Here is a 264,683-nt window from a genome sequence, read left to right on the forward strand (position 1 = left end):
CTCTAATACATTTGTAGGTTATTTCATGTTCCGAACTCCTGCCAGTTTGTCTGAATCTGCTTGCACTCTCACTGAGGACAGTTGGTAGCTAAGACCTTCACCTCCAACTTCGTAAATTCGCATTTCTCTTTGTTCAGGGTGATTCCAGCCTGATTCGAAGACAGTTTCCACTCTTTTGTCATGTTCCTCACTTGAGCCTCCGAAAATGAGTATATCATCAATGTGACAGAATCCTCCTTCCAGTCCCTCTAAAATTTGTTTCCTCCTCATCCGAAAGATTTCAGGGGCTGATGAGATGCCATAAGGGAGTATCTTGAAGGCACAGCATCCATAAGTTGTGATAAAGGTTGTGAGCTTCTGTGATTCTTCAACTAACTGGATCTGCCAGGACCCTAAGTTTGCATCTAGTTTGGCAATAGATCCATTTGCTCTAGTTATGGTGCCAAGCACTTCTGTTCTCTCAAGTTTGGTGTTGACTTTGTTCTTCATTGGGACTGCTTTATGCTTCGGTGTGGTCAGAGAGTAGGGCATCACTCCTGGCCTTAGTTGGATAAGGCACCTTTCTTTCAGTAACACCCCACCTCCAGCCTGTGACAACTGTGAGTGCTTCTGGCACTGAACGCTGTTTAGCAAATCCACCCTTGCAATGAGGTTCAGCTTATCGATGGCATGTTATCGCAGAAGTTGTGAGAAGAGATTTAGAACAACATTGATATCCTCTTTTTAAGTCTTTCTCATTTTTATGAATGGAAGGAGTAAACATTCTTTTCCCACTCAGCTTATGTTTCCCTGGCCCCAAGAGCACTTCCTTTGTTGGATTTAGCATAATGCCTATTTCCTTCACCAGTTTTGTGAACAGACATTTGGGGATGGCTGTGATATCTGCCCCGGTGTCCATTTTGAACATCATTGCTTTATTTTGCAATGGCACAGAGGTGCATCTGCCTTGTCTATTAGAATCTAGAGTCCAAAGGAAACTCCCTCTTTGTCTGAATCATGGTCTGCTTTGACCCCCTGAGAACCGTTTCAGAGTGACACTGGCTTTTATAATGACCAGCTCTACTGCATTTGTGGCATTTCACTTGCTTTGCTGGACAGAGCTCTTTGCCGAGGAATAGAGACTTGCCTCACTCCTGCAGGTGGACATCTTACCTGCTCTTTGTTTCAATTGTCTGTTTTGCTTGAGCTGAGCTCTACTGTCACCTCTTTCTGACTACACCTTGTTTGCACCCTTCTTTTTGTACAGTTTCTCACTTTACCTCGGCATTATTTTCCTGCTGGAGTTCTGCCTGTTGCTGACGAACATTCTCACTCTGCCTGACTATAGTAATAGCTTTCTCTTGTGTAAGATTTGCCTTCAACTAAAGTCTCTCTGACAATTTGGTGTCTAGTAGCCTGACAACAATCCTGTCTCTAATGAGCTCATCCAGATTTCCAAATGCACAGTTGTCTGACGGGGCATACAATGCTGTGATGAAGTCATTTACACCTTCATCTGGCTCCTGTTTTCTGGAGTTGAACTTTTCCCTCTCATATATCTTATTTCACTTTTCTGTGAAATATTCTTTGAGTTTGTCCTGCATTGTTTTGTACTCCTTTTTCTGAGCATCTGTCAATCCTAATCCACCCATGGTGTTATCTGCTTCGTCACCCATGCAGTATATCAGTGTACTTACTTGATGTTCTTTTGGAGCCTGAGTGAGATTGCTTGCAACCCTAAATCTATCAAAGCATCTGAGCCATCACTCAAAGTCCCCTGATTTAGAGAATCCAAGTGTGTCTCGGGGTGGTGGGGGGGGGGCTTTATTAGTTAAGTAGATGTAGGTACTGCAGGCATTTGCTCAATTTTCCTGATTGTTTATTTACTTATTATTTAATTTATTTGGACTACAATTTTTTTCTCTCCCTGAGAGTTTGACTGACTTCTCTGCTGTGTATGTGTCTCTCAGTGAACTTCCCTAGGCTACTTTGTATCCACTTTTGGGTGTAGCTTGAAGGTGTTGCCTAGCAACCCTGGTCCTAGCTCATCTCAATCTCATGGTGCATACAATTAGAAAACTAGAATAGGCAGTCCCTGGATATTTTTCATAAATATATGCAAAACAAGAACAGTCTTACTGTAAATTCTTCTTGTTGGGGATCTCACTTGGTCTGTAGCACAAGTTCATTGATGATCAACCACTTCTGACACCATGTTGTGTTCGATATTGAGGGATAGTGCAGAGCACACCAAGACACCAGTATGCAGGATGTTCAAGTGAACTTTATTGATAAGGCTGCTTGTACAATATGTGAACTCCTCCCATGAGGGAGTGGCTAACTGAGTGGCATAGGAATAACACTATTAACTACCACTACAATGAGGTGACCAGACTCTCAGGATTTCCCAACCAATATGGAAAAGAAGTCCTGTCGGATCTGGGAACCCCTGCAGCCTGGTTCCCAGGCTATCAGCAAAATGTCAGTGTAGGGAGATTGAATTCATTCTTCATCAAACTAACTCATTTTGAATCTGTATTGTGCAGACTTCATACAAACTTGAATACAATTGATATCACTGCTGGACACTGCAGGCATTATAGATCTCTTTCACAGTACAGCTGCTTCTGCAACAGTTTTCTCTGATTGTAGTTTCTTTTTTGTTCATCTTTGGTTTTAAGACCTTGGTTGGAAAATCAGACTCCTCAGCCTGAGTAACACCATGGAGAATTTCTTCATCTTCACTGTCTGCAGTATAATATGGTCGCTGTCCATAATATGATTCAAGTATGTGAATCACATCAGCATCGGGCATCTCCTCAATATTCTCCACATTCACATTCTTGAAGATGTCAAAATTATCCATGCCCTGAGTGGAAACTAGAATTAAAATAAACAACCATTAACATTGTTGAATAACTTTGATTCTAAGTTTTTCCCAATAGTCTCTGTCACTACTTTCACTTTTCTCTCCTCCATCTGCCTATTACCTCACACATTGCTTGGATCAACCTACCACTTGCCAGTTCATCCCTTCCCCATATCTCTTTATAGTGGCTATTTACCTCCCCCACCCTCACACCCTCAGTCCAGATGAATGGTCTCGATCCGAAACAGTGACTCTCCATTTCCCTCTACAGACACTGCCTGACCCTTTGAGTACCTCCAACAAATTGTTTTTAGTTTCAGATTCCATCATCTGCAAGTTTTTGTATCTGCATACTGTTGTCGTCTATCTCAGATGACAAGCACTTTAGTCCCCTTTGTTCTAGTTTTCTCCACTGTCCTAGTAACTCACTTGAGCTGTTGATTTGCCATTGTGTAAAGATGCCTCACCAAGGATTCCACAGGTTTAATCCAAAACCTAAATTCACAGTTTTAGGCATTAGCACTAAAAGTATTCAGTTTATTAAGTCCTTTGCCCCAATTATTTCTCCTGATCTCGCTGTACATATAGCTTTCATTATTGTGTCATTAAAAACTGGTAAATTAGTTTATTAATGTCACATATGATGTACAGTGAAGAACTTGTCTTGCATACTGTTCATACAGATCAATTTACTACAACAACGTAGTGAGGTAGTGGAAAGTAAAACCATTACAGAGCACAGAATAAGCTGTCCCAGCTACAGAGAAAATGATATTTAGTCAGGCAATAAGATTCAAAGTCATAACAAGGTAGGATGTAAGACCAAGAATCTATCTTCTTGTACTAAGGAAGCATTCAAAGTCTTATAACAGTGAGGTAGAAACTATCTTTGACCCTGGTGAATGTGCTTTCAGGCTTTTTTTATCTTCAGCCCAATAGGAGGGGACAGAATTTAGAATGTGGGTGAAGCCTTTGATTATGCTGGTTACTTTACCAAGGTAACAAACAGTATAGGTAGAGTCAATGGGGTGGGTGTGTCATTTCTGTGATGTGCTGAGCTGTGTCCACAACTCCCTGCAGTTTTTTATGGTCATGAACAGAGCAGATGACATACAAGAAATGATGTGTACTGATAGGATGCATTCTAAGGTGCATTGATAAAAAATAGTGAGGGTCAAAGAGGACATGCCAAATTTCTTTAACCTCCTGAGGAAGTAGAGGCTAAGCCAAGGTTCCCTGGCCATGGTGTCAACATGATGGGACTTGGACAGGCAATTGGCAATGTTCACTCCTCAGAATTTGAAGCTCTCAACCCTCTTGAGCCCAGCAACATTGGTGTAAGCAGCAACTCTTTTGTTTTGCTGACATTGAGGGAAAGGTTGTTGTATTGACACTGTGACAATTGGCCTTCTACCTCTTTCCTGCAATCAGACTCATCATTATTTGAGATTTGACCCACAACAGCGGTATCACTTGCAAACTTGTAGATGGAGGTAGACAAGATCTGGCCACAGAGTTGTGAGTGTCTAGGTAGTAGAGTAAGGGTCTGAAGATGCAGCTTTGTGGGACATCAGTGTTGAAGATAATTGTAGCAGAAGTGTTGTTGCTTTTCTTTGCTGATTGTTAGTTAAGGAGTCAGGAATCCATTTGCAAGGAATAATGCGACTGCATTCTTTTATGTTACATGTGTTTGTTATAAAGACAATATTATTGATTTTAATTCATCACTCCTCTAGTTTATTTTCATTATTTGTTTTATGTCTATGAAGATTCTCAGTCATCCAGGTTATTATATATTCAGTTGTAGTAAATCAAGGCAACTGGACTTGCTGCATTGTCTAGAAGACGTTTCACCACTCATCTGAAAGGCTTTTTCAATTCTAATCCATGGTGGGTAGTTTTATAAAATCTGTGAGTTGTTTAAAGGTATAACAATCATTTTAAGTAGTTACTGTAGTCTGCGAGTTTTCTAGCCGTCCTCACAAACTCCCGTACCATTTTTAGGGTGTTCTCCCCAAAGTGCGTAGCAAGATGTCTACAAAGGTTCTCAAGCTGCTATACCTTTAAACGACTCACAGAGTTTATAAGCCGGAAAACTACCCACCATAGATCAGAACTGAAGAAGCCTCTCAGGTGAGTGGAGAAACATCTCTAGACATCACAGCAGGTCCAGTTTCCTTTACTACTGCTTGATACATTATTTGTTTTATACTAATTTTCACAGCTTTCTTTGTCCTTGATCAATTATTCTACCTCTATGTCTTCAAAATATCTGACTCTACTCTAACTGCTCATTACCTCAAACACCAGGCTCCCTTTCTACTTAACACTTTAATTTTCCACAGTCTTGATCTGAATATTTACGAGCAGTACTGTTACATTAAACTTTATGGCAAGAAGATTTGATACAGGTGTAAATATGTCTTACTGTAATTATACAGGTCTTTGATTATATTGCACCTGAAATCTTATGTATAGTTTTGGTCTTTTTATTCTAAAATGTACATACCACAGAGTGAGTGGAGTGAAAGTCGCCCGACCAGCTCCTTGGATGGATGGTGTAGTATATGAGGAAATAGAGAACAGCCTAGGCCTGTGTTCTTTAGACCAGAAAAATAAGAAGTACGAGGGGTGATTGATAAGTTTGTGGCCTAAGGTTGAAGGAGTCAATTTTAGAAATCCTAGCACATGTATTTTTCCTACATTTACACACATAGTCCAGCAGTCGTGAAGCATACGGATCCCTTCTTTGTAGAAGTCAGCGTCTTGGACCTCCAGAAGTGATCCACAGCAGTGGGTGATTGGTAAGTTCGTAGCCTAAGGTAGAAGGAGATGAGTTATTAACTTCAAACTCTGCATAATCACTCAAAGAGTTGAACTGCATGTGCACTTAACGAGAGCTGTATAACTCATCTCCTTCTACCTTAGACCACAAACTTATCAATCACCCCCGCTGTGGACCACCTGGAGGTCCAAGATGCTCTCGTTACATGCACGTGCAATTCAACTCTTCGAGTGATAATGCAGAAGGTTTGAAGTTAATGACTCATCTCCTTCTACCTTAGGCCACAATCTTATCAATCACCCCCGCTGTGGACCACTTCTACAAAGAAAGGATCCGTATGCTCCACGACCGCTGGACTAAGTGTATACATGTAGGAGGGGACTATGTTGAAAAATAAATGTGCTAGGTTTTCTAAGATCGTCTCCTTCTACCTTAGGCCACGAACTTATTAATCACTCCTTGTAATTTCAATGACACGCACGCATTTCTTACAGTGTTGAATAGGCTGGAGGCAGTGAGGGTGGGATCAGGGTCACTGTATCAGGATAAGGAGTAAGGTATTTGGGGCTGAGAAGAGGAGAAGTCTCTTTTCTTAAGGGATGGATGGCAAATACTTGGAATTCTCTATCCAGTTCAATCATTGAACTTATTCACAATAGGCATCAATAGATTTCTGATGAAAAACACAACTCATGGGAAAGAAACCTGATGGGTCAAGCAGGATCTGTGGGAGGATGGGAAATGTCAATGTTTTGGGTCGAGGCTCTGCATTAGGACTATGATCCAAAGCTTTCTAAATATTAAAGGAATCATGGATTATGAGATAGTGCAGGAAAATGGAATGGAACTTCATGATCAGCCAAGATCTCATTGAATGAGAGTGCCAGTTCTGCTCCTAATGTTATTACAGTGTTTTTCCTAATGTTGGTGCTAATGCTTCATGAAACAGAATCAGACGTCCCCTCAGGTACACACACACTGGTGGACCCATCACTTCCTTACACCAGCTGCATGTGCTCCCTGTCTCCCCATTTGCAGGGCTACACATACCCGATGAGGAACTTCCAGCAGAAACTTCCTGGATAAAGTCACCTCCATAATGGTGATGGCAGCTTTTTGTACCCAAGGACCTCCTGGTTACAAATGGCACGACTTACCAGGACCTAAAGAAACTCTCCCCTTGACAGTTAAACCAATCTAGGAGGTCTAACCGAGTGGCTAGCAACATGCATTCACCACAAACACATCTTTCTTGGTGAATCATTAATGGATTCATAGAATCTTATAACATGGAAACAAGCTATTTGGCCCAATTCATCCATGCTGGTGAGTGACATCCTTCCACACTAATCTCATCACCTAACACTTGATCCATCGCCCTCCATGTCTAAAGATTCAAGTACTCATTGCTCTCCGTGTCTCATGATTCAAATGCTCTCACAGACCCAGTTTCAACCATACTCTCTGGTGGTGTATTCCAGATACTCAACACTCTCTGGGTGAAGAAGGTCTCCAATATTCCCTTGTATCTCCTTAAGATCTTTTCCCCCTTACGCTAAATCTATGTCCTCTACTTTTACCTACGTTTGATATTGGGAAGTTTTTTGCAGTCTGCTGTATCTATGCCCTTCATAATTTTATATACTTCAGCCATATCACCTCTTAACCTCCTCTGTTCCGGGGAGAACAGACCCAGCCTCTCCAATCTCTGCTCATAATTGAACTGGTCCATCCCAAATAACATCTGGTGAATCTCCTCTGTCCCCAGCTCCAGTGCTATCACATCTTTCCTGAACTTTGATGACTAAAACTGCAAACAGCACTCCAGATGGTGTCTGAGAAAAGTTTTAGAAAGTTAAAGCATTACTTCCCTACTGCTGTATTCAATGCTCCTAAACTGGGCCAAATTGCATGGGCTCCAATCATCGGTTCCAAAGGGAACAAAACAACATTCAGCAGTTCCCACACAATTAATCCCAGGTTCACACATAACCAAATTACTTTCCAGATTTGCTTAATGGGTTTGCCTCTCCACCTCTGGACTCCATAGAGAGTCCAACAACAGAACACAGGCATGCAGGGGTTTACCATATTTCAGAAGGGAATTTCCATTCAGAATCCACAGCAAGTCAGAGCTGGCTGACAATCATATTTCCCATTCTCTTGAATGAACATCCTCGATCTGAGACTGGAGAATATCTTTAATTATTATACATCAGCTTAGCAATTATTTCTAAAATGAACCTATTTTGATTAACTGTAATTAACAATATTTATTTCAAGAGAACTTAAATGTCTCTAAATAAAAGAAAATTAATATTTTCTTATTCATATGGAGATTTGTAAACTTACGTCTGAATTGCAGTTCAAACAACGGAGGGCATTTCACTGTTAGGTTTTGTTAAAAAATGACCAATAACCAATCAGGTGCCCATTTACTTTTGCTAAAAGGAATCAAAAGATAAACCCTCAGAACTATGATTTGTCTGTCATCAGTTTGACACCTTTGTCTATAATTTAGCATATTTAGGCGTAGATGGTTAGATTATCTACACCTGACCAATGATATTGTGGCTCAGCAACAGTAATAAATCCTGAGTTTATAGAAAGAAGTTAACAAAGAAATATCTTCTACGATAGCATCCTGGTGAATCTCCTCTAACACCTCTCCAACACTATCACATGTGAAATTTAAAGCAGTTTGAAAAGTTAACAAGTAGAACTGAGAAATAACAACCCAAAACTTGACCTCCCTTAATGATAATACAGTTGATCCCCTTTTTAACATTATAGTGTAAATTAATGGGGATTGATCATTTGTGTCTATTTAGTACTGTAGCTTTCATTATCTTAGATTGTACAGATTAAAATGAGTAATTAGATAAGAAAATCATCAAAATGTATATGTTAAGTCAACTAAAACTGAGAATACCTTAAAAACCATTCCCATCAGCGGGGAAGATCACTGACGGATAACTCCAGTCTCAGTGGACCATTAGTAATTTGGTAATAAGCAAACAGGATTGAAATTCCATCCCACGATCCTGTTACTGGAATATTTGTTGCACATATCCAGATGTTGAAGCCTCAACATCTGATAGTCGTCTAGGAATTTCCTCAGGCAAGCTTTGGCTTCCCTGCTGCAATTCCAGATCTTTCCTTAGGTTTCTCCATATAATATTGACCATAATATTGGAACTGCCCCAGGGAAAATTCCAGCCCTCAGTTAAATTCTGTACACTTTGATTGCAGATTACAGATCAATTGGTTCCTTGAGTGTTGATTCTAACTCATTTCACCTACCCAAATCTCAACAAACAACACTTGTGCTTGAAGACAAGCCCTGAACTATATCAGGAAAAATTGTAAAACATTTAATATGTTCTCTGGGTAATTTCGATACTGCGATTTTATTTACTCAGTTCTCTCTCTCATTCTGCAATCTGATATCATAATTCCACCCATCACTATTTCCCTAAATTAGTGATTACTAATCTGACTTCCAGTAATTAGCTGCTTGGAAATTCTGACAGAAACACCCAATAGTTTTGTTGTAGAGCTGCCCTTACAAAACCAGGGGAGGTAGCAGGATTGCGATACTCATCAAAGAAGGGTTTGATACCAAGTTCAACATCAGTCACTCGCAATGGCAGACTGATTGATTTAACTCCCTGTTCTAAGCTTTCTGGACCAATTCTGCCTCGTCGACTAACCACAAGCTCAATGAAAGTTAAACACCAAAGGAATTAACTGGTCCAAGGGTACTTATTATATTTTGTATTTCAATCTTTTAGCTAACATGATCATGGTTTTCCTCATATCATGGAGACATATAGATTGTTAACAAGCCTTTCAACCCACAATGATCATTATTACCCATTTAGAGTAAACCTACATTAATCCTAATTTTTTTATTCTTTCCATATCTTATTAACTATCCTCAACCACTAGATTTTTTCAGTCACCTCTAATCTACAGTGGCCAATAAACCTAATAAACGACATCTTTCAGAAGTTGAAGGAAACCCATGTTGTCACAGGGAGAATGTACGAACTCCACACGGGCAGTTCCTTTGAACCTGGGTCTTTGGAGTTGTGAGGCAGTGACTCGACTAGCTACACCACTGCACCCTCCTGCTATAACGCCTCAGAATTTAATTGTTAATATACTTACATACCTTGTTACCAATCAGAAGCTTTCAAAAATTTGCTTCATTTGTCGCACATACATTGAAATATAGAGAGAACTGTTTCATTTGTGGCAAAAACAAATCAGCGAGGGTTAGGCTGAGTAGGCCACAAACGATACCACACTTTCAGCACCAACATAGCATGTCCACAACCCTAATTATACATCTTTGGATTGTGGGAAGATACCAGAGCACCTGGAGGAAACCCATGTGGCCACGGGGGAGATGTAAAAACTCTTTACAGACAGCAATAGGGATTGAACCCCAATCTTACAGCTGATGCTATAAAGCATTGTGCTAGCTTCTACGCTACCATACCACTCACAAAATTCAAGAGGCCCCAGTGAGGATCAAACTCACAACCACTGGTTTACAAGACCAATACAGTAACCACTGAGCTATGGAACAAGTTGCTGTGTCCAAATTCAAACTTATAGTAGTGATTTCAAAACTCACCAAACTGGAGAGGAGAAGGAATTGTTTGGTTAATGCCCTTACAAATAAAAAGCCACTTCTTCAGATAATGCTGACCACAAAGGTGCACAAATTCTGTATCAAAGGTTATTGACCCTCCAGAGTTTGCAAAGGACAACAATAGCCCACTGGCTATCATGAACAGCAGACCCTCCATTTCAGCTCACGGTGTTAAGTACTTTGTATCTCTGCCTTTACTTTCATCCTTTCTTCTGTTTATAGCAGTTATGCTATTCGACAGTAACTTATCGCTATCTTGCATTAACCACGGGTCTCATTTTGTTATTCGCTTTGAAATATTTCCAACACTTAAAAACCATAATGTTCCAACCGAATCTAACCAGAACTTGTTCCTTGATTAATGTTTAGTCTAATCAATCAGTGTCTGTAACTGATATCTAAAGTGCACAGGGGACAATAGTAATTTCAATTATCAAGATGCATAGGTATGCAAACCATGACCCCTGAACGGAATTGTGTGGCAGACACAATCATAATGCCAGTCAGTGTGCCACCAGCTGTGCCAATTTGGAGCTCCATGTTTCAACCTACACCATGTCCAAAGCTTTAGTATTGAAGGAGTGATTAGAGGCAAAGTTCAAAGTAAATTTATTATCAAAGTGCATACATGTCACCATGTACAACCCTGGGATTCATTTTTTTAAGGGCAATTACAGTAAATACAAGAAACACAATCGAGTCAATGAAAGACCGCAGGCAACAGAATGGACAACAACCAATATGCAAAACAAAACAATTGTGCAAATACAAAAAGATAAAAAATAAATAATCTAGAAGAGAAAAAAAATAATAATAATAAGTAAACAAGTAAATCAATCACATATGTTGGATAGATTTTAAGAAGTGCAAAACCAGAAATACTGTATATTAAAAAGAAAGTGAGGTAGTGTCCAAAGATTCAATGTCGATTTAGGAATCAGATGGCAGAGGGGAAGAAGCTGTTCCTGAATTGCTGAGTGTGTGCCTTCAGGCTTCTGTACTTCCTATATCCAGATTATGAGATGAAGAGTCCTTGAAAGTGAGTCCATAGGTTGTGGAAACAGTTCCGTGATGGGGCGAGTGAAATTGAGTGAAGTTATCCCCTCGGGTTCAAGAGCCGGATGGTTGAGGGGTATTAACTGTTCCTGAACCTGGTGGTGTGAGTCCTGAGGCTCCTGTACATTCTTCTTTATGGCAGCAGTGAGAAGAGAGCATGGCCTGGATAGTGGGGTTCTTGATGATGGCTGCTTTCCTGGAACAGCGCTCCCTATAGATGTGCTCATTCGGTGGGAGGCTTTTACCCATGATTGACTGAGCTATATACACTACTTTTGTAGACTTTTACATACAAAAGGCATTGGTGTTTCCATACCAGGCCATGATGTAACCAGTCAATATACTCTCCACCACACATCTATAGAAGGTTGTCAAAGTTTTAAATGACATGCAGAACCTTCACAAACTTCTAAGAAAGTAGAGGTGCTACTGTTCTTTCTTCATAATGCACATGTGCTGGACCCATGTTTATAACATTATGCAAGGCACAGACAGAGTAGGCAGCTGGTATCTTTTTTTTTGCAGAATCAAAATGTCGAATACTCAACAACATGAATGTGAGGTGAGAGACGCTATGTTTAAAGGAGTATACTGTATTTAGGCCAAGTTTTTCACACAGAGAATGGTGGGTACCAGGAGTGGTGGTGGAAATGGGTACATAATCAGAATCAGAATCAAATTTAATATCACATGCATATGTCGTGAAACGTGTTAAGTTAAAATAAGTAGTATAAAAAAACAGAAATAAAAAAGTAGTGAGGTAATGTTCATGGGTTCAATGTCCATTTAGAAATCGAATGGCAGAGAGGATGGAGCTGTTCCTGATTCACTGGATGTATGCCTTTAGGCTTCTGTACTCATAAATAGAGGTATTCATGAGTTCTTTCATAGGTGTACAAATGAGCAGAGAAAGAAGAGACATGGTCGCTGTATAGACAGAAATGATTTGTTTAGGTAGGCACTTAAGTACCAGTATAATTAGTTGTGCATAACGCCATGGGCTAAAGGACCCATTCCTGTGCATACTGTTCTATTTTCTATGTTCTATGATAGACGCCCAAGCTATTTAAAGCTATAGTCAAAGCTGTATACTTCAGTTATTGGTTTATAGTTCCTGGCCTTGGCTGCATTTCCTTGTGTATTAAGTGCCCCCTGTGACTGTTCAGCACTCAGTAGACCACAGATAGTGATGTGCAGGGTGCTGAAATAAAGACTTCTGCACCAACCAATCACTTTCAGATATCAGTGAGCCTGTTGGCCTGTTACAGGATTGGCTGTGATGAAGGGCCACACTAAGAGGCAGCTATGGGCAAAGTGGGGGAAAATGGATGATCTTAAACGGGCATCGTGGATAAGATCGGCTGAAGAGCCTGCTTCTATACTGTAGTACTCTGTGACTCTCAGAGCTGTCTGCAAGAGGCCATTCCTGCAGAAGATGTTCAGTGAACAGTTTTCAGACTGGGTTTTCATGAACAAAGGTTTTTTTTTTACTAAGTGCAATCGTGAACGATAGCCAGATCAGAAGAGCTGATCAAGTCCACCAGTTCCCAAAGAGAACTCTGATAGGCCAATCAGATTGTTCACTGCTGTTCAGAGAACAGGCATAAGTCGCTAACCCCTGCACCCCAGAAACACACCTGAGCAGTGCGGCGGATGTATGTGCTATGCATGACCTGATCTGAAAGCATCATGTTGACTCATAACAGATCATGTTCGCGGTGAAACAGCTTGGTCAAGGATGACTGACAGACAAATTGTACTGCCACTACCCCACTAAAGATGACGTGACTGAAATCAGCAAATATTGCAGCCAGAAATAGAATCTTAAGGTAGCCTAAAGCCGAAGAATGAATATTATACAGCTGGTGCATTCCAGATGCTGTTGTAAATTAAGAAACATCTTACATTGGATAATGAAGTTCACCAAGGGTGCCTGTAAAAGGCTAACATGTTTTCCTTGTCAGACAGAATTTGCAAGATCATTCAAAGTGCAAGATCTCAGTAACTCCTCAAACACTGGAAATATAAGGGACTGTTGATGCTGGAATCTGGAGCCGCAAAAAACGCAGAGCTGCAAAAATTTGGCAGAGTTGTGGATAGTGAGGAAATTTGTCAAAAGATTCAGAAGGATAAGGACCATTTGGAGATGTGGGCAGAGAAATGGCAAATGGACTTTACACCAGACGAGTGCAAAGTAGTGCATTTTGGGAGATCAAATTTAAAACAAAAGTATAAAGTAAATGGCAGGACCCTGAGGAGCACTGATGTACAGAGGGATCTTAGGGTGCAAGTCCATAGCTTTCTGACAGTTGCAACACAGGCAGAAAGGTTGCATTTCTTCATCAGTCAGGGTGCTGAGTTTAACATTTGGGAAGTCATGTTGCAGCTGTATAAACGTTAGGTTAAGCCACATTTGAAATATTCTGTGTTGTTATGGGGATTCATCAGAGTGTTGCCTTGTAAAACAAGATATCCGGTTTAAGATGGTGCTGGTGAAACTCAGCGACTACCTACTGGTGGCAAATAAAACAAAGAAAATAACTAAATACTTGATTAATCACGCTTTTTCTGGTAAACAATCACTGCAAACTATAGCTTGTAATTTCCCTGTCTTTGAACCGCCTGTAATACCTGGCATTTTTGTGGTGTGAACTGCAGTCTCGAAGGTTGCAGTGTGGCATGGTCCAGGCCAGAAAGGGGGGAATGAGCCGATGTATGGCCATTACTGGAGCGGACTTGCAGGCAATCCAATGCGGCAGAATATGGTGAGGTGAGCAGAGGCGAGGCAGAGTCAAGGCAGAGCCCAGGCCTAAGTGCGAGGAAAAGCCTCAGGTTTGACGAATTAAAGCACCGAGCTGAATTGGAAAGGTCGGGTGTGGGCCAAATCAAGGTGATGGACCCAAGAGTGTATCGATGCGGTCGTGCCTGGTTCTAGAAGAAAAGAACAACCTGAGGCTCGGATGATTTACGCACTGGGCCAGATTGAAAAGTCAAGGTGTCAGGGCCAGAGGCAAGGGACAAACCAGTTCAGATCGCTACTCCGCGAGATTTACTCATCTGAACTAAACTGAGGCTGTGGCCTGCAACTAATGGGCTTCTGAATCATGAACTTCAGTTCTGAATGTTATATGTTCACTTTTATTGTTAGCACAATTTGTTTTTTTCCCTCTGGACATTGGGTGCGTGACAGTCTTCTGTTTCATCTGGAACATTAGAACCTGACAGGAGACTTGATAAAGGTATAGAGAATTATGAGAGGCATATATAGGGTAGACAATCTTTCTCCCAAGGTGAAAATGTCAAATGTTAGAGGGCACAGCTTTAAGGTTGATGGGGGGAATTTAAAGCAGATGTTAGGAGGTAAGTTGTTTCATGCAGGGAATTGTAGGTGTCTGCCGGAGGGTTTCGGCCTGAGACATCAATTGTTCTCTTTTCCTGGCTTGCTCTGTCCCAACACTGCTGCTCCTTGTCTCGAGAGTATGGGAAATTTTAGTCTCTTCATTAGACTTCCACAGACACATACTTCATATGTGACATAATGCAAAAGGACAATGTAACATAACAGAAAGAAAGGGGAAATTAATGGGTAGGCATTCCAATTAATTGACCCATTTTGATGTTTTTTTCTTTGAATGGGTTCCATGGTTTTCTTCATTTCGTGGTTGTCTGTGGGGAAGACGAATCTCAGGCTTGTGTTCTGCATACATACTTCGATAATAAATATACTTTGAATATTTGAATCTTTGATAAAACATTTGAATAGTCAAAAAAAACAGAAACCAGTAACATATTTACACTGCTTCTGGCAACAGTGATGTTAAAATGCCTGTCAGTGCGTCAGAATTTTACCAGTGTCACAATTCAAGAATGAAGCATTCACATCATTTTGCATCTGCCAAATCTGGCAATGTTGGTATTTTCATTTGTTGTTTTTGCTCAATACACAGCAGATTTCCTCCTGAGCTTGTTGGATTTATACTTATTCTTCAGAACAAACTCAGTATTTCTGTATTTCCAGCAGAGCTCTTACTGGACAGGAAGGAGAACTCCAATGTTGAAGATCTGATTCTCTGATCCTTTCCCTGCTGTAATTTCAGCAAGTCAAGTTTAGTGTTGTCATAAGCATATGTATATGTCCAGGGTATAAATGCCATGAATATTAGGCTTTTGCAGCAGCAAAATACATTACAAGATGACGACAAACATAAGGTAACATAAACTTAAATTAATGTAAGTTAGATATAACTTACGCATGTGCACAATAAACAAAACAAACCTATTGACACATGTGCAAGATTGAGAGAGAGAAAAAAAACTTTAATCTAAGGTGGTGTTAGGGTGTTTCAGTTCGGTTCAAGAATCCAATGGCAGCGGGGAGGAAGCTGCCGTTGACCATTGCAAATTAAAAATGGTGTGTTCACTAAATAGATGTCTTATATAAAGCTCAGCATGGACGAATTGGGCCAAAGGGCGTGCTTTACCGCTGAGTAACTCTCTAACTCTATTTTTGCAAATTCCATGTCCTTTTACACCAGTGGTGTAAACGGGATCTGCGAACTAACCTGATTCATGAGTGCTAAGCTATTATTGGGATAGACACTGTTCAGTCAGCTCTGCAGGTAACACCACTGTCTTGTCGCTCCAGTGAGGTTCAAACCTGCAATGCTACAGATAGCAAATTCTCCCCGTCCCCTCCCACATCCCAAGAAAAGACTGGTTGTTAGGTTACTTACCCCAGGTGTGGCGGGGTGAGTGAGGGAATACATAACATGGAAATAAGTGGGGAAACAGGACTGATGGGCATGTTCTGACAGCCGGCACAGACTCCATGGTCTAAAGGTTAGCTTCCCCATCGTAAGTAAATTCAAACCTGTAGAGTGGATCACAACTCCATCAGTGAAGCTACTCAGCCCAGTCATTACTATTACTCACCCTTCATATGATTTAACCACACACATGCAGAGCTGTCATTGAATTCCTTTGAGCAATTAGATTAAAAATACCCCCTTCTACATTTTAGTACACCCTAGTTTCGAAGAACAAGAACTCTTGAATTAAAAAGTCCCCACTCAATGCTTCTGGCAATTCGCACCAACTTAAGCTCCAGTGGTTAGATTCTCTTAAAGGCTGCATAATTAATCAGCACACGTATCAGTAATAAAACATGCAATCAAATAAAACAATGTATTGTGCTGCAAAAGCCTGATCAGTAAAAGCAAGAAAGCCATACGTCCTTCATCCTCTCAGGCTGGTCAGTGGTTGAATTCTCCACTGTGGACAGCCTGCACCTATCAAGGACCAGAGATTTACCTGGACCAGGTAGGTACTAGCCTGAAGTGTAAGTGAGAAGCTGGGTACTTTGAGCAAAGTGATTTTATGTTCTGCTTCTCCAGAGCTTTCCATGGTAGCACAACACTTCACAGTACCAGCAACCTGGGTTCAATCCCTACTGCTGCCTGTAAGGAGTTTGTATGTTTTCCCCGTGATCGCTGGCTTTCTTCTGGGTGTTCCACTTTCCTCCCAGAATCCAAAGATGTACCAGGTTAATTGGTCATTATAAATTGTCCTGTGATTAGGCTCAGGCTCATCTACGGTTCATTGTCATGTGGTTCTGTTCTCCTAAAACTTGTGGACTTTGCTGTATGGGCAAATTTACTAATTGTTCCTCTATCTTTTTATCATCTTACTCATGATTTATTCTGTGCTTTCTTTCATTCCTTGTGCAATTATTTCATTCTTAATATCGCCCTAGATCTGTCAGCAACTATCAGTTTCATACATGCTCTCACATTGTTTCAACCACATTGAATACGTTTGAAATCTTACCAATGGTCAATTTACCATTTCAATTGTTCATTGGCCTATAACAGTATTGCATGTGCCCTACAGAAAAATAAACCTTTAATTCTTATTACCTTTTGTTATTTGTATTAGATTAGATTAGATTCAACTTTATTGTCATTGTGCTGAGTACAGATACAAAGCCAATGCAAAGAACAGTGTTAGTTACAAAATAACTGTGAATAAAAAGTAAGTGCTACAGCACACAAATATAAAAGTACTGAGGCAGTACAATATGGGTGCAATACTGCTTAGCGCTGTGATGTGAGGTTCAGCAGGGTCACAGCCTCCGAGAAGAAGCTCTTCCTGTGCCTGCTGGGGCGGGAGCGGAGGCTCCTGTAGTGCCTACCGGATGGGAGGAGAGTAAAAAGTTCATGGTTAGGGTGAGATGCATCCTTGATAATGCTTTCGCCTTGCCCAGGCAGTGTTTATGGTAGATGTTCTCAATAGTGGGCACTGTATTCTCAACTTGTATACTTATTAGTTGGCAATTAGTTGGGGTGAATGGGGTGTCTAGAGAGGGGTAGCACCTCTGGTGGGGGGGCCTGCCATGCCCTTCTCAGGGCAGCTTGTCCACCTTTGGTCCCCACCTGGCGCTCAGTTCTCACCTGTGGCTCCAAGTAGCTGTAACACGCGCAGCGGCCACACCCCAGTAAACCATCTCGGCAGACAGACCAAACCAAGTAGCCGATGGGTCTTCAACCCTTGGTGAGGTCGGGGATCTGTCTGTCCTAGCATGTGAAATCTGACCCTGGCAGATTGAGCGGAGGAGACCGATTAATGGTCCAACAGTGAAGAAGGCAGGCCCAGCAGGCGTTGTGGAGCGCTAAGAGCACGACAAGACACTTAGACATCCTGGTCATCCACTGCAGCAGGAGAGGTCTCCAGCCGTAACGGTTGTCCGTGCCACTGGATCAGCGTCTCTTCTGCCGAGAGGGTGGGATTGCCCCTGTGCAACAGCTGTTCCATTAAAACTCCATCACGCACAGGTTTCTGTTGTGAGATTCATCTCAGTTAGTGTCTTCCTCAAATCCGAAGGACTGCCACTAGTTGGCAAATGTCCAGAGGGAGTTGCTTAGGATATAGAGCAAGATGACCCCCTGCTGCTAGACTGAAAGAGGGGTCCAATGCAGCATTGAGATTAGAAAATTGACCCCTCTGGACATTCAGGACTTCCTTGTCCAGGTATGTTTGCATAAATATATCAAGTCTCTTTAAAATTCCAACAGTTTCATATATAACCACCAGTAATCCAGGCAGTTATGTGAACGGCCATTTTTCAGGGAGGAGGACAAAGAATAGCACAGAATATTTCAATACCCCACTCTCTAAAGAAGAGAAGAGACAGCAGATCTGATTCCTGGGAAGATATATGGATTTAGTTGCCTGATTGATACTTTTACTAAGCTTCCACATTCCACATGGCCATCGGTTATCCAAGAATTATGGCTTGTACTCCTAAATAAATGAATCAATGATCCAAATAGGAAAAGCTGACATAGAGCTACATATAAACTTCTGGAAGTACAGAAACAATTGAACATTTCTGGTCACCTGACTTCCGGTCAAGATGGCACCTACGTACATTGCTCCTTCAGTCGACATCTTCTGGAGAGATCATGAAACCATATATTTCACTTCTTTTATGTCTTTTACATTTGTTTTCCACCTTGGATGTGATTCTGATACTGTTGGAGGCTGTGATTTGGTATTTGGAGATCGTTTGGGTGTTCCAGCGCTCTGCAGTGTCTGAGAGGATTCCAGGAGGCAGAGGTGGTGAGCATGAGCAGGCTGCGGGATGGGGCGTGAGCCAACATTCAACTCCACTTTGCCAACTAAAGCTTCCATTGCGTGCCAATTAAAGTGACGAGAGATTGAAACATCAAGGCAAATACGGAAGTTTGGAGATCATTTGAGTGCTTCAGCACTCTGCAGTCTCTGAGTGGATTTTGGGAGGCAGAGGCAGTGTGCTCAAACCTCATAGTGGGCAGGCTCTGGGATGAGGCTCAAGCCATTGATTGACTCCATTTCGCCGATTAAAGCTTCCACTGTGCGTCGATTAAAGCGACAAGGAAGATTGAAACATCAAGGCGAATGCGAAAGATGAGCACTGGCTACCTGCCTTTTGATCGCTGAGAGTTACTCTGCTATGCTACCTGAGAGAGGAGAGCCTGTCTGGAGAACGTAGCTCAGATTTCCTGTGTTTTGGATGTGGACTTGGACTATACACTTTTTTGTTTGGTCTTACAGTTTCTTGGGATTCTGTGCTTTTCAACCCATCTTTCTCGTTTTTTTTGTGCAGGGAGGGGGATTTGGGGGTTTATGGGCCTGTTAGGTTTTTGTTCACTTTTTGTGCGGGGATTGGGGATTGATGATCTTGCTGCCTTGATTTTCTTTCCTTTCTTGGTTTCAAGGCTACCCAGGGAAGAAGAATTTCAGAGTTGTATACTTTGATAATAAACAAACTTTTGAATCTTTGTGTTTTTACAAGGTGTGTTGCAAACCAACTCAAAAGATTTGTATATATTAATGAAAAACAAAACATAACTCACATCAGTAAAAATGAACAAAAGGTTTAGATAGACGGATCGTAAACACAAAATAGTCTGCAGATGCTGGGGTCAAAGCAACACGCACAACACGCTGGAGGAACTCAGCAGGTTGGGCAGCATCCATGGAAACAAACAGTCAACATGGGTCTCGGCCCGAAACATTGACTGTTCGTTTCCACGGATGCTGCCCGACCCGCTGAGTTCCTCCAGCTGTTGTGCATGTTGCTTAGATAGACGGATAATTGGAATCAGTAAGCCATATCTAGAAAGTAGCTCACACAATGGTATCGTTTTAATATTAGGATTGTTTAAAAAAAGCAATTACAAACTTCTTTCGCAGAAGGTCAAAATATATACTGAGAAGGGTCATAATATTACAAATTTAAATACATATGCTATAATTACACTTCAGAGGAATATGAGATAAATGCAAGCAAAATAGTATTATCTCAGTTAGGGACCCTGGTTGCCATGGAGAAGTTCGGCCAAAGGGCTTGTTTTCTGTCTTGTATAGTTCTATGATTCTGATCCCTATTTTCGAAAGAAAAAGAAACCTATATGGCTAATAACTAATGATTAATGCATTGGCTCAGAGTACACAGCACCAGTGATCAATCTGAATTAGTAAATATGGTTGAAAAACACAACCACAGAGTCAAGTAAGACTTCAGGCAACTTATTAGCACGCCAGGAAATGCCTGCAGACGTCTTTCACTCCAACTTGAACGTACATGTTGAAAATTATCACTACAATCAGTGAGCTATATATTTCCAAATTTAACTTGATATTGATTGATTGGGGAAGACAACATCTAAAGTTTGCAAAGCACAGTTTGGAAACAAAGATTAACAGGAAAAATACATAGAATTTTAGGTCAATAATATTGGCAATAGTTCTAAAAATTCTTACAAACGGGAATGAATAGCAACCCAGGATCAATTCCGGCCACTGCCTGTAAGGAATTTACACGTTCTCTCCATGACCACGTGGGTTTCCTCTAGGTGCTCCAGCTTCTTTTCACAGTCCAAAGATGTACCAGCTGGTAGGCTAATTGGTCATTGTCAATTGTCCCATGATTAGAATAAGGTTAAAATTGGGGGATTGCTGGGTGGCACAGCTCAAATGGCTGGAAGAGCCAATTCCATGTTGTATCTCAATGAATAAATAAAATAAAGGAGATAGACCAAAGTCTTAAAGGAACAAGCATCCTCTTCTAGAAGTTTGGAAACAGGTGAACAGGAAGGAAATTCCATCCCTCATTCTCACATTTTGAAGTTCAAAGTAAATTCAGGTTTCCCCCGCCATCCGAAGGTAGAGTGGTTCGTAAGCCGAAATGTCGTAAAGTGAAGAAGCAATTACCATTTACTTATATAGGAAAATTTTGTGAGTGTTCGCAGATCCAAAAATAACCTACCAAATCATGCCAAATAACGCATAAAACCTAAAATAACAGTAACATATAGTAAAAGCAGGAATGATATGATAAATACACAGCCTATATAAAGTAGAAATACTTTTCCACAACCATTACTGAACTGTCCTCCGCAGCGAAAATCTCACGCAAGCGCCATCTGCAGAAAATCTCACGCAAGCGCTGTTGGCAAGGACACTCTCTCCAGTAACCTTTAAGCTGTGAAGCTGCCAAATCATACCAAATAACACGTAAAAATACACAGCCAATATAAAGCAGAAATAATGTATGTACAGTGTAGTATCACTTACCGGAATCGGGAAGACAGCGCCGAGCACACTGATGGTGGTATGTTAGACTGAGTCGTCGCAGGTTGGGTGATGCAGTGGCCCCCACCCTCCAGGCCGCCGAGCAATACATTGCCGCAAAGCATGCAGGAATGCAGCAGTAGCCGAGAGGCACACAGCATATCTTTAAGAAAAAAGCCGAAATAAACAAGCTAATTAATTAGTTGCCGCCCGACACGAAATTGTCGGCCCATATCAGTGCCGATTTCCAATTGCGTCGTCTCTGATCTGGGCCGACAATTATGTGTCGGTGGCACCTAATTAATTAGCATGTTTATTTCGGCTTTTTTCTTAAAGATGTGATGTGTGCCTCCTGGCTACCGTTGCATTCTCTGCGAATCGGTATCTGTCCGTGGCCTGGGTATTGGGGTGGTGGGACACTGGGGTGTCATTTCGTCATCGTCTGTTTCCATTAGAGCAAGCAGCTCATCTTCTTCTATCTCTGCCCGCCTCAATGTCGAAGGTCGAGGTTCGTCGTCTGCTGTGGCTCATGTGGAATGCTTGCTTGACTGCTGAGCCTCGCGCATTTTTCTATCATACAGTTCTTTATAAGCACTCATACCATCCTGCAAATATCTCTTAAACTGACGTACCCTTTCAAAATTAAAGTCGTACTTTATCATTACTCATTCGGTTTCGATCGTTATCCTTTTTTCTTCCAATTGTATCAGCTCTTCATCCGTCAGTTCTTGGTCATGGGATGCCAAAACCTCTTCAACATCAGTTCGTCAGCTTCCACAAGCCAAACTCACTTTGTCCTTACTTCGTTCACCATGATCGAAACGCTTAATTATGTCTAGTTTTACACTAAGTGCAACACCCTTACGAGCTCTTTCAGGCTTTCCAATACCTTAGAGCTCATCTTGCAAACGGCTGCTCACAGGCATGTATTTAAGCAATGCCGGCAAGAGTACAGTTCCGAATCCGGGGAGAGCGGCTGCTCGGAGCGTGCGCTGCCTTTTATCACGCACTGATTTTTTATCGCGGCTGCTTTTTTCTCGTAACAGTGAAAACGCCTTCTGAAAGCGAAAACAGGGTGCTAATGTAGGTCTTTCGTAACAGTGAGGTTTCGTAAAGCGAACGTTCGAAAAGCGGGGGACGCCTGTTTATTATCAAAGCAAATATATATACTACCCTGAATTTCATTTTCTTGCAGGCATTCATAGAAGATACAAAGAAACACAATAGAATCAATAAAAACTACACACAAAGACGGGCACAAACAATTGAACAATGTGAAAAAGTTGTGCAAATTCAAACAGAAAAACAAAATAACAATAATAAATAAGTAAATAATATTGAGAACATGAGTTTCAGTCTCCTTGAAAATGAATCCATTAGTTGTGGAATCAGTTCAGTGTTGGGAGAGTGAAGTTATCCACTCTGATTCAAGAGCCTGATGGTTGAGGGGTTATAACTGTTCCTGAACCTTGCAGTGTGGGATCAAAGGCCCCTGTACCTCCTTCCTGATGGCAGCAGCAAGAGGAGAGCATGACCTGGATGGTGGGGGTCTTTGATAATGGATGTTGCTTTCCTATGACTGCACTCCTTGTGGATGAGTTCATTGGTGAGAAAGACTTGTGTGTGATGGACTGGGGCTGTATCTATCACATTTTGTGGCTTTTCCCTTCAAGAGCATCAGTATTTCCATAGCAGGCGGTAGTTTGGACATTTGGAGCACTTACTGTACGTATCTAGATGTGGAAGCCTCAATGGGCAGTCAGTATTTGGTGACCAGATGTCAGAGCAACCCCTTTTCTGACACTGCAGCCTCAGTGGCAGATCTTCCCTGGCATTGCTGGATCTGATATTGGCTGTGACATCGCAGCTGTTTCAGGGAAATACTCAACCCTGAATGATTGCCTCAGTTACTTGCTTACAGGTTATTCCCTGAAAAGCTCTTTCAGATTATTTTGATCTATTATTTCTGTTTTGCACTATTTTAATCTGTTTAATATACATATATATTTACTGCAATTCGTTTACTTATTTTTTTCTTTCAATATTACATTGCGATATTACATTTTGATATTGTATTGTACTGTTGCTGCTAAGTTAACAAATTTCACAACACAACATAATAAGCCAGATTCTGATTCTGATTCATAAGCAGATAATTCATTTAATCTGCCAGCACCTGAACAAATCAATGTGTGCTGAAAGGTAAGGCCCCGAAACGATGCAAAGAATAAATGTAAAGATCTTGCTCTCGAGTACTTTCAACACCATTTTAAATTTCCGACATTTCTGTTTTAATTTTACTCATTCTGTTCAATTTTCTTATTTGACAACTTGACTTTACAATTCTGCCCCATCCCTATCCATTTACCTATATTGGTGATCACTAACATAACATGGGTGATTTCCAACAATGAACCATTGGGAAATTATTACAAAAATCACCTAATAGTGCTGCAGTAAGGCTATCCTTACAGAAACAAGCGATGTATCAGGATTATGGAATCCTGGTAAGGTAAAACTCACATTCAGCAGTAGTCCCTTACAATGACTTATTGATTTTATGAGTCAATAAAAGGCAATAAAATCACTACCCCACTGACTAATCTAGCTCAAAAAAAGTTAGCTAAAATTAAATCTGAATTCTTTGAATTTTTTTTCCTATATTTTTGTTAGGCAGCTTAGTATTTAATCAGTTTGCTAGCTTACATTCTTCAGAGCCCAGGTGCTTTTTTTCATCTGGGAGAAAGGTAAACATTATTATTAGTGAAAATTACATAGTCACTGAACTCCTTGTATATATCATTAAAATCGCCTCATTGTTTAACTGCGAATATACACTCAGTGGCTACCGTATCTAACAAAGTGATCACTGAGTGTGTGTTCATGGTCTTCAACTGCTGTAGCCCATCGACTTCAAGGTTTAACGTGTGTTCAGAGAGGCTCTTCTGCACACTACTGTTGTAATGTGTCGTTACTTAAACCAGACTGGCCAATCTTGCCTAACCTCTCTCATGTAAAAAGGAAAAGACTGGTAAAAACAAATGTAGGTCCCCTGCAGACAGAAACAGGTGAATTGATTATGGGGAGCAAGGACATGGCAGACCAATTGAATAATTACTTTGGTTCTGTCTTCACTAAGGAGGACATAAATAATCTTCCAGAAATGGTAGGGGACAGAGGGTCCAGTGAGATGGAGGAACTGAGCGAAATACATGTTAGTAGGGAAGTGGTGTTAGGTAAATTGAAGGGATTGAAGGCAGATAAATCCCCAGGGCCAGATGGTCTGCATCCCAGGGTGCTTAAGGAAGTAGCCCAAGAAATAGTGGATGCATTAGTGATAATTTTTCAAAACTCGTTAGATTCTGGACTAGTTCCTGAGGATTGGAGGGTGGCTAATGTAACTCCACTTTTTAAAAAAGGAGGGAGAGAGAAACCGGGGAATTATAGACCGGTTAGCCTAACGTCGGTGGTGGGGAAACTGCTGGAGTCAGTTATCAAGGATGTGATAACAACACATTTGGAAAGCGGTGAAATCATCGGACAAAGTCAGCATGGATTTGTGAAAGGAAAATCATGTCTGACGAATCTCATAGAATTTTTTGAGGATGTAACTAGTAGAGTGGATAGGGGAGAACCAGTGGATGTGGTATATTTGGATTTTCAGAAGGCTTTTGACAAGGTCCCACACAGGAGATTAGTGTGCAAACTTAAAGCACACGGTATTGGGGGTAAGGTATTGGTGTGGGTGGAGAGTTGGTTAGCAGACAGGAAGCAAAGAGTGGGAATAAACGGGACCTTTCCAGAATGGCAGGCGGTGACTAGTGGGGTACCGCAAGGCTCAGTGCTGGGACCCCAGTTGTTTACAATATATATTAATGACTTGGATGAGGGAATTAAATACAGCATCTCCAAGTTTGCGGATGACACGAAGCTGGGTGGCAGTGTTAGCTGTGAGGAGAATGCTAAGAGGATGCAGGGTGACTTGGATAGGTTGGGTGAGTGGGCAAATTCATGGCAGATGCAATTTAATGTGGATAAATGTGAAGTTATCCACTTTGGTGGCAAAAATAGGAAAACAGATTATTATCTGAATGGTGGCCGATTAGGAAAAGGGGAGGTGCAACGAGACCTGGGTGTCATTATACACCAGTCATTGAAAGTGGGCATGCAGGTACAGCAGGCGGTGAAAAAGGCGAATGGTATGCTGGCATTTATAGCGAGAGGATTTGAGTACAGGAGCAGGGAGGTACTACTGCAGTTGTACAAGGCCTTGGTGAGACCACACCTGGAGTATTGTGTGCAGTTTTGGTCCCCTAATCTGAGGAAAGACATCCTTGCCATAGAGGGAGTACAAAGAAGGTTCACCAGATTGATTCCTGGGATGGCAGGACTTTCATATGAAGAAAGACTGGATGAACTGGGCTTGTACTCATTGGAATTTAGAAGATTGAGGGGGGATCTGATTGAAACGTATAAGATCCTAAAGGGATTGGACAGGCTAGATGCAGGAAGATTGTTCCCGATGTTGGGGAAGTCCAGAACGAGGGGTCACAGTTTGAGGATAGAGGGGAAGCCTTTTAGGACCGAGATTAGGAAAATCTTCTTCACACAGAGAGTGGTGAATCTGTGGAATTCTGTGCCACAGGAAACAGTTGAGGCCAGTTCATTGGCTATATTTAAGAGGGAGTTAGATATGGCCCTTGTGGCTATGGGGGTCAGGGGGTATGGAGGGAAGGCTGGGGCAGCGTTCTGAGTTGGATGATCAGCCATGATCATAATAAATGGCGGTGCAGGCTCGAAGGGCCGAATGGCCTACTCCTGCACCTATTTTCTATGTTTCTATGTTTCTATTTACAAGGCATTTTTGCCCGCAGAACTGCCACTCACTGTATATCTTTTTTTTTTTGTTTTTTACATCATTCTCTGTAAACTGTAAACTGTTGTGCATGAAAACCACAGGAAATCAGCAGTTTCCCATCTAGTACCAACAATTACTCCACAGATAAAGTCACTTAGATCACATTTCTTCCCCATTCTGATGTTTTGGTCTGAACAACAGCTGAACATCTTGATCATGTCTATATGCTTTTCTGCCTTGAGTTGCTGCCACATGATTGGCTGATTAGATATTTGTGCTAACAACCAGGTGTACAGGTATAACTAATAAAGTGGCCACTGAGTGTACCTAACACTTACCTTTATAGAGTCCAATGATTATGAGAAACCTAATATCATGAATTTACTTACTCACAATGGTAGAGGGGAAATGATATATTTTTGTCTGTCAGGCTCATAACTGCACATTGCTTCCATGTAAAAATTATGGTGACAGAGAGGTTGATATTCACTATGAATTTGCAATGGTCTTACAGAGAATAAAAAGGCTAGCCCATTGATAAGAATGGCTATTGGATGCCTCGTTTTAGATCACAGTGTTAAGTATTACTTGTCTATTTCACCGACCCTGATATCAATGTTTACAGGAGCTTTGTTCCTTTACACTGTTCTGCATTAAACATTACTTTCATCATTCTAATAGCTTTTGAAAATTCTCCAACACATCAAAATCAAAATGTTCTACTCAACATAACCAAACAGGTCTGTTAAATAATATTTAATCTAACCAATTAGTCTCTGTAGCTGATATCCAACAGCTCACAGAACCAGAAACAGTCCATTCAACACCAACTCTCACTGTAACCCAGCCCATAAACATCAAAAGAGGTGATGATGAAATGGAGACAAACTTCTAACCTTCCAACGTTCGATTTTTCTCTCAACTTCCAAACTGTGAGGGGTTGGGATGATTATTAGCCACTGTAATTGAAGGGGTAGGGGTACAATCTTGGGGTGGGGGGTCTTGATAAGAATGTAGGGAGACTAAGGTGGGTTCATACACGATGAATATAGGATGGGCTGGTGTGGCAGGCTCAGTGGCTTGCTCCCATGTTACAGTACATCTCTCTCTGATTCTGAAAACACCTTCCTAGTAGCAATTGTACATGAGGCCAGTATCTATTGGCATCAGGCAGAGAATGGGCCAGATCAGAGCATTACATCAACTTGGCACTAGCTCAGCCATTTTGTGACCTCCAAACTTACAAATACATCATCTCCTAATTACTTGCTGTTGAATAGGATGTGAGATGGCATGAGCAATCCAAAACAGGTCAGACTGATTAGAAAGAACATTCACAAGGTACTGTGGACTATCACGCACATCACTGTAAGACGTAACCTCATAGCCTGGCATATCCCTCAGCCTAATCTATTATCACGCCAGATAGTCAAGCAGGGTCAAAAGCAATTGAATGACATGCTGGGAACTGAACCAGCCATACCCAAATGTGATGAGATACCAGCTTAGTGAAAGTGTAAAACAGGACAATGTGCTTACTAAACAGTAAGTAAGCAATTTTATAAATATTAAATCAGATCAGAGCTCTGCAGTCCTATCACATCTAGTCAGGAATGGTGGTGGACAATAAGGCAGATAACAGGAGGAGGAATCTCCAAAATCATCCTCACACTCAGCAATGGCAGGACCCAGTATGAGAACGCTAAGGAAGACTGAAGCATTTATAGCCATGTTCAGACGAAAGTGATGAACGGATGATCCCTCTTTGCTCTTCTTATGATTTCTCTTCAGTGCCATTGAGATACATGAGCTTAAAAGAGAGGCAAGAGTGGATATAGAACCACTGGAGAATGATGCTGGAGAGGTAGAATTGGGGGACGAGGAAATGGTGAATGAATTGAATATATATTTTCCATCAGCCTTCACTGTGGAAGACACTACCAGCTGTCAACACACTGTGCTGCAACTGTGTTGGGAAAGTATGCTGGAAGTTTGAGAGTGCCAGGGGTCGGAAGTGTGTGAAGTTGCCACTACCAGAGAGAAGGATTTTGGGAAACTGAAAGGTGTGAAGGTAGATAAGTCACCTGGACCAGATGGTGTACAGCTCAGCGCTCTGAAATTGGTGGCTGAAGAGATTGTAGAGGCATTAATAATGATCCTTCAAGAATGACTAGATTCAGAATAGTTCCAGAAGATTGCCAATGTCACTCCATTCTTCAAGAAGGGAGAGGGGCAAAAGAAAGGAAATTATAGGCCAGTTAGTCTGTCACCAGTGGTTGGGAAGATATTGGAGTCAATTGTCAAGGGTGAGGGCTCAGAGTACTTGGATGCATATAATAAAATAGGCTGTAAACAGCAGGTTTCCTCAAGGGAAAATCTTGGCTGACAAATCTGTTGGAATTATTTGAAGAAATAACAAGCAAGATAGACAAAGGAGAGTCGGTGGATGTTGTGTACTTGGATTTTCAGAAGGCCTTTGACAAGGTGCCACATGTGAGGCTGCTTAACAAGCTACGAGCTCGTGGTATTACAGGCAAAATTCTAGCATAGATAAAGCAGTGGCTGGTTGGTAAGAGAAAAACAGAAGGAATAAAGGAAGTCTTCTCTGGTTGGCAGGGGTCTGTGTTGGGGCCAATTTTTTTTACATTATATGTCAATGACTTGGACAAAAGAATTGTTGGCTTTGTTGCAAAGATTACGGATGATACAAAGGTGGGTGGATGGGCAGGTAGTTTTCAAGAAGTAGAGAGGCTACAGAAGGACTTACAGAGATTGGGAGAATGGGCAAAGAAGTGACAGAAGGAATACAGTGTCATAAAGTGTATAGTCATACTCTTTGGTGGAAGAAATAAAAGGACAAACTATTTTCTAAATGGAGAGAAAATACAAAAAACTGAGGTGCAAAGGGATTTGGAAGTCCTTGTGCAGGACTCTAAAGGTTAGCTTGCAGGTTGAATTGGTGGTGAGAAAGATTAGCATTCGTTTCAAGAGGACTAGAACATAAAAGCAAGGATGTAATGGTGAAGCTTTATAAAGCACTGGTGAAGCCTCACTTGGAGTATTGAGAGCAGTTTTGGACCCTTTATCTTAGAAAGATTGTACTAACACTGGAGAGAATTCAAAGGAAGTTCACAAAAATGACTCCAGGATTGAATAGGTTGAAGAGCATTTGATGCTTAGAGTCTGTATTCACTGGAATTCAGAAGAATAAGGGGTGATTTAATTGAAACCTATAGAATGTTGAAAAGCTGTGATAGAGTGTATGTGGAGAGAACATTTCCTGTGGTGGGAGAGCCTAGGACCAGAGAACATAGCCTTAAAATAGAGGGACATCCTTTTAGAATGGATATGAAGAGGGATTTCTTTAACCAGAGAGTGGTGGGTCTGTGGAATTCGTTGCCGTAGGCGGCTATCGCAGCCAAGTCATTCTGTATATTTAAGGCAGATGTTGATAGATTCTTGATTGATCGGGGCATGATGGGATAGGGGGAAAGGCAGGAGATTGGGACAGAGAGGGAAAACAGATCAGCTATGATGAAATGGCGGAACAGACTTGATGGGCCAAAATGGCTTAATTCTGCTGCTATATCTTATGGTGTAATGGTCTACATTCAGACTGACTAATTACTGCCAATTAATACTCTCAATCATCAGTACTAAAGATGTAGCCTAACTGTGTCTGCAACATTTCTGTCCATTTGCTGCTTGGCGTAGAGGTAAAGACAGTTACATTAGGGACATTTAAGAGACATTTAGATAGGCACATGAATATGAGGAAAATGGAAGAATATAGACATGATTACTAATTTAATTGGTTCAGTACAACACTGTGGGAAGAAGAGCCTCTTCCTATGCTGTACTCATTTATGTTCTATGTTCTATGTTCTATGACAATACAATCTATACACTCCTGCAGTCTTTCCTGCAGTCTTTCTTTACCATATACTTTATATTTTAATCTAAATCAATCACTATTACTACAAAAAGCAAGGAAAGTCAGGTTCTTGAATTGAGCTGCTTATTCTTAATCCTACCTCAGCAATGCAACACTAAGGACCAGCTCTTACGCTACCACGTACTTGTCTCTGTATGCTTTTTGTTTTTGCATTGTTGTCTTGTTTTATACAGTCTTTTTCTCCTCCTTAAATTGTGTAATTTCTGTTCTTTGTGTCTGTACCAACATATCTGTAATGCAAGCAAGTTTTTCATTTCACCTGTACCTCACTATACTTGTGCACAAAAAAATAAACATGACTTGATTTGAACTGAGTCTTGTGGATTTTGGGCTGCTGATCATGAAAATCACCATAAAATTTCCCTATCGTGCAGCACATTTTTGAAATCACTGATACTTGTTATTTCAATCATAATTCAACTCAGTTAAAATGTTGCCCACAATGCCAGCAGAAAAGTTTTCTATCTTGTCTGGGCATGCATGGGCATGCTTGAGCAAGGTGGATGCTGCATAGCAGGACAAGTTTTAGAAAGGCTGTAAATTTCTGTCAGGGATTTCAATATTTGAGACAGAAGTTTCACAGAATAACTGATGTCAAGATTAAAGAAAGCATTTTTGTTGGTCAACAAATCAAACAGGTCATCAATGACAGGCAATTACGAAAAACTTCTAGTGGGACCAGAAAAAATTACATGGAAAGCATTCAAGCACAATGTTGAAATTTTTCTTGGCAACTACAGAGCATCAAACTACATGCAGCTGGTTGAGAATATGCTTCAAGCATAAAAAGCCATGATGTGCAACATGTCACTGAAGACTGATTTTCTGCATTCCCATTTAGACTTCTTCCCTGCAAACCTTGGCATTGTGCATGGTGAAAGGGGTCACCAAGACATTGCAGTCATGGAGAAGTGGTATCAGGGCAACTGGAATCCATCAATGCTGGCTGATTATTGTTGGACACTAAATGAGAAGCCTCAGACACTAAGTACAAACAAAAATTCATCAACAAAACATTTTAGCTTAGTTGAGCTATTGCAAAGTGTCAGCACCATAATGTAATTAAATGCATAATACTCAGCAAGTTAATTTCTTGTTTCTCCAAATTCCTACATGATACAAGTAGTCTGAAATTAAATATCTGTTCAGCTTCAAGCAATCTATCATGAACAAAAAATATTTCTGAGGAAGCAACACTGTCAGAAAAAAATTGTCTATTGTTACGGGTTGTTACAGATTTAGAGTCTATAAACTTTAAGTAACTGCCTTGGAACATCTACCATTACCCTCTACTTCCTGAACCTGAACCACCCTGTTGCTTTTCCTTGGGTTTCAAGAACTTCCACTTTTATGACCATCCTGTCAAGTGTGACCTTGTCAACAGTTTTTCTACAACAACCCACTGTCTTCATCCAATCCAACTGATATCTCTTCAAAGAATTCAATCAAGTTCATTTGATGTGGTCTTCCCTTAACAAATCCATGCTGAATTCCCTGATTCGTCTGTGTTTTTCTAAACTGAGGTATATACTGTCCTCTAGAATGACTCTAATCAGAATCAGGTTTATTATCACCAGCATGTGACATGAAATTTGTTAACTTAGCAGCAGCAGTTCAATGCAGTACATAATCTAGCAGAGAAAATAATTAATAATAATAAATAAAATAAAAAATAATAATAAATAAACAAGTAAATCAATTATGTATATTGAACAGATTATTTAAAAACGTGCAAAAAGAGAAACACCGTATATTTTTTAAAAAGTGAGATAGCGTCCAAAGCTTCAATGTCCATTTAGGAATTGGATGGCAGAGGGAGGAAGCTGCTCCTGAATTGCTGAGAGTGTGCCTTCAGGCTTCGTTACCTCCTACCTGATGGTAACGTTGAGAAAAGGTCATGCCCTGGGTGCTGGAGGTCCTTAATAATGGACGCTGCCTTTCTAAGACACTGCTCCCTAAAGATGTCCTGGGTACTTTTAGGCTAGTACCCAAGATGGAGCTGACTAGATTTACAACCTTCTGCAGCTTCTTTTGATCCTGTGCAGTAGCCCCTCCATACCAGACAGTGACGCAGCCTGTCAGAATGCTCTCAATGGTACAACTATAGAAGTTTTTGAGTGTATTTGTTGACATGCCAAATCTCTTCAAACTCCAAAGAAAGTATAGCCGCTATCTTGCCTTCTTTATAACTACATCAATATGTTGGGACAAGGTTAGATCCTCAGAGATCTTGTCATCCAGGAACTTGAAGCTGCTCACTTTCTCCACTTCTGATCCCTCTATGAGGATGGGTATGTGTTCCTTCATCTTACCCTTCCTGAAGTCCACAGTCAGCTCTTTCGTCTTACTGATGTTGAGTGCCAGGTTGTTGCTGTGGCACCACTCCACTAGTTGGCATATCTCACTCCCGTATGCCCTCTCGTCACCACCTGAGATTCTACCAACAATGGTTGCATCGTCAGCAAACTTATAGGTGGTATTTGAGCTATGCCTGGCCACACAGTCATGTGTATATAGACAGTAGAGCATTGGGCTAAGCACACACCCCTGAGGTACACCTGTGTGGATCGTCAGCAAGGAGAATGTGTTATCACCAATCCGCACAGATTGTGGTCTTCTAGTTAGAAAGTCGAGGATCCAGTTACAGAGGGAGGTCCAGAGGCCCAGGTTCTGCAACTTCTCAATCAGGATTGTGGGAATGATGGTGTTAAATGCTGAGCTATAGTCGATGAACAGCATCCTGACATAGGTGCTTGTATTGTCCAGGTGGTCTAAAGCTGTGTGAAGGGCCATTGAGATTGTGTCTGCTGTTGATCTATTGTGGCGATAGGCAGATTGCAATGGGTCCAGGTCCTTGCTGAGGCAGGAGTTCAGTCTAGTCATGACCAGCCTCTCAAAACATTTCATCACTGTCGATGTGAGTGCTACAGGGTGATAGTCATTAAGGCAGCCCACATTGTTCTTCGTAGGCACTGGTATAATTGTTGCCTTTTTGAAGCAAGTAGGAAGAAGGAAAAGATGGCGGTGTGACGCAGCTCGCAGCGACCACTCCGGTGGTGATGTCTGTTATTTGTCAAGTAGGGTGCCGTGCACAATCCTGATTTGATGGAGACAGACGTGAGAGCACGGAGGAACATCTGGTGAAACTTCTGAAATGCCTGCTTCACTGCTGCTGCTACTGTGTGGTCCAGAATCTCTGGCGGAGAAGGCCCCAAGTCCTTGGCTTTGTGTGTTGCTCGGCGGCAGGGGCGGGGTCAAAGCGCTCAGCAGAGGATGATGCTCAGAGAGGCTGTGATGGAGGGGCTGGTCGGAGGCTCGAAATTTTCAGACGGACTCAGAGTCTGCTGCAGTCGGGTGCTTCCAATGGTGCTGCATCGGCAAGTTTGCGGCGCTTGGAGGTTCATGGCAGGGAGAGTTTCTCCCTTCTACCGTCTGCGTGAGATGTTGAGGCTCTCGGGACTTTGAGACATTTTTTTACCGTGCCCATGGTCTGCTCTTTATCAAATTATGGGATTTCTTTGCACTGTTGTAACTGAATGTTATAATTATGTGGTTTTGTAAGTTTTAGTCTTGTCTTGTGATATCATTCTGGAGGAACGTTGTATCATTTTTTAATGCGTGCATTTCTAAATGACAATAAACGAGGACTGAGTGTCCTCATAATCTAATCTAATCTAATCTAAACCTCTGCCCGTAGCAGTGAGAGGTTGAAAATGTCCTTGAATATCCCACTAGTTGGTTGGCACAAGTTTTCAGGGCCTTAACAGGTACTCCATTGGGATCTTGCACCTTGCAAATCATTTTCCCTCATGCAAATTTAAACTACACCAGCCTGTAATACATTGTTTACTATTTCCCCCCACCTTTAAAAATATTCATCATTGTTTGGCAGCAATTCTACAGCCACGATAGTCAGAGCCTCTGATAGTTTCTCCACTACTTCTTTTAACAACATGAGATAAACTTCTGCAGCATTAGTTACCACTGTATTCATTAAGAACTTTCTACGTACTAACTAAAATGGACTCCAAAATATTATTCCCTCGAGAGATGTGGCACTTAATTATTAATATTGGTATAAGTGAAATTTCCCCACTAGTACTAAGCTATTCTTTATATCACCAGAAAACTGCTTTTAAAAAATTGTTCTTCTATTTCTTTTGGATTGTTTTGAAGTCTGAAGTAGACTCCCAAAGCTGTGACAGCCCCATTGATCTTCAGGTCAATTTATATAACCTCCTTTAATGATGCTCTAACTATGTAAACCTTCCACACAGCTGTGGTTGTTTCCTTCTAAAAATACCACCACTCGTACCCTGTTATATCCCCTACCTCATTTCCTAATGTACTGTATATTCAGGTGCCAATCCTGCCACTGTTTAAGCTGTGAATCAGTGACAGCTATCATCATCATACTACCAAGTGTCTCTCACTTCCTTCAGCACTTCTGCTCTCTTCATTAAGCTCCTTGCATCTGGATGTATGTCATTAAGCACAACTTTATTAATCTTTTATTCCTCCTTTCAAACCTTTACATTCTATTTCCAGTTCCGTTGTTCTCCTTTTCTAATCTCTGCTCAGCTTCCGATATCCTTGGCAAACTGCTTGGAGTCTTCCCCAACACCAGTATCATATCAGCTGATGAGGATATTGGTCTTGGAAATAAAGGTTATAGAGTCAAAGAGCCTCACAGCATGGACACATGCCTTTCAGCCTAATTCATCCTTTCTGACTGAAATACCCACATCTAAACTAATCGCATTTGTCAGCAATGGCCCAGTCCCTCTAAACCTTCCCTTTCCATGTACCAATCCAAATATTTTTAAAATATTATTGTTGCTTCCTCTGATAGCCCATTCCATATATGCTCTACCCTCTGTGTGAAGGAGTTGTCCTCAGGTAACTTTTAATTCTTTTCCTTCTCAACCTGAAACTATGCCCTCTAGTTTTTGATTCCCTGTCCTTAGTAAGAAGACTGCACATTCACCCTGTCTGTGTCCCTCCTAATTTTATACACCTCTCTGAAGTCATCCCTCAGTCATATATGCTCCAAGGAATAAAGTCTAAGTCTGCCCAGTCTCTCCCTGTAATTCAGAGTCTCAAGTCTTGGCAACATCTTCTTAAATTTTCTTTGAACCCTTCCAAGCTTAACGATGTCTTTCGTATAATTGTTTACATAATTGTGTGACTAAAACTGTATACAATACTCCAGGTTCAGTCTTAACAGTGTCTTCCATAACATCCATATTATGTTACAACTCCTATACTCAATGCCCTTACTGATTAAGACCAGTGTATTAGATGCCTTCTTTATCACCCTGTCTACCTATGACAGCACTTACAGGGGACTATGCACTTTTGCTCCTGGCCTGTATAGGCCTCACCTTCCCCAGAACTGATTCCAGTGTGCTGCAGATCTACAACCCTTCTCCTCACCATCTCTCCAGCCACATATTCATCTTATTTCTATGTTTCTAGCCTCAGATTAAATAGCTAATCTAGTCTACACCCTCAAATGAACAGCCATTTACTGGATAATGCAGGATTCTGGTTCCACTATTTCAGTAGAAGGAAAGAATATAGATTTCTCATTATGATGTGGCTGGGTGCCAGACCTGCAGTGCTTAATCATATTGTACTACGCCCCATAGAAGGCATCAACTAGGGCACTATTCTTACTGCGGCAAGGCAGTCAGTTTTGTCTAAGTGAACTCCAGGGTCATTTGTTTAATCGAACTGCATGATGTGCCTTTTGACTACACATCCAGGGAGCACATAAGTTAAATTAATGCCTTCATTCTATAAGATTAAAAGGCCCATTTTCACTGTTTTATTATTTACACAGATAATAAGATGCATGTACAATACAAGTAAAAAAATAAACCGTATATGCTGCTGGTGCATCATACGTGATGAGACCTTGCTGCTGGTCATGAGTTCAGTAGTCTTACAGCCTGGGGGAAGAAGCTGTTTCCCATCTTAACAGTTCTTATCCTAATGCTATGGTACCTTCTGCCTGATGGTAGGGGGTCAAAGAGATTGCTAGACAAATGGGAATGATCACTGACAATGCTAAGGGCCCTACGTATGCAGCGCTCCTGATAAATATCTCTAATGGGTGGAAGAGAGACTCTGATAATCCTCTCAGTAGTCCTCACAATCTTCTGTAGAGACTTGCAGTCAGATGCCTCGAGATTCCCATACTAGATGGCGATGTAGCTCGTCAGGACACCATTGAAGGTGCTACTGTAAAAATTGGTTAAAATTGAGGAGGGGTCCTTGTTCACCTCAGTCTCCTCAGGAAGTGGAGATGCTACTGTGCTTTCTTGACCAAAGACCTGGTGTTGAGAGACCAGGCGAGATTGTCCGTAATCTGCACTCCCAGAAACCTGGTGCCCCTAACTCTCTGCACAGAGGAGCTGTGTATGTATAGTGAGGAGTGATCAGCCTGAACCTTCCTAAAGTCCACAAATCATTTGTTTGGTCTTGTCCAGGTTGAGACTCAAGTTTCCACCATTCTACTAGCCACTCTGTACACCATGTTGTCATCACTGTTGATGTCGCCAGCCGTTGTCATGTCATCAGCAAACTTGGTGTTTTGGTTTGATTCAGATCTGGCAGTGCAGTCATGTGTCAGCAACGTAAACGGCATTGGGCTGATCACGCAGCACTGGGCAGCACTGGGCTGATCACGCAGCACTGGGCAGCCCTGGTGCTCAGCATTGTTGGATCTAACTGTTTAATTCCACTGGACAACAAAGTTTTTCCTCAAGTGTTGCCTCCTCAAATTGTTTTTCTGTTTATGATAGCCCACTTGAAACTAAACACAAATATAATTTCAGACAATTTGTATCACATAGTAATTTGGAGAAACGAAAAATCAACTTTTACTGAATATGTGTTTAATTGCATAATGGTGCTGATGCTTTGCAATAGTTCAACTAAGCTAAAAATGGTTTGTGATGGTTTTCATTTGTACCCAGTGTCCGAGACTTCTCGTTTAAGTGTCCAACAATAATCAGCCAACATTGATGGATTCCAGTTGCCCTGACACTGCTTCTCCATGACCGCAATGGCCAGGTAAAAGCTTTCACAATGCTCATCACTGACAACACAAAGATTTGCTGTGAAGAAGTCTAAATGCAGAAAATGAATCCTCAATGGCATGTTGCACTCCATAGTCGTGCATGCTTGAAGCACGTTGTCAAACAGCTGCACATAGTTTGGTGCTCCGTAGTTGCCAAGAAAATTTTCAAAAACATTCTTGAACGCCTTCCATGTGATTTACTCCAGTCCCACGAGAAGTTCTTCGAATTGCCTGTCATTGATGACCTGTTTGATTTGTGAACCAGCAAATATGCCTTCCTTATGATGAAGAGGGGGATCAAAAAGGCGAGGGAAGAGGACCGGGTTGAGACAACAGAGGCTTTTGGAGAAGAGAAGTTATAAGCTGTGTCTCCCCGCTCTTATCATGAGAAATGTGAGATCGCTGGGGAATAAAATGGACGAACTGATTGCGCTTGTTAGGAGTCAGAGAACATTTCGGGAGAGCAGTATCATGTGCTTCACTGAGACGTGGCTGCACGAGGACATACCCAATCAAAGCGTTTCCATAGAGGGCTTCCAGACCATCCGAGCTGACCGGAATTGCACTGAGAGCGGTAAGCGTAAAGGAGGGGGGCTGGCGGTTCTGGTAAATAACAGATGGTGCAATCCTGGGCATATTACGATCAAGGAACGGGTCTGTAGCCCGGATATTGAACTTTTTGCTGTTGGACTCCGGCCATATTATTTGCCAAGGGAAATCTCGCATGCAATTGTGGTTGTTGTGTACATCCCTCCCTCTGCCAACCCGATGTCAGCATGTAACATCATTTACATCGTCATAGCCAGACTACAAACCCAGCACCCAAGTGCCCTCACTACCATCTCGGGTGACTTCAACCAAGTTACCATGGCTAGAACACTGCCCAACTTCACGCAGTATGTCAGCTGTACAACCAGAGGGGAGATGTACACTAACATTAAGGATGCATACAGCTCCTCTCACCTCCGCCACTGGGAAGGTCAGATCACAGCCTGGTGCATCTAAAACCCTGTTACATGCCTCTGGTGAAGAGTAAACCTGCAATCTCGAGGACAGTGAGAAAATGGTTGGAGGAGGCTTATGAGGCGCTCCAGGGTTGTTTTGAGGTGACAGACTGGCAGGCACTCTGTGAGCCACATGGAGAGGATATTGATGGGCTCACAGAGTGCATCACTGATTACATCAACTTCTGTGTGGACTGCAATGTTCCGACAAGAACTGTCCTTTGTTATGCAAATAACAAGCCATAGGTGACAAAGGACATTAAGGACATCCTGAACGCTAAAAAGAGGGCGTTTAGAGATGGAAATAGGGAGGAGCTGAGGGCAGTACAGAGTGACCTGAAAGCCAGGATCAAGGAGGCTAAAGACAGGTACAGGAGGAAGCTTGAGTGGAAACTCCAGCAGAACAACATGAGAGAGGTCTGGAGGGGGATGAGGACCATCACTGGGTTCCGGCAAACTAGCAACAGAGGAGCGGAGGGCAGTGTGGACAGGGCCAATCAACTTAACCTGTTCTTTAACGGATTTGACAGTGTGGCCCCTGCCCATCCCACACATGAGCTATCTGTTGTCAGCCCCCAACCAACACATATTCCACTCTCCCCTCCTACCCCTCCTCACAGTCCCCCACCCTGCTCTCATGACTATACCCCTTCCCCACACGAAATCACCACGGTGGGCTTCACAGCTCTACACGTGAGAAGACAGCTGAAACGTCTCAACCCAAGCAAGGCTGCAGGACCGGATGGTATCAGTACCAGGGTGATCAAAGCCTGTGCCCCTCAGCTATGTGGAGTACTTCGCCATGTATTCAACCTGAGCCTGAGGCTCCAGAGGGTTCCTGTATTGTGGAAGACATCCTGCCTTGTCCCTGTGCCGAAGACACCGCGCCCCAGCGGCCTCAATGACTACAGACCGGTGGCATTGACCTCCCACATCATGAAGACCCTGGAGAGACTTGTTCTGGAACTGGACTCTCTCACGGTGGTGTCTGAAAAGAGTATGCTGTCTAAGTTGCATGCCATCTTGGTCAATGTCTCCCATCCACTACATAATGTACTGGGTGGGCACAGGAGTACATTCAGCCAGAGACTCATTCCACCGAGATGCAACACAGAGCGTCATAGGAAGTCATTCCTGCCTGTGGCCATCAAACTTTACAACTCCTCCCTTGGAGGGTCAGACATCCTGAGCCAATAGGCTGGTCCTGGACTTATTTCATAATTTACTGGCATAATTTACATATTACTATTTAACTATTTATGGTTCTATTACTATTTATTATTATGGAGCAACTGTAACGAAAACCAATTTCCCCCAGGATTAATAAAGTATGACTATGACTATGACTTAATCTTGACATCAGTTATTCTAGTAAACCGCTATCTCAAATATCAAAATCCTCTACAAAATTTATAGCCTTTCCGAAACCTCTCCTGCCATGCAGTATCCACCTGCCTACGCATGCCCAGGCATGCCTGAATTAGATAAAAAAAATTCATCTTACATTGTGGGCAACATTTTAATTGACTTGAATTATGAATTGAAATTACAAATACAGTATCATGATTTATGAACTTGAATTATGAATTGAAATTACAAATACAGGTGCATGATAGGAAGATTTCATGGCAATCATAATGATCAGCAGCCCAAAATTTAGAAGGTAACACCCAGAAGTATTCAGGAAGCAAAATCTTTGTTGTTCTTAGATTAGAGTATTTAATTGTTATTTTCTTTGCAATTTAACAATTAATTATCTGCTTGTATTTGATGCAAGTTTAATATGCCTCTAGTGATTATAGAAAGTATAATTCTGGAAAGCTCTGGAAATTTCTTCGTTCTGCATTACTTGCATAAGTGCTTTCTCATTGGTTAACTTGGTACTGCAATATTGAATAAGTACTTTCTAATTGGTTAATTCTTATCTATAGATTTGAATGGAATTCCTTACCTCTTTGAGTATACAATAACTAAGCAGAAAGCAGTGCCATCTTAATCTTCTTAGTTTTTTAATCTTAGCTTTCTCTATCACTGTCTGTCCAACCTTCCTCTGTTCTATCAACTCTAGTAAAACGATGGTGACACAACAAGTTTTGTGTTTTTTTCTGACTTCTAAAAGAACCTGGAATCAAAAATATCAGAATCTAACAGTGTGATGGAGCTAGGGATGTTAGATCATAATACATTAGGCAGAGCACTCCACAGATTCACTACTCTCTGGCTAAAAAAATTCATCCTTCCCTCTGTTCTAAAGCTTTGTCCCTCAATTTTGAGGCTGTGTTCTCTAGTGCTGGACACCCCCTCCATGGGAAACGTCCTCTCCACATACACTCTGTCTAGTCCTTTCAACATTCAGTAAGTTTCCATAAGATCTCCCCGTATCCTTCTAAATTCCAGTGAGTACAGACCCAAAGCTGCCAAATGCTCCTCATATGCTGACCCCTTCATTCCCAAAATCATCCTCGTGAACCTCCTCTGGACTCTCTCCAATGACAATACATCCTTTCTGCGATATGGAGCCCAAACCTGTCGACAATACTCCAAGTGCGGCCTGACTAGTGTCTTACAAAGTCTCAGCATTATCTCCTTGTTTTTATATTCTATTCCACTTGAAATGAATGCCAACATTACATTTGCCTTCTTTACCTCATGTTGGGTCCACATGGACTGACTGTAGTCTTTCTGTCAAGAAGTTCAGGATCTAGTTACAGAGAGAGGTGTTGAGGCCTAACGAGGACTGTCTACCCACCAGCTTCTGAGCGATGATCATACTGAGGCACCATTTTCCAAGTGGAACAGGATGAAATGGAGGGCAGAGGCTATGGCATCATCAGTGGTGGACCAATTTGAGAGATGAGTGAAGCTGAAAGTGTACAATGTAGCAGTAAGAAGGGATTAGGTACAATCCATAACCAGCCACTCAAAGCACTTCATTACTGTTGAGGTCAGTGCCACTGGATGGTAGTTGTTCTGGCAGGTTACTGTCACCCTCTTGGGCACCAGGATGATAGCGGCCGGCCACCTTGAAGCCTGAGGGGACAGTGGACTGTTCCAGAGCGATGCTGAAGATGTCTGTTGGAACCTCGGTTAACTGGGCTGCAAAGCCCCTCAGCAGCCAAGCAGATATGTTATCAGGCCCTATTTTACATAGGTTGACCCTGGCTAGGGTCTTCCTCACATCAGCAGCAGCCAGACACATTGCCTGCTCCTTGGGGGAAAGGGGGGACCTTCCTCACTGGTGCATCAAACAAGCACAAAAGACATTCAGTTTCTCAGGAAGAGAAGCATCTGAATGCCCTGCCACTTGTGCCCTGTGTCTCTGGTATCACAGAAATAACTGTGTATTCTCTATGAATAATCCCGTTTTGCCCTCCTGATGGTGCAGGAAAGTGCAGCTCCTGCTGACCTGAGAGCTGCCCTATCCCCTAATCCGAGGGCAGCATCCTGATCTCTCAGCCATGCCCAGACCTCTGCTATCAGCCATGCTTCTGATTTGCCCCCATACGGATGTGTTTAATAACGGTGACGTCCTCAATGTGCTTATCCGTGTAGTCACTCACAGATCTCACACACTCATCGTCGTTAATGTGATGGTGGTAGGTAGCCGCCTCCCTGAACATATTCCAGTCTGTGTTTTCAAAACAGTCCTGCAGTGCTGATTATGTTCCTTATGGGCAGATGTCTATCTCCCTTTGGATTGCTTGGACCCATTTAATCAATGGTCAGTATCCAGGAATTAATATAATAGATATGTGGTCCAAAAATCCAAACTGAGGTTGGGGAGCAGCTTTGTATGCACCAGGGATGTTGGTATAAACCAGGGCTAATATGCTTTCTTCACCAAGCACAGATGATCTGGTCTTTTCAACCACTGATTCACAAGCCACAGCAATTCGCTCTGGTGAGCGTCATCATACTCCAGGTCAGACAAGAGATAACCCAGGTCAGGTTTCGGACCACAGTACCCAGGTAGATCCTTCGCATGATGGCGGTGGTGAGGAGGTAGAGAAGAAGAGGAAGGTCAAGTGGCCAACAATGGCAGAAGAGAAGGCTTGGCATATGTTTGATGAGGATATCAGTATGATGTTGGAGAACACTCTCAGGGGAACCTCAAAGAGAAAGTTGGAAGTGATGGGTGATATGATTTACGATGTTGGAAAGTACAGGTTTGGTTTGGTTGAGCTGAAGAAAACAAAGCATACACAGCAACCAAGCAGGCACCAGAAGGAGATTAGTAGGTTGAGGAGAGAGCTTATATCGTTGAGACAGAGGTGGAAGGTAGCAAGTGAGGGTGACAAGCCAGGGCTTGCTGATCTCCAAGAGCATTTTCGATTAAAGTTAGCATCACTCCGTCGTGCACAGTCACAATGTAAAAAGAGAAAGAAGAGAGAGAAGGCAAGAAAGTCGTTCTTTGAGAACCCTCACGAGTTCACAAAGAAGCTGTTTGAACAAAGTAAGAGCGGGCAGCTTAACATCTCTCAACAAGAACTTGAGGATCACCTGGCAAGCACTTACTCTAACGAACAGCGGGAGGCTCCTTTGCTTGACATTTCAGGGCTTGTGAAGCCTACCAGGCCAGGAGTGAAGTTCGATCTGTCGGAACCCAAAATGGCAGAAGTCAAACAGTTCATCAGAAAGGCAAGGTCAGGCTCAGTGCCAGGACCTAATGGAGTGCCGTATAAGGTGTTCAAGAAGTGTAAACAGCTGAGGAAATACTTGTGGAGATTGTTAAAGGTGGTGTGGAGACAAGGTGTTGTTCCTCTGTCATGGAGTGAGGCTGAAGGAGTATACATCCTGAAGGAAGAGAATTCTCCTACTTTGAATCAATTCCAACCAATTTCACTGCTGAATGTAGAGGGGAAGATTATGTTTGGCATCCTGGCAGAAAGAATATCTTCATCTGTGACTGAAAATGGATTAGTAAATATATCTGTGCAGAAGGCAGGAATACCAGGCTTCCCAGGATGCCTTGAACATTCTAGTATGATATGGCACACCATCCCGGAGTCAAAAAGGTTGAGAAGAAATCTGGCTGTAGTTTGGCTTGATCTGGCAAATGCGTATGGTTCTGTACCCCATGTCCTGATTGAGTTTGCGATGGAATTCCAATGGATTCCTGCTAAGGTGAGGAACTTTGTTATGCAGTACTACAACGATTTCCGGATGAGGTTTTCCACTCAGCAGTTTACAACTAGGTGGCAGAGCTTGGATGTTGGAATCCCAATGGGATGTGCAATTTCACCCATCCTTTTTGCGTTAGCCATGGAGGTCATTGTGAGGGCTGTAGAATCAGTGAGACCAGGTGTCGCACTTGATGGCGGAGAAGAGTTACCACCAATACACGCGTTCATGGATGATCTCACCCTTTTGGGTCCCAGCACGGAGGCAGTGGAAAATGTACTACCTAGACTCGAGGAGCTAATGAATTGGGGAAGAATGAAGTTCAAGACCAAGAAGTCAAGAAGCCTTGTTCTTAGGAGAGGAAAGCTGGTTGACTTTCATTTCACCCTTTGTGGAGAGGAGATTCCATCCATTCAGGACCAACCAGTTAAGAGCCTCAGGCGATGGTACACAGAGGGGCTGAGAGACATCAAGAGAGTTCAAGAAACAGCAGAACAGATCAGCAGAGGTCTGATGTCTGTTGACGAGTGTGGCTTGCCTGGCAAGTTGAAGTTGTGGTGCTTGCAGTACGGACTGATGCCACGGATAATGTGGCCGCTAACTGTCTATGAAGTGGCAATGTCCCACGTTGAGGCAATGGAACAGAAGATCAACAAGTATGTGAAGAAGTGGCTTGGAGTACCGAGCAGCCTCAACAATGTTGCAATCCACAGTAGCCAGACAAAGCTTACCATCGCAGTGCAATTCCTTGTTGAGGAAGTCAAGGTGGCCAAGGTAAGATCATTCTTGATGCTTCGAGACTCAAAAGACCCTGTCATCTAGAACACCCAGCCAGATGTGAGATCAGGCAGGAAGTGGTCAGCCCATGTAGCAGTTGATGAGGCAGAGTCCAAATTGAAGCACAAGGAGACAGTTGGGGTTATCCAGCTAGACCGCCAGGGACTTGGATGGACAACTCACAAGTGGTGGTCATCTTCTACAGGTAAGGAGTGCCATGAGCTTGTAACACAAGAAATACGAGAGGTAGAAGAGAAGCGGTTAGCTAAAACAGCTGGCCTGGCCAAACAAGGGGCTTGGACCTGGTGGGAAAGTGTTGAACAACGACATCTATCTTGGAATGTTCTGTGGCAGATGGAACCGCTCCGCATTTCTTTTCTATGCAGAGCAGCGTACGATCTGCTCCCAACACCTGCCAACCTCAGCACCTGGTATGAAGATAAGACAGACAGGTGTGTTGCTTGTGGCGAGAAGGGAACACTTCAACATATCCTGAGTGCATGCAGAGTCAATCTTTCCAGTGACTTGTACACTTGGAGACATAACAACGTTCTCAAAGTTGTAACAGAAGCGGTTGAGCAGAGAGTACTGCAGCACAACTTATCTCATGCCCCATGCTGCACAGAACATCGCATATCATTTGTGAAAGAAGGCTCCAAGCCAAGGGTGTACAGCATAGGCTCACGATCAAGCATACTTTCTTCAGCCAATGATTGGTGTGTCAAGGCTGACCTGGACAGGAAAGGCAGTTTCCCAGAGCAAATAGCTTTCACCATATTGTGTCCAGATATAATTGAATGGTCTGACAGCAGTAGAGAAGCAGTTATTGGCGAACTCACAGTTCCCTGGGAAGACAACATCGATGAAGCCCATGAGCGCAAGTTAACCAAATATGCAGAGTTAAGATCAGAGTGCAGAGACAGAGGGTGGAAGGTCTCATGCTATCCATTCGAAGTAGGCTGCCGTGGGTTTATTGCTTTCACTCTCCAGAAGTGGCTGCGTGACCTTGGCTTCACTAGAAGAGAGATCAAGTCAACCTGCAGGGCTGTAGCTGAGGCAGCAGAGAAAGGATCAGCATGGGTGTGGACCAAGTACGTCCAGAGGGACAGATAGCCAGACAGTGTATACATATCTTGCAAACCCTTCAGTAGTTGCATAGACACCTGAAGAGTAGACTATCTGTTGGATGGAAGTGACCAACAACTCTGATAGAGGCAGATGCCAAGTTTTTAAGCTCACCAGTGGGAGGTGGTGCTTTAGCACTGCTGGCCCACCACCTCGAGGGAGTCTTGATCATAAGCGGGCCGAAACTCCTGAAGACAGGTGGCAGATCTACTGATCCCACTGGTGATAGCACAGGACAGTTAACATCTTAGTCCATGTGTATTTTGTAACTGACCTATGGTAGCAAAGGCAACATGCTGATAGAATTTAGGAAGGACTGTTTCTAAGTTAAAGAAACCATCAAGGTTTGTGGTTTTCAAGCCATTGATGCCAGCCACAGAGCTCATGCAGCATTTCCCAGCATTATCACGGGAGTGGAAATGGGGAAAGGATGCATACAGCCACAATCACAATAGCAGTAAACGTCCTCGATATATAGAAGGGCCTGCACTTTACCATAGGCAAACGAATCATCATGACCAAAGCGTTCACACCACCAGTTCTAATTATCGCAGACGCACACACCTCCAACGCAGGTCTTGCCAGAGATGGCGAGAAGTCAGTCAGCCCCGAAAGAAATGAAGCCCTCTAGCGGGACGGACGCTTCAGGGGTGGTATCCTTGAGCCATGTTTCCATTAGAATGAGCACACAGCTGTCCTCCACCCCACACTGATTCCGTCTCGGGCGCAGGTAACCTAGTTTATTGTCCAACGATCAAACGTTTGAAAGCAGAATTGGCGGTAGAGCTGGCCTAATGGATTTTCCCTCTAGTCTTGCACGAATACCAGTCCACATTCTGCAACTCTGTTTCCTTCTGCACTGCTTACGATGGTGTCTCCCTGGGTGGTAGTAGCAGGAGACAGCATGGTGTGTAATAAGCCCATGCTGCAGAGCTCATCAGCTGTCCAACGACTCGCTAGTGAGGTAGACTTGCAGCACTTGGTGTTTGTAATAACCAGCAAAGTCTTGAGATCATAAGAAGGACATAAAGGATGAATAATTACACCATTAGTTGGAGCTGGAGTGACCGCTGTGACTGAATGCACCACCATCTTGACACTACGGACAAACTTCTGAAATTGGTTGAGAGCTTCAGTGAGACACCAAGACCCAGAAACTCATTCCTGTCAGCCTCTTTAAATGATCCAGGTCATTATTTTCTATACCTCTACCAGGTCAACTCCTGGCCCCCTTTGGTCAAACTCTCCGCATAATACAATCCTTCAAATCTACCGAACATGCTTGTGCATCTTTTCTCTGCCTTACTCGGTCCTTCCTGTAGTGTGGAAACCAGGACTACACACAGTACTCTGTGCAGTCTCACCAAGGCTTTGTATAATGGAACGTGAATCCCAGCTCTCACACTCAGTGCTTCAACTGAAAGCAAGCATGCCATGAAGGTGTCTTCTGCCCACCACTGAATGCAAACTACCTGACCTGCAATTACTCAGTTGTTGTCTTTCTTGTTTTTGACACATCAGTGCAATGTAAGCTGTTCTCCATCATTTATTACCATCCTCAAGACTGAAAAATCCTCCGCTCCTCCACAACTCCACTCCATCCGCCAAAGGCACAACTTCCCGGTGGCCAAACATTTTAATTCTGATTCCCAATCTTGCTCTAACATGTCAGTTAACAGCCTTCTCTTGTACCACAATGAGGCCACCCTCAGGGTGGAGGAACAACACTTTATATTCCGTCTGTGTAGCCTCCAACCTGATTGCATGAATATCATTTTCTCTTTCCAGTAAATGAATATCATTTTTTTTTCTCACCCATCCTCATCCCCTCTTCTTCTATTTCCCACTCTGGCCTCTTACCTCTTCTCATCTGCCTATCACTTCCCCCTGGGTCCTCTCCTTCTTCCCTTTCTCCTATGTTCCACTCTCCTCTCCTATCAATTTCCCTTCTCTCCAGCCCTTTACTCTTCCTACTCACCTGACCTCACCTATCATCAACCAGCTATCCTCCTCCCCTTCCCCCACCTTTTCATTCTGGCATCTTCACCCTTTCCAGTCCTGAAGAAGGGTCTTGGCCCAAAGCATCGACTGTTTATTCATTTCCATCGTTGCTGCCTGATCTGTTGAGTTCCTCCAGCACTTTTAGTGTGTTGTTTTGGATTTCCAGCATCTGCAGAATTTCTCATATTTTTGAAAAATTTTTGCAAAGCCATTGATATTTCCTCTTTTGCTGTTTACTAATGACTTTACTTTGTGCAATTGGGGATATACTGTATTACATCAAGACCTGGTGACTTATTGATCTCCAATGATGATTAATCCTATAATATTTCCCTCTTTTACATTGCTTACCCCAGCCACAAAGAAATTTATACTATGGTTGAACATACTTTTGAAGAATTCATGTGGGCCTTGGCTGTATCAGGATGTAAAAATAGACCATAATTCACTTGACATTTACTTCAGAGGCATCAAATAATTATTCACAGTTCTGCATCAACTTGCTTCAAAAGCAATGACAGAAACTCCTTTTTATCTGTCAAACGAAGCCTTCAACAGATATTCCAAAGTCCATTAAAAATCTGCAATTGGCTAGCCTTCTGTTTATACACACCTCCATGCATAACTCTAACATATCTGCATACGTATCATAGCTTTCATGCTTTTTAGTTTAAGGTTGATTTTCATAGTGAGGAGACTGGAGATGAAAGACGAGATGCGGCAAACGAAGCCACACGTAGTGACTCGAGGAAAAGGGAAACAATTTCATCAGAGTGAAAGGATCGACTCAGCAAATACATAAATCACTAATAAGAGCCTGTGACGAAGTCCAAATACTTGCTGTTTACTGGGAAGTATCCAAAATATTGCTAAGAATAATCTAAACCAAATAAAAGCCTCTGATCCGAAAGGGTGACTGACCATAACCCCAAGTAGATACTGCCTAACCCATTGAGTTCCTCCAGCATCTTGTTTGTTGCTCTATATTCCAGCTGTTGTGGCTCTGAAAATGTGTCTGTGATTAGTGCATCACAGCAAGCAATAGCCCTCAAGATATTGATGGTAAATGTACTCCGGATGTTGACATACCAAAGGGTCTGTTACTGAAAGGTCACAGACAGCCATCAGTTGAGTTAGTAAAAGTTCTTCACTTTAAAGCATTATACAATGTCAGAGGCAAGTAGTCTCCCCCACATTTCCATTACTACCCCCAGATTTTACCAATTACTTAGAAACCGGGGCAATTTATTGCAGCCAATTAATTAACAACCTTGTAGATATTATTGACTTGCATATACTGTTGTGAGTAGAGTTTATCGGCACACTAGCATAATTCCAGGGCTTTACCCATGTTATATTGCAGGAATTACCATGATCTCAAACTTTTTGTTACTTGTTCTAGCTAGCATCTCCAGCGTTACAGGAATAATACTATGGATTCTTTCCTCTAGGCTTTTGTTTTATTAGTCTTGGATTTCTCATTCACTTTCATTCACCTTCCCTTTGGAAAGCGCTGGCTGCCTTTGACAAACTCCCACTCCCACAACAGAGGTGCAGCCAATCAATAACACAGGCAAAAGTGGCCAAGTATCAGAATTATTGGCATAAATAAGATTCAGCTCTCTGGTTTCTTATTTGCGTGACTGTGACTTCCTGCTGCTGGGCCTGTTCCTGCGATAAAACACAAATTAAGCCTTAACATTATCCAGAAAGGTTAACTCTGTTTCACTCTCTGCAGATGCCACCAAACCTAATGGGCATTTCCAGCAGTTTTGTTTTCATTTAGGAAATCTCAGCAATCACAAACTGGTTTCCAAATAATTCAGAGTTAAGGGTATTTGTTAGTTCTGAGTTGGTTCTGACGTGGATTACAGTTCATGAGCATGGCAATCTCACTTGTGCAATGATTTTAAAGCAAGTAATGGAGGATCGTTTTCTGTAATCTGTGACAATGACACTTAGTGGCTCAGCATGCTAAAGGTTCTCGCTCTGATTGTATGTGCCATGTTCTTGCACCAGGCACAGAAGACAGATCTGTGAGCGCGTTAGTACATGCTGCTACTTTAGAAGTGGCTGTGAAACTAATGATTGAGAACACCAAGGAATATCACATTGTGTCTTCAGTGGACTGGAAAACAGGATATAGGCAGAACAAATGAGCAGATCTGTAGTTCCCAGCAATTCAGTAAGGGTGTCTCCAACTCTCCAATGATTTTCTGTTAGTTGTCAAAGGTTTCACCACACTGCTGGTGCCAGCAGTGTCACAGAAGGTCAGACTGTTACAGACCACTTTACAACGTATACCATTGGCTGTGGTCATTCTATAACCGCCGTGAAATGCTACATCAGCCATTCCGGCTGCAGCACACAAATGTTAGACTTTCTTTTCATTCGAGTCAGAGAGCAATACAACACGGAAACAGGACCCTTGGCCCAACATCCGTACCCACAAAGAACCCAACTAAGCTGGTTCCATTGCCTGAAAATTGGGCCATACCCCTCTAAACCACGGTTCCCAACCCAGGTTCTATGGACCCCTCAGTTAACAGGAGAAGTTCATGGCATTAAAAAGGTTGGGAACCTCTGCTCTAAACCTTTCCTATCAACGTACCTTCCAACTTCCTTTGAAATGTTGTTATTGCACCCACCTCAACCACTTCCCTTGGCATTTCATAATTTGTAAAATCATGGGTACTGGCCTCAGGACATCTTCAACATCTTCAAGGAGCGGTGCCTCAGAAAGGCGGCATCCATCATTAAGGATCCTCACCGCCTAGGACGTGCCCTCTTTTCATTATCACTATCAGGAAGGAGGTACAGAAGCCTGAAGGCACACACTCAGCAATTCAGTAACAGCTTCTTCCTCTCTGCCATCCGATTCCTAAATGGACACTGAACCCATGAACACTACCTCACTACTTTTTAAAAATTTATTTCTGTTTTTACAGTACTTATTTTAACTTAACTACTTAATATACATATAGATATTATAATTCAGTTTTTCCTATACTTATCATGTATTGCATTGTACTGCTGCTGCAAAGTTAACACATTTATTGACATGTGCCAGTGATACTAAATCTGATTCTGTGTCATATATGCACCTCTCTCTGTATGAACATTTGACCCTTTAAAATCTTTCCTCTCTCACCTCAACCCTATGCCTCTAGTTTTTGATTCCCCCTTAGCTGGGCAAAAGACTGCGTGCATTCTCCTTATCAAAACTCCTCATGAGTTTAGACATGAGTTGAAAATGACAAGTGTCACTGAGAAATATGTCATTTGAAAAGGATTTGAAATATGTATTGATTGGATAAAGGCAGTCCAGTGAGATGACACCAATGGCAAGCGACTGCTTCTGGGCAGATTATCCCAATGCCTCCTTTCCTTGAAATTCAAGGCACTATCCCCCTCTGATATGTCTATTCCATTGTCCACAGCTGTGGGATTGCCTTGAACCGGCCGTACACTGCACTACACCATGTCCTCATTACTTCTTAATCTTAGCAACTAACTTTCTCCCAAGTTTACACAATTACCCTGGGAGTTTTTCAAGGATCGGTCTATAAACTCAGTTGCACGCCACCATCATCAACACACAGTGAATTCGCATACTGCTGATACACAGCTATTCCGTTTTGCCGTCACTCACCATTCCTCTATTGACAGCATCCCCCTTGCTAGTTGCCCCACATTGGCAATGTCCTTGCAGCTGCCTTGGTTTAAAATTTTGGAATCCCTTCTCTAACCTCTATTTCTCTAGTTCTCTCCACAACATTGTTTACTTTTTGAAACCCACTCCCTAGACCAAGTTTGCTTGGTCTGCGAGACTTTATTATTGGCATAGATTGGGTTAGATGTTGGTATTCAATGACATGGCAAATCTTCTCGGTGCATACATAAGAGAAATTGTTTGCGAACTAAAATTCCTTAGCTGAGTTGGAGACAAATGTAACAGAATTAGTGAAAAGAAATTCTCTGTGAGCTGACTGAATCTATTCATTATTATCATGAGAAACAGCATGGAATAGGCCTTTTCAGCCCTTTGAGCTACTCTGTCCAGCAATCACCCGATTTAACTCTAGCCAAACAAATAATAATAATAATAATAAATACTTTATTAATCCTGAGTGGGAAATCCTTTCGTTACAGCAGTAACATTTAAAAATGCACCTAGCAGTGTGCAGACTTAATAATAAAGTACAGAATAATAATATACACAGTTATAATTTACCAATGTGCAATAATTTGCCATAATGTACGAAATAATAAAACAGAGACTATTGTACTGTGATGTGTGTTCTCCCGTTGCACAGAGATGAACTGTTGTATATGCTTAATGCATTCGGTAGGAAGGATTTTCTGTAACGTTTCTTGTGACAGTGGAGCTGAATGAATCTGTTTGAAAAGGTGCCCGGCTGCTTATTCTATAGGTCACAGAGAGGATGTGCTTGATTGTCCATAATGGATAACAGTTTGTTTAGTGACTTCCTCTCCACCACCAGCTCAAAAGAGTCCAGGATGTAGCCAAGGACAGATCTAGCCTTTTTGATGAGTTTACTTAGTCTTTTTGCATCACCAGCACCGATGCTGCTCCCCCAACATAAAGCTGCAAAGAAGACTGCACTCACTACAACAGACTGGTAAAAATCTCCAACATCCTGCTACGCACATTGAAGGATCACAGCTTCCCCTTTCCTTATTTCCTTAGAAAATAGAGCTTCCTCAGCTTCCTCTATTTCCTTAGAAAATAGAGTTTGTTCATCCGCTTCTTGTAAATAGCCTTGGTGTTGGCTTTCCAGTCAAGTCTGTTGTTGAGGTGAACATCCAAGTATCTGTACTCACCATACAATTTACAATGACCAATAAACCTACCAACCTGTATGTCTTTGGACTATGGGAGAAAACCAGAGCTCCCAGAGGAACCTCACACAGTCATGGGGAAACATACAAACTCCTTACAGGCAGTGGCAGGTATCTACGAGCTTTCTCAACCAACTAAAACTGCTCAGATATGGTCATTTCATATAGTGTACTGGAATGAAACATTATTAACCGAATCTTTTGGATAAACACATGTCAGAGCTAGATCTTTTCTGCTGTTTGAAGTGGAGGCTGTGCAGTACTGTTAAGTATCACTAGGTGATGATGTTGTAGCACAGTCACTTTGTGAGTAGGAAGCTGATTTAGGGCTCTTTGATGAGTTGAGTTGCTTCTCAGCAGTTTATTCTACTCTTGTTTTCCATTGTGGTGCAATTAATGAGAACCCTGGGAAAACCTTTGATAGAGTAAGAGATTACTTGAGTATTGGTGATGTGTAATTATAGGCCTAACAGGAAATGGATTAAGGATTGATCAGGAAACCATAGTTGAGGAATTTTTGTAAAAGTGTTTGGAAATTGATGGGGAGTTTATTTCTAATGTGATTTAATTGCCTCAGTAATTGCAAAATACAAACCTCAGGGAGTGTTGTAATTTGGGAAAGATACCAGAGTAGGAAGTCTAATTAGTTCTTTATTTAAAAAGAATAATGCAATAGGAAACTACAAAGAACATTGATTAGATGGAAGTTTGAGCTAAGGTCCAAAGTTCAAAGTATATGCATTATCAAAGTGTGGATAACATATCCAGCCTTGAGAATTGTCTCCTTACAGGCAGCCACAAAACAAAGAAACCCAATAAAAAACACCATCAAACACCCAATGTGCAGTGAAAAACAAATCATGCCAACAATAAAGCAAATAACATTCGAAGTATAAATAACAAAGTATAAATTCACTATCATTATATATGATGAAATAGACTTGCATATTAAAAAAACAAATACTTATGTTCTGAGTGGATTTAGGATCAGTGCAATGGAAGTACTGGGTGATTTTTCACATTGGTTCCCAGCATTTCAAAGGATATACACAGGTTCATAAACTGGGAGAAAATAAAATGACATTCCTTTTCTTGGAAACACCTGAGAATGGAAATGCTGGTATCTGGAGTAATGGAACAAAATACTGGAAGAAGTCAGCAGGTCTGGCAGCCTCTCAAGATGGAAATGGGTAAATGACATTTCAAGCTCAATCTTTTCATTAGGACTGATACAGGGGAGTTAACTGGCTATCTCCCCTATTATCTTTCAATCCAGATTGTGTCTTCGCCTGAAATGTCAACTGTTCATTCCATGTCATGATGTATTAAAACAAGAAGACAAACAAAAATGATCTGAAATAAATAGAAGCTTCCAAAAACTGAAAGCATAAGCCAGCTAACACGTACAATATACTGGAGGAACTTAACAGGCCAGGCATCATCTCCAGAAAAGAGTACAGTCAACGGTTCAGGAAAAAACCCTCACCCAAAAACTCAACTGCTGAGTTCCTCCAGTATTTTGTGTGTGTTGCTTGGATTTCCAGAATCTGCAGATTTTCTCTTGTTTGAGCATAAACAAGCCATCTTGTTTCGAATACGTTAATTCATGTGACCATACAATGCTTAGTTCAAATGAAGCCTATTGTCCACACTAAAACTCTTTACTCATTATTTTCAAATCTCTGAATCTTCAAATAGTTATCATCTTACTTTTTAAAGATGCAATAGTCCCTGGATCAACCTTCTATTTCACTCTGGAACAACTCGCGCTATGAAGAAACCTTTCCTAGTCTCTATTCTCAGTATTGGAGGATTGGTCTTTTTGGAAGGGCAGGGATTATTCTTTTTGCCTCAGCTAGGGAAGAATGGATTTGTAACATGTATTTGCAGGTACTGGTGAGTTTGTCCATGAAGAAAAAAACCCTCACTGTAGTTTAGGAAGCAAAAGCAACAAAGCCCATGGGATACAAAGGACAGTGACAGTGTGATTACATGTTTGAAAACAGAGTGTTGAGGTCAAAGGTATTTTTTAAGCCTGGAGGAGAAAGATGCAACCCCCGTCCTACACCCACACCCACCCCTGCCCCACCCCCCCACCATCTCATCAAAGAATGACTAATGATTTTAGTAAATGGTAATCATCAGGATTGGGATAGGGAGCACGTTCTCAAAATTCACTGTAGCAAACAATGAGAAAAAGGCAATAGATAGAAGGTGGGCAAATCATTAACACAAGAGATTCTGCATTTACTGGAAACAAAAGAGTAACACATGCAAAATGCTGGAGGTACTCAGCCAGTCAGGCAGCACTTATGGAGAGGAATAAAGAGTCAACGTCATCCTGTAAGGGGTCTCGGCCCGAAACGTCGACTCTTTTTTCCTCTCCATAGATGCTGCCTAACCTGCTCAGTTCTGCAGTATTTTGCATGTGTTACTCTAAATAGGAGGAGGACTAGAGATCCGTGAACCAGCTTGGGTCTATTAGTAACCGTTTCAAGTCACCATTCATAACAACTGCTATTTATTCCAGATTTATTTGATATAATTAAACAAATGTAAAACCTTTTTGCTCCAGCAGTGAGATGTAAACTCAAAACCTCTAAGTCATTAGGTTAGCTGCTGGATTAACAGTACAATATTAGAACCATGTAACATGGACATGTTACATCATTCAAGGGATATGCACAGGGAGATTGCAGAGATGACCAACAGGAACAAGAAGCAATCATGGACTGGCATTATTCAAGACAAGGACGGGAACATACTCTTTGAGAATGACAAGGTGGAAAGTAGATGGATGGAATACATTAGGGATTTGTACTACTATGGTCAAGTAAGTGAGAAGAACACGGAAGGTCCAGAAATTTTGGTACCAGAAGTAAGAGCATCCATTGGAAAGTTGAAAACTGGTAAAGTTTGTGGTGTAGATGGTATTACAGCCGAAATGTTGAAATGCCTTGGCAACTCGGAGGTTGAGGAGATCATGAAGCTTTGCAAAACAATCTACTCAACAGGAAAGTGGCCAACAGATTTTGTGGTGTCAGAGTTTGTCATGATCCCAAAGAAAAGTAAGAGCATGAAATGGTCAGACCTTAGAACTGTAAGTCTCATAAGTCATGCCTCCAAGATCTTGTTATTGATACTTCTAAGCAGAATAAAAAGGACAGTTCTTAATTAAATTAATGAGTGCCAGAGAGGATTTATACCGGGCAAGGGTACCCGTGAGGGGATTTTAATTTGCGAATGATTGTGGAATGAGGTCTAGAAAAAAAAAAGACATTTACATGTGCTTCCTGGATTACGAAAAAGCTTTTGACCAGGTCAATCATGAACAGCTGGTCAATTGCCTGAACTCATTGGGGCTGGATGGGAAAGATGTTCGACTGATTGCGAGTCTGTACTGGCATCAGAAGGCATTAGTAAGAACTAGTTGTGGAAATTCACCAGAAGCTGAGATCCAAAAAGGGGTTTGGCAGGGATGCATTATCTCCCCTTTATTATTTAACATTTATTCAGAGGTAATCTTCAGGGTGTTGAACGATGAAGCTGGTGTCCAAATTGGTGGAGTGACGGTGAACAACTTGAGGTATGTAGATGATTCAGTTTTGTTAGCCGAGACTGAGGACGAGTTACTCAGAATAGTAGATAAGATAAATGCTGGAGGTGAATGATTTGGAATGAAAATAAAAGCTGCAAAGACGAAGATGATGGTAGTATCACGGAAGAAAGAAGTCCCCAAAATCAGTATCAAAATTAACGGCGTAGGCATAGAGCAAGTCAAGAAGCTTGTGTACTTGGGACAGATGGTCACAGAGGATGGGAAATGTGATACAGAAATTAGACGAAAAATTGAGATTGCAAGGTCAATGTTCTGGAGCCCGAGTGACGTGCTGTGTGGCAAGACATTGGACTTTGGGCTGCGTTGTAGAATTTGGAAATGCTACATCTGGAGCAGTCTGTTGTATGGAATTAAATCGTGGACCTTTTGCAAGGAAACGCAACGACGACTGGAGGCATTTGAAATGTGGTGTTTAAGGAGAATGCAGAAAATTAGATGGGTGATGAAGGTCAGTAATATGGAAGTGTTGAAGAGAGCGAGGAGGGAAAAGGAGTTGCTGAAGAATGTGCAGAAAAGGAAGTTGGAATATGCCGGGCACTTGTTAAGAGGTGGTGGACTGCAGAAATTGTTATTGGAAGGGATGATAGAGGGAAAGAGGAAGGCAGCGAACCACTTGGTATGATAATGTGAGGCAATGGACTGGGTTGAGTTATGCTGAGGCCAGAAAAAGAGCCCAAGATCGAAGAAGATGGAGGTGCATAGCCACCAACCTCGGATTCGGGACGGCACCTACTGACCGACTGATTAGAACCATTCTGTTCAGGCAAGTTCATGTCTATTTTGGGATGTCATTGAAACCTCTTTCAAATTCTGATAGATGTAGAATGGAGAGCATTCTGACTGGTTGCATTGGAGCCTGGTATGGGAGCTTCAAAGCACAGGATCACAAAAAGGCTGCAGAGAGCTGTAAACTCTGCCATCTCCATCATGGGCATACCACTTCCCACCATCGAGGACACCTTCAAGAATTGGTGCCTCTAGGAGGCAACATTTATCATTAAGGATTCTCGCCACCCAGCAGATGCCCTCTAATTATTATTATCATCAGGAAGAAAGCGTAGGTGCCTGAAGGTTCACACTCAGTGATTCAGAACCAGCTGCTTCTCCTCTACCATCTGATTTCTGAATGGCCCTTGTTATTACTTTTTTTGCAATAAACATTTACTTTTGTAATTTATAGTAATTTGATTTCTTTGTAGTGTACTGCTGCAGCAAAACAATAAATTTCCTGTCATTTATATCAGTGGTAATAAGCTTGATTTTGATTCTGTGCCCGGTTATATCCATCACACATACAATTAAGGGAGCATTTCATGCACTGTACATATTGAATTCGGTGGAAGGTAAATCGGGCTTATACAATGTCTAAGGTTTGGCTAGAATTGCTCCTTGAGGTTGTACCATCCAAGAAGTGAAAGTGAACAATGTAGATGAGCAGCCAGTTCAACATGTCAGAGGCAAGAACTGCCGGATTTACATGTCTTTTCATTTTATAATATTCCCTTACTAATCAAGCTTTGGTTCAAAGTATCTTTAAGTTGGACCTCTCTTTAAAATCCATTGGAAAGTTCAAGCATGACTTTTGCATTATTTGAAAGGATAATACAGACACGTGTGAGGTGTTGCACTTTGGAAGGACAAACCAGGGAAAGACCTACGCTGTGATTGTTAGGGCTCTGATGTATGTGGCAGGACAGAGGGACTTGGGAATACAGATTAATAATTCCTTGAAAGTGGTATCACAGGTAGATATGGTTGTAAAGAGAACTTTTGTCAAATTGGCCTTCATAAATCAGGGTACTGAGTACAGCAATTGGAATGTTATATTTAGAATGTACGAGCCTGTATTTAGAGTTCTGTGTGCAACTATGATCACTTCCTACAGGAAGGATATTAATAAGCTTCATAGAGTGCAGAAATAACTTACAAGGATGTTGCCAGGACTGGAGAACCTAAGTTATAGGGAAATGTTGAATAAGTTAGGATTTTATCCCCTGGCGTGCAGGAGAACGGGGGCAGATCTTATAGAGATATACAAAAGTATGAAGAGTATACATAGGGTAGCTACATGTAAACTTTTTCCCTCAAGTTGGTTGACACTAGAGCTACAGGTCATAGGTATAGAGCGAAAAATGAAATATTCTGGAGTATACTGAGGGAAAGCTTCACTCTGAGGGTAGAGTAAGTGTGGAACAAGCTACTCGTAGGTGCGAGGGATGTGGGTTCAATAGTAACATTTAAGAGAAGCTTCAATAGTCAAGTCACTTTTTATTATCATTTCAACCATAACTTCTAGTACAGTGCACAGTAAAAACGAGACGATTTTCAGGACCATGGTGCTACATGAACAATACAAAAACTACACTGAACTACGTAAAGCAACACAAAACTACACTAGACTACAGACATACCCAGGACTGCATAAAGAGCACAAAACAGTGCAGGCATTACAATAAATAATAAACAAGACAATAGGCACAGTAGAGGGCAGTAGGTTGGTGTCAGTCCAGGCTCTGGGTATTGAGGAGTCTGATGGCTTGGAGAAAGAAACTGTTCGTCTGCTCGTGAGAGCCCGAATACTTCAGTACCCTTTGCCAGATGGCAGGAGGGAGAAGAATTTGTATGAAGGGTGCGTGGGGTCCTTCATAATGCTGTTTGCTTTACGGATGCAGCGTGTGGTGTAAATGTCTGTAATGGCAGGAAGAGCGACCCCGATGATCTTCTCAGCTGACCTCACTATCTGCTGCAGGGTCTTGCGATCCAAGAAGGTGCAATTTCCAAACCAGGCAGTGATGCAGCTGCTCAAGATGCTCTCAATACAACCTCTGTAGAATGTGGTGAGGATGGGGGGGTGGGAGATGGATGCAGAAAGTAGAGACGCTGCTGGGCTTTCTTTGCCATGGGGCTAGTGTTGAGGGACCAGGTGTGATTCTCCACCAGGTGAACACCAAGAAATTTGGTGCTCTTAATGATCTCAACGGAGGAGTACGGATAGTGCATGAATGATAGGAGATTGGAGGGATATTGAAGTGCAGGTAGATGGGACGAGACAGAGGATCAGATCAGCATGGACTAAATGGGCCAAATGGCCTTTTTCTGTGCTATGACTCTACAGCAGATTCCATCAATCTGTTCTTTAAATTATGGGAAATATTTACAGAGAGTAGACCAGTATTCCAAGGATTTTAGAAAATTAAGGATAATCTAATCAAAGGGTTTAAGATAATAAAATGACTAAGCATGATATAGAGAATTACATGGTAGAGCTTAGAACAAGAAGACATTCAGAAGTGATGTTAAAAGATAGTCTTTCACTCAATGAGTACTGAGAATCTCAAACTGCCTGCCTAACCAGGAACTCTTGAGTCTACATCTATTAAGCATGTTAAAATTGTCACTGTGTTTCATTGATACATACAGTAGCTTTATGAGGAACCAGGATTACATAAAATTAAAATGCATTACTGACCATAATACTCCAATAGTTGTCTTTAAAAATCTAGTTAGACCACACGGAGTATTGTGATCGGCTCTGGTTCCTTCATTATAGGAAAGATGTGGAGGCTTTAGAGAGAGTACAGAGAACATTTACCAGGATACTGCCTGGATTTAAGAACACGTTTTATGAGGAATGGTTGAGCAAGCTAGGGTTTTTGTCTTTGGACTTGAATGAGGTACCCACTTTTCCCAGGGCAGAAATGGCTGCTATGAGAGGACATTATTTTAAGGTGATTGAAGGAAATTATAGAGGGGGGATGTCAGTGGTGGCTGTGTGAAACATGCTGCCAGGGGTGGTAGAGGCAGGTACATTAGAAATATTTAACAGACTATTAGGTGGGTGCATGGATAGAAGAAAAATGGACTACTATGCAGAAGGGAAACATTAAATTACTCTTGAAGTCAGTTAAAATGTTTGCACAACACCGTAGGCTGAAGGGCCTGTATTGTGCTATACTGCTCTATGTTCTACAACTTCTAATACATACCTCCAAAAAATAATAAAACAGATTTAAATGATGAGTGGATTGTTTCTGTTCCTTTACTCTTAAATTGTTCTAATAATCAAATCTACATTCTAACGGGAAATACCTTGGAAATATACAGCAATTTAATATTGATTTTAAATTTTTAATAAAATCAAGCAGGTAAGAAGTACCTGGGACAATACTGTGGCTATGGGTTAGAGTGAGGCAGGGAAGGAATTGGAGCAAGAACAATGCAAGGATAAGAGTGGGGATTCCAACGTCATACCTTCTCGTTAGCTTGAGGTTTTAGTTCTGCACGTGATGACATCACTTCCCATCATTACTTCAATTTCAGCTGCTCAATATTAACTTAGTTCCCTTTTAGTGGAATTCTTTGGTGATACTACAGAAGAGGGTTTTATTCCAACAGGCAAGCCTCAGAATTTGTAAGCGGTTCTGAAGGATTATTTTTTTTACAGATTTCTTTCTGAATTCATATTGCTGCCATTAGGAATTTAAGGAATTCCAAAGAGAGGTGCAAAATTTGCCATCTAAAAGGGATTGAGTGGAATTCCATTGTCGTATCACAGAGCCAAATGTGATGTGTTTACTTGTCACTGAGTAATAATTACAATCTTGGTCAAGGAAACATGGGCATTTAGCAGAGAGTAGCACATTGCTCACAGGAGGAGACAAAGTAACTACTTTGTGTTCTACTTTTGAATTCTAGATCTGGTTGCTCTTTTGTGTTACTGGTTTTGGCTGTTTCTTTTAAATCGCGGCGGCCTGCAGATAATGAACACTGAGCTGAACTGAGTGAAATATGCCTTTTAATTTTCTGTTTTATATTCTGTGTTTTTCACTCTGTTTTTGTTCCATTCACGCAATTTTTTGTGCGCATCGGGGGGGAGGGGGATTTGATGGTTGATGGCTGTCTTTGAACGGACTGATTCCATTGTTACCTTCTGTTTCATGACTGTCTGTAGGGAAGATGAATTTCAGGGCTTATACTGCATACATACTTCGGTAATAACTTATGTTCTTTGATTACGTCATCATTAAATTAGGAAGGCAGGAAGTTATTTTCCTACCAAGTGCCGGAAAAAAGTGTGTACATTTTTGAGAAGCGTAAACAAACAAATTTGCATCTGAAGCAGGAGTTCAGGAAATGCTGAGATTCCAACATGAGGACGTAAACAGAAATAATTATTGCTTCATAATCTGCTACGGGAAGCAGCTCCATTATTCTGAAACTGATAATCAAATTAAACAGAACTAAATTATTGAACAAATATTAACCTCAGTTGCAGTAGGTGAATACAGCTGATATGTTATAGATTGAAAGCCATAGAGTTATACAGCACAGGAATCAGCCCTTTCAGCCCATCATGTTCATGCCAGGTTTTTGCCCACCTACACTAACCAGTCATACAGCTGCCCACACCACTTTTCTCCCTACCCATTGACCTGCAGACTATACTTTCCTCAAGTTCCAATCCACCGGCGATCTGAATTTAGCATTTATGATCTTTCTTATCTCTGTCCTTATCCATGCCCCCTTCAAGCTCATTGTGTCCCACCTCCTGATCCCTTGAAACCTAATCCCACTAAATTGCTCAGCACTTGATTTCTCTTCCTGGCTCCCACGTTAGCTAACGTGACAAAGTGGGGCACCATGGCAACAAGATGGTTAGCGCGACGCGATTACAGCTCACAGTGTCCCGGAGTTCAGAGTTCAATTCCGGTACCATTCTGTAAGCAGTTTCCTCCACATCCTCCCTGTCGAATGCGTAGGTTTTCCCCGGGTTTTCGGATTTCCTCCCACAGTCCGAAGATGTACCAGGTAGGTTAATTGGTCATTGTAAGTTGTCTCGTGATTAAGTTAGGGCGAACCAGGCTTGTAAGGTATTGCTGGGCTGGTACAGCTCGTAGAGCCAGAAGGATCTACTCCACACTGTATCACTAAGTAAATAAATAAATCATTAAAGGCTCCATCTCGGTACTAACTGTTACCTTGCCTAAAAATCTACCATCAATACCCCACCACTCAATAATTCCTTTGGCTCTAGCATCTCTGCAGATCCTCTGCGTAAAGTGTCTCTAATACTCTTTTCCTTTCTGAACTCCTGGGAGTGCACGTCTTGTACAACCTCTCATGGTCCCAGCACACATTTTACACGATCAGGAAAGCTCACTAATGCCTCTACTTCTTGAGGAGGCTGAAGAGAGCGAGAGTATGCACTTCTATACAAATGTGCAGTGGAGAGCATCCTAACAAGCTGCATCACTGCATGGTACGGAGACTCACTACTGCAGGCAGGAAGGCTCTACAATGGGCAGTCAAACTGCCCAACGCATCACCAGCACCCACCTACCCGCCATCAAGGACGTATATACATAAAAGTGCTGGAAAAGGGGCCATAATATCATGAAGGATCCCAACTACCCTGCTCATGGACTGTTTGTCCCACTCCCATCAGGAAAGATGATACATCGAATTCACACCAGGACCAACAGACTAAAAAAAGAGTTACTTTCCCCAAGCAGTAAGACTAATCAACACCTCCACCCACCTTACTTACAGACATTCCTATGCCTAGTGCCACTTTATGGAATAACAATCAATCTATGTATATACAATCTTGTGTGTTTATATATAGTGTGCTTTTTAATTATTATTATTGTGTTCTTTATCTTATTGTGTTTTTTGTGCTGCAATGGATCTGGAGTAACAATAATTTTGTTCTCCTTTACACTTTTGCACTGGAAATGATACTGAACAATCTTGAATCTTAAATCTTGAGCATAATTATTGTGAGGAATCAATAGTTCACTTGTTTGTGTCAGAACTCCATGATTAGGTCTCTCCACACAGGCCACCTCTGCCTCCGTCCTGAGACACCTCAACGATATTCTCAAGTGATACCTGCAGTCAGTGTGCTGTTCCATATTGCAAATGCCCGCAGTCTCTCGTGCCTCCAATAGAAATTGTAATCAGATGAGCCACAGTACACGTGGTCGGATGTGCAGGATGTAGGATACAATTAAGGTGACATTGTAACAAAACCCTCCACTCACCAAGGTAATAAATGACACACTAAAAAGTATATAGAACCTATTAGTCATTGCAACACTGGGCATGTGGAAGCAAGGGCAGAGCCACCTACGGAACAATTACACAGAAGTACAGGAGTCCTTAAATCTCAACACGCTAATCCCAATTTCCCACTATCAACTAAATCACCTAGTCATGGAGTCACAAAATCAGAATCAGAATCAGGTTTGAGCATATGTGTGAAATTTGTTTACTTTATGGCACAATGAAATAAATCGTAAATAAATACACAGAGAAAAAAACTGAATTACAGTAAGTATACAACAGGAATTCTGCAGATGCTGGAAATTCAAGCAACACACATCAAGGTTGCTGGTGAACGCAGCAGGCCAGGCAGCATCTCTAGGAAGAGGTACAGTCGACATTTCAGGCCGAGACCCTTCGTCAGGACTCTTCCTTCAGTTAGTCCTGACGAAGGGTCTCAGCCTGAAACGTCGACTGTACCTCTTCCTAGAGATACTGCCTGGCCTGCTGATGTTCACCAGCAACTTTGATGTGTGTTGCTTACAGTAAGTATCTACGTCTATTAAATAGTTAAGTTAAAATAAATAGTGGAAAAACACATTTTTTAAAAAGTAATGATGTAGTGTTCATGGGTTCAAAGGCCATTTAGAAATCAGATAGCAGTGTGTGACTTCAGTCTTCTGTAGTTCCTTCCAGACAGTAACAATGAGAAGAGGGCATGTGCTGGTTGGTGGGATCCTTTAATTATGGACACCGCCTTCCTAAGGCACCGCTCCTTGAAGGTGTTATGGAAGCTGGTATCTATGATGGAGCTGACTAATCTTACAATTTTCTGCAACTTCCCTCGATCTTGTGCAGTAGTGGCCCCCCTCCATACCAAATGGTGATGCAGCCAATCAGAATGCTCTGAACGGTGCAGTTGTCAAAGTATTTGGGTCTTTTTGTTGACAAACCAAATCTCCTCAAACTCCAAATGAAATATAGCTGCTGTCTTGCCTTCTTTATAGATGCATCAATATGTTGCGTCCAGTTTAGGTCCTCAGAGATAATGCCATCCAGGAACTTGAAATTTCTCATACTCTCCACTTCTGATTCCTCTATGAGAATTAGTTTGTGGTCCCATAGAATTATACAGATTAGAAATAGACCCTTCAGGCCTACTCATTCTAGCTGACCAAGCTACCTTCCTGAGCTAGACTCTTATACCTGTGCCTCCCTTTCCTATCAATGACCCTGTCCAAATGTTTATTTTTAAACATTGTAAATGTACTCTCATCTACTACTTCCTCTGGCAGCTCATTCCATATAACCACCACTATTGGCATGAAAACCTTGCCCCTCGGGTACCCTTGGTGTCCTTCCCCACACACTTTAAATCTATGTCCTCTATCCTGGGAGCATTCTCTGACTAATGAAGGGTCTCGGCCCAAAACGTCGACTATGAACTCTTTTCCATTGATGCTGCCTGCCCTGCTCAGTTCCTCCAGCATTTTGTGAGTACTGCTTTGAATTCCCAGCATCTGCAGATTTTCTCGTCTTCGTGCTACATTCTGCGACTATCGATTTACTCTGCTCGTGATCTTATGGGCCTCCAGAGGACGATGGTACAACTGCACCTAGAATACTCTGTGCAGATCTGGCACCACATTATGGTCCTTTTGACTGTGAGTTTGAAATATTTTGCAAGGGCAAATAAGGGCGGGGAGGGGGTGTGGGATCATCAGTGTCACTGTTACATAACTCAGAGAGGATGATGGATTAATTGCAATGCAATTGAATCTTGCTTATATAAAATCAAAATTCAGAGTTCAAAGTACATTTATTATCAAAGTATGTATACATTTGAAACTTTGAGATTCTTCTCCTAACAGGCAGCCACAAAACAAGAAACTCAAAAGAACCCTTTAAAAAAGAAAACTAATGAACATGCGATGTGCAGAGAAAGAGAAAAAAAAACACATCATTTGTGCAAACAATAAAAGTAAGCAAATAGCATTTAGAACAAAAGTGAAATCACATGATGCAGCAAAATATAACAAATGATTTTGGAACTCCTTGGAGGGAGCTATCCTATAAGGTTTTCCTTGCAAACTCCTGAACCATTCCTTTTACACAGTATATAAATTGCAATAAAGACAAAAATTTACTTCTGATCTAATTCAGATTGATATGTCCATTTATTTTTTTAAAATGCAAACCTTACTTGGATTTTCCCTCTTTCTTATTCATGTAGACTTAAATGACCCACCAGATTCCACTCTGGTATTTTGCATTTCTGCCTCTGGTTTTGACTGGAATTGAAAACATGAATTATGCATTACTGGAATGAACATATGTTATTGTGAAAGGAGTCATGAAAAACAAGAGAGAAAATAACAAAGTAAATATTGCCAAATATCATATTTTCTTCAAGCTTCCTACATATGTGGCAGCTATCTTCATGTTCATGGACCATGCAAATGACAATAGCAAACCCAAAGATAAAAGTGGTTGTATATATGAGGGGTGATTGATAAGTTCGTGACCTAGGGTAGAAGGAGTCAATTTTAGAAAACCTAGTACATTTATTTTTCAACATAGTCCCCTCCTACATTTACACACTTAGTCCAGCGGTCGTGGAGCATATGGATCCATTCTTTGTAGAAGTCGGCATCTTAGACCTCCAGAAGTGGTCCACAGCAGGGGAGATTGATAAGTTCATGGTCTAAGGTAGAAGGAGATGAGTTATTAACTTCAAAATTTCTGCATAATCACTCAAAGAGTTGAACTGCACATGCATGTAACGAGAGCTGTATAACTCATCTCCTTCTACCTTAGGCCACAAACTTATCAATCACCTGGGCTATGGACCACTTTCTGGAGGTCCAAGACACTGATGTCATGGTCTGGTCCATGAGGTCCGCATTCTGGTTCATGGTCCGATCCGTTTACTCCTTATTCCAGGTTTTCCTGTTTTCCCTTGTTCCATTGGGTGCCTTAATTACCTGATTCTCATTTTGGGCTGGCACATAAATACCTCTGCAAACAAAGGATTCCCTGCTGGACTGTTCTCCCTTTCCCCTCCCTTCTGAATCCCTGGCAGTTACTTTGGCACTAATCTTTGTCTGTAATCTTCATCTGTTACCTTTGCCTTTATTGCTGTCAAGTTCAACTGCTGGAGTGAGACCGGAGCCTTGCCACGCCAAGATAAGGAACCGTTTATTGTTCAGTTTGGAACTGTCTCTTTGTGTCTCTGTGTCCAGTGTCTGTGCCAAAGAAGAGTCCTGGCCCTAAGTCCTGTTCCCAAGGAGGGGTCCTGGCTCTGTGTTCCAAGACCAAATCCAGGTGCTGTGTTCCAGCCCTGTCCAAATCTGAGCTTCGTGTCTTCTTCCAGTCCATGTGCCTCTTCCAGTCCATATTCCTTGCCCAGTGCAGGAGGTTCCTCGCCCTGTGCTGGATCATCCCCATCCGATTCCTTGGCAGTTTACCCCAGCAGTCATACCGGCCCTGTGTCTTAGAAAGGGTCCAAGGAGGAGTCCTGGCTCTGTACCCAAGAGCCTAACCAAGCCAAGACCCGAGCCAAACCTAGTCCAAGAGCCTCGTCCTATGCTGGAGTTCCCCTGTCCTGTGCTGGAGTTCCCTCGTCTTGTCTAAGCCTAGTCCAAGAACCTCGTCTTATCTAAGCCTAGTCCAAGAACCTCATCCTGTCCAAGTCAAGGCTTTGTGTTCTCGTCCTGTCCATGTGCCTCGTCCTGTGCAGGAGTTCTATGTCCAGTCCTGTAGCCACGTCTTGTCCTCGCCTAGATCCGGGTTCTGTGCCCAAGTCAAGACCCAGGTTCCAGGTCCCTGTCCAGTCTCTGGCTCAGAGTCCTAGCCCAGACTCCTAGTTCCAAGTTCCTTGTCCTAGTCCCGCTTTCCTAGTCTTATTCTTAGGCCTAGCCCAGGCCCAGTGTCCCTGTCTCGTCAAGGACCTGTGTCAATGTCCAGAGTCGTTTCTTCCTGACTCCCCTTGCTTTATTGATAAACCTTGTCCTCTTCCTGTACTTCAGTGTCTCTGTCTTGCATTTGGGCCCGCTCCCAATGCCCCCTTGTAACAGCCGACTTCTACAAAGAAGGGATCCATATGCTCCACGACCGCTGGACTAAGTGTGCAAGTATAGGAGGAGACTATGTTGGAAAATAAATGTGCTATGTTTTCTAAAATTGACGCCTTCTACCTTAAGCCACAAACTTATCAATCACCCCTTGTATTTCCCTAACAATAGAGGTTTAAATAATCAGAGACTACATCTCAGCAGTATTGGGGACTGTAAGTCATGAGTTCCAATCACACCAGAAAATGGTATATATGTAAATTTAATAGATGTTCTACCTTTCCCACGACCTTAATACTCTCACAATATACCTGGCGAAACTAGGAACAGGAAATGAATAGAATCAAAACAATAACAGGCAGTCATAGAAATAAATTGAGTTAATCTCTAGTTTCCATGATGTAACAATTTCTCTGAACAAAATTCTTGTTTTTCTAGTACTGCAGTATGAATATCAGAAAGGCACAATCTCTTTTGGTAATTATATTCTGGTATATGTTCCAAAACCACAGTGACCTTCTTAATTTAAAAAAAAAATCACATTCCACCATCTGCATGTCAACCATCAAGACCCAAACTCCACTAATCCCATTTACCAAACCTGCAATGCCTTGCTGATACAGGTACTTACCCAGATGGTGTGAGAGTACCTGCCTCCACACCCCCAGATAGTTTATTCCAAATTCTGATCACCATTCTTCAACACAATTCTCAAACCTCTTACACCTCACCTTAAACTTATGCCCTCTGTCTTGTACAACTCTACCATGAGGAGTTCATGATCATTTATGCAAAAAGTATGCCAGTCCATGTTCCATATGCCTCTGTCCAGTTCCCTCTCAGTCCCCTCTGCTCCAGGAATAACAAACTCAACCTATCCAGTTTCTCCTTGTAATTGAAAGATTCATGGGAAAGGTGATCCAGGATAGGCAAATTAGTATCTCATGACGCACAATATATACAAAAATGCAATGATATTGAGAAATTGTGAGGACATTCCCCTGGGCAGGCAAAAGCCAGTGCAGTGCCTTTGGATGGCCCCATAATCCCAAGTAATGGCACATTTATACAGGTGGGCCAATGAGTTTCTGATCAATGGTGAGCCCAGATACTCATGATGGGGAAGTCAGTCACTGAATACCAAGGGTGACTGATTCAACTCACTCTTGCTGGAGATGGCCTCTGTCTGACACTTTTGTGACACAAATTTTACAAATTCTTGATTGCTTGTCACCTTATCCATTATGCCTCAAACACATTTCCCAGTTCTGACCCATATCCTTTGATTTCTTTAATGTCCAGATCTCTCCACTTTGTCTTTTTTCAGACTTAATTCTGGTTCCTCCTTTCCCATTTATCCAAATTAACTTGAAATAATTTCTTAATATACATATTTCCATGTCAATTGCAATTGAATGCACTGAATAACATTATCTATTTGATGCTTACTTTCAAAAGAGGAAAGGCTTACTTTTTTAAGAGGAATAGATAGAGTGGATAGCCAGCGCCTCTTCCCCAGGGCACCACTGTTCAATACAAGAGGACATGGCTTTAAGGTAAGGGGTGGGAAGTTCAAGGGGGATATTAGAGGAAGGTTTTTTACTCAGAGAGTGGTTGGTGCATGTAATGCACTGCCTGAGTCAGTGGTGGAGGCAGATACACTACTGAAATTTAAGAGACTACTAGACAGGTATATGGCGTTTTTAAAGTGAGGGGTTATATAGGAGGCAGGGTTTGAGGGTCGGCACAACATTGTGGGCCGAAGGGCCTGTACCGTGCTGTGCTGTACTGTTCTATGTTCTAAAAATATTTTATTCTGAAACCTCAGTATTCAAGCCTCCTTCAACAAGATTGGGTTAAAAAACTGAATAGACCGCTTCAATGGACACGGCACACAAGGTCTTCTAGAAACTAGTTACAGATAAACACACGAAACAAACCAATTCTGCTTTTACAAATGTCCTTAAATCTAATGTGTCCCTGGGTCAGAAAATACACAAAAGTCACTCCACATAGTAATCACATCTCCACAGTATTGCATTGAGTGGCATTAAAGGTACACAAGGTTGATTTTAAAAAAAGGACAATTTACTTAAAGAGAGAGGAAACTAATTCTGCCGTTCGTGGTTGCTCGTGTACTTTTAAAATTAATATTATGGGAGCTTTTTCGCAAGTAGGGGTTCGGTAAGTTGGACGTTCATAAGCCAGGCAGACCCGTACTATGCAATATTGGCTTCCCTTTGACAAAACTAGTTTATGAAATAAGGAAATAGATAACCAAATAGTCTTTTCATGTTCGGGAGTGTTGCGGCGAGTGAAGAAATTCGCCAACATATCGCTCTCAGAACTGTCTTAATTGTACATGGTCCCCGCCATTAAATTCGCGCCGGGATTCATGGATTGAAATTCCGACAAACGGCAGTCATACAAAGTTGAATGTTCATGACCGAGGAAAAACGTGCGAGAATCATCATCGACGGATGATTCTGCTCCTTACGTACTCCTTTCCTGATAACCCCGAGGGAATTTGTTTGCACCTAAAAAAAATAAGGGTTTTCCTGACAACCTTTACTGGCGATCGTAACAATAACTGGAACGAATGACGTACAGGAAATACTATAGCAATGTATTTAATGGTAATAACAGCCCGGGCTGTTGCACTGCAGCCTGCTGGTTCAACAGCTCACTGACACACGAGAGGACGGTAAGGCTAGCTGCTTGCTATTAACCTGCTCCGATTGTTATTACTGTATTGGTTTAAGCAATTTTTACCCATACAATAAGATGGAAGACATTACATAACAAAAAGAGAAAGATATCTTAAAAAGTCGGGAATTAAGTAATGGCATTATAGTAGTTAGTGAAAAATAAATTAGAACAATTCATTGTAATAAATAAAATTATCAGCTGATCTTAACATGAGTGAAACGTTATGATTTTTTTGAAAATACATTTAATTCTAGAGGCTTGTGTTGAGTCTGAAGGAGTTATTTTGCTTGTCGTTACATTTTATTTGTATCACTATTGATCACAATGACTTAAGGTGAGGTGGGTCAGCTATTGGTGCATAGAGTGGCTTTTTCCAGCTGCTCTGAGCTGTTATGCTGAGAGCGTAAGATAGGTCTTAGAGATGTATTCTAGGCTGGGTGCGCAGAAGGCTGCTGACGCTGGAATCTGGAGCGTTAGGGAAGCCGGAGGAACAGAGCGGGTCCTTCAGCTTGTGTTCATTGGTATCCTATGCTGGTGGGTTGGTGGGCAGTGACTTTTCATTAAGGAGCATGCATGCTGCCACACTGCTGGTAGTGAACATAAAGAACAGCTGAACTGAGCACCTGTGGGTCAGTGTGCAGACCCCACTCTCAGGTTTCAACCAAAGGAAAATCAAGCAGGCTGATCCCGACTACTGGGGATAGAGGGAAGCGTCACTGTGGCTATATGCTCAGGAAATTAAAGTTGCCGAGAAATGTGTTAATTGTTGTCATGAGCACGGCTCCTTGCACAATGTCATTAAGACACAAACTCGTAACCGAAGGTGTATGCTGTAGCTGTACACTGATGATTGAATTAACTTGGTCGTAGAAACTTAGAGCACTACAGCACAGAAACAGGACCTTTGGCTAATCTAGGTGGTGTAAAACCATTATTCTGCCTCGTCCCATCAATTTGCATCTGGACCATAGCCCTCCATACCCCTTCCATAGTTTGTTGGAATAATTGGCACAGTCATGGGGCAATGTAGTATGTGATGCTTTCTAAAATAGCAATGAAATTTCCATTTATCTGTAAGTTAATTACAGAATCAGCATGGATATTGATTTGATTTGTAAATGAGTTCCAATGACAACTTGTCACTTCTAATAGTAGGGAGACCTCAACTGATCGTCTTGTTGTATTTGTAATAATCTACTTTGTAATAGTTTAACTAAATAAGACATGATTTTTATTAGCTTAAATTTATTCATAGATGCTGTAAACCATAAATTGAATCCATTTTTGATTTAGTTTATGAGGTTAGTTTAACTTCTTGGTTTCAGGCTTACACCAGGCTAAAAGGAATAACCTGCTAATCATTTCCAGCTCACCACCTGCAGCCTAGTTAAACCCAACTCTCATTCATACACCTAGTTCGTTCATATAAACCAGCCAGCCTCTACCAGTTGCTCCGTCTCGATACAGCAACTCTGCGACAGTCAACCTCCTCCCTCCAAGTCCTGGTCTCAAGCACCCAAACGCTTCAATGGATCCCCAACATGATGCCGCAACTTCTTGCCTTCGAGCTCCAGCCATCTCTGTGTGTTATGGACCAAGCCAAGATTGCTTTTGTCGTCTCTCTCTTGATTGGGTGAGCACTGACCTGAGCTGCTGCTAACTGGGACAATAAAACAGCCATTTGCAATAAATACGAGGAATTCACCCGCTGGGATTCACTGGGTTTTCAATCATACAGGAAGTGAAAGGGAGGCAGCAGATCAACACAATGCCTGTGTCAAAGCTCGCACTCAGCTGGATTACAACATGGAATCCAGAACCCTCGCAGCAGAGTACGGCTGGAATGTAAAAGCACTGTTGTCCCATTGCCATCACACCCTTTCAGAATGCTTGAAAGATGAGCTGTCTACCCATGAGATGCCCATGGACCTCAAAAGCTTTATCAGTCTGGCCCTCTGAATTGACAAGCATCTAATGGGATGAGCCTCCATTCCCAGAATCATTTCAGACTGCAGGACCCTCATCAACAAATGCCTCCAGAATCCAAGCAGTTAGGAAGAGCTCCCTTAATCCCGCAAGAGCGTGAGCATCATTGGAAAATCAACCTGTGCACCAATCACCCACATATCAGATGCCCATTGCATCCTGGAAAACAGCACCACCAGCTGGAGATGAGTCCATCTGGCTCCTCCCTATCGACTCCTCTCATCTTGGGTTACCCCTGGCTCTCCTCTGAAGACCCACGCCTCACCTGGCCGTCCAGCTCGCTCATCCTGACAGGAAATGTGGAGGAGGTTTTGCCCCAAAGCAGAACAGCAGAGATGATTTAGCAGTGATAGATAACTTTAATGAACAACTGCAAAAGAACAAGCCTAAAGGGGTCACAAAACATGATGCACAACAAGGCATCAAGGTTACTGAAGACTAGGAGCAACTGGTTGAGGCTTGCTGGTTCTTATGAGTGAACAAGGAACATGGATGCAAGCACAGCTCAAATAGGCTGCAGGTGATGAGTTGGAAATGACTGGCAAGTGATCCTCATTAACAGACTGGAAGGTGTCTATCTGTGCAGGCCTGACACTTATTCAAAAAAAAAATGACGTATTTTACAATTCCTTTAATAAAATATAACTAATGGGTTCGAAATTGTGATTTTCTTCAGGTAGCTTCGGAAAGATGAAGATAATCTCATTACTGTTTATTCTGGGAGCTCACATTCCCTCGAATGCAGGTATGACATTAATCTTTGAATTTATTAAGTACTTCTTCAGCAATAGACATGCACTTGAGCAAAACAATGTAGATTGAAGAACATATGGTGTTCCAGAGAGAACAGGTTTAAGAATCCATTAACATTCTCTAAGGTGCTTTCTCTTTGAATCTCTAGTTGATGACTGATTCAAACTATGATGGGATTTATAGCCAACAAAGACCAACCATATCAGTCATAAATAGGCACTTGAAGCAAACCAGTGCTACAATGCATTCTCCTCTGCTGTCAGCGTACTTTTCTCCTGGTTTTTGTGATGTCACTGATTCACTTACAATCAAGCAGACCAAAATGATTCTAGATTTGCTTACAGTGATTTTAAAAAATTGTTTGATTTTAAGCAGTGAGGGTGGGGACAGAATTCTGATGCATCAACTTGCACATATGGTATCAGAATTGTGACTTCCTGAAACAATCCTGTAGATGTGTGGGCTTCTGGCTCTCAATTGTCTGACCCTCCAGGGCAAAAGGCTTCAGGGGAAGATATAAAGAATGGAAGTATATAGTCTGTTAATTATGCTTCCCCATAAACTGCTGTGTAGGTGGAAACTCCCAGAGAGAAATTTCTCAGAACAGCTCTCAGCCCACATAGACAGTATATAGCATTGGTTCACAGTAGAAAGAGAAACAAAATAACTTCCAGTAATTTAGTCTAGTCATAAGTGCCAAATTATAAGCAAAGTGAAATGTAATTTGAAATTGATGCGGGGTCAGATAACATTGTCATTCACCAGAACTGAATTACTAATTAACTAGATCGTTATAAACAACTGCATATTCTAAATATAATTCGCCTTAGCTTTCTGGCTACTATTTCGTCTCTCAGTCATTCAAATTTCAAATACAATCTTCTGGCCAAATCAAGTAGTTTGTTTCAGTTAACCACAGGGTGTATTTCTATGGGTTGTCTCCTGATAGCTCACCAGTAATAAAGTGGTAGAAACCTTGGAAAAAATGGTGTCATTGCTATTTCTCCATGGCTGGTCTATCAACAGGATTGGGGGAACTACTTCAGGAGCTGGGAGAACTACCAGAGAAATTCACTCCTTAACAGTCATGCAGATACTGTATCATTTCAGTAACACCAAGTTTTGATGTTTCAGCTCTTTTTATGGTCACTGCTCCAAGACTGTTCTATACTGCATCCTACGGGAATAACATCACTATGGAGTGCATATTTCCAGTTGAATCTAATTTCCAAGTAAATATGTTAAGAGTATACTGGTATCACATCCTGGAAAATGGAACTTCTCAGCTGGTATATAAAGTACTCAATGGGAAAGCTGTTCTCGAGGACCAGTCCGTCGAATACAGAGAAAGAGTAGCCCTGTTACTGGATGAGCTTCACAATGGGCGTGCTGTACTGGAGATCAACCAAGTGAGAGTGAGTGATGCAGGGACCTACCGTTGTGTTATTTCCCTCAATGGTGTGGATTACAAAGAATCTGCTCTGAGAGTCACAGGTAAACAAGACAACTCCTCATTTCTAGTCTAGTAGCTGATTGATTTTGATTCTGTTTATAGTCTTCTCACCAGAACACATAAACAGAATATATGTTTACATCTTGTATAGTGAATTCTTGATCTCAGATATGCCATCCCATTGATGCCCAGAAAGGAGAGTCAAAACCTGCGTAAACAAGGGGTGAACATGCATCACTTGGCTCCACATTTGTGCCAGAAAAATTAACTTCACCTGAAGAAGATTTCCCATCTGATGACAATGAATAGGATGATAACTAAAAGCTCTAAGCTGGAGTTTAAGAAAATACCAATAAGAGTTCTCTGCTGTGTTAAGTAGACTGTACATAACTAAACTTCAAAAGATAATCTGCTGCTATAAAGCCTTTGGAACTTTAAACTTCCTCTTAGCCTTGCCCTTGCTTTTCTGCAACCTTCTCCAAATCTCCAATATGTCCATACTCCCTTAATTCGTGACCACGTTCCACCCCAACATTAGTTGCTACGGATTCCCCTTCAATCACCTATCATCTTGACATGAAAATGTATTGTTGTTCCTTCATTATTCCTGAGTCATAATCCTAAAACGTTCAACCTGCAGCAAGCAAAGAAGATAGCTGAACACCATTTACATAATGAATGGTAAACAAAAATTGTGGGCCTTGCCAACAACTGTGGCATCCAGAAAAATAAAATAATTCACCAGCAACAATACCTTCATCTTCCAAGTCTTAAGCTCTGGCATCTCCTCCCTAAACTTTTATATCTTTCTGCCTACCTTCACTTACTTAAACATACTGTGTGTGAGCCAAAAATCTGGTCAACTACCAGACATCTCTTTAAATTTTGGGCTATTGAATAATGCTCTTCTGAAGAGTCTTGGGATACTTTACTATGCTAGAAATGTGACAAGTTTTTGTAGTATCGTCTCCAAATTAAATCAAATATTGCAATTCTATTTTACAGCATCATATAAAGACATAGAGACCCTCAACACCAAGGGAAAAATGGAGACAGAATTCGTTTGCCAATCATCTGGGTACCCCTTAGCTGAAGTCATGTGGTACAATGCAAATGGCGCTGACCTTAATAAAACGGCCAATACCACCCATTTTACTGGCACCAATGGACTCTATAACATACGCAGTGTACTTAGAATACGGGCAGAGACTAACGAAACATATGTATGCATGTTTTGGATTAAAGACCTTAATATGTCTACTTCTGCAGTTTTACAAATTAAAGGTAGGTCACTTCTGTTTATTTTTGCTAAATATACTTAAAGCAATATTTACTCAATTTGTTACATTGGTACCTTCAATTTTGTGATTGGCATTTCCATGTTCTATAAACCTAGCTTTAAAAAAGAAATTTTCTTAGAATCTCATCTTTTCAAATATTTTTTTTCTAGTTGTACTATATAGATAGCATAAACAATATTAATACCGTGATGCAACTTACATATATCACTCAGTTATTTGTCACATACCATACATACAGTACATCACATACCATTTCTTTTTCAGAATCACCAACACAATAATTGGAAAACGATGTTAACTTAAACACTACAACTATTTTTGTGCATTCCTATGAATATTATCCTCTGCAAATCTATATTAAGATGTGTTTGCAGCAATAATGGAAGAAAAGCACCCATGACAGAATACTTTTAAACACAGTACTAGCATAATTTTGTGGAGCAGTACTTCATTCAATCATTATGCGCCCTATCTTAAACATGGGCAATCGTGGTCTTGACTATGGTTGTTCTTGGCAAATTTTTCCACAGAAATGATTTGCCATTGCCTTCTTCTGGGCAGTGTCTTTACAAGACGGCTGAACCCAGCCATTATCAATACTCGTCATAAATTGTTTGCCTGGCATCAGTGGTCGTATATCCATGCAGCGGCTGCTCATATGACCATCCACCACCTGCTCTGGTGGCTTCATCTGACCCTGATTGAAGGTCAAAGCAGGTGCCACTTCTGCTTAGACCTGCAGGATAGCGGAGGGATGAGTGCCTTACACCTCCTTTGTAGAGACGTATCGCCACCCTGCCACACAGTACTATGTATTTCAAATACAGTTAGCAAAAGGCTATCTTCTTGCTTTTTGAATTGTCTTCTATTCTTCTCTAATTAGTAATTAAGCTCTCAGAAGAACTCAGGAAAATAGATATTGAGTGGAAAGTTAAAAATCTGTTAGGGTAGCATTAGGAATCTATCACAGGGATGTAGAGTCTGTTCCGTCACTACTTGCAAGGAGTCAGACATTTTGAGATGATAACATCCAGCTGTTGTTAGCAACCAAACTATTATTTTAACATATTATTTCTTAATTTCTAAAGTTTGACTTGAAGTACACAAGGTTTAATTATCACTACCCTTTTTTTTCCAGAAATAAAAAGCTTTGATGACCTGCCGGAGAAAACAATCACATTAATAAGGAGGAGTTACCTCATTGCTACAATCATTATTCCTTTGTCAGTTCTTCTTGGAGTCATTATTATCCTGATAAAATTAAGAAGACATTGGCAAGGTAAGTGATTGTTGTACATGAAGAAAATGTTTCTTTATGCCATATAGGATAGTCATTAAAGAGTTCAGATGTTTCAATCAGTTTATTCTGAGAAATGTAATTTTACACTAGGTAACTGCCTTTGTTAGGCAATTAAATATCTGAGCATTGAAAGTCATAATACACTTAAATGGAGAAAGAGAAATCAAAAACTATCACAACTAACCTTCAAAAAGGAACCCCCTTTACCATAAAACAAGCTTAGCCCTAAACAAATCATTAAACCTTTGCAGTACTTTTAAGTAATTATGGTTTAACTAGAGTGAAGCTTAACCTTTCCATCCAGTAAACTGAAATGTCTCTCAGCCAAGGCAGATTTAAGGCTTCAATTTCTTTGTTTTAAAATAATTTTATTGAGACAGCAACAAAGCTTAAATTAAAATGCTGTCCTCCTTGTCCAGAATGCACTCCTGCCCATGAGGTGCCCAACCCTCAGCTATAACAGTCCTCAGAGCCTCTTGCTACTGGAGAGGAGAAATCTGACAAGTTCCATCTCCTGATCATTGCCCAGTGATCTTGCAGGCAAGTGGACTTTTACGGATATTGAGCAAGAACAGGGTTCTGCATTCAGGATTACGATCAATGATTGGACATAAGAAGTCAATATTATGCTACTGATCATTCAGTGGATTCAAATCTCCCAACTCATGACATAACAGAAGGATTGAGATTAAAACTGAAGAAGCATCCTTAAAGCTTTTGTCATGTGATAATCCAATGAAATGGACATGATGTAGCAGAGCAGCTACTTCTATTCAACAGAAAGTAAAATCATGTATATTATGGGAACAGGAATTAATTGATGTTACCATCCATCTTCCCTACCATCCCCTACCACACCACAAACCACTATTCCCAAACCACTATTCCCAGACCCCTATCACATGCAAAAGGCTAACTCATATTTTAGAAATGACATTTTTCTTGCTTCTGCCTTTATATGTCATAAACCCTATGACTGCATTAGCAGAAAAGGAACCTGAACCCTCCCCCCACTCACCCCCATACTTAATATTCAAAACTTGAGTCTGTAGAGATACAGGTAAAGTTTTAGAATGACACATCATTATGGTCAAAAGTAGGAGGACTGAGATTTACCCTGAGGATTGCATATCCACAAATCAGTCAGAAAGGTTACCTACCTTTCAACAGTATTTCTTGGTAGGACAACAAGTGAGCCACTTGGAAATATTTTGTTTGATGTGCAATTTGTATTTCTGACTTTATGAGAGTGTTTGGACTTATTAGTTAAAGGACTGGCGAAACTGAAGAAATAAAGTTGGCTGAGATAGCTTAAATATTGTCTGTGAACAGATTAGTGTTGTTTTAACACATTGAACTGAAATCTTCCACAGAGTCATAAATCTCCTTATTGGGCTATATGATTAAGTAATTTGCAGTAAATAGATGTATGCACAGTTATGTATATCTTTTTCTTTGTATTTAGTCAAGAGAAAAATTGCCGAAGCCAGATCGCTGATATGAAATCTTCTCTGCTTGAAGTGGAAAGAATGTTTTGAATGCAACACCTCAAGTTTTTCTTCTGGGAAATGAGAACTGTGGACATTTCTGCTAGACTGAGCTGGCATACAATCATGTCTTACTGTAGAAGTACAGTGAATGTGAAAGTTTAAAAAGAAGAAGCAGCCCCTCACATTCAACATCTATTTCTTAAGCAAAATATCCAGGCTGCTTCTCAGTCACAGATGTGTAGAAACAATCCTCCTTTGGTCAATGATACGGTATCTGTAATGATTGCACTTTCACTGCCTGAGAGTTGGCTCCATATTAACTAAATATTGTATTGGAGTAATTCCATCTGTTCAATGAATAAACAAACAGCCAAACTGTATGCATTGGCTACTGTTTCTCCAAGGGCTGCCTGGCCTGTCCAGCAACAGAAAGCAAGAAAATTAATTTTTTTTAAAAAATCTAAAGTGAAAATAGCCACAGAAGCCAGTCAGCTGGGAAATTTTAAGTTTTTGTGGAAGGGGAACTTCTTGAACTTGTAACTTCAGCAAGCGGAATTGTTTTATAACTCTGATTCAGACCAGATCCGAGGAGACCCTTTGTATATGCTTGTGCTAATACTTGGGCTCCACAGGCCCTTTTTGAAGAAAATTATAGAGAAAGAGAAGCAGAAGAAATACGACTCTGAAATTTTAGATTCAAATCAATTTTTGAAATCATGTCCTATGTATTATTTAGTCTGCGTCATTCATAAAATGCTCAGCAGTATTAAGCACAAGAGATTATGCAGATGTTGGAAATCCAGAGTAACACATACAAAATGCTGGAGGAACTCAGCAGATCAGGCAGTACCTATGGAGAGGAATAAAGAGCTGATGTTTTCAACTGAGACACTTCTTCAATATACTCAGTACCTTCAAATCATTTTCTGAGAGACCTGCAGAATACAATTCAGCTCCAGAGTGAAACTCAGCAGCACTGTATTTTCTTTAGTGGTATCAACCCCTTTTGCAAAAAAATCAAAAATTGTTGCTAACCTCCTTGTAGTTGGCATTCCTTCAGAAGCATGCTCATTTAATTTAAGAAAAGCTGTAAGAAAAATGCAAGCAAAGGTTTTTTTTAAAAAAGCAAAACTAATAAGAGGTGTCCATTTTAGGCCTTAAGAATGTGCCTTTGGCCAAGTAGCAAACCCAGTAGCACAAGTAGGTTGCAAGGCTTCATATATCAATGCAGTTATTACTTGTGTGTGTTTTTTTAATATTGACAAGTAAACAAATACAGATATGTAGAGGAATGACATTGTTAAAATCTCTAAATCCTCCTAGAATTCCCGTTAACTTTCATGATTGATGTTATTTTTGAGCTGTGTTCTTTATTTATGTCAGTTGTACATTTGCTTTCTCTCATTCAATATTTGTTTACTGTGAAACACTGTGAAGTTTAATTTTTGTATTCTAAGTTTATCAACTATTTTATTTAGTTAAGCAATGCCTGAATAGGGAATTTACTTTCTTTTTAAGAGGAATTTTTTAAGGGTCATATTCCCGATGTGAAGCTGTTTGGTTGAATCAGTAGGACAAAGTAAGTCTCAATACAATGTTCAATGTAAATTTATTATCAAAATACCTATACTGTATATTCATAGTAAATACAAACAATTGAATTAATGTAAAACTGGACACAATAAGATAAACAACCAATGTGCAAAAGATAACAAGCTGTGCAAATACAAAAACAAAAAAACTTAATAATAAATGAATTAGCAATAAGTATCAAGAACATGAGATTATGAGCCCTTGAAAGTGAGTCCATAAGTTGCGGGAACCATTTAGAGTTGGGGTAAGTGAAGTTATCCTCTCTGGTTCAAGAGCCTGACCGGTGAGGGGTAATAACTGCTCCTAAACCTGTTGATGTGAGTCATTGTTCATTACAAAAGAATATTGTCATCGCCTGTTTGAATTACTCTCTACTCCTTAATGATTACTGGATTGTAATAGCTGAATTTTGTAAAAGATTCCTTTATTGCACAAAGATTATAAGAATTTCAAAATAGTGAATAACATTTTACAAACTCATGAATAAGCTTAATTTTCATAAAGAAAGAAAAATTGCACTGAAGAATGTATTTTAAATAAATCTATTTATATATCTTGTTTAATTTGATAATGTATATTTTATATGAAACTATAAATAAATAATAAAAATTATAAGCCTTGTATTTAAAAGCTACTTCTTACTGTGTGTATTTATGTAAGTTTGAAATCATTTAGATTGTGTTATGAAGAGCTTGGAAGTTAGATCGGTTGGCTACAAAATCGGGGTCGAGAATCCCAATGCATGCATGATGTCAAAGTGCAATTGGCCACAGGCTTTCTACCTGTTCAATATAACAATTGTTGCCTGTATCCACTACTCCTTGACTAGATAGATACTTTATTGATCGCAAAGGAAATCACAGTGTCACAGTAGCACTACAAGTGCACAGATATAAATATTAGAAAAGTAGAAAGAATAAAAATAAAAAATCTGATTTCATCACTTCCTACCATTCAAAGCTACTCTTTAAAGCTAGCCTGCAACTGTCAAAGGAAATATGTGTTATAGCTGGAACAAGTGCTGAGATTATTGGGAACAGTTTGCTCTCCAATATTCAGCAACACTTAACCCAGGGAAAATATGCACTAGAGTTTTTGACCCTGGAATCGAGGTCTTGGTGAATGATGTGCAAAGAAGGAGAAATATCATCATCATCAGTGTAGACTAGCTAGCTGGTGGCATAGTGGCATCAGCGCCGGACTTCGGAGTGAAGGCTCCCGAGTTCGAATCCAGCCAGCTCCCTTGCATGCTTTCTAATCGTGCTGGGTTGAGCGTCGAGCTAGCAATTCAGCCTCATAAAAATAAGAAAGCCTGCTAAAAAAACGCCTTCATGACAGTGTCCCAATGACTCCGCTCCGAGTTAAGGGCTTTCTTCTTCTTCTTCTTCAGTATAGAATGGTGATCTTCCATTTACACACCCAGAAGGCAGTGAATAGAGAAAGTGAGAACTTTAGTCAATAGACACGAATGTCTTCAGCTACTTCATTAAGTCAGAGAGTGTTGAGTCTTTTGGCACAATTTGTCCATGTTGGCCAAGATGCTGACAAAGTTAATCCAATTTGTCCTGTATCCCTCTAAACCATTCCTAATGCCTTTTAAATGTAGTTACTGTACCTACCTCAGCTATTCTCTCTAGCAGCTGGTTCCAATTACACAGCACCCTCTGCATGAAAAGGTCGCCCCCCTTAGGTCATCTTAAACCAATCTGTTCTATCTGCATTCTTGTATGGGTCGGAATACTGATAAATGAGAGAGAATGACCTTGCCAAACTGTCATCATTCCACACCATGAGCCTTTGGAAGATCTTCTATACTTTCTGGCCAAGAAAGATCTCTAACTACACCCTACTCCTTCAGTGTCATCAAGAGGACATGGTCACAATTATCATGAGGAAACGTTGGAGATGGATTGGGCACATGATGAAAAGAGAGACCAACTACATCATCAAGACTGCACTTCACTGAACCCCTGAAGGGCAGAGGAAATGCAGGAGACCAAAGACAACTTTGCACCTCATTCTTAGAGGCAGAAATGAGGAACCCGAACTACACCTGAGGCACAATAGAGAAGATGACCAAGGACAGACAGAGGTGGAGCTTCGTTACTGCCCTAAATGCTAGTGGCACAATGGATAGTAAAGAGACCTTAAACCAATGTTGTCTAGTTTTTGGTTTCCTTTCCCTGGGAAAAGTACTGTGTGCATTCACCCTATCTATGCCCCCCATGATTATATACTCTTCTACAAGGTCACCCCTCATTCTCCTACTGTTCCTTCCCAGGAATAAACTCATCAGAGATCCTACTTCTGACATGAGCTCAGAAGTGGGTCTATCAATGGGGTGACCACATAATCTTCAACTCCATCAACCTCCTCAGCAAATGAACTTGTCCACAGCATGCAGTAAAATCTAGACGACATTTATTCATGGATTGATAAGTAACAAGAAAGATTAGAGCCAAAAGTGTGTCAGACATTGACCATCTCCAACTAGAGAGAGTTTAACATCCTACCCCTGACATTCAATGGTGCAAACATTACCAAGTTCCCTGTTACTATTGAATAGAAACTAAGAAAGGGTAAGACAAGGTAACACACACCTCATAGAGGGGTCAGAAGTGGAGAGAGTGAGCAGTTTCAAGTCCCTGAGTGTCAATATCTCTGAGGACCTAAACTGGATGCAACATATTGATGCAGCTATAAAGAAAGCATGACAGTGTCTATATTTCATTTGAAGTTTGAGAAGATTTGGTTTGTCACTCAAAACACTCACAAATTTCTACAGATATATCATGCAGAGCATTCTAATTGGCTGCAGTGACTGTCTGGTATGGGGAGGGAGGGAGGCTTCTCAAGAGGATCGAAATAAGTGAGTTGTAAACTTAATCAGCGCCATCATGGGCACTAACCTCCATAGTATCATGACATCTTCAAGGAGCAATGCCTCAAAAAGGCACCGTCAATCAGGAAGGACCCCCATCACCCAGGACATGCCCCCATCCTGATGCTACAGAATCCTGAAGACACACACTCAGTGATTCAGGAACAGCTTCTTCCCCTCAGCCATCTGATTTCTGAATACAAATTGAACTTGTTGTGACTGTACATATCAAATAAATAAAGGCACACATTCAGAGGTGAACTTAACTTGTAAATTCACTTTGCAGAGAGAGCAACGAATCAATGCACATGAGTAAGTTATCCGACACTGCTAAAAGAAATAGAGAAATACAGAACCCACGAACACTACCTCACCACTTGTTTATTTCTATTTTTTTGCACTACTTATTTAATTTAACTATTTAATGTATACTTAGCTGTAATTCACAGTTATTTCACTATTATTATGTATTGCATTGTACTGCTGTCACATAGTTAACAAATTTTACCACAAAATGTCAGTAATGTTAAACCTGGTTCTAATGTTGATTCTGATGTAAACCAGCCACATGAATACCATGGCAGCAAAAAGAAGTCAACGGTAAGACATCCTGCAATATTAAATGAATAAATACATGATTCGCTTCCCACCACCTCTTAGTCTTTCCACTACCTACAAAGTATAGGCCTGAAATGTGGTAGAACATTCTCAATTTGAATGGATTAAAGCAACTCTAAAATTTCTAACAAGTTCAGTTTCATCCAGGAAAAGTAGTCCACCTGACTGGTATCCATTTTCCCAAATATTCATTCTCTGCATCGTGAATATAATGTGGTGTTAATATGTACTGTTCATAAAATGCCCTGCAGTTACTCTAGAACCCATTATGCTCAATATCTTGCAACACACATAAAAGTTGCTGGTGAACGCAGCAGGCCAGGCAGCATCTCTAGGAAGAGGTACAGTCGACGTTTCAGGCCAAGACCCTTCGTCAGGACTAACTGAAAGATGAGATAGTAAGAGATATTCCGTCTGGGTAGCCTCCAACCTGATGGCGTGAACATGGACTTCTCTAACTTCCGTTAATGCCCCACCTTCCCTTCGTACCCCATCCGTTATTTATTCATTTATTATTATTGTTAATTTTTTTCTCTCTTTCTCCTTTTTCTCCCTCTGTCCCTTTCATTATACTCATTGCCCATCCTCTGGGCTTCCCACCTCCCCCTTTCTTTCTCCCCAGGCCACCCGTCCCATGATCCTCTCATATTCCTTTTGCCAATCAATTTTCCAGATCCCACCCCCCTCCTGTCTTCTCCTATCATTTCAGATCTCCCCCCACCCCACTTTCAAATCTCTTACTATCCCTTCTTTCAGTTAGTCCCGACGAAGGGTCTCGGCCTGAAGCGTCAACTGTACCTCTTCCTATAGATGCTGCCTGGCCTGCTGCGTTCACCAGCAATTTTTATGTGTGTTGCTTGAAATTCCAGCATCTGCAGATTTCCTCGTGTTTGCGTGCTCAATACCTTGCAGGATACCATACCATTCTTGCAATATATTCTGAAACAACCCCATCTCAAAAGTCCTCAGCTACTTGGCATCCTGCTTAGAATTCTTTAAAGAACATCCACATATAAGTAGGCCATCTAGCTCTTTCAGCCTGGATATCATGACTGGTCTCTATCGGTTCCATTTTCTTGCATTACCCTTAATTGCCTTGATTCTCTTGCTAATCAGCAACTCATCAAACACTGATTAAAAAGATTTCTCCTTATCCCTGTTTCAGCCGGATTGCCCCTTATTCGCAGGCGCAGCTGTCGGTCCTAGTCTCCTCCACGTTGAACCTTGTAAGAATTTTGAATGTTTTGATGGGAGCACTACCCGTTCTTCTAAATTCTAGGGATTTGTCCTCATATAGCAACCCTACCATCCCAGGAACCACTCTACTGAATCTTCACTGCACTCCCTCTGCAGCAAATATACCGTTTAATAAAATCAGGTGACCTAAACTGTGCATAATACTCTATGTAATGTACATCAAGGCCTATATAATAGAAGATCTCAGATCTCTACTTGTGCTATAAAAGACAACAGAAACCATAGAAACCATAGAAAAACTACAGCACAGAAACAGGCCTTTTGGCCCTTTTTGGCTGTGCCAAACCATTTTCTGCCTAGTCCCACTGACCTGCACACGGGCCATATCCCTCCATACACCTCTCATCCATGTATCTGTCCAATTTATTCTTAAATGTTGAAAAAGAACCCACATTTACCACCTCGTCTGGCAGCTCATTCCATACTCCCACCACTCTTTGTGTGAAGAAGCCCCCACTAATGTTCCCTTTAAACTTTTCCCCCCTTCACCCTTAACCCATGTCCTCTGTTTTTTTTCTCCCCTTGCCTCAGTGGAAAAAGCCTGCTTGCATTCACTGTATCTATACCCATCATAATTTTATATACCTCTATCAAATCTCCCCTCATTCTTCTATGCTCCAGGGAATAAAGTCCTAACTTATTCAACCTTTCTCTGTAACTGAGTTTCTCAAGTCCCGGCAATATCCTTGTAAACCTTCTCTGCACTCTTTCAACCTTATTAATATCCTTCCTGTGATTTGGTGACCAAAACTGAACACAATACTCCAGATTCGGCCTCACCAATGCCTTATACAACCTCATCATAACATTCCAGCTCTTATACTCAATACTTTGATTAATAAAGGCCAATGTACCAAAAGCTCTCTTTACGACCCTATCTACTTGTGACGCCACTTTTAGGGAATTTTGTATCTGTATTCCCAGATCCCTCTGTCCTACTGCACTCCTCAGTGCCCTACCATTTACCCTGTATGTTCTCCTTGGTTTGTCCTTCCAAAGTGCAATACCTCACACTTGTCTGTATGAAACTCCATCTGCCATTTTTCAGCCCATTTTTCCAGTTGGTCCAAGTCCCTCTGCAGGCTCTGAAAACCTTCCTCACTGTCCACTACACCTCCAATCTTTGCATCATCAGCAAATTTGCTGATCCTATTTACCACATTATCATCCAGATCATTGATATAGATGACAAATAACAATGGACCCAGCACTGATCCCTGTGGCACACCACTAGTCACAGGCCTCCACTCAGAGAAGCAATTCTCTACTACCACTCTTTGGCTTCTCCCATTGAGCCAATGTCTAATCCAATTTACAACCTCTCCATGTACACCTAGCGACTGAATTTTCCTAACTAACCTCCCATGCGGGACCTTGTCAAAGGCCTTACTGAAGTCCATGTAGACAACTTCCACTGACTTCCTTTCATCCACTTTCCTGGTAACCTCCTCGAAAAACTCCAATAGATTGGTCAAACATGACCTACCATACACAAAGCCATGTTGAATCTCCCGAATAAGTCCCTGTCTAACCAAATGCTTGTAGATTCTGTCCCTTAGTACTCCCTCCAATAACTTACCCACTACCAATGTCAAACTTACCGGCCTATAATTTCCCGGATTACTTTTCCATCCTTTTTTAAACAACGGAACAACCTGAGCCACTCTCCAATCCTCCGGCACCTCACCCATAGACACCGACATTTTAAATATATCTGCCAGGGCCCCTGCAATTTCAACACTAGTCTCCTTCAAAGTCCGAGAGAATACCCTATCAGGTCCTGGGGATTTATCCACTTTAATTTTCCTCAAGATAGCAAGCACCTCCTTCTTTTCAATCTGTACAGTTTCCATGATCTCATTACTTGTTTCCCTTAATTCCATAGACTTCATGGCAGTTTCCTTCGTAAATACAGACATAAAAAACCCATTTAAGATCTCCCCCATTTCTTTTGATTCCGTACATAGCCGACCACTCTGATCTTCAAGAGGACCAATTTTATCCCTTACAATCCTTTTGCTCTTAATATACCTGTAAAAGCTCTTTGGATTATCCTTCACTTTGACTGCCAAGGCAACCTCATGTCTTCTTTTAGCCCTCCTGATTTCCTTGTTAAGTATTTTCTTGCACTTTTTATACTCCTCAAGCACCTCATTTACTCCCTGTTTCCTATACATGTCGTACAACTCTCTCTTCTTCTTTATCAGAGTTGCAATATCCCTTGAGAACAAAGGTTCCTTATTCCTATTCACTTTGCCTTTAATCCTGACAGGAACATACAAGCTGTTTGTACTCTCAAAACTTCTCCTACATACCATTTCTCCTGCTGCTCCTGAATATTAGATTGCACAATAGCCACGTGCCTTCAAACGTCAACATTTCCCTACTTTCCACCTTCTTAAAAAACCCAGCATTTCTATTTTTGGGATTGAAGTAACAACCTCCTACTTTTCCTCGTTATAGTCCATCTGCTTATAACTCCCAGAAAGTTTCTAGAAAGCAAACTCCAAGCTGACAACTCCCAAGGTCAGGGTTGAACCCGGGTTTTAGTGCTATGAAACAGCAGCTCTTCTAGCTGTGCCACTCTGCCTCCTCACAACATGCAATCCCGATAAGTTTTGTGTCAAATCTCCCTGACCTCCAGAACACCCACAATTCACCAACCACCTATTGTGTCTTCTGCTCATTCTTGCAGTCAAGTTAAATACCAAGATGAAGACTCATACATTTTTCAGCTTATTAACTTGGATTCTGTTATCATGAAATCATGACCCATAAGACATCATGAAATAAATTGGCATTAAAATATAACTGCTGAGAAATAAAATACTATTTAAATTAAAGCATTACCAAATCACAAATTTTCACACACAACATGTGTGGAAAGAGTTCTGAAAAGTTTTCATAACTAGAGAATTTAATTTGCTGTGCATGTGAGAATAATCATGATTTTGAATTATTCCTCTTTTATATTGTAAGACATGCTCTTTTACATTTTAATTGCTGCTGTTGAATTTTTGAGCAGATTGTCAGTGACAGTTGTTTGAAAAAACAGGAAATTAGAAATGTGTGCAATAAAGGAACAGCAGTTATAGTGGGTGACTTCAATCTACGTGTAGATTGGGTGAACCAAATTGGTAAGGGTGCTGAGGAAGAGGATTTCTTGGAATGTACGCAGGATAGTTTTCTGAACCAACATATCGAGGAACCAACTAGAGAGCACGCCATTCTAGACTGGGTATTGAGCAATGAGGAAGGGTTAATTAGCAATCTTGTTGTGCGAGGCCCCTTGGGTAAGAATGACCATAATATGGTGGAATTCTTCATTAAGATGGAGAGTGACATAGTTAATTCAGTAACAAAGGTTCTGAACTTAAAGAAGGGTAACATTGAAGGTATCAGACATGAATTAGCTAAGATAGACTGGCTAATGATACTTACGGGGTTGACAGTGGATATGCAATGGCAAGCATTTAAAGATTGCATGGATGAACTACAACAATTGTTCATCCCAGTTTGGCAAAAGAATAAATCAGAGAAGGTAGTGCACCCGTGGCTGACAAGGGAAATTAGGGATAGTATCAATTCCAAAGAAGAAACATACAAATTAGCCAGAAAAAGCGGCACACCTGAGGACTGGGAGAAATTCAGAGTCCAGCAGAGGAGGACAAGGGGCTTAATTAGGAAAGGGAAAAAAGATTATGAGAGAAAGCTGGCAGGGAACATAAAAACTGACTGTAAAAGCTTTTATAGATATGTGAAAAGGAAAAGATTGGTTAAGACAAATGTAGGTCCCTTACAGTCAGAAACAGGTGAATTGATCATGGGGGACAAGGACATGGTAGACCAATTGAATAACTACTTTGGTTCTGTCTTCACTAAGGAGGACATAAATAATCTTCTGGAAATAGCAGGGGATCGAGGGTCCAGTGAGATGGAGTAACTCAGGGAAATACATGTTAGTAGGGAAGTGGTGTTAGGTAAATTGAAGGGATTAAAGGCAGATAAATCCCCAAGGCCAGATGGTCTGCATCCCAGAGTGCTTAAGGAAGTAGCCTAAGAAATAGTGGATGCATTAGTGATAATTTTTCAAAACTCTTTAGATTCTGGATTAGTTCCAAAGGATTGGAGAGTGGCTAATGTAACCCTGCTTTTTAAAAAAGAAGGGAGAGAGAAACCGGGGAATTATAGACCAGTAAGTCTGACATCACTGGTGGGGAAAATGCTAGAGTCAGTTATCAAAGATGTGATAACAGCACATTTGGAAAGCGGTGAAATCTTCGGACAAAGTCAGCATGGATTTGTGAAAGGAAAATCATGTCTGACGAATCTCATAGAATTTTTTGAGGATGTAACTAGTAGAGTGGATAGGGGAGAACCAGTGGATGTGGTATATTTGGATTTTCAAAAGGCTTTTGCCAAGGACCCACACAAGAGATTAGTGTGCAAACTTAAAGCACACGGTATTGGGGGTATGATATTGATGTGGATAGAGAATTGGTTGGCAGACAGGAAGCAAAGTGTGGGAATAAAGGGGACCTTTTCAAAATGGCAGGCAGTGACTAGTCGGGTACAGCAAGACTCAGTGCTGGGACCCCAGTTGTTTACAATATATATTAATGACTTAGAAGCTGACAGTGATGCAGGTGGATGCTTCCCTGGTATCATGGATCCTTGATTACCTGACTGGCAGACCACAGTACGTGTGCTTGCAACACTGTGTGTCCAACAGAGTGATCAGCAACACTGGGGCTCCACAGGGGACTGTCTTGTCTCCCTTTCTCTTCACCATTTACACCTCGGACTTCAACTACTGCACAGAGCCTTGTCATCTTCAGAAGTTTTCGGATGACTCTGCCATAGTTGGATGCATCAGCAAGGGAGATGAGGCTGAATACAGGGCTACGGTAGGAATCTTTGTCACATGGTGTGAGAAGAATTATCTGCAGCCTAATGTGAAAAAGACTAAGGAGCTGGTGGTAGACCTGAGGAGAGCTAAGGTACCGGTGACCCGTTTCCATCCAGGGGGTCAGTGTGGACATGGTGGAGGATTACAAATACCTGGGGATACGAATTGACAATAAACTGGACTGGTCAAAGAACACTGAGACTGTCTGCAAGAAGGGTCAGAGCCGTCTTTATTTCCTGAGGAGACTGAGATCCTTTAACATCTACCGGACAATGCTGAGGATGTTCTACGAGTCTGTGGTGGCCAGTGCTATCATGTTTGCTGTTGTGTACTAGGGCAGCAGGCTGAGGGTAGCAGACACCAACAGAATCAACAAACGCATCCGTAAGGCCAGTGATGTTGTGGGGATGGAACTGGACTCTCTGACGGTGGTGTCTGAAAAGAGGATGCTGTCTAAGTTGCATGCCGTCTTGGTCAATGTCTCCCATCCACTACATAATGTACTGGGTGGGCACAGGAGTACATTCAGTCAGAGACTCATCCCACCGAGATGCAACGCAAAGCGTCATAGGAAGTCATTCCTGCCTGTGGCCATCAAACGTTACAACTCCTCCCTTGGAGGGTCAGACGCCCTGAACCAATAGGCTGGTCCTGGGCTCATTTCATAATTTACTGGCATAATTTACATATTACTATTTAACTATTTATGATTCTATTACTATTTATTATTTATGGTGCAACAGTAACGAAAACCAATTTCCTCCAGGATCAATAAAGTATGACTATGACTATGACTATGAGATGAGGGAATTAAATGCAGCATCTCCAAGTTTGCGGATGACACGAAGCTGGGCGGCAGTGTTAGCTGTGAGGAGGATGCTAAAAGGATGCAGGGTGACTTGGATAGGTTAGGTGAGTGGGCAAATTCATGGCAGATGCAATTTAATGTGGATAAATGTGAAGTTATCCACTTTGGTGGCAAAAACAGGAAAACAGATTATTATCTGAATGGTGGCCGATTAGGAAAAGGGGAGGTGCAATGAGACCTGGGGGTCATTGTACACCTGTCATTGAAAGTGGGCATGCAGGTACAGCAGGCGGTGAAAACGGCGAATGGTATGTTGGCATTCATAGCAAGAGGATTCGAGTACAGGAGCAGGGAGGTTCTACTGCATTTGTGCAAGGCCTTGGTGAGACCACACCTAGAGTATTGTGTGCAGTTTTGGTCCCCTAATCTGAGGAAAGATATTCTTGCCACAGAAGGAGTACAAAAAAGGTTCACCAGATTGATCCCTGGGATGGCAGGACTTTCATATGATGAATGGCTGGATCGACTAGGCTTATTCTCTCTGGAATTTAGAAGATTGAGGGGGGATCTTATTGAAACGTATAAAATCCTAAAGGGATTGGACAGGCTAGATGCAGGAAGATTGTTCCCGATGCTGTGGAAGTCCAGAATGAGGGGTCACAGTTTGAGGATAAAGGGGATAGGACCGAGATTAGGAAAAACTTCTTCACACAGAGAGTGATGAATCTGTGGAATTCTCTGCCACAGGAAACAGTTGAGGCCAGTTCATTGGCTATACTTAAGAGAGAGTTAGATATGGCTCTTGTGGCTAAAGGGATCACGGGGTATGGAGAGAAAGCAGGTACACTGTTCTGAGCTGGATGATCAGCCATGATCATACTGAATGGTGGTGCAGGCTCGAAGGGCCGAATGGCCTACTCCTGCACCTATTTTCTGTATTTCTATGTTTCTAAAACCGTTCTTTCATACTCATGAATTTATACAGGAAATTTTATTTTTATCAGTGTGAGCTGGAATTTTCCACCTGCTGTCAGGTAGTGTACACATGTCTGACGGATAGGTCATGTTATCAGATTTCTAACTCACGTCTTCCCAAACAGATCCTTTACTCCCAGCTGAAGGAAGTTCAGTGAGCCCCTTGTAGGCAATGTAAACGTTCCAAAGATAACATCAAGATCAGCCTAAAGAACTTTAACATTACAGCTAGAAACTGGGAAGGCATTGCACTCAAGAGATCAACCTAGAGGAAATCTGTTCATGAGGGAGTTTTGCTACATGAGAACAACCTTCGCTGTGCCACAAAGAACAAGCAGCATTTGTGAAAGGAGAGACTGAACAACAACAGACCCAACCACTGACCTCAACCAGCACTTACTCTTCACCACACTGCACTAGAAAATGTGGATCCCACAACGGTCTCTACAGTCACCTAAGGACCACCAATAAACAACCCCTTAGGAGAACATTTTACTTGACTTGAGTGATCCGACTACTGCTACTACACTCGAGTGAAGAGTTTGGCCTAAGATATTTCTACAATTGCAATCTCTCATGTTTAGAGCTATGTGCTAGAAGTTTCTAGTGATTGGTTGCACATCATTAAACGTGGCACATCATCCTGAGCTCTGAACAACTTTTAACTAATGTTGATGTCAGTTTGTGTTTGAAGAAAGTAAGTACCCTCTGCAATTCTACTACTTTAGGAAGGATTTCTCCACATTCTGTAGGCTTTCTAGAGGCCCCTTAGAAAAATCATGGCTTGAAACAGACTATCAGACTGTAATGAAGTTAACTAAGCCTACACTATCATTAAGTTCTTTTTCATCATTTGTAATAGTAGCCTTCAGCCTTTATACATGATGTAAACAAGTTTATGTTGATTTAAAGCCGCAAGTCAGTGAACTATTGAAAAGTTTAGTCTTACAACAATGAACAGTTCTAAACAATGCAGTGGGAGACTTACTAAAGAGGTACAGTCGATGTTTGAGGCCGAGACCCTTCGTCAGGACTAACTGAAGGAAGAGCTAGTAAGAGATTTGAAAGTTGGGGGGGGGGGGAGATCCGAAATGATAGGAGAAGACAGGAGGGGGAGGGATGGAGCCAAGAGCTGGACAGGTGATTGGCAAAAGGGATATGAGAGGATCATATGTTTTGGTCCTGTCCTACTTTGGAAACTTTTTGGAAAGACATTTTTAATATTATTTCAAAGGTATTGAATATAGATATTTCTCCCCATCCTATTACCACTATCTTTGGATTACCTAAAATTTCCAGTAATCTTTCCCCTTTAGCCCATAGAATGATTGCATTTCTTACAACTTGTTTCCTAAGGGATCTAGTTTATTAACTAAAATGATTAATAATAAATACAATTAACTAAACTCTTTCCCTGCAGAATATTTTAACTTCTACGAGTGTAATGCAGCTATGTGCACTTCAACTCATTGAGGGTTTGAGGGAAATGTATAAATAGCATCAATTTGCGATGCTTATTGGAAATCTTGAAGGCCAAAAGCACTATAGTGAAAAAAAACATGTTTGTGTTTCCGTCAAAGTATCTGATGCAAGATGTTTCCATTAAAGGTGTTATTTTGAGCAGAGTGTTTCAAGTGTACTTCACACTACTGCACTTACGGCATGCTTAGTACACCTCTATGTTCAGGAACATTATTGATTCCAATAGATAGAATTTATAATTAAAACAATCCTTTAACAGAAGTGCAATATGTGTGTTAAAGCCTTCAGAAGTGCCTTGTAAGCACTACAGAGATACAAGAAACTGCAGAATGTGAGCCGACCACAAACCCATAAAAATTCAGAGGGTTGAAAGCATTTGTGGGAGGAAGGTAAGAGTCAAAACCCTGCTTCTGCCGTGATATAGAGTTTCCACCTGAACCATCAACATTTCTGTTTCACTAGCTGATGCTGTTCAACCCACCAAGTTTCTCCAGTGGGATGTTTGTTGTTTTTTAAGTACTAGCTCGTGCTGCTTTTAGTTAGGTCTTACTTTTAAAAAGGGCAGGTATTTTAGCAATTTGGTGCTGTGATGAAATGTTATATGTCCTTTTCTGCTCTACAACCAAGGGTTGCAAGCAGAGGGACTGAAGAAATTAAGATTTTCTAGAACTGGTAGGGTTTGAGACCATTAAGTGTTCACTTTCCTGAGCTCTTATTGGGGACAAGTCTTTGCCTTCCCTCCAGTCTACTTTATGTTGGTTCCACAAACTCTCAGCTTATCTGGGCTCTTCTCAGACAAGCAACAATGCCTTGCTTGCTCTTCTTGGCTTTTAGGAATTCCGGTGGGATTTTGGCTACTGGAAAAATTGACTAACCCTAGATTTCTAGTGTCACAGAAATTACTGTAGTGTTACCAGTCAGAGAAGAAGGCATTAGGCTGTGATTGTATCTAACAAAGCCTAGCCTGAATATAATATCAACAACTATCACATGATCAAATAAGTCAATGATATTCCAGTTCTATTTAAATTCTAATTTAAAATATACAAGATTGTGCAAAGTAATTTTATGGCCATCGGTTAATCTCTTGAAAACTGTGTTCTATTTCCTCTCCTTGACAAGATTTTGCAAGAAAGGGAAACCAAAAGGCTTTGCTGGGACATTTTTATTCATTTCCCCTCTGTTGACTTATTATGCTGATTTCTCATCAACATTATAATTCCTGGTTTTTTGTACATTTTCCCATACTATGAGTTCCCATCAATAACATTGCTCATGAATCCCAACTAGTTTCCTCTGCAGCCAAATGGGTTAATGATTCAAAAGGAATTCCGAAGAAAAATATATTAGTCATAGTCATTGACATCATAGTCATAGCCATACTTTATTGATCCCGGGGGAAATTGGTTTTCGTTACAGTTGCACCATAAATAATTAAATAGTAATAAAACCATAAATAATTAAATAATAATATGTAAATTATGCCAGAAAATAAGTCCAGGACCAGCCTATTGGTTCAGGGTGTCTGACCCTCCAAGGGAGGAGTTGTAAAGTTTGATGGCCACAGGCAGGAATGACTTCCTATGACGCTCTGTGTTGCATCTCGGTGGAATGAGTCTCTGGCTGAATGTACTCCTGTGCCCAACCAGTACATTATGTAGCAGATGGAAGACATTGACCAAGATGGCGTGCAACTTAGACAGCATCCTCTTTTCAGACACCACCGTCAGAGAGTCCAGTTCCATCCCCACAACATCACTAATCACATATTATTACATTTACCAGTTACTCATGAAGTTAGAAGGAAAAGTGGAGAGGACCAAGAACCCCCTTGAATCTAAAATTCTCATCCAACAATGAGTATTTAAAAAGGATAAGATCAGTAATTGGGTTGAATTGTCCTTCGAATTTGGCAATCCTTTTGCAAATGTTTCATCTCCATACGAGGAGACATCATCAGTGTGCTGTTCATTTGTGGTGTGTCCTCCGAATGCTTGGCCTTTATATATCAGCTGATTGGTCATCATTACGGAAACTCAATTGTGACGTAGGAGGGGGGCCTCGTCACTGATTGGATGTGTGGAAAACTCTGTGCATTGTGGTCTGGAATTTTTGTGGAATGGCTTATAAATAGGATCAAAGTCAACATGTCTGTTTACAGAATTATTTGCGGAAAGGCATGCTTCTAGGAATTCTCTTGCATGCCGCGTGCTTCCTTGCACCACGACTTTCACTGATAACCAGCCAAATTTGTGCTCCTCTTGATCTTCATGAGTAGAGACTAGGAAATTCCTAGAAGCATGATTTTTTAATATAGCTAACCATGTTGGCATACATAACATACGACATAATGTTTAAATCCAGAATGATCAGTTGAAAACTCTATCAGGCACACATTTTGGGAATTGCAGGTTTAATCTCCCCTCTTAAAGAGATTATGGAAAAGGACAAATGAATTCATTATAGAGTATAAAAATATGACCATGGCAGGATGAAATTAGGCCTGTTCAAGTGATTAAAATCATTAATGATTTGGATAAAATTGATCCAAGTGAGCTTGTTTCTTCAGTGAAGAAATTATTGACAGAGGTCTATATTTAGAAATTTAGAAAAATAAAAAAAAATGGGAAATGTGGGCCAATACTTTATTCAAAGGGCAATAGGCTTTTAGAACACATGTACATTATTAGTATAGGTGGTAGAATATGAAATCTTAATGGTAACAAAGATAAACTAGCTAAATGCATGTTAAAAACTAGGATTCAGGGTTATTGGAAATGGTATTGAAGAGCTCAGCAAAGAGAAGGATGAATATTTTTTGTTTGAGAGGTCATTAACCCTAAATGTTAACTCTCTCTCCACAGGTGATGCCTGATCTGCTTAGTAATTCCATTCTTTTATATATTATAGTTGTGAAGGAAACAACACAATGACATTTTGTAAATCATATGCCACTACTCCTTTTTTCATGATACTACTTCCACTCAACATTTGTCTTGACCAGTATGCACAGTTTAAAAGCTTCCTTCACAAAGACATAGTATTAGATAAGGTGCATTCGCAAAAAAAAACTTTAACATAAAAATTAACAATTTTTACAAGAAAGATCACAATTAGAATAAAAAAAGAAACACAATTTTAGTGCAAAGTATTCAAAATGGTTATAGTATTGCTAAACTGTAATGATTTGGTTTGTGTTGGCTGGTTCAGGAACCAAATTCTCAGCAGGACAAAGCAGCACCGATGAAAAGAGAAACATATCAGGTTAGCAAACTTTCATCATTCTTGTTTGTTGAATCTGATTCTCATCAGAATTGGCAGCGCAAACACTGTGTAGCATTTGCAATGATTTGGTTTTGCAATTAAAAACATATTTCGTAGAATTTACTGCAGGTAGGCATTTTCGAATGAGCCTTGTGAATTCCTCACCTCTCAGATCCTTTAATTTTGAACCATCAATAGCAGGAGGTGTAGATTGGCAGAGAACACATCATGATCTCTGGAGATCTGGGATCTTGTTGAATAATTATTGGTTATCCTAATTAAACATAAAGATTTCAGTGGTTCTGAAGTTTTGATGCCTGATCATTTAGCTGATTATTTAATAGAGATCAATAGTTTATTAAAACATCACCAAGTTACATGTAGAATGATGGATTATTCTAATTTATGATTGGCTAAGGAACTTGACATATAAGCATATAAAGACAATAACTTTTGAGCAAAGTTCATATTATGATTGTCTTTTTAATTCCTGTAATTCAGGAGTCAAAGGAAATTCAGTATCTGACTGCATATCATATTTCAACAGAATAATGCTTTTTCCTGAACCAGCAGGCTGAATGTCAGTAATCAAAAATACATAATTTGAGAAAAGGCATCAATAACCCTTAGCAAGCTGAAATAAATTTAGCATTGATTTAACTCACAGAGAGAATCTGCAAGTCAAAATTAAAATTACTTCAATCAGTTCAGAGAATCTAGAATTGTTGGGGGCTGGGAACCGAACTGAAGAGTCTGGGGAAGAGGAGGCTGGCTCACAAATAGAGAAAGCTTGTAGACAGTGCGACAGGGAGGATAGGCAGGTGATAGAGAAGGGATGCGCTCAGACCAAAGGTTTGAGATGTGCCTATTTTAACACAAGGAGTGTTGTGAACAAAGCGGATGAGCTTAGAGCGTGGATCAGTACTTGGAGATATGATGTGGCGGCCGTTACAGAGACTTGGATGGTTCAGGGACAGGAATGGTTACTTCATGTGCTGGGTTTTAAATGTTTCAGAAAGGATAGGGAGGGAGGCAAAAGAGGTGGGGGCGTGGCACTGTTGATCAGAGATAGTGTCACGGCTGCAGAAAAGGTGGACGTTATGGAGGGATTGTCTACAAAGTCTCAATGGGTGGAGGTTCGGAACAAGAAGGGGTCAATAACTTTACTAGGTGTTTTTTATAGGCCACCCAATAGTAACAGGGATATCAAGGAGCAGATAGGGAAACAGATCCTGGAAAGGTGTAATAATAACAGAGTTGTCGTGATGGGAGATTTTAATTTCCCAAATATCGATTGGCATCTCCCTAGAGCAAGGGGTTTAGATGGGGTGGAGTTTGTTAGGTGTGTTCAGAAGGGTTTCTTAACACAATGTGTAGATAAGCCTACAAGAGGCGAGGCTGTACTTGATTTGGTATTGGAAGTGAACCTGGTCAGGTGTCAGATCTCTCAGTGGGAGAGCATTTTGGAGATGGTGATCATAATTCTATTTCCTTTACAATAGCATTGGAGAGAGATAGCAACAGACAAGTTAGAAAAGCGTTTAGTTGGAGTAAGGGGAATTATGAGGGTATAGGGCAGGAAATTGGAAGCTTAAATTGGAAGCAGATGTTCTCAGGGAAAAGTACAGAAAAAATGTGGCAAATGTTCAGGGGATACTTTTGTGGAGTTCTGCATAGGTACGTTCCAATGAGACAGGGAAGTTATGGTAGGGTACAGGAGCTGTGGTGTACAAAGGCTGTCATAAATCTAGTCGAAAAGAAAAGCTTACATAAGGTTCAGAGAGCCAGGTAATGTTAGAGATTTAGAAGATTATAAGGCTAATAGGAAGGAGCTTAAGAAAGAAATTAGGAGAGCCAGAAGGGACCGTGAGAAGGCCTTGGCAGGCAGGATTAAGGAAAACCCCAAGCATCCTACAAGTATGTGAAGAGTAAGAGGATAAGGTGTGAAAGAATAGGACCTATCAAGTGTGACAGTGGAAAAGTATGATGGAACCGGAGGAAATAGCAGAGATATTTAATGAATATTTTACTTCAGTATTCGCTATGGAAAAGGGTCTTGGTGATTGTAGTGATGACTTGCAGCAGACTGAAAAGCTTGAGCATGTCGATATTAAGAAAGAGGATGTGCTGGAGCTTTTGGAAAGCATCACATTGGATAAGTCACCGGGACCAGATGAGATATACCCCAGTCTACTGTGCGGTTCGAGGGAGGAGATTGCTGAGCCTCTGGCGATGATCTTTGCATCATCAATGGGGACGGGAGAGGTTCTGGAGGATTGGAGGGTTATGGATGTTGTTCCTTCATTCAAGAAAGGGAGTAGAGATAGCCCAGGAAATTATAGACCAGTGAGTCTTACTTCAGCGGTTGGTAAGTTGATGGAGAAGATCCTGAGAGGCAGGATTCATGAACATTTGCAGAGGTATAATATGATTAGGCAGATCATGCCTTACGAGCCTGATTGAATTTTTTTGAGGATGTTACTAAACACATTGATGAAGGAAGAGCAGTAAATGTAGTGTATATGGACTTCAGCAAGGCACCCCATGCAGGGCTTATTGAGAAAGTAAGGAGGCATGGGATCCAAGGGGACATTGCTTTGTGGATCCAGAACTGGCCTGTCCAGAGAAGGCAAAGAGTGGTTGTAGACGGGTCATATTCTGCATGGAGGTCGGTGACCAGTGGTGTGCTTCAGGGATCTGTTCTGGGACCCCTACTCTTCGTGATTTTTATAAATGACCTGGATGGGGAAGTGGAGGGATGGGTTAGTAAGTTTGCTGATGACACAAAGGTTGGAGGTGTTGTGGATAGTGTGGAGGGCTGTCAGAGGTTACAGCGGGACATTACTAGGATGCAAAACTGGTCTGAGAAGTGGCAGATGGAGTTCAACCCAGATAAGTGTGAAGTGGTTGATTTTGGGAGGTCAAATATGATGGCAGAATGTAGTATTAATGGTAAGCATTGGAAAGGGTACAGAGGAGATTTACCAGGATGATGCCTGGTTTAGAGAGTATGCATTATGATCAGAGATTAAGGGAGCTAGGGCTTTACTCTTTGGAGAGAAGGAGGATGAGAGGAGACATGATAGAGGTGTACAAGATAATAAGAGGAATAGATAGAGTGGATAGCCAGCGCCTTTTCCCCAGGGCACCACTGCTCAATACAAGAGGACATGGCTTTAAGGTAAGGGGTGGGAAGTTCAAGGGGGATATTAGAGGAAGGTTTTTTACTCAGAGAGTGGTTGGTGCGTGGAATGCACTGCCTGAGTCAGTGGTGGAGGCAGATACACTAGTGAAGTTTAAGAGACTACTAGACAGGTATATGGAGGAATCTAAGGTAGGGGCTTATATGGGAGGCAGGGTTTGAGGGTCGGCACAACATTGTGAGCCGAAGGGCCTGTACTGTGCTGTACTATTCTATGTTCTAAGTGTGAAGTGATTCGTTTTGGTAAGTCAAATATGATGGCAGAATATAGTATTAATGGTAAGACTCTTGGCAATGTGGAGCATCTGAGGGATCCTGGGGTCCGAGTCCATAGGACGCTCAAAGCAGCTGCACAGGTTGACTCTGTGGTTAAGAAGGCATACGGTGTATTGGCCTTCATCAAGCATGGAATTGAATTTAGGAGCCAAGAGGTAATGTTGCAGCTATATAGGACCCCGGTCAGACCCCACTTGGAGTTCTGTGTTCAGTTCTGGTCGCCTCACTACAGGAAGGATGTGGAAGCCATAGAAAGGGTGCAGAGGAGATTTACAAGGATGTTGCCTGGATTGGGGAGCATGCCTTATGAGAATAGGTTGAGTGGACTCGGCCTTTTCTCCTTGGAGCAACGGAGGATGAGAGGTGACCTGACAGAGATGTACAAGATGATGAGAGGCATTGATTGTGTGGATAGTCAGAGGCTTTTTCCCAGGGCTGAAATGGTTGCCACAAGAGGACACAGGTTTAAAGTGCTGGGGAGTAGGTACAGTGGAGATGTCAGGGGTAAGTTTTTTACTCAGAGAGTGGTGAGTGTGTGGAATGGGCTGCCGACAACGGTGCTGGAGGTGGATACGATGGGGTCTTTTAAGAGACTTTTGGTTAAGTACATGGAGCTTAAAAAAATGAAGGGCTATAGGTAAGCCTAGAAATTTCTAAGGTGGGGACATGTTTGGCACAACTTTGTGGGCCAAAGGGCCTGTATTGTGCTGTAGGTTTTCTATGTTTCTAGAATCTGTTCAACTTGCATGTTCGTTCATTAAGCTGCACATACAGACAAATAGCATTTAATTGATAACTGATTTTGGTGTGAAAGGATGTTCAAAACATCCATTGGCCCTTGACAGTGAGCTGTTTCAACAGTGCAAATGTCTGATCATTTATTCAGAATCACAGGGGAAATTCGGGACAAGCTCTGTAATTTTACAAGCCAGTTTCATAATCCTGTATGACAAAATAGGAGACCATTTTGGCCCATTCAATCTGTTCTGGTTCTCAGAGCAACCCCATCAAAGCCAGCCAATTTAGAGATGTGAAAGAAAAACTGGAATATCTGGGCAAAAGCACCCTGGTTGCAAAAGAACTTGCAAACTCAAAATGACAGCACAGAGGTCAGAATCAAACTGAGCTCCTGGAGGTGTGAGGCAACTACACTGGCTGTAGCAGCACCATGCTGACTAATGAAGAAGTCAAGTTATAACCATTCACAACTCATAGCATAACTCTTGTCAGAAATACCTGAATATTTTAATAACAATTCCATGCCTCATTAATTTACCAATATACTATAAACTTATAGTGACCACAAACATCCATCTGCGTTATCAAGCCGAGATCTCATGCTTGCTTTATTTTCAGGCAAATGTTTTCGAATACTCTGTTTGTATAATATTTGCATACAGCATCGACATGTACATAGTAGAACATAGTAGAGTACAGCACAGGTACAGTCCAATCCAAATTAATCCTGTATGCCTGCATGTGATACGTATCCCTCTATTCCCTGCCTGTTCATGTGCCGGCCTAAATGCCTCCTAACCATAGCTATCACAGCTACATTCTCCACCTCCCATTGCAGCACATTCCAACACATAACCAAACTCTATAAACCCTTAAATTCCACCCTCCACATACCTTAGATCTTTGCCCTCTAGTATTTGACACCCCACACCCCCACAGAAAGCAGACTATGCCTCTAATAATTTTATATACTTCTATCAGGTCAACCCCTCCGCCACTGAAACTCCAGAGAAAGCAATTCAACCTCTAATTGAGGCAACATCCTAGTGAACCTCTTCTGCAGCCTCTGCAAAGTCTCCACATCCTTCCTGTAAGGTGAAAAATCACTGGTTACAGACATTCAGCCAAAATAATACTCCTCCACCACTGTCATTTATTTCCAAACCAATTTTGAATCCAGTCTGCCAAATCATAGAAAACTATAGAAACCATAGAAACTACAGCACAGAAACAGGCCTTTTGGCCCTTCTTGGCTGTGCTGAACCATTTTCTGCCTAGTCCCACTGACCTGCACGCAGACCATACCCCTCCATACACCTCCCATCCATGTATCTGTCCAATTTATTCTTAAATGTTACAAAAGAACCCACATTTACCACCTCGTCTGGCAGCTCATTCCATACTCCCACCACTCTCTGTGTGAAGAAGCCCCTCATAATGTTCCCTTTAAACTTTTCCCCTCTCACCCTTAACCCATGTCCTCTGGTTTTTTTCTCCCCTTGCCTCAGTGGAAAAAGCCTGCTTGCATTCACTCTATCTATACCCATCATAATTTTATATACCTCTATCAAATCTCCCCTCATTCTTCTACGCTCCAGGGACTAATCTATTCAACCTTTCTCTGTAACTGAGTTTCTCAAGTTCCAGCAACATCCTTGTAAACCTTCTCTGCACTCTTTCAACCTTATTTATATCCTTCCTGTAACTTGGTGACCAAAACTGAACACAATCCCCATAGATTCCGTGTGCCTTAATCTACTGAATCATGAGGGATCTCGTCTAATGCTTTAAAGTCCATTTATACAACAACTACTGCTTTACCCTCAATAATCATCTTCATTGCCTTCTCAAAAAAAAACTTAATCAAGTTTGTCAAGTTTCCCACACAAAGTCATGCTGTAAGTCTACACTTTTCCAGATTGTAGATCTTATCCCTAAAATTATTCTCCATTAATTTCTCAACCACTGATCTATGGCTCACCAGTCCATAATTTCTTGACCATAATTGACTTTACTGCCTTTCTTAAATGGAGGAACAATATGCTCTTATCAATGTAAAGTACTCATGTAGAGGCTCGCCTATTTCTTTTGGCTTGAGGCATAAATTCCTTATCATAATTCTCTGTTATATCATACAGTTCCTGGTACCTCGATTGTCTTGCTTGGTCTGTCATGCTTGGACAGCAATGTTTCATCTGATTACCCTATTTATTCGGTGTACTTAATTATAAAATCTTTCTTCCTCTCTCATGAGCAGTATAGTCAGATGATGTTGTTAAGTTTCTGCTTGTTCTCAATTTGATCTTTGACATTTACTAACAGGATGAGCTCTAGAAACCACTGCAGAAGAACTCTGTTGGTAGCGTTAATTTGTGTTACAAACACGTTAAGTTTTTATACCATCTAATCAGCTTTGAGGTTCATGCTGTATGATATGCCTGCAGAAAGCGATGTTTTGGCTTCAACTGAAGGAAAAGTCACCATGGAAACATAGCAGAGATTCGGCATGGAAACAGGGTTTTCAACTCACGTCCACACCATCAAGTGTACAATTGTACCAACCTCACACTAAACCCTCATTCCCTCAACTCTTCTCAAATACTACCACACACACACACACACACACACACACACACACACACACACACACTCTTCCACCACTATCCTCTGTCATTTATTTCCAAACCAATTTTGAATCCAGTCTGCCAGGTCCCCATAGATTGCATGTACAATTTACAGCAGGTGGCCTATAATCCGTCTGTGGGGTGTGGGAGGAAACCAGATCATGCAGGGAAAACCCATGCAGTCACAGGGAGAACATGCAAACTCCACGTAGACAGCACCAGAGGTCAGAATCAAATCCACGTCACAGAAGCTGTGAAGCAGCAGCTTCAGGAGCTGTAACACTGCACCACCTGGAGCCTGTCGGTCCTGTGCCTTCTCCAGTGTTACAGAGAGGCCAAAAGCAGGTTGAAGAGGCTTTTCATATTCTGCTTGGGCAGCTTACAATCTGATGGTATGAATATTGAATCTTCCAGTTTTAGATAACCCATACCCCATGTTCTTCCACACACACTCATCTATCTACCTATTTTCTTCTCCCTTTGTTCACTTTTCCATCCCCTACCTTCCCCTAACTGGGTCCAGCTGCCCATTATTCCATCTCTATCTGGTTCCATCCGTCATTTAAAGACCCCTCCTTTGTACCACTAAATAACAACAACCTTCCCTTCTCCTTCTCAGTCCTGATGTAGCGTCTCAATCTGAAAAATTAACATACACATTTTATCTTCACAAATGCTGCTTGACCTACTGAGGTTTCCAGTTCTCTATCTATTTTGTTCCAGGTTCCACCATTTGCCTTCTCTTTTGTGTTGAAATTGATTGGCATATTACAGGTTAAGTTGCTGAAAGGAGTTACCTGCCATAGAAAAAGCAGCATCAGTATTTCAGGAGTTCTAAAATAGCTTTTGAAAGTTTGATACTTTTTTCAGGATTCACAAAAGTAGCTCAGTAGAATTACATACACAGTGGCCACTTTATTAGTTACCACCTGTACGAGTGTCGACGTTCTGCATAGGGATTTCAGGGAGATGGTGCTAAGTTTGAGGGTAGGACCTCCAGGGTTGTGATCTCATGATTGCTGCCCATACCACTTGCTAGTGAGGCCAGGGCTAGGAAGATTACAGAGTTTAGTACATGGCTAAGGAGTTGGTGTTGGAGGGAGGGCATAAGATTCTTGGCTGATTGGGCTCTCTTCTAGGGAAGATGGGGCCTGTACAGAAGGGACAGTTTTCACCTGAGCTGGAGGGGGATTAATATCCTAGTGGGAAGGTTTGTTATTGCTGCACAGTGGGGTTTAAAGTAGAGCTGTAACAGGTATGGGAACCAGTGTGCCAAAACAGTTAGTGGAGAGGTTGTGGAGCCAGATGTTGGTAAAGTCAGGAATCAAAAGGTTGAGCATAGTGCGAGCATAATGTCGTGGGCTACATATATTTCTATGCAAGAAATGTAGTCCTGAAGATGAAGCAGCTGGTTTACAGACAGAGGCAATGTGCAGTGAGGAGAGGCTGTTCATCGGGTAAAATTGCAGTCAACAGGATGAGTTGCAACGTATAAGGCAGACAAAATCATAAAGGGTGAATACAGGACTGAAGGTGTAATATTTGAATGCACGCAGTATACGGAATAAGGTAGATGAACTTGTAGTACAGTTGCAGATGGACATGAATCATGGCTGAAAGAAGATTATAGCTGGGAGTTTAAGGTCCAAGGATACACATTGTATTGAAAGGATAGGCAGAAAGACAGAGGGGGCAGCCTCACTCTGTTGGTAAAAAATGAAATCAAATCATTTGAAAGAGGTGACATATGGTCAGAGGGTATTGAATCATTATGGATAGAGCTAAGGGACCGCAAGGGGGAAAAGACTTTAATGGGAGTCGTATACAGACCCCAAAACAGTAGCAAAGATGTGGTCTACAAATTACAACAGGAGATAGAAGAGAATGCCAAGAGAGCAATGTTACAATCAATAGTCATTGGGGATTTCAATATGCAGGCAGACAGGGAAAATTAAGAAGGTAAAGGTGGAATGCAAAAGTAAGCGAGTCAATAATACTGTATTAAAGAGAATACCAAAAGTTTCTTCAGATACATAAAGCGTAAAAGAGAGGTGACAGTGGATATTGGACCGCTGGAAAATGATGCTGGAAAGGTAGTAATGGAGGACAAGGAAATGGCAGATGAACTGAATAAGTATTTTGTATCAGTCTTCACTGTGGAAAATACTCAGAGTATGGTAGAAGTTCCAGGTTTCAGGGTCATGAAGTGTGTGAAGTTACCATTACAAAAGAGAAGGTGCTTAGGAAACTGAAAGGTCTGAAGGTACTTAAGTCACCTGGGCTAGATTGTGTACACCACAGGATTCTGAAAGAGATGGCTGAAGAGATTGTGAAGGCATTAGTTATGATCTTTCAAGAATCACTATTTTCTAGAATGGTTCTGGAAGACTGGAAAATTGCAAATGTCACTTCACTCTTCAAGAAGGGAGAGGGGCAGAAGAAAGGAAATTCTAGGCCAGTTAGTCTGACCTCAGTGCTTGTGAAGATGTTGGAGTCGATTATTAAAGTTGAGGGCTCAGGCTACTTGGAGGCACATAATAAAATAGGCCATAGTCAGTATGGCTTCCTCAAGGGAAAATCTTGCCTGACAAATCCGTTGGAATTCTTTGAAGAAATAACAAGCAAGATAGACAGAGGAGATTCGGTTGATGTAGTGTACTTGGATTTTCAGAAGGCCATGTGTGACAAGGTACCACACATGAGGCTGCTTAACAAGCTACGAGCCCATGGTATTGCAGGAAAGAGTCCAGCATGGATAAAGCAGCGGCTGATTGGCAGGAGGCAAAGAGTGGGAATAAAAGAAATCTTTTCTGGTTGGCTGCCAGTGACTAGTGGTGATAAAACAAGGGTCTGTGTTTGGGACTGATTCTTTTTACATTCAAAGTCAATGATTTGGATTATGGCTTTGTTGAAAAGTTTGCAGACGATACGAAGATAGCTGGAGGGGCAGGTAGTTTTGAAGTAATAGAGAGGCTATAGAAGGACTTAGACAGATTAGGAGAATGGGCCAAGAAATGAAAGGTAGAAAACAGTGTTGGTATGTGTATGACCATGCACTTTGGTAGAAGGAATAAGAGGAGTTGACTATTTTCTAAATGGAGAGAAAATGAAAAAAAATGAAATGCAAAACGATTTGGGAGTTATTATGGAGAATTTCCAAAAGGTTAATTTGCAGGATGAGTCTGTGGTAAGGCAGGCAGGTGTGATGTTAGTACTCATTTCAAAGAGATTAGAATATAAAAGCAAGGATGTAATGTTGAGACTTTATAAAGCACAGGTGAGGCCTCACTTGAAGCATTGTGAGCAGTTTTGGGCCCCTTTTCCTTAAAGGGATGTGCTGAAACTGGTGAGGACTCAAAGGAGGTTCACAAAAAAGATTCCAGGATTGAACGACTTGTCATATGAAGAGCATTTGATGGCTCTGGGCCTGTCTTCAGAAAAATTCAGAAGAATGAGAGTGACCTCATTGAAACCTATCGAATGGTGAAAGGCCTAAATAGACTAGATGTGGAGAGTATGTTTCCTATGCTGGGAGGGTCTAAAACCAGAGAACACAGCCTCAGAATAGAGGGTTGTCCTTTTAGAACGGAGACAAGGAGGAATTTCTTTCGCCAGAGAGTGTCGAATCTGTGGAATTCATTGCCACAGGCAGTTATGGAGGCCAAGTCTTTATGCGTATTTAAGGCCGAGGTTGATAATTTCTTAATTGGTCAGGGGATAAAGGGATATAGAGAGAAGGCAGGGGATTGGGGCTGAGAGGAAAATTGGATCAGCATGATGAAATGACAGAGCAGACTCGATGGGCAAAAAGGCCTAATTCTGCTACTATACCTTCTGGTATTCTGCTGCTGTAGCCCATCCTCTTCATGTTTTATATGTGTTTTGTGTTCAGACACGCTTTTCTGCACACCACTGTTGTTATGCGTGGTTACTTGCGTTACCATTGCCTTCCTGTCAGCTTGAACTAGTCTGGCCATTCCTCTCTGACTTCTATCATTAACAAGGTGTTTTTGCCCACAGAACTGCTGCCCCCTGCATGTTTTTTGGTTTTTTTTGCGCCATTCTCTGTAATCTCTAGAGACTGTTGTGCATGAAAATCCCAGGAGATCAGCAGTTTCTGAGATACTCAAACCACCCTGTTGTGCACCAGCAATCATTCTATGGCCAAAGTTATTTAGATCACATTTCTTTCCCATTCTGATATTTAGTCTGAACAACTGAACCTCTTAATTATGTCTGCGTACTTTTATGCATTGAGTTGCTGCCACATTATTGGCTGATTAGATATTTGTATTAATGAGAACATGTATCTAATAAAATTGCCGCTGATGTATTTTGCTTTCTCCAAAACCTTTCAAAAATTACTGTGCAGAAGTTTATTTAAGGAAGTATGCCTTGTGGTATGTAGCACGAAATTATACAATAGTTGGGAAGCTGCATTTTTTTCTGCCTCATCTTTGCATATAAATCACACAGGTACTATGTTGAGACCTTTGTTCTTTGCTTTGCTTATCAACAATCTAGATGAATAAACTAAGCAGTTAGACCTTGTTGATAATGACAGTGCAATTTGAAAGGGAAGTATGAGGAAACCGCATATATTTTCCTGAAGTACTTTTGGGAATTTTTGTCTTATGATTCTAAATTAAATCTAAAACAAAGTCCATGGTGATAAGTCTTGTGAAATGCCTGAGTGTAAAAGTTCAGAGTAGCCACTTGTTATAAATAAACAGGTAAGTCAAGAAATCCATCATAGAAGAAAGGTCTTTGTTGACATACACAGGTAGAAAAGGCAGGTTAATGCATTTAAGTCTTTAAGTAGTGATAGATGCCCGTAAAATAGGTGAGGTTTCTGTGGCTCTGCTGGTGTGTCCCTTTGTGATCCATACCCATGTATTTCAGTAGGACGGAAGCTTAAGAAGCCAGTCCCATCCTCCAACATTGTTAGAATCTGATTGGATCCTACACCTATTTATCATTGAGGACATCACAAGGAGGCAGCAAGAGGATTGCAGGAGATTGTTCACGAATTGTGCCCATTATTGTCACGTCTACAGTCAGTCCAATTCCTAAATGGGCATTTAGGAGAAATACTGTCTATTGTATTATACTGAAATACTGTAAACCAACTGCCCCATTCTCAGCCCTGTCATCGGAGTAATAGAGCTGAAGATGGGGCAGCTGGTATCCAAGCAGATGCAGTAAGAATGTGAGGAAGTATGAGCAGATGACGGAGCAAAACTTCAGTCAGTGGGATGAGTTGAAGTGTAACAGAGGGTCAAAGTCGAAAAGGGTAATGAAAACAAAATGGAAGGTGTTATATTTGAATGCACGTAGTATACGAAATAAGGTAGATGACTTTGTAGTGCAGTTAGAGATTGGCAGGTATGATGTAGTGGGCATCACTGAGTCATGGCTGAAAGAAGATCATAGTTGGGAGCTTAGCATCCAAGGATACACATTGCATCAAAAGGACAGGCAGGTAGGCAGAGGAGGTGGGTGACTCTTGGTAAAAATATGAAATTAAGTCCTTAGAAAGAGGTGACATAGAACCAGAGGATATAGAATCTTTGTGGGTAGTGTGAAGAAACTGCAAGGGTAAAAAGATTCTGATGAGAGTTATATACAGGTCTCTGATCAGTAGCCTGGTTGTTGGGTACAAATTACAATGGGGGATTAAAAAAAAGGCATGTAAAAAGGTCAATGGGGAATTTCAAAGTGCAGGTAGATTGCAAAAATCAGGTTGGTGCTGAATCCCAAGAGAAGGAATTTGTAGAATAGCTACAAGAAAGCTTTTTTAGACCAGCTTGTGATTGGATGTTGTGTAATAAACCAGATTTCATTTGCAAGTTTAGGGTAAAGGAACCTCAGGAATCCTCAGGCAGGATTCCCTAAAAGTTAACACACAGGTTGAGCCTGTGGTAAAGAAAGCAAATGCAATATGAGCATTCATTTCAAGAGGACTAGAAAATAAAAACAAGGATGCTTTGCTGAAGCTTTGGAGGGCATTGATCAGACTGCACTTGGAATATTGTGAGCAGTTTTAGGTCCCTTATCAAAGAAACAATGTGCTGGCATTACAGACGGTCCAGAGGAGGTTTGCAAGAATAAGTCCAGAAATGAAAGGACAATCTATGAGAAACGTTTGATGGCTCTGGGCCTGTACTCATTAGAGTTTAGAAAAATAAGGAAGTTCCTTGAAACGTATTGAATATTTAAAAGCCTACCTAAGGTGGACGTGGAGAGGATGTTTCCCATAGTGAGGGAGTCTAGGACCAGAGAGTGCAGACTTAGAATAGAGGGATGTCCAATTAGAACAGAGATGAACAGAAATTTCTTTAGCCAGAGCATGGTGAATCTGTGGAATTCATTGCCACAGATGGCTGTGGAAGCTAAGACATTGGGCATACTTAAAGCAGAGGTTGATTGGTTCTTAATTAGTCAGGGCACCAAAGTTTATGGAGCAAAGGCAGGAGAATGGAGTTGAGACAGATGATAAATCAGCATGATGGAAATGTGGAGAAGACCTGATGAGCCAACTCGCCTAATTCTGCTTCTATGTCTTATAGTCTAAATGCACTCAAGAAAGAGGGAGTGAAGCACGTTCCTGAACGCTGCAGCTCCTGCTTTGAGGATGCATCCACAGAGCTGATAAGTAGCAAGTTCCTTGATTTTGACCCAATGATGCTGAACAAAATGTCATGATTACTGCACACATTTCTTTCAGTCTCAGGACATCCAGAAGCATCTTTCTGCCTCAGGCTATGTAGCTTTCTTTTTGAGCCACTGCAAAGTGTGTGAATGAACGTCATGCTATTAATTTCGATGATATGACAGTCAAGGGTGAACAGCTGGTGATATATCAAGCCATGAGGTTTTTGTGCTTTTTACAAAAATGTTAAGAGTGTAAGCTCAGAAGTGTACAGTCAGATCATGGGGAACAAGGACATGGCAGACCAAATGAATAACTACTTTGGTTCTGTCTTCACTAAGGAGGATACAAGTAATCTTCTAGAAATAGTAGGGGACTGTGGGTCTAGTGAGATGGAGGAACTGAGGGAAATACATGTTAGTAGGCAAGTGGCGTTAGGTAAATTGAAGGGATTAAAGGCAGATAAATCCCCAGGGCCAGATGGTCTGTATCCCAGGGTGCTTAAGGAAGTAGCCCAAGAAATAGTGGAAGCATTAGTGATAATTTTTCAAAACTCTTTAGATTCTGGATTAATTCCTGAGGATTGGAGGGTGGCTAATGTAACCCCACTTTTTAAAAAAGGAGGGAGCGACAAGCCGGGGAATTATAGACCGGTTAGCCTGACATCGGTGGTGGGGAAAATGTTAGAGTCAGTTATCAAAGATGTGATAACAGCACATTTGGAAAGCAGTGAAATCATCGGACAAAGTCAGCATGGATTTGTGAAAGGAAAATCATGTCTGACAAATCTCATAGAATTTTTTGAGGATGTAACTAGCAGAGTGGATAGGGGAGAGCCAGTGGATGGGGTATATTTGGATTTTCAAAAGGCTTTTGAGAAGGTCCCACACAGGGGATTAGTGTGCAAACTTAAAGCACACGGTATTGGGGGTATGGTGTGATGTGGATAGAGAATTGGTTGGCAGACAGGAAGCAAAGCGTGGGAATAAACGGGACCTTTTCAAAATGGCAGGCAGTGACTAGTGGGGTATCGCAAGGTTCAGTGCTGGGACCCCAGTTATTTACAATATATATTAATGATTTAGACGAGGGAATTAAATGCAGCATCTCCAAGTTTGCGGATGACACGAAGCTGGGTGGCAGTGTTAGCTGTGAGGAGGATGCTAAGAGGATGCAGGGTGACTTGGATAGGTTAGGTGAGTGGGCAAATTCATGGCAAATGCAATTTAATGTGGATAAATGTGAGGTTATCCACTTTGGTGACAAGAACGGGAAAACAGATTATTATCTGAATAGTGGCTGATTAGGAAAAAGGGAGGTGCAACGAGACCTGGGTGTCATTATACACCAGTCATTGAAAGTGTGCATGCAGGTACAGCAGGCGGTGAAATAGGTGAATGGTATGTTGGCATTCATAGCAAGAGGATTCGAGTACAGGAGCAGGGAGGTACTACTGCAGTTGTACAAGGCCTTGGTGAGACCACACCTGGAGTATTGTGTGCAGTTTTGGTCCCCTGATCTGAGGAAAGACATTCTTGCCATAGAGGGAGTACAAAGAAAGTTCACCAGATTGATTCCTGAGATGGCAGTACTTTCATTTGAAGAAAGACTGGATCGACTAGGCTTATACTCGCTGGAATTTAGAAGATTAAGGGGGAATCTTATTGAAACATATAAAATTCTAAAAGGATTGGACAGGCTAGATGCAGGAAAATTGTTCCCGATGTTGGGGAAGTCCAGAACGAGGGGTCAAAGTTTGAGGATAAAGGGGAAGCCTTTTGTACCAAGATGAGGAAAAACTTCTTTACACAGAAAGTGGCGAATCTGTGGAATTCTCTGCCACAGGAAACAGTTGAGGCCAGTTCATTGGCTATATTTAAGAGGGAGTTAGATATGGCCCTTGTGACTAAAGGAATCAGAGGGTATGGAGAGAAAGCAGGTACAGGATTCTGAGTTAGATGATCAGCTATGATCATACTGAAAGGCGGTGCAGGCTCAAAGGGCTGAATAGCCTACTCCTGCACCTATTTTCTATGTTTCTATGTTTCTAAGCTTGTGGTGGAGACTGGGTGTCTTGGTTATAATGAGCCCTGGTTAAAAGAGATTATTTGCTGGTTGGTACTGGTGAACTCTGAAGTTGGATGTGAGTAGCACCATGGCATTTGTTGGTGGTAAGCAGAAGAATGCCTTTGGAAAGTTGCTGAAGGTGCCTTCAATGACCATGACAAGCTATGAGTTAATGAACTTTCCTGGCATTGCATGCAGGACCCTAGGGATTTATTCTATGTGTTGAGATCCTCAGTTATCTCTTTCAGAAAACTTCTAAGTGATCATCTGAAGAGTCTCCTGGCCCCCTAATTTACCAAGGTCAAATAGGTAGCATCCTAATAATTTTGAAGCCCTAATTTTCCATGATGAAAATGCACCTTATTTATAAAAATAATCCACTTAAATACTGCAGGAAACACATTTGCAGATATTTGTATTTTATATTACATTAATTTACAAGATTGATACAAATGTCAACATGACATCAACATTCTCTTTCCCTGAATAATGCTGTGTCATTTTTTGCTGCTTTCAAGATCAGATTCATTTCCAGCAATGCTGCAGCACAATCTACTTCCCCTTTATGCAGTGGTTTCATATGTTTGTTTCACTAGCCAATTCACAATGTAGTTAGCATCAGCCCATTGTGAAATAATTTAATGCATAAACAGTGTGAAATAAAAACATAAGTTCTTTGTTTGTAATACAATGCTACCTTGGAAGGAAATAAAGAATTGATGTGTTCTCTGTTTCACGGAGACATGGCTCACTCCGGACATGCTGGATACATCAGAAAGACCTGAGGGCTTCTCGATACACAAGATGGACTGGTCTGCTGATTCGGAGAAGGCAAAAAGTGGGGGTCTGTGTTTCATGGTAAACTCTTGGATGCAGTTGTCCTTGGCACACTCTTGTTCCCATGACCTGGAGCATCTAATGATTAAGTGCAAACTGTTCTACTTGCCAAGAGAGTTCTCCTGCATGATCCTGACCACCGTTTGCAAACTGCCAATGGCCAGTGTTAAGCTGGAACTCAATGTATCAAGTGCTGCCATCAAAAAACAAGGAACAGCTTACCCCAGCACCTTTCATATCATTGGCAGGGATTGCAATCAGACTTCTTTGAAGAGATCTCGGCCCAATCATCATCAACATATCACCTGCAGCACCACACATTGCAATATATTTGACCTCTGCTATACTACGATTAGAAATGTCTACCATTCCATGCCTGGACCAGATTTTGGGAAATGTGATCACTTGGCTACCCTCCTCCTAGCTGCACACAAGCAGAACCTGAAGAGCAAGGCTCCAGAGATAATGACAACAAAGAGATGGTCATGGGAGGCAGAGGAGCAAATATGGGATTGCTTTGTTTTGCTGCGTTGAGCCACATTCACAGACTCAGAGGATCTGAACCAAAGCACCACAGTTGTCACGGACTTTATGAAAATAGTTGTAGGTGAGTGTGTTCTCACAATATCAGTCAGCCTTCCCCAACCAGAAGCCCTGGATGAACCATGAGATCTGCAATCTGCTAAGGGACAGATCAGTGGCATTCAGGTCTGGTGAGCAAGTTAAATACAAGAAGTCCAGATACAATCTCTGGAAAATCATCCCACATGTGAAGCAGCAATTCCAGACCAAACTTGAACCACTGAGGAAGCTCTACAGCTAGGGCAAAAGGAAACCAAGCAACATAGGTGACAACAAGGCTTCACTCCCAGATCAGCTCAATGCCTTATGTGCTTGCTTTGACCACAAAACATGGACGCACCTTCACTAACTAAAAAGTTCTATTCAAAGTGTTCAAAGGAACATCTAAACAAGCCTGATGCATTTTGGAAACAAGTCCTGTGGACCGATGAAGTTAAAATATAAATTTTTGGCCGCAATGAGCAAAGGTATGTTTGGAGAAAAAAGGGAGCAGAATTTCATGAAAAGAACCCCTTTCCAACTGTTAAGCACAGGGTGGATCGATCATGCTTTGGGCTTGTGTTGCAGCCAGTGGTACAGGGAACATTTCACTGGTAGAGGGAAGAATGAATTCAATTAAATACCAACAAATTCTGGAAGCAAACATCACACCGTCTGTAAAAAAACCGAAGATGAAAAGAGGATGGCCTCTGCAACAAGATAATAATCCTAAACTCACCTCAAAATCCACAATGGACTACCTCAAGAGGCACAAGTTGCAGGTTTTGCCATGGCCCTCACAGTCCCCTGACCCAAACATCATCGAGAATCTGTGGATAGACCTCAAAAGAGCAGTGATTGAAAGCCAGTCCAAGAATCTCACAGAACCAGAAGACTTTTGCAAGGAAGAATGGGCAAAAATCCCCCAAACAAGAATTGAAAGACTCTTAGCTGGCTACAAAAGCATTTACAAGCTGTGATATTTGCCAAAGGGGGTGTTACTACATACTGCCATTCAGGGTGCCCAAACTTTTGCTTCGGGCCCTTTTCCTTTTTTGTTATTTTGAAACTGTAAAAGATAGAAATAAAAGAGTTTTCTTGCTTAAGATATTAAAGAAATGTGTCATCTTTAACTTTATGCCTTTTGGAAATCAGTTCATCTTTTACTTGCTTAACTATTCACAGTAACAGAAATCTTGACTGGGGTGCCCAAACTTTTGCATGCCACTGTATATATGTACTTTGATAATAAAGTTACTTTGAACTTGGAGCACAGCTGGCACAAATTACGATTCACTGATATACTTCCAGGGACTTACCAACCTAGCCTGTAACGAAACTGAAGTCAGCTGAATGCCTGACTCACACCAAAACCATTCAGGTCACTTCTACAAGCGCTGTTATACAAGGTAAATTACCACATTTGGGTGAAAACAAGTGAAAGTTGACATCACTTGACCTCACAAAGCTGATTTCCCTGGCATGAATCAGGCATATAATTAGAAAGCAGGGCTTAATCCTTTCTGCATGGTTAAAGAGAATCAACTTTACCACATGATTCACAGATCCATGTGCTGTTCAGAACCAGAATCAGGTTTATTATCACAAGCATGTGCCGTGAAATTTGTTAACTTAGCAGCAGCAGTTCAATGCAATACATAATAATATAGAAAGAAAAATAAATAAGTAAAAGCAAAGCAATTACAGTACGTGTACATATGTATATTAATAGATTAAAATAGTACAAAAACAAAAGTAATATATATTTTAAAAAGTGAGGTAGTGTTCATGTGTTCAAAGACCATTTAGGAATCTGATGGCAGAGGGGGAAAAGCTGCTACTGAATTGCTGAGCGTGTGCCTTCAGTCTTCTGTACCTCCCTCATGATGGTAGAAATGAGAAGAGAGCATGCCCTGGGTGATGGGGATCCTTAATAATGAATTTCTGAGACACCGCTCCTTGAAGATATTTTGGATAATACAGATGCTAGTACCCAAGATGGAGCTGACTAATTTTATAACTTTCTGTAGCTTCTTTTGATCCACCACTCCCCCCCCCACCCTCACCCACTTCAAACAGTGATGCAGCCTGTCAGAATGTTCTCCATGGTACATCTATAGAAGTTTTCAAGTGGTTTAGTTGTCAACCTAAATCTCTTCAAGCTCCAATTGAAATATAGCCACTGTCTTGCCTTCTTTATAACTGAATCAATATGTTGGGACAAGCTTAGATCCTCAGTGATCTTGATACCCAGGAACTTGAAACTGCTCACTCTCTCCACTCTGATCCCTCTAGGAGGATTGGTATGTGTTCCTTCATCTTACCCTTCCTGAAGTCCACAATCGGCTCTTTCGTCAGTAAGTGCCAGGTTGTTGCTACGGCACCACTCCACTAATTGGCAAATCTCACTCCTGTTTGCCCTCTTGTCACCACCTGAGATTCTACCAACAATGGTTGTATTGTCAGCAAATTTATAGATGGCATTTGAGCAATGCCTAGCCACACAGTTATGGGTATTTGAGCAATGCCTAGCCACACAGTTATGGGTATAGAGAGAGTAGAGAAGTGTGCTAAGCACACACCTCTGAGGTGCACCAGTGTTGATCGTCAGCAAGGAGGAGATGTTATCATCAATCTGCATTGATTGTGCTCTTCCAGTTAGGAAGTCAAGGATACAATTGCAGAGGGAGGTACAGAGGCCCAGGTTCTGTAGCTTATCAAACAGGACTGTGGAAATTATGGTGTCAGACGCTGAACTATAGTCAACGAACAGCATTCTGACAATGGTGTTTGTATTGTTCAGGTCATCTAAGGCCATGTAAAGAGCCATTGAGATTGCATTTGCTGTAGACCTGTTGTGGCAATAGGCAAATTGCAGTGGGTCTAGGTCCTCGCTGAGGCAGGAGTTCATTCTAGACACGACCAATCTCTCAAAGGAGATTGACTCACAGACATTTGACTCACAGGTCCAGGTACAGGTCAGACTTATTTGATACGTGTAACTTTATGCACCACTTGTTACCCAGACTCAGCATCCTTTCCCACCGCCCAATACCCAAATACTTATGCACCTGAGTGTCTTCTCCATTGGTTTCTCTTTTTTATTACTTCCCCTACCTGGTTCCACCTGCAGTCATGTCTGCCCCTGCCACCACCTGTTCCACCCATCACCTATCACCTTATGTCTTACACTTCACTCTCACTTCTATATATTGGTTATCCTCCTTCAACACTCTTAATCCAATGTAGCATCTTGACCTAAAACATCGACCATCTTTTTACTTCAGTAGATGCTGCTTGATCCGCTAAGTTCTTTCAACAGTATGGGTTTTTTTTTGGCTCCAGATTACAGCACATCCAATCTGTAGTGTCTCCAGGTCCTCTTCTTCCGCACTTGGGTTCTTTTTCCCAGATACTTCTTTTGATTTCTGAGTCACAGCTAGGATTCCCAAACCAGAAAAATTAGGAGTTCCCCAGAAAGAATGGAATTAGTGGTTTCTTCCCCAGCAGTGTTTTCAGTTACTCTAGATTGAGGTGGTCAGAAAATCACAACGTTACCTCTAATTTTAACCACTGTGATGTGTCTTGCTCCAGAAAAATCAGTCAACGAAGCAAAATGGCCCCATGTATTTCTGCAAGGTTATCAAATTACCCACACGGCAGGTTAATGTAATCATGATATTGTGCTTGGCCTAAAGTTTCATGATAATTTTATTTATTTATTAATGGGACCTGTAGTTCCAGTGCAATTATTTCCTCCCTGTAAGCCATTGCCAAACAAGATGGGCTTGTAGAACAATTGAGTAACTGCATGGTCAGCTTTAGTGATAACAGCTTAGAGTAATAGAGTTATAGACAACTACAGCATGGAAACAGGCCCTTTGCCCATCTCATCCATGCCAACCAAGGGCCAACCTAAGCTAGTTCCATTGATTTGTGTTTGGCCTATATCCCTCTAAAGCTTTCTTAACTATGAATATTTAAAGGTCTAGATCAGGGTTTCCAACTTTTTTATGCCATGTACCCTACTATAAACCGAGAGGTCCACGGACACCAGGTTGGGAACCACTGGTCTAGATAGAATGGACGTAGAGAAGGTACTTTTAATAGAGGGAAGGTCTAGGACCAGAGGGCACGGCCTCAGATTAGAGGGATCTCCTTCTATTTGATTATAACAGAGATGAAGAGGAAATTCTTTACCAGAGTTAGTGGGTCTTTGGAATTCATTGTCACAAAGCACTGTGGAGGCCAAGTCATTGGGTATACTTAAAGTAGAGGCTGATCAATTCTTGATTAGTAAGGGCGTCAAAGACACAAGAATAGAGTTGAAAAGGAAAATATATCAGCCATAATCAAATGGCAGAGCAGACTCAATGTGTTGAACACCCTAATTCTGCCCCTATGTCTTATGGTCTTTGGGTAAATGTCCAAGCATTATTGTACCTGCCTCAACCAGGTCCTCTGAAAGCTTATTCCACATACACCCCAGCCACTGCATGAAGAAGTTGCCTCTCAGGCACCTTTTAAAACCTTCCCCTTTCACATTAAACCTGTATCATCTAGGTTTTGGTTTCTTTGCCAGGAGAAAAGACTATGTGCATTGAGCCTATCTATGCACTTCATGATTTTATACAACTCTATAAGGTCCTATGTGCACTCTCTGATGCTCCAAAGAATAAAGTCCTGGTCTGCCCAACCTCTCCCTATAACACAGATCCTTGAGTCTAAACAACATTTTCATATAAGGAATACTACCAGGTTTTTAGGGCCCAAGTTATATTCTATTTTTCACAATTTTTCTATTTTTTTAATTCGATAATTATTTAAAAGCTGAACACACAGCTACAGTGAAGGATTTGAACTCACATTGCCAGGTCAATAGTCCAGTTCTCAGGATAGTAATCTAGTAATTTAAACACTATCTACTAAATAAGAACAATCAGTAATTAGCTCCTTCACTAGAATAATTAAATGAATAACAGAAATGACGCAATGTACTGACCAATTTTTTTTAGAAACTCACGTGGTAGTATTATCTCCATGACAGATCATATGCTGGTAAGTTACAGATGAAATGAAAGAATTCAGATTTCCTGTATAAACTATCAAGACTAATCCTGGTAGTAAGGGTGATTTTACCAATTACTGGATTTCTTATGTAGTTGAGTAAATTATGAATGTCTTGATCGGATAAATCCTCAAGTCAATCTCATGACTAATCATTTCATGCGAAAAGGTTATCATTAGGAGGTTGCTACACAAATGTTTGTCCGTGGCTTTGAATCTCCCTTATTTTTCCTCAGAATCTACAGAATGACAAAAGATTCTCTTGTGGAAGGAACAAGAAATGTGATTCGTGTATATCACAAAATCCACCTTCTCACCAGATATTTACTTTCTTGTAATGTCATCAATGCTTGCATTTATCATTGATAAAGATTTGAGCTTCATTAAATTTGGAGTGAAGGTGCGGTATGACATAAAGTATTAAAATAGTTACTGGTAAATGTCAGTTTGAGTAATCTTAATCCCGTAATTAATATTTTAGAGTCATAGAGTACTACAGCACAGAAACAGACCTTTGCCCCATCTAGACCATGCTGACCGATCCTCAGCCTAGTTCCATCTACCTGCACCCCAGAATCAGCAACAGATGTATTATCACCAGCATGTGTCGTGAAATTTGTTAATTTAGCAGCAGCAGTTCAATGCAACACATAATATAGAAGAAAAGATAAATAAATCAATTACAATATATGTATATTGAATAGATTAAAAATTGTGCAAAAACAGAAATAATGCATATTTAAAAAGTGAGGTAGTGTTCACGGGTTCAATGTTCACTTAGGAATCAGATGGCAGAGGGGAAGAAGCTGTTCCTGAATCGCTGAGTGTGTGCCTTCAGGCTTGATGGTAACAATGAGAAAAGGGCATGCACTGGGTGCTGGGGGTCCTTAAAATGGACGCTTCTCCTTGAAGATGTCCTGGATACTTTGTAGGCTAGTACTCAAGATGGAGCCAACTAAATTTACAACCCTCTGCAGCTTCTTTCGGTCCTGTGCAGTAGCCCCCCCCCCCCCATTACCAAACAGTGATGTAGGCTGTCAGAATGCTCTCTATTATACATCTATAGAAGTTTTTGAGTGCTTTTGTTCACACACCAATCTCTTCAAACTCCTAATGAAGTATAATCGCTGTCATGCCTTCTTTATAGCTGCATCGATATGTTGGGACCAGGTTAGATCCTCAGAGACCTTGACACCAAGGAACTTGAAACTGCTCACCGTCTCTACTTCTGATCCTACTATGAGGATCGGTATGTGGTCCTTTGTCTTACCCTTCCTGAAGTCCACAATCAGCTCTTTCATCTTACTGACAGCTGAATGCAAGCTTCTTGGTATATCTTGCTCCTGTACGCCCTCTCATCTCCATCTGAGATTCTACCAACAATGGTTGTATCATCAGCAAATTTGTAGATAGTACTTGAGCTATGCCTAGCCACACAGTCATGGGTATCGAGAGAGTAGCAGTGGGCTAAGTACACACCCTTGAGGTGCACCAGTGTTGATCGCCAGCAAGGAGGAGATGTTATCACCAATCAGCACAGATTGTGGTCTTCCAGTTAGGAAGTCAAGGATCCAATTGTAGAGGGAGGTACAGGGACCCAGGTTCTGTAACCTCTCAATCACGATTGCGGGAATAATGATGCTAAATACTGAGCTATAGTCGATGAACAGCATCCTGACATAGGTATTTGTGTTGTCCAGGTGGTCTAAAGCCATGTGGAGAGCCATTGAAATTGCATCTGCCGTTGATCATTGTGGCGATAAGCAAATTGCAGTGGGTCCATGTCCTTGCTGAGGCAGGAGTTCAGTATAGTCATGACTAATCTCTGAAAGCATTTCATCACTGTAGGTGTGAATCCTACAGGGCGATAGTCATTAAGGCAGCTCACATTATTCTTCTTAGCTCAGCTACATCAACTCAGGCCTAGGGGTCTTCTTGGACACTAGTATAATTGTTGTCTTTTTGAAGCAAGTGGGAACTTCCTCCTGTAGCAGTGAGAGGTTGAAAATGTCCTTGAATACTCCCACCAATTGGTTGGCACGAGTTTTCAAAGCCTTACCAGGTACTTCATCGGGGCCTTCCGCCTTGTGAGGGTTCACCCTCTTTAAAGATAGCCTAACATCAGTGTCTGAGACGGAGATCACAGGGTCATCGGGTGCAGCAGGGATCTTCACAGCTACAGGTACATTCTCCCTTTCAAAGTCGGCATAGAAGACATTGAGTACATCTGGTAGTGAAGCATCACTGCCATTCATGCTACTGGGTTTTGCTTTGTAGGAAGTAATATCTTGCAAACCCTGCCACAGTTGTTGTACATCCGACGTTGCCTCCAACCTTGTTCAAAATTGTCTCTTCACCCTTGAAATAGCCCTCTACCTGGTTTTCTAGTACAGACCTGGGTTGCCAGACTTGAATGCCACAGATCTAGCCTTCAGCAGATGACGTACCTCCTGGTTCATCCACGGCTGTTAGTTTGGGAATGTATAGCAAGTCTTTGTAGGCACACACTCATCCACACAGGCTTTAATGAAGTCAGTAGCAACTGCAGCATACTCATCCATGTTTGAAGATGAATCCCTGAATACAGTCCAGTCCACCGATTCAAAGCAGTCCTGTAGGCATTCCTGTGTTTCCCCTGTCCATACCACCTTGGTCCTCACTACCGGTGCTGCAGTCTTCAGTCCCTGCCTATACTCAGGGAGTAGGAGTACAGCCATGTGATCAGACTTCCCCAAGTGAGGACGTGGAATAGCACGGTAGGCATTCTTGATGGTGGTGTAACAGTGGTCCAGTGTGTTGTTTCCTTTGGTATTGCAAGTGAACTGTTGATGGTAAGTGTTTAGTGACTTTTTTCAGACTGGCCTGGTTAAAATCCCTCAAAACGATGGTGAAGGCGTCAGGGTGTGCTGTTTCATGCATGTTGATCCCATTGCTCAGATCATCTAAAGCCTGATTGACATTGGCCTGAGGTGGAATGTATACTGCTACCAAAATGATCACCGAAATCTTCCGTGATAGGTAAAATGGACGGCACTTAACTGCGAGATATTCCAGGGCTGGTAAGCAGAATTGGGACAGCACTGATATACTTATGCACCAAGAAGAGTTGATCATGAGGCATACTCCTCCACCTCTGCTTTTGAGAGACTCTATAGATCAATCCTGACGGTGTATAGTGAACCCGTTGATCTGAATCACTGCATCCAGTATAGGTAGGATGAATGCATGCTGACATTTTCCCCTCAGGTTGGATGAATCTGGAGCAAGAGGCCATTGGTTAATGGTGAAAAGCAAAACATTCAAGGGGAATCTGAGGGGAAACCTCCACTTAGAAAGTGGTGTGACTGTGTATTGAGCTGTGAACAGAAGTGGGAAATGTAGGTTCATTTGTAATGAATAAGAGAAGTTTCTATAGTTACATGTGTAAGGGGGGGAAATGGAGGAATACTGGACCATATTCCTCCATCCCCACCCCCTTTATGCACGTATCTTTACAAATTTCTCTTAAATGTTATAAATGAACTGCACCACTTTCTAAGTGGAAGTTTCCCCTCAGATTCCCCCTGAATGTTTTGCCTTTCACCATTAACCAATGGCCTCTTGTTCCAGATTCGCCCAACCTGAGGGGAAAATATCAACATGCATTCACGCTATCTATAATTCTCCTAACGCTGCATACATCTATAAGATTTAGACCATAAGACCATAAGACATAGCAGTAGAATTAGGCCATCTGGCCTATCAAGTCTGCTCCGCCATTCAATCAGGACTGATCTTTTTTTTCTATCTTCTCCTCAACCCCAGTTCCCAGCCTTCTCCCTGGAACCTTTGATGCTATGTCCAATCAAGAACCTATCAATCTCTGCCTTAAATACACCGAATGACCTGGCCTCCACAGCTGCCTGTGGCAACAAATTCCACAAATTCACTACCCTTTGGCTAAAGAAATTTCTCCACATCTCTGTTTGAAAGGGCGCCTCGTAATCCTGAGGCTGTGTCCTTTCGTCCTAGACTCCCCCACCATGGGGAATATCCTACCCACATCTTCTCTGTCTAGGCCTTTCAACATTTGAAAGGTTTCAATGAGAACTTGCCTCATCCTTCTGAATTCCAGCAAGTACAGACCCAGAGCCATCAAACATTTCTCATATGATAACCCTTTCATTCCTGGAATCATCCTTGTGAACCTCCTCTGGACCCTCTCCAATGCCAGCACATCTTTTCTAAGATGAGGGGCCCAAAACTGTCCACAATACTCAAGGTGAGGCCTCACCAGTGCCTTATAAAGCGTCAGCATCACATCCTTGCTCTTGTATCCTAGACCTCTTGAAATGGATGCTAACATGGAATTTACCTTCCTCACCACCGATTCATTCTGTAAGCTGACCTTCAGGGTATTCTGTACAAGGGCTCTCAAGTCGCTCTGTATCTCAGATTCCTGAATTTTCCTCCCATTTATAAAATAGTCCACACATATATTTCTACTACCAAAGTACTTGACCATGCATTTTCCAATATGCATTTCTCCTCTTCTCCTATGCTCCAGGGAATGAAGTCCTAATGAATTCAATCTTTCCCTATGACTCAGATCCTCGCGTGTCTGAAAGATCCTTGTAAATATTATTTGCACTCTGTCAAGCTTATTGATGTCTTTACTGTAGGAACGTGACCAAAACTGCAGACGATACTCTAAATTTGGCCTCCTCAGTGTCTTGAACGATTTCAGTTCCAATTTCACCCCCCCCAATCTTGGTGTAATCTTAAAAATTTGCTGATCCAATTTACCACATATCATCCAAATAACAACTGCTGCAACACCAGTCCCTGTAGGACACATTAGCAGGAAGGAAGATGATATGTTTGAATACACGCAGTATACAGAATAAACTAAATGATTTGTAGCACATTTAGAAATTGGTGAGCATGGCATTGAGCATTTCCAAATCATGGCTGAAAGATCACAGTTGGAAGTTTAACATACAAGGATGCACACTGTATCAGAAGGACAGAAAGGTGGGCAGAGAGAGAGGGATAGTTCTATTGGTAAAAGTGAAATCAAATCCTGAGAAAGAAGGAACAAGGTTCAGAAGACATAGAATCCTTGTGTGTAGACTTAAGATACTGTAAGGGCAAAAAAAACTCCGATAGGACTAATTTACAGGCCTACAATCAGTAGCCAGGATATAGGATACAAATTACAACAGAAGATAGAAAAGGCATGTAAAAATAGCACTGCAACATTGGACATGAGGGATTTCAATATGCAACTAAATTGGGAAAATCAAAATGGTGCTGAGTCTCAAGAGAGGGAATTTGTAGAAAGCTTATGAGATGGCTTTTTAGAACAGCTTATGGTTGAGCTAACTGGGGAAAAGGCAATTCTGGATTCGGTGTTATGTAAGAAAAGATTTGATTAAGGAACTTAGGGTGAAGGAATCCTCAGAAGCAGTGATCATACTATGATAAAATTTGCCCTGCAGAAGGAAAAGCTAAAATCAGATGTATTAGTATTACAGTGGAACAAAGGGAATTATAGAGTTATGAGAGAGGACCTGGCCAAAGGTGATTGGAAGGGAACATAAGCAAGGATGATGGCAGAGCAGCAATAGCTGCAGCTTCTGACAGCAATTTGGAAGATGCAAGATAGATTAATTCCAAAAAAAGAAGAAGAATTTTAAAAGGAGAATGACGCAACCATGCCTGACAATGGAAATCAGAGACAGCATTAAAAGAAAAGATAGAGCATATAATATTGCAAAATTTGACAGGATGTTATAAGATTGGGAAGCTTTCAAAACCAACAAAAGGCTATTTAAAAAGCAATTAAGGAGAGATAAGGTGAAATAAGAAGGTAAGCAAGCCAATGATATAAAAGGGGATACTAAGAGTTTTTTTTCCAGATATATTACGAGTAATATAGAGGCGAGTGGATATTGGACTACCGGAAAATGTTACTGGAGAGGTAGTAATGGAGGACAAAGCAATCATGGATGAACTCAATGGCTATTTTATATCAGTCTTCACTATGGAAGACACCAGCAGTATGCCAGAAATTTGAGAATTTTAAGGGGTAAGAAATGAATTGATATTGATATATGCCTTAATTTTCTTTACAAGGGCTTCAGTATCCCTTGATAAACAAGGTACCCTAAACCTGTTAGCATTGCCTTTTATTCTAACAGTGATGTATAAATTATGTATTCTCAATACTTCACTATTGAAAGCCTCCACTTACCAAATATCACTTTGCCAGTTAACAGTCCATCCCAATTTATGCCTGCTCGTTCCCTTCTGAGGCCCTACTCCAATACAGAATTTCAGTCAGAGTATCACTCTGATCCTTCTCCATAACTACTTTGAAATTAATGGAACTATGATCACTAGATCCAAATTGTTGTCCTACACAATCTTCTGTCACCTGTCCTCTCTTTCCCTAAGAGGAGAGCCAGTATTGCACTCTCGTTAGTTGGGGCTTCTACATATTGATTAAGGAAACTTTCCTGAACACATCTAGCAAGGGTCTATTCCATTCAGTCCCTATGTGGGAAGTTAAAATCACCTATTAACACAACCTTTTATTTCTTGCAACTGCCTGCCATCTCTCTACAAATTTATTCCTCTAAATCCTGCTGACTATTTGGATGCCTATAATATAGTCCCATTAACGTGGTCTTCCCTTTTCATTCCTCATTTTCACCCATATTGCCTCAATAGATGAACCCTGCAGTGTGTCCTCTCTGAGCACTGCCTTGACTGATGGCATCCCTCCATCTTTAACCCTCTGTCATGTCTAAAACAACTGAACCCAGGAACATTCAGCTTCTAATCCTGCCCATCCTGCAGCCATCTCACCGTTAGTCTTGCCAGACCATGGACCTGCACCTGGAAAGTCTTCACTCTCCAGGGCGCAGGCCTGGGCAAGGTTGTATGGAAGACCAGCAGTTGCCCATACTGCAAGTCTCCCCTCTCCACGACACCAATGTTGCCCAAGGGAAGGGCATTAGGACCCATACAGCTTGGCACCAGTGTCGTCGCAGAGCACTGTGTGATTAAGTGCCTTGCTCAAGGACACAACACATTCCCTCGGCTGGGGCTCGAACTCAGGACCTTCAGGTAGCTAGTCCAATGCCTTAACCACTTGGCCACGTGCCCACAACCATCTCACCACTGGATCTTTTATTCAAAAAATTTACAGATCATGTAGAACAGTTGTATGTCACTTTTCGTATAACCCATTCTAATTCATGTACATCAGTGTGACATAAATTTTTATTTAAGTACCATACATTCCCAAAAGGATTAAATGTGGACTCCAAGCAAAGTATAACTAAAGGAGAGCCTTAATCTGTGGCCTTTCCCTATGATGCCTTTGTGGCAGCTACACTAAGCTTCAGCAAATTCTTATAACTGGCCCTCAGTTTTCAGTTGTGGATAGCTCCATGCACAGTAAAAACCTGAGTATCAGGCGGATGAGATTATGTCTTTCACTAAACTGATAATCTTCATGCTTGACCCAGTGTATACCCATACCCAGGCACAGTTGCTTGTGATGAATTTCAACATGCACCACTTTCTCCTATTCCAGGCTTCCTTGGTACACACACACACACACACACACACACACACACACACACACACACACGCACGCACGCGCATACACGAATTCTGAAACAACATGACAATGGTCACATTCCCAGTATAGCCAGCCAGCTCTAGAGCAGCTTACACTGCCAATGATATTCAGGCTGTACCTGAAAGACCTAACAGTAAATAGATCTGATAGCACTAGCCAAGTAAGATCTTAGTGTTTGGAGATACAAGGGGATGGAGATGCTGGAAGCTGGAGCAACAGACAAGATGCTGGAGGATCTCAGGCTGCATCTGTAGAGAAAAATGGTCAGTCAGTATTCCATTCTTGGGTCGAAAATCTTTACCTGGCCTGGTCCAGATGAAGATTAGATCCAGAGGAAGGGTTTCAACACAAAACACCAACTGTCCGTTTCCCTCCACAGTTACTGCCTGTCATGATGCATCTCCTTTACTGCTCTCAGTATTTGTTTGACAGACCTGGACAAATGACTTTACAGTCTGCTTGACGACTTTTGCTAGAAGATGCGCCATCTCACCCAAAGGGCTTTAAAGGAATTCAGTGCATATCATTTCCTTGTTGTGAAAAGTATTCTGGGCAGATTTTCTTCGAGAAACAGGCATTGCATTGTAGTCTAGCTGAAAGGAGTGCTCCTTGAGAGCATAGTCATACCCATCCTTTGCCATGCAGAGGACAGATATAAACATTGCACACCATGACACTTGGTGTTTGCTGACCCAAAGTCCGTCTGCAGTTTGATGCAACCAATCGTGATGAGGGCTTCGCTGGGTACAAGCCTTTTGCTGCAGATTTGTGTATCTGCAAGTTGCTGCAAACGCAATGCATTTTTGATCTTCAGATAAACCACAGTTAGCACGACACCATTACAGCTTGAAGCATCAGATGCTCGGAGTGCACTCGCAGCACACTCTGTGAGGAGTTTGTATGTTCTCCCCGTGGAATGTGCGGGTTTCCTCCGGGTTCTCCAGTTTCTTCTCACATTCCCAAGAAGTACCAGTTGGTAAGTTAATTGGTCATTCTAAATTGTCCTGTGATAAGGTTAGGGTTAAGGTTAGCGATCTGGGCAGTGCGAGTCAAAGAGCTGAAAGGGCATATTCCGCACTGTAACTCCAAATAAACTAAACTGGAAAAAGCTCACATTACAGCTGTAACACAGTTATGAGCCACACTTGTGCCACATACACAGCAACACTTAGAACACCTTATTTCTGTTAAATAAGTGCTGCTCCCACATTCAAGAGGGTTCCCAGCCGTTACTTCATCCTAGTTCTATGCTGCATCCAGTATTTATTGCGCACTTTGCCTACTGTGAGCCACATTCCCAACACTCTCAGAAAGGGGAACCTGTTTTGTAGGAAAAGAGGGTCAGTTAGACCAGTTGCCAAAGAATAAGGCTTCATTTTTGCTCCAATTAAATCAGACCCAAAAGAGCTGTTTGAACGGGTGGTAAATACTCATCACTGTGTGCACTGACAGTAAGCCCAAGCAGGAGGTGGTAATGTCATTATGTACAGGAAGACTTGGATGTAATAGAAACATAGAAAACCTACAGCACAATACAAGGCCCTTCGGCCCACAAAGCTGTGCCGAACATGTCCCTACCTTAGAAATTACCTAGGGTTACCATAGCCCTCTATTTTCCTAAGCTCCATGTTCTAAGATGTAGCTAAGCTAGATGACAGCAAGCACAGGAAGAGGATCATGTTATCCTTCTAATCTGGATCACTTCTATTTCAAACTGTCTGTATTTATGCTCTCAGCTGCTCCATGCGGTCTGCACTAGCTGCAGCTTACAAGCTGAAAGCACATGAGCAGGTGCACAGAAACCCTACTTCCTCAAAATGTGGCCTCACTTCTTATATAGGAGTTTCACTGTGACTGAAGAAGGTGCTGGTATCACTTAGAATTGTGTTGCGCAATATTCCCTCTAATTTGTAATGACCAGTGTGCTCAAAGATAGATAGATAGATACTTTATTGATCCCAAAGGAAATTACAGTGGCACAGTAGCATTACAAGTGCACAGATATAAATATTAGAAGAGAAGCAGAAAGAATACAAGTAGGTTACCACGAACAGTCTAACAGGAGGAGGTCATCTCTTCCCCGTCTATAAACATGACTTCATATAGCACTCTTTGGAGCAGCGCAGTTGTCTTAGTCCATTACTAAAAGTGGTGTGCAGAGGGTGAGAAACATTGTACAGAATTGCCAGGTCCTTTGTTCTACCACAGCCTCCAGTGTGTCCAGTTTGACTCCTTGTCAAATCTTGTGCTGTGCAATTTTTTGTCCAGTGACAACAACATGTGCACACTGAATTTTATATATAGAGGCATTCATTTTAACAGCTAGCAAAACATTGCCAATAAGAACTTTGATCTCCTCAGTGTTTGACCATTCAACTTCACTCTCAGAAAATATACGCAGCAGGTTTCTAGCAGGTAATGAAGGACTTTCTCACCGGAATTTTTGCACAATGCACACGTGTGATCTACTTGCTAAATGAAACTTTTAAAGGTCAAGTTTACAAATATCACTCCCCTTCTTTCCACATGCAAATTCTCCAGCAACTTCTGTATAGCGACAATAAAAGCTGGTAACACCAGTTTCTGTATTATACATGGTCCTGACATTCTCAACTTTCGGTGTAGCAGTTTCTACTGTTTCATTAAGCCATTCTGTTTTAAATGAACTAACAGATCTTTTGCTTTTCACACACTTTGCTTATTTGGAATTTGACATGGAGAATCAATAATTTCTTCAATAGAGACAGTATAAATAAGCCAGTTCTAAATGTGCAGAGAAATCATCACAAACTCCACGTTGTCAACACTGACTGCATCAGAAACCAGAAAAGGAAATGTGGTTGTTTGCGATCGTCAAATATACTTAACATAAGGTAGAGGGTGACAATCTTCTATGCGCAGTTTAAATTCCTTTGTGCACACACACACCTTAGAGTAGTGGTTGCCAACCTTTTTAAGCCCAAGATCCCCTACCTCAGCCTTACTGAATGGCAAGATAGACCTACTAAATCGTTTAGTCACATGCATGCGCACCGGGCAGAAAAGACCGGAAGTGAAGCACCACAACCTGGAAACAATCTCTCTTTACAAACAGCTTTCAGTAGCTGGAGTATTGCTATATTACCATTATCTTAATTAGTGTTACTTATTTTTATAATGCTCACATTACAATACCTTTAATTCTATGTTTCATTATTTAATTTTATTTCAACACGAAAAATAAATGAATAAAAATTGACTGCTGCACTCACTGTGATAACTGGGGCTGAATACTTTCTGCTGGTTCCCTGAAATTTGGCTCATAACTACAGACAGCCAGTCTGAGACAGTCTGTGAGGTGTCTGTCAGTAAGACAGCTCCTGTACTTAGATTTCATAATTTTCATCTGTTTCAGCACAGTGCCCTCGCAAACCTCCTGACAGACTGAATATTTGAATGGACAATTTCCTTTGTTAGACTGAAAGTTGAATCTGCCACGTTTTTCAGCTGTTTTGTATTGGCAAACTGTTACTGAGACACTAGTATAAGTTTCAGAGGTATGCAAGATAATGACACCACTGTTTTTTGTTTCCCAGTTATTTACATTTGGGGAATGTTCGAATTTAAAGGGGGAGAAGTGTTGTAATGTGAGCATTATAAAGATAAGCTAATTCAAATTAGGATAATGGTAATATAGCAATTCCGTAGCTACGCGGCTACGGAAAGCTGTTTGTAAAGAGAGGTTGCTTCCAGGTTGTGAAGTTTTACTTCGGGTCTTTTCTACTGCGGTGCATGGCGGGGGAAGCTATACACACATGCGCACTGGGCAGAAAGAACGGAACCAAAACCCCACAACCCGGAAACAATCTCTTTACAAACAGCTTTCAGTAGCTGGAGTATTGCTATATTACCGTTATCTTAATTAGTATTACTTATTTTTATAATGCTCACATTACAACAGTATTTGTGTATTTATTTATTTTTCATTTTTTTCGGATGTACTGGGAAAGTCTCAAAGATCGACCGGTCAATCGCAGTCAACCAGTTGGCAACCACTACGTTACAGGGATCACTAGTGCTGTGTGGCAAGTACAAAGGCTGAGTATAGGAGAAGTCTAGTATCAAGGCATTGCACTGAGGTTTGGTGGAGAAAGTGGTGAAGGGATTCCCAAAGAACAAATATTCAAGGTATAAATGCCAGATGTAATCTTGAGGACCTAAACTTCCACAATTACCTCCCACAAGAGGCCAAATTATTCTTATGAAATATTCAGCTGGTCTTGGCCACTGCCTAATTTATCATACCACAATCATTTTTACTTTTCAATCAATAATCAGTATATATATCTAACTCTTAAATCTCTTTTGCACATGTTTGCTGCTGTTGCAAACCTCACAGCTTGCATACATTCTAGTTATTCACCAACACCACAACATGGAACAACACACAGACATAATGCATTACACTTCCTGCATGTTTCCACCCTTCGCACAGGGGAAGATAGTGCACGACTGGGAGCTACAGAGTGGGAGGCACCATGTAAATGCAAGCTGTTATAGCTGAGTTCCTCCAGCATTTTGTGCATGTTGCTTTGGATTTCCAGGATCTGCAGACATTCTTGTGTTTATGTTATAATTACTGTTGTGTACGTCAAGATGCTGTGCATTGACTTGTATGGTCCTCTCTGTTCAACCCACTCCAGGAGATTTTGCCTGAGTTGGATCTCATGGCATTATAAAATAATAAGAGAAATGGCCCTTCAGCCCACTACTACCATGTCTACCATCCACCAGCATATACACTAATTACATTTTTCCACTCATTAACTCATACCCCTTCTAATTCACCTGGCACCTACCAAGTGCATGATTTGAACAAAAGCTGGTTTGAATGGAAATATTCTATCATGGGCATGGTGACAGTGAGAACTGACATTCCCCAATTTATAAATAATAAATCTAAAAATGTGCCATGTTAACACAGGTAAAGACAGAGAATTCTGAAAGTACTCAGCAGATCAGATAGCATTGGTGACTAGAGGATTTGAAAAATATATCAGGTCAATAACCCTTCATTAGAAATGAGAGAAGATTACAAGTTAAATATTCTAAATAATAAATCTATTAATCCTGGATTCCTGCAGATGCTGTCTGACCTTCTGAGGGTTTCTAGCATTTTCTGTGTTACTTTTTTCAAATTTTAGAAATCAAACTGGATCAGAATCAAGTTTAACATCAATGGCACATGTCATGAAATTTGCTAACTTTGCAGCAGCAGTACAATGCAATATATGATAAATTTTTTCACAAAACTGAATTACAGTAAGCATATAAACATATATTAAATAGTTAAATTAAGGTAAGTAGAGCAAAAAACAGAAATTTTAAAGAAGTAATGGGTTCAATGTCCATTTAGAAATCAGATGGCGGAGGGATTCTACTGCCCCAAACAGGTTTAGAGTAATGGACAAAGGGCAAAGGTAGAGAGAACAAAGAGACACTCTCCCATTTAACAGAGATCAAGAGAGACAACAGGACACAAGTGAGGGTGGTGCCAACTGAGAAAGGGCAGCGCCAACCTTTAATTGCAATTGATCTGTCTGGAGGAGGCAGAAATGGCAGGAGATGAAGGAAAAGTAAGAGGCAAAGGCAGAAGTCAGAGTAGTGGAAAGAGAGAGAGAGAGAGAGAGTTAAAATGCCAGTAGACTGGGACCACAGGGTCACACTTGCAGACTCAAGAAAACTCTTCTGCAAAACAGTCAACCAGTCTGCAGTTGACTTCTCCAGTGCATAAGAGGCCATATCATGAGCACCAGCTGCTGGGTACTGTACTGGAAGAAGAACAAGTGAATCAGTCCTCCATCTGGAAGGGATGTCTGGGGTCCCTGAATGGTGGGAAAGGTACAGTTAAAGGAGGCAGATGTTGCCTTCCATGGGATGATGTTCTGTAAAGCAGAGTGGGTGTGAATGGAGTTTGAAGAGGGAGTTGCCGAAGGAACAGTTTAGTTGAATTGCTGAAATGAGAGCGGAGGAGAAGATGACATCACATTAAGGGTGACATAAGTTACAGAGGATGATCCATTGAATGTGGATGCCACATTGAAGGTTGGGACAAGGAGTGCCTTATAATTGCTCCAGTTAGGATGAGAAGAAGTGGGAGTAGGAGTGCAGGAAATGGTTAAGTGTTCTGTCACGCAAACACGAGGAAATCTGCAGATGCTGGCAATTCAAGCAACACACATCAAAGTTGCTGGTGAACTCAGCAGGCCAGGCAGCATCTCTAGGAAGAGGTACAGTCGACGTTTCGGGCCGAGACCCTTCGTCAGGACTAACTGAAAGAAGAGATAGTAAGAGATTTGAAAGTGGGAGGGGGTATGGGTATGGGTCCTAGCTATGTCTGCCTTTTTACTTTGCCTCCAACTTTCACCCTGCCCTCAAGTTTACCTGGTCCATTTCCGACACCTCCCTCCCCTTTCTAGATCTTTCTGTCTCTGTCTCTGGAGACAGCTTATCCACTGATGTCTGGAATAAGCCTACTGACTCTCACAGCTATCTGGACTATTCCTCTTCTCACCCTGTCTCTTGCAAAAATGCCATCTCCTTCTCGTAATTCCTCCATCTCCACCACATCTGCTCTCAGGATGAGGCTTTTCACTCCACGATGAGGGAGATGTCCTCCTTTTTTAAAGAAAGGGGCTTACCTTCCTCCACCATCAACTCTGCTCTCAAACGCATCTCCCCCATTTCACGCACATCTGCTCTCACTCCATCCTTCCGCCACCCCACTAGGAATAGGGTTCCCCTGGTCCTCACCTACCACCCCACCAGCCTCCAGGTCCAACATATAATTCTCCGTAACTTCCACCACCTCCAACGGGTTCCCAACACTAAGCACATCTTTCCCTGCCCCCCTCCCTCTGCTTTCCGCAGAGATCGCTCCCTACGCGACTCCCTTGTCCATTCGTCCCCCCCATCCCTCCCCACTGATCTCCCTCCTGGCACTTATCCTTGTAAGCGGAACAAGTGCTACACATGCCCTTACACTTCCTCTCCTCCCTTACCACCATTCAGGGCCCCAGACAGTCCTTCCAGGTGAGGCGACACTTCACCTGTGAGTCGGCTGGGGTGATATACTGCGTCCGGTGTTCCCGACGTGGCCTTTTATATATTAGCGAGACCCGACGCAGACTGGGAGATCGTTTCGCTGAACACCTACGCTCTGTCTGCCAGAGAAAGCAGGATCTCCCAGTGGCCACACATTTTAATTCCACGTCCCATTCCCATTCTGATATGTCTATCCACGGCCTCCTCTACTGTAAAGATGAAGCCACACTCAGGTTGGAGGAATAACACCTTATATTCTGTCCGGGTAGCCTCCAACCTGATGGCATGAACACTGACTTCTCAAATTTCCGCTAATGCCCCACCTCCTCCTTGTACCCCATCCATTATTTATTTATATACACACATTCTTTCTCTCTCTCTCCTTTTTCTCCCTCTGTCCCTCTCACTATACCCCTTGCTCATCCTCTGGGTTTTCCCCCCTCCCCCTTTTCTTTCTCCCCGGGCCTCCTGTCCCATGATCCTCTCATATCCCTTTTGCCAATCACCTGTCCAGCTCTTGGCTCCATCCCTCCCCCTCCTGTCTTCTCCTATCATTTTGGATCTCCCCCTCCCCCTCCAACTTTCAAATCTCTTACTAGCTCTTCCTTCAGTTAGTCCTGATAAAGGGTCTCGGTCTGAAACGTCAACTGTACCTCTTCCTAGAGATGCTGCCTGGCCTGCTGCGTTCACCAGCAACTTTTATGTGTGTTAAGTGTGCTATCATCTTTGTTGGAGGGAAATTCATGGTTAAGGAAAAGGAAATACATCTCAAAAATATTGTTGTGGAAGATATCACCATCAGAATGTACACATGATCAAACTGGAAAACATATTGATAATGTGATGAAAAGGGAACTTCAAATGAAATACACCTGTTCAGAGCAACCATACCTCAGTGTACATGCTGTAAGAGGTAATGAAACAGATGAAAATGGGGAAATGGTAATCACAAAGAGGTTTCTGTGGTAATGTTGGAAATAAATGTTTTCTTGTATAAAACAGTGAAATTTCTTTATCAGATTTCAAACAGTCCAGACGCTACCAGCTTTCACTTCAGTGAAGTTGGGGCAACATTCTGTACTGACACCTGCCACTGAGTATTTGTTAAAACTGTCAATGTCTAATTCCTCTTCAGTTTTCCAGTTCACAACTAGCTAATTTATGCTTTTGCAAGATGTGTGCATCCCTGGAAAAGCCATAATTTATTGCCCCTTCCTATTATTCATGAAGCAAGTGATCTTGAGGATCTCAGGGGGCAGTTTGGAGTCAATTACATTGCTGTTGGTCTGGAGTCACATGTAGGCCAGATTAGACAAAAAAGGCATATTTAATTCACTAAAGGACATTACTGAAACGTTTAGGACTTTTTATTGTGTCAGTTGACCATAAGCCGTAGGAACAGAATGGCCCATCGAGCCTGCTCCACCATCTGATCATAGCTGATTTATTTTCCCTCTCAATTCCATTCTCCTGCCTTCTTCCCATAACTTTTGACACCTTTATTAATCAAGAAACTATCAAACTCCATTCTAAATATACCCAACGCCTTGGCTTCCACGATCATCTGTGGCACTGAATTCCATAAATTCACCACCATCTGGCTAAAATTCATCTGTTCTAAAGGGACGTCTTTTGATTCAGAGTCCACGTTCTCTGACCCCGGTCTCTCCCACATCCTCTCCAGGTTCACTCTATCTGGGCCTTTCAATATTTGGGGTTTTCAATTAGATAACCCCCCCTCCCCCATTCTTTTAAACTCCAGTGAGTACAGGTCTAGAGCCATCAAATGCTACTCTTATATTATTCCTTTCATTCCCAGGATTGTTCTCATTATTGATAATATTGGGTTTTTATTCCACATGTATTTACAAAGGACTGAATGTAAATTAGTTACTTGCTGTGGATTTAAATTCCTGTTTCTGGATCATCAGCCAAAGGCTCAGGTTGTTGGAATGATAATGTAACCATTATGCTGCTATTGTTCTAATCCAGCCAGCATACAGTATATTGTTCACTTCAAAATGGCCTTGAGGCTCTGCTGGAGTCACCTGCTTGAACCTCTGGTCTTGGCATTTAGACTCAGAAATGATGAAGGACTGCTGATTTATTTCCAAGTCAGTATATTGTGCACTCAAAGGTGAAGCAGCAAGTGGCGATTACCCCATGCAGTCTTGTCCTTCATAGTGACAGATGCCATGGTTCAGGAGGTGGTCTTGAAGAAGCCAATGCTCTTATCTTAGCAGGACACCTTAATGCTGCCCTGAGTCAAGAGCTGCCTGGACGTTATATATGGTCACTGCCACTCACATAAAACAGAGAACTGTACAGCACATGACAGGCCCTTTGGTCCACAATGTTATGCTGATCTTTTAACCTATTCCAAGATCGAACTATGCTTCCCTTTCACATAACCCTCCATTTTCTTTCATCCATGTGCTTATCAAAGAATCTCATAAACCTCCCTAACTTATCCACCTCTACCACCACCCCATGGCTGTGCTATCCATGAACTTACCCCATTCTGTGTTTTAAAAAAAGTTTCTTCATCATAAAAAAGAAAGTCTTTGGTGCATGTTTAGACTAATTAAGGTTGTGATGAGGTCAGGAGCGAAAAGAGCATGGTAAAACCCAAACTGGGCATCAGTGAGTAGGATAATACTCAATAAATGTGTCTTTAAAACACCTTTCATCATTTTGATGAAGATTGTGCACAGATCATACTGCAGTTTTTGGTGAGCAAGGCAGAAAGGGACAATTGCCTGCAAGGCTGGCTAGATGCCAGTTTCGTATCGGTGGTGAAGCTACCATCTGTCATCCACAGATGATGCCACAATCCCTCAATGGTTGGACAGCAGTGTAGATTGAACTTTTTCCAAAGAGTCATGCTTGCTTGAAGAATGATTACAGCAGTTTGATAGAAAGATTCATATGTACTCTGCATTCCTACCCAGGCAAATCAATGGACACAAAGTGCATCTGACGGAGTTCTAATTGATTTAGATAACTACAGCAATTAACAGTGTTGGTGCCATTGATTAAAGTTAAAGAGCTCCTGTTCCAATGTTAAAAATCTAGTCTGAGTTAGGGAAAGCGTGAATTTGAATTTCCAGGTATTTCTTAAGGCAGCAACAGCTGTAAATCAAAACAAGGAAGCAACACACAAGATATTGGAGGAACTTAGTGAGACAGACAGCATCTGTTGACGTTCAATGTTTCTGGTCAAAACCCTTCACAAATTTATAGAATCATAGAGCAGAACCGCCCATCTAGTCTATGCCAACCTGCTTTTTTGCCCAGCCCCATCTACCTGCACCCGGACCATAGCCCTGCATAATTCTCATCCATGTACCTATCTAAACTTGTCCTAAATGTTACAATCGAACCCATATCCACCACTTCTGCTGACAGCTCATTCCACACTCACAACACCCTTTGAAGTGAGAAGCTCCCCCCTCCAAATCTCTTTAAATATTTTGCTTTTCACCCTTAACCAATGCCTCTAGTTCTAGTTTCATCCTGTCTACCTGTGGCACTACTTTCAAGGAATTATGGGTCTGCATTCCCAGATCCCTTTGCTTGACTGCACACCTTTGTGCTCTATCGGATGGTGTAATCATTGCCTGCCATCTTCAGATTTCGAGTATAGTTGTCCTGGTCATAATAGCAAAGCATGTCCAATATATCATAATTAAATAATTAGTTCACCATACAAACTGTCTTTGAGAAAACAACTCTCTGATGAAGTTGGCCAATCCTTAGATACATGACTGGCTAAGAAATGAGCTGATGCTTAAACAGTATATTTAGTATTTTCCAGGACTTCTATGTATATGAGATTTTCTTCTCAGAGGATGTATAAGACGGAGCTGAGACAGAGAAGATGTAAACTATTGAATCACTTTTCATGTTGTCTAAACCTCACTATTGATAGACTCACAGACTGCAATTCTCCATTAGGGATTCACATTCTCTTCCTCTGCTTGGACATAGCAGTTAGAGCTTTTGCAATGTGTGTTTTGATTTCACCAACAAGTGACAGATGGCAAATCACTACAGAGGTCAGATACACTGGCGAGACACACTTGGAATATTCTGTGCAGATCAGATCCCCACATTTCAGGATGGATGTGAGTGTGCTGAAGAGAATGCAGAGACGATACTGAACTGGATGACTTTAGTTGGGACAGATTGAATAGGCTGGGTTTGTTTTCCCTGGAGTGAAGGAAGCTGAGAGGGTTCCATGACAGAGGTATATAAGATTATAAGAGGAATAGAGAGGGTAAGTAGTGAAAATCTTCTTCCCATGATAGAAATATCATAGGATTAAGGTGAGAGGAGGGATCTTGGGGGTTAAATATTCTATCTAAGGAATTGTGGATTGTGACGAAAGGCCTAGTCAAGGATTGTAAGGACCCAAGTTCCGGAGTATCCGAGACTAGAATCGAAACACGATTTTGAGACTGAGATGAGAACAGGTTTCTTCACTAGATGCTAGTGACAAGGCTAGATGAGAATCCAAATCAGACAGAAAACCTTAATGCAATTGCAGACTGAACCAAAGCTCAGCTGACAATTGAGTCCCCAACCTGGGTTCAGTTGCTCTTTAAATACCCAAAACGTGGCACCAAGACATGACGGCCAATTAGCAGCGCAGGCTAGAACCTTTAAAGGGGACTGCACCAGCTACCCATACTCGGGAGTATTGGAGCATCTAAACCCCAGAGGCTGGCACAGTTGGATGTGTACCCTAACAGTGAATATCTGGAACGTGCTTTAGAAGGAGGCAATAGAAGCAAGCACATTTACTATGTTTAAGCGACAAGTAGTCAGACTCTTAAAGGCATAGGGTGGTAGTATCCTAATGCAGGCAAATAAAGTTAGTGTAGACGGGCAAAAAGGTTGGTAAGGATGTAACAAGCAGAAGGCTCATTTCTGTGCTGTTCAACTCCATGACACCAGGACTTTATATCTGAAACTGCCAATGGCATCTAGTAACATATTACAATATTAATTTATGGTGTTACAGCAACATCTTGAGCCATGGCATTGGTCCTCCTGAAACCAGACACTTTAAATATGCTGTTTTGTAGATGTTAAACATTACTCTTTATTAGAACATATCTTATCTGTATTATTCCGGGTAATCATGAGCTCCTTGTCCTGATATCAGTGGGGGATCCCCTCCAAGTAACTCAGGTCATAAAGTTTAGATCTGTAGTGATCACTGTTTCATGGCCACGGAGCCCTGTATAACTCCACACTGCTCCACATACTGGTGGCAGCAGTCACACTGGGTAATGTCTCGTGAAGACATTCACTCCTGCGTTACTAATACAATGAATAGGAAGCCTTTGAGGTAAAGAAGCATGAAAGAGATGTTAGTGCCTTTATTTTGTGGTTCAGCACCCCAGCTACCTTTCTTCCTTAACCTTAAACAGCCAACAAATATTATCAGGAAAGGCAACCTCGCCCCATACTGGCAGTAATTCATGGTTTTCCATTTACAGGCAAGTTCATGATTGACTTACTGTATATTAGTGATACCAATGCTGTGCAAGTCTTTGGTGCTTTCCAGACTCCTTTGAACACCCTGTTTACACAGAACTTTATCCTAAAATTTGACTTAATTTCAAGGCTTCCACACAAAACAGTTCCCCCAAAATGGGATCTATACTAATTATTCTCCTGGTGATGCAGCATGGCTGTCAGAATGTGTGGAGCTAGACAAGCTGCTAGAAGAGTTAAAAGAAAGAAAATGGCACTCAGCAGAAAGTCACGTATATACTGGGGATACTGCGGGAGTAATCCACTCACCCAACCCAGCCAGAAGCAAAATGTGAAATGCTTTTCTTCAGAAGATATGTCCGCACTGTCATCCACTCCGGATAAAAGCCCAACCTGAGAGTAAAGCTTAGAATCTCAATCCCACAGGCTGCAGGATGACCATTGCCACAAGTTTTTCCACACCAGCATCATTCCATGCTGGATCGAAACATTTCCAGTCACTTGCAGCTTGGTCTTCATTATTGAACTGAAGCTCTCTTTTCAGAGAAAGCATATTCTCAGTTTAAAAAACGCAAACAATATTCTCAGGATATTCTCAGTTGTTGGAAAGCATCAGGGAGGGTGAGCAGAAAGCATTGGGTCATTGAAGGTTTACACATGAGGCAGGGTGCCATTGACAGCACACACTGTACTGTCTGGGCTCACACGTCATCAGAGCTGCTACTGATGCACTCACATTTCAGTGGCCACTTCTTTTGTTAATTTGGAAGGTTAACCTATCAACCGTCCGAATGACTGGATTCACAAGTGTGCCGAGAATCATTCTAGAGTTATGGAACACTACAGCACAGAAACAGGCTCTTCAGCCCTTCTGTTCCGTGCTGAACTATTAATCTGTCTAGTCCCATTGACCTGCATCCAGAACATAAGCCTCCATACACCTCCATCCTCATTTTTATACCTGCTACGTTTACCTCCTTCTTCTTCTTAACCAGGGCCTCAACATCTCTTGAAAACCAAGGGTCCCTAAACCTACTAGCATTGCCTTTTATTCTGACAGACTCTATACTCTCAAAATTTGACTCTTGAAGGCCTTCTGCTTACCAAGTACACCTTTGTGAAAAACAAACTACCCTAATCCACACATGCCAGATCCTTTCTGATACCATCAAAATTTGATTTTCTCCAATTCAGAATCTTAACCTGAGGACCAGACCTATCCTTCTACATAATTATATTGAAACTAATGGCATTATGATCACTAGATGCAAAGTGTTCCCCTCACAAAACTTTTTTCACTAGCCCTGTCTCATTCCCTAAGAGGAGATTTAGTATCACACTCCCTCCAGTTAAGATCACTATGCACTGATTAAGGAAACTTTTCTGAACACATATGACAAACTCTATCCCATCCAGCCCTTTACAGTATGGGAGTCCCAGTCAATATGAGGAAAGTTAAAATCATGTACTATCACAACCTTATGTTTCTTGCAAACATTCTGCAATCTCTCCACAAATTTGCTACTCTAAAGTGGTCCCACAATCAATGGATCAGATCTAAGCTCCACATTCAGCCGTGAATGGTGGTGGACAATCAAACAACTCACTGGAGGAGAAGGCTCCACAAATATCCCCATCCTCAATGAGAGAGGAGCCCAGCACACCTGGGCAAAAACTAAGGCTGAGGCACTTGCAACAATCTTCAGTCAGAAGTGCTGAGTAGATGATCCAGCTCAGCCTCCTCCAGGAGTCCCCAGCATCCCAGATGTCAGTATGCTGCCAATCCGATTCATTCCATGTGATGTCAAAAAACGGCTGAAAGCACTGGATACCGCGAAGGCTATGGGCCCAGACAAAATCTCGGTAATAGTTCTGAAGACTTGTGCTCCAGAACTTGCCACACCACTAGCCAATCTGTTCCAGTACAGCTACAACATCGGCATCTACCCAGCAATGTGGAAAATTGCCCAGGTATGTCCTGTACACAAGAAACAGGCCAAGTCCAACCCAGCCAATTACTGTCCTATCAGCCTACTCTCAATCATCAGTAAAAGTAATGGAAGGGTCATCAACAGAGCTATCATGCAGCACCTACTCAGCAATAACCTGCTTACGGATGCCCAGTTTGGGTTCTGTCAAGGCCACTCAGCTCCTGACCTCATCACCGTCTTGGACCAAACATGGACTAAAGAGCTAAGTACCAGAGGTCAGGTGAGAGTAATAGCCCTCGACATCAAGGCAGCATTTAACTGAGTATGGCATCAAGTTGCCCTAGCTAAAATGGAGTCAATGGGAATTAGGGGGAAAACACTTCGCTGGTTGGAATCATACCTGACACAAAGGATGAAGGTTGTGGTGGTTGGAGGTCAATCATCTCATCCTCAGGACTTCACTGCTGGAGTTCCTCATGGAAGTGTCCTAGGACCAACCATCTTCAGCTGCTTCATCAATGACTGTCCTTCTGTCATAAGGTCAGATAGGGATGTCACAGATGACTGCACAATGTTCTGCACCATTCATGACTCCTCAGATTGTGAAGCAGTTCACGCCCAAATGCAGCAGGACCTGGACAATATCCAGGCTTGGGCTGACAGTGGCAAGTGACATTCAAGCCACCCAAGTGCCAGGCAATGACCATCTCCAACAAGAGAGGCTCTAACCATTGTCCCTTGACATTCAGTGACATCATCACCACTGAATCTGCTACTATCAACATCCTGGGGGTTATCATTGACAGAAATCTGAACTGGTCTAGCCATATAAACATTGTAGCTACCAGAGCTAGGAAACCTGCGGTGTGTAAGTCACTTCCTGACTCCCCAAAGCCTGCCCGCCATCTACAAGGCTCAGGTCAGGATTGTAATGGAATACTCACCACTCGCCTGGATGAGTGCAGCTCAATCAACACTCAAGAAGCTTGACACCATCCAGTACAAGTCAGCCCACTTGATTGGTACCCTTTCCACAAATATCCAATCCTCCATCATTGATGAACAGTTGCAGCAGTGTGTCCTATCTACAAGATGCACTGCAACAACACACCAAAGTTCCTAAGGCAGCACCTTCCAGACCCACGACTACTACCATCTAGAAGGACGAGAACAACAGATACCTGGGAACATCACCACTTGGAAATCCCCCTCCAAGTCACTCACCATCCTGACTTGTAAACATATCATTGCTCTTCCATTGTCGCTGGGTCAAAATCATGGAATTCCCTCCCTACCAGCACTGTTGGAGTACTTACACCCCAGGGACTGCAGCAGTTCAAGAAGGCAGCGATCATCACCTTCTCAAGGCCAGCTACGGATGGGCAATAAATGCTTAGCTGGCAACGCCCACATCCCAAAAATGAATAAATTTTTCAAAACTTGCTGACAATTGGGTGGTCTATGATACAATCCCATTAACGTGGTCATCCCTTTCTTTTTCCTCAGTTCCACCCATATTGCCTCAGTAGATGAGTTCTCCAGTCTGTCCTGTCTGAGCACTGTCGTGAAGTTTTGCGTGGGAGATGTGGCTGCCATGACTGAGCGTTTTGGTATTGTGAAGTATGGTTGTGTGTCATGCAGCACTAGGTAGTACTGGAGGATGAACCCTACTGGATGGACATTTCAAATGGTTGAGTTTTGGGATATGGCACTGTGCAGTGGCTGAGCCTAACAAAGTTATTGGTAGTATATGCCACTTAAAGAATCATTAACTAATCTTGGTTAACACGCAGTCACTGAATGTTCTATGGTACTAAAACTAGAGGATCAGGCAGCACCCCTGTTGATGTGCTGAATTCCCCTCTGCTCTAATCCCTCCGTACAGTTTCATATTGATTATCTCTGAACCACTACAGATCATTCTCTTCCTACTCAATAAAAACCCCACAGGAAGCAAACATTTTTTTAAAATTGGAACACCATAGCACAATATTGTGTTGACCTTTTAGCTTACCGTGAGATCAATCTAACCCTTCCCTCCTACATAGCCTTCCACTTTCCTATCATCCATGTACCTATCCAAGAAATCTTAATAGAACATAGAATATTTTGTTGTAGAAAATTCACACAGCAGCATATTATATCCATGTATACCAAAACTGACCATTTTTTTTGTGTGCCATACTCTGCCAGAGCCTCGGCAACCACTTTTTCAAGTGGTTGTCTTGGCAGAAAGATTCTGTGAGTGGTCCCTCACGTCCTGCTCACAGCGCATTTGTTTTTTTTTTACGAGGCCGAGTTGCGAGCTCGACACACAATCTGGCACAGGTGGAAAGCGTGCCTGGGAGCGGCCCGACTGGATTCGAACTCGGGAACCTTCGCTCCGAAGTCCGGTGCTGATGTCACTGTGCCACCAGCCGGTGAAAAAACAATACAGGAAGCAAACAATTTTTTTTAAATTAGAACACTATAGCACAGTACAGGACCTCTGGCTCACAATATTGTGCTGACCGTAGTCAATTACTTTTGAGCAAAGCTGTTTTCGCAGGGCACCTATAGCCAGCTTGCGGTCAATAAAGAGCCATAGATGAGGAAGCAGTTAATTCCATGAATTGGGGACTTTATTATTGACCTACAGTATTTTCAAGAACAAGACATGCTTGTCAATTAATGCCTTGCACAAAATGATCCAAATGAATTGAGACTTATATAAATCAAGTTCTAACCAAGTATTCAAGCATTATCACGAGGTATACCTCAGGGGTGTGTGGTTAGCCCACTGCTTTACTCCCTATATACCGATGACTGTGTGGTTAGGCATAACTCAAATACCATAAGACCATAAGACAAAGGAGCAGAAGTAGGCCATTTGGCCCATCGAGTCTGCTCCGCCATTTTATCATCAGCTGATCCATTTTATCCTATTTAGTCCCACTGCTCCGCCTTCTCACCATAACCTTTGATGCCCTGGCTACTCAGATACTTATCAATCTCTGCCTTAAATACACCCAATGACTTGGCCTCCACCGCTGCCCGTGGCAACAAATTCCATAGATTCACCACCCTCTGACTAAAAAAATTTCTTCGCATTTCTGTTCTGAAAGGGCGCCCTTCAATCCTGAAGTCATGCCCTCTCGTACTAGACGCCCCCACCATGGGAAACAACTTTGCCACATCCATTCTGTCCGTGCCTTTTAACATTCAAAATGTTTCTATGAGGTCTCCCCTCATTCTTCTAAACTCCAAGGAATACAGTCCAAGAGCGGACAAACGTTCCTCATATGTTAACCCTCTCATTCCCAGAATCATTCTAGTGAATCTTCTCTGTACCCTCTGAAACGTCAGCACATCCTTTCTTAAATAAGGAGCCCAAAACTGCCAACAGTACTCCAAGTGAGGTCTCACCAGCGCCTTATAGAGCCTCAACATCACATCCCTGCTCCTATTCTCTGTTCCTCTAGAAATGAATGCCAACATTGCATTTGCCTTCTTCACTACTGACTCAACCTGAAGGTTAACTTTAAGGGAATCCTGTACGAGGACTCCCAAGTCCCGTTGCATCTCAGAACTTTGAATTCTTTCCCCATTTAAATAATAGTCTGCCCGTTTATTTTTTCTGCCAAAGTGCATAACCATACACTTTCCAACATTGTACTTCATTTGCCACTTCTCTGCCCATTCTTCTAATCTATCCAAGTCTCTCTGCAGACTCTCCATTTCCTCAGCACTACCGGCCCCTCCACCTATCTTCGTATCGTCAGCAAACTTAGCCACAAAGCCATCTGTTCCATAATCCAAATCGTTGATGTACAATGTAAAAAGAAGCGGCCCCCACACGGACCCCTGTGGAACACCACTGGTAACCGGCAGCCAACCAGAATAGGATCCCTTTATTCCCACTCTCTGTTTCCTGCCAATCAGCCAACGCTCTATCCACGTATGTAACTTTCCTGTAATTCCATGGGCTCTTATCTTGTTAAGTAGCTTCATGTGTGGCACCTTGTCAAAGGCCTTCTGAAAATCCAAACATACAACATCCACTGCATCTCCCTTGTCTAGCCTACTGGTAATTTCCTCAAAAAATTGTAATAGGTTTGTCAGGCAGGATTTTCCTTTAAGGAATCCATGCTGAGTTCTGCCTATCTTGTCATATGCCTCCAGGTACTCTGTAACCTCATCCTTGACAATCGACTCCAACAACTTCCCAACCACTGACGTCAAGCTAACAGGTCTATAATTTCCTTTTTGCTTCCTTGCCCCCTTCTTAAATAGCGGAGTGACGTTTGCAATCTTCCAGTCCTCCGGAACCATGCCAGAATCTATCGACTTTTAAAAGATCATCACTAATGCCTCCGCAATCTCCACAGCTACTTCCTTCAGAACACCATCTATAAATTTATAGTATTTTTAAATATGCAGTATTTCTGCTATTTGCACTTTTTAATCTATTCAATATACATATACTGTAATTGATGTACTTATTTATTTATTATCATTTTTTTCCTCTTCTATATTATGTATTGCATTAAACTGCTGCTGCTAAGTTAACAAATTTCACGTGAACCTGATCCTGATTCTGATTCCAATATAAATAGCTTGTGAGTAATTACAAACGCTGACATACATAGGTATAGACAGGCTAAATGTAAGCAAGCTTTTTACACTGAAGTTGAGTGGGACTACAACTAGAGGTCATGGGTTAAAGGTGAAATGTGAAAAGTTTAAGGGGAACTTGAGGAGAAGCGTCCTCACTCAGCTTCAGAATGAGCTGCCAGTGGAAATGGAGCATGCAAACTCGACTTCAATGTTTAAGAGAAGTTTGGATAAGTAAGTGGATAGCAGGAGTACGGAGGGCTATGGTCCCAGTGCTGGTCAATGGGACTAGGCAGCTTAAATGGTTCGGCATGGACTAAATGGGCTGAAGGGCCTGTTTCTGTGCTGTACTTTTCTATGACTCTATGATATTCCTAAACTTCCCGCCTCCAGTGAGCAAAAGGTGTTATCTTATCTAAACCGATAGTTTGTGAATCATAGGTTGTACTGGATTTTGTCATTGAACAGCTAACAGGAAATGGCAGTCAATGTTTGCGCAAAGGGACTTGGCTTCTGAACACCATTTGTGTTTTAATTTTCAAACCTTTCACTCTTCCTTAATTCCAGATTCATTGTATATCATTTGACATGCTTCTCAATAACTTTAATACCATTAGATTATCAGCAGAAAGCAAATGATAATGTGCTAAATTACTACAGGGCACAGAACATTTGGATCCATCTTCTTTGTTGGCTAATTAATGATTCTATTTATTCAAAAACCATTAATCAACAGCACATTCATACATAATTTTCATTGAATTAAGTGGTCAATGGGGATCAGCGTTTGTTCAGGATCAGTATCCTGAACAAAAATGTTTGTAGTTGTTGGGGGTTGATTATTCCACCTTGAGGAGTGCAGTTTAAATAAGTTGATTCTAGGGGTCAGGGAGATGTCTTATAATAAAGGGATTAAGATTGACCTATGCTCACTATAGTTTAGAGGAACACAAAGTTATTTCATTGAATCTAGACCAAGGAGCAAGTCCCAAGTTGAAGTGTTAACTATTAAGGACTGAGCTGAGGTTGTAAGTCTTCAGAATTCTTCGAGGGTTATAAGACTTCAGAATTCTTAACCTCAGAAGGCTAAAGGTGCTGAGTGTACTCAAGGTTTAGAATAATAGATTTTGAATATACAGGGAGTCAGTCTTAGTGCGCATGCGCCGGTCATGCATGCAGCCTAGTACAGCCGTTCCGATCTATTCTTACTTTCTTCTTCTTACTTTTTAATTTACGTTATTTTTTGTATTTTTTTTCTCACGGTAACACGTCGAAGCTGCACCCTCTCTAACATGCTGGCAGAGAGAGTTTTATTTGGGTTTTCTTTAGCGCTGGTAATGGTTACATCCCGACCCTTGGGACAGAAGCAAGGGCGCATTGTGTATTCCACAGGCCAGCAAATACCGGCCGGCTTAGCAAGCAGAGCGGCGAACACCCCTGCTGAAATCCGGAGTAAAACACACAGAGGATGCAGAGGGGGATCACAAAGCCGAGGAAAGAGGACCGGGTCAAGACAACAGAGATTTTTGGAGAAGAGGAGTTCGGTGGGTAATACTGTTCCAGCTGACCAGAAGTGCACTGAGAGCGGTAAGCGTAAAGGAGTTGGGTGCTTACTGATCTGGTTAACAACGGATGGTGCAATCCGGGGCATATTATGATCGAGGAACGTGTTTGCAGACTGGATATTGAACTTTTTACTGTTGGACATCGGCCACATTCCACCGTGATACAACACTTGGCAGCACGGGAGGTCGTTCCTGCCTGTGGCCATCGAACGTGCAGCTCCTCCCCTGGAGGGTCAGACACCCTGAGCCAATAGACTGGTCCTGGACTTATTTTCCATCTGGCATAGTTTGCATTTTGTTGTTTGATTGTTGGGGTTTTTTTGTATTGCTATATTTACGCTCTATTCTTGGTTGGTGCGGCTGTAACGAAACCAAATTTCCCTTGGGATTAATAAAGTATATCTATCTATCTATCTATATTACAGGGATCTGCCAAAAAGCTGACCTGATGCAAAGGTTTAAGTCATGATCATTACTAAATGTTTATTGTGGAGGAACTTTTCTTCTTCAGAACAAAAATAAAAATAGAATGGCCTTTTTGATAAAGAATAGTTTGTTTTAATTGAGCATGTTTTTTAGTAAAGAAGAAAGAAGAAAGTGATAAAATATTGATAGAAACTTGGATTTTCCCCTTTGAAGTACCTTGTGACCAGGAGAGTGTCCCCTTTGCAGTCAAGAGGACAATAACAATATTGTGGCAGAGAAGTACCGTAGTCCCGTGACTGTGAAGTTCCTATTAATTATAGAGAAATGCTATTGTACTGTGGGTAAATATTTCTGTTCTTTCCAAGTTCACATATGACTTCCTATAAGTATGAAGTGGGTTTCTTTTCTTGTCTCTTCACCGGCTGTTATCAACTATTGCACTATCCAAAAGCAAATAGTGTTCATTGTATGTGGAGAGCCTTCAGCGGCAGAAAAAAAGGCATGAAAAAATGTTTTCCCGTTGTGTGGTGACCCAATTCACCCATCGAGTTTTGCATCCTCAGTCACAGCATTCTCCATTTTGCGCAAAATCCTGCTCACTGTACAGAGGGCTGACCTACAGGAAAATAATGAAGAATGAAGAATCAGATGCCAGTAATTTGAAATCTACCAATCACCTCAGCTCTGGGTCTGGAAGCTGAAGCATATTGTGCTACGTGCCAACAGATCATTGCACTGATGTCTATCCGGTTGAGAGATGGCCTGGTTAGCAAGGTAAGCCCACTGATGTTCCCCCTCATGTGGGCATCATCACCCCCCACCATGGGTTCTGAAGCAGTGTGCTCACCTGTGCACCAGAACCAGCCATACCAGACTGCTCCTTCAATTGACCATGGACTGAAGATACGCCATCAAATCTGAGGCATGAAGTGACCTGGGAGTCCTTGTGCAGGATTCTCTAAGGGTTAAGTTGCAGGTTGAGCCTGTGGTGAGGAAGGCAATTATGATGTTAACTTTCATTTCAAGAAGACTAGAATATGAAAGCGAGGATACAATGTTGAGGCTTTATAAAGTACGGTGTGGCCTCACAGAGTATTGTGAGCAGCTTTGGGCCCCTTACCTTAGAAAGGATGTGCTGACACTAGAGAGGGTAAAAAGCAGGGTCATAAAAATGATTCCAGGATTGAGCAGCTTGTCATATGAAGGGTGTTTGATGGCTCTGGATCTGTATTCATTGGAATTTAGAAGAATGAGGGGAGACCAAATAAAAAGCTATCAAATGCTGAAAGGTCTCAATACAGTGAAAGTGGAGAGGATGTTTCCTACAGTGGGAGAGTCTAGGACCAGGGACACACCCTCAGAATAGAGGGATGTCCTTTTAGAACTGAGATGAGGAGGAATTTCTTTAGCCAGAGAGTGGTGAATCTGTGGAATTTGTTGCCACAGGTGGCTGTGGAGGCCAAGTCTTTACGTATATTTAAGGCAGAGGTTGATAGATTCTTGATTGGTCAGGGATACAGAGAAAAATAAGGAGATTGGGACTGAGAGGGAAATGGATCAGCCATGATGAAATGGTGGAACAGACTCAATGGGCCAAATAGCCTAATCCTGCTCCTATATCTTATGTTCTTTTCAAGGGCATCTGCGTGGACTCACAGAAAGCCAGACTTCAGCCACATCCATTGATACTACACAGCAGTGTTAGGATTTTGAAATCCTACAGAAAATACTTCAACATAGGAAAAGTCATGGCGTGTATATTTTCGCTTAAAAGAGGCATGCTGGCACAGCTAACAGAGGTATCACAGACCTAAGTTCAATTCTGACCTCGGTTTCTATATGTACATAGCTTTCACATTCTCTCTGCGAATACACACTTCCTCTAGATTTGCCATTTCCCTCCTACATTTCAAAAATGTTCGAGTTGGTGAGGTAAATTGCCCCGAGTATGTGGGTAGGTGATAAAGTCCGGGGTGGGGGGGGTGGGGGGTGTTGATGGGAACATGCAGAATGTTCCCTATGACTCAAATTATGATTTTTTGATTGCCGTATTTTCTTCCATTCTAAGTGATGTGTTAAACACATTCACACTGTTAGTCTGCCTCCTCTCTTAGGGGAGGAAACACCACTTATTATGTGGAGAGACTGGTGTAGTAGCTGGCTGGTACTGCTGCAAACCCCACCAAACATCAGCTGGGAAGATTGCAAGGTTGTCAACAGCGCCATCACAGTGGCACCAATGGAATAGTTTAAAAATGAGGGGTAAGCCATTTAGAATGGAGTTGAGGAAAAACTTTTTCACCCAGGAAGTTGTGGATCTGTGAAACGCTGTGCCTCAGAAGACAGTGGAGGCCAATTCTCTGGATGCTTTCAAGAAAGAGTTAGATAGAGCTCTTAAAGATAGTGGAGTCAAGGGATATGGGGAGAAGGCAGGAACAGGGTACTGATTATGGATGATCAGCCATGATCACAATGAATGGCAGTGCTGGCTCGAAGGGCCGAATGGCCTACTCCTGCACCTGTTGTCTATTGTCTATTGAATAAGCATCTCAGCAGATTACTGCTGAGAGCAATCACTCTTTTCGTTTACAAAAAATACAGAAAATACAGGAAATCAAAGCGCGTGGAGCACTCTGCTCTGCACAAATAAAGGAAGGAGGTGGAGAAAGTAGAGAGTTTCAAGTTCCTCGGCGTTCACATCTCGGCTGACCTCATCTGGACTGCCCATATCTCTTATCAGGTGGGGAAGGCCCAAAAGAGGCTCTACTTCCTAAGGAAGCTAAAGCATGCTCTCCTCCCTCATCACCTGCTGATCAACTTCTATCGGACAACCATAGAGAGCCTCCTGACGTATTGCTGTGCAGTGTGGTTTGCCAGCTGCACAGAACAGAACAGGAAGGACTTGCAGCAGGTGGTGAGGGTAGCAGAGCGGGTTACTGGCACAACATTACCCTCCCTCAGAGACATTTATACTGGCAGACTTCAAAAGAAGACTACTTGTATTTCAAAGGATCCCACTGATCCTGGACATCACCTGTTTTCCCCTCTACCTTGTGGGAAGAGATACAGAGCATTAAGGACGAAAACAAAGAGACTCCTTAACAGTTTCTACCCACAAGCAGTGAAATGTATAACACCCCCTTCCCTTCTCCTGCCCCCCTCCTAAGACGGCGGCAGCTAAATGCATCACACTTCCAGGAATGGCAGGTGTGCAATAGTCCTACCCCCCCTCCCCCATCCATATATTATTAATTTTGGATTGCACTCCTGAGGTTTTAGAGTTTATTTTGTGTATATATTCTTTGTCATGCTGCAAAACGTTGAGCTGCTAAACTGTGTTTCATTGCTCCACAACAATGACAATAAAGATATTCTATTCTACTCTGCAGATGCTGGAGTCAAAGCAACACTCACAACACGCTGGAGGAACTCAGCAGGTCGGGCAGCATCCGTGGAAATGATCAGTCAACGTTTCAGGCCGGAACCCTACATCAGGACTGAAGAGGGAAGGGGCAGAGGCCCTATAAAGAAGGTGGGGGGAGGGTGGGAAGGAGAAGGCTGGTAGGTTCCAGGTGAAAAACCAGTAAGGGGAAAGATAAAGGGGTGGAGGAGGGGAAGCCGGGAGGTGATAGGCAGGAAAGGTGAAGAAGGAATAGGGGAAAGCACAATGGGTAGTAGAAGGAGGCGGAACCATGAGGGAGGCGATGGGCAGCTGAGGGAGGGGGCAGAGTGAAACTGGGATAGGGAAAGGGAGGGGGAGGGAATTACCGGAAGTTAGAGAATTCAATGTTCATACCAAGGGGCTGGAGACTACCTAGACGGTACATGAGGTGTTGCTCCTCCAACCTGAGTTTAACCTCATCATGGCAGTAGAGGAGGCCATGTATGGACATAACTGAATGGGAATGTGAAGCAGAGTTGAAGTGGGTGGCTACCGGGAGATCCTGTCTGTTGTGGCGGATGGAGCGGAGGTGCTCGACGAAGCGGTCCCCCAATCTGCATCCGGTTTCACCGATGTAGAGGAGGACATACCGGGAGCACCGGATGCAATAGATGACCCCAACAGATTCACAAGTGAGGTGTAGTGGGCTAAGCACACATCCCTGAGGTCCATCAGTGTTGATTATTAGTAAGCTGGAGATGTTATTTCCAATCTGCACAGACTGAGGCCTTCTGATTAGGAATTCGATGATCCAGTTGCAGAGGGAGGTACAGAGGCCCAGGTTTTAGGGCTTTTTGATCAGACTGCATGAATTATTGTCTTAAACATTGAGCATGTAGTCAATAAACAGCATCCTGACAAAGGTATTTGTATTGTCCAGCTGATCCAAGACGCATGAAGAGCCAATGAGTTAGCATCCACCGTAGGCCTATTGCAGCAATAGGCAAGTTGCAGTAGGTCCAGGTCCTTGTTGAGACAGGTGTTAATTCTAGCCATAACCAACCACCCAAAGCACTTCATTACCATACTACAACAAAATTGAATAATTAGCTCCAAGTCTTTCTCTGTGAGCTTTAAGAAAAGCTTGTAATTTGCACCAGAAAAAAACGTTAAGTCATGCTGAAAATGGAGAACATGTGTAGGGCATGACTAGGACCAGAAAAGGCCAGCTGTGTAAGTTTAGTTACTTATGGAAGTGTCCTGACCAGTTTCCTGATTGGTAGAATTTCCCCTAAAATGATCGCTTATACATTCTACTTCTGGTAAAAACATCTTTACACACATTCTGTGCATGTACAATTTGGAGATGGATGCAAAATTTATCTGACTGTTATCTCTCTTTACCTACCAAGGACACGTTTGTATTCAATTCCCTAAATTACTATTCCGCAATAATTTCCCTAAGGCAAGGTCTCTAGTGAGCCTGCTGAAGGCAAAGCTTTACAGGCATTGTATCTGGAAGAATGAAATCCTGCTGTCCTTAGTATGTGTCCAAGCCACACACTGTGAGTAGTCAAACAGACACTCACAAAGCAGAGGAGGAAGATACAAAAATTGAAAGCCTTTTAAGCTGTGTTCGTGAGCCAAGCCCACTAGCCAAGAGTGAATTCAGAATTAGTTGGAACACAGAAGCCAAAGGATAGACTCAGCTTACTGGTCTGCTGTATAAAGCCAGGAACTATCCTTTATTTCATAACCAACAAAAGTAAAACTAACTGAATTGACACTGCATTCGTAGAAGCTGAAATCCTAACGTCACAATTGCATCAACACTCCAAAGGTAGGAGTGTTAGGAAATTAAATGCAAAAGCTGCATTCTGAGTATTTGTAAGTCATGGGAAAATGTGATATAGTAAACAAGGTATTGTAGGAATTTTGAAGTACCTAAGTATTTCAGGTATAAGTCATGGGGTAATTCAGATAACATGCATGAATGGATGACCAGTAACTGAGATAATAACTAAATAGGTATACGGAAACAAAATCTACCCAATCATCTCCTTTTAAGATAGTTGGGCAAGTACATGAATAGGAAATATTAAAAGCTTATGGGTCAAACTCTGGCAAATGGCACCAGCCTGGATGGGGATCCTTGAACGGCATGGCCCCTTTGGGCTGAGGGCCTTTTTCCATGCTCTATAATACCATGACACTATAGATCCCATGGTACTAAGGCTGTCATAAATATAATCAGCAGAGCCCACTCTGGACATGGATAAATCATGGATAACTCAAACTTATTGAAATAAGTTAGCCTGAGAAATTTGTTCTCTGTATACATTGATTCCTATGCCCCTGTTCCAAAATATGCCCAAAGACATATCCAAGAATAGGCCAGCTGTGGTTTGAACTTAGCAATACTGCAGGGGCTGTATGGATACTCTTAATCTTACCATCACTATTTGTGCTAATGCACAGGAAAGTGATGTCAGGAAGGATGGGGAGCCAGGGGAGAGAACTAGATGGTTGCATAGAGCTAAGTATCCAGAATATGGACATGAGAAAAAAGGGTCTTTGTATGTTCTTGCACAGCTTGACATTGCAAGGATTGTGGCCCCAACCTCAGTGACACCTTGACTGAACTTTTCTCACCAGTCTTTCCCTATTATCTCTTGATTCTCTTTCGCGACAAATATTCTGTCAAACTCAGCTTCAAATATTCTCTTCAACTCAGCAGCCACTCTCTTCTGGGCTTGAAATTTGCAAGATTTCCTCAGTCTGCAAACCTAGAAGACCAACTCCCTTTCCTGTGTCTGTCCTTTCATGAGGAACTGCCCAAGTTTTATTTACCCCACCATACCTGTTCAAATCTTACTTTGAAAAGATTTTCTTTGAAATTACTATACATATAAGCCTATTTAACTCATCCAATAAGAAAAATCACTTACCTCACCTATGGTATCAATCTAGTAGATATACAGCATGCACCATGACAAGCTTTTCTTTAGTTATAGGGTGTGCTCCTGTAATGTCTCCACAACAGAGAAGAAAAAGTCAATAATTGCATGTATTACACCACAATAAATAAATCAAATGCATTACTTTCACACAAACCCTCACTTACTTTACAAGTTTGCTTCATGAACTTTACTTGGGCTTCAACACAGTGATCCTATCCAGGTGATAAAACTGCCTGCTGCCCTCATCTGGGAAATGCATAAAACACAGAAATGCACAAACCTTGATTCTGGTGTTTTGCGAATAAATTCCTCTTCCAGTGAAACAAATAAATTATATGAATCTCATTCTTTACTCAATCTGAACCCACAACACTGAGAACATGATGTAAATTGGTAAATTGGTTTATTATTGCCCCATGTACTGAAGTCTTGTCTTACATAGTGTCCATACAGATCAGTTCATCACACTAGTGTGTTAAAGTAGTGCAGACTAGAACAATACAAAGTACAGAATAAAGTGATACAGTACAGAGAAGGAGCGGTATAGGCAGTAAGGTACGATATTACAGTGAGGTAGCTTGTGAGGGCAAGAGTCCTCATGTACTGCAGAAAAGGTTGATATAATTTAAAGCAGGCTAAGAGTTGTGCTTGAACCTGGTAGCATGTGCTTTTAGGCTTTTATATCTTCTGTCCGATGAGAGAGGAGAAAAGGGAGAATGTCTGGGATTGGTGGAAACTTTCATCATGCTGGCTGCTTTACCGAGGCAGCAAGAAGTGTTAAAAGAGGAGGCCGACTTCCATGATGTGTTGAGCTGCGTCCACAGCTCTGCAGTTTCTTGCACTCAGTTGCCATAATATGCTATGGTGCATCCAGATAGGATGCTTTCTATGGTGTATCGATAAAAATTGGTGAGGGTCAAAGGGGACATGCCAAATTTCTTTAGCCTCCTGAGGAAGTAGAGGTACTGGTGGGCTTTCCTGTCCATGTGTCAATGTGGTATTAGTTGGTCAGTGTTATCACATTCAGCAAGCCAGGGTGTGTGCTGTTGGTATTGGAAGTGACTCTCACAGGTGTTTGTCAAGCCATTAATTTAAAAATACAATTTTGAAGCTCACCTTAGAAAATTGGATCAAGAACCAAGGAAATAACATGCTGTAAACTTCATCCTCACTCTCTGATTGGGAGTGCATAATTGCAAAATCTCAGACGGAGGAATTTTAACACCCAGAAGTGGTTATGTTTGGGTTGAAAGAGAGGTGAAAAATTTGAAGAGTGTCCAAGCTTCATTTGTGGTGGAATTAAGACTAGATAGGCAGCCAACACTCTCCCACAAGCAAAAACTATCATTTCAATATCTTAAAATTTCAGCACAGCTTGGTGCCTTGTATTTTACTTCCTTTCCAGGTCTGGCAAAAGCTGTCTAGGTTCACTAGGTCCAGGAACCTCAAGAACAGAGGGAAACGTGGGCATGACAAAGATGAGTGTTTTAGCAACATTTTTTGAGCACTGGAGGGACTAAAGCAACTCCTCCCAGCTCCATCCTAGTTAATCATATTGCCCTAACCTGAACAATCAGAGATGTCTTTTCAGGATCAGACATACCAGCAACCATTCCAGCACAAATGTTAGCACTACCCACAATCACCAAACTGCTCAATAAAATCAACAAAACCTTATGTCACCATTGGCAAACTACTGACATGCTCCATGATCTCCATTCTCTACTCACCACTATGATGCCCTTCAGTCATAATGCAGGGTTTCAACCAAAACCATTGACAATTTTGTTCCAATCCACTCTGTAAACACACCCTCCCCCACCGAACAGATACTGCTTGATCAGCAGAATGGTTTTGCTTTCTTTTAATACTATCTCTTCCACATCGTTTACTGTTGGATAAATGTCAAGACTGTCACCAGTCTCCAGCTTCAAAGCTAGCTTCTAGCTTCACTGAGAATAATACTGCAAGCTCTTATTTTTTTAACAGTTCTAGATTCACATCAAAGAGTAAACATCCATCAAATTGAGAGTGGGTGTTAATTTTGCGTTAACACTCTTTACTGATTACAAGATCAACATCTATTTCTCAAAACTTGCAAACTCTGGAAAATGTTATTCACAGTTCTTTGCATACTTATAATGTGGTTTTGAATCAGAAGATGTAATCAAAATGTTCAAAGGAAGACCTTTGAAAGTATTAGGAGCTTCAAATTATTCTGAAGTAATATTATAAAGATCAATTTCTGTTTGTGCAATGACATGCATACTTGCTTAATATTCATTATCTATATCTTAAAAATCCTAAAGTTTCCCAAGCTAAAGCCAAGCTCTCAAATTACATGAACATTTTGATCCCTTTGAGTCCCAAACAATTTGTTCATGAGGACATTGCCAGCTTTCCTTTTGCCCTGGTAAATTTTCATTCTCATGTTACAACTTAAGTTGTGACATACTATGGTAGTTTTGTTGGCCACTGGATGAACCTGTGTATTAATCATTTAATTAATTGATCATTGATATACAGTGCAGAATAAGCCCTTTGAGCCACGCAGCCGAGTGAGCCACAATTTAACCTTAGCCTAATCACAGGACAATTCACAATGACCAATTAGCCAATTAACTGGTATGCCTTTGAACTGTGGGAGGAAACCAGAGCACCATCCACCCTGTGGGAGGACATACAGACTCCTTACAGATGACATCGCGACTGATCTCCAAACTGACACCTCCAGCTGTAACAGGGTCTCACTCAACCACACTGCTACTGTGGCACCATATTATGCATTCATTATGCAAATATCGCAGTAAGACACCCAGAACTCTCTGCATCTCAGACCTCTGCAGTCCTCCACCTACCCCAAGACAACTTCCAACGGAAGAACCGGAAATGTATATAATTTGCAATATATAATTGAATGTATATAATTGATCATTGTTCAGCTCCAGATCAGCACGACTCAGCAAGTATCAGTCTTGATCTTTTGCAGACACCACTCCTCCCTCACTACTCCCCTCTGCACTCCCCTCCTCCCGTGGTTTATCTTCCTTTCCTATCAGATGCCATCATCTTTGGCCCTTTGTCACCTCGTAGCATCCAATGCCATTCTCTTCCTATTCTCTCCTCCTCTGTTTGCCTATCAACCTTCTCTCTTGGTTCCACCTATCACCTGCCAGCTCTTGCTCCATCCCTCCCTTTCACATTTTTATACCTAGTTGTCAACAAGTCCGGAAGAAAGGTCTCGACCCGAAACGCTGACTGTCTATTTTCCTCTCTAGATGATGTCTCACCCACTGAGTTCCTCCAGTGTTTTGTGTTTTGCACCACTTTGGTTTACCTCTCCAGGGAACGTGTTTGCAGAAGTTCACTTAGGTGCCTGGAAGAAAATAAATAAACTTGTTAAAGCCCAAAACTGTTATTAAAAATATAACATGCAGCCTAAGATGAAAATTTTTCAAATCATGTACGACCAAAGCAAGAAAAAAAAGATGGAAAAAGAAGGAAATAATGCTGTAATCAACAAGATTGAGGAAGGTATCCCAGAACATTTCATAGGAGACTTTAATAAGGATAGCTTGAAGAGGTCTCTGCCTAACTACAATCATCACATCACACTAAAGAACCCTGTTATGTTTCGTAACTTCAAAACATTAACCTAATTCAAAGGAAGACACAGGAGTCCGAAATGTGATTCTAACTTTGTGTTTATTTTAAGCCAGGCACCATTATGTGGTAGCGTAATGACGTATGCAATTCATGTATTTATACCTAAAAGCCGTAATGAATTATTTAAACAAACAAGAATGCTTAATCAACAAATATATATATGAGATTACTCAAATGAAATATTAAATGCACATCAGACCCACACACTTGACCACTGCTAGTCACCATCAATCATGTCTGCTGCTCCAGCGCTTACTCACACTTTGGTAAATCCAATTAACTGATGCATACAGAGAAATTTAAATGTACAGCACCAATGAAGCAGACCACGAAGAGATGGATGGGAGAGGCAGAGGATCGGATTCAGTATACTTCGGGCTACATTGCTTGTGGACTAGACCGCATTCAAGAACTCAGACCTAAATTTGCTGAAATCACTACTGCTGTTGGATGAATCACACCTGGTCAATGTACAGGAGTGAGGCAGGACACCTGGTTTAGTGGAGCCACAGCAACAACCTCTCACTCAACATGCTGGATCAGCAAAGGCAGCTTTAAATACCTGGGCATTAGAATATTGGATGCTATGTCTCTGGCAAATTTGTATATGGCATTGGAATTGCACGTAGCCACGCAGCCACGTGTGTACAGGGTGTAGAGCAGGGGCTAAGCACACAGCACTGAGGTACACCTGTGCTTATTGTCATTGAGGTGAAGCTGTTGCTACCAATCCTACTGTTGGAGCTCTACTGATTATAAAGTCAAGGATCCAGAGGCACAAGTCTTGAAGCTTAATTAATTTGGATGGGATGATTGGGTTGAATTTAGATGCAACCTCAAAGAAAGCACACCAGCATCTTTACTTTCTCATCAGGTTAAGGAGGTTCAGCACATCACGGAATACTCTAATAAACATTAACAAGTACTTCACTGTTATGAGTGTTGTTTCCACAAGAGTTATCCTTTCAGGGTATCCCGACCGGTTGCATCATGGTCTGGTTCAGCAACTTGAATCAAATTGAATTGAATTGACTTTATTTCTTAGATCCTTCACATACATGAGGAGTGAAAATCTTTACATTACGTCTTCATCTAAATGTGCAACGTGCAATCATAGTAATTTATAATAAATAAAACAGTCAGTGTAATATAGAGTACACCCTAATCAGTCTGATGGCCTGGTGGAAGAAGCTGTCCCGAAGCCTGTTGGTCCTGGCTTTGATGCTGCGGTACCGTTTCCCGGATAGTAGCAGCTGGAATAGACTGTGGTTGGGATGGCTTGGGTCCCCAATGATCCTATGAGCCCTTTTTACACACCTGTCCTTGTAAATGTCCTGAATCATGGGAAGTTCACAACTACAGATGTGCTTGTCTACCTGCACCACTCTCTGCAGAATCCCACGATTAAGGGAGGTACATTTCCCATACCAGGCCGTGATGCAGCCAGTCAGGATGCTCTCAATTGTGCCCCTGTAGAAGGTTCTTAGGATTTAGGGGCCCATACCAAACTTCCTCAGCTGTCTGAGGTGAAAGAGGTCCTGTTGTGCCTTTTTCACCACACAGCTGGTGTGTACAGACCACATGAGGTCCTCGGTGATGTGGATGCCGAGGAACTTGAAGCTGTTTACCCTCTCAACACCAGATCCATTGATGTCAATAGGGGTTAGCCTGTCTCCATTCCTCCTGTAATCCACAACCAGCTCCTTTGTTTTTGCGACATTGAGGGAGAGGTTGTTTTCTTGACACCACTGTGTCAGAGAGATGACCTCTTCCCTGTAGGCCAACTCATTATTGTTTGAGATAAGGCCAATCAATATAGTGTCGTCGGCAAATTTAATTAGCAGATTATAGCTGTGGGTGGCGACACAGTCATGGGTATACAGGGAGTAAAGGAGGGGACTCAGTACGCAGCCCTGAGGGGCTCCTGTATTAAGAGTCAGAGGGTTGGCAGTGAGGAAGCCCACTCTTACAACCTGCTGGCGATCTGACAGGAAGTCCAGGATCCAACTGCACAAGGCAGGGTCAAGGCTGAGGTCCCTGAGCTTCTTGTCGAGCCTGGATGGAACTATGGTGTTGAATGCTGAACTGTAGTCCAAGAACAGCACTCTCACATAAGCATTGTTCTTCTCCATATGTGTAATTTGAATGCACAGGGACATCAGAAGACACAAAAAATAGTAGGCTCAAAAAATGAATCCCTCCCCATCACTGAAAATATCTGCAGTACATGAGGCCCTGCATCAAGAAAGCAACATCTATCACAGATCTCCAGCATCAGGTCCACACCATCTTCTGACAGCTACCATTGGGCAGGAGGGACAGCATCCCAAAAGATCCAACCACCAGGTCCAAGAGCAACTACTTCTTGAACCTTTCTGCACTACCCTGGTCACGATGTCAGTAAAGCAACACCTTTATCATTTTGATCAAAGGATTTTGTTTTGTTCTAATCTTGTTCTTTCATGAATAATTCATGTTCTCAGTTTAGGATTTTCTTGTGAATTTTGTGCAACTGATGCTATGTCCCAGTGATACTGCTGCAGGTAGTTTTATGATTGTATAAGAGCACGCATGCATCTGTGAATATGATAATAAGCTTGACTTCAACTTTGATTTTTCAGGTTTTAGACCAGGAAAGAAGGTGGCTGAAAGAAAGTCTTTGGATTGAAGGAAGAGGTTCAGAATCAGGTTTATTCACTGTCTTGAAATTTGTTTTTTTTTGCACCAGTTCTACTGTCCAAAGATGTAAAATTATTATAAATTATAATGTAATTAATAACAGAAACAAATAATGAGGGAGCAATCACAGACCATGTCAGAAATATGACAGTGGAGGGGAAGAAGTTGTTTCTGAAGTTTGTTGAGTATGGGTCCTCAGGCCCCTGTACCTCTTCCCTAATGGTATTGACAAGATCCATCAATGTATTGGGCCCACGACAGATTCTCCAAGATGTTGACATCCAGAAACATATAGCTGTTCACCCTTTCCACCAGTCCATGAGGACTGATGCGTGTTCCCTCAATTCCCCCTTTCTGAAGTCCACAATCAATCCCTTGGTCTTGCTGCTGTTGAAGGTAAGGTTGTTGTTGCAACACTACTTAACTAGTCGATCTATCTCACTCCTGCTAACCTTCTCATCACCTTCTAAGAATTTATATTAATCACGATAGGATGGGCAAAGATGTCGCAGGAGGTGCCAAGGAGCTGCAAAAGTGTTTAAAAGGATAAGCAAGGTACATTGATAGTGCACAAAGGCAAAAAATCATGTTTGCCCTGAAGCTCCAAGCCTAGTTCAGTTCCTTATTCAATGTAACCAGAACTGGCAGCAAAATCTGACAGATTTCTCAGGGAGCAAATGACTGAATGTGTTCATTGAGGATCTGAATCTGAATCACAATCAGGTTTATTATCACAGAGGTATCTTGTGAAAATTTGTCATTTTGCTGCAACAGTACAATGTGATACATAAAAAATGCTATGTTGCAATGATAAATACTCTGAATGGTGCCAGTGTTAAAGTATGACGAATCTCTCCAGATTTGGAGGGAGTACAGCCTCTCTATTAATCAAATACTTTCCTTGTAACAGTATCATACTCAAGGAACAAAAAAACTTATTTGCCGCTTCGTCTGGAGGAAGCAGTTCACTACGTGAGCCATGAATGTCAACAGATTGTGGTAGATGATCAGTCTAAGAGTGGTTAACTGTCAGCACACATAAGAGCTTGCTCACATATCATTAATTACACTTCAGAATTCTGTCTGAAATGCTATATTTCAGAGAACCTTCGACAGATTGCTGCAGGGAATTCCCAGCCTTGCTGGATTTTTGGATTATATCAAGAAACTGCAGAATCTGCGAAGATACATTGAGCAGAATGGAAAAGGCAAGTCTATGTTTAAAAAGAAGGAAGTACTTTTTTGGAAAATTAAGTATAATGCTTGGCATAACGCTGAACCTCACACTCAATATCAGAAAAAACTAAAGAGCTGATTACTGACTTCAGGAAGGAGGGGGAAACACATGCTCGTCAATATTGAGCGAATCTGCGGTGGAAGGAGTCAGCAGCTTAAATTCCAGGGCGTTAACATATCGGATGGCCTGTCCTTGACCTGGCACATAGGTGCAACCATATGAAAAGCTGCTAGCATCTTCACTTTCTTCGGAGGTTAAGGAGTTCCACCTTGTCATCAAACACTCTAATAAACTTCTAAACATGTAAGTGTCCTGGCTGGTTGCATCATGCTTTGGTGCAGCAATTTGAATGCTCAGGAACATAAGAAGCTGCAGAGAGTAGTGGACTTAGCCCAATACATCACCAGCACATCTCTCCCACCATTTTGTATTGACAGGAGACATCTCTCCCACCATTGGTAGTATTGACAGGAGAAATCTCTCCCAACATTGGTAGTATTGACAGGAGGCATCTCTCCCACCATTGGTGGTATTGACAGGAGACATCTCTCCCACCATTCATTGGTATTGACAGGAGGCATCTCTCCCACCATTCATTGGTATTGACAGGAGAAATCTCTCCCACCATTGGTAGTATTGACAGGAGGCATCTCTCCCACCATTGGTAGCATTGACGGGAAGCATCTCTCCCACCATTGGTAGTATTGACAGGAGGCATCTCTCCCACCATTCATTGGTATTGACAGGAGAAATCTCTCCCACCATTGGTAGTATTGACAGGAGGCATCTCTCCCACCATTCATTGGTATTGACAGGAGGCATCTCTCCCACCATTCATTGGTATTGACAGGAGAAATCTCTCCCACCATTGGTAGTATTGACAGGAGGCATCTCTCCCACCATTGGTAGCATTGACGGGAGGCATCTCTCCCACCATTGGTAGTATTGACAGGAGGCATCTCTCCCACCATTGGTAGCATTGACGGGAGGCATCTCTCCCACCATTGGTAGTATTGACAGGAGGCATCTCTCCCACCATTGGTAGCATTGACGGGAGGCATCTCTCCCACCATTGGTGGTATTGATAGGAGGTGCTGCATCAGGAAGGCAGCATCCATCATTACAAATTCCCACCATTGAGGCTATCTTCTCATAACTAACATCAGGCAGGAGGTACAGAAGTCAAAAGTCCCATTACACCAGGTTCAGGAACAGTTACTTTCCTTCTGTTGTTCGGTTCTTGAACCAACTAGCAAACCCTAATTACCACAGTTTAGAAACACTAAGACCACTTTGATCACTTTTAGTTATTTATTGTAAAAAATCTGTACAATTTATATTCATGTTTCTCTTGTGCATGCTGCTTATATGCTGCTATGTGCCTGTGATCCAACTGCATCTAAGCTTTTCACTACACCCGTACATACATGTACTTGTGGATATGACACTAAACTCAACTTCAATACTACAATCACAAGAGACTCTACTGATGCTGGAAATCCAGCGCAACACACACACAAAATGTTGGAAGAACTCACCAAGTCAGACATCATCTATGGAAATGAATAAAGAGTCAATGTTTAAGGCCAAGGACCCTCGTCAGGACTGGAAAGGAAGGGGAGCAGCCAGAATAAGAAGGCAGGAGGAGTGAAGGAGTACAAGATAGAAGGTGATAAGCGAAGACATGTGGGTGAGGGAGAGTGGATGAAGTAAGGAACTGGGAAGTGATGGGTGGAAAAGGGAAAAGATCTGAAAAGGATTCTGATAGAAGAGGAGAGTGGACCATGGGAGAAAGGGAAGGAGGAGGGGCACCAGGAGGAGGTGATAGGCAAGAGAAGAGGTACGGGGGGCCAGAGTTGGGAATTGAAGAAGAGGGAAGGGGAAGGGGAAAAGGAAGGGGCTGAATTTGTTATCTGAAGTTGGAGAAATCGATGTTCACACTATCAGATCGAAGGCTTCCCAGCTGGAATATGAGGTGTTGTTCCTCCAACCTGACAGTCCCCTTATTCTTGGACCAATATGTTGGAATGGAAATGGGGATTGGAATTAAAATGATTGGCCACTGGGAAATCCTGCTTTTTGCAGATGGAGTGTAGGTGTTCAATAATCTGGTCCCTCATGAAGTGTTGCCTCTCCTGGAAGGACTGTTTGGGGCCCTAAATGGAGGTGAGGGAGGGGGTGAATGGCGAAGTGTAGCACTTAGGCCACGCAGGGATAAAAGAATCACAAAAGGAGTGATTTCTGTGGAAAGTGGAGAGGAAGGTGGGGGATAAAGATGTGTTTGGTGGTAGGGTCCTGTTGAAGTTGTTGGAAGTTGTCAAGAAAGATGTGCTGGACGAAGAGGCTTACGGGGTGTTAAGTGAGGAGAAGAGGAAGGGAAACCATGTTCTTTGAAGAAGGAGGACATCTTTAATTTGTTCTCAGGATGAAGCAAGTCTCATCCTGGGAACTGATGTGGCAGAGACGAAGGAACTGAAAAAAGGAAATGAAACGGTATTTTTACAGGAGACAGAGTAAAAAGAGGTATAGTCAAGATAGCCATAGGAGTTATAAAAGATATCGGTTATCAGTTTGTCTCTAGAGATGGAGACAGACAGATCGATAAAGGGGAGAGAGGTGTCAGAAGTGGATCAAGATTACTCCCAGTGCCACAGGTTAGTGCAGGTAGGAATGGGGCGATAGCACGGATGAATGAGTGGCTGAGGAGTTGGTGTAGGGGGGCAGGGTTTCATGTTCTTGGATCATTGGAACCTCTTCTGGGAAAGGGGTGACCTGTATAAGAGGGACAGTTTGCACCTGAACTAGCAGGGAACCACTATCCTGGCCGGAAGATTTGCTAAAGCTACTCAGGAGGGTTTAAACTAGTTTTGCAGAGGACTGGAAATGGGAGCACGAGCTCAGTAAGTGAAGGATCAGATGGGAATGTAAATGTCAGGGAAATTATTGATAGGCAAAATCAAAATAGGGACCGACAGTTTGAAGTGTGAGTATTTTAATGGTAGGAGTATTGTGAGTAAAGGTGTTGAACTTAGAGCATGGATCAGTACATAGATCTACAATGGTGTGGCCATTGCAGGGACTTGGTTGAGAGAGGGGCAGGAATGATTAATGTACTAGGTTTTCAAAGTTTTAGAAAAGATAGAGAAGGAGGTAAAGGGTGGAGGGGGGGAGTTGCACTACTAATCAGCGATAGTATCACAGCTACACTCGGGGGGACATAATGGAGGGGTCAGACACTGAGTCCATTTGTGTGGAGCTCAGGAATAGGAAGGGTGCAATTACGCTGACAAGGTTGCACTACAGATCCCCAATAGTAACCTGGACATTGAGAAACAGATATACAAACAGATTAAGGAAATGTGCAAAAATAATAATGTTGTTGTCATGAGGGATTTCAACTTTCCTAGTATAAACTGGGACCTTCTTAGTGCAAGGGGTTTAGATGGGGTAGAATTTGTGAAGTGTATCCAGGAGAGTTTCTTAAATCAATATGTAGGCGGTCCAATGGGAGGAGGGGCTGTACCAGACCTGGTGTTGGGTAATGAGCCTGGCCAGGAGCTATGGTGCTTGTGGGAGAGTTTTAAATTGGAGTAGGGCACATTACGAGAGCATTAGGCAGGAACTCATATGCATGAATTGGGAAGACCTTTTCTATGGCAAGTCCACATCAGACATGTGGAGGGTGTTGCACTATTGCACTAAGTACAGGAAAGGTATGTTCCATTTAGAAAGGAAGGAAGGACGGGGATGGGAAGATAAGAGAACCTTGGACGTCCAGAGCTGATGAATTTAGTCAAGAAGAAGGAAACGTGTGTAGAGCTTCAGAAGTCAGAATCAAATGGAGCACATGAGGAGTATAAAGAAGCCAGAAAAGAACTCAAGAATGTCCATGGCAAGTAGGATTAAGGCAAATCCCAAGGTATTCTACTCATACTTCAAGAGCAAGAGGGTAACTAGAGGGTAGGACCACTCAAGGATAAAGGAGGAAACATTTGGTTGAGTGAGGTCCTTAATGAGTACAGTATTTTACTTCAGTATTTACCAAGAAAAAGGACATGGAGGACCAGGAGATCAGTGGTGAGTTCATAAATATGTTAGGGTGTTTAGGGGTCAAGGAGGAGGAGGTGTTGGGTCTCCTAATGAGTATTAAGCTGGATAAGTCCCCAGCGCCTGATGGGATTTATCACAGATTATTGAGAGAAGCAAGAGCCAAGATTGCTGGGGCTTTGACCAGTATCTTCCTGTCCTCTCTATGCACAGGCAAGGTCCCAGAGGACTGGCAGGTGGTAAATTTTGTACCTCTATTTAAGAAGGGAACAGGGGAAAATCCTGGAAACTATAGACCAGTAAATCACGTCAGTTATAGGGAAATAGCTAGAGAAAATTCTTAGGGATAGGATATATGAGCATTTGGAAACCATGGCCTGATTATGGGAGCCAGCATGGCTTTGTGCAGAGCAAGTTATGTCTTTCCAACTTGATAGAGTTTTTTGACATGAAGCAGCACCAATACTAATACCAGACCAATGCTAAAGCATTACACAAAGTTACACTAGTTGGAGCAGGAGTGCTCACAGTGTAACTGAATCTGGAGCAACATAGATGCTGGAGGAACTCCAGGGGTCAAGCAGCATCTGTGGAGGAATATGGACAGTCTTTTCAGGATTGAAAGATAGTGGGAGGTCGCCAGTGAGGGGAAGGGATGGAGCAAGACCTGCCAAATGACGGGTGCATACAGTTGCAGAGAAAAAAGTAGAAATTGCAACAGAGGTGGGAGGTAATATTGGAGGTGACAAAGGATTATAGATGCTGGAATTGCACAAGAAAGGAAGGTGGAGCGGTGGGGCATAGGATTAAATAAAAGGGGTGCTGTGGGCAAATAGGAGCACTACAGGGGAGAGACTGAGTAAGAAGGCTATGTGGCCATGTGTCAGATCACCTTTCTAAATTAATTACTTTCTCAAAACTTTCTTCAGATTAGTGGGAAAGATCCCCCCCCCGCACAAAGCTACAAAGCTATGTTATCTACTAAATATTATCAACCCCACCTTTCCAATTGTATATAAACCCTCTTAGAAATGTCTCCAATAATTTCCCTCCCTGCCAGACTACAATTACCTGGCTTATCGCTTCTGCCATTTTTAAATAAAGGAACAGCAATAGCTATTTTGCCAATAACTACTTCATTATTTGAACAGATAACAAACCTTTGACGTACCTGTTCCATGAAGAGAAGCCGAAGCCTCAGATGGTTTCCCCTTCAGTTAAAAGTTGTATCTTGGGTTTTAGAGCATGTGATTATATTATTGTTTTCAAAGCTGGGAAATAACAGAGAAGTCCAATTCACTTCCTGGTACCAGAGATAACAGCTGATGAAGGGATAGAGGGTGAAGTACTAATGATGAATCATCAGAACACTATGTCTCTGAGCTCTGTGCAAATCAGACAATGGACACTGTCCTGTCTGCACTGTCTCATGTTCATGAGTATGTCACGACAGAGAGAGAACCACAATTAATCCCTACCATTCCAAAAAGTTAGAGCTGAGTGTGAAAGATCAATGAGTCATGAAGAGTTGGATCTGTTATTCTCCAAAGCACAGAATATTTGCTTTGAAACAAGAGACACATCCAGGAATTACTGGAATGAAGGTATTAGCCAGATAATGTACGTGACAGTCTAAAATGGACCCTGTCATTGAGTTCAAAGGGGCTCATGCAGCAGGTGTCAATAAAACAAAAATGTGTGTGCCGCTGCTCCTTCAAAGTAGACTCCATGTTATAATTTTGGATCTTTCTTGGGAAAGGTGTTCCAGCCAGTAACAGATGTTCATCCAAAGTAAGTGGGCATATTTCCAATAAATACTTCTGCTTCAAGTGCTATAGTTGGCAAATTTAGACAAAGTTCATGTATTGCCTCACATGTTAGTATTAGGCAATGGAGATTGTTTTGTGAATGCAGATATAAGGATTTCATGAAATAGTATATATCATAAAACATCTTCCCATTTCATCTTCAATTGGTAGAGGGAGCTATCCTGATTTTCAAAAAGGCATTAAGAAAATACAAGGAGGCAATGCTGAAAACAATGTGTTTCAGCTCCTGTTTGGTTGTCCTAATACACTGCAGTATGGCCAGTCTCATGTAATGATAGTCAAAATAAGGAATCTGGGCTTAACAATTGATCTCATTATTTCTAACACGAAAACCAAAGCACAGAACGAACTATTAAATCATAAAATGCCATGCCAAAATGCAAAACCAAGGAATTTGTTGTGTTTGCATATATGTGTACTTAGCAGACCTGAGGAAGGTAAATGAATCTCCTTAAAGACAGAACTTAGTATTCTCCTTTGTTTGCATCCAAAATAGTTAATTCAAATAGAATAATATTGAATAGTCCAGCTCTGCCAAGATCCTGAGCATGCTGTATTTTTGGAGTTTTGCTGCATTTGGAATTCACATGATCCACATATACTGGTTCAGGATGTCTTCAAACCTTTTCTTGCTGGATTACAGATGGAACAAAATCAAATATCCATCTCAAGCAGCAAAATGTTGTGACATCCAGACTTGCCAGCATCTGCAAAGAAAAACAAATGAATAAGCTAACAGTCTAAGTCTGGGTCCTGGATTACAAGTGATAGATTTTTGACTTTTGGAAAGGTACGCTGTGATGGTGGTGGGTTTGCTGGCAACTAAGTCCTAAACTCAGATGCAGACGTTAAACCCTATCAGATATAAATAACCAGGGATACTCTCACTAAATGGAGGCAAATTAACCAATCTTCAAATATTAGCACACTTCACTGTTTATTCTCCATGGTGCGTTTAACTGCTAATACCCACTGTTTGAATGGTGGGTCCCTCCCCTAACCTAATCAGAGACAATTTGCAACAACCCCCAACAAGGAGGGGATACTTCCAGCTTACAAAGTAGATTAAACACAGTTCATCTATTGTCCAAATCCAAGTGTCACATTGCCAAGCAAGATGGCTATTGGAAACCCCGGACAACGTAGCCACTTGGGCGAAGCTGTCCTTCAAGGCCAAGAAGTCCAGGTGCATGGTGATCAGAAACGGCAAAGTTACTAGCAAGTTTAGCCTCCAAAGTCAGGGTGAGGGCATCCCTTCCATCAAAAATAACCCGATAAAATGCTTGGGGAAGTGATTTAATGTGTCACTGATAGATGAGGCCAACGTCACCAATGCTGTGAAGCAAACAGACGAGTGGCTGAAGAAGATCGACAAATCTGGACTTTCTGGTAAATTCAAGACCTGGCTGCACCAATATGGCCTTCTGCCCAGGCTTCTCTGGCTCTTCACACTTTAGGAGTTCCCCATGACTGCCTTAGAGGGCATCGAAAGGAAAACCAGCAAGCACCTGCGGAGATGATTGGGAGTTCCCCCAAGCTTCTCTTCAGTGGGCCTTTACATTCATTCTGGGCAACTGCAGCTTCCCCTGTCATCTGTTGTGGAGGAATTAAAGGTGGCAAAATGCAGAGCCTTATTAAGCTTGAGAGATTCCAATGACGTCTTGGTAAAGCAAGCAGGCGTCACAACCAGATTTGGGAACAAGTGGACAGCCAACGCAGCTGTGGAGCAGGCAGTGTGTTCTCTGAAGCTGCGAGATATCATCGGCAATCCCCGCGTCGGGCAACAAGGCTTCAGCTCAGTTCACTTTCAGCAGTGGGGAAACGCAACATAAGGAACAGGCAAGACATGGTATGGGCAGAAGTACAGATTTTTTTTTATTAACGACCTGGATGTTGGGGTAGAAGGGTGGGTTGGCAAGTTTGCAGCCAACACAAAGGTTGGTGGTGTTGTAGATAGTGTAGAGGATTGTCAAAGATTGCAGAGAGACATTGATAGGATGCAGAAGTCGGCTGAGAAGTGACAGATGGAGTTCAACCCGGAGAAATGTGAGGTGGTACACTTTGGAAGGACAAACTCCAAGGCAGAGTACAAAGTAAATGGCAGGATACTTGGTAGTGTAGAGGAGCAGAGGGATCTGGGGGTACATGTCCACAGATCCCTGAAAGTTGCCTCACAGGTGGATAGGGTAGTTAAGAAAGCTTATGGGGTGTTAGCTTTCATAAGTCAAGGGATAGAGTTTAAAAGTCGCGATGTAATGATGCAGCTCTATAAAACTCTGGTTAAGCCACACTTGGAGTACTGTGTCCAGTTCTGGTCGCCTCACTATAGGAAGGATATGGAAGCATTGGAAAGGGTACAGAGGAGATTTACCAGGATGCTGCCTGGTTTAGAGAGTATAGATTATGATCAGAGATTAAGGGAGCTAGGGTTTTACTCTTTGGAGAGAAGGAGGATGAGAGGAGACATGATAGAGGTGTACAAGATAATAAGAGGAATGGATAGAGTGGATAGCCAGCACCTCTTCCCCAGGGCACCACTGCTCAATACAAGAGGACATGGCTTTAAGGTAAGGGGTGGGAAGTTCATGGGAGATATTAGAGGAAGGATTTTTACTCAGAGAGTGGTTGGTGTGTGGATTGCACTGCCTGAGACAGTGGTGGAGGCAGATACACTAGTGAAGTTTCAGAGACTACTAGACAGGTATATGGAGGAATTTAAGGTGGGGGCTTATATGGGAGGCAGGGTTTGTGAGTCAGCACAACATTGTGGGCCGAAGGGCCTGTACTGTGCTGTACTATTCTATGTTCTATGTTCTATCCGTGAAAAAGAGAAGCAGATGTCAAAGGCAGTGGAACAAGGGTCCCAGGGTGCCTGGACAAAATGGGATCTGCCCAAGCGCAAGATCTCATGGGTAGAGTTGGGTCATGGGTCATGACTGGAGACCTTCTGTATTTCCTTGCTCTTGCGATCCGTGTATGACACCCTTCCTTCGCCATTACATCTGTACACATGGGGGATGAGAGAGGACCCGAACTGTAAGCTCTGTGGTCAAGGGGGGGACACTGGCTCATATACTGTCCAGTGTAAAACAACTCTAACTCAAGGACGGTATAGGTGGCGCCATGATAAGGTTGACACATTAGAGCGAGAGAGATGCAAGAAGAGGACGGCTGGCACAGATTTGAGGAAGGCCACCACCTTCATCAAAGAGGAAGCCAAGCCTTTCATAACCAAACAACCAAAGCCCAATCTGCTGCTAACGGCCAGGTCCTGGGAGATGAGGGTCGATGTGGGAAAGAGACTTCAGTTCCTGGATGTGGTGCACACAACCCTATGCCTGGACATTGTACTGTGGTCAACTGAATACAGGAAAATAATTCTGGTTGAGCTGACTGTGCCGTGGGAGGAGGGATGGGAAGAGGCCCACCAGAGAAAAGCCTTGAAGTACCAGCCCTTAGTGCAGGAGTGTAAGGACAAGGGATGGCAGGCATGGTTGTTCCCTGTGGAGATCGGCTGCAGAGGTTTCCCAGCCAAATCAGCATGGTGGTTGTTGTCTGTTCTGGGCCTAGACGGAAGGAGCAAAAAAACAAGCAGCTTGTAGGATGGGGGAAGAGACAGAACGAGCCTTTTGTTGGATTTGGAGTAGGCGAGAGGAGGGAAGCTGGAAGCCAGGAGCAGATGGGCAGTGATTTGGCCACCACTGCCGGCCCACCAACTGCAGAGTGTCGTGGTTAAGGTTTGAAACACTCTGTGAAGGTTGGGAACCACCTGATGACATCTGCTCCTGGCTGAAGGCTACAGTTACCTTATAAGGTATCTGGAGAATGCACCCTAACAGGTGTATGTAACAAGACAAGTAAGAGACACATGTTTAAATTCAAATAACTTTCTTCAAACACATTTAAAATGCACAGAGGACTTCCATCTTATAAAAGACTTCCAAATTAAAAACCACTTCTAAAACACAAATGATTTCCAAAACACAGGTACAATTCCTATAAGCTAAAACAAAATACCCACGATCCGCAGATGAACCATCACAGAAATCAAAGGTAGTAGTATGGATTCTAGTGCACTCTGTACTTCTGCCATTCTTCATGATGGACCATTCCTTAAAAGCCTGATTGTTCTTATAACTTAAGCTGTTTCCCTGTCACTTGTGTGACTTCACACATGTGATTTTTTTTTCAGATACCTTTTTGGTCTAAATGCTTCTGGAGACAGAGATCCCAGATACCCACAATTAATGCTATAAGGCCCTATATTTGAGTACATAAATCTTCCAACTTAATAATACATCAGCTAAGTGATTGTCTCCATCTGGTCTGCAAACTTCCTTGAACTAAACAACTTTGCCAGTGTTGTCTGTTTTGAAACAAGCCAAATTAAATAGCCCATTGGCAAATACTGCACCTCTTTAGCAGTTAGATCAGGTGCCGTAGGGCCAGTAAGGCTGTGACTCTACAGACAGTTCTAGCTTGCAATGGTGTCTTTTTAACTTCAACTTGATTACTGCCTGCCATTTACATTTTAAGAACTGAAGACTGACTTTTATTTACAACCAGAAGCTAAACAAAAAAAAATTAGTTTCAAGTTTAACTTATTCATAACAACCCTTTGATCTCTAGAAACTCACAACTACTGTTTTTAGAAAGCTGAGCTTGGCAAAAATACAAGGCCCCTTGGTCCAGGGCAGTAAATGTCCATCACAGCACACATCCATTTGCTAAATACTAAACAGAAAAAAGGGGCAAACGTCGATTTATATTAACAGAAAATAATGGGAAAACTTTTGCAATGTATTATGTGTGAAGAAGCATGTGGTGCAGATGGATATAAATTGAACTTTACCAAAAAAAAAACAGAAGTGGCTTTGAAGCAGAGAGGTATAAGTGTTTGGAAGATATATTGCAAGGTGATACTTAGAATGAAGGCAACTAAGGTCCATTCTAAATTAGTTCTGCTCGCTTTATCTTTTTATTTTTATTGAGATACAGCACAGAATAGGCCCTTCTGACCCAGCAACCCCAGACTTAACCCTAAGCTAATCACAGGACAATTTACAATGACCAATTACCCCACTAACCGGTATGTCTTTGGAATGTGGGAGGAAACCAGAGCACCTGGAGGAAACCCCTGCGTCCTCAGGGAGAACGTACAAACTCCTTACAGGCTGCGGCGAGAATTGAACCCAGGTGGGTTGTACCGTAGAGGGTTGTGTGAACCACTGTTGGATAGCTGTTAATAAACACATGTTCTATAATGTGCATTGAAATGGCGAGGAGGAAAAGTGGTAGGAAGGGTCTCAGCCCGAAACGTTGACTGTACCTCTTCCTAGAGATGCTGCCTGGCCTGCTGCATTCACCAGCAACTTTGATATGTGTTGCTTGAATTTCCAGCATCTGCAGAATTCCTGTTGTTTAGGATATTGGAAAGATGAGATAATCTAGAGTTTAGAAATATACACAATAAAGGATCAAAGACAGAAAGGACATCAGTTTCATTGTGAACTTCGTTTTGTGTAGTGACTTAGCAGTTGGCAAGTCTTGCTGAATTATACAGATATTGTGTAGATTATATGTTTTTAATGCACAAAATACAGAAATATTGCCAAGACATCAGGCGCAGTAAAATAAAATAGAAAATGCTAGAAAACAGTCAACACCAGTGGAGAAAGTAGAAACCAGCACAAGTGGCAGCCCCTTGTGCCTTACCAGACAGTCCTTGTCTGCTCATTCTTTCAAAATGCTGGAGAAACTCAGCAGGTCAGACAGCATCTATTTGGACTTGATGATGGGTCTTGCCCCAGAATGTTGATTGCTATTTTCCTCCATAAATGCTGCCTGACCTGCTGAGTTACTCCAGCGTTTTGTGAGCATTTTACTCAAGACTTCCAGCATCTGAAGTCTCTCTTGTGCCTGTTCATTCCTTCTGCTAATCACATAATCAGCAACGATGTTGCCTTTCATCATGAAACTAGTTTGTCTGCTCCAAATTCCCCTCCTTTCAGCAAATTCCCAATTTTTATCCTGTAAAAACTCATCCATAGGCACTGCAAATTGAGCTCATTCCCTTGCTCAAAGATTATACAATTATTTCCTCTTCCACTTGAGCACAGTGCACCTTTCTGGTCTCTTGAAAGCTCCCAGCAATAACAGCTACTTACATTTATATAATTCTTTATTGATAAAACAAGTCAGTAGCTATCATTAAATTTACAACTATATGAAGAAAGGGAATGATGTAGTTCAATGCTAATATTTATAGAAGGCATCAAGAATACGGTTATCCAATTTCAAGTCTGGCAACCCAGGTCTTTACAAGAAAACGAGATATGACTTGCAGAGGGCAATCTGAAGAGCAAAGGAACAATTCCGAACGAGGTTCAAGGCAAAATCTGGCAGGGTTTGCAGGCCATTACTTCCCACAAAGCAAAACTTCACATCATGAATGGCAGGGATGCTTCACTCCCTGATGAGCTCAACGCCTTTTATGCTCACCTTGAAAGGGAAAGTAAACTACAGCTATGAGGATCCCTGCAGCACCTGATGACCCTGTGATCTCTGCCTCAGAGGCTGACGTCAGGCTGTCTTTCAAGAAGGTGAACGCAGACCTAAAGGAGTGCCTGGATGGGCTCTGAAAACCTGTGCCAAACAACTGGCGGGGTCGCTCAAAGACATTTTCAATCTCTCATTGCTACAATCGGAAGTTCCCAACTGCTTCAAAAGGGCAACACTTATACCAGTGCCCAAGTAGGGCAGAGTGAGCTGCCTTAACAACGATCATTCACATTACTGTGATGAAGTGCTTTGAGAGGTTGGTCATGGCTAAAATTAACTCCTGTCTCCGCAAGGACCTGGGCCCATTGAAATTTGCCAATTGCCACAATAGGTCTACAGCAGATGCAATCTCATTGGCTTTTCACGTGGCCTTAGATCACCTGGACAGTACAAATACCTATGTCAGGATTTGGATTATTGACTACAGCTCAACGTTTAACACAATCATTCCTGCAGCTCTCTTTGAAAAGCACAACAACTTGGGCCTCTGTACCGCCCTCTGCAACTGGATCTTTGACTTCCTAACCAGAAGACGACAACTGTGTGGATCGGAATTAACATCTCCACCTTGCTGACAATCAACACTGACGCACAACAGAGATGTGTGCTTAGCCCCCCTGCTCTGCTCTCTACACACCCACGACTGTGTGGCTAGGCACAGCTCAAATACCATCTATAAATTTGCTGACGATGCAACTATAGTTGGCAGAATCTCTGGTGGTGATGACAGGATGTACAGAAGTGAGATACAGTAGCTAGTTGAGTGGCATTGCAGCAACAATCTTGCACTCAATGTCAGTAAGACCAAAGAACTGACTGTGGACTTCAGAATGTGTAAGACAAGAAAACGCACATCAGTCCTCATTGAAGAATCAGAAGTGGGAAGAGTGAGCAATTTCAAGTTCCAGAGTGTCAACTATCTCTGAAGATCAAATTTGGACCCAACATATCTATACAGCTACAAAGAAGACATGACAGCAGCTATATTTCATTAGGAGCTTGAGGAGATATGGTATGTCACCAAAAAACAATTGGAGAACTTTCTGCCTGGCTTCATCGCCGTCTGGTATGGGGGGAGGGGCTACGGCACAGGATTGAAATAAACTGCAGAGAGTTGTAAACTTAGTCAGCTCCATCATGGCCTCTAGCCTCCACAGTATCCAGGAGATCTTCAAGAAGCGATGCCTCAAAAAGGTGGCATCCATTATTAAATGCCCCCATCACCCAGGTCATGCCTTGTTCCCATTGCTACCATCAAGAAGGAGGTACAGAAGCCTGAAGGCACACAGTCAGTGATTCAAGAACAGCTTCTTCCCCTCTGTCAATCTATTTCCCAATGGGCATTGAATCCATGAACACAACCTCAGTACTCGTTTATTTCTATTTTGCACTAGTTATTTAATTTAACTATTATATGTACTGTATATACTGTAATACATAGATTTTTCTATCATTATGTATTGCATCATACTACAATACACAAATTTCATGACATATGCCGGTGATATTAAACCCAATCCTGATTCTGATTCTGATAAAGTTGTGAGACTCAATAATTTGAATTAAACAGAGAAGAACATATTTTCTGTCTGGGAGTTAAATCTTCCGTTTGGTGACTTGTTTTTCCATTTCTCCCCGGAGTTCCTACATCAGTAAAGAAAATGGAATTTCAGGCTGGCTTGGATTACTGTTGAAGGTCCAAAAGCTGAACACATTTTTCCTGCCTACAACAAATATTGGCTTAATTAATGTGCTCCAATATCAACAATGACTGGCTCTTTAAAATGCTGCATCCACACTAGAAGCAGAGACACCTGGGGACAACTATGTGAATAGACCACACAGCTCTACCACGAGGCTGCCTGTATGAGAGGATATTAGCTATAAGGAGCCTCCATGAGGACCACAAACTTGTCGAAGGGTTTGAAAGTTTGCGTGCCTCAATGACCTGGAGAGCTATGTCGGCTGGAGTCAGGTCCTTGTGCTTTGGCTCATGGTCGGATCACCCATGCCAGGCAGGTCAAAGGGTAGAGGCCAGACTAAGTGTGATCCTCTGGTTCTCCAGGTTTGAGGGTTCAGCTCAGGACTAACAACCCTGACTGAACAAAAAATAATTGCTACAGACACAACAACAAAGAATTCTTTCTTTATCGGTCTGCAATGGCATTCCTGAATCACCACCCTCGGCTTGAATAGTTGACAGTAGTGAAATCTGAGGGGAAGCTACTGGCATGGTGAAGCAAGCTCTGAACACCAAGAACAAAATTGCTTTTAGAAATGCATGAACCGTGTACGAGACTGACAAGCTAGTGCAAGTAACTGCAGAAATGTGTTGTTACAACCTACATATACTGGCGTCAGTGAAAGCAGATGAACAGATAAAGGCAGGAGCTGGTGAAACAGTTTTATGCTCAGAAAGGGAAGATGGACAGCATTGTCATGGTGTAGCTGCCATTTTGAAGAAAGGCATTAAGAAGTACTTGCTGGAGTAGAAACCAGTAACGGTCAGGCTGAAAGGGAAGAAAACGAAAATGACTGTGATCCAGTGCTATGTCTCAAGTAACAAAAGTGACATTGAAGAAAAAGATAAACACAAAATACTCTGCAGATGCTGGGGTCAAAGCAACACTCACGACACGCTGGAGGAACTCAGCAGGTCGGGCAGTATCTGTGGAAATGATCAGTCAACGGCCCAAAACATTGACTGATCGTTTCCACGGATGCTGCCCGACCTGCTGAGTTCCTCCAGCGTGTTGTGAGTGTTGAAGAAAAAGATGCTTTCTATGAACAGCTGCGATTGGAGTTAGAGTTAACACTACACCATGGCATAATCATCATCATAGGAGATCTAAATGCTAAAGTGGGAAATAACAACTTGTACATCACCAGGGTCATACGATGAATAACAATGGTGAAAGACTGATGGAAATCTGTGCCTTCAACAATCTGATCATAGGAGGGACACTCTTTCCACACAGTGAAATCCATAAACTGGCATGGTGCTCACCTAACAGACATGACAAAAACCAGATTGGCCATTTGATTATCAATGGTACGTGGAGACCATCCTTGCAGAATGTAAAGATGAAGATAGGAGCAGATACAGGAAGTAAGGACCACCTTGTTGTAGCAGTGATGAAACTCCAGCTGAGAAGCACTGGAACCAAAACACATGTACAGAGACATTCTGATGTTGAGAAGCTCAAGAGAGATCTGCCTTCACCATTCAGCTAAAGAACAGATTTCAGGCCTTGTAAGACTTGACAAGGATATGTCACTGGACCCAATGTGGAAATGTTTTGCCTCGGTCTCCAAGGAGAGCAGCAAAGCTTGTCTAGAAACAGTCTATGTTCCAAGCCTACACTGGTGTCACTCCCCAGCTTTTCCTACACTACATTGATGACTGCATTGGTGCTGCTTCCTGCACCCGTGCAGAGCTCATCGATTTCATCAGCTTTGCCTTCTACTACTACCCTGCTCTCAAATCTACCTGATCCATTTCCAACACCTGCCTCCCATTTCTCGCTCTCTCTCTGTCTCTATCTCTGGAGACAGTTTATCTACTGACATCTTTTACAAACCCACTGATTCTCACAGCTACCTGGACTATATCTCTTCCCATCCTGTCAATTATCAAAGTGCCATCCCCTTCTCCGCCTCCACCACATCTGCTCTCAGAATGAGGAATTTCATTCCAGAATGAAGGAGATGTCCTCCTTCTTCAAAGAAAGGGGCTTCCCTTCCTCCACCATCAATACTGCCCTCAATCGCATCTCTTCCATTTCGCATCTGCCTGCTCTCACCCCATCCTCCTGCCACCCTACCAGGGATGGGTTTGCTCTTGTTCTCACCTACCGCCCCACCACCCTCCGCGTCCAGCACATAATTCTCCATAACTTCAGCATCTTCAACAGGATCCCACCACCAAGCACATCATTCCCTCTTCCCCACTTTCTGCTTTCAGCAGGAATCGCTCCCTACGTGATTCCCTTGTCCATTCTTCTCTCCCCACTGATCTCCTTCTTGGCACTTATCCTTGCAAGCAGAACAAGTGCCACACCTGCCCCTACACCTCCTCCCTCACTGCAATTCAGGGCCCCAAATAGTCCTTTCAGGTGAGGCGACACTTCACCTGTGAGTCTGTTGGAGTCATCTACTGTATCCGATGCTCCTGACGTGGCCTCCTGAATAGCAGTGAGACCCGACATAGATAGGGAGACTGCCTTGCCGAGAACCTATGCGCCATCCACCAGAAAAATCAGGATCTCCCAGTGACCACCCATTTTGATTCCACTTCAACACGTCAGTCCATGGCCTCCTCTACTGCCACGATGAGGTCACACTCAGGTTGGAGGAGCAACACCTTGTATTCCGTATGGGTGGCCTCCAACCTGATGCTATAAACATCCATTTCTCAAACTTCCTTTAATGTCGCCATCTTCACCATTCCCCATTTCCTTTTTCCTCTCTCACCTCATCTCCTTGCCTGTCCTCCACCTCCCTCTGGTGCTCCTCCGCCTTCTTCTTTCTTCCATGGCCTTCTGTCCTCTCCTATAAGATTCCTTCTTCTCGAGCCCCATTAACCCTTTTTCTTTCCCTTCCAACACCTTCTTCTCCCTCTGGTTCCCCACCTCTTTCCCTTTGTTCCACTGTCCACTGTTTTCTCCAATCAAATTCCATTTGCCACTTCCACCAATCAGCTTCCAGCTTCTCACATCCATCCTTCTTCTCCTCCCCACCCCCACTTAACCTTCTTCCCCCTCTCACCTGGATCTGTATATTACCCACCAGCTTGTGCTTCTTCCCCTCCTCCCACTTTTTTATCCTGGCTTCTTTCTACCCTCTTTCTTTCCAAAACTAATGAAAATTAGTTCCTCCAGCGTGTTGTGAGTGTTGAAAATATCAACTGTTCATTTCCCTCCATTGATGCTGCCTGACCTGCTGCATCCCTCCAGCAGATTTTGTGCATTGGTATATGACTAAAGCCACTTATCTGTGTTTAATTGTGTACTGGTATGTGAAAGGTCTGATTTGCTGAAAAGCTTTTTCCTTGCTTGTTCACTACATAGATCGTGTGATTAGGTGATAATTCTGTTCGGTGTCGACAGCTTGGCTGAGTATTCATTGCATTTCCTGCATAGCCAGTTTCTGCTTTAAATACTACAACAAATTGCTCTGTAATTTTGACCAGTGTACTGTGTTATTCAATTTGTTTTTCAGCTCTCGAGCTTTCAACAGTTAAAGTACCAGTCTAGGCTTGTAGTAAATTAGCTTGGTTTTAGCATAGTTTGTGTTTTTATGCTCTTTCATATCAGTGTATGCACCGCTGGACGTATTCGCATATGACCCTGGAAACTTAACTGCTCGTGGTTGCCCAGTGTTTACATTAAATGTTCTAATCCTCTTCTGTTTGATACTTTCCTGAATACAATTAGTCTGCTTGTGCAGTCAGCTGTTATGATTGGGAGTCTTACACTTTAACTATTATTAAAAACTGCACGTCTCTTCTTCAGTCCAGATAAGGAGTTTCAACCCTAGCATTGACCCCCTATTCCCTTTCACAGATGTTTCCTAAACCATTGGGCTCAGGATTCGAGAATCTGCATTCTCTTGTGTCCATATCTTTCCTAATCTCAGGTTTTCAGTATTCATTCATAATCCGTCTTTAAATTAGGATGTATGCTGTATTTGACATTTTGTTGAACTTCCTGATATGCTTGGATATACTGCACATCACAAACAGCAGAGGTCCTGGTACAGATCCCTGCGGAACACCACTAATTACAGACCTCCAGCTAAAATAAGTCCCTACAACCACTGTGACGATATTGGGTTTGCTGACCGTAAAGTTCTAAATTCAAACTAAGAACTTAAGCCCTATTGGATATAAATAACCACTAATATCCTCACTAAAGAGGGATTATACTGTAACTACCCAATCTTCAAAGACTAGTTCACTTCCCTGTTTATTCTCCACTCTGAATTTCGCTGCCAATACCCATTAATCTAATAGTGGGTCCGCTTTCTCTACCAAGGAGAAGCTGTTTCCAGCTAACAAAGTAGTTTCAAACACAAGTCATTTATTTTCAGTGATTCACATTTAAATCCAAAAGATATACTTAAAACACGTTTAAAACTCACAAAGGATTTTTATCTTAAACATATCCACATTACAGATCATTTCTAAAACAGAAAGCATTTCCAAAACAGAGATACAAATCTTATAAACTAAAAAGACATACCAATGAGGCAGGCAAGCAAATTGTCCATCACAGAAATCTGAGCCGCAGGAATGGAATTCAGTTCTCTCTATGTTTGTTTCATTCTTATTGATGTCTCTTACCCCTTTCCTGATAATCCTGAACTGCTCTCTACATTTATACAGTTTCTCTGCCACTTGGGTAACTTCACAAGCATGTGATACTTTCTCAAATACACTTCTTAAACAAACGGTCTAAAAGCTTTTTGGAATCATAGACTCCAGCTACACACATTTAATGCTCTAAAGCTAACTTCCTTGAGTACGTACTATAAAATTTCCAATTTATTAATAGATCTGTTATTAATGAGCTAAGGGATTTGCTTCCATCTGGTCTGCGAGCTTCCTTGAACAAAGCATATTAGGCAGCTTGTCTGTTTTGAAACAAGCCAAATTAAATAAATCATTGTCTTATAATGCACCTCTCAAGCAGCAACAAACCCAGTATTATGAGCTAGCATTCTGCTCCATAGCCAGAGCTTGAGTGAAAAGCTATGTTTTTAACTTCTGGCTAATTACTGTTTGCTAGTTACATTTTAAGAACTGAAGACTGGATCCTGTTTATGATCAGAAGCTAAACAATGTTGGTTGGAAACTCTGATCATACAAGTGACAGCTGCTGTGATTAGAAAACTGAGCGTGGCAAAACATGAGACCCTCTTGGCCAGGAAGCAAATATCCATCACACTTCTATGGCCAAACAGATTCAGAATAGATCCCATGTATCTTAATCTTCTGGATGAGCATCCCATTAGGGACCTTGTTCAATGGATTACTATTTAGATAACATCCACAACTCTACCTTCATCAATCACCCTCGTCACCTCTTCGAAAAACTCAGTCGTTAGTAAGACATGGCTTCACCCACACAAAGTCATCCTGGCTCTCCCTAATTAGCCATGCTTTTCCCAATACTCATAAATTCTATCTTTAAGAACTCTTTCCAGTAACTTCCCTACCACAACGTGAGAGTTGCCATTCTGTAGTTTTCAGGATTATCCCAGGTTCCCTTCTTGAATAATAGGACAGCATTGGCTACTCACCGGTCCTCCCAGACCTTACCTGTGGCTAGAGAGGACACAAAGATATTGGTCAAGGCATCAGCATTCTCATCTATAACCTGGGGTATATCCCATCAGGCCCTGGGGACTTGGCCACCGTAATGCTTTTTAAGAGATCCAATACCACCTCCTGGTTTACCTTGAAATAGCCTAGCATATTAATACTGTACTCTCAGCACTGATCTCCCTATCCTCCACATCCTTCTCCTTGGTAAGTACCAATGTAAAGTATTCATTAGGGACTTCACCCACATCCTCCACATCCAAGCAAATGCTTCCCCCTTTATGTCCAAGTCGTCCTACACTCTCCCTGGTTTCCCTTTTGCTCTTGATGTGTGTGTGTAGAATGCCTGGGGATTCTCTTTAAATCTTACTTGCCATGGACCTTTCATAGCCCCTCTGGCTTTCCAAATTCCCTTCTTGAGTCCTTTTCTGGCTTCTTTATAACCTTCAAGGGCTCAGTTTGATTCTAGCTTTGTATGGTTTACATGTTTTCTTTTTTTCTTTTTGACTAAATTCATCACCTAGCTCAGCATCCAAGGTTCTCTTACCGTGCCATCCTTGTCCTTCCTTCTGACTGGAATGTACCTGCCCTGTACTCTGTGCAGTTGGTCTTTAAACATCCTCCAAATGTCAGATGTGGACTTGCCCAAGAACAGCTGTTTCCAATTAACTCTCCCTAATTCCTGCCTAATGCTCTCATAATTTTCCTTGTTCCAATTTATTAGCCTCCCGCAAAATCCATACTTATCATCTATACTATGTTAAAACTTAAGGAATTGTGGTCGCCGTTCCCTAACTGCTCACTCGCTGAAAGTTTGGTCACCTGGCCTGGCTCATTATCAAACACCAGATCCAGTACAGCCCCTAGTCCTGGTGGACTATTTACATATTGATTTAAGAAACCCTCCTGGATATCACTAACAAATTTTACCCCATTTCAACCACTTGCATTCAGAAAACCCCAGTTTATATTAGGGAAGTTGAAGTCCCCCATGACAGCAATCCTGTTGTTTTTACACCTTTCCTTAATCTATTCCTCAATGTCCCAGTGGCTATTAGGGGGTCTGCAATACTATCCCATCAAGGTGATTGTACCCTTCCTGTTTTTGAGTTCTGCCCATTTACACTCAGTGGTTGAGCCCTCCATTATGTCCCCTCAGAGTGTAGCTGTGATATTGTCTCTGATTAGTAGTGCAACTCCCCCACGCACCTCCGCCTCCTTTTACCTTCTCCATCTTTTTGAAAACATCAAAACTCTGTGACATTAAGCACCCTTTCCTTTCCCTCTCTCACCTTAAGTCCAGGTAATGGCACAACGTCGTAGTTCTATGTACTTATGCATGCTCTAAGTTCAACACCTTTATCCACAATACTCCAAGCATTACAATATACACAATTCAAACTATCCTTCCCATTTTATTTATTACTTTGCTTCTGCCTATTTATTTTTACTGACCCTGACATCTGCCATCCTCTCCATCCCTTCACTTTCTAACCTGGTGCTCTGGAAACCAACCCCTTGTCAAACTAGTTTAAAGCACCCCGCCCCCCGCCCCAAGTAGCATGAGTGAACCTCCTAGTCAGAATATTGGTTCCCCTTTAGTTTCGCTGCCGCTCGTCCCTCTTGCACAGATTACCCTGCCCCACAAGAGATTCCTGTGATACAATAATCTGAAACCCTACCCCCTGCACCAGTTCCTCAGCTACTCATTCATCTGTAATGTCATTCTATTCCTGCCCTGACTAGTACGTGGTACCGGGAAAAATCCAAAGATTGCTGCCGTGGAGGTCCTTCTCTTCGTCCTCTTTCCTAACTCCTAACTTACTGTGCAGGACCTTTTCCCTTTTTCTAGTTAAGTGATTGGTGCCAATGTGCACTCGTCCACTGGCTGCTCACTTTCCCCTTGAGAATATTCGGCAGACGCTCTGAGATATTTGGGACCCTAGCAACTGGGAGGCAACACACCATGCTGGCGTCTCTTTTGCATCCACAGAACTTCTTGTCCATCCCCCTATCAAGTCACCTATCACTATTTCTCTGCCATGCTTTACCCTTCCCTGCTGAGCCTCAGAGCCAGCCATAGTGCCACTGGCCTGGCTGCTGCTGCTGTGCCCTGATAGGTCATCCCTCCCAACAGCATCCAAAGGAGGTATACTTGTTGCAGAGGGGAATGGCCATGGGGAAACCCTGCACTGACTAATTACTCCCTTGACTTCTCCTAGTGGTCACCCATCTACCATCTGAACCATGCTCTCTGGGTGTGACTACCTCAGTAAAAGTTTCATCTATGGGTTTTGCAGCCTCCCAGGTGGTCCTGAGTACATCCAGAGCCAGTTCCTTGACCTGTAGTCAAGAGCTGAAGTTGGGTGCACTTCCTACAGATGTAGTCATCAGGGAGGTGAATTGGTACCCCTCCCCGCTCCCTCCCCCTTCCCCCCTTCCCCTCCTCCCCCTCCCCCCTTCCTCCCCCCCTCCCCTTCCCCCTCCCCCTTCCCCTCCTCCCCCTCCCCTTCCTCCCCTTCCTCCCCTCCTCCCCTCCCCCTCCTCCCCCTCCTCCTCCTCCCCCTCCTCTTCCCTCCTCCCCCTCCTCCCTCCTCTCCCCTCCTCCCCCTTCCCCTTCCCCTTCACCTTCCCCTCTCCCTCCCCTCTCCCTCCCCCTCCTCCCCTCCTCTCCCCTCCCTCCTCCTTGCCTGACTCTCTTTCTGCTCACCTAGCCTGGATACCCCACCTATATTGCTGAAGTCTTACCACTGGAGCAAGACCGGAGCCTTGTTAGGTCAAGATAAGGAACTGTCTTTCATTGGAATTATCTCTCTGTGTCCATGCCTTTGCTAGGTAGGTCTGGCCGTTTGCTGCTACCTAGTGTTGGGATCTGCCTCTGTGTCCATGCCTTCGTTAAGTGGGTCCGGCTGTTTGCCACCACCTTGTGTTGGGATCCTTCTCTTCATGTTCAGTGTTCTGTGTATGAGACCCGGCCCTATGTCCTGTTCCCAAGGAGGGGTCCTGGTTCTGTGTAATGTGTATGAGTCCCAGCCCTACGTCCTGTTCCCAAGGAGGGGTCCCAGCTCTGTGTTCCGTGCTCCTGAAGGCCCTCGCCCAGTCCGTGCCTAGTCCAGTCCTATCTGAGTCCTGTCCATGTGCCTTTACCTGTCCTTGTGTCTCGCCCTATCCAGGAGTTCCACACCCAAGCCATGTCCAGTCCTGTAGTCTCGTCTTGTCCTCGCCTGGTTCTGGAGCCCGAGCCCGAGTCGTCCCAGGTTCTGGGTCCTTGCCCAGTCTCTGGCTCGGAGTCCATACCCAAGCCTCAAAGTACCCTAGACTCAAGACCAAGACCCCAGCCTGTCTTCAAGCTCAAGCCTCAAGACCAAGACCCTAAGCCTGTCTCCAAGCCTCAAGCCTCAAGACCAAGACCCTAAGCCTGTCTCCAAGCCTCAAGCCTCAAGACCAAGACCCTAAGCCTGTCTCCAAGCCTCAAGCCTCAAGACCAAGACCCCAGCCTGTGTCCAAGTTCAAGCCTCAAGACCCCAAGTCTGTCTCCAAGCTTCAATACCCCAGCCTCCAGTCCTGCAGTCATGTCATGTCTATGCCTGGTTCTGGGGCCCGAGCCCGAGGCAAGACCTAGGTTCTGGGTCCTTGTCCAGTCTCTGGCTCGGGGTCCAAGCCCTAGTCTGCGTTCTTGTCCCTGCTCCTTGTCTGTATCCTGTCACATCCCTATTCTAGTCAAGTCCTGTTCTTTGTACTTCAGTGTCTGTGTCTTGCATTTGGGTCCGTTCCCAGAACCCCATTGTGACAGCTATACCTTTGTCTCTAACTTCTCAATCCTAAGTTTCACAATCAAATAAATGATTCCAATTGACTCAACACCCTTAGCTTCCCACTCTAATCCTGGCTCAGTCCAACAATGGATGCTCCATTTAAACCTAACTTGTTTTTATTAACCCTTGCTCGGCTACTAATAGCCCAAGCAATCTCCCACTCTATGCAAAATACCGACAGGCTTCACCCGCTTTTTAAAACTAGTGTGTAAGGTCCACCAGGAAATGTCTTTAACTCTCCAGCCATGCAGAAAGCTGGTCATGGTTTCCTATGCATCAGTGCTTTAGTGATTCTTTTAGGTGACATAGAAGTTCTAGTCATACATCTATCATGCCGGTAGCCATTAACAACTTGCCGCAGATCCATTCAACTATCAGTGAATTGTTTTATGACCTGAAGACTCCTGCAGCAATACTGTTTGTCTGTAGTTAATTTGGGGTCTGCCCCTTGGAGGCAGTTTCCCCAGAAGACATTCTGATATAATTAATATCTACATTCAGTCAAATGGAGGAAACTGGCAAAAATGTTTGGTTGTTGACCTTACTGTAACAAGCATTTACTAAAAGGAGGCAGAAATCATGTTTTAACCTAAATTATGCATTCTCCAAGGTCATGTTAAAAATAAAATGAACAATATCACCCACTTCACTTTTAAAGAAATTTTAAAGAAAGCAGTCAAAATTTTCAGTAATCTGCAAATTAGGCTCTTTAATACAAAAAAAGGGGTTCTCAGCAATCACAGTGAGGGTACTTGGCTCTCAATATCTGAAGTAAAGCAAAGGCTGTTTTGTGCGGAAAATCAGAGTGATAAGTTGGAAAGTGGAATAATGTTGGTGCTGCATGAATGATCCCAATTTCTGTTTATGTAAGATTGGCCTCAGGGAAAGTAGTATTGCTGCTACTGATTATTTTGGCACTCTTATCACAGTATAGTTAATAAGCACATAAATAAAGTTTCAGTTCATATCAGTGTGTGTCCTGTCCAGAATCAATAGTATATTTTAATGCACTGAGTGATAAGTCTGTTGAAAAATTCACTTTGCTGTATTTATATTTGGGATTACATCTTCAATTAAAATATTGCAATTTTTTTTAATAATGTCGTTCCAATTGGAACAGGAGATAGAATAGGCAAAATTGTAGTAAGTGGCAAGTGAAATGTCAATACAAAAGAGATTAGGACCCTTATTCTCTTGTACAGTTGTTAGATCCACGGGGATGTCCATTCTATTAATAAATGCGTGTCAAATGAAGGAGCAGAAATTTGATCATGAGTCATTCCTATGCTCTGTCACATAAAAGTCTATCATATATCTCTGCTCCTTAAGTGTTTGGTATCTCTAATTCTTGTTGTGGAAGGGATTTTGAACAGACAGGTTTGCAATGCAAAGTTAATTTATTCCAGGTACTATCAAGGGGTAGGCACTTGTGCTGTGCATAAATGGAACTGCATCTTTAATCGAATGATGCAATATTGTTATTTGTTAGTTGTTATCCTACCACTCAAATTAAATGTCTCAGACTAATTTTTCATGTTTCATGTAAGAGCTATTACACACAAGGCTAAGGTATCCTGAACAGTAGGACAGGCCTCCTATGTTCAGCAGCTACAAAAGCTTAAATGTCTTTCCTCTACTTGCACCACTGTTGTAGATCCTTGGCACAGTGAGGGGCATTGAGAATCAGGTTATTGAATTGGGAAGATGAAGAGTCAACGTTGGCTCTTGATGGGCATCAGACTGTAATGGGTGGAGCACATGATGGTTAAGATGGTGCTGAGGAACTGGGGAAGTCAGGGTCACTGACATGCCATGATATGGAAGGTGAGGGTTCTGAAGAAGACACACAGCAAGGGATAAATTCTTAACATAAAGGATACCACATTCTGGGCTTTGCTCTTACAGTATCTCTTTGATTCACCAAAGCCTATCCCACATCCACTGTAAAGGCAACCTTTTGCAAGAATAGTCCAAACCAAATATGCCCCATTGGACTTTTTTCTGAAATCGGTGAAGGAATGTGCATTGCCCCCATTTTCACTGCACATCCAGTGCCTCCATGCACTATACACCATATGGATGGGCACAAATATCTTTCTTAAAATGTCAATATTGATTACAATTGGTTTTCCAATCAATAAGATTCTATAAATGTTGCACTTTCAAATAGAAGTCCTAGTAGATATGGTGTAAGAACGTCCAGAGATAGGAGGCAGTCCCAGCAGCAGGCAAGGGGAAAATTCCAAATATAAAGGTGGGGTAGAGAAAAATAGGGCCTGAGAGTGGCATAAAGTCTGAGGAAAGAGAGGAAAACCTGAAGGTGGGAAGATAAAGTCTGAAGACAGAGTAGAGAAGGAAATCAAAGGATATGAAAGTATATGCAAAATCTGCAGTGAGATAATATGGATAGAATCTGAAGTGGGAATAAAATCCAAGCCTGGAGGTGATACAAAGTATGGAGGATGGAGGACTGGTTTATAAAAGACGATCCAGAAGAGCATTATTTACTGTGTATCACTAATAGTAATCACAGAATAATAAAGCTAATAGCATTCAGGCACTGTCTCTTAACTAGCAGTAATTATTTAACTCACTAATATATATTAAGCAATATGTAAAAGTTCTCTCATTCTATAGAATGAAAGTCCCTGAGAGGCAGAAGATGGGAGCTCAAATAGGAAGCATTACTGTGCTCATTTCAAACACAGGAGGTTTGATAAATGCTGGAAATCCAGAACAGCACAAGCAAAATGCAGGAGGATCGTGTCACTGCATTAACCGCCATCTGAATGCTTGAAGCTGTAAAGGAAATTCAGGGAACCCTATCCGTGCCCCTGCTCAGCAAAGTGCCATGAGCAAAAGCCATTTAACTTACCACACAAAAATTCTGGTCAGGTAGCATCCATGGAGAGGAATAAAGAGCCACAGCATTTTAATGCAGTGGCATGATCTTCCCCAAGGATGTAGGAAATCCAGGAAACTGCCAGCATCCTGAAGTTCTTCATCTGTGTTGAGCCTGTCCAGCTGCATCCCCTGATTGACCACACAAAGCAGCTGGTCAATGAACTCAGGAACATCTGAGATGCCGAGAGTTTCATGGGTATGAGTTTCAACAAGTAGCCACAGCTAAATTACAGGAAGAAAGTAGGTAGTGACCACCAGGAAAGGAAAGGGGAGTAGTCAAATAGTGCAAAATTCCCCTGTGGCTGTTCAGCAGGTACACTGTTTCGGATACTGTTGGAGGGATTGGGAATATCTGCTCAGGAGAAGGCAGCAGAGGCCACACTTATGTTTCCAGGACTGTTCTGAGGCTCAGCAGGGAAGAGTGAAGACAGAAAGGACTATAATAATAGGGGACACCATCTGTGGTTGGACAGGAGATTCTATGGCCATAAAAGGGACCCTGGAATAGTGTGTTGCCTCCCTGGTGCCAGGGTCCAACATGCCACAGAGCTGCTGCAGAACATGCTCAAGGAGAGTGAGCAGCCAGGAGACACTGGCACATATCTAGTCATAGCTGGTGGAATGCTGCTGATTTTCAGAGGAAGGTCTTGAGCAGCCCATGGTCTAGATGGCCAGGCTGTGAAATGTATGGAGTATTCAATGGCAACTGTTAGGCAGTTACCTAATGACGTAGGTAGAGAAAGGGATAAAGTTCTGGAGAGTGAATAAGGGAAGCCAGGGAAGGATTTAAAAAGCAGGATAGTAATCTCTGGATTATTTCTATTGCTATGTGCCACTGAGGGTAAAAATAAGAGGATAGTGTTGTGGCGTGGATGAAATCACCGGAGAGACAGGGTTACTGGTAAATACAAAGCAGCTTCTTTATTCGACAACACAACATACAGCTGGCATCATACAGACGGAGACGCTTTTGGTGGAAAGGTCTGCTAGCCCAATGTGGGCTCGTTATTTATTTGCTAAACACAAAAGGCAATCGCTACTTACAAAGTTATAGACAATGCTTCCTTTTGAAGCTACATACAAAACATCACACCTGACTTCATCCTTTCCTCCTGACGCCAACATGTCTAGGTTGGTACTCACTGCCTTTAGGAATGCAAGTTAAATCCACAATACATTTATTTGGTACTTTACATGCTAACATAGAGGACAATTCACATTGATAAATTATAGATAAAACTGTCTTCGAAACTACGGCATCTGGTCAAACTACAGCGTCAGCAGCGTCTGGTATTCACAGCTTTTAGGGAATGCATTGTTATGAACTCAATCCACAGTACCTTGACAAACAGAAGATCAGTAGCCAAAGTCTGGAGCAGCGGTGACATGTACCAAAGTTTCAGGCAGATCTGCTAGAGCTGCACGGGTGGGTTCAAACTAGATTAACAAAGGGGTGGGATTCCAGGGAGGCAAAGGAGAGATTGAAAAGTGATAACAAGTTGAATAGTCACCACAGGCAGAGGGTTGTCCAGGAGTGGGGAAAACCTACTGGATTAAATGGTGTTTAAAAGGGGCCTTTTCTGGTTGGCTGCCTGTGACTAGTGGTATTCCACAGCAATCAGTATTGCGTCCACTTCTTCTCTCGTTATATATCAATGATTTGGATGATGGAGTTGATGACTTTGTGACTGAGTTTACGTATGATAGGTAGTGTTCGGGGAGCAGGAAGCCTGCAGAAGATTAAGAGAATGGTCAAAAATTGGCAGATAGAAATACTGTAGAGAAGTGAATGGTCATGCATTTTGGTAGAAGGAATAAAGGTATAGACTATTTTCTAAAAGGGATGTAAATTCAGAAATTAGTGGTACAAAAGGAATTGAGAGTCCTTGTGCAGGATTCCTAAAAGATTAACTTGCGGGTTGAGTCAGTGGTAAAGAAGACAAACGATTGTTAACATTCGTTTCGAGTGGACTAAAATAGTCATAGTCATAGTCATACTTTATTGATCCCGGGGAAATTGGTTTTCGTTACAGTTGTTCCATAAATAATAAATAGTAATAGAACCATAAATAGTTAAATAGTTATATGTAAATTATGCCAGTACATTATGAAATAAGTCCAGGACCAGCCTATTGGCTCAGGATGTCTGACCCTCCAAGGGAGGAGTTGTAAAGTTTGATGGCCACAGGCCTTCCTATGACGCTTAGTGCTGCATCTCGGTGGGATGAGTCTCTGGCTGAATGTATTCCTGTGCCCACCCAGTACATTATGTAGTGGATGGGAGACATTGACCAAGATGGCATGTAACTTAGACAGCATCCTCTTTTCAGACACCACCGTCAGAGAGTCCAGTTCCATCCCCACAACATCACTGGCCTTACGAATGAGTTTGTTGATTCTGTTGGTGTCTGCTACCCTCAGCCTGATGCCCCAGCACACAACAGCAAACATGATAGCACTGGCCACCACAGACTCTTAGAACATCCTCAGCATCGTCCGGCAGATGTTAAAGAACCTCAGTCTCCTCAGGAAATAGAGACGGCTCTGACCCTTTTTGTAGACAGCCTCAGTGTTCTTTGACCAGTCCAGTTTATTGTCAATTCATATCCCCAGGTATCTGTAATCCTCCACCATGTCCACACTGACCCCCTGGATGGAAACAGGGGTCACCGGTACCTTAGCTTTCCTCAGGTCTACCACCAGCTCCTTAGTCTTTTTCACAATAAGCTGCAGATAATTCTGCTCACACCATGTGACAAAGTTTCCTACCGTAACCCTGTACTCAGCCTCATCTCCCTTGCTACTTCATCCAACTATGGCAGAGTCATCTGAAAACTTCTGAAGATGACAAGACTCTGTGCGGTAGTTGAAGTCTGAGGTGTAAATGGTGAAGAGAAAGGGAGACAAGACAGTCTCCTGTGGAGCCCCAGTACTGCTGATCACTCTGTTGGACACACAGTGTTGCAAGCACACGTACTGTGGTCTGCCAGTCAAGTAATCAAGAATCCATGATACCAGGGAAGCATCCACCTGCATCGCTGTCAGCTTCTCCCCCAGCAGAGCAGGGCCGATGGTGTTGAACGCACTGGAGAAGTCAAAAAACATGACCCTCATGGTGCTCACTGGCTTGTCCAGGTGGGCGCAGACATGGCTCAGCAGGAAGACGATGGCATCCTCAACTCCTAGTCGGGGCTGGTAGGCGAACTGGAGGGGATCTAAGTGTGGCCTGACCATAGGCTGGAGTAGCTCCAGAACAAGTCTCTCCAGGGTCTTCATGATGTGGGAGGTCAATGTCACCGGTCTGTAGTCATTGAGGCCGCTGGGGCGCGGCGTCTTCGGCACAGGGACGAGGCAGGACGTCTTCCACAGCATAGGAACCCTCCAGAGCTTCAGGCTCAGGTTGAATACATGGCGAAGTACTCCACATAACTGAGGGGCACAGACTTTGAGCACCCTGGTACTGACACCATCTGATCCTGCAGCCTTGTTTGGGTTGAGACGTTTCAGCTGTCTTCTCACCTGTTCAGCTGTGAAGCCCACCGTGGTGTTTTCATGTGGGGAAGGGGTATAGTCATGAGAGCAGGGTGGGGGACTGTGAGGAGGGGTAGGAGGGAAGAGTGGAATATAAGAGCAAGGATGAAATGCTGAGGCTTTATAAGGGATTGGTCGGACCACATTTGGAGTATTGTGAGCAGTGTTGGGCCCCTTATCTAAGGAAGAATGCGCTGGCATTGGAGAGGGTTCAGAGGAGGTAAGCAAGAACGGACCGGTTAATATATAAGGAGTGTTTGATGGCTCTGGACCTATATTCGCTATTGTTTAGAAGAATGAGGCAGGATCTCATTGAAAGCTTGTTGAATATTGAAAGGTTAGATAAAGTGGAAGGGGAGAGGATGCTTTCTATAGTGAGTGAGTCTAGGACCAGAGGACACACCTGAGAATACAAGGATGTCCCTTTAGAACAGAGATGAGGTGGAATTTCTTTAGCCAGAGGGTGGTGGATTTGTGGAATTCATTGCCATAGTTGGTTGTGGAAGCCAGATCACTGGGCATATTTAAAGCTGAAGTTGATAGGTTCTTGATTAGTAAGCGTGTTAAAGGTCACAGGGAAAAGGCAGGAGAATGGGGTTGAGAGAGATAATAAATCAGCCATGCTGGAATAGTGGCAATGACTCAAGGGGCCGAATGGCCTAATTCTGCTCTTATGTCTTAAGGTCTTATGGTATTTATTTCAATATGAAAGGCCTGACAGGTAAGGCAGATGAACTTGGATAGCTATGTGGGACTGAAATATTATAGCCAGTACAGAAATATAGCTATGGGAGGGCCAAAACTGGCAGCTTGATGTTCTGAGGTACAGGTGCTTTAGGCAGGATAGAGGTGGAGGAAAGAGAGAAGGGGGGAGTTGCAATTTTGATTAAGGGAAATGTCACAGTACTAGTCAGATGAATTTGCTGTAAGATCATCTCATGACGCTTTATGCATGGGTCTGAGAAATGAGAAAAGGATGATTACATTGTTGGGAACACACACAAAATGCTGAGTTCATCCAGAAATTTGTGTTTGTTACTTGAATTTCCAGCATCTTAGACTTTCTCTTGCTTGTGATTACATTATTGGGAATACACTATAGGCCAAATAGTCAATTGGGAATTCAAAGAACAAATATGCAGGGAAATTTTGTAGAGTCATTAGAAAAATACAGTTTTCAAAAGGGGATTTTAACTTTCTTAACATAGACTGGGACTGCCATGTTTTATGAGCTTAAAAAGAGTGCAATTTGTTAATTGTATACCAGAAATTTTTCTTGAGCAATATATAGAGGGCCTCACTAGGGAGAAAGCAAAACTCGTTCCACTCTTGAGTAAAAATGTAGAGTAAGTGATTGATGTAACAGTGGGGGAGTACATTACAACCAGGTCTGTTAGTTTTAAAATTGTTATGAAAACGGACAGAACTGATTCATAAGTTCAAGTTCCAAATTGGGCAAGGTAAATTTTGATGATAATAGGATGGTATGAGATAGGAACTTGGAAAATGTTGCTTGGAGTAATTTATTTGCAAGCATGTGGCAGGCTTTTAAAGGTGAGATAGTGAGAGCTCGAGGTCTGCATGTACCTGTTAGAGTGAGGAGCAAGGCTGGTAGGAGTTACAAACCCTGGATACCGAGCGTGTTGAGGCCTTAGCCAGGAAAAAGGGCATAACTCTGGTACAGGCTGCTGAGAAGACTTCAGAACTAGGAAAAGTAGATGGGGAGGTCTTTGGGCTCATCCACATTACAATGGAAGAGGTGCTGGATTATTAAAAGGTATGAAGATAGACAAATCTCAGGGCATGACCACGTTTTTCCAAGGACATTATGGCAGGCCACAGAAGAAACTGCAGGAGCACTAGGTGAGATATTTGCATTGTTAACCATGGATGTGGTGCCAGTACAATGGAAGGTAGCAAATGTTGTGCCTTTATTTAAGAAGGGTGGCAAAGAAAATCCTCAGAGCTTTAGGCAAATCTAGCATCTGTGGTAGGGAAGTTATTGGGGATGATTCTGAGAGAAAAGATGTGTGTGTGTGTGTATATATATGGAAAAGACAGGGTTTCATTTAGGGTAGTCAGCATGGTTTTGTACATGGGAGATCATGTCTTATGAACTTGGTTGAGTTTTTGATGGGGTGATTAAGAAAGATGATGAGGCAGGGCAGTACACTTACTTTATAAGGACTTCAATAAGGTCTTGGATAAGGTTCCACGTGGCAGGTCACTCTGGAAGGTTAGATCACGTGGAATCCAGGGAAAACTGCCAAATTAGATACAAAATTGGTTTGATAGTAGAAAACAGAGGTTAATAGTGGGAGGTTGTTTCTCAGACTGGAGGCCCTGACTGACAAGTAGTGTGCCTCATGGTTTGGTGCTGGGCCCATTGTTGTTTGTCATCTATATCAGTGATTTGGATAAGAATACACAAGGCTTGGTTAGTAAGTCTGCAGATGATACTAAAATAAGTGGTATAGTGGACAATAAAAAGGTTATCAAAATTTACGGGGGGGTGGGGGGGATCTTGATCAGCTGAGTAAATCGACCAAGGAATAGTAAATGGAATTTAATTCAGATAACTGTGAGATGTTGAATTTTGGAAGGCCCTTGGGAGTGTTGTAGAACAGAATAACTTTGAAGTACAAGTACATGGTTCTCTACAAGTGGAAGCACAGGTGGACAGGGTGGTAAAGACTTTTGACCTTCATAAGTCAACGCACGGAGTATAAAAGTTGGGCAGGAAGCTGGTGAGCCCTATTTGGAGTATTGTGTTTAGCCTTAGTCACCTGGCTATAGGAAAGATGTTTATTAAACTGAAAGGAGTGTAATAATGATTTACAAGGGTTCTACCAGAACTTAAGGGACTGAGTTAGAGCAAGAGGTTGGATAGGCTAGGACTTTATTCCTTAGCGTGTAGGAGACTGAGAAGTGATCTTATAGCGGTATATAAAATCATGAGGAACATAGGTAGGGTTCAAAGTAAATTTATTAACAAACTACGTATATGTCACCATATACAGGCCTGAGTCTCGTTTTCTCGCAGGCATTCACAGTAAATATAAAGAAACAATAATAATAATAATAATAAGTAAGCAATAGATATCAAGAACATGAGATAAAGAGTCCTGAAAGGTTGTGGGAACAGTTCAGTGTTGAAGTGAGTATAGTCGGGTGAAGTTATCCCTTTTGGTTTAACAGCCTGATGGTTGAGGGGTAACAACTGTTCCTGAACTAGTATTGAATGCTGAGCAGTGGTCTATGAAAAGTATCCTGATGTATGCCTCTTCACTCTCCAGATGTTCCAGGGTTGAGTGAAAAGCCAATGAAATGGCATCTGCAGACAACCTGTTGCGATGGTAGGCAAATTGGAGCAGATGCACATCGCTCCTCAGAGAGGACTTGATATGTTTCATCACCAGCCTCTCAAAATACTTCATGACTGTGGAAGTAAGTGCTACTGGATGATAGTCATTGAGGCAAATTATCACATTCTTCTTAGGTACCGGTATAACTGAAGCCTGCTTGAAGCAGATGGGTACCTCAGACTTCAGAAGTGAGAGGTTAAAGGTATCAGTAAATACTCCAGCCAGTTGATCAGCACCGTCTTTAGTACTCAGCTAGGTGCTCATGTCTGGTTCAGATGCTTTCTGTGGGTTCACCCTCCTGAAGGGTACTCTCACGTTGGCCTCAGAGATGGAAATCACAGGGTTGTCAGGGGCTCTGGGAGTTTGTGAAGGTGCCTCCATGTTTTGACAATCAAATTGAGCATAAAAGGCATTGAGCTCAGATGGCGCAAAACCTTTTTGACACCTATGTTACTTGGTTTCACTTTGTAGGAGATAAGAGCATTCAAGCCCTGCCGGAGCTGTCGAGCATCCGTTAGTGATTCGAGTTTGGTCCAGAACTGCCACTTTGCATGTGAGATGGCTTTCTGGAGATCGTACCTGGACCTCTTGTATTTTGCTTGGTCACCAGACCTAAACATCACTGATCTGACCCTCAGCACATTGCAGATCTCTTGGTTCATCCAGAGCTTCTGGTTGGGGACACACTCACCTACAACTGTTTTTATAAAGTCCATGACTACCATGGCATACTCGTTCAAATCCTCTGAATCCTGGAACATGGCCCAGTCCACTGAATTGAAGCTATCCCGCATCCACTCCCCTGCTTCCCACAACCACTTCTTTGTTGTCCTTATCTCTGGAGTCTTGCTCCTTAGGCTCTGCCTGTTTGCAAGTAGAAGGAAGGCAGCCATGTGATCAAATTTGACAACATGCAGGCTCAGGATGTAACGGTAGGCATTCCTAATTTTAGTATAACAATGGTTGAATGTGTTGGGATCGCTGTGCTACAAGTGATATGTTAATTATAATTGGGCAGAGATTTCTTCAAACAAAATTGACAGAAGTCCCTGACAATGATTTAAAAGGTGTTGGGAAAGCTGTTTCTTGTTGGCTAATCTCTGCACGCAATACCTCAAGTGCTTGTTTGTACCTTTGGCGATATGTAAACTGCGGTCAGCTTCACAGAGGAGAGCTCTTTTGGTCAGCGCTTAATCAGTAGATATTTCAGGTTAGGGAAAGAAGAGTGCAACAAGACCTTTATGTCTGAGCACTAGTAAGAGTTTATTATGGAACACAGGCCCACACTGTCTGCACTCGTTTTATCAGCAGTCCAGTCCATCTAGTATATTGAGAAGCCCTTGGCATTTGGCATGTCTTGAGTGAGCCCTACTTTCTCACTCAATAATCTCTTATTTCCCTCCAATAGCGCAACCTTGCCCTTGGGTCCTCAGTCTTGATTTCCAGTGACTGTACATCTGTTAGTAAGATACTGGGTAGAGGAAGTTTTACATCCTGCTGTTTAAATCTAGCTTGGAGTCTTCCCCTCTTCCCTCTCTTCCAGCCATGACAATGTACTAACCTTCAGACACTTAAAGGAGTCGTAACTGCATTCCTGAGAGTTAATTCCACTATATCCTTCTGAAGATTGTGAAATCGTTAGTTCATTAAGACAGTTCAAAAGTACATTACTTTTGGGGAAATTACAGGCTACACATTGCAGTTACATCAGTTCAGATGTAATGTATTTAGAAGTTTTGTAAGCTGCCTGCAAAACATCACCACATTTCACCAGCATTCAGTCTTTTTCCAAGAGTTGGGGAATCAAGAATTAAAGGACATAGATTTAAAGTGACAGGGGAACTATTTAAGAAGAATTTGAGGGACAACTTTTTTACACCAAAGCCGGTATTTATGTGCAATTAGATGCCAGTGGAAGTGGTTGAAGTAGGTGCCATAATATACAGTTGGATTGGAAAGGTTCAGAAGGTTATGGGCCAAATGCTTGCAAATGAGATTAGCTTGGATGAAGCATCCTTACTGAATGGACCTGTTGGGCTGTGGGGCTGTGGGGCTGTGGAGCCTGCTTCCGTGCTGCCTGCAACTAAGACAACATGACTCTAAGTTTATAGAATCTAAGTTGTACAAATTTTGCAGATAACGAGCGTATTATTGACATGAACCATTCAGCATTAACTAATTTTTTTTTTAAAACAAATTATTGACAATACACTCGTATTGAAGAACTGAAGTGAAAATAGTTGAAGGAGAAGCAAGGCTGGCAGCCGTGCAATTTTTCTTCTTCTAATTATGCCATTCCTTGGGATTAAGTATGACTTACAGCCATTTCGGTTCTGTGGGCTCTGTGGTGACTGTGAAGACGATTGTAAAGACTGCTGCATGTTCCATGGGGCTCTGACAGGGCAGAAAGTATCTGATGGGACAACTGGACAGAGCACTGGAACTTGATGTGCCTCTTCTGCTGTTCCTGCTGGGTTTCTGTTTTCCCAAGGCAGGATCTGAGGTACTTCTTCTGATTCTAGGCCAGAGATTCCCAGGAACCAGTGGGGAAGTTTCATTCATTCAAAGATTATTTTGGGCATATCCTTGAACCTTCCCTCCACCTATGTGGTGTTCTCATAGAACTCAGAATAGTGTCTATTGTGGGGTACTGATGTTATACATATAAACAGTGCGTCTTGCCCTCAGAGTTGAATGAATGTGATAGAGCCTCAGTACTAGGTAAGTTGGCTGAAAGAGGATCCTGACATTGCTTTCCTTATCCTTCAGTGGCTTTGGAATAGTTTACAGAGACAGCATAAGTGGTATCTTTTCAGAACATGGAAGTGCTTAGTGTGGATAGTCTCGGAAGCATGCAGGAGTGCAGAAGATACAGTAACTGCCTTCCTATGAAGCCAGTTACTGTATCTTCTGCCAAGATCTTCAAAGTCCAGATCTTTTAAAAACATCTCTTCCTTATTTGATCAAAAGCTGTGCAAGTACACTGATTTTTATCATCAATGTCTCCTGGCTACATTTTCCACTATCCTAATGGGAACTGAGATTCGCTGAGTTGTGAAGATAGGGAAGAATGGGCATCAGTGATGGGAAACAAAGGATGGCAATATAAAAGCTGGGGAAGATTTCAGAGGGGAAACACAAGAAAGAAGGAACACAAACTTCATTGGTATCTCGTGGTAACTCACTACTGAAATTCTGCTAATAGAAAGGTAACTACCAGATTCCCCTTCTGCGGACAGTCATCCTACAACTTAATAATTGTATAAAAATTCACCTTACAAATACATGTTAAAGCAGCACAGCAGGAAAGCCCAATATAGCTTGTTCAGGTGCCTCTGGGAAAAGAGATTTGTCAGCACACACTGTGCAATCAATGTAGTTTGTAATATTTTTCCCTAATTGTGCACTATTAATTTTGGATGCCCACGTGATCTGTCGTCACACCAAAGTTTGTGTCACAACCAAAGTTATTAAAATGACTTGGAATCAACTGGCAAGAGGAAGGTTGAGAGAGATGAGGGGTGGCAGCCCGTTTTCTGCCAGTGAGTTGGTGTCAGAGGTGAACCACCACTGAGAAAATTGGGCAGTGATGTTGTGTCTTCAGCATCATATGATTTAAAGTTTCAGTCTATGCTATGGACACTATCAAATATTAACCAGGATTAATCATTAATTTTACAGCACAGACCTTATGAGCTATAGAGTTGAATTTCAATATCTGTGGTGTATTTGGTAAGTATAATAAGCCAACTGAACTCAAATTCTGGCATTTTAGTTCAACTCATTAGTTGTGTTGCATTTTGAGATGTCCTATTTAAGAGAAATGAATTAAAATCCATCACTTTTACTTTCTTGGTGTCTGTGATAGATCTTTGAAGCAGAGAGCAATTTATAATCAGTAATTGTAGTTATATTAGCTTCTGCCAGTAGATGCCAGTACTGAGATAACAGAAACAACATCAAAAAGCCTCGTCATTGTACTTTAAGGTAAAGTCACCACTCCAAATTTCGAAAGTTGCGCTGTCATCCCAAACAATAGTAGGCAGTGGAATCCCTGATCAGCACAAGGCATCAAAGATTTTCCTGTCAGGTACAGCACAGGTTTCGTCCTGCAGAATCACCTGCCCCAGATCCGAGTTGACCTGGTTGTCAGTTTCAGATTTATTTCAGAGTTAGATTTATTTATTACATACAGATCAAAGTATACAGAGAAATATGTTGTTTGTTTTAACAATCAACACACCCAAGAATGTGCTGGGAAAACCAGCAAGTGTTGACACATAGTCAGGCACCAATATAGCATGCTGATAATGCTTAGCACAACTACACAGAACACAACAAGCAACGAAACAACAAGAAGCAAAAAAACCCTTTCCTCCATCACTCCCACTCACTCACATAGATGGTCCGCCAACTTCAGTACAGGTCTCTAGGCCTCCAGTTGTCAGTCTCCAGGCCTCTGCCATCAGTTTTCAATGTCCATGCTTGCAATCGACCTTTGGGCTTTGATTTTTGATCCCTGGCCAAACCCCAAACTCCACGAGTGGCAGCTAACTGGCCCTTGTGCCTCCTGCTCGCATGGATATTTGACCTCAGGACCCACCAACTTGGAACAGCCCAACATCAACATGCACCCTTCATCATCAGATGGTCTTGGACGAGATTCTATAAACCACTTTCAAGAAATGGATCTCCAGTTCCCCTTCTGCTTGTTGATGTTTGCCCACTCTCTCGTTTTGTTTCTGTGTTGCACAGAACTCTTTGCTGAATCCATCAGAACTCACCAACAAGCACCAAGACCTCACTTGGTTGACACTGAGAGAGGCCCTCATAGTCAGATCCTTCCTCAACAGAAAAAAATAGCATTCACAATATATGCTGCCCTCAGGACAGCTGCAACAGGGAAAAGACTGTCACCTTTCTCTTTGCAGATTGTGAACTTGTTCAGAGGGTGTGGAGAAGGAGGCATGGGTCCTTGTCTTGGTTCATCACGAGCAGCCGCATAACAAGGGACATGGGCTGTTCCAAGGGGCACTCATCAAGACAGACATCAAGTGGTACTGGAAGGTCATCACTTGGTGAAAGACACCGTTTGGTCTGTCCAAAACCTGTTGGTCTTCCAGCACAGTGGGATGTCTGTAAGAGAATGCAGCCAATTGGTGCATTGCAGGCAGTAGGAGTACTTGCTGAGGGATGCACTGATGCCAATACAAAGGCTCTGTGAGGAGAACCACAGTCTGTTCCATTGCTACAAGTGAAGGGGCTGAGTCTTGTGGGAGATATATTCTATCGCCACAGGGCAATATCAGTGGGCATGGCTTTAAAACAGTAAGCTTACACTACTGAACACTTTAACAATGTATATAAAAAAAGTTTTGCACTGATTATTCTTTGACATATATATTTTTATTACGAATAAAGTTTAATTAGAAAATTAAAATCTTTTTAGCAAGCAATGTATTTTATTACTTTTAACTCCAAGTATCATACTCATAAATGCAGGAATGTCTTAGTTCATCTGAATCTAGTCTATTGATAATTTTTTGGATGATATTTTGAAATGGTAGAATTGAAACTATTCTCGGGATATGAACCATTTTCAAAATCCGTTGATTTCCATTGCATTCTTCAAGGAGGGTCAAGGGTATTTTTTCAAGATCAAGGATTTGATATGAGTAACCTTTATTCTTTGTAGAATATATGCTAGCATTTGCAAATTAGTGATATATTACAAGGAGCTATTCAAGGAATAAGGTTTGAAATGCAAATGCTGATTTAATCTGATGGATGTACTAGATGTTCTGAAGCCACAGACTCATTTCTCACTTACATTGTGAAACAGGCTCATGTATTCTGAAGTAACAGTGAATAGGAGAGTTTGTTAGAAGTTATTTTTTAACTATGGATGTTCTCAACAGCCAACCTTTCCAAACCAGTCGTCACCTATCTATTAGTTGATGACGTGGAAGGAAAGTGAGTGATCTTTTGTCCAACAATAAAATGTGACAACTGCCAGATTAGCTTTCTAGTCAGTGGCCTGTGCCAGCAAGCTGGCAATGTAAATATCGTATTGTTGGCACATTTACCCACGGTCGAAGGTAGAAAAACAACAAGCAGAACCATCCATATCAGCCTTCTACATTCACACTGTGGATCAAGTGCCTTCAGGCTGATTTTGCACTCCCTTAGTAAATGTAACGTTTTAAAAATAATGTTACAGAGTGGTAAACTCTTACTACTTTTGCCATGTTAATCATCAACCACTAACGCAAAATGTTCCCAACTTACTTTTCTATTTAAAATCAAGTTGAACTTTTCACCCGACTTCTTTTCTCTGACAAATATTGCCTATTTCAGTCTATGGCAGAGAATGGTTTTCTTTGGACATTGTGAGAAATTTGCCCTCAATCAAATCTCCCATCCACCGCAAACATCCCCACCTCCCACCACACCTGCCCATGCTCCACCTGCTCACAAGCTGCTGAGTCACTCTGTCTTTGCTCACCTTCATGGACTTAAAGATAAAGATCAGCTCTTTTTGTCACATGTACAGTGAAATGCATTGTTTTTGTGCCAACGGCCAACACAGTCCAACGCTTGTGTTGGGAGCAGCCTGCAAGTGTCGCCATGTTTCCAGTCCCAACAAAGAATGCCCACAACTTACTAACCCCAGCCAGACATCCTTGGAGTGTGGAGGGAAACTGCAGCACTGAGATGTTGTGAAATTAATATTTCATCGATATTTTGAATATTTTTTTTGATTAAGGATTCTTTGTTGTTTATACATAATTCATTATGGGTTTTATGTACAAAGTACGTTAATGTTATATGTCATTACACCACCGTGTCATAAGTGAGCACCTTACTAAAGTAAAACTAACTGCAAGCGAGTTATCCCCAGCTCCCGTGTTTTCCTTTCAATTGGTTTTATGTTTTGGAGTTACAAAACATAACATTGGAGGAAACCCATGTGGTCATGGGGAGAACAAGTAAACTCCTTGGTCTTAGGTGCATAAAGATATCTACTTCTTAAGTCAATTTCTGGCATATAGCTTATCACAACTTTAAAAAAAAGATAAAGTTAATGCCTTAGATGTTTCTGCCAACATAACTGCAAATGAAATGTTGCTCATAATTATAGTGTAATTCCTCTACTAGCTTGAGACAGACTAGGCATGTGCATAAATAGCAATCAACATAAATTGCAAATAGTTTGAACCTCACTGCCACTTGGCAACTAACCTTTACCTCCTCATGGTTTCATGACGTTGTTAATGTTTGCAGACCGTTTTCTAATTAAACTCACTGCCCAAAGTTAGGGATGCATTCGGGTTAGGGGTAGGAATGTAAAATGTAAATATTCTTTTTTTTTGAATAGTTATTTTCCTGGAATGCTACAGAATCGCAATCAGAATCAGGTTTATTATCACCGGAATGTGACGTGAAATTTGTTAACTTAGCAGCAACAGTAAAATGCAATACATAATATAGAAGAAAACAAGCAAAATAAAATAATAATAATAATTAAATCAATTATAGTATACATATAGTGAATAGATTAAAATTGTGCAAAAAACAGAACGACTATATATTTTAAAAAGTGAGGTAGTGTCCAAGGTTTCAATGTCCATTTAGGAATCGGATGGCAGAGGGGAAAAAGCTGTTCCTGAATCGCTGAGTGTGTGCCTTCAGGTTTCTGTATCTCCTATCTGATGGTAACAGTGAGAAAAGGGCATGCCCTGGGTGCTGGAGGTCCTTAATAATGGACGCTGCCTTTCTGAGACACTGCTCCTTGAAGATGTCCTGGGTACTTCATAGGCTAGTGCCCAAGATGCAGCCGACTAAACTTACAGCCCTCTGCAGCTTCTTTCATTCTTTGGTTCAGAAGTGAACAAATTAAACCCTGGAATTTCCTTCTCGTGCATTGTATACTGCCCTACAGATTTTTTAAACTTTATCTTTTAAGTTTTAAAAGTTGGCTTCAATCTTTTTCTCTGCTTCTTTTTTCTAATTTTTGTGTATTTTTCTGCATTTCAGTCGATGTGATTTTGTTCGTTTGTTATGTGCCACGTCATATGTTGTGAGTGATCCTGGTCTTTCCAGGACCATGATTGCTCTTGGCACATTTTTCTGCTGAAGTGGTTTGCTATTGCCGTCTTCTGGGAATGTTTTTACAGGATCGGTGACCCCAGCCATTACCAATACTCCTCACAGATTGTCTGCCTGGGGTCAGCGCTTGCATAACCAGGACTCGTGATATGCACCAGCTGCTCCTATGACCATCCACCACCTGCTGCCATGGCTTCACGTGACCCTGATTCGGAGCTAAGAAGGTACCACACCTTGCCCTACAGGCTAGCGGAGGGAAGGAGCACCTTACATAGAGATATATCTCCACCCTGCCACCCCATGTGATATTGATGCAATTCATTACAATTCTGTGGAGGTATGGTTACCACACTGAGTGTTTTTGTGTGTATTTTCTGACCTATAGATAAAATATATTTTTACAAACTGTAAAAATGGAATCTTTTGATTACCTGGGAGAGCCTCTGCATGACATTCCACAGCAACAGTGGCCGTTCCTCTGACACTGAGTCTGGCCCTGTGGCTCAGAAGGGTCGGGAACGGAAGAGGATGGCAGCAGGAATAGGGCAATCTATAGTTAGGGGGACAGATAGGCACAAAAAGAAACATGAGTGGTAGTTTGCACTCCCAGATGCCAGGGTTCGTGATGTTTCTGAAAGCATCCACAATATCTTGAGAAGGGAGGGTGAACAGCCAGATGTAGTGGTACATATTGGTACCAACAACATAGGTTGAAAAAGGGAGGAGGTCCTGAAGACAGGGAGTTAGAAAGGAAGCTGAGTAACAGGAACTAGAGAGTAGTAATCTCAGGATTGCTGCCTATGCCACACAACAGTGAGCATAGGAATAGAGTGAGGTAGCAGATAAATGGGTGGCTGAAGAATTGCAGCAGGTGGCAGGGATTCATATTTCTGGATCACTGGGACCACTTCTGGAGCAGGTGTGACCTGTACATGAAGGACGGATTGCACTTGAATTCGAGAGGGACCAATATCCTGGAGGGGAGGTTTGCTAATACTATCAGGGAGGGTTTAAACTAGATTTGCAGGGGGGGAACCAAAGTGAAGAGGCAGAGGATGGGGCAGTTGGCGCAGTAAGCTGCCTCCCTATAGAGACAGTTTATAGGGAGTTTGTGAGGAAGGATAGGCAGATGATAGAACAAAGATGCACTCAGCCTGATGGTTTGAGATGTGTCTATTTTAATACAAGGAGTATCATAAGTAAGGCAGATGAACTTAGAGCATGGATCAAAATGTGGAACTATGACGTTGTGGCCATTACAGAGACTTGGATGTCTCAGGAGTAGGAGTGGCTGCTGAGTGTGCCAAGCTTTAGATGTTTCAAACAGGACAGGGAGGGAGGCAAAAGAAGTGGGACTGTGGCACTGCTGATCAGGGATAGTGTCACAGCTACAGAAAAGGAGGAAGTCATGGAGGGATTATCTACTGAGTCAGTGTGGGTGGAAGTCAGAAACAGGAAGGGGGAAATAACTCTACTGGGTGTTTTTTATAGACCACCCAATAGTAACAGGGACATCAAGGAGCAGATAGAAAGGCAGATTCTAAAATGGTGCATTAATAATAGGGTTGTTATGATGGGACATTTTAACTTTCCTAATATTGACTGACATCATAATAATGAGCAAGGGGTTTAGATGGAATGGAGTTTGTTAAGTGTGTTCGGGAAGGTTTCCAGACACAATATGTAGATAAGCCAACTAGAGGAGAAGCTGTACTTGATCTGGTATTGGGAAATGAACCTGGTCAGGTGGCAGATCTCTCAGTGGGAGAACATTTTTCGAGGCAGTGATCACAACTCTATCTCCTTTGCCATAGTGCTGAAGGGAGGTGGGAGCAGACAATTTGGGAAAAACTTTTAATTGGGGTAAGGGGAAATATGATGCTATTAGGCAGGAACTTGGAAGCATAATTTTGAAGCAGATGTTCTCAAGGAAATGCACAACAGAAATGTTGCAAATATTCAGGGAACATTTGCATGGCGTTCTGCATAGGTATATTCCATTGAGGCAGGGAAAGAATGGTAGGGTAAAAGACCCATGGTGTACAAAGAATGTGGAAAAACCAATTAAGAAGAAAAATAATGCTTACGAAAGGTTTATGAAACTAGGTACTGTTAAAGCTGTCAAAAGTTACAAGGTTTCCAGGAAAGAGCTGAAGAATGAAATTAGGAGAACTAGAAGGAGCCATGAGAAGGTCTTGGTGAGCTGGATTAAGGAAAACGCCCAAGACATTCTACAAGTATGTGAAGAGCAAGAGGATGAGTCATGTGAGAACAGGACCAATCAGGAGTGAGAGTGGAAACATGTGCATGGTGTCGGAGGAGGTAATGGAGGTACTTAATGAATACTTTGCTTCAGTATTCACTACGGAAAAGGACCTTGGCAATTGTAGGGATGACTTACAGTGGACTGAAATGCTTGAGCTTATAGACTTTAAGAAAGAGGATGTGTTGGAGCTTTTGAAAAGCATTAAGTTAGATAAGTCACTGGGTCCAGATGAGATATATCCCAGGCTGCTCTGGGAAGCGAGGGAGGAGATTGCTGAGCCTCTGGCAATGATGTTTGCATCATCAATAGGGACGGGAGAAGTACCAGAGGATTGGAAGTTTGCAAACATTGTTCCCTTGTTCAAGAAAGGGAGTAGAGATAACCCAGGAAATTATAGACCAGTGAGTCTTAAGTCAGAGGTGGGAAAATTGTTAGAGAAGATCCTGAGAGACAGGATTTATGAGCATTTGGATGTCTGATTAAGGATGGTCACCCATGGTTTTGTCGAGGTCAGGTTGTGCCTTACGAGCCTGAATGAATTCTTACAGGATGTAATAAAACACATCGATGAGTGGATGTAGTGTATATGGATTTCAGTAAGGCATTTGATAAGGTTCCCCATATGAGGCTCATTCAGAAAGAAAAGGAGGCATGAGATCCAAGGAGACTTTGCTTTGTGGATCCAGAACTGGCTTGCCCACAGAAGGCAAAGGGTGGTTGTAGATGGTTCATATTCTGCATGGAGGTCGTTGAAAAGTGGTGTTCCATAGGGATCTGTTCTGAGACCCCTGCTCTTTGTGATTTTTATAAATGATAAGGAAGTAGAAGGGTGGATTAGTAAGTTTGCTGATGACACAAAGGTTGATAGCCTGGAGGGCTGTCAAAGGTAACAGTGGGACATCGACAGGATGCAGAAGTGGGCTGAGAAGTGGCAGATGGAGTTCAACCGTGATAAGTATGATTCATTTGGTAGGTCAAATTTGAAGACAACATATAGTATTAATGGTAAGACTCTTGGCATTGTGGAGGATCAGAGAGATCTTGGGATCCATGTCCATTGGACACTCAAAGCTGCTGCGCAGGTTTACAGTGTTGTTAAGAAGGCATACGATGCGTTGGCATTCATCAAACATGGGATTGAGTTCAAGAGTCATGAGGTAATGTTACAGCTATATAAGACCTTGGTCAGACCCCACTTGAAGTACTGTGTTGAGTTCTGTTCACCTCACTGCAGGAATGATATGGATACTATAGACAGAGTGCAGAGGAGATTTAAAAGGATGTTGCCTGGATTGGAGAGCATGCCTTATGAAAACAGGTTAAGTGAACTCGGCCTTTTCTCCTTGGAGCGATGGAGGATGAGAGGTGACCTGATAGATGTGTATAAGATGAGAGGCATTGATCGTGTGGATAGTCAGAGGCTTTTTCCCAGGGCTGAAGTGGCTAGCATGAGAAGGCACAGTTTGAAGGTGCTTGGAAGTAGATACAGAGGAGATGTTAGGGGTAAGTTTTTTATGCAGAGAGTGGTGAATGCATGGAACATACTGCCGGCGACAGTGGTGGAAGCGGATACAATAGAGTCTTTTAAGAGACTCTCAGATAGGTACATGGAGCTTAGAACAATAGAGGGCTATGCAGTAGGGAGATTCTAGACAGTTTCTAGAATAGGTTACCAGGCTGGCACAACATTGTGGGCCAAAGGACCTGTAATGTGCTGTAGATTTCTATGTTCTATGTTCTAACTGCAGAGCACCAAATTATGTACAGCTAGTTCACCACATGCTCCATGCTTACAAAACCATTAAACTCAACATGTTACTAAATATTCTGCATTCTGCATTAATCTAGATTGTTTGAATACAATTTTCTGCATTCCCATTTAGCCTCTTCCCCGCAAATCTTGGCATTGCCAGTGACGAGCATGGTTAAAGTTTTCACCTAGACATTGTGGTCATTGAGAAACGCTAACATGGCAACTGAAATCCATTAATGCTGGCTGATTATTGCTGAACACTTAAGCCTCAGACACTGAGTACAAATTAAAATCATTAGCAAAACATCTTTAGCTTAGTTGAACTATTGCAAAGCGTCAATACTGTTATGCAATTAAGTGCATTGAATTCAACAAAAATTAATTTCTTGTTTCTCCAAATTCCTGTGTGATGCAAGTAGTCTAAAATTATATTTGTGTTCAGCTTCAAGCAGTTTATCATAAGCGAAACAAAATTCTGAGGAAGCAACACTTTCGATAAAATTTGTCGTCCAGTGATATCATTCTGTTGTGTCTGTGCACAACTGCATATCAATTAAATAAAAGCACACACTTGGGAGATGGCTTTAACTGGTGTATCCATATTACAATGAGAGAGAGAGAGAACAATGCGCATGTGTAGACAACAGATCAATACATAGTGCTAAGGGGGTGGCATTGCTCTAAAAGAAATAGATCTATACATTATACTTCCCCCCCCTTTAGATTCATATGTACAAAACTTTCAATTTCCCTTTCATAAACCCATATTCCACATAAACATAAACACAATAACAGCCCATAACTAACTTCACAGTTCTAAAGATTCAGTCTTTTGGGTGCCACTCTCTTTCTTTCAGGATAGCGCCTCTGGACCTGAGGAGTGGCATCAGGTTTGGCAGGTGTCTTGTCTAAGACAACATTTTTGGTTTCTGGTGTCATGTTGCTGTCAGTGACATCATCACTGAGAAGGAAGTACGGAGACTGTAATGTGTCCATCTTGTTGGATGCAGTCAACTCAGGTGTGTTCCTCGGTTGAGCATCCGGTATCTGGTCCACATGGCGTCCCCATGTCTGACCTCCAACATCCACTGTGTGCATCAGTGGTCCAGTTCTTGTAGCTATCCTACTGGGTGAACACTTGTCTTCTCAGTAATCGCACGCTAGGAATTCCTGTCCAACCTCTAAGTTCCTTACTGATTTACTTGGCAACTAACTGGCTAAACTGTTTATTCTGCACTTCCCTCCGTAGATCTGGTTTCAGGAGGTCTATACGAGATCTCAGATTCCTAATCATGAACAGCATTGCAGGTGGTTGATTTGCTGTTGCACAAACAGTGTTCTGATACACAAGAAGGAAGTTGTCCTTCTTGTGCTGTAGAGAAATGTCCTCCTTGTCCATCACTTTTTTGGATCAACCTTTCAGCCAATCCATTCATTGTTGGGTGGTGAGGAGCTGACTTGAAATGTCTGATGCCATTTTTCTTCAAGAACAGGCGGAATTCTTCCGATGTGTATTGTGGTCTGTTGTCACTCACAATTTGTTCTGGTCGGCCATTTCTGGTGAAGATTCTCCTCAGAACAGAGACAATCTTTGCCAAGGTGGTTGATTTCATTCATATAACCTCCGGCCATTTCGAATGAGCATCCACAGCAATCAAGAACATGCAGTCCATGAATGGCCCAGCGAAGTCAACACATATTCTTTGCCATGGTGACGATGGCCACTCCCAAAGGTGTAATGGTGTCAGAGGGAGTGCATTTTGAACTTTTTCTCATCCCAAACAGCTTTTGGCCAAGTCTTCAATCTGTTTATTTATTCTTGACCACCACACATAGCTCAGGGCAAGACTCTTCATCTTGACTGTACACAGGTGATCTTCATGCAGATTTTCTAACACCCTGGTGCACTGTTTAGAGGGAACCACAACACGAGATCCACACATCAGCATTCTTTGATATACCGACAGTTGGTCTCATCTCACTGAGATCTCCAGAAACATAGATTTACCATGAGTTGGCCATCCTCAGAATCAGAATCAAGTTTATTACCACTGGCATGTGACATGGAATTTGTTAACTTAGTAGCCGCAGTTCAATGCAATACATAATAGAGAAGAAAAGAAATCAAAATAAGATAGTAATAATAATACCTAAATAACTAAATTACAGTATACGTATATTGAATAGATTAAAAATTGCACAAAAAATAGAAATACTATATATTAAAAAAGTGAGGTGGTGTCCAAGGGTTCAATGTCCATTTAGGAATTGGACAGCAGAGGGGAAGAAGCTGTTCCTGAGTTGCTGAGTGTGTGCCTTTGGGCTTCTGTACCTCCTTCCCAATGGCAACAGCGAGAAAACAACATACCCTGAGTGCTGAAGGTCCTTAATAATGGACACTGCCTTTCTGGGACACTGCCTTTCTGAGACACCACTCCTTGAAGATGTCCTAGGTACTTTGTAGGCTAGTACTCAAGATGGAACTGACTAAATTTACAACCCTCTGCAGCTTCTTTTGGTCTTGTGCAGTACCACTCCACCACCCCCCCCCCCCCGCCCCCGTTCATACCAGACAGTGATGCAGCCTGTCAGAATGCTCTCCACGGTACATCTATAGACGTTTTTGAGTGTATTTGTTGACATACCAAATCTCTTCAAACTCCTAATAAAGTATAGCCACTGTCTTGCCTTCTTTATAACTGCATTGATATGTTGGGACAAGGTTAGATCTTCAGAGATCTTGACACCCAGGAATTTGAAACTGCTCACTCTCTCCACTTCTGATCCCTCTATGAGGATTGGTATGTGTTCCTTTGTCTTACCCTTCTGTAAGTCCGCAATCAGCTCTTTTGTCTTACTGATGCTGAGTGCCAGGTTGTTGCTAGTGCAATACCACTCCACTAGTTGGCATGTCTCACTCCTGTCCACCCGCTCATCGTCACCTTGCATGGTGATTTCATGGACTTTTGACAATGTCAGATCATTCCTTCTTTCCCCTTGTACTTCAGAATTTGTTACTGGCAACTGGTCCACCAATGCTGTGTGGAACACTTCGGCTGGGTCACATTATGAAGACTTTTCTTCTTCAGTTGCCAATTGTGGAAGATGTGACAAGCCATCAGCATTGCTGTGCTGTTTGGTAACCTTGTGCTCTGTTGTAAGAGTGGGCTCCTAGGAATAGTGCACAACCTTGTAACTGGGTAGCAGTCATCACTGGAATTCCCTTCCTGGGATTGAAAATGGACACAAGGGGCTGGTGATCTGTCACTATTGTAAACTTTTGTCCACAGAGATAGTGGTGGAACTTCTTTAATCTCCATACTAGACTAAGGATCTCTCAGTCGATCAAAGCGTAGTTGTGTTCTGCACCTATCAGTGATCTTGAAGCAAATGCAATCAGGCGTTCAGATCCATCTTTCATAATGTGTGACAAAGTGGCTCCAATGCCATAAGGGGATGCATCACAGGTCAGTCTGATGGGCAGGGATGGGTCATAATAGGTAACCAGTTCATCAGATGTTATTATTTTCTTTGTGTCCTTGAATGGTTTTTCACATCTTTCTGACCATTCCCACTTTGCTCCTGTCTGTAACAGTGCATTCAATGGATGCAGCTCTGTAGCCATGTTTGGGAGAAACCAGTGGTAGTAGTTTACACAGCCCAAGTATGACCTGAGTTGTGACACATTTTCCAGTTTGGGTGCCTGTAGCTCTACTACATTCTTCTCTTGTGACTTATGTAAGCCATACTTGTCAATAACATGTCCACAATATGAGATTTTATTCTTGGAAAACTCACATTTCTCTCTCTTTGTGCGCAGATCATACTCACTCAGCCTGGTAAGCACTTTACCAAGGTTCTGGAGGTGCTCTTCATCATTTTTGCCTGTCACGATGATGTCATCAAGGTAACATTGTTTTCCTGGGATATCTTGGAGCACTTGGTCCATTGCCCTTTGCCAAAGTGCTGGAGCTGATGCGATTCCAAAGACGAGACGATGATACTAGAACAGTCTTTTGTGAATGTTGACTGAGAGGAACTTACGGCTTGACTCCTCAATCTCCATTTGCAGATAGGCTTGTAAAAAGGCAATCTTCGAAGACCTCTCCCCACCTGCCAACGATACAAAAATGTCTTCTATTCGTGGCAGGGGATACTGCAATGTACGCAGCATGGGCTGATGCTCATCTTGAAATCCCTACATATGTGAATGGCTCTGGCCTTCCCTTGCTTAATCATCAGGACAATAGGAGTTGCCCAATCGCTCCACTCAACCTTGGAGAAAATTCTAGATGCCTCCAAGCTCTGCAGTTTAGCATCCACTTCAGGACATAGTGCATAAGGCACTGGACACACTTTATGGAATCTTGGGGTTACTGCTTCATTCAATTCAATTCTGGCCTTCATGCCTTTGAGTTTACCAATCCCTTTATCAAACACCTCATTAGTGTTAAGCAGCTGTGCCAGTCTCTGGTTAGTGCTACCATTCGGGCTGCCATTGTCTGTTGATGTTACACTGAGAGCTTTGATTGAGTTCTGGTCTAGTTGGATTTTTCTCAACCATTCACGTCCAAAAAGTGCTGGCCCTCCACTTTACAATAAATAAAGTTCTAACTGTTGTGCTTGGCCTCCACACATTACATTTACTTCTAGTTTGCCTTGGGAGACACTTTTTCATCTGTATAAGTCTTTAGCATCACTGAGGTCTTCTCTAAAGGTATCTTAGAAAATAGTCTGTTGTAGTCAGCCTCTGGAATTATGGACAAAGCTGACCCTGTATCCATCTCCATCTTCAGTTTCACACCAGACACATCTAATGTGATCCATATTATATTGCAATCTGCTTCACTTATACTTTGAAGTTCTCGGCATGACATTTCACTTTTGTCGGACTCTCTGGTGTCTGATTCTGTTTTACCTTCGGTAAGTATATGGATTTACTTAGTTTTGTGTTTGAGACTCTTCACTTGGTTGTGCTTTTTGTCTGCCTTGCACATTCTCTCTATGTGACCTTATCTGTGTGACTTTCTACAGACTTTTTCTTTGAACCAACAGGCGTTTGTATCATGAGAGGATTTGCCACATCAATAAAATTTTTGGCTTTTTTACCATTTGGGGACATTTTGTGCATTTCACATTCTAACCACCTTTTCTGTGGTTCTGCTACATCCTTTGCAGTCTCTAATGATAGAGCAATGGTCAATACCTGTTCTAAGGTTAGGTCTCTTTTGGATAGTTGCCTTGTTTGAGTGTTTTGACAATGCATGCCACATACAAGCCTATCCCTTAATGCATCAGAAAGTTCATCTCTAAAGTCACAGTACTGGGAAAGTTTGCGTAGTTCTGCAATGTAGTTCAGAAAGGTTTTCATCTTTTGACTGGTTCCTTTAGTAAAGTCTAAATCACTCAGCTATTGTCAGCAGATTAGGGCTCAAGTGATTTTGTAAAATTATAACAATTTCATTGAACATCTTGCTGCTTTTTTTGCAGGAGTTACTAGGTTGCATTGGAGACTGTATGTCCTTGGGCCTATTAAACTAAGAAGCGCAGAGGCTTTCTTTTGCACATCCTCGTTGTTCATGTTACAATACAGTTCAACCCTCTCGATATACAACTCCCAGCCTTCATTAACACTATCAAATTCATCAACCATCAACACGTTAGCTTCACTTTAAATTCAGCACATCTTTCACAGTTACTATGCCCTGTACTCAAGTATTTGTTAGTGGCTGTGACGGCCTTCTCATGCTGTTTAACTCTTGCTGTTTCATCCTGTAACTGTCAATGCAGTTTATTTTAAACACAAAATAATCTGCAGATGCTGGGGTCAATGCAACACTCACAACACGCTGGATGAACTCGGCAGGTCGGGCAGCACCTGTGGAAAAGATCGGTTGATGTTTTGGTCCTGACGAAGGGTTCCGGCCTGAAACGTCGACTGATCTCTTCCACGGATGCTGCCCGACCTACTGAGTTCCTCCAGCGTGTTGTGAATGCAGTTTATTTCTTACATCCTTCACAAACATGAGGAGTAAAAATCTTTACATTACTCCTCTGTCTAGATGTGCAATCATAGTAATTTATAATAAATAGAACAGTCAATGTAACATAGAAATACACTCAAATCAGTGTGAGTTAATCAGTCTGATGGACTGGTGGAAGCAGCTGTCCCAGAGCCGACTGGTCCTGAATCTTATGCTGTGGTACTGTTTCCTGGATAGTAGCAGCTGGAATAGATTGTGGGTAGGGTGACTCAGGTGCCCAATGATCCTATAGCCCTTTTTACACACCTGTCTTTGTAAACGTCCTGAATCATGGGAAGTTCACAACTACAGATGCGCTGGACTGTCTGCACCACACTCCGCAGAATCCTGCGATTAAGGGAGGTACAGTTCCCATACCAGGCAGTGATGCAGCCATTCAGGATGATCTCAATTGTGCCCCTGTAGAAAGTTCTTAGGATCTGGGGGCCCATACCAAACTCCCTCAACCATCTGAGGTGAAAGAGGCACTGTTGTGCCTTTTTCACCACACAGCTGGTATGCACAGACCATGTGAGGTCCTCAGTGATGTGGATGCCAAGGAACTTAAAGCTGCTTACTCTCTCAACCCCAGATTCATTGATGTCAATAGGGGTTAACTCATCTCCATTCCTCCTGTAATCCACAACCAGCTCCTTTGTTTTTACGACGCTGAGGAAGAGGTTGTCAGAGAGATGGCTTCTTCCCTGTAGGCCACCTCAATATTGTTTGAGATTAGGCCAATCAATGTAGCGTCATCGGCAGTAGTTCGTGATATTTTCTGACATTCAGGTTCGTACTCGTCACCATTTTGCTGTGTCTGTGCACAACTATATATCAATGAAATAAAAGCATGCATACAGGAGATGGCTTTAACTAGTGTATTCACATTGCAATGTAGAGAGAGAACAATGTCAGGTGCAGACAACAGTTCAATATGTAGTGCTCAGGGGTGAGGGATTATTGCTCTAAAAGAAATAGATCCATACATTACACATTCAATGCCAGAGGAGACAACTGGCAATTACATTGAGAATGTAAAAGATCTGGTGAGATGTTAAAATTTTGAAATATTCCTGGATTCAATGTTGAAGGAAGATGATTTACCCCATGGGCATAGAAGAAGCAAAATCATCAATTCTCTATACATTATTTTCAATAAAGTTTGCCGTTGAGATGGAAAGGATTACATTTAGTCTGCTTAAGATGGAGGTAAGAGAACACTGTACAATGTGAAATAGCAACATTAGATGTGTACTCTTTATTGAAACCTGGTTAAATGGAAGTCCAAGGCAGTTTTGGCAAACAATCAGAAACCATGCGGACCTATAAAGTGGAAAACCTACGTGATTGCAATAGGCAGAAGATGCTGCTTGTGATACCAGGGAAGTCATGCAGTCCCAGTTTGTCCATTCAAATCAACCCATTGTTACAACAAAATAAAACATCCTGGAAATAGCAAATATTGAATCCAACAGGGAAACAAATACTAAAGAGTGCCTCAACTACTTTATAAGTAAATCAGGACAATGGTATTAAACCACAGATGAGTAGAAGTGAATTTAAATCAAACATTGAAATTAAACATAGGACTGCTGCAATGTATTTTGCACAGTGATGGAGCAATGTACTGTATTACCAGGCAGAGCATTGGTCAATTAGTACTGACCGGAATCCATGTATTAGCATGTACAAAATATAATGTGATAGTTGAGTCATGTTTTCAAGGCTTGATCCAGAATCTGGCTGCATTGGGTAAGATTACATCAAAGTACTTGGGGCAGCTTTCAAGTTTCACACCCAGGTGGAAGAAGACGTAGGGCAAAATATCGACTCTCTTTTCTTCCAAAATGATGTGCTATGACCCTGCCCTGGCCAATGAATTGCAGGTAAGAGGCGAGTTGTGCAGAGGATACAGAGAGTCTGCAGAGAGATACAGATAAGTTAAGTGAGTGGGCAAGAGTCTGGCAGATGGAATACAATGTTGGTAAATGCAAGGTCATCCAATTTGGAAGGAAAAATGGAAGAGCAGATTACTATTGAAATGGTAAAAGATTGCAGCATGCTGCTGTGCAGAGGGACTTGGGAGTGCTTGTGCAAGAATAGCAGAAGGTTGGTTTGCAGGTACAGCAGGCTATCAAGAAGGCAAATGGAATGTTGGCCTTCGTTACTAAAGGGATTAGATTTAAGAGAGGGAGGTTGTGCTGCAAATGTCCAGGGTACTGGTGAGGCCGCACCTGGAGTACTGTGTGTAGTTCTGGTCTCTTTACTTGAGGAAGGATATACTGGCTTTAGAGGCGGTGCAGAGGAGCTTCACCAGGTTGATTTCAGAGATGAAGGGGTTAGACAATGAGGAGAGATTGAGTCGCCTGGGACTGTACTCACTGGAATTCAGAAAGATGAGAGGAGATCTTATAGAAATATATAAAATTATGAAAGGGATAGATAAAGATAGAGGCAGGAAAGTTGTTTCCACTGGTAGGTGAGACTAGAACTAGGAGACATAGCCTCAAGATTCAGAGGAGTAGATTTAGGATGGAGATGAGGAGGAACTGCTTTTCCCAGAGAGTGGTGAATCTGTGGAATTCTCTGCCCAATGAAGCAGTGGACGTGACCTCGGTAAATATATTTAAGACAAGATTGGATAGATTTTTGCATAGTAGGGGAATTAAGGGTTATGGGGAAAAGGCAGATAGGTGGAGATGAGTCCATAGTCAAATCAGCTGTGATCTTATTGAATAGCGGAGCAGGCTCAATGGGCCAGGTGGCCAACTCCTGCTCCTATTTCTTACCTTCTTATGTTCAGAAACCAGTGGGAGTAAAATGCTTGAGAAGATCAGAAGTAAACTCATCAGCCAACACCATGATGGAAACCCTGCATGGACCGGCAAGAGCAAGACAATATGCAAACTAATGTAGATCTTGAAGAAAAGATACTCATTTTTCAAAATGAACTTTTATAAGGAAGTAGTCAATGTTGGTGCTTGAAGAGATCAGTTCCCAAAGAAAGATGGGAATCGAGGGCCATGGTTTCTCAATTCTCTTTAAGAATTTCAATAAAGACCTTAAGATTCAAGCACTCGAAGAAGGCATTGAAACCCTTCTTCTGGAGCAAAACTGTCAATCAAACCTGTTAGGAAGTCTGGTGGGGAATAATTACAGACTGAAGAGCAATTGGACAGGGAACTCAAATTTAGTGGTAGCAGAATACAGGAACATGAGGCCAACATGACTAAAATGCACACTGAAGTGGGCCAAGAGTTAGAAACTGAAACCATGAGTGAAAGCCTCAAACTAAATGACAATCTATTTTAGAAGGTCCAAAATGCACTCACGCAGTAAGCAGTCATCTTCCTGGATTTGGCTGAAGTGTCTAGAATCGAAGGTCATAATTACAGAATAAGAGGTTAGCCATTCAGTACAAAGTTGAAAAGAAATTTCTACATTAACAGGGCAATCATTGAAATTTTCCTCACAAGAGAATTGTAGAGACTCAATTGCCAAATGAGCCAGCTCCTGTTTTTATTTCTTATGTTCCTATATCATAAATTTTTGCTGCTGTTTCTTGGAGAAATTGACATGGTATCATTTAGTTAAGAGAGAAAGGACTAGAGGAAAAATCCACATTGGGTTTGGATAGTCCAGCATGCTAAAACAAAGTCAACCAACATCAAAGCCACTGAACCAATGCTGAGAATTGGGAAAAATTGCTTTGAGGGAAAATCCTACAAAAGGTAGTGGATTCAGGGTAAAGCCCTCCCAGCCATTGAGCACCTCTACATGAAATGCAGTGATAGGAAGGTAGCATCCATCGTCAAAGATTTTCACCACCCAAGCCATACTCTTTTCTCACTGCTGCCATCATGTAGAAGGTACAACTGCCTCAGGACTCACATCACCAAGTTCAGGAACAGTTACTTCCCCTCAACGATCAGGCTCTTGAACAAAGGAGGATAACTACATTCACCTATTGAGATGTTCCTACAACCAATAATCTCACTTTAAGGACTCTTGTTATTTCATGTTCATTATTTATTGCTATTTATTAATATTTGCATTTGCACAGTTCGTTGTCTTCTATTTTTTAATTTTTTATTGACTATTGACCATTTACAGTTACTATTCTATAAATGTACTGCGTATACCACAGCAAAAAGAATCTCAAGGTTGTATGTGATGACGTGTACCTACTCTGATAATAAATTTTACTTTGAACTTTGAGTTAGGAATTATCTGTCTCAAAACGTGCAGAGGTGCTAGTCAACTAGAAGACCATCTTCCACTAAGTTATTGGTGATATTGAAAGGTCCAAAAAATTAAAATTAAACAAGTTGCAAGTTAGATTGCTCAGTATTATTGCAGCAGCATAGACTGTACTGTTGGGGAACATTCTGGGGTTATGAAATTATGGATGGCATAATTAAGGGTAAACCAAAATGTGAAACAATCTTTGCTAAAAAAATTCTGTACACAGTTTAACATCCAACAGATATTTTGTGGCAAGTGAAACCAATAATGTGCGTGTGGAACATTCTTTTTCTGTCTCATTGAAACTACACAGGGGAAAGACAACAAATGACTGTTGCTGCTATCAGCCTATTGTTAAAAGTGTATCCCTGCCACTTAAGACACAGTTCAGGAAAGGTCTATATTAAGCCCATGAGATATGGGAGCAGAATTAGCCCATTTGGCCCATCAAGTCTGCTTCACCTCTCAAACCCATTCTCCAGCCTTCTGTCTGTAACCTTTGACATCTTTACTAATTAAGTACATATCAACCTCTGCTTTAAGTATACCCAATGACTTGACCTCCATACCCATCTGTGGCAATGAATTCCACAGATTCATCACGCTCTGGCTAAAGAAATTCCTCCTCATCTCTTTTCTAAAAGGTCATCCATCTATATTGATGCTATGCCCTCTGGTCCTAGACTAGCCCTGCCCCCCCCCCACATTAATCATTCTCTCCATGTCCACTCCATGACCTGCTGGTGGCGTAGAGGCATCAGCGCCGGACTTTGGTGCAAAAGCTCCTGAGTTTGAATCCAGCCGGCTCCCTTGCACATTTTCCATCTGTGCTGGGTTGAGCATCGAGTTTAGCAACTTGGCCTCGTAAAAATAAGAAAGCCTGCTAAAAAAAATGCTATCATGACGGCGTCCCGATGAATCCACTCAGAGTTAAGGGCTTTCTTCTTCCACTCCATATAGGCCTTGCAAAATTCAGTAGGCTTCAATAAGGTCTCCCCACATTCTTCTAAACTACAGTGAGTACAGGCTCAGAACCATCAAACAGTTCAAGGAATTCTGCACAAAGATTCCCAAGGCCCTTTATATAACCATATAACAATTACAGCACGGAAACAGGCCATCTCGGCCCTTCTAGTTTGTGCTGAACACTTACTCTCACCTAGTCCCACCAACCTGCACTCAGCCCATAACCCTCCACTCCTCTCCTGTCCATGTAGCTATCCAATTTTACTTTAAATGACAATGTCGAACTTTTTTCTACCACTTCTACTGGAAGCTCATTCCACACAGCTACCATTCTCTGAGTAAATAAGTTCCCCCTCGTGTTACCCTTAAACTTTTGCCCCCTAATTCTCAACTCATGTCCTCTTGTTTGAATCTCCCCTACTCTCAATGGAAAAAGCCTATCCACGTCAACTCTATCTATCCTCCTCATAATTATAAATACCTCTATCAAGTCCCCTCTCAACCTTTTACGCTCCAAACAATAAAGACCCAACTTGTTCAACCTTTCTCTGTAACTTAGGTGATGAAACCCAGGTAACATTATAGTAAATCTTCTCTGTACTCTCTCTATTTTGTTGACATCTTTCCTATAATTCGGTGACCAGAACTGTACACAATACTCCAAATTTGACCTTATCAATCCCTTGTACAATTTTAACATTACATCCCAACTCCTATACACAATGGTTTGATTTATACAGGCCAGCATACCAAAAGCTTTCTTCACCACCCTATCCACATGAGATTCCATCTTCAGGGAACTATGCACCATTATTCCTAGATCCCTCTGGTTCTACTGCATTCTTCAATGTCCTATCATTTACCATGTATGTCCTATTTTGATTAGTCCTACCAAAATGTAACACCTGACACTTATCAGCATTAAACTCCATCTGCCATCTTTCAGCCCATTCTTCTAACTGGCCTAACTCTCTCTGCAAGATTTGAAAGCCTACTTCATTATCTACAATGGCACCTATCTTAATATCATCTGCATACTTACTAATCCAATTTACCACCCCATCATCCAGATCATTAATGTGTATGACAAACAACATTGGACCCAGTACAGATCCCTGAGGGACACCATTAGTCACCGGCCTCCAACCTGACAAACAGTTATCCACCACTACTCTCTGGCGTCTCCCATCCAGTCACTGTTGAATCCATTTTACTACTTCAATATTAATACCTAAGGATTGAGCCTTCCTAACTAACCTTCCGTGTGGAACTTTGTCAAACGCCTTACTGAAGTTCATATAGACAACATCCACCACTTTACCCTCATCAGCTTTCCTAGTAACCTCTTCAAAAAATTCAATAAGGTTTGTCAAACATGACCTTCCCCGCACAAATCCATGCTGACTGTTCCTAATCAGACCCTGTTTATCCAGGTAATTATATATACCATCTCTAAGAATATTTTCCACTAATTTACCCACCACTGACATCAAACTTACCGATAATTGCTAGGTTTACTCTTAGAACCCTTTTTAAACAATGGAACAACATGAGCAATACACCAATCCTCCAGCACCGTCCTCTTTCTAATGACATTTGAAATATTTCTGTTAGAGCCCCTACTATTTCTACACTAACTTCCCTCAAGGTCTTAGAGAATATCCTGTCAGGACCCAGAGACTTATCCACTTTTATATTCCTTAAAAGTGCCAATACTTCCTCTTCTTTAATCATCATACTTTCCATAACTTCCCTATCTGTTTCCCCTACCTTACACAATTCAATATTCTTCTCCTTAGTGAATACCGAAGAAAAGAAATTGTTCAAAATCTCCCCCATCTCTTTTGGTTCCACACATAGCTGTCCACTCTGATTCTCTAAGGGACCAATTTTATCCCTCACTATCCTTTTGCTTTTAATATACCTGTAGCAACCCTTTGGATTTATTTTCACCTTACTTGCCAAAGCAACCTCGTATCTTCTTTTAGCTTTTCTAATTTCTTTCTTAAGATTCTTTTTACATTCTTTATATTCCTCAAGCACCTCACTTACTCCATGCTGCTTATATTTATTGTAGATATCTCTCTTTTTCTGAACCAAGTTTCCAATATCCCTTGAAAACCATGGCTCTCTCAAACTTTTAACCTTTCCTTTCAACCTAACAGGAACATAAAGATTCTGTACCCTCAAAATTTCACCTTTAAATGACCTCAATTTCTCTATTACATCCTTCCAATAAAACAACTTGTCCCAATCCACTCCTTCTAAATCTTTTCGCACCTCCTTAAAGTTAGCCTTTCTCCAATCAAATACCTCAACCCTGGGTCCAGACCTATCCTTCTCCATAATTATATTGAAACTAATGGCATTGTGATCACTGGACCCGAAGTGCTCCCCAACACATACCTCTGTCACCTGACCTATCTCATTCCCTAACAGGAGAACCAACACTGCCCCTTCTCTAGATTGCACCTATGATTTCTGAATGTTTTCCCATTTAGAAAATTTTATTCACCTTTATTCCTTCAACCAAAGGGCATGACTATACACTTCCCTCCACAATATTCTATCTGCCATTTCTTTGCCCATTCTTCTAACAAGTCGAAGTCATTCTGCAGACTCCCGGCTTCCTCAACACTACCTGCCACTCTTTCTAGCTTTGTATCATCTGCAAACCTAGCCACACAGCCATCACTGCCCTCATTAAAATTATTGACAAAAAACGTGAAGAAAAGCATCCCCAACACTGGCTCCTGTGGAACACCACCAGAAGCCAACCAGAAAAGGCCCCTGTTATGTTCTGTAACTCCAGAAATTAATCTTAAGCATACCATGGGAGAGCCAGGGATAAATGGTGTCTAGTTTTACTCATAGCAAGGCACACACTTATGATGTGATGGCATGGTAACATATGCCATTAACGTACTTTTACATATAACTAGTAATGAATTATGCAAATAACAATGAATGCTTAATCAAACAATATATTTACAATATTACTCAAATATTACTGAAATATTAAATACGCAACATACCTCCCTGCTTAGCTATAAACTCCAACTCAATATAAAATGTCACTCAACTCAAATAGTTAATATATTGCTCTCTTATCATATATGTCTATGTATACTATATAATTCAACTACAGTGTACACACCCTTTCAGGTCTTTTCAGGCCAATCTCTTTCAGGCCTAAAAATGTAATGGCTGTGGAGGATTTCTTACTCTTGTGGGATAATGTCTTTCCTGACAAGGGGGGTTTCACTCTGTTTGGCAGGTGAGACTTTGACTGTGAAATAATCTCAAGTTCTTTGGCCTCCTTCCTGGTGGTTGTAGGAGTTGACTGTAGTGCTACAGGAAATAGTTCTGACAGCTCTAAACACCTTTCTTCGGGATTTCTTTGGCATCCTGGACAGTGCATGGTACATTGCTCAATCTGAAGATCTATGCCAGACACCAGTCAAAGCTTCAGCCAAGGCTTCCATTTTGAGCATGTCTTGCTGACCCAGCATGTACCTCCTCCAACACTTTAGCTCTAACTTGGATGGTACATCAACTCTTAGTCCACACAAAAGGCAACTCCCCCCCCCCCACCCCCTTCAAGGGCAAGTTCATCCTGGCACTGAAAACAGTTTCTGCTTCACATTTCAACTATTTTGGGTTCTCCATAGACCTCAGATTGTATAGGGTCCTTTCTTTGGATCATCTCTGCTGTAATAGAGAGACTTGTGATTTGCATTTAGGAGAATAAGTCAAGAGGATTGTCCTCTTTTGCAAGTTATCAGGTATTTCCTTTTCCAATGGTAAATAGGACAATCCATCTGCATTTCCACGATTAGCCATCCTCCTGAATTCAGTCTTGTGAATGTGTCCTCCATGAAACAGAGCCCAACTTGGCACTTGTGCCACTGCCTTTCATGAAATACCCCTCTGTAGATTGAAAATGGACACCAGGGGTTAATGATCAGTATCGAGGGTAAACGCTCCCTCATGCAACTACCGGTTCAACCATTTTACACACCAAATCAGACTGAAGGCCTCTCTGTCAGTCCGTGCATAATTTTTCTCTGCGGTGGTAATGGAACATGATGCAAACGCTATGGGGTGTTCTCTTTCATCGCTCATAACATGTAACATGACTGCACCTATACCAGAAGACACAGGTAAGCTTCACTGGATTATAATATGTGAGTACCGTGTCTGACGCCACTGCTGAACCTCTCATCACAGCGCTAAGCAGTATTGCATCTGTATTGTACTGACTCAGTACTTTTATATTTGTGTGCTGCAGCACTTTTTTTATTCACAGTTATTTTGTAAATAACACTATTCTTTGCATTTCTGGTCAGATGCTAAATGCATTTCATTGGCTTTGTATCTGTACTCGGCACAATGACAATAAAGTTGAATCTAATCTAATCTAATTTCCTTTGCCTTATGGAAAACCACTTCACTCTGCTTTGTCCGTTGCCATTTCTTTCCAATCTGTAGTAATGAGTTCAATGGGTGAAACTCAGTAGTCAGGCTTAGCAGGAATCTGTTATAGTAATAAATAAATCCTAAAAAGGACTGCAACTGTGATATGTCCTTTGGCCTTGGAGCATCCACTACGGATTGACTATATTCAGCACACTTGTGTGTCAATGATGTGACCATAGTAAGTGATGCTTGATTTAAAGAAGTCATACTTTCGTCATGCTCTGAGCCCATTATCTTCTAATCTTTTTAACACTGTCTTGAGATTTTGGAGATGTGCTTGGTCATCCTTAATGGTAACACTGAATGCCTGGGCAGACTGGCAGCACCTGGTCCATGGCTTTCCGCCAGAGAGCAGGTGTGGATATTCCAAAAGTAAGCTCATTATATCAATAAAGCCCTTTGTGAATGTTTATAGTGAGATACACTTTGGACTCTTCTTCCATCTCCATCTGTAGGTAGACCACAGCTAAGTCCACTTTGCTGAGGTGTTCCCCTCCAGAAAGGTTTGCAAAGATGTCCTCTATCCTGGGCAGAGGGAAATGATCTACCTTTAGTTCTGGGTTGATGGTGACCTTAAAATCACTACAGATCCTGAAAGATCCATTCTTCCTGGCCTCTATGACCACTGCCATTGCCCGTGGGATCAACTCAACCTTTGAAAGATTCCCTTCAGCTTTCATGCAATGTAGCTCACTGGCTACTTTATCATGGAAGGTACAAGAACTGGATGTGATTTATAAAACTTGGGTGTGACATTTTCATTTAACACTACTTAAGCCTTGATGTGTCTGAGTTTTCCAGTGCCATCCTTCAGCACTGCTGTGGCATCATCCAGTACCTTTCTTATTTCACTTTCTGTTGACTCTATTGCAGGGGTATGGTACGCAAATAGTGGATGGATCTCCAATTGAGTTGTTGTTGTCTCAACCAATCATTACCTCACAATTCTGGCCCTCCTGCTTTTACCACACATGTTGGTTGTTGTATTTCACTGATATGAATGTGATTTCCCCACAGGAGTTATTTTTCTCCGACATAATTTCTTAGTTAGGTATCTGCAGGCTTCACTTCAATACATTTGAAATGCTGGTTTTGTAGAATGACTGAAACAGCTGAGCCAGTGCCCAATTCCATTTTAATCAATTTTCTGTTCACTTCTGGTGTGAGCCATATTGCTTGTCTATTGTTACTTTTCACATAATAAATCTCAAGGCTACTCAGTCCCATGTCACTCTCAACATGATCAGATTTTTCATTAACAGCATGCAGATTAGTGCTCTTTTTGAAACTGCAACTTGACTGTTCGCCTTTTTCTCTATCCTCAGCAGTCCCTTCAATTTTGTCAGCCCAATATGTTCTTTATATGTGTCCTACTTTGTTGCATTTTCTGCAAGTTTTGCCTTTAAGTCTGTAGTGGTCTGGTGTATGTGAGCCCCTGCCATAATGGTAACACAATTTGTTTGCTCAGGCCAACTTCTATTTAGAGGTTGCAATTTTGTTCATGTTTACTTTCACTCCTGACTGCAACTCAATTGTGTCTCTATCTACTGCTTCCATGGATACAGCAATTTCAACTACTTTTCAACTGTGAGCTGTGCTTCTATGAGGAACCATTTTTGATTTTTTTTGTAAGTTTCCACAAACTAAAAAGTTCCCGGGGCCTGACGGAATATTCCCCAGGCTGCTCCACAAGGCAAGGGAGGAGATTGCTGAGCCTCTGGCTAGGATCCCTATGTCCTCATTGTCCACAGGAATGGTACCGGAGGATTGGAGGGAGGCGAATGTTGTCCCCTTGTTCAAAAAAGGTAGTAGGGATAGTCCGGGTAATTATAGACCAGTGAGCCTTACGTCTGTGGTGGGAAAGCTGTTGGAAAAGATTCTTAGAGATAGGACCTATGAGCATTTAGGGAATCATGGTCTGATCAGGGACAGTCAGCATGGCTTTGTGAAGGGCAGATCGTGTCTAGCAAGCCTGAGGAGGTGACCAGGCATATAGATGAGGGTAGTGCAGTGGATGTGATCTATATGGATTTTAGTAAGGCATTTGACAAGGTTCCACGCGGTAGGCTTATTCAGAAAGTCAGAAGGCATGGGATCCAGGGAAGTTTGCCAGGTGGATTCAGAATTGGCTTGCCTGCAGAAGGTAGAGGGTCATGGTGGAGGGAGTACATTCAGATTGGAGGATTGTGACTAGTGGTGTCCCACAAGGATCTGTTCTGGGACCTCTACTTTTTGTGATTTTTATTAACGACCTGGATGTGGGGGTAGAAGGCTGGGTTGGCAAGTTTGCAGACGCCACAAAGGTTGGTGGTGTTGTAGATAGTGTAGAGGATTGTTGAAGATTGCAGAGAGACATTGATAGGATGCAGAAGTGGGCTGAGAAGTGGCAGATGGAGTTCAACCCGGAGAAGTGTGAGGTGGTACACTTTGGAAGGACAAACTCCAAGGCAGAGTACAAAGTAAATGGCAGGATACTTGGTAGTGTGGAGGAGCAGAGGGATCTGGGGGTACATGTCCACAGATCCCTGAAAGTTGCCTCACAGGTAGGTAGGGTAGTTAAAAAAGCTTATGGGGTGTTAGCTTTCATAAGTTGAGGGATAGAGTTTAAGAGTCGCGAGCTAATGATGCAGCTCTATAAAACTCTGGTTAGGCCACACTTGGAATACTGTGTCCAGTTCTGGTCGCCTCACTATAGGAAGGATATGGAACCATTGGAAAGGGTACAGAGGAGATTTACCAGGATGCTGCCAGGTTTAGAGAGTATAGATTATGATCAGAGATTAAGGGAGCTAGGGCTTTGCTCTTTGGAGAGAAGGAGGATGTGAGGAGACATGACAGAGGTGTACAACATAATAAGAGGAATAGATAGAGTGGATAGCCAGTGCCTCTTCCCCAGGGCACCACTGCTCAATACAAGAGGACGCGGCTTTAAGGTAATGGGTGGAAAGTTCAAGGGGGATATTAGAGGAAGGTTTTTTACTCAGAGAGTGGTTGGTGCATGGAATGCACTGCCTGAGTCAGTGGTGGAGGCAGGTACGCAGGTGAAATTTAAATTTAATATTAGACAGGTATATGGAGGAATTTAAGGTGGGGGGGTTATATGGAAGACAGGGTTTGAGGGTCGGCACAACATTGTGAGCTGAAGGGCCTGTACTGTGCTGTACTATTCTATGTTCTATTCTGTGGTCAATAATGGTTTAGATTCTAGATGTTCCTGCGTTACTTTCACGATTTCAGCAAAGCTCATTTTAGCTGGTTTGGTTGAAACAAATTGTACTCCTTTCTAACCAATGCACTCAAGAAAACCAGACTCACTTTTCATTGGCTATTTCTTGCTTCAAATTACTGCTTAATTCACTCAGTATACATCAACTGACCACAAACTCTCTTTCCAATGTAGCCAGCCATTTCTGCTTTTTTAAAATTTATGATTATTATCACCCGACATTCACTTTTTATGAACTCGTGAATTTCATCTGTTTTCTGCCTTTGTTTTATCTCAACCGACTCTTCCCATCCAAAGAACACATAGTGCATTTTTTCCTAACTCGAATGATCCTCTGCACTTTTTTTTAAACTCAATCATCTTGCTGTGCTTCAACAGGTAAATAGTCATCTTGGTTCATTTAAAACTTCCTTGCATCCATTGTTACGTCTTGTAACTCCAGAAATTAATCAAAAGAAAATCACAGGAGAGCTGGGGATAATTCTTGTCAAGTGCTGGTTTTACTTTCAGCGAGACGTCCACTTATGAAACGATGGCATTCACATCATATGGCATTCACGTTCTTTTACGTATAGTTATGTAAATAATAAAGAATACTTAATCAAACATATATTTAGGATATTACTCAAATATTACCAATATATTAAATATACAGCGCCCCCTTTATTCACTTTTTTAGCCTCCTGCCAGTCAGCCAATCTCCTACCCATGTCAGTACTTCTGCTGTAATATTTGTTCAGTTGCTAGCCTCACGTGTGGCACCTTGTCAAAGACCTTCTGAAAATCAAAGTAAAGAACATCCACTGTATGTCCTTTTTCTATCCTGCCTGCTATTTCCTCAAAGAATTCCAAAAGTTATGTCAGGCAAGGTTTTTCCTTAAGGAAACTGTGCTGAATTTGTCATTTTTATCATATGCATCCAATTACCCCAAAACTTTATGCTTAATAATGGACTCCAACATCCTCCCAACAAAGAAGTCAGGCTAACTGGCCTATAATTTCCTTTCTTCTGCCTCCCTCCTTTCTTAAAGAGTGGAATGATATTTGCAATTTTCCAGTCCTCTGGAACCAGCCAGAATCTAGTGATCCTTGAAAGATCATTACCTATGCCTCCATAATTTCTTCAACTTTCAGAACCCTGGAGTGTAGTCCATTTAGTCCAGGTGACTTATCTGCCTTCCAACTTTTCAGCTTCCTAGCACCTTCTCCTTAGTAATAGCAACTACACTCTCCTCTGTTCCCTGATACTCTTGAATTTCTGGCACACAACTGGTGTCTTCCACAGTGAAGACCGATGCAAAATATTTATGATTGTCCGCCATTCTTTGCTCCCCCCCCCCCCCACTGCCTCTCCAGCAGTCTGATATCCACTCTCATCTCCCTTTTACTCTTTATATATGTGAAAGAATTTTTGGTATCCTCTTTTATATTATTGGCTAGCTTACCCTAATAGTTCAATTTTTCTCTCCCTAATGCTATTTTAGTTACCTAGCAATCCTGGAGGTTCCCACTAATTTTTGCTATCTTATATGTCTTCTCTGTTGTTTTTATGCTGTCTTTGACTTTCCTTGTCAGCCACAGTTGACTCATTCTCCCTTTAGAATACCTCTTCTTTGGGATGTACAATATGTATCCTGTATAAATTCAGAAGGCTGAAATGCTCCCAGAAACTCTCGCCAGTGCTACTCTGTCATCATCCTTCCTAGCGACCCCTTCTAATCAACCATGGCCAGCTCCTCTCTCATACCTTTGTAGTTCCTTTTACTCCATTGTAATACTGATACATCTGATATTAGCTTCTCACTCTCAAACTGCAGGGTGACTTCTATCATATTATGATCTCTGCTTTCTGAGTTCTTTTACCTTAAGCTCCCGAATCAAATCTTGTTCATTCTACAACTAATCCAGAATTGTCTTTTCCCTACTGGGTTCAATGGCAATCTCCTCTAAAAAGCTATCTCATAGGCATGCTACAAATGCCATCTCTTGGGATCCAGGACCAACCTGATTTTCCCAATCTACCTGCATATGGAAATCCCCAGTGAGTTCAAATTCAAGTTTATGTCATCTGACTATACATATATACAATCAAATGTAACAACATTCCTCAGGATAATGGTTCACTCACAAAATGTATACCATACATAGCACAACCAAAATATTTCCATTAATAAGTTAACAAGAAAGGATATACCGACATTGGAGAGGGTTCAGAGAAGATTCACAAGAATGATTCCAGGAATGCGAGGGTTACCGTATGAGGAACATCTGGCATCTCTTGGGCTGTATTCCCTGGAGTTCAGGAGAATGAGGGGAGATCTCATAGAAACATTCCAAATGTTAAAAGGCCTGAACAGATTAGATATGACAAAGTTATTTCCCATGGTAGGACAAGAGGGCAAGACTTCAGGATTGAAGGACATGCTTTTAGAACTGAGATGCAGAGAAATTACTTTAGTCAGAGGGTGGTAAATCTGTGGAAGTCGTTGCCACAATTGGCTGTGGAGGCCAAGTCATTGGGTGTACTTAAGGCAGAGATAGATAGGTTCTTGATTAGCCAGGGCATCAAAAGGCATGGGGTGAAAGCAGGGGAGTGGGGATGACTGGAAGAATTGGATTAGCCCATGATTGAACGGCAGAACAGATTCAATGGGCCAAATGGCCTACTTCTGCTCATATCTTATGGTCTTATGGTCTTAAAATATAATTCAAAATGCATATAGTGCACACCAGAGGTAAACAGTAAACACTAAACAGTACAGTAAACTGTAAACTGTACACTGTCCTAGTGATGAGACCTCAGTGGTGGCAAGGTATTCATTAGTCTCACAGCCAGAGAGAACAGGCCGTTACCCAGTCTGGCAATCCTAACCCTGATGTTTCCGTACCTCCTTCCTGATGGTAATAGATGACAGAGATTGTCAGGTGGGTGGTAGGGATCCTCAACAATGCTTTGGGTCCTTTGTCTGCAACGCTCCCAGTGAATGTCACAAATAGAGAGGAAAGAGACCCCGATGATATCTTTGGCAGTTTTTACTGTTCTCTGTAAGACAGTAAAACTCTCTGACTATCATAACATTGCCTGTTTTACATGCCTTTTCTGTCCTCTGTTGTAATTTGTACAGCACGTCCCGGCTACTGCTCAGAGTCATGTCAAAACTCCCATAGGTGTCTATTGCTTTTACAGTAGGTCTTAACTCTACCCACAAAGATTTTACATCTTACGATCCTATGTCACCTTTTCCTAAGGATTTGATTTCATTTTTTACCAACAGAGCCACCTGTCTGACCTTTCGATACAATGCGTATCCTTGGATGTTAAGGTTCCAATATGCCCTTCATTCAGGCATGTCTCAGTGATGTCATACGTGCCAGTCTCTAACTGGGCTATGAGATCATCCGCCTTATTCCTTATACTGTGTGCATTCAAATATAACAACTTCAGTCATTATTCATCACCTTTTCCAATTTTGCCCCATGTTACTGGAATATAAATTCTTATCCCTTTCTAAACTTTTTGCCTTTATTCTAGAGACTCTTGTAATCTCTTCTGTAGTCTCCTTCCCTTTTACTTTATCCTCACTTTTCCAAATAGATGAACTCATGAACCTATTATTTATTTTAAAGACACTTCAGCCTATCCCACTGACTGCAATTTTGCCCTATCATCTGCCTTTCCTTCCTCACACTCCATCTACTTGTAAACCAACTGTCCCATCCTCAGCCTTTTCACCCCCTTTCCCATCCCCCTGGCACTTCAGTTTTGATTGTTCATTCATCCATCGTGTAATGATGAGAACCACTCTAGTCATCCGCGACTTGTAGGGGCTGGGCTGGTCTGGTCTATGGGAAATCAGGTGGCTGGAGAGGCCAATCCACACCCGAAGACTTTTTTAGCAGTCTGGACAAATGATGATCACCATGTCGCATTGGGGTTGCTGGCTCAAGGTTTCTTGGCCAGCCTACATATCTCTGCTGCAATTGTCCTTTCTGCCGCATGTGTCACTGCACCCCTATGCAAGGAGGTGGGCCACTCAGCTCAATCTTGGGCAATAGGTTCCCATGTATCTAGGTTTCTGGGTTGATGCCAAAGTCTTTTAGTGAAGTTTTCAGGGTGGGTTTGTAGCATTTCCTTTGGCCTGTATGAAAACACTTTCCTTTCTGTAACTCACTGTAAAGCAATCTCTTAGGGAGCCAATGGTCAGCCATACAAACTACATGGCCTGCCAAACATAACTGGGACTACATCAGGATGGTATAGATATTGGGCAGACCCGCGTTGGTAAGTACCTCACTGTCAGGGATTCTGTCATATGATTTGATGTTGAGGAGCTTTCTGAGCCAGACTGTGTGGAAATGTTTTGCAGGTGTAGAGCAGAATGGGAAATACGATGGCCCTATACAACTTCAGCTTGGTTTGTTCCAGATGTCGGCATAAGGTCTACAGAAGGCTACACTTGCTTTGGTGATCCTACCATTTACTTCATCGTCAATGACAATTGTAAGGTATGGATCTATTTCTTTTAGAGCAATGACACCCCCCCCCCCTTAGCACCACGTATTGATCTGGTGTCTGCGCATGCACTGTTGTTCACGCATGCGTGAGCAACCGAGTGAAAAGTCTCAAACACAAACTAAGCAAATGCATAAAGTTACGGAATATAAAACAGAATTGGACAACACAGAGTCTGAAAAAAGGTGAACTGTCATGCCTAGAACTGCATTGTATAACTGAAGCAAATCACAAAATCATCTGGATCACAATAGATGTGTCCGGTGTAAAATTGAAAATGAGTTAGATACACGGTGATCTTTGTCCATAATTCCAGAGGCTGACTACAACAGACTGTTTTCTAAGATGCCATTAGACCTGAGTGATGCTAAAGTCTCCCAAAGGAAAACTGAAAGTAAATGTGACATATGGAGGCCAAACACAACAGCTAGAGATTGAAAAATGGAGGGACATCACTTTTCAGACATGAATGGTTGAGAAAAATCCAACTAGACTGACACTCAATCAAAGCTGTCAGTGTGACATCAACAGGCAACTGCGGCCCAAATGGCAGCACTAACCAGAGGCTGTCACCGTTGCGTAATGTTAATCAGAAGGTATTTGAGAAGGAAATAGATAAACGAATCAAAGACTTGGCCAATAGCTGTTCGGGATACCAAAAAGTTCAAAATAACCCCCTACAGGCACCGTTACACCTGTGGGAGTGGCTATTGTCACCATGGCAAAGAGTACATATCGACTTTGCTGGGCCATGTTTCTGATTGCTGTGGGTGCTCATTCGAAGTGGGTGGAGGTCATACCAATGAGGTCAATCACATCAGCAAAGACTATCTCCACTCTGAGGACTATCTTCACCAGTAATGGTTTACCAAAACAAACTGTCCTTTTTCTGTATCAGAACTCTGTTCATGCGACGACAAATCAAACGCCTGCAATGTTGTTCATGAACAGGAATCTGTGATCTCACATAGACCTCCTGAAACCAGATCTATGGAGGGAAGTACAGAATTTTCAGTTCAGCCATTTGCCAAGGTGTACAAAGGATGTAGAAAATCTAGTTAAGAAGGAAATAAAGCTTACGAAAGGGTCAAGAAACTAGATATTGTTAGAGCTCTAGAAAATTACAAGGGTGCCAGGAAGGAGCTCAAGAATGAAATTAGGAGAGTTAGAAAGGGCCATGAGAAAGCCTTGGCAAGCAGGGTTAAGGAAAACCCCAAGGCATTCTACAAGTATGTGAAGAGCAAAATATGAGTCGTGTGAGAAAAGGACCAATCAGAAGCAATAGTGGAAACATGTGCATAGAGCCAGAGGAGGTAGCGGGGTACTTAATGAATACTTTACTTCAGTATTCACCAGTGAAAAGGACCTTGGCAATTGTGGGGATGACTTACAGCGGACTGAAACGCTTGAGTGTATAGACATTAAGAAAGAGGATGTGCTGGAGCTTTTGAGAGATATTAAGTTAGATAAGTCACTAGGATTGGATGAGATATACTTTAGGCTACCGTGGGAAGCGAGAGAGGAGATTTCTGAGCCTGTCAATGATCTTTGCATCATCAATAGGGATGGGATAATTACCAGGGGATTGGAAGGTTGCAAACCTTGTTCCCTTGTTCAAGACAAGGAGTAGAGATAGCCCAAGAAATTATAAACCACTGGGTCTTACTCCAGTGGTGGAGAAGATCCTCAGAGCCAAGACTTATGAGCATTTGGAAAGACATAAACTGATTAGGGATAGTCAGCATGGCTTTGTCAAGGGCAGGTTGTGCCTTATGAACCTGATTGAATTCTTTGAGGATGTAACAAAACACATTGATGAAGGTAGAGAAGTGAATGGAGTGTATGAGGGGTGACTGATAAGTTTGTGGCCTAAGGTAGAAGGAGATGAGTTATTAACTTCAAACTTTCTGCATTATCTCTCAAAGAGTTGAACTGTACATGCATGTAACGAGAGTATCTTGGACCTCCAGGTGGTCCACAGCAGGGATGATTGATAAGTTTGTGGCCTAGGGTAGAAGGAGATGAGTTATACAACTCTTGTTACATGCACGTGCAGTTCAACTCTTTGAGTGAAAATGCAGAAAGTTTGAATTTTCTCCTCATCCCCTCCTACCTTCGTGCTGTGGACCACTTTCTGAATGTCCAAGACGCCGACTTCTACAAAGAAGGGATCTGTATGCTGCATGACTGCTGGACTAAGTGTGTAAATGTAGGAAAAATAAATGTGCTAGGTGTTCTAAAATTGATTCCTTCTACCTTAGGCCATGAACTTATCAATCACCCCTCGTGTATGGATTTCAGTAAGGCATATGATAAGGTTCCCCATTTGAGGCTCATTCAGAAATTAATGAGGAATGGGATCCGAGGAGATCTTGTTTTGTGGATCCAGAACTGGCTTGACCACAGAAGGCAAAGAGTGGTTGTAGACGGGTCATATTCTGCATGGAGGTCGGTGACCAGTGGTGTGCTTCAGGGATCTGTTCTGGGACCCCTTCTCTTTGTGATTTTTATAAATGACCTGAATGAGGAAGTGGAGGGATGGCTTAGTAAATTTGCTGATGACACAAAGGTTGGGGGTGTTGTGGATAGTGTGGAGGACTGTCAGAGGTTACAGCGGGACATTGATAGGATGCAAAACTGGGCTGAGAAGTGGCAGATGGAGTTCAGCCCAGATAATGTGTGAATAGGTTCATTTTGGTAGGTCAAATTTGAAGACAGAATATAATATTAATGATAAGACTTGACAGTGTGGAGGATCAGCGAGATCTTGGGGTCTATGCCCATAGGACACTCAAAGTGCTGCGCAGGTTGACAGTGTTGTTAAGAAGGTGTATGGTGTGTTGGCATTCATCAACCATGGGACTGAGTTCAAGAACCGTGAGGTAATGTTACAGCTATATAAGACCTTGGTCAGGCCCCACTTGGAATACTGTGTTCAGTTCTTGTCACCTCACTACAGGAAGGACGTGGATACTATAGAGAGGGTGCAGGAGGGATTTACAAGGATGTTGCCTGGACTGGAGAGCGTGCCTTCAATAGGTTGAGTGAACTTGGCTTTTTCTTCTTCGAGTGACGAAGGATGAGAGGTGACCTGATAGAGGTGTACAAGATGAAGGGGGGGTATTGATTGTGTGGATAGCCTGAGGCTTTTTCACAGGGCTGAATTGGCTAACACGAGGGGGCATGGTTTTAAGATACTTATAAGTAGGTACAGAGGGGATGGAGCTTAGAAAAATAGAGGGCTATGCAGTAGGGAAATTCTCGGCAGATTCTAGACTAGGTTACATGGTTAGCACAACATTGTGGCCGAAGGGCCTGTAATGTGCTGGAGATTTCTACGTTCTATGTTCTAACTGTTCTAACAGTAGCCCACTCACACCATTGCCGCTCCTACACTTGCCGCTCTGCTTAAACCGCACTTTTTTTTAAAATTAACCTTTGTCAAGTGCCTAATAGATCATTATCATTGAAGCCCCTCAAAAAGTCCTGAATGGCCCCTAACTCTGTTTTAAATCTCACACTGCCTCAGCTGAAAAAGTGACTTCTTGCCAAGGTTGAAGCGGTTTTGCCATTTAAGTTTCTAGTTAGTTATATATGTATGGAGCCATCCTTCAACACTCTTAGAAAAAAATTATATTTTGGCTGTCTGGAGTTTGTGCTCAAAGAGGCTTTTCAAACAGATACCAGTATTGAATATTCAAAGGCATTCTGCTAGTTGGGACGTGCTGCCACTGTAAATATGTGATTCTGTAAAGTTACCTGACTACAATCCAAATGTTAAAACTAAGTAGGTGATTATAACAATTGAAACTGCAGTTAATTGTCTATTGTTATCTTTGTGTTGAAGAATTATAAAACATCATGTCAGGAGAGTGAGATTCTCCTGGGCACTTTTCTCCTAGAGGTTTGCTATGTAAACGAAGACTTTTATATTTCCTATTCACAGCTTCCGTGTATGTGGCTTAATTTTAGTTAGTCATAACATGTAGTCTGGGAGTCAGCCTAGTTCAAAGCTATTAAGTTTGGAATGTCATTGGTAGCGTCTGCTGAGCTTGCAGTGGTTAAGTCAAAGCAGAAGTGGTTTCAGAACATTCTGGCGAAGACATAGAAGCACAGAAAATGTTTCCACAGGGCAAGAGGAGTAAGAATCCACAAGACAAAGCATCCAAGGAGAACCAGCAGGCTACGTGAGAACAATAGAATCTAATGTTAAGACACAATTAGAAAGGAAGTAGCTTTGTTCAAAAACAATCAAAGGGAAAATGTGTTTGCAAAATATCAGTGAATATTAAAAAAGATGATGATCAGAAATACACAACACTGAAAAACCAGAATAATAAATTAGTGGGCAAGCTGAAGCTGAGAAATAGAAGCAAAGAGAATGAAGAATTCTGCAAAATACCCATTATCAGGCAGAATCTAAAGAGCAAAATTTAAGAGATTAGGACAACAAAGAGGTTGGTCGCGGGAAGCAGAGAAGTGGCTAGGGGATTGCTTTGAGTCAGTGGGCTGGGCCATGTTCAAGGACTCATCTGTGGATCTGAATTAATATACACATCATTGTTGTCATGGACTTTATTAGAACAGTTGTAAATAATTGTATCCCCACTAAAATCGAGGCGAGAAGACTACAACTAGCGGGGCACTGTCTTCATCACCCCAAGCTACCTGACAGCCTAGTCATCATATGGGAGCCCAAGCATGGGAGGATGAACCCTGGGCGCCCTCCCAAGACTATGGTCAACACGCTCCTAGAAGACAGCGGCGCGGCTAATGTAGATGAACTGAACACACTGATGAGGGAGAGGGAGAAGTGGAGAGTCCGTCATCATGCCTGATGCCGGCCCCCTAGGCCTGAGTCAATGTAATAGTAGTGTCCCCACAAAGTTATTCAGAATCTTCCCCCAACCAGAAGCACTGGATGAAGCATGAGATCTGCAATCTGCTGAGGGCCAGATCACAGGTGTTCAAGTCTGGTGGCCAAGAAAGAAACAATAAGTCCAGGTGGGATCTCCAGAAAGCCATCTCACAGGTGAAATGGCAATTCCGGACTAAACTTGAATCGATGAAGTAGGAGCAGGACTAGGCTATCTGGCCTGTCGAGCCTGCTCCACCATCCAATAAGATCATGGCTGATTTGGCCATGGATTCATCTCCACCAGCCTGTCTTTTCCTCATAACCCTTAATTCCCCTACTATGCAAAAATCCTTGTCTTAAATACATTTACTGAGGTAGCCTCCACTGCTTCATTGGGCAGAGATTTCCACAGATTCACCACTCTCTGGGAAAAACAGTTGCTCCTCATCTCTGCCCTAAATCTACTCCCCCGAATCTTGAAGTTATGTCCCCTAGTTCTAGTCTCACCTACCAGCGGAAATAACTTTCCTAGTACCTGGCCAAGTACTAAAGACCTGTGCTGATTCACTGGCTGGAGTCTTCACCAATATCTTTAACCTTTTGCTTCGGCTGTCTGAGATACCCACCTGCATCAAGTAGGCTTCAATTATACAGCTACCTATGAAAAATGTGGTAACCTGCGTTAATGGCTATCATTCAGTGGCACTTACAGTACATCACCAGTGATGAAGTATTTTGAGAGGTTGGTCAACTCCTGCCTGAGAATTGACTTGTATCTGCTGCAATTTGCCTAACAGAGCAACAGATCTACAGCAGATGCCATCTCATTAGATCTTCTTTCAACCTTGGAACATCTGGACAGGAAGGATCACACCTCACAAAGCTTTTTATCAACTACAGCTCAGCATTCAATGGCATCAACCCCTCAAAACTAATCAATAAGCTTCAAGAACTTAGTCTCAATACCTCTCTGTGTAATTGGAGCCTCGACTTCCTTACTTGCAAACTCCAGCCAGTGTGGACCCAACATCTCCTCCACAATCTCCATCAGCACAGATGTACCACAAGCTGTGTACTTAGCCCCTGCTCCACTCACTTTACATCTATGACTGTGTGGCTAAGCAGAGCTGCAATGCCATATTCAAGTTTGCTGATGACATCACTGTCATAGGCCGACTCAGCATACAGGAGGGAGATTGAAAATCTGGCTGAGTTGTGCTACAGCAATAACCTCTCACTCAATGTCAGCAAGACCAAGGAGCAGATTATTGACTTCAGGAGGAGGAAACCGGAGGTCCATGAGCCAGTCCTCATTGGAGGATCAGAGGTGGAGACGGTCAGCAACCTTAAATTCCTCAATGTTATCATTTTGGAGGGCTTGTCCATGCTCAGCATATAAGCCTATGCCCAGCATGTGAATGCAATTATGAAAAAAAGCATGGCAGTGCCTCTACTTCCTTAGAAGTTTGAAAAGACTCAGCTAAAACTTTAACAAACTTTTATAGATGTGTAGCAGAGAGTATAATGACTGGCTGCGTCACAGCCTGGCATGGAAACACCGATGCCTTTAAATGGAAAATTCTACTAAAAGTAGTGAACACGGCCCAGTCCATCAGGGTTAAAGCTCTCCCAACCATTAAGCACATCTACGTGGAATGCTGTCACAGGAAAATGGCATTCATCATCAGGGACCCCCACCACCCAGGTAATGATCTCTTCTAGCTTCTGTCATCAGGAAGATGGTACTGGAGCCTCAGAACATACACCAACAGGTTCATGCACAATTATTACCCCTTAACCATCAGGCTCTTGAACCAAAGTGGATAACTTCACACAACTTTGCTTGCCCCATCTTTGAAATGTTTCCACAACCTATGGACTCTCTTTCAAGGACTCTTCATCTCATGTTCTTGATATTTGTTGCTTGTTTATTTGATATTATTATTTCTTTCTTTTTGTATTTGCACAGTTTGTTGTCATTTGCTCACTGGTTGAACACCCAAGTTGGTGCGGTCTTTCGTTGATTCTTTTATAGCTATTATTCTATTATGAATTTATTGTGTATACTCACTGGAAAATGAATCTCAGGGTTGAATATGGTAAAATATATGTATTTTGATAATAAATTTACTTTGAACTTTGATCCTTGTTGTCATCCAGGTCAGATATACGGTATAGATAGTGCTGGAAACATCCAAGAAGAATTGAGAACCTGTGATAGACTAAGACTTGTTGTCTACGTGTGTTCTCAATTGCTACATGGTATACACCATATGTTCATTTAATAATGGTGCATAAGTTCTTAAATAAATATATTTGTCAATTTGTACAGTGGTGTTTGTTTCTTTTAGAAGTAGAAGTAGTATGGTTCATGTTCTTTGGCATATGGCTCATAAATTGCATTACCTGTTAAGTGTGCTTACTACTTTAAAGTTAGTGAGGATACTAAAAACTTTAAGAAACTCTGTCTTGTGGTTAACCATGCAACACTGTATGCACCATGATTGAGTTCAGTTAGACATGATCTTCACTTGTTGTTCCTAGTTTATATGAGTTATATAATATTTCACTATTTTGATGCAAGAACCCAATATACCACAAGGATGAAAAGCCTAAAGCAAGAAGGCATTCAAACCTGAAAAATCACATTAAACAACACACACAAAACACAGGAGGAACACAGCAGGTCAGGAATTCTATGGAAGGAAATAAGCAGTTGACATTTTGGACCAAAGTTTAAATAGGGCTGGAAATTGTTAGATTTATCTAGGAAGAATCGTTGACACAATAGGTAGACAGGCCAACCAGAAGAGAGCCCATACTGGATCTGGTACTGGGCAATGAACCTGATCAGGTGACAGAACTCATGTTGGGGAGCTTTGTGGAGACAGTGACCACAACTCATTGACCAGTACCCTAGCCTTGGACAGGGATAGGAGCAGACACAATGGGAAAGTATTTAATTGAGGAGGGCTGATTATGATATTCTAAGGCAGGAACTTGGGAATGTAAATTGGGATGTACTCAGGGAAATGCGCAATGGAAATGTGGAGGTTGTTTAGAGACCACTTTCTTGGGGTTCTGGATAGGTTTATCCTATTGTGGCAGGGAAAGGATGTTAGGATGAAGGAACCATAGTTGACGAGATGTGGAACATCTTGTCAAGATGAATTAAGAAGCATACTTAAGGATTAGGAAGCAAAGATCAGACAGGGCTCTAAAGAGTTACCAGATAGGTAGGAAGGAGCTTAAGAATGGAGTTAGAAGAGCTAGAAGAAGAACATAAGAAAGCCTTGGTGCACACAGTTAAAGAAAACCCTGAAGTGTTCTATACATACATGAAGAAGGAAAGGATGACTAGAGTGAGGGTGGGACCACTCATGGATACAAGAGGAGACATGTGCCTGTACTGTTCTATGTTCCATGTTCTATCCACCCTCCAGAGTATATCCAGCATTTTTTCAGAGATGCTTTCTAAATCTCCTCTTTGAATTCTGGATTCTTTTTTCTTTGGCATGCTTTTTAGTTATCAGAAGGTCAAATAGATCTGTGAATTATCTGTCCATTCATCTCATCTAGATTAATGCAAAATGACTGAGGAGGAGGAATGCAGTAATTTGCATGCATGGTTACAGCTTGTAAAAAAACACCCTACAGAAAAATAGATAAGCACAAATTAATTCTCATAGAATTTTAGTTATATGTGTTTTGTTTCAATTGTGCAGTATAGTGCAGAAGTCAGTGCAATCATTTTTTTTCACAGGAGGGATTTCAAGATATTTCCATGTACAAAATAAGTGTAGTGTGCAATGTTCTGAAGTTCTTCATGAAAAAATGAGTATCAAGCAGAAGAAAAATGGGGACGTGTGATGGGGCTAGAGAGGGCTGGTAGCGAAACTATGTGCAGAGGCTTTTAAAAGAAGCAAAGAGGTTTGATTTCATCCATTTTGTTGGTAATGTTTCTTTGTTACACATCTATATCTGATTAGTTTCAACTTAAAAGGCATAAAAGATCAACAATTCACAAGTGAACAAGCAGAGAATGTAACTGTCAAAAGAAGAAATTATAATTGCATACCTCACACAACAAAAATTAGAGACACTTGTGAAAAGCTTCAGAAAAAAACTGGCACAGCTTCAAGCTGAAAACCAATGGAACATAACAACAAAGTTAACTCTGTATACAGTCCAGTCATGAAATCCCCATTGTAAAGTGTCTGAATAACTACCGTCAATTCTTTACCGCAATGTTTTTCAATTTCTCATTACACAACATTTTCAGTTTCATATCATATTTTTATCAGTATTAGTAGGCTTAACCTAAAATCATTTTCATAAATATGGGTTTCTTTTTCTATGAACACCAAAATTATGTGACTTAATCTAGGGTATACAATAAATAGTTACAATGGGAAAGCAATGAGATACAAATGCTATGAATTTAGCTGCAGCTTTTCCCAATTTCCATAGTAAACAGCTGTATGATGGGGAAGGAGTGAAAAGGCTGGGAGATGGAATGAAAAGAATGTGCAATTTCCATTGTTGATGGCAGAAATTATTTAAGGGGAATTTGAGCTTTGATGATGCAGAATTTATTTTATGCAACGAGTCCGGAGGAGAACTCTTTTGAAAATATTTTTGACTCTTATTTATGCTAGTTTTGGAATTTTAGGATGTCATGTGGTTCAACTTTATTTACAGTTCTTGTTTAATACTGGTCAAGGGAAAAACAGGAACAGAGTATTGAACATACACAATATTCTTTAATGGGCCATGTAACCTGAAATTCCCCAAACTTAGTGAAAGGGAAGGGTGAGTCTTAAATACAGTGGTTGATGGTCACCATGGATTAAGTGGGCCAAAAGGCCTGTTTCATGGCAGTATGTCTCTATGACTCCATAATTATGTAACTCCCTGTGAAAAAACAGAGGCTGAAATAATAATTCACCCCAAAATATCCCAGAAACAATATTCTATTGGCACTATCTTTCTTACTATTTGTATTTCTGTGTTGATCTACTCAAATGTATACAACAAAATTACACAACATGTAGAGCTGAGTATTGTAATAGATAGATAGATAGATATACTTTATTAATCCCGAGGGAAATTTGGTTTCGTTATAGCCACACCAACCAAGAATAGAGCGTAAATATAGCAATACAAAAACCCCCAACAATCAAACAACAAAATGCAAACTATGCCAGATGGAAAATAAGTCCAGGACCAGTCTATTGGCTCAGGGTGTCTGACCCTCCACGGGAGGAGCTGCACGTTCGATGGCCACAGGCAGGAACAACCTCTCGTGCCGCCAAGTGTTGTATCACGGTGGAATGTGGCCAAAGTCCAACAGTAAAATGTTCAATATCCAGTCTGCAAACACGTTCCTCGATCGTAATATACCCCGGATCGCACCGTCCGTCGTTAACCAGATCAGTAAACACCCAACTCCTTTACACTTACCGCTCTCGGTGCACTTCTGGTCAGCCAGAACGGTATTACCAACCGAACTCCTCTTCTCCAAAAGTCTCTGTTGTCTCGACCCGGTCCTCTTTCCTCGGCTTTGTGATCCCCCTCTGCATCCTCTGTGTGTTTTCCTCCAGATTTCAACAGGAGTGTCCGCCGCTCTGTTCGCTAAGCCGGCCAGAATTTGCAGGTCCGTGGAATACACAATGCGACCTTGTTTCTGTCCCGTGTGTCGGGATGTAAGCATTTCCAGCGCTAAAGAAAACCCAAATAAAACTCTGTCTACCAGCATGTTAGAGAGGGTGCAGCTTCGACGTGTTACCGTGAGAAAAAAAAATACAAAAAATAACGTAAATTAAAATGTAAGAAGAAGAAAGTGAGAATAGATTGGAATGGCTGTACCAGGCGGCATGCACGACCGGCGCATGCGCTCTTGGATGCATTTAATGCATTTAAGTCTTCCAACAAAAAATGTAAACTATCCACAATTTATTGTAAGTCCATTACACAGAACAACAGAATTATCAGCCTTGAAATTCCAGCCATAGTGCACAGTGTAACTTTGGCACAGACCAAGTATTTTTATTTAATTCAAAAACCAATCATTTGTTACTTGTCCATTTAACAATCTTACAAAAAATTTTTATGACAATAAAATAAATGGAGGTGCAAAGATATTGTGCAATAGAATCAAATACCATGCAAAGCAAGTTTTGGATCCCAACATTTTTTCTTCAATTCTACCTCATCATGGACCTTACACCTTATTTGCCTACCTGCTCTGCACTTTCTCTGTAAATGTAACTCTATTTTCTGCATTTTGCATTGTTTTCCTGTTGGACTACCTCAGGAGATAGATTGATAGATAGGTAGATACTTTATTGATCCCAAAGGAAATTACAATGTCACAGTAGCATTGCAAGTGCACAGCTATAAATATTAGAAGAGAAGCAGAAAGAATAAAAATAAGTTACCACAAACAGTCTAGGAGGGGATCATCACTTCCCCAGCTATAGGTTATCTCATTATAGAGCCTAATGGCTGAGGGTAAGAATGACCTCATTTAGCGCTCTTTGGAGGAGCACATTTGTATTAGTCTATTACTAAAAGTGTTCCTCTGTTCACCCAAGGTGGCATGCAGAGGGTGAGAAACATTTTTCAGAATTGCCAGGATTTTCCAGAGGGTCCTTTGTTCTACCACAGCCTCCAGTGTGTCAAGCTTGACTCCTATAATAGACACAGCCTTTCTAATCAGTTTAGTGAGCCTGTTGGCATCACTCGTATTGATGCCATTACCCCAGCACACCACCACATAGAAGGTTGTACTGGTGTCAACAGACTGGTAGAACATGGGAAGGAGAGGCCTACATACTCCAAAGCACCTCAGTCTCCTCAGGAAGTAGAGGCAACTCTGGCCCTTAGACCATAAGACCATAAGACGTAGGAGCAGAATTAGGCCATTCAGCCCATCGAGTCTGCTCTACTATTCCATCATGGCTGATCCCAGATCCCACTCAACCTCATACACCTGCTCTCTCGCCACATACACTGACGCCCTGACCAATCAAGAAACCATCAACTTCCACCTTAAATATACACACGGACTTGACCTCCACCGCAGTCTGTGGCAGAGCATTCTACAGATTTACTACACTCTAGCTAAAAAAATCCCTCCTCACCTCTGTTCTAAAGGGTCGCCCCTCAGTTTTGAGGCTGTGCCCTCTAGTTCTGGATACCTCCACCATAGGAAACATCTTCTCCACATCCACCCTATATAACCCTTCCAATATTCAGTAGGTTTCAATGAGATCCACCCACATTCTTCTTAATTCTAGTGAGTACAGGCGCAAAGCTGCTGAAAGCACCTCAAATGTTAACCCCTTCATTCCCAGAATCATCCTTGTGAACCTCCTCTGGACTCTCCCCAATGACAACACATCCTTTCTGAGATATGGGGTCCAAAACTGTTGACAATGCTCCAAGTGCGGCCTGACTAGTGTCTTATAAAGGTTCAGCATTATCTCCTTGCTTTTATATTCTATTCCCCTTGAAATAAATGACATCATTGCATCTGCCTTCTTTACCACAGACTCAACCTGTAAATTAACCTTCTGGGAGTCTTGCATGAGGACGCCTAAATCCCTCTGCACCTCTGGTGTTTGAACCTTCTCCCCGTTTAGATGCTATTGCATTGTATCCTCAGCACTCCCTACTCCTCCATCTATCTTTGTGTCATCTTCAAACTTTTCCAAACAATATGAAAAGTTGCAGTCCCAATACCAATTCAGAAGGAATGCCACTAGTCTCCCGCAGCCAACTAGATAAGGCCCCTTTTACTCCAGTTGCTGCCTCCTGCCTGTCAGCTATTCCGCTATCCATGTCAGTATCTTTCCTATAACGCCGTAGGATTTTATCTTGTTAAGCAGCCTGTGTGTGGCGTCTTACCAAACGCCTTCTGAAAGTCCAAGCAAATGACATCCACTGCCTTTCCTTTGTACACCCTGCTTGTTACTTCCTCAAAGAACTCTAACAGATTTGTCAGGCAAGATTTCCCTTTACAGAAACCATGCTGACTTTGACTTATTTTATCATTAGTGTAGCCTGGGAAAAAGTACACACTCAGGACAACTCAGTGCCAGAAGAGGGTCGCGAAACAAAACGAACGAATTTACAGCCAGTTCTTGCCATTACAATCTCAGTTTAACTTTCGACCCACACCCTTGTGTATGGACAGAATTGCATATGCAGTATAAAAAACACCAGAACTAATACAGTACAAATACGGTAGTGGCAATCCTGAAGGAACACAATACAAACAGCATTAGAATCCCACCCACCCTGCATCTTATACACAACAGCAAAAAATGTAAGCGAATACATCTCATCTAAGATGCGCACACATGCTGAACTTCCGAACAGAGACTAAACATTCATGTTACGCGGTTACATGCACAATCAATCCTGATACAATAAAGTTAGACAACAGGTACACTTTGGCACAAGTTTTACAAGGTATTGTCTGGTAGTTAAATTACAGGGAGACTGACCTACTTGGATAGTGAGGAACTTGGTATAAGACACGCTACCCAGCGTCGATTCCTTCACTCGTGGAAATCTAAAGCATCCACATGTAAAACATGTCAAATTACCGATATTCTCGATCTGCCAACAAGCATAAACGAATTCACATGGATATTGTCAATTAATGCTCACCTTTCCTCACCATGCCCAGTCTCAGGAGGAACGCCCCAACAGCGTCTTCAGCAGAAAACAAAATTGTCTCCCCACTATCCTGCATGTGCGTAATGACATCACCGTCTCCCTTAAAGGCACAGACAACTATTCCAGCATTTCTCAGATGGACGCCTAAGTACACTTTTAACGATACTGAGTAAGATCCGACGGTCACCTGGTTACATTGGTCTCCAAGTACCTTGAAACCATATCCTCAATAATAGACTCCAACACTTTCCCAACTGCTGTGGTTAGGCTAACTAGCCTACAATTTCCTTTCTTTTGCCTTCTTCCTCTTAAATATACACACGGACTTGACCTCCACCGCAGTCTGTGGCAGAGCATTCCACAGATTTACTATTCCCTAGCTAAAAAAATCCCTCCTCACTTCTGTTCTAAAGGGTCACCCCTCAGTTTTAAGAATGCGCCCTCTAGTTCTGGATACTTCCACCATAAGAGTGGAGTGACATTTGCAATCTTCCATTTCTCTGGGACCATGCCAGACACAAGTGATTCTTGAAAGATCATGACCAATGCAATTGTTATCTCCTCAGCAAGCTCTCTCAGGTCTCTGCGATGTAGTCCATCTGACCTAGGTGACTTACCCACCTTAAGACCTTCGAGTTTGCCTAGCACTTTTTCCTTTGTTATAGCAATGGCATTCACTCCTGGTCCCTGACACTCATGGATCTCTGACACACTGCTTGTACATAGCCTGTGTATCAGTGCTCCATTCAAGTCTGTCATCCAGGTGCACCCCCAGGTCCTCACCACATCCACCATCCTCACCATCAATAGTAACAGGGAGCCGTGCAGGCTTAGTCTTCCTAAAGTCCATCACCATCTCCTTTGTCTTAATGATGTTGAGCTGCAGATGATTCAGCTTGCACCATTTGAAAAAGCCCTCCACCTGTATCATTCTCCTGTCTTCCCTTTACACACCCAACTATTGATAAGTCATCAGAGAATTTCTGCAGAAGACTGACTCAATGTTGTATCTGAAGTCTGAGGTATACAGGGAAAACAGGAAGGGAGCCAGTACAGTCCCCTGTGGGGCCCCAGTGCTGCTTATAGCCATGTATGACACTCAATCTACATATGTATGGAATGATCTGTCTGGATTGCATGCAAAGAAAAGCTTTTCACAGAATCATGGAACATATGACAATAATAAACAGATTACCATGAGTAAAATTCCATTACTTTATTTTATTTTATTGAGATACAGCCCAGAACAGGCTCTTTTGGCCCTTTAAGCCATGCCACCCAGCAATCCCGGAATTTAATCCTAGTCTAATCATGGGGCAATTTACAATGAGCAATTAACCTACCAACTATGGGAGGAAACCGAAGCACCCGGAGGAGATCCACACAGTCATGGGGAGAACGTACAGACTCACTATAGGCAATAGCGGGAACTGAACCTGGGTCGCCTGTGCTGTAAAGCATGTGCACACGTGGCCATGGACAGCACAAACCACCAGACCACTAGAAGCTAGATCTTCATATTAAGTTTGATATCTGCTTTGATGGTACACAATGGGCACCCTGCATAAGCTAAGTCCAAGCTTTTGGAGATGAAAGCTGAGAAATAGATGTAGATAACTGCTCTTTAGGTTAGGAAATGTGAATTTGCTGTGGATGTTAAAGAGTTCCAGGAAGTAAAAAGGCTTCCTTTTGTGGAATGTGGAGAGAACCACATTCTTTGCCTTGGAGTTCATAAGTTCATAAGAAGCAGGATGTGAAGGAGGATGAAAGGTGACTTGATAGAGGTGCACAAGATGATAAGAAGCATAGATCAAATGGACAGCCAGAGACATTTTCCCAGGGCAGAAATGGTTAATATGAGGGGACATAATTTTAACTGGTCCTGGGTATGACTCTAAACTGCAACCGGTAATGAGGCTCTGATTGGGGACTTTCAGAGTTTTGGGAAAAGTGGAGTTACCCCTTAGTCATTCATTGCTCCCAGGGTCACTCTGACCTGGAACGGTAGCACCTGCAAGGGTTCTTGCTCAGGATACAAGCAAAGGCCAATGACAGATCCGGCAGGTTCAGTAACTGAACTTATGACGGAGAAGGTGGATGAACTACGACCTCAAATGACAATGGATGAACATTTGGGAAAAGAAATGGCGATTTCTTCAGTTCGCCCAACAGAAGGCAATAGCAAATCACTGTTGTTAGATACTAGGTTTCCTAGAATCAATTTGCTAAGAAAACCATGGTCAAACTCACAACATGTATAGCACAACAACAGCGTCAAGAGGATCTTCAAGACAATTCTGAAGATGCTTCGCTCGGTAGGGTTAATTCTGGGCAGCAGGGAATCCCCAACCATCATCAACCTACTGCTCATAAAATTCAAGTAACACAAAAGAAAATTATTGCCATTTGGAATGTAAGAACCCTATTACAAGCAGGAAGATTGGACAATGTGATAAATGAAATGGAAAAACTAAAGATTAACATCATGGGAATTAGCAAAGTTCGTTGGACAGGTGCTGGAACATGTCAGAATAGAAATAAAACACTAATTTATCCTTGTGGAATATCCCATACTAATGGAGTCGGAATTCTTATGGATGAAAACATGGCAAAAAGTGATTTAGGACATTGGGCAATATCAGAAAGAATACTCCTTGTTAGATTCAGAGGACAACCATTTGATTTAGCGATTATACAGGTATATGCACCAACAACAAATGAGGATATAGATAAATTCTATGAAGAGCTTAAACAAGCAAAGAATGAATGCAAATCTCAAGATATTGTTACTGTCATGGGAGATCTAAATGCTAAAGTCAGACAAGGTGCTGATGGACACACCATAAGAAAATTTGGACTGGGGGAAAGAAATGAAAGAGGTGAGAAATGGGTAGAATGATGCAAGATGAATAATCAGGTCATTATGAATACCTACTTTAAAAACCATCCAAGACGCTTGTGGACCTGGAAAAGTCCAGGTGACAACACTAGAAATCAAATTGACTTTATTACTATAAACCAATGATTTAGAAACTCAGTGATCCAATGCAAAACATATCCAGGTGCAGACTGTAATAGTGACCATGACCCATTAATATGTCGTGTAAAAGTAAAACTTAAAAAACTAAAGAAGCAAAAATCTGAACAATCCCTTGACTACTTGCAATTAATTAAAGAAGAAAATTTAACACAAAAATTTACAATCGAAGTAAGGAATAGATTTCAAAATCTAGAAACAGAATCTGTTGAAGATGATAGCAATCATGTAGAAATGATGTATAACTCTCTAAAGGACACCTTGGTAGAATCAGCAAAGTCAGTGATTCCCAAAAAAGAAAAAAGCACAAAGAATAAATGGATGACAGATGAAATCAAAAATCTAATGGAAGAAAGGAGACGGAAGAAAGCAAATCCTATGGAATATAAATTCTTGGATAAAAAAGTTAAAGGCTTATGTCAAAAAGCCAAAAAAGAATGGTTAAACCAGGAATGTGAACAACTAGGAAGAATCCCGATTATTGATCCAAAAAGGGTATATCAACAAATCAAGAATATCACTGGTAAAAAGCCCTTCTGTTCTTCAGGTGGATGTTTGAAAGCAAAGGACGGTACCATTATCATGGAAAAAAATGAGATTATTAACAGATGGACTGAGTATATTCAGGAATTGTTTGAAGACAATTGAGGTGAAAAACCAGAAATTAAGAACATTGAAGGTCCAAGTATTTTAAAATTTGAAGTTCGTAATGCAATAAATAAGATGAAGAAAGGAAAGGCAGCAGGTCCTGATGAATTAGTAATAGAACAAATTATCGCCCTTGAAGATTATGGAATTGAAAAATTTACTGATTTAATCAATGACATTTATGAGACTGGAATAATACCAGAAGAGATGAAAAATTCAGTATTTATCACTCTTCCTAAGAAACCTGGAGTGTGAATTACATAGGACCATAAGTTTAATGAGTCACATCACTAAGATACTTCTAAGAATTTTGATGACAAGAGCTAAAAGTAAGATACAAGCTGAAATAGGTAAAGAACAATGTGGTTTTGTGAAAGACAAAGGTACAAAAAATGCAATATTGATGTTAAGGATACCAACAGAACGAACTATTCAAGTGCAAAAAGATTTGTTTGTTTGTTTTATCGACTACACAAAAGCATTTGATAAAGTGAAGTACAATAAGTTATTTGAAATATTACAGGAAACTCTAGATCTAGATTTGGAAGACCTCTGCCAAATTAGAAATCTGTACTGGGAACAAACTGCCGCTGTAAGAATAGATGGAGAAGTGAGTCAATTTACGAAAATCAAGAGAGACGTTAGACAAGGGCATGTTTTCTCCCCTGATTTCTTTAATGTGTACAATGAAACAATATGACAAAAAATAAGAGACATCTTGGGAATCAAAGTCGGCGGTGAAAACATCAATAATTTCAGATATGCGGATGACATTGTGTTAATTGCAAGTTCGGAGGAAGAACTACAAAACTTAATTGATATAGTTGTTGAAGAAAGTGCAAAAGTGGGTCTATCTATCAATTGCAAAAGGACAGAATGTATGGTGATATCCAAAAAGAAGGAAAATCCTATCTGCAGGCTGAAAATAAATGGGGAAGACATAAAACAAGTACAGAATTTTTGCTACTTAGGAAGCTGGGTGACATTAGATGGCAGGTGCGACTTGGACGTCAAGAGAAGAATAGGGATGGCAAAAGACACCTTTACAAGAATAAAGAGTAAACTGATCAACACTAAACTAGGCGTGACAACCCGCCTCAGAGTACTGAAATGTTACATTTATCCAGTTATGTTATATGGATCAGAATGTTGGACAATATCCAGTAACATGAGGAAACGAATTGAAGCAGCAGAGATGTGGTTTTTGAGGAGGATGCAAAGAATATCATGGATGAAACGAATATCTAACGAGGATGTCATGAACAGAGCAAGTACAAAAAGAGAAATAGTGTATGAGATCATGAAAAGGCAACGTAACTTTATTGGACATGTGATTAGTGCTAGGTTTTCTAAAATTGACTCCTTCTACCTTAGGCCATGAACATATCATTCACCCCTCATACTGAAGTCTAGAAAAGGGTCTCAAATGACCATCACCCTGACGGCTACCTTTTTGTGTGACTGTGTGAAAACCTTGAGTATGGAAACGTTAAGTGTCACCTCATACTGAGGTTCTATCTGCCCTTTGCTGCAAAGAATAGTTATTACATGTAGCAGCACTGCAGTGTATCATACCTCGCAGTTGTTCCCCACCATACCCCCTCATGACAAGTAGTGGTACAGAACCCTTTACTACAAGTGAATTGAACAGTGGTATGCATGGAACGTCTTTGAGTTTCTCTGGAAAAATAAACCAGTGGAACATGTGGATGGTTCGTCGAGTATGTTGTATGAGTCACTTGGCAAACTGCCTGATTGCCATAACTTTCAATCAAGCACTAAGATATTTCTTGGTTGGTGACATCATGAGTACACCCCATTTGATCCTTCATTTACAGCCTGAGCTCCAGTGTCGCTACATAATATACTTTGGACTACTACAGACTATCAGCCACTTTCTTCTGGACTGTGCCTTTGCTGAGAAGGCTTGGAAGGGATGCGGTGGTGTTTGTCAAAGCTTTTCCGTCCCCAGGCATAACACAGGACTCTGCATTCGAAGGGTTTTCCAAGGGAGAGGATGTAACAACTGTAGTAAACTATTAACGACACAAAAAAGACACTTTGTTCTGGCCAAAATTTGCTGATCTACCAGAGAATGGAGTAACAAGAGATTATGGGGATAAATGTTAAAAGCTATTCAGTCTTTTAAGAAGCACCATAAGTTCTTTAGTTCACCTGAGTAATCAGAAACAGGAATCAATTGAATACCTGGGTACATAATTCAGTTCCTTCTATTCCTCTATTTTATATTTTAGCATTATGAAAATCAAATTCACACTCACCGACATGTTGCTTTGATCTCAGCACTGTCACTTTGTAGCTCTAACCTTCACCTAACATTTTCTCAGTTCTTTGGAGAACTGCTCACGGATTTAGCAACATAAAATCTCCCACCAATTCAATTTTTAAGTATCATTAAATTATACATTAGTTGCTAATTGATGTTTAATAGATGCTGTTATTCTATAGCATAGGTAGGAATCACTTCTATCGTTGAATGAATATCCTGCTTTCCAAGGTCCCAATGGCAAAGCTGGGATCAGAGCATCACGTTTGCCTTGGATTTGATTTTCACATTGTGTGATTTTTGGAGCTAAGAGGATGGGTAGAAAAGCTTTCAGTAGAAGGCCTCATCCACTCATGACGTCCAAGGACAAATTATTCTGCTTAAACTTCAGGGAAGAGTTGCTGTGCTTTAAAAAATGAAGTTCTTAAAACAGAAGAGAGCTGTCTTATCAAGATCACTCTGGAAATAAGCATTTATGTTTCTGGTCCCTTCTATGCTGAAGCTAGATCTATTTGTAATGTCTGATGGATTACTATCCAGTTTTCTGCATTAGGGAGAGTACTGCTGTTTCCTGTTGCAAGTTTTCAGATTATATTTCAGTTGAGTTTCCCAAATCACTGCAAGCAAAGCAAGTTCACAAGTTTACAACAATTGTATACTTTTCCCTCGTGAAAGGAGCTACTGGTGGCATGTGACTTCCTTTAACTGTGTTGCATAACAACTTCCTCTCTACTGGAACTGAAAAGGATTCATTCTGTTTACAGCAAGGTAATTTATGGCCAAAGTTATCAAACCATGCGGCTTAAACCTGTATCCTAAATGCATTCACAAAATATTAATTCAGTGCCACTCCAGGCTGTCAAATGCAGTGCAAATCCCTTTGCATATTGGTTCCTGCAACTACAATATCTGCATGCCAAATGTGTACAACCTTAGTTTGAGCTTCCACATCTGCTTTGGTACTGAAATTGTACATAAAGTAATAGAAACATTAGTCAAGTCCATATACGCTAAGTAGAATCTCCACCCACATCCAAGATGAGCTTCAAGTTCCACACAAAGCCCTGTGGAAAACAGCCTTTGGACTTACCTGTGCTTTTAGATATTGCATGCAAATATTCCCTGGCAGGGCTGCTGATACATGAAGCATTTTGTTCTGTAGCCTCTCCTGTTAAAGTACTCAACAGAGGCCTCTGCAGCAGAGCTCAGGTGTAACATGACCTCTAGGAAACTCACATGTATTAACTTCTCCCCCACATTTTTATTGTGGTGATCTTCCCCCTTCCTTTCCATTCCTGATGAAGGGTCTCGGCCCGAAACGTCAACTGTTTATTTCCATCGATGCTGCCTGACTTGCTGAGTTCCTCCAGCATTTTGTGTGTGCTACTTTGAATTTCCAGCATCTGCAGACTTGCTCATGTTTTTCATGTCTATTATGTCATTTTTTTCCTTCCTGTCTTTCACTACAAACCAATAATGCCCTGTGGCTCTCTGTGTCTGTATTCTGCCTGGAAGATCCCATGCTTATATGTGTCAGTACCTCCACTTAAACTTCGTCTTTTTGTGTGTTTTCCCCCTGGCCGTCAGTCTGTGGTTTTGTATTGCCATGTGCTCTTGTTTGTTTTTCTGCCCCATGTGCTCCTGTCCCTGCTCCTGCGCTACTTCGATCCCTGTATTACTGAGTACTCCAACTCTCACCTATTTCTCATTATTACCTGTTTTGCTGCCACTTCTGTCTCATTGTGCTCCACCTATCATCGGCCTCTCTGTCTATTGCTCAGTGTACTTTAGTCCTGTGTTTTCACCTATTTGTTGCCAGATTGTGCCAGTGAATTTTCCTGAGCCTTTGCAGCATTTGTATCTGAACTCTGCCTGTCTGAATATCAACTCGGTCTGTTTCCTGATTCTGGTTTTTAGATTTCTCTGGATATTTTGATCTTTGCGTGAACTTCAATGCTAACTTTGTTTGCACCTTGGGATTTGTTACTCAATTAGTATCACTGTGTGCACAGTACTGGGTCTGTAATTGGATCCCTGCTCCAGCATCCTGACAATATGTGAATAAAACCAGTAGTGGAGTGTAGAGTTTTAGAATGTAATGCACTTTGCAAATATTCAAAGTTCCATCACTGGATTTCATGTGAGTGAGTGGACACAATTACAAGCAGTGATTTTCTATATTGTATTCTACATTTCTATACTCTGCATAATTTGCCAATTCTCCTGTCAAATAGGTTAGCATGCATCCAAGTAGAAATAGTGTGAATAACATGCAAAAAAAAAATCAGATCTGACTCACAGGCAGCTGCTCCTTGTCTATGCTTTTTAAACAGGTCATTGAATATTTGGTGGTTTATTGGAAAAACCAGCATCAATTGAGAAGTTTTTTTTTTGCTGAGTTGAAGCATTCCATCTTTTCCCCAAAACTGACTTACCCAGTAATGATCAGATAAGCACTCTCAAAAGTAGGAAAAGCAATAAGTATATGTATAATATAAAAATACAGCAAACATTGGATGCCTAAAATTTAAAGAAAAGTTTTCAAGCATTAACAGATCAGGTAGCAGAGAAGGTAGGGCAAAAGGTGAAACAAAGGATATTTCTCTGATGGAATGAAATAGTGCGACAGTCAAGCTCTTTTGTTATGCACTGTGTTGTAAAGCCTGTATTATGATGCAAAGCCTGACCACTTGGAACATTTCCAACAGGCCAGACTATAGAAGTGAGGGAAATGTAACTTCCCACAGAAATGGGGAAGAATGATTCTGGCTAGGAAGCTCTTTATTTCTTCCCACTTGTCCAAAGGCCAAAGTGCAAGGAGTCCAGAATTTCCAAAGTCAATAGTGACAGAGATTTGTACCTTCTGTGGATAGCTGCAACCATGCAACCATATAAGGAGTGCTCTCAAGATCGCTATTTGTCTGAACCATTCAGCCTTGCTTCATTCCAGGAAGTTAATGCTGCCAAATATCAAGTTTGCGGCATACCATTGCATTTATGATGTGATGAAGGTTTATTACTGAGAAGAGAACAAAAGAAATAAAAGCAGTATGGCATTCCGCCTCTTGTTTCTACATTGCTCTTCAATAAAATCCAAGCAGATATTTTACCGTAGGACCATTCTTCTACATAAACACCATATCCTTTGATTTCTTTAATATAGAGGAGTATATCTGTTCATAGTCCACAATTTCCTCAGAATGGTCCTCATGCACAAGGAAAGTGAATCTGTCATTCTCAAGCTATCTGTTGTTCCTCCCATATTGCAGCAAACACTGTACCAAGTTGAAGGGGGCAGGGAGGTGGGGTCAGTGCATCTTAGAAAACAAGGACCATCTCTTTTCACCCTGACTTCTCATTCAATTGGGGGGAGCTTGAGATGTTGGGGAACAGCTATGGAGCTACGGAATCACGATGAGCACAATGGGAAAACTCTCATCGGAGTCAGGAATTGGGGGGAAGGGTTAAGGGGAGGGGGGAGGGTAGATATTATCTTTTCATGTATTCACTTTGAAAACTCAATAAAAATTATGCCAAAAAAAAAGGAATGCTTCTACCTCTTCTGGTCGGGAACATCAGCTCCAAAGATATCTTTACAATGACTTTCACAGCCTAGCAGCAACTGGGAAAGGAAGCAGAAAAGCAAAACAATTCAAACTCAAGCAGCAACAGCTCTGCATGAGCTGTGAGGGTGTGTCTAACTTTCCGGAAATTTAGATTATAAACCTCCTCCCCTAAATGACAGCTCAATTAGAGGCACAATCTGTGCTGCATGTAGCATGACGTCCTCATCACCAGGGCCTGTATGATGTGACATTACCATTGTGCCACACATGTACCAGGAAACTAAGCATTTCCCTCACCAGTTTAACTGATCATTTGCCCTCCGCCATTGGATTTCTAAATGGACAATGAACAAACCCATGAACACTACCTCATTATTTTTTGCTCCTTTTTGGCACTACATATTTAATATTTTTATATATTCATATACATCGTATTGTAATTTACAGTTTTTTAAAGCATTGCACTGTACTGCTGCTGCAAAACAAAACAATTCACAACGCATGCCAATGCTATTAAACCTGATTCTTACTCTGATTGTGAAGCCATTATTAAAGACTCTCACCATCCAGAACATGCCTTCTTTACATTACTAAAATCAAGAAGGAGGTACAGGAGTCTGAAGACACACATTCAACATTTTAAGAACAGATTCTTCCCCTCTGCCATCAGATTCCTGAGTGGTGCATGAACCCATGAACACAATCACATTATATGTCTCTTGCACTATTATTGTGATTTTTATGTCTTGCATTGTACTGCTACCGCAAAACAACACATTTCACGATATATGTCAGTGATAATAAGCCTCATTCTGAGCCTTGTGAGAAAAGCTCTGTACTACCATGAAGAGTTTTAAGAATGCAATCAAACGATTGCCGTTCTAAGAGCTGAGAAGAATTTTCTCTGATTGCTTCTTGCAGTGAAGTTCCATCAGTACTTGGTAATTAATGCATGTTTTCATATCCCATCGAATATCAAGGCCAGTGGTAAATTGGAAAAATGTGGCCAGAACGTAATCCAACCTAAAGAAGTAACAACGATGCATTTATTAATGAGAACATTCATGTAGTATAAATGAGCCTTTTAATGACAACTGCTGAAGGCCATTTATCAAAATTAACTTCTATTTATATAAGCTTTTAGACACAGTGAAACATTACAAGTGTTTCATGGACAAATTTTACCTCCAAGCCACAAAGGGCAGTTGGCCAGTAGTTTGATCAAAGAAGTTATAAGGAGCCTTTTGAAGGAGCAAAGGGAGGTGAAAAGATTGAAAGAGACGTAGCATGGTTTTCTTAGAGGATTGTATAGGTCATAAAGATCACAATAGGCCAAAGATATCCAGGAATGGTTTTAAAAATAGTACAGTTCTTAACTCAAAGTCAAAGTTGGCCAGGTTGCACGGGAATAATGAATGAGCAAGTGATTTAAGAAAAAGGCAGCAAAAGGTTGAGTAAAAGTACAGTCAACATTTTAGGCCAAGACCCTTTGGCAGGACTGGAGAGAAAAATGATGAATACTTATACTTTATACTTTATTGTTGCCAAACAATTGATACTAGAATGTACAATCATCACAGCGATATTTGATTCTGCGCTTCCCACTCCCTGGATTACGAATCGATAGTAAATATTAAAAATTTAAATTATAAATCATAAATAGAAAATAGAAAAATGGAAAGTAAGGTAGTGCAAAAAAACCGAGATGCAAGTCCGGATATTTGGAGAGTACAGTCCAGATCCGGGTCATAATAGGCTTGGGGGAGGAGAGAAAAACGCAAGGTGAAACCGGGAGGTGATGGGACGGATGAAGTAAAGAGCTGGGAAGTTGATTGGTGAAGGAGATATAGGGTTGGTGAATGGGGAGTCTGATAGGAAAGAACAGAAGGCCATGGAAGAAAGAAAAGTGAGGAGGAGCACCAGAGGGGGGTGAAGGGCAGGGAAGGAGATAAGGTGAGAGAGTGGTGAAGGGGGGCATTACTGGAAGGTCGAGAAGTCAATGTTCATGCCATCAGGTTGGAGGTGACCCAGACGGAACATAAGGTGTCACTCTTCCTCGTATTCCTTACATTGGGGGGAGGAAGAGATATGCTTGGTGGTGGGATCTGTGGTAAACAACATACATATATTGTAACCGGGTTACCTGTCTGGACACGCCCCTCTGCTGACTGCCCCTGTGGCTCCTCCCACAGTTCCTGAATAAAGGTGATTTCGCCTTGCCCCTCCCCCTCAGTCCAGGGGCAGACACTCAGCATGGAGGTTGTATTGTACAGCGAATAAAAGCCTTTCAGTATTTACCCTACTTCAGTCTTTTGGAATTATTGAAGTTGCTTCAATTTTATTCGCTGTAAATTTTAAAGCATGGAACACACTCTGAGACCCGACAAGTTAGACCCCAATCCACAAACGCCTGAAGCTGGAAACGCTTTTGAATTCTGGCTGGCCTGCTTCGAAGCGTACCTAGAGGAGATTAAAGCGACCAACCCCGTAGCAAAGCGCAGAGTTCTACTCTCCAGGGTCAGTCCACGTGTCTATTGGCTGATCAGAGACCAGCCGAGCTATGACGGCATGATGAGCGAACTCAAAGGACAATACCTGTGGCCCATAAACAGCGTCTACGCGCGACATCGTTTAGTGACTCGAAACCAGCGGCCCGGGGAATCAAGTGCTGAGTTTTTCCAGACGCTACAGACTCTCGTGCGAGTCTGCAATTGCCAAAAGCTGATGGCCGCACAGCATGCAGAGCTCCTAGTGAGAGACACGTTCGTCACGGGGACCAGGTCAGTGTATGTGCGCCAGTTACTGGCTCCCACCAATTACTGTCGTAAATTCCCAGTTTTGTAGGGATACGTCACATACCCCGCTACTGACCACACACACACACCGACCCGCACATCCCATCCAACACCATGCCAACTGCCACACTACCGACACCACTTGCGGCCTCTCCACCCTCAAGATCCCTCTCCCACCGCTATTCACCAACCTGACCCCCGACTGTAAACCTGTGGCAACTAAAAGCTGGAGGTACAGCGCGGGGGACAGAGCCTTCATTAAGTCGGAGGTGCAATGGCTGCTCAGGGAGGGGGTCATTGAGGCAAGCAGAAGTCCTTGGAGGGCGCAGGTGGTCGTTGTTCGGAACGGGGAGAAGAATAGGATGGTCGTGGACTATAGCCAGACCATCAATAGGTTCATGCAGCTCGACGCGTATCCCGCATCGCGGATATGGTCAATCAGATAGCACAGTACAAGGTGTACTCGACCATAAACCTAAAATCCGCTTACCATCAGCTCCCCACCCACCAGGAGAACCGCCCTTACACCGCCTTCGAGGCGGACGGCAGGCTTTATCAATTCCTGAGCATCCCCTTTGCTGTCACGAATGGTGTATCTGTCTTCCAGAGGGCAATGGACCGGGTGGTGGACCAGTGCCAACTGAAGACCACATTCTCATACCTGGATAACATCACCATCTGCAGTCACGACCGGCAGGATCACGACAACAACCTCCAAAAATTTCTCCAAGTGGCCAAAGCTTTCAATCTCACATACAACAAGGACAAGTCTGTGTTCGGGACCACCTGACTTGCTATCCTTGGGTGTGTCGTGTAGAATGGAATCATTGGCCCTGACCCCGACCGTATGCACCCCCTGTTGGAACTCCCTCTTCCCAACACCCTCAGAGCCCTCAAAAAGTGCCTGGGCTTCTTTTCATATTATGCCCAATGGGTCTCTAACTACGCAGACAAGGCCAGCCCCCTGGTCAAGTCCACCACATTCCCCCTCTCAGCCGAGGCCCGCGCGGCCTTCAGCCGCATAAAAGGGGACACTGCCAAAGCAGTAGTGCATGCGGTGGATGAGGCCATTCCCTTCCAAGTACAGAGTGACGCCTCCAACTTTGCACTGGCTGCTACCCTCAACCAGGTGGGAAGACCGGTGGCGTTCTTCTCCCGTACCCTTCAAGGCCCTGAAATTCAGCACTCTGCGGTGGAGAAAGAGGCCCAGGCCATAGTGGAAGCTATTAGGCACTGGAGGCACTATCTCACCCTGCTAACTGACCAGCGCTCAGTCGCATTCATGTTTAATAACCAACAGCGGGGCAAAATCAAAAATGATAAAATTCTGAGGTGGAGAATCGAACTCTCCACCTTCAACTATGACATCATGTACCGGCCTGGGAAGCTCAACGAGCTCTCCGATGCCCTATCCCGGGGAACGTGCGCCAGCGCGCAGATTGACCGGGGGTCACCAGGCTTTTCCACTTTGTGAAAGCCCAGAACCTGCCTTACTCCCTTGAGGAGATCAGGATGATGACCAGGGACTGCCAAGTCTGCGCAGAGTGCAAACCGCACTTCTACCGACCCAAAAAGGCACAACTCATCAAGGCCACCTGCCCCTTTGAGCGACTGAGCGTTGACTTTAAGGGCCCCCTTCCCTCCACCGACCGCAATGTGTACTTTCCTAAAGTTATCCACGAGTACTCGCGGTTCCCCTTCACCATCCCCTGCCCCGACACCACTACCACGTCAGTTATAAAAGCCCTGTGCAAGCTTTTCACTCTGTTCAGATACTCATGCTATATCCACAGTAACAGAGGGTCCTCGTTTATGAGTGACGAGCTGCACCAATACCTACTGGCTAGGGGAATTGCAACTAGTAGGACCACGAGCTATAATCCCCGGGGGAATGGACAGGTGGAGAAGGAGAATGGCATGGTGTGGAAAGCCACATTCTTAGCCCTCAGGTCAAAGGGACTGCCGGTCTCCCGCTGGCATGAGATCCTTCCCGAGGCACTCCACTCCATCTGCTCCCTGTTATGCACGGCCACCAATGCCATCCCTCATGAGCGGCTCTTTTCTTTTCCCAGAAAGTCGACCACTGGGACCACCCTACCAACTTGGCTGATGTCCCTGAGGCCAGTGCTGCTCCAGAAACATGCGAGGAGCAATAAATACTCCCTGATGGTCGAGAGGGTTCACTTACTTCATGCGAATCCCCAGTATGCCTACATGGTTTTACCTGATGGGTGGGAGGACACGGTCTCCATCTGCGACCTGGAGCCCGCAGGAGCACCGGGCCCCTACCCTGAACACTCTGTGGTGACTATTGACCCCGTACCCACCGATATATGTACCCACCAGACACCGCAGACTCCAAGTCCTACACAGACACCACACGACACTCCCATACCGGGTGCGACGCACACACACGAGGGATTACTAATGCCTAACGTACTGACACCTCAAGTCAGGCCGGAGGCAGCACAACCGCCATCGCCAGTGCAATCACCACCGGTGCTACGTAGATCACAGCGACGAACTCGACCGCCTGATAGACTTAACCTGTAAATATACTTGTTTTAAATATTGTCAGTCACTTCACCCCACGGGACTCTTTTAAAAAAATGCAGGGATGAATGTGGTAAACCATATATATATATATATATATATATATATATATATTTTGTAACTGGGTTACCTGTCTGGACACGCCCCTCTGCTGACTGCCCCTGTGGCTCTTCTCACAGAATCCTGAATAAAGGTGATTTTGCCTTGCCCCTCCCCCTCAGTCCGGGGGCAGACACTCACCATGGAGGTCGTATTGTACAGCGAATAAAAGCCTTTCAGTATTTGACGCAACTTCTGTCTTTTGGAGTTATTGAAGGTGCTTCAGGATCCTACTGGAGATGGTGAAAATTCTGGAGAATTATGTGCTGGACGTGGAGGCTGTTGAGGTGGTAGGTGAAGACAAGAGGAACCCCATCCTTGGTAGGATGACAGGAGGGTGGGGTAAGAGCTGACGTGCATGAAATGAAAGAGAGGCAGTTAATGGCAGCGTTGATGGTGGAGGAAGGGAAGCCTCTTTCTTTGAAAGAGGAGGACATCTCCATTCTGGAATGAAAAGCCTTATCCGCAGAGCAGATGTGGCGGAGACGGAGGAATTGAGAGAAGGGGATGGCACTTTTACAAGTAACAGGGCTGGAAGAGGTATTGTCCAGGTAGCTGTGAGAGTCCTTGCATTTACAATAGACATTAGTAGATAAGCTGTCTCCAGAGGTAGAGACAGTGGGATTGAGAAAGGGGAGGGAGATGTTGGAAATAGACCAGGTAAATTTGAGGGCACGGTGGAAGTTGAAGGCAAAGTTGACGAAATTGACGAGCTCTGCATGGGGTACAGGAAGCAGCACCAATACAGTCATTGATGTAGCATAGGAAAAGTAGGGGACCGACACCAGTGTAGTCATCCCTTCCCACTGATCTCCCTCCTGGAACTTATCCTTGCAACTGGAACAAGTGCTACACCTGCCCCTACACCTCCTCCCCCACTACCATCCAGGGCCCCAAACAATTTTTCCAGATGAAGCAACACTTCACCTGTGAGTCTTTTGGGATCAGAACAGGACCTAATTCTAAATCCTTATGAACTGAGTGACTTGGTGGACACCGCAGAGGACAGGAAGTAGTCAATCACTTTGCTGTGATCTAGCATCAAAGATTACTCTCCCTGAAGAGCATTAGAATCTTCTAATATTAGTGTCTGTCTGTTTAGGAACCATATCCGATGCGGACGTTGGTGACCATGGTTTTCCATATAGGTCTATCCCTCATGCTTTGGATGACTTCCATTTCCTTGATGTGTAGCCATCTGGCTCGGCTTTTAATGTACATAAGCCAAGGTCTTCCTATAGGTTTGCTCCCCTCGATCTTTCCAGAGAGTATGAGTTTTTAAAGTTCATCTTTCCACGTGGTGTGTCCTAGGAATCTGAGTTGTCTTTCTCTTATTGTTGGTATGAGTGATCGAACTGCTGGGGCTCTTCTGAGAACTTCTTCATTTGATGTGTGTGTGTGGTCCATGATATTTTTAACATTCTCCTGTAGAACCATAATTCAGCTGCTTCTAGTCTCCTTTCCATTGCTGGGGAAATGGTCCAGCATTCACTTCCATAAGACAGGATAGAATAAATGTAGCACTGCAGTATTCTGTTTTTAGTGTACGTGCTCCTCTTTCTGTCTTCATTTTTTGGAAAGCTTCTTTCACCATTGCTATTCTGTATTTGATATCTGTGTCGCACCTGCCATCACTTGTTATTAGTGTACTTCAAAATTTGACAGTGGGAACTATCTCTCCTGTGGAGTTTCAGTATATTTATAATCTGGTAATTAAACTTAAAGAATCGCATGCTATTAGAGTGGAAATGCATAATAATGGATACGTATTCTAACTGCTCAGAAGTTCTCAGAAAGTTAATATGTGTCGTAATCTGCCACGTTCATTTAATAACCATAACCTGTACAGATGGCACAGATCACAGGGTTGGCTCAATGCTAACAAAAGGTAAATTAATAATTGAGTTGTCTACATCATGCTGTTGTTGTCAATGTCACACAAACAAATTTGTCATATATCAACATTCAAGTGTTATGTCATCATTAGAATGTCTATAGAGAATATAGGATAAATGGTGAATTTTCCATACAATTGTAAATGATAAAGAGGAGGTTTACAGCTCATAACATTAAAAAGGAAGAACATTCTTAAGGTGCTTAAAGGGCTTCACATTATACTGATTACTTTTAAATATCTGGACAAACATAATTGCTAATACAGCTTTATACAGTGTTCATTGAGGTGGAAGGTAAATCAGGTCACCAAAAGAGTCCTGTTGAAGGGTCTCATCCTGAAACGTTGACTGTTTATTCATATCTGTAGATGCTACCTGATCCGCTGAGTTCCTCCAGTATTTTGTGTGTGTTGCTTTGGATTTCCAGCATCTGCAGGTTTTCTTGCGTTTCTGACTTTGAAGAAGGATTGATATTTTGTACACTGAATATTGTACAGAATACACCAGTCATACAAAGAATTGTTGCCCTCAAGCAAATACAAATACAAGAGGACTGTACACTGAATTGCATAAAAAAATAGCAGAAAGGCATCTTCTCTTCAAACACCTATGGTGGAGTAAGACATAGAATGGTTAAAGGATGCAAACAGGGATTTTAAAAAGGGTGGTAAAGGTATATAAATACAACACCGTGCGATAAAAACCAAACACTATGATAAAGGTTACAAAACTAATGACAAATAAAACTTAATAGAATTATGGCACTGATTATGATGGTGGATAAGGGGAATTTTCTGCTGGATAAAATGTAGGTAAGGAAATTCTAAGGGAGAGGATTTATGTTCACTGGAAAGGCTAGGGCTGATTAGGAAGAGTCAACATGGTTGTACATAGAACATAGAACAGTACAGCACAGTACAGGCCCTTCAGCCCACAATGTTGTGCCGACCCACAAACCCTGCCTCCCATATAAGTCCCCATCTTAAATTCCTCCATATACCTGTCTAGTAGTCTCTTAAACTTCACTAGTGTATCTGCCTTCACCACTGACTCAGGCAGTGCATTCCACGCACCAACCACTCTCTGAGTAAAAAACCTTCCTCTAATATCCCCCTTGAACTTCCCACCCCTTACCTTAAAGCCATGTCCTCTTGTATTGAGCAGTGGTGTCCTGGGGAAGAGGCACTGGCTGTCCACTCTATCTATTCCTCTTAATATCTTGTATACCTCTATCATGTCTCCTCTCATCCTCCTTCTCTCCAAAGAGTAAAGCCCTAGCTCCCTTAATCTCTGATCATAATGCATACTCTCTAAACCAGGCAGCATCTGGTAAACCTCCTCTGTACTCTTTCCAATGCTTCCACATCCTTCCTATAGTGAGGCGACCAGAACTGGACACAGTATTCCAAGTGTGGCCTAACCAGAGTTTTATAGAGCTGCATCATTACATCGCGACTCTTAAACCCTATCCCTCCACTTATGAAAGCTAACACCCAATAAGCTTTCTTAACTAACCTATCTACCTGTGAGACAACTTTCAGGGATTTGTGGACATGTACCTCCAGATCCCTCTGCTCCTCCACACTACCAAGTATCCTGCCATTTACTTTGTACTCTGCCTTGGAGTTTGTCCTTCCAAAGTGTACCACCTCACACTTCTCTGGGTTGAACTCCATCTGCCACTTCTCAGCCCACTTCTGCATCCTATCAATGTCTCTCTGCAATCTTCGACAATCCTGTACACTATCCACAACACCACTAACCTTTGTGTCATCTGCAAACTTGCCAACCCACCCTTCTACCCCAACATCCAGGTCATTAATAAAACTCACAAAAAGTAGAGGTCCCAGAACAGATCCTTGTGGGACACCACTAGTCACAACCCTCCGATCCGAATGTACTCCCTCCACCACAACCCTCTGCTTTCTGCAGGCAAGCCAATTCTGAATCCACCTGGCCAAACTTCCCTGGATCCCATGCCTTCTGACTTTCTGAATAAGCCTACCGTGTGGAACCTTGTCAAATGCCTTACTAAAGTCCATGTAGATCACATCCACTGCACTACCCTCATCTATATGCCTGGTCACCTCCTCAAAGAACTCTATCAGGCTTGTTAGACACGATCTGCCCTTCACAAAGCCATGCTGACTGCCCTTGATCAGACCATGATTCTCTAAATGCCCATAGATCCTATCTCTAAGAACCTTCTCCAACAGCTTTCCCATCACAGACGTAAGGCTCACTGGTCTATAATTACCTGGACTATCCCTACTACCTTTTTTGAACAAGGGGACAACATTCACCTCCCTCCAATCCTCCGGTACCATTCCTGTGGAAAATGAGGACATAAAGATCCTAGCCAGAGGCTCAGCAATCTCTTCCCTCGCCTTGTGGAGCAGCCTGGGGAATATTCCGTCTGGCCCCGGGGTCTTATCCATCCTAATGTATTTTAACAACTCCAACACTTCCTCTCCCTTAATATCAACATGCTCCAGAACATCAACATCACTCATATTGTCCTCACCGTCATCAAGTTCCCTCTCATTGGTCAATACAAAAGAGAAGTATTCATTGAGGAACTCGCTCACTTCCACAGCCTCTAGGCACATCTTCTCATCTTTATCTCTATTCGGTCCTATCTTCACTCCTGTCATCCTTTTGTTCTTCATATAATTGAAGAATGCCTTGGGGTTTTCCTTTATCCTACACGCAAAGGCCTTCTCATGCCCCCTTCTTGTTCTCCTCAGCCTCTTCTTAAGCTCCTTTCTTGCTACCCTATATTCCTCAATAGACCCATCTGATCCTTGCTTCCTTAACCTCATGTATGCTTCCTTCTTCCACCTGACTAGATTCTCCACTTCACTTGTCACCCATGGTTCCTTCACCCTACCTGTCATAGTCCGGTCCGTGAAGTCCGTATTCCAGTTCACGGACCGATCCATCGACCCTTGCTCCAGGTTTTCCTGTCTACCCTGTTTCTGTTCTTGTTGAGTTCTAATTGAGGCAGCTGATGCTCGTTGGGGCTGGCTGCATAAATACCTTCAGAGACCCAAGCATGGCTGCTGGATTGTTCTTGTCCTTACTCCTTGTATCCCTTCCTCTGCCTTCTGTTTCCTTGCCTGAAGCCCTGCTTTGTCTTGCCGGTAACTCTCGCCTCATCTCACCTGCAATCTTGTCTTGGAGCCACCCTGTACCTAGCTCCCTTCCTGTCCCTTGCCTCCACCCAGGTAAGCCAGGCCGTCTTGCCGTTACCTGTGGTTGGTTCTGTCCCTTCCTGTCCCTTGCCTCTGTTGGGTAAGCCAGGCCGTCTTGCCGTTACCTGCAGTTGGTTCTGTCCCTTCCTGTCCCATGCCTCCATCGGGTGGTGATCTGCGCCCTGCCCAGGAGGAGCCTGCCAAGCCTCAAGCCTGCAGCCTCCTGCCTAGCCTCAAGCCTCAAGCCTGAAGACTCCAGCCTCCTGCCTAGCCTCAAGCCTGAAGACTCCAGCCTCATCCTGCCTGCCAGCCAAGCCTCATCCTTGCCTAGTTCTGGGGTCTGAGCCAGAGACAAGACCCAGGTACTCGGTCCTTGTCCAGTCTCTAGCTCGGAGTCCATCCTGCCTCCTGCCAAGCCTCACTTCTAGCCTCAAGCCTGAAGACTCCAGCCTCCTGCCAAGCTTTGTCTCTAGCCTCAAGCTTGAAGATTCCAGCCTCATCCTGCCTGCCTGCCAAGCCTCATCCTTGCCTCGTTCTGGGGTCCAAGCCAGAGGCAAGACCCAGGGTCCCTGTCCAGTCTCTGGCTTGGAGTCCACGCCCAGGCTCCTAGCTCTCTTGTCCAGTCCTGTTCCTGGTTCCTGGTTTTCATGTCCATGTCCTTGCCCTCACCCTGTATCCTAGTCCTGTCCCTAGTACTTCAGTGTCTGTGTCTTGCATTTGGGTCCGTTCCCAGCCAGCGCCGTATGACATTACCATGCTATCTCACAAATCTGATTGAGATTTTTGATGCAGTAACTAAGAAAATTAATTTTATTCATTTTTATTGTCAACTCCATTATTTGCTGGCAAAAGGAATTATAGATTCATAGAGGATGGTATTAGGCCTGTTGGCCCACCAAGTTCATGCCAACATCAGGCATCAGTTTTATTCTACTCCTAGTTTATTCTCCCCACATTCCTCATAACTCCCCAGATACTACCGTTCACTGAGATTTATGTCTGAGGCGTGGGAGGAAGCTGGAGCACCTGAAGGAAGCCCATGTGGTCACTGAGAGAACCTGCCAACTCCACACAGACAGTGCCAGAAGTTAAGGTCAAACCCAAATTGCTGAAGCTGTGAGGCAGCAGCTCTATAGCCACGCCACTGTGTTGACCCTAAAGTTAAGAGTCCTGTAAACCCCCAACTCCTTTTCTATTGAATGCAGTTTTATAAGCCCTAGTGACTAAATTCAGGTTAATGTTTTTCATTTATTAAAAAAGGGCCCCTCTTCTTGTAGCAATCTTCCATTGGTGTTATATTTTACATTGTCTCCTTATTTTTCATATCTTGATTTGCATTACAAAATGTTACTTTTGAAGACCATAGTAAATTTATTTTGCTGCTACTCTAAGGTTCTGCATTTGTAATCTTTTTTTCACTGTATGGTATAATTTTATGTGTAATTTATATATAAATTATATTGTGTGCTGACTCTACCTACATACCTATAACGCTCCTGCCAATAAGTTTTCCTTGCACTGCACCTTCCTGTCTAATGTACGTGACAATAAACTCCACTTGACAATCAACTCATCTATTTTGAGGGTCATGGTAGAGCGATTAGTAGTAGCGACCATGGTAGATGGGTTTAAATCCGTTTAAACCCACAACT

General features: G+C 42.1%; 1 protein-coding gene and 2 long non-coding RNA genes across 5 annotated transcripts; 2 read left to right on the forward strand and 1 right to left on the reverse strand.

The window, feature by feature from the left end:
- Positions 1–2,257: 2,257 nt before the first annotated feature.
- Positions 2,258–165,828, reverse strand: LOC140197246 (uncharacterized). Of its 3 annotated transcripts, none has more exons than XR_011885891.1 (5): positions 165,674–165,828; positions 156,085–156,249; positions 153,038–153,119; positions 152,862–152,945; positions 2,258–2,859 (listed from the first exon to the last, which is right to left on the reverse strand). It is a non-coding gene; the product is annotated as an uncharacterized lncRNA (long non-coding RNA). The 3 variants fall into 3 exon arrangements; XR_011885889.1 differs by lacking the exon at positions 2,258–2,859 and adding an exon at positions 146,601–147,147; XR_011885890.1 differs by lacking the exon at positions 2,258–2,859 and adding an exon at positions 147,414–147,514.
- On the forward strand, positions 54,910–80,191 carry LOC140197462 (programmed cell death 1 ligand 1-like). The gene is made up of 7 exons (XM_072257423.1): positions 54,910–55,356; positions 69,639–69,696; positions 72,364–72,432; positions 73,575–73,934; positions 74,899–75,177; positions 76,333–76,473; positions 77,960–80,191. Exons 1-7 carry the CDS (start codon positions 54,910–54,912, stop codon positions 77,995–77,997), a joined length of 1,392 nt encoding a protein of 463 aa, XP_072113524.1. The 3' UTR covers positions 77,998–80,191.
- Positions 92,770–150,031, forward strand: LOC140197247 (uncharacterized). The gene is made up of 3 exons (XR_011885892.1): positions 92,770–92,896; positions 148,169–148,330; positions 149,921–150,031. It is a non-coding gene; the product is annotated as an uncharacterized lncRNA (long non-coding RNA).
- Positions 165,829–264,683: the final 98,855 nt, after the last annotated feature.

Source organism: Mobula birostris, chromosome 5 (genome assembly GCF_030028105.1).
Source record: "Mobula birostris isolate sMobBir1 chromosome 5, sMobBir1.hap1, whole genome shotgun sequence".
In the NCBI taxonomy this organism is placed as follows: Eukaryota; Metazoa; Chordata; class Chondrichthyes; order Myliobatiformes; family Myliobatidae; genus Mobula; species Mobula birostris.

What these genes read in the sequence shown, in the direction of transcription:
- LOC140197462 (XM_072257423.1), top strand. Translation starts at nt 54,910, where the DNA reads ATGGACATGTTACATCATTCAAGGGATATGCACAGGGAGATTGCAGAG. An exon ending in TGCAGTTTTACAAATTAAAG is followed by an intron (nt 75,178 to 76,332) that starts GTAGGTCACTTC and finishes TTTTTTTTCCAG; the next exon opens with AAATAAAAAGCTTTGATGAC. An exon ending in ATTAAGAAGACATTGGCAAG is followed by an intron (nt 76,474 to 77,959) that starts GTAAGTGATTGT and finishes CTTTGTATTTAG; the next exon opens with TCAAGAGAAAAATTGCCGAA.